Source organism: Rhamphochromis longiceps, linkage group LG23 (genome assembly GCF_057381845.1).
Source record: "Rhamphochromis longiceps isolate RC_006_pf linkage group LG23, R_longiceps_female_GT1.1, whole genome shotgun sequence".
Lineage (NCBI taxonomy): Eukaryota > Metazoa > Chordata > Actinopteri > Cichliformes > Cichlidae > Rhamphochromis > Rhamphochromis longiceps.
The window spans coordinates 14,846,382-15,059,642 of NC_140578.1; the positions used below are offsets into that span (position 1 = coordinate 14,846,382).

Genomic DNA, 213,261 nt, shown 5'->3' on the forward strand with positions numbered 1-213,261 from the left:
AGCAGTTGTTTTGTTGAATTAACAAGGCACTTATATAATGACAAAAACATTTTTTGGATCATACATATTGTTGCGCATAATTTATACTGCAGTCAAAAAACAGGAATCCTATTAGTCGTATTAGCTGAGGCAAAGTGTTGCATTAAAATATGCTATAATTAAGTTTTTGCAAATATACAGAAAATTTATACTATATAGTAGCCTGGATAACTAAAATACTTCTTTCCAGAAACATGCTGGTATAGATATATATAGATATATCTATATATCTAGAGGGAGAATAAGAGCGAGAGAGAGAAATACATAGATCTGGAGGGATCTGGAAGTAAAACTACCCAGTTTCTGGGTCCTCGTGAGACATGCTTAGTTGTATTTTCTGATGAAGGGCTAAAACCTCTACCATCCCTCTCCCTGAGTGGGGTACGCTGGTGTGTAGAAGGTGCCTCTGTAAATGCCTGATCCAGTCCTCCTGAATGGAAAAGGGACCATGAAAAACTAGGTCGCAGAATCTGCAGAGATACACCAAAAGAAACTGTCAGTGTTTCTGGACTTCATGCATTTCTTCTAACGCCTTCTAACTAAGATGTAGTTTTATTCATTCTATACATTGTAATCAAAGATTCTCAAGTTTTCCAGTCTTTTCCATAACTATATAAAATTCATTGAGGCTTCAAAATGGCATTGTTAGAGACATGGGCACTTTAACTAATAGAAGTTACTAAACCATGGCTGTGTTTGTAACTTGACTTTTGGAGCATAAGTTCACTATCACTGTTATGCTGATGACACTCAGTCTTATCTACCTGTTACACTTGATAGTCACTATATTTTAAGAACCTCTTTGACTGGATGATCTCACGTTCCTGGACAGCAATACATTTCCTAAAGCAAAACGGACGTTATTTTATTTGCTTTCCCCCAAGATCCACAGATATCTTAACTATTACATTCAGTCCTTTCTCCATAGATATTCAAACCGTAATTTAAGTTCCTAGAGTATTCGTTGATAGTTTCTGGACTTTTAACCCTTTGCAGCAGGTGGTAGTTCGGTTCCAAAAAAACTCCTCAGTGATTTGTTTATAGTTAGAATCTAAGTTAGATCTAGCTGAACTACCAGGTATATGCAGCAAGTTTGAGCTAAATGCATTCTCAAAGCCAAACAGCTTCTCTGAGTGGCTCCTTCTGGCCCAAAAGAGCAATGTGGTAATTACTATTAAGAAAAGTTGAGCTGTCCAGGACTTTACAAACCACTGGGTGACATCATGGTGTGCAAATATACAGTCATAAAACTGGGTGCAGACAAATTGCTTGCAACCATCAAACATGCAAATGTCAATATTCCAGCTTGTCCTTTATACATGTGCCAGTTTAAGCGTTGTTTTGTTGAAATACTGTGTATGTAGCCTTTCATTCCTTTTACCTGCAGGTCAGTGTGCACATCTCAGTATTCAGTGAAGGTAAATTATTATTTTTAAGCTCCGGCCTTTGTCTTGGTTTCTTCTTCCTAAAATCATAGTCTAGAAAAAAAAGCACCAGAATTCTTTATCTCAAGAAATACATCCGTTTATCCTTGACATGAACTTCTAAATGCACATTTTGCAACATTTTGTCTCTAAATACAGCAAATATCATCTGCTTTTCATTTTACTTCAACAGAAATTACCTTCTTCTTCAAAAATTGCAATCCTCTTCCTGTGTGCATTTGCTTGAATATGACCAGGAAGCTGGGAAACAGTGGGGAAGGTGCTATCACACTGAATATAAATCTTTTTTGAGTCACATTCCCCTGAAAAATAAAATAAATGATGTGAGTGTATTTTACATTTCCCTAATATTTAGGTTATATATTCATTTTATACAGTTTAGCCTGCGCATGATACCATATGTGACAAATCCAAGTTTACAAACATTAGAAGTTGAATATTTACGAAGAAATATAGAATATATTTGAGTTCATGCAGTAATTTTATTATCAGATAAACTGTTAGTCCCAGTGTGCGCTAAAGTCTTCTTCCACCTGGCTGCATTCTAAGCATCTTATTTGCACTCTCCTGTTTGGAAAGTGTTACTGGTAAAGTTTAACACAATCTTGTGTCTTCAGGGGGACTTTTTTCACATACAATTCACCACCTCAAGGGAGTCACAAAGGATTCCTAAACTACACACGCAGAGACACACACACAAAATCACAGATATATTCATTTTCCAGGAAAACTGGCAACAATGATGCTGTACACTAGACTGCATGTTAATGATTAATGATATCTGGCATAGTTCAGTAGATATCCCAAACGATCTTTCAAAAATTAAAGAACCTGATTTTACTTTTCAGTGTATTTGTATGTCAAAGAAAAATATCCCAAAAATGTGAGTAACACATGATTTGAGAGTCATCTTGACCTTGAGGTGAGAAGAAATGAACTCGGTGGTGCATTTACGTTAATACCCAAATGTTATTCTACAAATTGCCATTAAATCAGTCTTTAGGACAGAAGACATGGGATAAAACGTCTTTGGGAAGTACACTGCAGCTTTGTCCTCCTTAGTACCTCACTGAAAATTTGATTTGGACAGACATTAAACAAAATTGTGGATTCGTGGATGATGGGCTTGTGACACAACATCAAGAGGATTTCATGTTTTTTTAATATGAACTTCAAAAGCACTTTGGTGGCATTCTATGCAGAGAATGTGTTTTTCCCACAAATCAAATGACTGTGAACAATTCTCACACTGTTTAACTGTATTCTGTCGACAATAAACACGTTATCTGGGATGAGACATGGTAAATTTGTAATAAAATATGAATTAAAATCTGAGAATTAGTTGGCTTTGACGCAAGTGAAGGCAGCTCAAAAACAGGACACACTCTGAATTTAAAAGATATAAAGTTGTTGTTGATATGGATGCGGTTATGTTTTATGCAAGCCTAGCATTTGCCTGGGTCAACATGCTATTCCTCTACTAACAATTAAATGAGAAATAAAAAGACAATTAAATAAAAAACTATTAAAACGCAACAATAAACTACACTTAATGATATAATAACTGACATACAGTAGCTTGTCTTACATATGATCTATTAAATGCATGATAATGATACCTCAACTTTTGTTTTTCTGCTTTGGCTGGTTTTGCATAACATTTAAAAATGATGTATTTTACATACAGTATGATGGCTGTCCAAATCTAGACTTAAAGATTCCATACCAGCAGACCAGTTTGGTTCCCGACTGGTCATCTCTGTTTTGGCCATATAATCGTTGGTCATCTCACAGATCACCCTGGTTGCATAGGCTTCTTGGCTCACTGCAAGCTCCACACTTTCCTGTTTGGCTTTGAGGAGTTCAACTAAAGTGCTTGATGTGGCTGTAGTGCCTCTTTCTGCTTCCCCATGTAGCTTCTTCCTTTCTGAGAAGTTATCTACCATGTGTTTACACACAAGGCTTTTCTTTATGGGATGCAGACTCCTTTTGACATGTTGGAGTTTCCCTGGGATGCTTGTCTGCATCAGAAAGAGGCCATTGCTGCAGATGAACTTCTGAGGGGCTAAAGGTTGAGAGGAGAACTGACTCTTAGTCAGAAGGTTGTTCCAATGTTCCGTTTTGTTCTGTAGCAATTCATTTAGTGCGCACAGCGGAGACTTACTGCTGCTGGTAACCTTTGTACCTATTCGTTTCAGGTGTCCCCTCACATGGTTAGAGATGCCAGTTTTGCTATCAAAACATTCCAAACACACAGGACACGTGTGTTGTCCTCGAGTTTCTGGCTTAACAGCTGTAATATAAGAACAGTGTGTCACAATTTAAGGAAAGAAAAAAGCTATTTTTAGTGTACATTTTGGAATGTGAAACTTTATAGATATAGATTTTCTATAGCTGCTTTTATATGTAAGTCATATAATAGACCCTACTGCCGATCACAGAAATACTAAATCGTAAACCCTATACCATATCCTGAAGTGCCACTTTGAAATGGTTGTGGAGCTTTGAAGAACTTTGACTTCTGTCATGGAGTAATTAACCAAAGCTTCTATAGAGAGGTGCGCAATATGCAATCCCACTGATTAAGATTATAGATGCTTGCTCCAACACATCCCTGGCTCCATTTCTTTCTCCTATCAAAAATGCAAAATGATTTTCTTACTAAATTACAAAATATAATGTTATTCATCTTTTGATAGCATTTAAGGACATACAGAACACATCTGATAGGTGGCACGCTTACACTAAAATTCTACAGTATGTGCAGGCACCTAATATTGCACAAGCTAGGCTATAATGAGCCAATCGGTGTTAGGGATATTAGTTTTGGCACACAGTCCATTCAGACTCGGTTTGTATTTATTATTTGTTAAAATAATCGTACCTTTTTTTCTCATGCCAGTAGAAATCTTTCTGCGGATTCTTGGCTGATAGTCCCACAACGCCACTTGCTCCGGTGAAACCATGTGCCGGGCATTGTAGCTCACCCCAGCTCTGTGAAGATGTCCTCGCACGTGATTGGACAGACCCACTCCGGACTCAAACGTGGCGGGACAGTAAGGACAGGGCTTATGTTTTACTGATGGTGTGGGGGACATATCAAAACTATCACTTGGAGATGTATTAGGCAATTCTGTGGAATCATCACTCACTGTCGTTTCAATGTGCTCCTCTTTGATTATGAGCTGTTCTATGTCACTGCAGTCTTCATCTCCATCATCTTCAACCTTGAGTGCGTGGGGGCTTTGGTGTTTGGCTGTAAAGCTCTGCCTCTTTTTCAAATACCTCCGAGCATATGAGTTCCTTTCATTCTCGCTGCTTTCCAAGAAGCTGCCTGTAGCTTCGCTGGTGTCATCACTGAAGTTATCATCACCCTCACAGCCTTTCTTTAACTCCCTAACTGCACACTGTTTCTTAAGCCTCTGGCTAAGCCCAGGCAATATATTACCATTCATTCTTTCAGTAGTGTTATGCAAAGGTGTAGTCATTTTTCCCATTGATGGAGAATTTTGGCTTACTTGTACTTGTAAACTCCCGTTTACGGGGTCATTTTTGCTTCCCTGACAGAACATCTGGTCCAATTTAAGCTTCCTGGCTGTAAAAGCAGCGGCTGTAGGACGGTTTGCCAGCTTTAAGCTGCCAAAAGCCCTGCGGTCATTGTTTTCAGCATCTTCTTGTACACAGGTGAGATCGGTTTCCACATCCAATTTTTCTGCTGGTTGTAAGAGTAACTTTCCATGCTTGTCGATTCTCCACAAATATGGCGACAGCATGCTTTTAGTGCAGCTGGCATTGAGTTTAAACTGATGACAATTTACAGTGTTGTCAACAGTTTTTTGAATGTGAATATCCCCCTTTTCAGTGGAACGGTCGAGTTTTTCCTTTAAAGTAGATTTAAATAGATTTGGTTTACATCGGGCCATTGTTTTATATTTGCCAACATATGGCATTTCAGAATGTTTTCCTAACACTACTTTGTCTCTCCTTGGGAAAAAACTCATTTTACACTGAAACGGAACATGTTGTGCTCCCTCTGCATGATTAGTATGACTCATTTTCCTGTTTTGAGGCTGGTGTGTGTTGAGGTGTGCAACATGTAAGTGTGCTACAAGTGTCTGCCGTGTCAAGGAAATGTAATTACACTCCTCACAAAAGTAGTAGTGCTTCAAATTATCATGTGTTTTGGTACCCTGGACAAAGACTTTTTGGCAGTTACAACCAAACGTGCACCGAGAGCACGGCACTGTGGTGGCCCCATCTTCAAATTCAGTCTTTTTGAGCCCTTCAATTTCCTCCATAAGTTTTTCCAGCCTATCTTGGTGAATAATGATGTGCCTCATGAGGGAGTTGCTATCACAGAACAAAAGCCCACACTCTCCGCATATAAAGGGCTGTGAATCATTCTCACTGTTCACCTGATTATGCTTGCCTAAATGATACATCATATGTCTATGGAAATGTCTTTTTTCCTTGAAATTAACATTGCATGTTGTGCATGAAAAGAAAAGTGAATCTCGTTCAAGTTGCTCTGCCTTCAACTGTTCCACTTTTGGACTAACACAGTTTTCATCTTCAGGGTCATTTTCCTCATTACTGCCTCCCTGCGCTGTGCTATAAATATGGCTCTCAGAGTCTAAAGCTATGTTCCGAGAAAGGTCTTTGAATGGCATAACTGAATATTTAATGTCAGATTGTGTACCCAAAAATTCATCTTTGTTGCCAGTGTCAACACTTTCAACATCATTACCACTGCAGAAATGTCTGTAGCTGTTGTTAACCTTTTCAAGACAGCCTAACATGCTTTTCGTGTGTGTATTGTGCTTCTTGTCTCTTTGGGGCATCACTTTGGTCTCCAGCCTTCTGTCGTTGTGCAAAAAGCATTTTCTTGTTGAATCCCACCTGATTACTTCAGTATTATCATAATCATCCAAGGAGACTCCAGACCGTTCCATGTCCCGTGGAGATCTTGTTTTTATTGTCTGTTTTGTCAAAGGTTGGCTAATGTGCATTTGCTCTGCACTGTCACCTGACAGCGTGGAATAGGCCAGTTTAGACTCATTCTCCTCCGAGTGAGACAGTGGCGTGTTGACACCTGGCTGTGTGGCCGGTGTTTTTACGTCGGGTCCCACTGTGTTCTTCCAAGCGTCTGATTGAAGCTCACTAGGTGGTGGTAACACCTCGGGGCTCGTGTCCTTCTCCGCTTGCCACACGGCATCCAGGACACTGTTGGATAAAACAGTGCCTTTGTTCAGGACACAGTGTACCTCTGAGTTGGGGTGTGAACCAGGTCCATTAACAAGTGCTCCTGAAGGCAATGAATTGTCTGCATGGGAAACAGCAGGGACACTGCTGTATACAAATGGATTCGGCTGGGTTCCATTTAAAGGGTTTTCGTGTTCATCTGAGGACAGACCTGCAGCATTGTTCTTCGGGGAGAATGTGTGAGTCTGTAATGGCTCCCGAGTACGACCTGGGCTGTCAGACACCGATTCCACGTCTTTGTCCTCTTGCGCATTCAGCTTCAGATCAGACATAGCAGCGATACTTTCTGAAATATGAAGAAGAAAATTATTCTGCAAACTTTGAGCAAGTCAAATAAAGCGTGCAACGTCTTATACATATCTACACGTATACACAGTATAAATAGAAAAAGATAACTCTTGCACATAATATAGTAAAATTTAATTCTTTTTCTCTCATTCTCACTGACAATGTGGTGTTGTTGAAAAAATCTTTTTTTTTTTCCTTTTGGGCTATTCCCACTGCTCTGTAAAATGAGAGTGGTATTATTCTGTGCCGCATTATGATTTTCCAACACCCTCTTTCGCCACCTCTATTCACAACAAACCCTGCTGTTAGCCTTGAATACCCTGGTGAGGATGCTTAATTATGTGAGCGTACCTCTGGGATACAACCTTCCTGCTTCTCCACCTAAAGTTCTCAGTCGCCTGCTAAAATTGACCAATTTCCATGGGAACAAAGTACACCTCCAATGAGATCATATTGCGTCTTATCACTCTGTGATGGTGCCAACACAGATCCCAGCATGAGACTGTTGTTACTTGAATCCTGACAAATTGGCAGGCACACAATCTGTCTGAAATACAAACACAGACTCACACAAAGAAAACATACACTTTGGCGCATACACGTGGACAGGCATACAAATTCGTTTAAGAGTGGCTGATTTGAAAGCACAGTTACTCCATATTTATTTGGACAGTATGAAACCAAATAGCTCTGAGCTATTAAAAATAACTACAACTAAAAATGTGCATTTTGGATCTTATAACAGATTATATTTTGCTGTCCAGAGCAGATTTAGTCTGAAACATATGTTCAGTGGATTTGACATCCAGGGCTGGTCGCTCTCTACAGGAAGCTGCATTGCTAACGAAGTGGTAAATTCAGTGTTAATGAGTGGCTTCACTGTTACCACCTCAGAGGTAAAACCTTCCGAGCTCCATATTCTCCCCATCTGTTGTGGTGTTAAAGGTTCGAAAGGGGAACAGACGCTCTACATTTAAAGCGAGCTTCACTGTTACCCCCAAACGGCAGGGTGGCAAAACCATCAAAATATCTTGGTTGAAAATGTGCAAGCCTCATTAGCAGCCAACTCACACAACTCGCTTCTATATATAAAGAACAGGGGCTCAACAGAAAAGCAAATTTTAAAAATGTATTTGCTTCTATTTACTTCATTTAGTCAATGTTAAAAGGCTGACTTTGCCTTGCCTGAAGATATTTACAGGGATTATGAGCTTTAATACAGTTAAGCTGTATGCACAGATCAATCTGCTGTGAGCTTTTACTAACCCTGTCTGCTATTTTCCCCAAGACTCTCACTTTGTATTTTCAGTTTGGTAAATGAGATTTAGAAGCAATATCATGATCCCTTTTGTGTTCATCATTGTGTTCTGTTACACAATAGAAAACAATATAACACCTCTCTTTTATTGTGAAGTCTTTAACATTTTTTTTGTTCTTCCAGCACCTACAGCTTCGATCGTGCATCTCATCTCGTGAACAAAATGATGTCTAGCAAATGCAATTCTCTATATACTACAGCTAAACCTCCAAGAACTACAATAAATGCAGCATTATTGGTACTAACACTTCATATACTATATGCACCATATTCAACTATTTTTATTGCTGATTGATTAATGATTGCTATTTACAAAACTGTTGCATTGCATTCATCCAGAAACTACACATTTAGAAAATAAAAGTACTGATTTTCACTTCACTAACAGTAAAAATGACTCAAGCTAACTCAAGCTATGCGGTTAATTTGATCTCCTGAAGCACGCTCTGATATTTGGTGGGCTGGGAAGCATGCCATGTACTCACGTTGGTATAGCTTTGAGTCTGGCTCTCAACTACAGCACGTGTCATGCTCTATTCCCTTTCATCCTCCTGTCATTCTCTACTGTGAACAATCCGAATTCGTGAAAATAGCATAACATTCGACTGTAAATTACTTGTTCTAGTACACAAGGTAAGGAGTAATTTTACATGTTCTTTTAGACATGTTCCAATATTCCTGTGAGAGCAGACAGATATTCCTAGAGTCAAAAACCTGCCTCTATTATAATGACAGAGTGCAAAGGTCACACGTTGTTAGCTAAATTCTGTCATTATTTTCTCTAGATCTCATGAGCCATCTATGTTATAAGGCTGGAACTTGGAGCAGTGCGATGACGGTCTAGGTTTCCAGTCATTTCTGCTGTTTTGGACAATCATTAGAACAAAAGGTCAAGTGAAGTGTGAAAATCAAAGGCTAATAAGACAGAAAATATGGAGGAAGACATACAACGGATGAAGAAACCTGAGCTTATATCATTTCTAAAAATGGTAAATACAGGAGAGAGGCTATGTGCAAAAGTATGTTACATAATGTCTTTCACAGAGTTTATTTTACACCAGCGAAATCAAAAAGAATGTGCCTAGCTGATGACAGTAGGTGTTGGAGGTGTAGGAGAGTGCACTTATCCCGGCTGTGATGGAAAAAGCCGTGCTAAAATCAATACGAGTAATTGGGGAGTTTTATCTTTATCCTACATGTGAATGCAGCCTTTTATATACGGTTGATGTATTTGTTTATGCTGCCTAATAATATATAACACAACAGATATGGTTTAAGTAAGGGACTGTACTTTGAGATGAGACAGGTACAATACAGTGGGAAATACAGTGGGTGCAGTAATTTATTGAAATGTGCAAACAAACAGAAATATAATATACAGTTTAAGGCACAAACAGCATTTGTACAATTCTAATGAGCTTGGAAGTCAATATTTGACTACTTTTATTCTTCAGCACAGCCTGAACTCTCTCAGGCAAGCTTTCATGTTATTTCTTTTTAAAGTTGTATTCAGGAAGATCGATTCTGTGTGGTGAAAATATCAGTAAAAATATTGGTGTATTTTCCATTGTGCATTTTTGGACATTTGTTTTGGTGTTCTAACATATTTTTGCCTGAAACTACATCTAGAATTGACATTGCCATGTTATTCATCTCATGCCAGTGAAGTAAAGAATTAAATTCTGGCTATAGGTGTAGAATATTTGTTGTACCATTTTTGTGAAAGCAGACATTTATTAAATAAAATATAAAATAAAAATACTGCAACACTAAACTTTAAGTCACATGAGGACTACAAACTGATTGACCAGGAGGTTGGCACTGTAAGGCTGGAAATGTCCAAGCAAATTCATTCCTCTTGTTCAGCTGAAGACCCAGGCTGGCAGCACAGTGGAGACAACACTAAAGACCAACTGAGACCAGTCAGCCAAACCATTTCTGTTGCTGGAGCTGTCTGTATGGATCAAGAGCCAACCTTACATTCCTCTGCCATTGCCTTTGCTGGAGAAATGCCTGAACGAGGGGGGGCACAGTCCCTCAAGTACTGCACTACACAACTTCCTCAGTTAATAGGATCTATTGATTTATTTGACACAATGTGAATTTATGAAGCTGCCTCTTTAGTGTGAGAGTATCAAAGCGTGGCTCAAAACAAACAGACGGAGATTCAGCTTGACAATCCAGTAATCCCAAGGTGAGCAAGTTCTCAACGAAGGTGCCACGGTGGGGAAAAAAAAGGGAGAAACAAACACATCGTAAAGTTTTTCTTCTGCTATCTTGGCCCTGCAGTTACCCACAGTACCACACACCAGAAAGGCAGGATGAAATTAGCAATGCACTGCCAAATCTCACTTCTCAAGCAGACTAACTGGCTTCTTGCACACAAAAAAAAGGAATGTGACACTACAAAACACAATTGCACATTCATAAAACACCATAAATTTCTTAAATTTGCACAAGAGAAAATAAAGAGCAAGTGGCTTCACACAGCCTCTTTGTCAGGATTACATAGTATTCTTTTATCCTCCTGAATTCTTGTCACCCAAAGGTCATTTCCATAATAATGGTCTCCATCCTCCCTAATGGGATTTCGCCTGTGATTATGTATGCCAGCGTCTTGTGCAGACACTATCAGCTCTGTCATCCTGAATTGCACAAATGTAATTACACAAAGCCTTTGATAACTAAACAATGTAATTTACTGCTTGAGTGAAAATATATATTGGAGTTATACGACTCAAATTATAAACTAAAGGAAAACATGTTATACGAGTACCACAGAAGGTATGTTCCAAAGAATATCACGTTCTTTATAGTATGAACACATTAAATGGTAATGCATGCTTTGAAAACAAGAATAAAAGCTCACAGGTAAGTATTACAGCAAGACGTCACTCAAAGGAATGAGTTTTATTCTTTTCAAGGCATTAGATGGGACTCTAACATCTATGAACTAAAGATGAGGCTTGTCTCTTAGTCCCGCAAAGTATAAACAAAAAAAACTGTTAGCATATATGGGATACATCCAGTCTTGGAACACAACTTCACTATGAAGAGTTGATAAAAAATAAGGATTATGGTTTTTAAGATCTAAAAACAACATTTTAGTTAAGCGGCAGCCATCTACAGTGACTATGGCTCTTTAGCCTGCCTGTGTTCAGTATTTGACAGAAGACAGCAGCCTGTTACGTCAACCAATAAGCAGCCAGACAGATGGGCACGTAAGCTGTGGTTGTGCCTAAATAAGTAATCACTGGTCCCCACTGTTTTTCCTTTTTATTTTCAAATTAATTTAAAATAAAAGTTTGGTTTACTAAACTTAAATCGATTATTTTATTGCATCCTCTCTAGTCAGTACAGCACTATGATGACATAATGACACTATAAAAATGAACAATTAATTGGTAGGATTTATTAACTGTATCTGACTTTTAAAGCCAGACCCGAAGACAAGACTTGAAAACAATGTCTTCCCCTCTACATGCACAATTTTATATTCTCAGCCCATGTAAGTTTCAGTGTAATAAGACAAAACCTTCTGAGTGCACTGTGCACCAACTAAAACTCTAACTGGCTCCCAGTATTTCCAGTTTAGACTAATATGTTCACGTTTTATTGAAAGTCTAGAGCATCCTTGATGTCTTCCCAGCAGATTCAATTTAGTGCCAACCTTTATGTTTGTAATTGTGATTGTACTTACAGCTAGATCATGTGACATGTGATGTGGCCATATATGATAATGACAAAAGTTAACATGTAGCTTAGCATAAGGGCTAGAAGCATGACTGCTAGCCTAGCTCTAGCCTTTTAATAATATCGATCAGCAGGTTTACAGCTCACTAATACACATCATAAATCTAATTTGTTTAATGCTCAGAAAAGTTCACTGTAAAAGCAACATCAGGTGTAATTTCTTACAGTTTTTTAGCAATGTTTACTTTGTGCTATGCTAACCTTTTCAACTAGCCGGCAGGAACTCTATGCTTAGCAAACGGAAATGCATCACTCTTCTTGTGTAAATTATTGTAATTAAATAGAATGAAATAAATTTGTGGGAGGCCTAAACAAAGAAATAATAAGTGGAGAATTTAAAGTTTTCATTTTGAGACAATGGGACTCAAAGAAAAGAAACCGAGAGTCTGTCTGAAAAAAATATGAACAACAGAAGGCAGAAAACCCTCTTGAACCTGTCCACAACAAACTTCTCCTCGGCCCCCTCTCCTGAAAAACGGGAATGAGTGAAATGGTTGTGATGGTAGATTTACTGATGAAGAAAGGTGAAGCGAGAACATTCGGAGTGATAAAAGGGGACAGGGAGCGAGTGACAGTTGGGTTAAGACAGAAGTCATGTTCAATAGCAGGTAGAAACATCAAACAGTGAGTTCACAGGAAACCCATGCAACCTTGTCTTGAAGGAGGATTTTCTGTTGTGTGGAGTAGATTATATCTGTTCAAGCTGCTGACACGGCCTCATTTGGTGCCCGTAGTGTTGGAGAGGGATTAAACGATATAAACTTTAAAGCTTTAAACAATACCTTTCAAAATTAAATGGATTAAGGGAGGGATGTCTGATGGGGATTTCCCAAGGCTTTGTTAGTTTTAAACTCCACTCCTTTTAAAAGGGGGGGAAAAAAAACACAGCGCTTAGAAATTTCTCAGGCATGTGACTTTTTTAATGAGGCTCCTCTCACGTTGAAGAGGGCAGTGGGCACAGGAGGGCTGCCAAGCAGATGGCTCTCATAAACATCATATCTGCTCTGTTTAGATACATGACTTCTCATCTCCCAACACTGAGAGGAAAACAAACCCGACCATCACCGCAAGCACAACCCACTTGCCTGCTTTTGGCAAGCTGTGCTGGCGCGTTGAAATGGCACATTTCCATTTCCTGCATTTCTCCTTCATAACAATATGCATGAGCTGCACAATTGATATACATAACCTCTAATCTGTTATAAGTATGCAGAGAAGATGCAGCGATGGCGGTGGTGTGTATTTTTATTTAGTGGCAGTTAGGATGTTGGCTTTTATTAAATGTTATTATTACCATATGACTGAAAGTATATAAATACTAAGCAAGACAGAAGATGTTGCTATGATTAGGCCGATGCGTTCCACTCTGGCTGAGACGAGAAAAAAACATGAAATATACATATATATCAAACTTTGTTGCTGCTGCTTCACTGTAGACATGTGACCATCCAGATGAAAGCGAGTCAGTGTCAAACTGCTCTCCCAATTGAGGACGGGCTCCACATTGCCGAGCAGACATCAGTGAGCTTAAATTCGGAGGCATGTCAAGCATCGCAGGTATTAGGACGAAATCTCTCATTATCTTTCTTTAACACATAATATGAGCGTTCCATGGCAGAAACTGAGGGGGTGAGTGGGTGGGGCAGGTAGCAGGGGCTCAGCACTCATTAATGGCAGCCAAAGTGATCCCTCAGTAGTCACCTTGAATTCTATTATTAGACCAAGACTCCAAACAGAAACTGGATCAAGTGCGTCGTGCAGCCTTTGATTGGTTGTAGAGTCCTAGAAGCGGCTAAGATAAGTGCCACTGTGATCACGTGAGGTCAAAGAGATGACACGAGCTGCAAAGAAGCCAAAACTGTGCCTGTCGAAAAGTCGCAAGAAATTCAGAAGCCCACAGAAGCCTGTTTATCTAACTATCAGGGAAAGTGGACAGCTAGAGCACAGTAGCCTTGACAGCAGAGGGAATCCCTTGTCATTTCTCAAGGTCCACACACACACATACACAGACACACACGCACAGATGCGTGTAAGATGATTATTCAGTACTGCTTGTCAATTGTACCTTTTCAACTCGGATCAATGAGTCGTCTTGCACCGAGACCCTATATCAACGCCGGTCATTAACATGTGAGTGCCACTCTATCAGCCCCAGCTCCAAATAAATCAAAGGGTCGACCACAGAAGAAAAGAGGCTAATATTTCCTCAATAACCCCAGAGAGACACCATGGAGAGATGCAAATTGCCTCCCAGGAGACCCCGGGGGATGTGAAGGAGAAACTCGCTGGGAGGCAACAGGAAGCTAATGAGTATAATAGTAAATGTATACATGGAGAGGGAGAAAACCCTCTCTATTCATACCAATTAATACAATCTTATCAATGGAAGTGTACTGTAGGAGGAGGGCCCGTGTCTAACCCCTTGCCCTCCTCCCCGCTCGCACCTCACAAGCATCTGTATTATTCAACACAGGCCAAGCTACGGTCATTAGCCCTGTGGGAGGCTGGGCCAGGCCTGGGGAGTTAAAGAGATTTTAAAAACCACTCACTCCTCACATCAAAACAAATCGGACCAAATCAAAGGGGCTCAAAAATGTCCTTTCTTTGAGGGGCGAGGGAGGTAACAGCCATTGTTGTGAAAGGCGGCTTTCTGCGACATCAGTGTTAAAAAAAATTGCAGAAAAATACAAGCTAGCTAAAAGTGTCTTCATCAATCATGCTGCTTTTGTGAAAAACGATTACACGTTATTATGATGTCATGATATCAGATAAGAAGTTTAAATCTTAATTGTGTTAAATATCTTTGCATAATAACTCGAAAATTATGACATTCATGTATTTAATCAGTTTAATGGTGCTTAATAACTGTGACTTTGGAGCTTTCATAATTTTTTATATCATTAGCAGATTAACAGGATTTTTTCTGTGCGTTGTTAGAAAGGTGGCGTTTTACTGTAGCTGCTGACACCATACTAAAAATAAATAGATTAAAGATAACAACTGGAGTAAGGTCACTTTTAGAGGTTGGTTATAGTTTTCTCTGAATCTGGTATAAAACTCAAAAATCAATACTATATACATGTTTAGGTCTACTTGAGTTATTACCAAAACCACTCTAACAACATCACCATTGCACCTGCAGCTACTGAAACTTGCTGAAAACATAAAAAAAACAAGCATAAACTAATATACAACATTTTACTTCTGTCAAATATTGATTGTGATGCTACAATGTTAAAGCTTCTAATGACAACCTGAGGAGTTGCTATGCTTATTTCAGTATTTCTGCTACAAACACTGAAACAGAACATTTCTCCACTGCACTGCTACTGGTCAAAGATTCCACATGAAATTGTCCAGTAAAGTCGTATAGCCTTACCAATAAAGATTTTGGGAGTGAGCTGTAGTTTAAAGATGCTGCTGAACAACATAAAAGGGCAAATAAATGCTTCAAAAGCTCTAGAAGAAGCAGGCCTGCCACTATCTTTTATTTTGAAGGTCATTTAAAAGGCTGGATAATATACCTGGCAACAGCTGATTGGAGGAGGATTTGCCTCCTAGAGATCGCCGAGGAGACTGAAATGAAGGTTAATCACTATATAACTTCCTACATGTATTATCCTACACTCCAGATTTCATTAAGCATGTCTGTAAAAGCCCTCCGTCAGCATAATTGCACCTAACCTGTGCCCCGCATGCTCAAATCTGTAAAATATCACATCCAACTCAGAGAATAAATGGGAAATTAATGAGGGAAGTGCTGAGCTCAACCTCAGATAGGTATCACAGAAAGGGTTAGCTGCCTCGCAGCTCATGTACAATGGAAGCTCGCTAATCCCAACCCTCAAAGATAGAGGTTGTTTGGACTTGTGAAATGTTCAGAGGGATAAATGCAAGACCATACTGATTTGACATTTTTGCAGACTTGTATGCATTGGATCAAACTTGGAATATAAGCGATAAGTATATTTTAGGTTGTGGTAGTTCGGATGTAGTCATGCAAATATACTAAAACCAACCTACTAAGACAGAATGATTGTGCACTTAATGATCTGTGCTGATTTAATTTCTGTACATGTTCTTACATGTAAGTCATAACTGTATATAATTAGAATTTTATAAGGATTTTCCTTTAGGTTATTTATCTTAAGGTTTCATACAAAAAAAAGAAAAAAAAACATGTACCAACATCAACTCGTTATAGTTTTCCTATTTATATTAATCACTGACTACATAGACCCCCGTTAACTGATGATGCTCTTCAGTGTCTCATTTCTTAGAGTGAGGGCTGAGAGTATCAGTAATCATATTCTGCCCCTTAGTGGAGGAAATGGTCCACAGCCCGAGTGAAACAGGATAAGAGAGGGCTTGATCTGCAAAGGCTGAACAGCAGACTGGATTGTGGACAGCTCAGTGCTTCAATCAGCCTTTGATGGACTGCAATAATCTCACCTGCCAGTGAATTAAGATTCAAGTAGCTCAAGTCCTTCTCTTCTTTAAAAGAAATTCCTCTCCAAGAAGAAGTCACTCCCATGACTATTTAAAAGGGGGGTACCACTCAATTTATATGTAAATTTAGATTTAGGAAGACCAAAAGTATTACAAACTTGAAGCTAAAAAAGAAAGTAAATTAGTAGTTTGGAAGTTGTCAACATTAACTGTGTTCAAAAGCGACTTATTTGAGGCATTTTATATAATCCGAACGTATCACGTGTCAAAGAATCAGAATGCGAGCATGCACCTTTAACCCCAGGTATTCATCTACAATACATTTCTAAGAATCCTTCACAGTAGAGCTGCCGTCACAAATCAAGGAAATGAAAAGCTCTCACATTATCTTCATACTGTTTGCAGCAGAAGTGGCAGCAGTGAATGAAGCAGGACAAAGACAAACAAAAAACAAGAGTTTAAATTGCAGAAAAAATGCAAAACCACAGAAAAAATAAAATCGATTTGTTACAAATCCTACTCTCGGTTGCCGTTAAGTGGTTGAAACCCAATCTTTTCTCATATTAAAAATAAGGTTCGTAAACCGGGGGTACTTTCAGAGATGGAGCCAATAACAAAAGGTAAAAAGGTAATGTAAAGAGGTGGAACCTTAACATGGCATTGTTAAAGCTATGATGCCATCCAACCCATTTCATATTGTTATAAACTGCATGCCATTTCACATCACTATATGTTGTTAAAGACAGCTAAAATGTTGCAGGGAGTTTGACTTATTACATTAGGATAGGCTGCCAAATGATTACTGACATTGTGTATGAAAGCTGGTGAAACCTGGTGTAATGAAACCATGCCATATTTTTTCATTAATCTGTTGGGTCAAAAAATAGTAATGTTACAAAATTGTTGCTTTTTAAACCAGAATGCTGACAAAACTTCTAGACAAACAGCTTCTGCAACATCTGTGCTTCATTCGATTTTACTAGTCCGTTTACTGACATTTCGCTAATACAAACAGAGAAGAAGCACATAGCATCCAGCAGTCAGCTGAGTATTTACTGACGGTACGATGCCAGTGTCATGGCAATTCCAACATCAGAAATCACAAAAGTCACTTATATTTTAAGGAAATTAAACAAAGACTCGGGGATTGTAAACACTAACTGTGTGTCAGTGATTCTGTTTCACACTGGAAAATAATCAACAGCCAGCTTGTCACTCCCCGCAACCTGCCAAGAGTAGGAGTGGAAGCACTGACACATGTAACTGACATCTCAGATTTAATTTGACTGGTAATCACACCCAGCTATAGTTTCAGAGCATTTCACACATCTGAGCTACAGTTTCAGGTGTTAAGCTGGTAAGGAGACACGCGACTGTGCCTCTGCATGATAACACCTTCTCAGAGAGGGTCACATTTTAGGTTTATGCTCTGAGATTATGATTAGAATAATGATAGCAGAAGAAAGTTAGACACACACACACTTTGTTGCTTTACAATTAAAACACAATCAACACACATTTTAAGCTCGCCTTTACTGCTCAAATACATTTATTTCAGTTCAGCGGCTCTTTGAAACGAATTATGGACATGTATGCTTCACTGCATGTCACCTTGTTGTGATTCTTGTCTGAATACTAAACCATGAATGGATCATTATGACTTCTAAAGAGAGACAATATCCTATTAATGCTCCTGTCTTTTGTCATATGGAAAAAAGCTTGATATGGATAATCATGCAGTAAATAAAACAAAAGAACAAATCAGAACGCCCTAACTTATCAGTGTATGTTGAAGCAATAATTACTCCACACTGTTCTCATAAAACACCTCTAACAGAGCCAAAAGCAGGTAAATGTTCAGAATCTTTAGAATTATTATGCTGACAAGCTGCACACTAAACGGATCACATGAGGGGAGAAGCCTTGGTAAGATTTTGTGAGTCCATCTGACACACACTGCCGGAGGGGATATGTCTCCATTCTCAGCAGCTTTCTTATTGTTTTGGAGCCGTTAAAATCTTCACTGTTTGTGCGAACTTAAGCAATAATAATTTTCAAGTTAACCAACTTTATTTCTGTAAGAATTTTTTTGCCTTTGGTGTTTCAGCTCTTTTGCCTGTTTTACTTGCTATGATCGAGTATTACTGGAAAAATGCAATAGCCAAGCAACCAAAAATGATTAAGGCTGCAAATGTCACTGGGCCAACTTGACCACACTCGGTCATCAGTAAATGCAATCCACACAGATGTAAGGAAAAAAAATGACCACGCAGAATGAAATATCATCTAATTCCATCTCTTTCTGCTAACACACACTGTACAAGCAGCACTTTTCTTAACCTGGGATCCACCAATAAGACCAGGTTAGCTAACTTATTTATTTATATTAAAATCAAATCACTGGGAGAGTAATGAGAACGCAAGCGTAAAAATTTATTTTTGCAATTTAACTGAGTGAAGTGGTCTGATCACCTCACTTTGTCATAAACTGACATTGCATATTTGATGAATATCACAGGAGCCTTTTTGTTTGAAATAATCCTGCAGATTGTGAGAAACAAGCTGTTTCTAGTGATGGGTCGTTCGCGAACGAAATGGCTCTTAGAGCCGACTCTTTGACGTGAACGACGAGAGCCGGCTCCTTATCACGAGCCGTCACGTGTTTTTGTTTTTTTTTTCTTTCTCTCACCCTCTCTCTCTCTCGCACTTTTTTTCCGCTTCACTCTGCACGCGAGCCTTGTGCTTTACGCTGGGCAGAGGGGGGAGGGGCGGTAGTTACACTCAGTAGCACAGGAACAGAGCCAGAGAGAGAAAGAGAGCCAGGGACAACAACGTCACATTAGAAAGATATAGTAATCATCCACAACTATTTTCAGTTGCAGATGATAAAGGATTCAGAAAGTTTATTCATGCAGGCGCATATGACAGAGAATATGCATGTTCTTTTTGTTTTCATATTATAATTTATATTTAATTGTGTTGTGTTTTGCAGTGTTTTGTGTTGTTTTCACTTTAAATTTGTAAAAGGAAACAGCTGAAAATTTAAATAGTTTAAAGTTGAAACGTGAATAGTTGATTTTTGTATTATATGATTTATTTATTACATTTTATGTGGCGTGAATAAATAAAAATATATTTACAGTGGTCCCTAGAGACAAAGCACATACAAACTTCAAATCACGTACAAACTCTGAAGCATGTACAAACTCCAAAACACGTAAAAACACGTACAAACTCCGAAGCACGTACAAACTCCGAAGCACGTAAAAACTCAGAAGCACATAAAAACTCAAAACACTTACAAAAGACAACAGAAGTGCTCCAGGATGCTGGGCGCAGTGTTGAGCTTTTGTTATCTTGTGGCTACACAAGCCAGCAAGTACCAACGACCGGATTTGGTGTGTGATAGTAACAGGTAGATGAGGTTTTTTTTTAATTATTTGAATATATTTGAGTGCCTGTGTATAAATACACAAACAACACACACATGCTTTCAATTGTGTAATTTAAGTGATCTAGTAGCTCTGATTTGGAAGTTCAGTTCATGCTAGAAATGTGTTTTGGAGTTTGTACGTGTTTTGTCTCTAGGGGCCACCGCATATATTTATATATAAACATATATAAATAAAACCACTTTTTTACGTAGTAATTCCTTTTGTGCATAATTTTATATTATTGTGAATAATAAATTAATTAAAGCAACAAAACAACCTGAAGAGCTGGTTCGGAGCCAAAAGAGCCGAAAGAGCCGGATCTCTAAAAAGAGCCGGAAATCCCATCACTAGCTGTTTCAGCTTCCTCTCATTGAACCACCTTTTTCTGATTGGCTCTCTCTCCCAAACAAAAAGATTTAAAAAGCAGGTGGGTGGAGCTTCTGTTTGGCTAAAGCCCTACCCATGTTCCATATTAGGGTTGTCCGCCCTTTTAGACTATAAAAAATAGTCTATGAAACTTGTTTTATGAAATATATTAAAGAAGCTAATTATTATTTTCTGAAGCTAAAAAGTATTGTCAGCATATTTTAGAGCTGATTTTCTTGTTGACAAACAGATCACGTGTCATTTTATGTGACTCTCAAAACAGAGCATCAGTTTAAAATCAGATTCGTAATCCTCATTATAAAAATGTGACAAGGCATGACTATCGAGGTAATACATCAATAGTAAGTAAAAAATCAAGTATTTGTTTTAACCTGTTAAAGAGGGTTTTGACTCTCTGGGGCCCCAACAGAAAATGATAGAGCAATATTTACAATATCAAGCACAAATCAAGTTCATTATTTACTGGTTTCGGAAAATTTGTAGGCAAGAAAAAAAACATAATTTTTACACTAATCAGTGATGAAAATAATTAGTCACAACCCCGATATATTGTCAAGGCATGGCTGTATAGCTTTGGTATAATTCGCTAGACTTCCTTGCGGGTAGAAATCACACTTAAGCATCACCACAGTTATCAGGAACAGGCGATATCCACGCATTCCCTCATTATTTTTAAATTGAACACAAAAATGGTAGAGCAGATCAGCTACTGATTGGAAGGTCGGTGGTTCGATCCTTGGCTTCCCCAGTCTACATGTCAAATATCCTTGGGCAAGATACTAACCCCAAGCTGCCCTTCATCGGAGTGTGAATGCGTGTGAATGTAGATTACTTTGCACTTGTGTTTAGAAGTGCTTGTATGAATGGGTGAATGAGGCATGTTGTATAGAGTGCTTTGAGTACTCCGGGAGAGTAGAAAAGTGCTATATAAGAATCAGTCCTTTCACCATTTACCAAAAATCAGGAAAAGCTTTGTCAAAGAGGATTAAAATTTAAGAAATATGTCAACTGGAGCTAAAATGTCTTTAGTCAGTTAAGCAGTTACTAGTTTAACAAAATGTTTTGCACCACATTACATAAAATATTGGACAAAAATGCTAAAAAAAAAATTATTTTGTCTCAAGCTTTAAATGTAATGATTTCCTGCTTTTCACTGTTTTATGCAGTAGTTGAGCATTTGCACTGCTGAGTGGCTAAAACAAGCCCTCACTGACGTCATCTTGGACTCTGAAAAACTGGGTTGGACATTTTCACCATTTTATGTGGTTTAGAATAATGAAACAATATCTGGTTTCAGGCCCAGTGGAAACTGAACTGGGCTTGAAATGTTCACCACCAAGAGAAACACTACAGTGGTCCAGTCAATGTGGTTCTATGAAAACCTCCCGTCTGATATATTCCTGCAAATTCTTGGTCGGAGCATCTGATTATTAAAATATCTCATCTCTGCAGCTGTTCCTCAGCTGAGTTGCTAATTCAGGCCAGTGTACTCCCATTTAAGAAGTCCCACGTGTCTTCATTTATAGCTGTGTAAGCAGCCAGCCAGGCCAACAGAGAACACGTAACTGTTTGCTATGCTGTGCATTCAGGGACTTCAGGCATCTTGGTTAAAATATTTGACCTTGTCAAGTGACATATAATCAATTCGTGGATAACATGCCTCAACCATCTGATTTATTTAGTCGAGCAGTTGACTCCTTTACTCTCTGCGGTATACTAATGCGGTAAAACCAACACTAGGCTGTTAAGCTGCAGCTGCCTTCTTTCTATAGCTGTTTAAGCTCCTCCTTAGACACCTGCAGGGAGTGATGGACTCACTTATGTAGGTCTACACTTTGATTTGACTAAACCTCCAGCATAAAGGTGATAACAGGAATGTGATGCACACTCACAGCAAAAAATTGTAAAACCCTAAAATCACAGGAAACACTCATTATAAATATAAACCTGAGCTCATAACTAAACAAAATTATAATAAAGCAATGTTTCTCCAAACGCCACATGAGGCGCCCTCTTGATAAGTTCATTGTTGCTTTTCAGGAAAGAGTTTTCTTACTGTATGCTCATCTTGACTGGGTGTTGTGGGTTAACTGATTAACAGAACTTCCTCACCTCTCACCCAGTGACAGCTAGTACAGGCTTCTGCTACAGGATGCTGTATCGTTCCCAGTACACTACATGCATTTAGTTCATAGCCACTGCTATGACTCAAGGTCAAATGCAACCTCACTCATGCATCTATTCCCTTAACGAATGCTTCTCCAGTAGTGTTTTTCCACTGTATTGCCAGCTCAGCCACTAAAAGCCCAACTTAGGGTCTAAACCCTGCATGCTCTTTGAATTAAATTCTATTTTAGCCACTGGCAATTCTGGCAGCTTAAAACTTTCTTAGTGTCCTGCATCACTCAGTTTGATATGTCTTGTTCTTTTCAGCAAAAAGCTCCCTAGCTAAGAGCCGTGACTTTACTTTGACTGGCTATGCGACAGCGAGCTTGCTGCTCTTCCCACAGACGGAGAAACTCCAGCAGCGATATCTTGGACAAAGAGTGAGTGTCGCAATAGTGAAGCAACTTAAGTTAAGGTAAGACTACAAAGCTGCCGCCTGTTATCACTCACTGCGGTGTTTTGCCTTCACAGCGACCTACGACATAAGTGACACATCACCGACTAATGACCGCACCTGCTACGACGTATCCCTGCGCGCATCTGTAACACCTACCTCAGGACGAGCGCTCATGTCTTCAAGTTTGTCACTGCGCCTGACACCGTCTTCTCTCCCTCTATTAGACTGTCGCCATTTTGCTGTAAAAGCACGCAGGTTGCACTCTGGACTGCAGGAGAGGGGTGTTCACGGTAGGAGGTAGAGAAACGAGCGTCATCCGAACCGCACACCTACACCTTGTGTCCACCTTAGTCCAAAGAAAACGGCGCATTTGCACTGTTAGATTATCAAACGTCCTCGAATTTGACATTGTAACAATTAGTGAATGGCATAAATGACCTTGACCTGATTATGAATATTTTTGAGCTTACCTGCTCTTACAGAAACACGCACTTTATAATAATAATAATAGTAATAAGCTCAAAACGTTTTAGTCGCATTAGATTAGATTTTGCATTACATTTTTAATCGAGATGCACGTATCCTTTGATACACTGTGCTTCCCCAAGCTGAAATAAAAACTTGGAAGTGCAAGCAGGACAGGACAGAAGGGGTTAAATGTCTCATAGTGTATGTGACCTTGAACTGCATTTGAAAATGCATCCAATGAATGAGTGAATATGGTGGAGGAAAAATGCTTCTGTTGTATATTTAATGTCCAATTGGTCTTGTACAAGTAAAGCAGTGAGCTTTAACCCTCATTTAAATTGTAGCATAATGATGCAGAATGCATTATTAATACCGTCTCATGTTTTCTCAAGTGTTATTTCCATGTTTCCACTGGAAAACCACGAAGCTTATCAAACTTCATGAGTCAGGGGGAAGAAAAGCGTGTCATCACGTGCTTCAGAGAAGTGTGGTGGTATTTATTAACATTTTTGTTAATGTTGCCTTACTCCACATGGTTCCTTTTAGACAATCTGGGACAGGGCGTGTGATTAACGAACCTCAGACGCTGAAGAAGATCTCTGGATGGCGTGCAGAAGATTTTAGCAAACATATCCAAAAGACTGGTGCAATCTTACTGCATAAATTTCACTTAACTTAACTCTAGAGTCTAAAAAACACCTCAGTCTGAATATTATGATTTTGCTTCATAGCAAAAGCTCAGACTTAATAGTGGATTTTAAAACTTACTGTTTTTATTGTGTGAAGTAATGTCTTTGACCATTGCATTTGGGGAAACCCAGCCTGCGTGTGGTGCCTGCATCACTGCTGGAGTGGTAATTCTCATGTTCACAAACTTATGAAATATTAATTGGATTAAGCAAACAACTAACAAATCTTTCAGTGTACATTGCTCCAGTGATTGCTATTATCAACAAGAGATAGTCTGCAGACAACAGAAATTTCTCCAGATCTGTTGCATATTTATAGAGTGGGCGAAATATGACTTATTTATCTTTGCTAAATTATTAAAAGTGTGGAATGCAGATCATTAATCATTAATATTGATATATTGCAAAACTGTAAGACATAAATATTTGTGCATAAATATTTATCTACTCCATGCCAGTGTGTATTAACTTTTGGTTTAGCGCCTTATTCAACAGAGATATGTTTCTTTCAGAGATATTTCCAAGTCACTTACTGTATTTGTGCTTGCCTCGCTGTGATCTGAGCTCGTCATTGCACCCACCTAGATGGCAGAAAACACAAAGCAATTCCGAGGAGCGTGTTGTCTTTTTGTGTGAGATATAGGGATTGACACAATCCCTCTGTTTTCAGAGCATGAAGTAATTCTTTTAATGGCCTGCCAACTGCGCACTCCAAAGTTTGATTTTGCTCTGCAAAATGAGAGCAAAAATCTCGAACAATTTATTATGCTGTTTGTGCCTCGCTTCGCTAGTTATCGTCTGCAATTTATTTCCTACCTTGGGGTACTGCGAGCCATTTTTCTCCATTTTCAGTGGCTCTTTTTTTTTTTTTCTTGATCCTGCACGCTGCTGACTAAACTCCTGCCTCCAGCCATGGTGTTGGAACATCACAGAAAACTACATCATTATGCTGAAGCTGGTTAACAAAGAGAGGCAGACAACCAGTTTAAATCACGGGCCACAAGACAGTATGCGAATTACCAAGTTCACCACGTCAGATGCAGCAAATTCATATATTCTCTCTCCAGCAGCGCAGGTGAACTGGCTCGCTAATGACAACTGCTTCACACCTCAGTCTGAATTCAAGGTCAGCACCTGACCACTCTGCGGCATTTTAAATTCTATTTTTTTCAATTATAAATCAAGCTCGAGTTGAAACGTGAGTCACACGTCTGCGTCAGCTCAGAACCAGCGATGACCTTTTTCCCAGACATTTATTAATACGTTATTTACACCTGCGCTGTTATTGCTGCGACACATCGTTAAAGGCAGTATTTTCGAGAAAATTATGATTTATTAGTGATTTAAAGTGGACACGGTGACGCAGATAAAGCCAGAGTATAGAAACTTTTCCCAGTTCTGCACACAAGCTGCAAATATTGCAGGTGAAAGAGCAGGAGCATCATAAAACAGATTTTAAAATGAAAAGCAAACAGCAACTACAGCACCGCAGCCTGACATTATAAACAGTAACCATTATTCAGTGTCTTATTTACTTGTTTCAATGGGAGAAATGTCAATATATTAATACAAGAAATTTACATTTTGCTGTTTATATACTGGGGAAAAAGGAGGAAGAATAACTTTTTAGACCTCACTGCTGAGAGCTGCACATCAAATGAAAGTTTAAAAGTATCTTCGGAGCACCCAAAGATGGCCAGGTCATGGCTGAGCCTCGTTTCTCTGAATGACATTTGAAAATTACAGACCAGAAGTCTCATAATGTAGGGCCGAAAGAAAGAAGGAGTGCTGTTAAGCCGTCGGCTGAGCACCACTTATCACACTCAGACACACTCTGAAGGTGCAGTTCAGCTTTTGAGTAATGCAGCCTGTGCATCGCTTTGTACTGAATCAGTCTGTGTTGCATGTTAGCTTTGTCTGTGTATGAATATACATTATATTATTTGATCATTTTTAAATGATAGCAATAAATCAGGTTTTATCATCATAATGTGGAAGAGTCCAAGTGGCTCAAAGCTGAATTCATGATATTTGTGGCTTTAATAACAGCTGTATATTATGCGCACCTCACATGTGTCCGTATCAGGTTCTAAAATGTCAGGTATATTGTAAGATAGTAATAAAAAAATGTTTTGCACACCCTTTTCATTTCCACTTCAACCCTGCAGTTGGAGAAAATGACCACAAGGTGGCAGAGAGAAACTTAGTGTGTCCATCTGTACGGTGCCTTTTGAAATGAGTCTTATTAACTACCATTAAATCACTGCTCACAAATTGTAGTTTGATATGCAAAACGATTTTTAAACGCATATTATATGCTGTTTTAATCCGTAATATCAGTAAATATGGCATATTAGGGCTTTTAGTATTCTTAAGAGATTATCAGGCGCTCGTTGCCTGTGTGCTTATGCAGACTTTGAGCATTATCAAATATTAATTTTTCTAAACTTGGACTTTTAAGAGTAGCACTTTGATGTAGATGTAATTTTTCATCTGCTAAGCAGATCTCACACAGCGGTATCTTTTAGAAAGCAGTGGGCCATAATTCATTGATGAGCCATGCGTGGAGCACAGATATTCACGCCCTAATGTTTATGCAAGATCTTAAACAGTTCTCAGTTGTGGAATGGATATAACAGAGCACTGAGCTGTTGGCCTCAGACTAGTTTAAAGGGCTAAGTAGAGGGCGAGGAAAACTGATCAGTGCGAGCTTTGTATTTATCAAAAATGCTTTAAAAAATCCAGATAAGTTATTTGGAACATGTGTAGACATTCGAAGAAATTAGAAGACATCATAACTTCACAGTTAGCGCTTTGAAAGCTACTTTTCCAAGTCTGTTAACAGCAGAAGGTCAAAGTGATTATTTTTTTTGTCACCGCTGTGAAAAAAACAAGCAGCGCTGCTTTGATTCTCGTCATGTCTGTTTGGCGCAGAAAAAATCAGGAAGAGTATTACAGAGGCAATTATGGCAAAAACAGAAAGTTTAAGGTTATCATTAGTAAATTATTCATTTCTGACAATGTTGGCCCTCGGAGTTTGGGAATTGATCTCTCTGTAAACACACTAAAGCAAGTGAGATTGACATAAATTGCACAGACGAAGCCATCTTTTGAGCGCTCTTCTTTCTCTTTCATGTTGCCTCACTCTGGGGGCTGAATGTTGCTAATAAAAAATGGGAAGACCTTGGGCGAGTAACACAGGCTGATTAGTTCTGTACACGGGAGACGAGAAGTGCTTTGGAGTCTGCGATGATATTTGTTTTCTTTTCACAAGATATCTGAGGAAGAGAAATAAAGAGAATGCTTAAAGTTTCACCGATGTGTTTGTTCTCTTCAAAGCACAGAGAAATCTTGTGAGTCTGTGTCAGATATTGTATGTGCATGCTCATTATTTCAATAAAGCCCATTTTGCCTCCTGTGATTGCTCCATAAAGAGAATAGTGGATGACCTCGGTTCTGTTGTTAAGTTAATGTTTTTGCACAAAGGAATAAGAGATGCTGTTTTGGATAACAGTGAGGTTACGGCAGGACCCCCCCTCCTCCCCATCTGCCTTGTTATCGGCCTCAAATGGACTCGATGAGTCCGCAGCAGAGTGTGGCCCTCTGGAACATGCTTCAGTTATTAATCACACAAGACAAACAGCACTCTTCTGTAAAGTTTTCCACTAATGGGATAATTGATTGACAGTCTTTGAGCTTTCATGCAGCTGTATTATTTACTGTTGCACTTGCATGCTGCAAACTCTTTCAATTTAATTGAGAAACAATTGGGTATAAGGGCAACGCTGCCATGGGGGGTATCAAGCGATGGGACTGTTTTAATGATTCCCCCTCCAGAAAAGTTAGATCCACAGTCAACTGAGTCTCTCTGCACTCTGATCTCGCAATGACTGTACACTATAGTGATTTTTATTGTTGATAGTGATCATCTATGCTGTGAAGTCCCATCCCAGTTGGAAATGTATTCAGCATGTGACGCTGGCAACTCTGTGTCAGTTTCAATATCACAAATGAATTCTTTTGTTTTCCAGACAGTAGTGGTGCAGGAGTTTCGCTTGTTTTTAGTGGGAGTGTGGCAGCATACCATGTACTTTTTCTGCTCTGAGGCCTCGGCCAGTTATTCCCCCAAACTTTGGCACGATGAGCGCACGCAACGAGCCAAGCAGCTTCCTGCACATCCGGCTGCTGTATTAAATGTGCTACAGTATGCTGGTCTGTACTGTACTGCTGTGGAATGCAGACTTTGGCTCAGGGTTGCAGTCTGCACTCCTCCACATACTCATCTCTCTCACTGCAGAAGTGTCTGTCTGTGCTGGAGGGGTTCAGTCAGGTTCAGATGCATCTCAAAGTATACTGCACTATTTTTTCATTTCAGTCAGAGAGGGCTAAGTGTACTTTGTGCATGAATTCGAAGGATAGTACTACCACTGGGTACGGATACAGGAGGAACTAGCTCCAGTCATGAGTCTGTCTGTCCTTAATAATAAATACTGCATGTTACTGGCTCTTTTTGATGACGTTTTAATTATTTTCGGCTTAAATTTGCACCAGAAAATACAATTACCTAAGATGTGCCATACCTAGAATTATTATTTTTTCTTATGAATCATCTAAAAGTAAGAAAGTGGATGTATGAATTTATAGATTTGTTCTTTTCTCTAACCCAACAATCTTTTCTTCTCACATTGGTCCATGTTATTCTGAATGTATGATGTAGTCTGTCTGTGAAGGTTCTCAGTCATCCAGGTCATCGTAGTCAAAGGAGCTTGGAAAGAAAAGCGTCTGGACTTCTTTAAGTTGCTTGAAGACGTTTCACCTCTCATCCGAGAAGCTTCTTCAGTTCTAAGGTCAAATGGTGGAGAGTCCCAGATATAAACCTAGTGGGAGTAACCCCCCACAGAGGGACAAAAGGACCCCCTGATGATCCTCTAATCGCCTGAGCCAAGGTGTGAAACTGGGCGTGGGTCCCAATCAGCCAGAGTTTCGGGTGTGTTCATTGTGAAACCTGGCCCCACCTTATCATGCGAATTCCTGAGGTCAGATGGCCCAGGATGTGAGTGGGCGTTAAGGCGTCTGGGAAGGGATCTCAAAACTGGATTATAGATGGCAGAGAGTTGGTGTCGTAAACCCCCGCCTCTGTTCAAAGATGGTCGCTCACAGTGGACATAGATGGCTTCTTTCACTCCTCTTTCGAACCATCTGTCCTCTCTGTCCAAAATGTGAACATTGGCATCCTCGAAAGAGTGTCCTTTATCCTTAAGATGCAGATGGACTGCTGAGTCTTGTCCTGTGGAGGTGGCTCTTCTGTGTTGTGCCATGCGCTTGTGAAGTGGCTGTTTGGTCTCTCCAATGTAGAGGTCTGAGCATTCCTCGCTGCACTGTACAGCATACACCACATTGTTAAGTTTGTGTTTTGGCGTTTTGTCTTTCGGGTGAACCAGTTTCTGTCTTAGCGTGTTGCTGGGTCTGAAATACACTTTGATGTCATGCTTGGAGAAAACTCTCCTGAGTTTCTCTGGCTGATTGAGTTTCTCTGGCTGATTGGGACCCACGCCCAGTTTCACACCTTGGCTCAGGCGATTAGAGGATCATCAGGGGGTCCTTTTGTCCCTCTGTGGGGGGTCACTCCCACTAGGTTTATATCTGGGACTCTCCACCATTTGACCTTAGAACTGAAAAAGCTTCTCGGATGAGAGGTGAAACGTCTTCAAGCAACTTAAAGAAGTCCAGACGCTTTTCTTTCCAAGCTCCTTTGAGTATGATGTAGTCAAAAAAAAAATGGCTAGGTCAAAATAGCACAAAACAACAGTGGGTCTAGTACATCCACATACCTGAAATTAAAGCTTTATGGTGATTATGACTGGCATAGTTGAGAGTTTTAAAGTAACCCTCATTTATAAATGAGTTGTCACATACTTTTTAACACATAGTTCTACAGTATATGATCATATATCTTACTTTCTAACTTCTGTTTTATTATACAAGTAAGTACAGACCATGGAAATATGGGATTTCCCCAGGCCGCATTCACTGCACTCTGTTTCAGAGTGGCAGCTAACTACAGAGCTGAAGCATTATATCAAGTAAAATCCATCTGCTCAGAAATCAAAACTAAAGCTTAATTCTGTCGGATTTTTTTCCCACTTTGTCTTTACCTAAATAAAAATAAATAAATAATAATAGCTACCATCCTGTTTTGGTAGATTTCTTTTTAATACACATATTTCAATTTCAGATTTGAAAGTGAAATCTATGAATTGTGTTTAAAACTAAAGATGCAACTGAACTATTTATTGGTAAACACAGCAGAAGGTTGTATGAAAGCAGTGCAGGATCTCTGTGTGTGTCCGGTGGCAGTTTGGCTTTTAGGTAAATTAATCAGCCTAAAAATACATAAAAGTTCTTACAGCCTGTTGATCAATCTTCTGATGTGTTTGAGGTTTTGAAAACACAACAGAGAGAAAGAGGAAGAGGGTCAGAGGGCCTCACTAAGAAGCTTTGATAACTGCACGCACAAATGTAATTATGTTACTCAGTTTAGATTAGCAAAGTTCTAAGCGGTGACCTCAACCAGTTATAAAAACTTTAATTCAGTGAAAATGATTATTTTAACCATTGTATGCACACACTCCCACATTCACACTGATACTCACCCAAACAATGTCTTAATATTTAATTTTATGTCAATGTATTAACAATATACTACTTTAAAAGAAAGAAAGAAAGAAAGAAAGAAAGAAATATTTCTGATCCTGCCAGGATCTAGGAAACATTTTGTTGTCCAGCTCATGGCATTTTATTTCCACCAGAGGGCGCTGCAGATGAGCAAATGTTAGTGGCTTCATTTTGCTAACTTTCCATTTCATGTGTACATGAGACAGCCAGGTAGCCTGAAGAAACAAATTGTGGCATGTTGTTGATGGATGTATTTATTTATTAAACTAAAAGTATGACTGTGGTCTTTAGATTATAAAAGGAAGACATCCCATAATTTATTAGATAAACTTGGACATAAAACATAAGATTCATATGTTAACTATGAATAAACAGACTGAAACGTAGATTTTTTATTTTTTTTATTTTTTTAAAGGCATTTAAGAACATGCAGGGATTCATCTGAATTTTATGTGCGTGCTTGCATGCCCTTTCATATCGTCTGCAAATGTATGCTTTATGGTCCACTTTATTCATCTGGTAAGCATGTGTGTCAGTCTGCAAAGAACTGAGTTTCTGCCAGTGGGTGTGCAGACATCTGAATTTTGTAGCGAGGACACTGCTGCACAGTGTGCCTTCAATGACCTCAGCACTTCGACCTCAAATTGACATATGATGTTTTGTGTGTTATCTCACAGCTTGTATTGACTGAAAAGCTAAAAGTGAGCTCCTGGCAGTCGCTCTTTTTCTTGCGCACTAAGATACGTGGTCACACAGCTGCAGCCTGGCTGAGCCTCTGTGACAAAGTCTGAGTAAAATTCCACTCATCACCTTTTATTAGAGAGGCCAGTCGTCCTTTGGGACAGCTTCTTTAGTCTGATGGTTTGCCTCTTTCCCTCCCCATGGCAGATACTGCACAGAGCTCATATTAACGTTGCGCAATCCACTCTCCTGGTTCTTATCCAACACAAATGTTTTCTGCCTCCAGAGTGTTACCACGGCCCTCTGCTGTGCCAATGAACACATCTCGGGCAGCAGCAGAAACTACAATTTATGCCATCCCTGTAATCCTGCGGGGAAGTTTCTTTGAGCAAGAGCAAGAACATGCAATGGCTTCACTGCTGCCTTTTAATGAACAGATTTAAATGATCAATAAAAGAAACTTACATTTGTTTTTGCTGGCACTCCAGCCATGCTCCTCCCTGAACCCTTTGTATGCTGCTGAATCCTGACTGCCAACTGTAGTTTTATTAAAAAATATTGGACCTTTTGAGGTGCTGAATGATGACACTCCTTTGTTGTTGTTGAGGTTTATTTTCTTTTTTGTAGGTGAACCAAGCACACTTGATGGATGGAAATGATACTGCTAAGCCAGGACTACATCTCCCAGCACGCCTTAGGATGCAAGTGTGCTTTTGTTAGGTAAAGTGCACTCATGCTTTCTAGATCTTTTTCTTTCTTTCTTTTTGCCAATTAAAGTCACTATTTACTGAAAAGTTTACTGCTTAATTAAGCAAATTGTGAATATAATATGCTGAAAGGCAGAGGCTAAAAGTTAATCCTCACCAGCGAATCCATGTGTAAAACATTAATAAACAGGCTGTTTTGCATTGTGCAGATAGAATCGGTGTAGTAACTGTTGCAAGAATAACCAAAAAACATTGTCTTTATTATTACAGCATAAAAGGTTTGGGGATTGAGAACTAACTGTTGTGTTTGGCAAATGCAGAAGTATCTAAGGTAATGCTGACTAGGGCTGCAGGAGAGTAAACCTCTCCAAAGCTAATAAAAATAGCCTGATACCCTCTAGGCTCTTGGATACATCAAGGAAATAAGACACAGTTAATGTGCTAGATATGAAAAGAGTTTTTTGGGTATAACATTTTAACGCTTAATAATTAATTTGAAGTATCATATTTTCAATATGCTGGGTAATTAGCTTTTTAGTTATAAATGCTAATATTTGTGTTAGATAGTATAAATACACTGTTTAATCTATTTCTGCAGTTTTACTATTCTGATTTTCAATTTGGAAAAGAAAAAAAAAACACAAAATTGGAAGTTGTGATGCGGATCATTTCCTTTCATTTGTTCTTACTCTTATTAAATGAGGTGATAGTGGAAGGATGGAGAGCACGGCTAGGTTCATCTGAGGCTAGTCAGCAAACATCCACAGCGACCCTTTGGCCCAAACACAACACAAGCAGGAGTCTGCAGCCCTTATGCCAGGATGAGTTATTCCTTTCTGTCCCGTCTGGAGGAGACGCTGCTCTGCTGCCAGGATTTTCACTCTAGGGAGTCACTTCCTCTACACATCTGGATCCCTGATCTTTTTCTTTAATTTGTTCGTGCTCTAGGATTATTAGCATTCATCTGCAATTCAACATCTGTGAGCTGATCTTTATTCCCCCGTACTTTTTCTTCTTCTCCCCTCGATGATATGGTGTCTACTCACTGGGCTTACAGGAGGCAGCCAACTCTCTCCGAGCTGCAGATGTTTTTTGCTGCTCTGCACGAAAGAGCAGGTGGCTGCCGGACAGCAGGTAGACCACAGCTTCCTGAAGAGGAGAGCTCTGGCAAGAGGCTTTGTACTATTTCAAAGCAAGGTAAAACAAACACTAGAGTCAAAAATGCAGTGTGTTAATACTCAAAAACATTTTTGCAGGGGTATTCTTAAGATCTTCATTTTTAAAAACGTAGTATTGGTAGATTGATTAAAAACACGCACACTGATACATAAAAACAACACGCTTTCGTGTGCTTTTCGGCAGCTCGTGGATCAACTTTAAGCGTTCCTCTCCTATCATTTCCTGTTTACAGGCGGAAAATGAGGATACATGTGACAGTAGTCTGTCTGTGAAACTCAAGACAGCTGATGTAATTTCCTACATTTAACACCCCTTAACTCACATGCGCTAAAGTGGCCTCAACCTGGAAACATCTGGCTCAGATAAGATGTACTTCACAAGCACATTCAAATCTCAGCCCACAAAGAAAATAAAGAACATTTAGTGTGTGAAGAGGCCTATTTTCCCTCAACAAATCAACATTTTTTTTTAACAGTGTTTGATAAGGTAGCTCCTTCCTTGCTCCGTGCAAAGATTGCGTTTAAAATTCGAGCAAAGGCTCAGGGAAAATCTATGTGGTAGAGCCAGCCAACAGCCTAATTGTCAGTTGTGGCGAGTCTAATGGTCTAAATATGCTTTATAAGTGCAGGGAGAGCTTTTTGTGTGTACGCTGCAGTTTTGATCACAACAGAGCCTGAATTTTAATGATTGCCCACGTGATTACGTTTACCCCTGGGAACGGAGATTTGGTGCAACCCGGATACCGCACGAGCTATACGCTGGCACCATTAACCGTGCAGTTTATAGCAAAGAAGGTCCCTATCCGCTTTGTGGCCACCGCAAGCATGTGGTCTGCATTTTTACACAACACACTACATTTCCTTGGCACCACAGCTTATCAGATGTTGTTATCGGGGTTCAATCTGTGAGACAGACCTGAGCTAAACTGGCTTAATGTAAGGGTTTTACACTAAATCCTGTTATTTTCACAAATACGTTTTATCAGTTGCTCTTAAATACTGTTTATTTCTGAATGTGACCACATTGTGCAGATAGCATCTTTCCACTATTTTCTTTTCTTGGCTCAGTGCTCTGCAGGCATGCAAATAACACAGAAAACTGGGGATATGATTGTTATCCCAAACAGAAGAAAAACAATCACTATTCATCCCAGCCTATTTCTTTAATGTCCACTGAGTAGATTAATAATTTTAAATATGCATAATATTCACATCGAAACCCTTCTATAACTGGATTACTTAAAGAAATGTGAGGATTAACATTGAAGTGTCAGGTAAAAAGTTGACTCCAAGTGATTTATTTATATTTAATACTGGGCAAAAGTCTTGAGCCATCCTTCATTTCTTTATATTTTGCTGCGAAAATAGAAAACACATGCAGAGATTTATTGAAACATGCAAATACACATCGAAATAGCAAAAACAGTCAGTATTTTTTATGACCACCTTTATTCTTCAGCACAGCCTGAACTCTCTTAAGGAAGCTTCTTGTGATTTCTTTAAATAGCAACTAAGAAATAAACCAACCACTACAAAAATGCAAGGGCTGGTTTTTTTCTGTTCCACTGCAGACCTGATTGTAGATTAGCCTTTAAGTGGGTTAACAAACAAAAAAGGAAATTTGAAAAGGGTCAAGTACAAGGAAAAAACAACCAATATCCAAAGAAAAACTTTGAAAGACCTTCAGAAAGTGGTTTCTTCTATCCAGAAGTCTGAGCACACCTCACTGAGCTGCACCACATTACCTTGTTTAGCTTCTACTTGAGTGGTTTTTTCCCTTGGAATTAAACAGTTTTTGTCTGAGGGTGCTGCTGAAATACACCAGAAGGGTCTTTGGAGTTTTTTAGAGCCTGCTGCATAAGGGATGACAGTGTTGTTTTTTCTGTCATTCTGCTCCTCCATGGCTGATGTCTGACATTCTTACCTGGGAATCTCCACCAGTTGTTCTAGAGCTGAAGAAGCATCTTCAAAAAAAACCCAAAGAAGTCCAGTTGCATTCTTTTTAAGCACTCAACAGTACAACAATCAAAGTGCTCCCTAGTCAAAGCATATGTGTTAACAACTGAAGAATACAGAGAACAGTGAATACAGGTTAAATATAGGACACCACAAACATGAAAACAGACAGAGGAAAAAGGAAAATGAAAAAAAAGAATATTTAAGAAAATCACAAACTGAAATCATAGTGACAGCAAAAAAAAAAAAAAAAGCACAATAAGGGACCACAGGTTCAGCAAAAGTCTAAAGTTCACATAGATTTGAGGGACTATTCATTGAATGTTTGATGCTCTCCATGAAAGCGGTTTTCCCTCTGTGAGTATGTGACCACTAATGCCTCTGGATCAGCAGCACTGAGAGAGATGAAGAGCAGCAGTGATACATTTAGCTCCTGGAGGGCACCAGTTGATCTCTTGAAGGAGTCCAGACACTCAGCAGTGAAATCAAATCAAAGTGGACCAGCTATCTCTCCAGTGGCAGGGACCACAGAGCCCATGGTTTAGTGTGTTGCCTCAAAGGGCTGCTTTGAATTCTCAAGTACACATCATGCATACATTGAGACCCATAACAATAATAATAATAATAATAATAATAAGCCCACAAACTGACATGTTAAATCATAAACTGGTGAATGCTGAACTTATTTAGTTTTTGATTGCATACGGTTAGGTTATGGTTATTTGACTATCAGATATCAATGTTTTTTAAAACAATAAAACGATTCGTACCATAAATGTAATTGTTAGTGTCTGGAAACCATCATGCAAATTACCAATTAAAATATAAAATACTATTATCATTTTACATTACTCTTCTGGCATTGTTATACTTAAGCCCAGTTATTTCCATGGCTACCAATAGGGAGTGCCAAAGTGGGATATTTTTTATGTCAATAGTAATATCCCATTTTTACTGCTTAATAACATCATGTAGAGACATATAATGTAGCAGGAAGTGTGGTTTTTATTTGGCAGTACTAAACGAGGTAATTATTAAATAAACAAGCACAGTCTAAATGATCAGATCCAGTTGAGTTTTGCACAAATAAAGGTTTTCAAGAAGTCAAGTCCAAGATCACATTAAATGTCTAAATTAAGACCCCCGATGGCTGTTTTATCCTCGCCCTTCAAGCAGCACCAAAGAACAAAGAAAACAAGGAAAAACATAAAAAGGAAGAGCTGAAATCTTGTATGGAAACTTATAGAAGATAGAAGAGCACAGCTGGAGATGATGCTGACAGGTTCAACAGACCCATAAGTGGCGAAGAACTCAAGAAGTCCATTCAATCAGCACTGATACATAAGGCACAGTCAGTTTTTCACACAACAAGGTTGCTCTGTTAGCACTGCAGAATGAAGAAGGATATTTATTTGGTCACCAGCCAAACTGGGAGGAAAGGAGGGATCCCTGGTTATGGGGCAAAAAGAACATGAGTCTCAAACACTAAAAACCAGGTGAGCCATCTGTTTCACGGCAGCAAGAAAGGTTTACATGTGGGTTCATCATCAGAGGGAAGGAACAACGACTGCAGAACAGATTATTTTAAAACAGCAGTGTTCATGCAAGATCAAAAAATTATTATATTTTTTTACACAATTCTCTATTTTTTGTACAGGTCTGAATGACTTTTAATAATGAATATTATCATTTAAATATTACATTCTGCAGTAAAGAATCTGATGTAAAATAGCTCTGCCCTTTGATGGGGCTTTGTAATTTCTAGGAAGGCTTCCATGAAAGCTTAACTAGCCCTTGCAAGGTAATTAACTAATGTCTCTTGGGCTTCTTTGGCTAAAAGGCTATGATTATAGGTGTAATTTTGATAACTAATGACATAAAATATTCACTTAATTCTGAAATATTTGATCATTTACGTGATAAATAGTGATTTATTAAGCATAAGCAAAGCTTCTCTCTGGAGTCTTACCATATTATTCTGTGTATCACTTTGGTTTTAGTACTTCATTGCCCTGTTTTAGTCGTTCATTTCTGCCACAGGGAATATGGGGTAACAATGAAGTAACCGCTTCATTCTAGAAATTAAATCCTATGTTGAATTTCTCAAAAATTTAGTTTCTCAAATGGCCAATTGAGTTTGGTTAAAAAAAAAAAGGATTATCCTAGACTCTCATGATAAAATAAAGAAGAAATAAACATTTTAGTGAAAAATCGTCGCTATAATTAGATCACCCCTTCAGTATCCTTGTGTTCATGAAGGGTTTTTTTCTGTAACTTGGTCACTTAAAGTGAAGTAGCTTAAAGTTATGCATCATTAGGGAGCATGGCTAGTATTGTATTTTTCACAGTGTTTGCTGGTACTAAGACACTCTAAAGCTTTACATTTACATTTATTACAAGTCTAGACAAAGTTTGCACCCTATACAATATCCCAGTGAATAATGAATATACCTTGCTAAAAAGGCCTGCTAGCCAATGATGCAGTAACCAATGATGTTACAGTGGATACAACCATCTTTTATATACGGTCGTTGCTCAAAATATTAAATGCCATTCACCACTGCTAACAGGATTTACACAATCGCATGCATGCATTGCAGTTTTAATGCCCAAAATATATATATCCATCCATCCATGCAAGAATTTCTGTTGTGTCAAAATCATTTTGATGTGTTAGCCTTGCATACACTGGCAACCTGTTGCCTGGTCACAGCTGTGATAGGCTCCTCCCTAACCACAATCTTGAATCAGTTAAGCAGAAAACAATGGATGGATATAGCTCAGCTTGAAAATATTGTTGATTTGTTTAACTTTTGTTTGTTTGTTTCGTGATAAGCCCCAGACCTGCCTTGCAGGGACGCTCACCCAGGACCTCCATAATAACAGAGTGGGGAAAAATGCATCTGGGTAATGCATTAGTAGATCAACCAAAATACTGTGTGCCTAGAAACTCTCAGCACTGCTCACCAAGGGCAGAGCACTCTGCTCTGCATCATATCTACTTGTGATTTATCCCAGTACTGAGGTGTTAGCACTCCAATAAATTCCCCTCATTATTAGAAAAAATGGTGAACAAATGCAACACATGTGCATACCTAATAAGCTGAACAGCTGATGTAAACCGATGGAAGTCAGCATCTGCTGGCCTGCAGAGGTCTCTCAGATGCAGAGCAATGTGTGGCGTTTTCATGGATGTCAGTATTAATCGTGTGTTTGTAGAATATTGTTCATAGAGATTTATAACATCGTGTTGTTAAAGTGCACCGTTACGGCAGGGCGTAATGCTTATTTTCCCCATGTTTTTCATGGTGAATCTTTGCACAGCTGGGCTCCAGAACAGGACAAGAACCTTCACAAAAATGTGAATCCTGGAGATGTGTGACACTTCCATAAACAGAGGTCCATGTGAATAATTTGTTTTGGGACCTAACCCTGAGTGGTTTTACTATGCTGACCATATAGGGTGTAAAGTAGACTCTCGTGGTAGCACTGCATGACTGGATCTTCAGAGTTGGGAGAGCACTGTTTACATCAGAGCAATCAGGCCAGCAGGACTTTTATAAGAATCAGCAAGTTTTAATAAATTAACAGCCTGCTGCCCTTCTGCTCCTGACAGCCTGCAGAGTATAAGGAGCAGATATCTCAGTGTGAACGGTCTCTAAATCTACAAAGTTGTGAGACTGTTGTGTGGGGCCCTCATGACGTGAGCTCTTTAATTAATCACTGCTGTCTACAGGCATTTTTGATCTTTAGATGAATTGAAGAGCATGTCAAGCCAAGCTTTTAGAATGTATAAATTAGCAGATTTGCAATAACGTCACATTCTGTGAGAGCTCTGTACAACCAAAGTAATGCAGAACACATTTAAAAACAGAATTTAAAAACTCTCTTGCAGTAGCAGGAGTAAAGAAGAAGAGGACAAACCACAGCCAGGTGTAACCTAAGCTTGACTGGGTTGCACGGTGTCTGTTTTTAAGATTGTGAGAAGGAGAAGAGATGAGAACTCCTCGGGGAGTCTTTTTGGTGACGTGTCTCTGGAATTTAACTCAGTCCAGCCAACATAGAGGGCCCCATTATAGGATACCTTGGTAATTGTATTCTGCTGTTTTTCTTTGCCAGTAACATGACCACAATTAGGAGAAAATATTCCATATTTGTCCTTGAGGTACCTTAAAACAGATGCCAGTTTTCCTCTTTGTGTCATATTAACAGGAACGAGTGGAAGTGAGGAGGGAGACCCAAAGAGCCCAATGCAGCTTTTATTGCAGTCAGGTTTTCAGTTTACCAGAGAGGAGAAAACTGGTTAGTGGTGTTTAATGGAATTTGAGGAGTGAATTGTACACACAGTATTTTGATTAAATTCTTACTTAGGTCTCTTTCAAGGGCAGAATTACAACTTAATGTGGACCTGCCCATGGGTGGAACAAGCAAGTCAGGGCACTGCCCACACTCCACCTGAAAGCAGGAGAAAAACAGGGTGAAAAAAGCAGCAGTGCCTGCCAGAACCATGACAATTTAAGGCTGATCGGTACCACTTGCTGCAAGCTTATTAGACTCCTAGCTTACTCTAATGCCAACAAGATACATGAGATCCTTTTTCCTCCTTTTTTGTGAAATATTACAAAACAGAGCCATCAGCAATTACCTCATGTTTTCAAGTAAGTCTGGATATGACGTTAAGAGCCGAGCCTAATTCCAAGACCAACAGATTCAAGATGTTATCAGACTAAACAGTCATGATTCGATTGTTTCTAATTATTTAATTTATTTCGGAGTCATAATTGTTCCTTCGTGTTGCAGGTGTTAAATCCGCACATGAAAATCCAAAATAGCAGTTGTTATCTGTCTGCTGGTTTTTAATATAAACACACCTTTCCTATCTGCCCGCTCTGCTGGTTAGCTATTGCTGCACTGGATCACACTGTTAGGATAAGACAGGAGATGATTTACTGCACACTTTTGCAGTTATAATGTTTAGTGTGGGTGCTATGAACTTAATGGGCAATAGTTATGTCGTGACATACTGGTTTTATAATGACGGTCGAATTGCATTTTCTGTTTTTTCAGTTAAAACCTTTTGGAATCAACGCCTTTGCCGTTCTCACAGTCATCACCACAATTTAACTCTGACATATGTACACATTCATTTTTTCATGTCATATGTTCTTTTTTGTTATTTTCATGGAAAATGACTCAAAGGCAAGGGGTCAAAGGCTGATTTTTAATGATTTGTCCAATTAAAAAAAAAAGATGAGTGGTATGACGTTTCTTCATCATCTATAGTGACAAATGCCAGAAACTAAATTGAGAGCCTGCATCATGGCCTTTATTTGAGAACATGTCTCTCAGCCTCAGGGCTGCTCCAGGCTTTGAGGACTAGTTTGTGAAACAGACTCCCACCTGATCCACACTGCTATTGTTTTTCTGTTCTGTCATGCCGGCCGGATATGTGATCGGTTATCAATGAATTTGATGATGTTATTGAGGCCATTTAAAGTACAGTCAGCATACACTGTTCAACAACACATTAAAGCCACCTAAACAACTAAAACAACTCTGACCAGAGAGGCATTGACACAGAACATTGGGAGTGGGTTATCTTAGATCCCGTGGGTTGAATTGGAGGGTCTCCTTGGATCAAACTTGCTCTGGGGCATCCCATGGATGCTCAATTGAATAAGAATCTGGGGAGTTTGAAGGTTGGGTCAGTGCCTCAGGCTATTTGTGATCTTCAGGTGGATTTCATCTCACTTTCGTTTCTGCAGTAAACAGAAAACTGTATTTCTGGTTATTATATTATAATTTAATATAGTAGGAGCCCTTATCTACAAAGCATTTGTTATTGACCAGAAAAACTGAATTAATCAAATGATAAAATTATGCATGAACGTAGTTACTCATGCCTAAAATGAAGGCAATCAGTTTTCTGATTCCAGCGGTTTTCACCACTAAACCCACTGAAAATTTGGCATTGGCCTCTCGGTGTGTCAGTGTCAGCTGCAGCAGCTTTCCCTTTCCATGCACTATTTTACTATTCTTAAATTACACCTCTGCCTCGTTCACCTTTCAGTGCTGCCTCAGGCAGCAAACATAATTTCTGCACATCTGTTTTCTGGATGACAGATTTCACTGATCAGCTGGGGCTTCCACTGGACCAATCACAGGAAAGGTGTGTATTTTCTCTTTCTCTTTCAGAAGGGGGCAGGCATCTGGTTGTGCTTAGTAGAGGGTACTTGGACCTGGTGTATTTGGTTTGGTTACAGCATAGATTTGAACTCTTGAGGGATGGCGAGGCATTTTGCCGGATCCTGGATGGAAAAACAGATCTTAATGAAGTCTGGCCTTTCCTCGTGCAACTTTTGCTGCGTGTCACTTGTGGGCCCGGGCAGTAAGTAAAAGCTGTGTTTTCAGGAATCAGATTCTGTGTAGTTAAACTGAAAAGAAGATTAATGTCCCATAAGCCAGGTTTTTTTTGTGTGTGTGTTTGTGTGTCAAAAATAAACCTAATAAACCTAACTAAGCTCAAATTATTTTATTTCAGAGATAACTGGAACTTCGCATTAAGCATCAAGGCCAGGTGATGAAGTTCCTAGTAAGTTCCTAAGTTTGACACGTCCCAAGTTTTGTGATTCAGTTCTAGGGGTTTCAGAAGATTGTTTTTAAAGCTTTTAATATACAAACACTAATATAACAAGGTGCCATTCCTTCTGGCACCTTTCTCCTCAACAATACACTCTGCCCTACTCGCAGACAAGCAGTGTTGTCTTACACCAATGAACACACATACAGTAAGGCATCTGCAGGTGAGACTGTGTGTGAGAGTTAAAACTTTAATGTGTTAACAGGAACAGGAAAAGCTGCTAATTATTGTCTCAAAAGGTAACTGGCGCTCATCAGAATCTGTTCCTGTCACATTCGGCTTTAGCATACCAAGTTCAAAACCTACATCTCCCAAGACATTAATTTTCAAGTCAGTGCTACAGTTAAAACAACAACAACAACAACAACAAAAAAAATGGTTAGAACCAATGACACGTAAAAACCAAAACTAACACAGTAAATCCCAAACTAACAAATATCAGTTTAACACCAATGACTCCAAAGTCAAAGCCAATATTCTCTTTTGGATCAGGATACATTTGGCTTTCTTGTAAAGATATGAAATCTTATATAAAATCTGTCTTATGTACTATAGTATGTTCAGTATAACAAAGCATTACTTTTCCACTTCATCTAGATTTGATTTTGGTTTTACCAAATTTTATGGCCAGAGGAAAACAAGAGGGAAAAAAAATGCCTACGTCCTTAATTTGACTTCGACTAACCAAAGATGATTGATCATACTTGACAAAATAAGAGTAAATTGTTAAAAATATTTACCGACTTGTGATTCTTTTCTCTACTCCGTGCAAGTCATGTGACATTGGCGTTGTGGTAGTTTGTTAAAGATTTATTTAACAAGGTATTTTCGGTAAACTGAATAAAAAGCAACAGGCAGAAAATGGTATTCTAAACACACATCTGCAAACATAAAAGCAGGCACCATCTGTTGCATTAATGGCATCTGCACCGCAGATGATATGATTGATGTGGCACAAATCCAAACGAGCTCAACAAAAGTTCCTTCTGTTGAAAATAATCAGTGATGGTCCTGCGCTCTGTGAGTTTTAGAGCAATAACAGTCACTCGCAAAGGTTAAAAACCTCCAATTCAGTCTATGACTTAGTGTCACAAAAACATAAACATATCTGTTTGCTCATTTAGAGAGCCGCTTTTTGGATCTATCAAAAACGACAAGTAACGCATAAAACAACCAACAGATTGTGGTTCGGGATTCTAATCTGTTTATGTGTCATCCACTCAAAACCACCTCCCAGAGCGGTTAAAGTTGCTTTGGGGCTGAGGCCACAATTTGGTCAAGTGTAAATGAATGATGTGTCTGCACGAGCCACGTGCGCCCCTAGGCTCCTCCTAAGAAATTACGACTTCGACCACACTAGCAGAAACATAAACTGCCGCCTGCCTCAAATGAAAATAGAGTTATTTTCACAGGAAACTGTTGGGTTTATGCAATCTGACTTCTCCTGTGCAAGGGAAGGTGCTGCCAGGTGCGAGTATAATGCAGACACATGTAGATCACGATGAAGTGAACACTAGATGAGGCGAATATGATGAGTCTAGCAGGTTTTTTGTGGTCCCCAGACTCCTTCATTAGAGAAGCATGTGGATAGAGAGAACAGCTTTTTCAAACAGGAAAGTTTGTCCAAACAGTACAGACTTATGAACTGGAAGAATCGACGAGTGCTGGCTCAGTTTTTCCAGTTTGTTTTTGTTTTCAGCTTGGATTGCGGCTTGGGCAGCAAACCGCTTGGTGAAATTAAACGCAGGGAGGAAGGACCCTGTTTGGCTCGTGCGTGCGTATCATGCATGAATACACACATTGCACACATGCATGCAGAGGTCCAGCTTGGAGATGAAGAAATGAGCGCAGAGAGAGAGAAAAAAGAAAAGATGTTAACATTAATTGACTGGGAGATGTTTGTGGTATAAAACTAGTTATAATTGAGGTTTGTCATTATGAGGAGGAGTGTAATTTCAAGCTACAGAACTTTTTACTTGTCTTCCAACTGGAATCACTCTTTTCCATTTTCCAGCAATAAGCACGAGGGCCTCCAATCTCTACAAAGAAAAAAAAAGAAAAAAAAGCACATGCAGTACCCATGTGCCACAATCAAAGCAGAACTTGCAATTCAGCAAAATGAGTCCTGTTTTATGGATTCTGGCAGCAAAATGAAATGTAGCCTAGTCATATTTTTGCGCAGTATAAGAACCAGCTGTGATGTGAGGTTAAAGTTAGTGGACCTCAGACAGGGGCTATAGTTTTAGCATGGCTGAGAAAAAATTACCTCCAATAGGAATGGTATGCTAACTGGACCAAATAAACACTTTTATTGCTCAATATGTTGAACTTGTTGAAACGCAGATTTGAGGGATATCTCAGCAGAGACCTGCAAGGAGATTTTGAAAATATCACCGTGTGTGTACATGAAGTGCAGTGGGAACCCTTTGGCTGATGTTAGTGAGTAATGTTAACCTCATGGAAGAACTGTGTGACAATGGGTCCCAGGGCAGAGATGTGTCAAAGCCCCCTACTGACTCACTCATGTTAGTGAGACACCCAAACTGAAAGCAGGGCGTTGTTTGTGTTGTCATTTTGATTCTCCTTGCGGTCATTTTGGTCTCTCCGAGGCTGGTTTAACATCTTCTTGTGTTTATTTTGAGTCTTTTTTTGGGTCATGAGTTGTTTTGTTGAAGTAATTTTATCTCATTTTGTTGTGACTTCACATTTTTTTTAGTAGTTTCATAAGTTTGATCTTTTTTCAGCACCTAAGCATTTTCCACTCTCAGTTAACTGCCTCAAAACTTGAAAATGAACAACCTTGGGTACGGTGGCCAACAGATAATTCTAAAGTTCATCTAAAATGATCATCTGCTGTTGTCTCACGCTATATCTGTCATCATCAACTGTGACACACACCTTTCTTCTTCTCTGAGGTCTTCCTCTTTTACTCTATGGCAGCTCCATGTTCAACATCCTTTGTCAATTATGTCCCTCCTCTGCACATGTCCAAACCATCTCAGCCTTGCCTCTCCAAACTGCCCAACCTGAGCTCTCCATCCGATATACTAATAGCTTCTTCAGTGTACCAATAAACACTGATTATTTTTAGCTGCAGAAGCAGTAAAAATGACCCCTTCACTAAAAGTAACAAATGGCAACAGGTTGTATTAACACGGGAAAGGTTTGCAAGATTTAACAAAAGGTTTATTGTGTGGAGGGGAGGTGAGCCAGAGATCGCATTTGTCATGAACAACAGGGAGTAACCAACAGTGAGCAAAGGAATGCCTCACTGTTGACAGAACAATATGGTAAGAATGAGTGGCAGGACCGGGGATATATATTCTGGAGTTCGATGATTAGTTGATTGAGACCATATGTGCTATTGCAGGACCTGTGGAAATCAGAGGAGTCCGCACAAACATGATATGACACTCAACACAGAGGCCCAGTTCCACTCTTACATTAGTGGCAAATCTAAACGAATTTTCAGTTGTTTCATTCACGTTTAGTCACCAACAATGCTGCTTGAAAATAAACTTAGTAATCGAGTCAAAACTCCCTGAAAACGTTTCAAGCTCTTCTGCCCCCAAGTATTTGCACTATAGACTGTTGGCTTTATTATCATCGGTACATAATATAAAAGATGCACCAAATATATTACAATGAGTGTGACTGTGTGGATCAGATCCGGCAGAGATGCACCAGTTGAGATTTTCTTAGAACTGTGTTTTCTCAAATGAGATCAGATTTCATTTGACACTAAGGACCTGCTTTTTTCAGTGCAAGGTTTGTTAGCAAACGCACAACATGTCTGCTTTTCATCTATGAATAATGTGTTCTTTTTCCTGCCGCAATATAGTTTTGTGCCCTGAGAAAGGAAGAGGTGCTGTAGCTGCTAAAGCTCTGCGTAGGTCCACAGACTGTTAATCTGGTCTCATCCCCCTCTGTTGTTGTATAACAGCCAAAAATTTCCCAATCTTCTCACTTAACTTGCTTCACATAATCAACTTTAGGACCAGATGTCTGGTCTAAATTAGTCTGGCCTCCCCAGCGTCAGTGTTTGGAGTCTTGTCAGCTTTTAAAATAAAATTTAAAAAAGCCAGAAAAGAAAAAAAAAAACATCTCTTTTTAATTTCATCCTGCATTTGTCATGCTATATTGTCTGGGCCACATGCAATCAGTGACTAAACAGATTAGCTACAGAACAACAAATGTGTGTTCCAGGTACCCAGAAAGGGAAAGTTGGAAATAAAAATAATGACATCATAATCTACGGGCTGATTCGTTTGTTGAAAAATTCAATAAATTAGTCATCAGTTGGACAAGAGTGTTGCAGCCTGAGGATGCCTCGGTGGGGCCGCTTTTGGGGGGAAAAAATTACAGATACAGAAACAAAAACTTGAAAGGGGTCTGAAGGATTTGGGACATGTGGACGTACTGAGCCAAAACAGAGCTGGCAAAAGAGCTGCTTTACTCTTCGCCCTTGGCCTCTTTCCCTTTTCAGTTTACTCCAAGGCAGGCTGCTTACAGCTGTCTCTAAGGAGCCCTAATCAAAAACAAAAAAGGGTAAGGACTCACATTGCACTCATCTCAATGGTCACCCCCATCCCCCCTATGGAATCCTCAAGGCAGAGGTCCACATGGTCTATATCACGCTATGAGCTCACCAGTGGCGAGTCATGGCTTTAGCGCCAAAGAGCCAAACCTAACACATCATTATTGCAGCTCATTGTTCCAAACTGCATCCTTATAGGAGTTACCCACATGTACATACACTCACAAATAAGACTCAACTAAATACCTAAAAAAAATGGCAGCAAAATGAACAGTCATGACAATTTCGTGAGTTATCATGAACATTTATTGGTCATAATGGGAATACAAATGTCGTGCATATAAAAAGTTTTATAAACCAAATGGAACAATAACGGCTAACTTACGCTTGACACATGTACAAACACCAATAAAAGGCCGTCTTGGCATTAAGGGGAAGTTGTAATTTGCCATTGGTTGCTTTCAAAAATCAAATGGGAAACTGCTTTCAAACCATAATGGGGCCCCAGAAAAATAATCCATAGCAAAGCAAACACTCACATAGATACAGACACACAAATAACACATTCATAGAAAAACATGAGGTAGTCAAATGGTTAAAAAAAATACAATCAGTAACTAGTAATCCATAACTAATCTATGGATTTATGCTCCAATTTTCAGCTGTTCTGAATTCAGCATTTACTGTCTCTCAGCGAAGCCACATCTTTTACTGCTACAGTAACACGTTTGGTGTGGGACAGCATTATTTCGTATTTATTAAAAACCCGACATTATCCATACCTGTTCATGAGGGGGGGGAAGTTTTGAAGTTTTTCCCAGCTTGCACTGGGGCACAACTCAGGGAGGAATGTTGGTATTTGAAAAGTGACTCTCACAAATTGTATTGAATTGTTAGTTTGAGTGAAAAATATCCCCAAATTATCTCAAATGAGAAGATTAGATCCAGAACATAACTCGAGGCTCGGGCGCTTAACAGCATGAGTGGATGAGGGCGGGTGGGGGGTGAGGGGGATAATTATATGTTTAAAATGGCTTCGCCACACTCGATAAGAGAAACCACAAAAGTACAGGAATGCCAAAAGCGTTAATCCCGCTACGGCTGCTGATTATAGGCTGCGGCACATTTCAACTCTGCAGCGCATGGATCTTTCACTGAGGATGATCACTGTACCCTGCAGTGGGATATTGTTTTTTTACAATTATGCTAATTGCTAACAGCAACAGTGCTCTGCAAAAGGACTGCTGCATATATGCATAACTTAGCTTTACCAAATAAAGCTTTTAGCTGGATTTTGGCTGTGGACACACACATGGCAGGAAGCCCGATAAAACAAACAAGCTGTGAAGGTTGCTCCAAACCGAGTGTTTCTAATACAGCTTAATAAAAAATATTTCTCGGGTGTTATTGAAAACAGTTGGGTTTCCACTATCAAAATAACTGAAGGTTGATTTTTTTTTTTTTTCCACTGTTCCATCAGGGGTTTAGGCATGATTTCATATTTTTTTCATTATCTTAAAAAGAGGGTATATGTCACTGTTGTGACAACCAAAGAACCAAAACAAGTTGGGTATCTGGGTTTTTTTTATATAACAATGGGGAGGACTCCATCCTTTACTAATTTTATGTGGAAAAATATATATTTTTACATCTATAGCTACAGCTTATCTTTAGTGAAATAAACTTTATACTTAAGATGCACAACATCTGATTTCATTACTTCATATCTGACACAATTTATATAAAATAGCGAGAAGCGGCACATGGAAAATTGAACCCAAACACTATCTGACAAAATAATATCATGCTTAAACAAAAGATTTGTATTCCAGATTTGTTTACATATGATAATAATAACAATCTCTTTCTATTGTATTCTTTATGAAGTCAATAAGACACATCATCCCATCAAATAACAGAAAGAATTAAGAAAATAATCATGACATATTTTTTACTTTTTTTTTTCAAAAATATTAGTCCCTTTCTGACTATAAATACTACTATTTCATTTTCATTAAAGTGTCCTAAAGAATGGTATAACGTTTAAACAAATAGTGTAAATAAATCCTCCCGCAAATGTGTGTTATGTATGAGCAAATCCACAATTCACAGTACGTACACACATAGAAAACAATAAATTTCTTTTAGTTAATATATTCCAAAATATAATTTTATACACAAATATATATATATATATATGTATATATATATATATATATATATATATATATATATATATATATATATATATATATATATATATATATATATATATATACATACATATATATATATATATATATATATATATATATATATATATATATATATATATATATTTATACTCTCTGTAGAAAGCTTTATACATGTTTACATGAGGAGAGAAAAAAATGAAAAGCTTTAAGATGATACACATTCTGGTTACTGCTTACAGAGTTAAATGATAGCAGGGAAAGGGCCCAGTTTGTCCTCCACACACATACAGCAATCATTCATCAACGGTGGAGTAATCGTGGTGCTGCAGTTTGAAGAAGGCAGGAAACTATATGTTGGTAAAAGTCAGCTTCAGCTGCAGCTTGTTCAACACACAGTCAGTGCCGAGATTCATAGAAAAACATCTGGGAAAAGGAAAACCAAACGCTTTATGTTTGATCTCTTAAAAATGACAACAAAAAACTCTCTCATAAGGAGTTCAATGATTCATCAGCCAACTGACAAAGTTAGTCCTCGTGTTATCATGAGAACAAACCAAATCTTTATTTTGCAGCCTTTCAAATGTAAAAATGTTCTGCTTTCACTTTATAACTTTGGTTTTGGGGTTGTTGGTCTGACGGGCAATTGATTATCTAATAATTAAAACTGTGGGATCCAAACCATGATTACCATATAAAACCACGACTGTCAAAACTGTTAACGTAGTTTCTGTTATTATAAAATCTGATTAATGAAGCTCACGCTGATGATCCAGCGAAACTCCAAAGAAGAAAGAAAAAAAAAAAACTACTTTGCACACACGAGTAATTACAGTATTATACAAAAATATACAGGCCTTGAACGAGCAAGTCAGCGCTTCGAGAAATACCCTTATTCACTTGCTTAACATGAGTTGCATCAGTATTGAATATAGTGCTGAAAGCAGTGGCGGACTAGCGTAGCTTAGCATACAAACTTCCGGCAGAAAGAATCAGTAATATGCAGCACAAAAAGGCCACGCTTAAAAATGTCCCAAATTTTCATTTTAACTTTTCTGATATTTTTTTTTTATAAAAAGACAAGATCTAAAGTAGCATGTATTTTTAAAAAATCTTTGCTTTACACAAAAGTTGGTGATAAGCTAGGTTTAGCATAAGGAATAGCCTAGCTGCTAGCATCACGGTGTCCAAAGCTGTAGTTTGGTGGGCCTATTTCCAAACTTTTGGACAGAGTATTTAATGCTCACTAATCCACAAACCTAAGGGATAGTTCAGTCCTATAACTGAGCCTGGGCAACATTTTTTTTTTTACATAAAATGTAAAATGTTCAATAATATTTCATAAAAGAGATATAAAAATTAAATCACATAAATCAATTTATGGCCATTTTTGTAACTTTAGCATTAAAAAGGTCTCACACATAACAGAGTCAATCACTCCCTGCAATAAGTTCCAAAACAATGCCTGCCCACTGTATAATTTATTTATTATTCATGTCATAATTATAGTCTTGCTGTCACAAATAAATATTGATTCCTAATATTTTGTATTTTATATTCACCATGACTTAAACATACTGAGTGTTTTAGGCCTATTACCCGGAACTAGTCTTCCTAGAAATGACTACCACTCCCCTGAACTACTCATTTCCACCAGGTATGCTAAGCTAGGCCACTCATCAACTGAACAGAGCTCTATAATTCACACACAGACAAAAGAAGTGTCAATCATCTCAAATAAGAATAAGCAAATATTTCTCTTAATGCTGAAGTCTTCCATTAACAACAGCTAGTAAAAGGGAACCCATAATGCCCCTGTGAAGTTGAGTGAAACTAAAACTCAAATCTTTGCCTATACCAAGAGTTACTAAAGCATACTATTAGATCAATATACTTTACCGACCTGTGTGGCTGAATCCATTAAAAAGTACAAACAATTCGAAAACGTGGAATTTTCTCAGCATGTCTTTCACATTTTTCATTCACATTTTTTTGGCATTTACCCTTTTGAATACATTCATACCCAGACTACCTTTTTAAAGCCATAATCTCTGTGTCAAGATGATGACTTGTTCATACTGCACACTTGTCCGCATGAAAATAGTGGTTTATTTGCTTCCTTGCAACTTTCTAGGTTCCACTGTCATAAAACAACGTGCTCCGGCCCAGCCATCAACATCTCACTTACTAATACTGACGTCACTCCAGCCTTATTGTGTTGGCTTGCTCTCTGAGCACACCTGCTTAGCACAACCAGCCCCAATCAAACCATTTAAGGTCAAAACAAAAGGCTGTGTTGTGGTCAGAAAAAAGCAGCATTTGGATTCGAAAGAAATGTCTGGAATAAACTTGCATCTGTTTCTCGGATGAGGCTGCCAAGCTGTGTCTCAGAACTAACACACATCAACATAACCAAGACAGTTCATTTGTCTGCACACACTTAAAGTGGCACCAATTTAGCACAAGGACTTAAGGTGTTATTTTTTCTTTTTTTTGTAATCATGCTTTTTTTTCTGTCCTGTCACGTCCCCAAAAATAATTCCTTTCATGGAAGGAGATAACAAACCGGTCCCTGTGAACCGTCAGAACTTCCTGGCAGTGCATCCTGCTGGGCTACGCGGTGCTGCTGCTGGAACACGGCGTGCTTTGCATGCTGCCGATACTGTGGCCTGTACTGCTGTTCTCCGAGGCAGGCTGGGACTTCTGGACCGGCTGTGTGCCAGCTGTCTCACCTAGATGTAGAGCAGAAGAGGGAGTGTGGCCGCGGGAGAAAGGGGATTGGACCAGAGGGAGAGAGGAAAAATGAGTATAATTAACAAAAAAAGCCAACCCTAGGCAAGAACATTACAAAGTGATTTGGTTAAAGCTACAAATTGAACTCCTCTAAGACTGTCGAGCCTCCATTGTTCTTCTGCACACAGAATAAATGGGCTGCATAAAGCTCCTACTGTTTACTATAACTGCCACTTGACATAAAGCTTTCACTGAAGCCCGTATAAAATCTGAGCATTCCTATTTAGATTAATGTACTTTTATCCCTAAGAAAAAATGTGTACTTTTACGTATAAAGAACTCGGGACTTCATCTGCCCTCATTTTTGACCATTTTCAACCATAATCTGCCACAGATTCTGTTTTTAAAAACGAATCCTCTAAAGATGCCACCTCAAAACGACCAGAAACAAATGGTCGCATCCTATCTGACAGATGATATTTTAAACAAAGAGAAGAAGATGTTTCTACGTTCACAGAGTTCATTTCTGTCTGGAACCAATTAGCCTTGCTTTAGCAGATAAAGGCGAACAAACACAACACGGGCCCTGTGACCGGAGCTCAAACCAATGACTGGTTTATTGTTCTATGTCTAAATAAGCGTTTCATTTCGTAAACTCTTGGGATCCAATGGCTAAAAGGAAGGGAAAATAGAAGTGCTTGAGTTTGTTTCCAAAAACCGTCTCTGACAGACAATGAACAGCTTCTGAAATAAAGCCAAGTCTGTGTTTAATTTGAGTATTTGGCACAATTATTACTGCAGTGTGTCCCTCGCTTGCTTTATAGCTTATCTGAAATGAAGATAACACATTTTCTCCTGGAGAGAGATTGTTCTATCGATAGTTTAGTTTGTACTAGAGGTCGTGTGTGTTTTATACATATGCTTGCATATATGACAGGCATATGTATCCACAGGCATCCCTTTCCCTCTTTCGGGCCCCACATTTCTCCTAATGTTTACCAGAACAGGGCTGCCAGCAGTCTTTCCCTCACAGGACCAAGAGTGCTGCAAAACAAAGGCACTTGGATTCACCTCATCTGTCAGAGGAAATTTAAATTCCCAAGTCTGATATTATCTTTCTAGATAGGAAAGATAAAGGCTGCTTTTATCTGACCGAAACATAAAGTGAATGAAAACTCTCTATGAAAGTTGTTGTAACAGATGTCTACTTAGGGACAATTTGCCTTAGATTTCAGTTTGGGAAAACACTGACCCCAGTATCTCTTGGATACAAAAATTCAAACATACAATGTCTTTGTAGTGGCTAAGGATACAGTAACAGCATCCAGGACAGAAACCTCTCCACCCAACATCCGCTCTTTGCATGCACCTGCACAGAAAGCACGCTAACACAAAGTTAGCAACGAACCCGGCTTCATGACGCAGTCAGGCTTGTTCTACCCTACTCCTTCTACAGCAGAATCCCTGTGGTGATCTCTGTGAGGTGATCTTTGGGCTGGTTAATATTCAGAATTTCTTTTGGTAGAATTTTCCCAGACCATGACAGCCAGAATCAGCCAAGCATGCTTTTCAAGGGCAGGAGAAACCAGAGCTTCCACATAAAACCCAGTCGTAGGACTGGGAGAACATACAAACTCTACATTAAAAATAACGACATAGCTCTGGCTATAAGACCACGTTGCCATTATAATTTTATAAAGGCTTGTGGAGTAATATTGCAGAAATTTGGACTCTAAAGTGAAATCTAAAAACAACACAAAGCTCTGCAAAATTTTATATATTTACAGCACAACTTTGAGCTAAATCCTAATGTGACAAAGATAATATGGTTATGTTTAACCGTCTCTTACTCACCATATCTGTCCAGCTTTTAAGCATGACGACATTTGGGAATTAGGACTAAACAGAAAGTAAAGCAGGGGCCCATGGCATTAGCGTCGGTCTTGAATGTAGTAAGTATAAGACACATTCACATTGTGATAAGTAAAAAGTATTTTAATTCATTTTAAGGGGCGTATAAAGTATTTATCATGGAGTTGAGCTCATTTGATACTAATTTATACAAAAGTCAGCCTCAACAAAAATCATGTAATCGTGAAAAAAGTGTTTCAGTAGTGACTCAACAGAATGCCATTGTCATGCTCTGATTGAGCTTAGAAAAGTTGGTGTGGCCGTCTAGGTTTAGGTTAGATAAAACAGTGAGTTTTCGGATTATCTTAGTAACGTATTTAAGATATGAGTGATAGTGGGACAATTTAATATGGCCAGATGAGCTTGTTTAAGCATTTCTGAAATAGCAAGGCTTGTTGTGTGTTCTCACGGTCAGAGGAAGGACAGTGTGTGGGATGTACTGGAACAAATTTGATCCGAATGGGTCCAACTTTCAACCTGCAAGTTTTGCTGTGGGTATCAGATTACACGGGACACATTTAAAAGTCCTGCAGCATCCTAGGCCTCCAAGTGACTGGACCTGCTTAGGTAGGAGAGGTCCTAACATTTTGGCTCATCGGTGTCTCACTGAATTTCAGAGCAGATAATGTGTGAAGTTTCTCCTTGTGTCTGGCTGTTTTAACAGTTGGTTTCATTTTGTGGATGAAAACAAAATTCTTGCACAAGGTGACAACAGCTCCAGCAATCTCCAGCAACCTACAAGCCAACTACAATATATGTGCCAAGACAATGAGAAAACTGTCAAAGGTTATAATGTGAGGTTGATGTTAAAGCATTTACGTTGCTGACTGCCTTGTAGGGAAATAAATCGTAATAGATAGAAAAACCCAAAATATAATTCCAAGGACTATATCTAACTGTTTTCTGAGAGGTCCTCAGACCCTGAGGGGATAGACTCAGTTTAGTTTTCTTGTTTCATCATTGGTTTAAAATATGCTCTCAAGTGGTATTTTGAGTGGTTGCTTTGGAGGATATACTTTCTTGGGTTTACATGGGACAGAAAGTGTTGCCATATAAGGTCATTTCAACTAATCCTGCTTAACACACCCATCTAAAAGTGTATTTTAATAATGGAAGGAACTTGTGCCTTAAAGTCATCGCCATGCATGTTTCCTCCTAACTGCTATCTCCACCCCTGTTTTTCATGCGTGTTCACCTTTGATATGTACTGCCAGCCAAATGTAAAGATTTGTCTTTCTTTCTTGGTCACCCACTAGAAAATCCATGAAGCACAAGTGAAGTGGTTTTCTGAAGAGAAGCCAATACCAATATTGTGACAAAGATAAAGGCACTAAACTCTGACAGCTGATCTTTACGTCTAAAAGATATTCAGAAAGAGCTAAACTCTCATTAATGTGACAGAGCATGACTGGAACAGTTTGCAGCACTGTAACCCGACACGTGCCTGTATTGTTGTAACTACCTGGGAGACTGATTTACACTGCCAAACTGTGAGCTCTTAAAAAAACGTTCACTTTACATACCGAATGCTAAAGTGAAACAGCCTAAGTCCTTCTGCAAAACGCACTCAGCTCACAGATAGTCAGTTAAAAACTAAGGCAGAGAAGAACAGGGCAGCTCTATGCAACGGTGAACTCAGTGGGCTGCTGGGAACTCACTTCCTCTCATAGGTCAGTTAGGGTCAGCGGGCTGGGGACGAAGGGGAAGGTCTTGGCATCTAATGGACAGATTGTGTGTCTTTTCCTGTGAGCGCCCACTAAACCCTACAAGGGGAATTTCCAACTCGTCTCCAGCCATTGTACTGGGAATGTACTGAGAAAGACCACCCCATGGCCCCCAAAACATTCAAAGGCAGGAAAGAGAAGAGCTCTTGCTGCTGACCAACAGGATATATTTACAGTAGAGGAGTCAATACGTTATTGTGAGCAGGCCTCTGTCAGCAGCAGGATGTTTGGCAATCACAGCGGCACATTTCTGGCACAGAGACCCTCAGGCATTCCTTTGCATCTTATCTTTTCATTAATGTGGAGAAGTGAGTTGGGGCCACGGAGAGGCAGGTAAAGAACCTACCTGTGTGCGCGTAGATGAACCACAGAGCTGCGGTCAAGAGAGCCCCGATAACAAAGGCTGCAAAGGCGATGCCCACCACCACAGGAGTGTCCAGTACATACACTACTGAACAACAAACCAACACAGAACATGGTTTTAATGTTAAACAAGTGTATTATACATACAAATACAGTACAAATATAAATGACCTAAAATGTGTAAAACAAGAAAACAAATATTAGGAACTGAAATCGTAACTAAGTTCACCTTTTACCCAGTCACACTGCCCTAGCATCTATTGCCTATATTCTTGGACTCTAATAGAGTAGCTATGCATGATTTACAAAAAACAAACAAAAAAAACAACAACTATTGCCTGGCCTAGTTAGCTGTGTTATCAGCAAACTACAGATCCATAGTTACTGGTAAATTCTAGTTACCTTCTTCAGTTTGAAAGAAAAAAGTCCAGCAAGCATCACAACTGTTATGGTAAGGACCAATATGAAATAATAAGTGACCTAAGCTGATGATTCCTTATATAGCTTCATTATTTACTGGTTTATCTTATGCAGTTTATTCATTTTTGGGATCCATATAATCCACTTATATACACACGGACATACGCAAAATAAAATGCAATCATATAATACTTACCATCAGGAGAGGGCTTACGTGGCTCTTCTGATAATTCTGATGTAGGATCTGCAAAAACAACATATAATAGTTTAAATATATGTTGACTATTGCGTGTACAGATGCACAGTATACAGTATGAATTATGGTACATTAAAATAGCACAATGCAAGCTCTGAGTCAGCCTGTCAGGAGCAGCAGATTGCTGATACTGCAGTGTGTTGATAAGCAATTCTCTGTGGAATGTGATCCAGAAATCTGAACCAGGAAAACGCTGAAAAAGCAGCTATTCTGTAAGCCGGCAGTGTCCTAACGGATGAACCTTTTAACTCCAACCAATCATGCTCACCCATTTATTTCAAGCCATCTGGAAGGCTTTCAAAAGTGAAATTAGCTATAATAACGTCTTAACAAACAATACAAAGGCGCTTGTGTACGGGCGAACTCAAGAGGCAAACCTGGTATACGTCCAAGCCTGGGGCACAATGGCTGCTATTCTCGGACAGGACACCTTTAAGTTTTCATCTCGGGTAATGGATGATGACAGGTCATCAGAGAAGACTTTAATTTCAGAGGGGACGATGGCCAGAGGACGTCCTCTGTGCCACCCTACTCCCCTTCGGTCTGGAGCTATCTGTCCCGGGTGACTTGTTATGCTAAAAATGTCGAGGCCATGAACACATGCAGCCTCATAAACAGAAGATAAAGGAGGAATATACAGACTGAACCCATCAAAGCACAGGAGTGTTTAATGCTCTCGTGTTAACTCGACTCAGAGATCATGTGCAAAGCTGAAAGCTCGGTGCTTTCAAATACTGCCTTGATGTCTATAGGGTACAGTTCTCTGCAGGACATCTGACTGGTCTTGAATGTTGTTTTCTACTTTTAACAGAACCAGACATCTGCTTCAAAGTTGAACTTTTGATTTATGCTAGCTTTATGTTGTTGCCAAACTTGAAACAGCCCTGATATCTCTACGAACATCATTTATTTATGTAAATTTGCCTGATGTGGAAAGAAGCACTCCTGCGTAATGACTTGTTTTTGTTCAACTTTGGCCTTTCGTCATAGAGCTGTCGCTCCAAGACTCTCAACACAGAAGAGTTTCAAACTTATAAACCATGCAAAGGTTGAATTCCGTAGCTCAAAACATATTATTTAACCCAGCTCAGGTCCACAAGGTTACTAGCTCTGCCTAAAGTGTGGTGTACAATCTGCAAGCATATGTCAAAGATTTACTCTCTTCTTTTGTTCATACTCTGCTGAGGCATGAATCCTAACTCATGTTCATCCTTTCTTTTTCAGAACTAAAAAAAATACGTTTTATGATATTTTTAATGATAAAGTGAGCTTCTTGACATCTGGCCAGTGAATACAGCAAACCATATGGAGAGCCTCATTCAGTTGGTTTTAAAATAATAAATGAGATATTTTATGAGAAATCAGTTACTTAGAAAGACAAAGTTATCTAAAGGATGAACGCATTCATATATCAAACACTGCAGTTCAACCTGTTCAGTCCAATGTGATATAAAAAACTATCCTCTGCCTTTACACTTTGCAGACTTTAAACTAAATTAATACTACATGTACTGATGTGATGATATAACCAACACTGCCAGCCTCTCAGATAGATTATACCTTTCAAGTTTTTCTAAACGTTCCTGAACCCATAAAAAAGGGATCAAATTTATTGACATTGTGAAGCAGTAAATCTAATTTTGATGGTAGAGCTTTGAGGCTGTTATGTTTTTCCATGCACCAAGTTGGCCACAAGTGGCTCCCTTTGATTTGTAGATTGAACTCAGCTTTTTGGGATGTTGTCCAGTGCAGAACCGTGGCCCTTGAAAAGGCTGCTTATTTTGTTTGCCATCCTAGCATAAGCGATGCCTTTGTGTTCTTTGAATTCGAGGGGTTTTTTTTCCAGTGTGTTTATGGCATAAGTGTGTTTACTTACTCCATGGAAAATAAACCCGCTGCACTGGCATAGTGGTGCAGGCAGTGCACCCTGCCTGTACCACTTTGGACTAGCTTGGCTTAGACACTCAGCCATTACTTCAAATTTCACCGTCTCTGTTCACCAATATCCTCAGCATCAACACTGGCATGTCTGTGCTAAAAAGTGACTCCATCCATTTAGTATCATTGCCCAGCATTGGAGGCTGATGTCCAATTAAAATGTAATAAAGCCACAAACTTCTGGTTAGAATTATCCTGCACAACTCTGACTCACACTAGAGCTCAGACAAGTAGGAACTTTAAAGCTAGTAAAATTACTGATGTTTAAGAGTAAGACCAGGATCTGAAAAATACCATCAGTGCATACACTGCAACTGGGAGAAATCAATCAATCAATAAATTGTTTGGTCTATGAAGAGCTCATCACAACTGATATTAACATCCGAACAAAATACAGGGTTCAAATCCACAATGGAACTATATTCTGAATAGCACACATATACTGTAGCACAGAGATTGACCAAGCCAATACCAAAACCAAGTTTCGTTAGGTAAAGGAGTAATCAGTCTATTTTCTACCATTGTGAAATAGCGGTTGGGCTGTAGCTTACACCAATTAAAATGATCTAATTTACATCAAATCACAAGCCAACAAACATGACTCAAACTGACCCCAGGTCTCATGTTGATGTCATTGCTCAGAGGGGGATGCTAATATGAAAAATGCTGGCAGTCCGCTAGAGAAAAGGCACTGATTATATCAGTCCATTTAGGTTTAGGTCATAATAAATATCATGTGAAGGCATTACCTCAGGTCTCCATCCTGCCTTCTAAATGTACTTACACCCCCTGAGGTGCTACGATAAAGAGTGTGAACCAACAAGTGACTAAACATCGAGGGACCTTTAGGCTCTGATTGGGCGCTCAAAGCCAACAAGTGGACCACCGCTCCTCATTTTCCCCCTCACTAGTGGAAAGCTGAGGCCACAGTGAAGGGCCTAAGTGAAAACAACTGGATCTTAGTAACGTATGACTGTTCTTTTCCATGTCTCCCTCAGCATGGTCTGGTCCACAGCAGAACTGGGCCTCAGCGTTAGCACACTCCCCTTTATCAGCCATATGCTAGTTTGAACACACACACCCAAAAACACACTCTTGTGTACAGATGTCAATGTAAACGGAGACACACCATATGTGTATGCCTAAGCACCTGTATACACAATCATATACACACAACACAGTTAATAAGGACCAGATGTTGGACCGTGATCCCGTCGTTTGGTCTGATCTCCAAGTATCGACTTTATGCGGTTCCTCTGCCTTCAGAATTGCTTCTTTCACTGTGCATACTCGTATTTGTGGGTGTCACAGTTCCAAGCACAACTGAACTCCTGGTGTAAACAGATGTAAATTATGTTTGCTTTTGCTTTTACTGACCTGGTATGTGGCTCAAGTCATCCACCACAACCAGCGGTTGAGTCGAGACCTTTTTGTTCATCATCATCGCCATGATATTGTCCACAGAGAGAGAATCACAGTTTTCAATGGGTGGCAAACACTGTGCAGAAAATTTAAAAAAAAAACCTAATTAATAACTTGACATTCATATTTCTCAAACTCAAAAGTGCATTCACTCATATCTGCTCAAAAGTACTAATTTGGAATTCAAAGTAAGGAAAAGCTTGCCATCTTCACCCACTACAGCTGATGGCAACTGTAATATGTTAGCACCACAATCACAAGCCAGCCTCAGGATACTACACACACACACACACACACACACACACACAAAACCCCGTTCAGCTATCTTAGTGAGGACTTTCATTGACATAATGGTTTCCCTAGCCCCTTACCCTAACCATTAAAAATGATTGCCTAACCCTAACCCTTACAAAAAAAAAACAAAAAGAAAAACATGACTCTATTAGTGGTAGAAATAAGCTTATAATTATTTTTATATCTAAAATATTAAATAATTATATAAAAAATATTATATTCATATCAGATGGATTAGACAGTTTCCTCTTGCACTGAGATTGCAAATAAATGTGTGATTTATAAAAACTAACAAAAAATTATGTGGGAATGTTGAAGACTAACAATTAACCTCACAATTAATTTTAAGAGCACAAAATAAAGCACAATAAGACTCAGTGTTTTGTGGAGGCTAAATCCCCTCCACAATTCTTTGGAGGAATCTGTCTGCCTTTCTGGTTTTAATATAATGTTTTTAGTTTATTTTTAGGATTTTTTTATATATATACCACACTTCCCATTAGCTCAAAAGGTGAATTCTTACACAATAATTTAATCGAAGGACCAGTCAGTCAGATGGGACAAGTACAGTATACGCCAAAGAGGACCGTCGAGGGAAGGAGAAGAGGAGCAGAAAAGTTTATCAGGAGCTTTAAAGGAGAGTATGGATGATCCAGCGGCCCCTAGGACCGTGCACTAAAGCTTTAACAAAAGAGAACTAAATCAAACTCTTTTTCATACCTAACCATAACCTAATTGTAACCCTGACACTAAAACCGCATTTTGAGCCTTCAAACCTGTGAGGACCGGTGAGTGTGTCCTCACAAGTGACTGTTGGTTCTCACAAGTATAGTAGAATGCAGATTTCGGTCCTCACAAAGATAGCTAGACAGGAACACACACACACATATATATTTATTTTTTGGGGGGGTGGGGGTAACATTTAGGTAAGACTTACAGAAAGTAAAAGAAAGCACTTGCACCAGACAGAACAAATAACAGAGGGAGAAAAAAAAAGATGATTATTTTGCTCAGTGGTCAGCCACTTGGGAAACTGTGCATCGATGCATGGTTCCCGCTTAGGTTTGGGGGCAGACCTGACACTGAATGTTGCAGGTCAGCCGGAGTAAAGATTGTCTCCTACAGGCCCGGCTGCTCAAACAAACACTGGTGATACTCTGGGAGACTAAAAAAAAAACACAGCAATGGCTCTTTGGGGAAGATTATTCTGCATACCTGTGGTAAATTTAGATTCCTCTGAGATGACTTTGAGCACAGAGACATCTCACAATGCAGGAAAAGCAGGGACACTTTGAAAGTTGAGTTGAAGATGAAGCTGAAGGTTTTCTTATCCATCTTTGTAGGATGGACAGGGAATTGAGGATAGTATGTGACGGAGGCATCTGTTGGACAAACTGTCTCAATGAGTGTGTACTCTGAGGACACGCTGGGATTGGAGTCATGAGAAATGAAGCACGATATGATGGTGAACCCCAGTTCTGGATCTGATGCAGTTGATGTGATCTGGAGCAGATGAGAGGCAAGTAAAAACAGATTTTATTTGTCAGTTGTCGTGACAGGAGTCTTCATGAAGTGAAGTGACAAAACTGAACAACAACACAATACTGCTCTGATCTGATGTGAGCTTTACTTTATAATATAATCATTTCTGGAAGAAAACCTAATCTGCTGTTGTCTGAAGAAAGTCTGCAAAGTAATCTTGTTGGACAAAACATGCAAAATGAAAAGGTGTCATTTTGTATTTGTGTTTCTTTAAGACAATCGCAGAAACAATAAATACAAATTATTATTGTGTTTTATTGCCTAGTCCTAAAATTGGGAACAACGATAAACACAAATACAAACAAACATAATTTACAAGATGTTAAAATGCTAATTTAAAGCTGAAACAATCAATATTTTCGTGTTAACACTGGGCAGGACAAAAGGGGCACAGTCATGGTGAGAACCCTCAGCTCTAATGAGCTTCTGGTTTCTTTTAGAGCGTTGTTTTGGTTTTATGCTTCAGCTCACTTTTGCTGTACCAGCAGCTGTTCAGGAAAAATAAAATTCAAATCCTACCTTTTACTAACCACAACAGAAAAAGAAGTTCAAAAGTTAGCAGGCAGCTGGTGGCAACTAAAGTGCCAAATAATTCTGTCAGCAGCAACCCAAAGCTGAGCCAAAATAGACTAAATAAGTCTTCTAATAGAAATATTGTGATGTATTTATTGCTGCCAGTGTAAAGATATGCAAAACAAAACAAGAACGACTGCCTGAAAGGTGAGAAACAAATATTTAGTCATGTTTTACTTATTTCTCAGTTAAAATAAATGCAATGCACTTAAGAGGGAAGGATAAAGACACTCTGTGAGCACTTTGTATTTACAGCACACTGGCTTTGTGTCCATGCTGTGAGTGAAGCATCTCATGCTGATGTCCTCCTACATCACCTCTTCAAAGGACTTTTCAGTCTTTGCTATCTCTTATATGACTAGCATAACTACTGTAGTGAAACAGATATTTTTAGCCAGATGACATGCAGAACTGTGATATAATAAAAGCAAGAAGTGAAAGAAATTATTAGCTTTTTAGCTTGAAACAGTCACAATGCTCTTACTGAGCAAAGGGCTCAGAAAGAGATTAAATCTGGAAAAGCTAAAGCCTCAGATGGAGGCAGATGGTTGCAGTTTTCTGCCAAAAGTTTTCATTTACACCAAACATGTATTCTGGCGTGAGAGGTAATGTATTATAAATGCAAAACATACCTCCACAAACACTTTCTGATTTTGTGAAACGGTGAAGAAATTCTGGCGTGCAGGGTTGTTGATAGGCAGCGAGTCGTACAGCTCCATGTTAAACGTCATGTTGTTGACCGGTTGCCTTGGTGGTTCCTGTACAATCCTGGGATCTGAGGTTTCCTGATTCTTAGTTTTGCTTGTGTATGTGCAGTTGAACTGTTTGAAGAATAAGGCAAAGCCAAAACAAATATCAGCAGGACTCTGACGTTACATTCCACGGCTAAGCACTCTCACTCCACATGACTGTGTGTCACTGTTTGACCACATTAAGACGGACCAGGAACAAAAGAGATATGTATAAACAAGAACAATAAGTGGGAGACGAGGACTGGATGAGATAAAGGAAACTAAGCTAACAGAGAAAAGATGGAGAAACTTCAAAATGGAAAATGGAAGGTCAAGTTCATTAAACGGACATCATGGAAAGATGGGGAGATTGCAGCAGCCAGAAGAGTCTTTACTAGCAGCCCAAGGGGCAGTAGGAAACTGGTGTTTCTTCCAACTATGCATGATTTACTGCAGTTGCGCATATAGAGATACAGTTTATCAGTAGTCTCAACTTGTCAACTTTCCCCTTGCAATGAAGTGCAGATCTGACAGAAAAAGGACCACAATGATTCCAGAGTCTTACCAATATGGTAGATGAATCGAACATTTTCACGGGAAGCATTCTCTCGGGCCCTCTCTGGTCGCTATTCCCATCTTTGGTCTCAGCATGACTTACAGTGACCTGCACATCAAAAAGAAGTTTGTTACTAAGCCTACGCTGACAAACCTGAGCACAACAATCAGCAATTGACGGAAAGTTTACACAAGATTTTTTCCAATTTTTTTCCCCCTTTTCTACTCCTTTAGTATTGCCTCATTCAGGCGGAGATTTGAATTGTTAAGAGAGGTCGGCAAAACATTCTTGCTTAAATCTGGGAATGTCCTGTGGCCTCAGTGAGACAGGACATATTTCTAATTTCTCAGTGGAGTAGTGGCATGTCAGGGCCTGAGATGAGTCTGCTGCTTTAGAGAGAGGACTGTCTCAATGACACTAACAGAGCTGTTTTGAAGTTTGCTGACCTGCCTTTGGTGCCACTGCTGAAATAAATCAACATATCACAGCAATGTGGGGACAACAGCCAAAACACATTAGCTTTGATGAGTGGGAACCCAGACAATGAAAATTAATCTCCTTTGACCGGAGGTCAGAGGTTGTCTGCACGTCCAAATGCTAGGACAAAAGATGACCTTGGACTTATGCCTGGGTTTTTAATCTGCACTGGACAGAAAAAGTGTTTTTTCCAAACTTCCCCGAACAAAAGATTTTAAAAGGCCAGGGTAGAAGTGATTCATGCTTGCTTGTTAGAACAAACATGCTGAATGAATGCATTCCACAATAATGAAGATAACTGGGGATGTCTTAATCACATAAAAGCAAGTGATCACAATTAGATACAAAAATGAGTCAGAAATGTAATCATTTTCCCTGCACATATTGTCCATATTTTTCCAGTTTCCATTTGTACACAAAAAGAGCATGGCTATCAGTGGACATCTTTATTAAAAAAATATTTATTTATGACAGGTGTCAAGCCTCTGAGTGAGCATTTCCCATGGCAGTGCTGACATTTAAGCACTGGTCATGGTCAACACCCTAACAACTAATCTAATCAAATTAGCCTTCAAAGCTTTCTGCCAGATCTTTTTTAAAATGTGATTTATTTTCTTTGAAAGAGTATGTGTGTTTGAGTATTTAAGCTCAAATGATGATCTTTTTCTAAACTAATCAAATACATTTATTCTCTGAATGTACTTAAACTGCAAGTGAAAGCTAAAAATACCTTAAAATAAAACAAAAAGGCTTTCTGACAGTGGGTAAATCTTTCCCTGACTTCAGAGTGTCACAGCTCTGTACTGCCCATAGATATCAATGCTTTAACAAGCCCAACATCTTAATATGTTAAACCTAGGCTAACACACATCTATTTGCATGTTAGTCACTCAGGAATTGTTTAGACAAGCAAAGTTTGACTTTGGCACGTGGTTAAAACTGTGTAAAGGGTGTATTTCAACAAAAACTAGTATCTTTTCTAAAGTTTAAACAAGTAGAAAAGAAAGTTTTCTGACTGAAAGCCTTTCTGTTAAAATGTTCTCATTGTCTTCTCATTAAGTTGACAAGTTAAAATAAAGCAAGATAATTATAGGGATTTTTTAGAAAATGAAGAGTGTTTTGTAGTTTATTTCAATTTAAAATTAAATCATATCTTTGTATTTATAGTAGCAACTAGAGGTCTGATATACAGAGAGGGCATTTTCAAGTAATTTCAGCTATACTGTAACACCACATAATATACTCACAGAATTGAAGTAGATCGTGCTATCCTCTATGGTGAATGCGGTGGTCTGACAGCCAGTCAAAGGAGTTTCCAGAGTGTAGTGGGTGGCATTGACTGTTGCTTTGCATTGTGGGTCTTGAAGTGTGAGGCTGGCATTTGTAAACCCGCTTGCCTAAGTTAAGAAAAAAGAAATAAAAAGACAAACATGGATGGAGATCAAAACATTTTTCCGTTATTAACTTTTCAGAATTGTAAAAAGAAAAAAAAAGGAGAAAAAAGTCCAAGTACTTGTGCAAAACCTTGAGTTCTCAGGAATAAACAAATCCCACAAGGTGGTCTAGCTCCAGCTCCCAATTACAGCCTATGCCAGTTTCCATTCTGTGATGTGGGCTGATTGAGCTGTCCCTATGTTCAGACGCCAAATGCTTGAAACAGCCCTGCCTGCTTCAGTGATTTACTTTTTCTCATTTCACTTTTGTAGATCTGAAACTTGCTATCCCCACACAACAGATAGGTGGGCTCAACTGTCTCCATAATTATCCACATGTAACCATTAGACCAAGACAGCATCATTATTTGGTAACAACCTCAGCACACAGTGCGTGCTTTTTGAAAATAAACAACACAGCGTCATGGAGGTTTATGCTAGTATTTTGTAATCGCTGCAGAAGACATTCATTCAGCCTTTTAATTGGTCTAGACGCTGCTAGTCTTTTTGGATGAGCTCCATTTTGTTGTTTTCCGCTCTTCTTGTCACATTTTGTCACACTGACTCTGTGTCGTGTGAAAAGAGACGCAAAAGTAAATCAACAAAATGCCTTTCTCATTGATCAGAAGCATAGAATACATCGATATTTAAAATAACCATTATTTGTAGCCTGTTGGGCTCCGGGCAGAATCAGAGAATGTCCGGTTGTTTACTCACCTGAAGACTTTGTTTGTCAATGCTGACCACCATCCTTTCTTTTTTGCACTGCACACTAAGGTCAACATTCAAAACGATTTCGGGCTCATTGGACTCGTAGGGCAGGTGTCCCAGCGGAGGCATGCCCCCAGTTGTAAGAAATGGAAACGGCAGACCGGATCGTCGCAGTGGCGTTCCATCTACAGGAAGAGGACTAGAATCACGCAGGATGGCGAGTTCGGGAGGTAATTTGCTCTCCAGAGAATCCACGACATCTAGAAGTCACACGTAACCTTATGAGGCTGATTTTCCATCCAGGAAACTACACCTACAACTTTTTACAATTGCACGCTAGTTTTATGCTTCATCATGAATGGAGGATGTGATTCTTCTTCAGCTTACCTGGCTCTCGAAGTCGGATATTGAAGTGGTTTGCCACGGGAGTGCTGGTGTAAGATGTGACTGGATTGTGGCCACGATCGCTTGCCCACTGGATTAAGGCTTGTGGCCCTGATGGCAAGTGCTGCATGGGGGATTTGGACACTAGTGCCTGTGAGCCAACAGTCACTGTATCAGAGGCCTGTGGAATAGAACTCTCATTAGATGCTTTCTCAAAATAACAAGAAGAGAAATTTAAGTTAGCCAATACAGAATCTGATTTACAAAAAAAAAAAGAAAAAAAAGAAATATGGTTTACTGTTCAGGTTTTATCACAGATATTCAACTTCAAGTACAGTCCTGCACTTATTCTGCATGAATCATGTGTGAATCATGTGAATGAGTGTGAGGTAATGGGCGTGTCGCAGCTCGATCATTGCTCAGAAACCAACATGTTAGCTTGCTCCTAAAAATTTGCGTCCTGCCCTGCTGCTCCCCCAGTGAGGGAGGCCTCATTCTTTCTCACAACCATTTCCCACACATTCAAGTCTCTTGAGCAACACTGACGAGAACCTGCTTTCTGACAGATCGAGGCCTGAGTTTTATTTTGGCCATCATATCACTAGCGTAGCTGACGATCTCTCACACATTGGTTGCACAAGCAGCGTATCCTGTGTACCGCTGCTGTCAAGTGAAAGTCAAAATGTAAGCAGTGGGGGAGCTAAAAAATGACTGACCTTTTGGATGTTTAAGATAAATGGTTGAGAGATGTCAGCTGTTGTAACCGGTGCAGGTTTACAGTAAGCTAGTGTTACACTCAAAGTCAACCATTTAGACACACATTCACCATGTATGTTACAATCTTGTAAACATCAATTAAAAAGAATAAAAACAACAGTGATGTTAGGTTCTATTTGAACAGTTCAGCGGGACGTAACAATGCTAGAAGATCATAGCAATGTCTGTTGCTGTGTGATGCACCGCTACATGCTAAAGTTAGCAGTTTCACATATGCACAAATGAGAACTTTAACACACTGATCTTTACAAGGTGTAATCTTCCAATCATATTAACATTAAGTTGTTTGCTAATTAGCTCTAAAACAAAATAAAGGAAGGAATTCAGATTTTCCAGAGGCTGCTCTCATTGTGAAGGCGATTCAAATAAACTGCACCTGGGACCACCACATTAAACAATCCAGGGTGTGTACACAGCTATCACACTAGTCAAACGAAGTGGTGTTTGAGGGCCAAACGTGCCGGAGCATGGATCCTCCGGTGAAAATGCATCCCTTAGTTGTTACATTTACAGCCAAATTGATGTTTTTCTTTATGTTTTGTACATCTACTAAACTGCTAGCGAAATATAATCCAATAGATGAACAAAATTTAACTCCGTAAAGTTGTTTTATACACAATGCATGACACTCAATTGTTCTCCCCACTAAGTGTTATGGATTTTTGACCTGGCATTACACCCAAAAACCTGATCGACTCAGTGTATAGCAGGCAGCTGTACAAACATAGCATGCCTGGCAAAAGTGCAGTGTCACTGCTGCAGCAGCGAGTATCAGCATTAGACACTGAGGAAACGCAAGCCCTCTCCCACACACGCAGACAAACACACCTCAGGGAACACAAATATACATGCTAGAAAATGCAAACTTAAGAAAGTGGCATACAAAATAAAAAAAAGGTGTTGGTGATTCTCTTTCAGTTCAACTGGAATTGTTTTTTTTACTCCAGGAAAAGAGGAGCTCTAAATTCCAGCCTTGCAGCAATTGTGGTGGTTGGACCACGGCCAGTTGTGTATCGACATGATCTACAGTTAAACTATTCTTCTAAAGTGTGCATAGGTGTCATATTCTTATGGTTCCCGAGGGTCCTGAGACTTGAGTGGCAGTAATGAAGATTTAATATCAAAACTATATGCTCAAGCACACCGTTGATATGCACAAACCCATATTTCTCAGTAAGGTGTATACTGATATATTGTAGTAATTAGCCTCTGTTTGTCTTTTGTGTGTGGTGAGGAAGCCCGAAAGCCTGAATAAAGCGCTCCGCGTATTTCACATTATGATTGATGGGAAGCAGCTCTGGCCCAATACTGCAGCACGCCTGGCTCTGAAAATATATGATGCCCTCTTCACTCCAGCCTCTGGCTCTCTCAAAGTGATGACAATTCCTGGAGGTGCCACAATGACATTTCACAGTTCCTCCTAACCTGTTATCCCCACCCTGTCCCCCAGCGTGGACCAGGCGCCAGTTCAACACACATTTTTGCTGTGACAACTTCTTTGGCCAGCAGCGTAAAGTGTTGACATTTCTGTCCGCGACACCTACAGTGATATGTGATCAACTATATAAAATCATCCGTGATGCCTGGAGAGCAAAAAAGATATCATTTGATGGAAAGCCTTTGTCTCTTGTAATGCTGCCAACTTACCACCACATGCACATTGCCCGTCACATTGTGGACTTTGACGACCCAGTTCACAGATTTAGCGCATTTGAGCAGCAAGACAACGTCTCGATGTACCCAGGTACCTTCCTTCAGTGGCCGCAGATCAACTATGACATCCACCTGGAAAGCACTGCAGGAAAAAAGGAGAGAGAAAGAACAAATAATAATAGATGGTCAGGTCTACGTAATGTTACTGTGCCTTTGTCTGGCCAACTAATTAAAAAGCTGGAGGTATTCCCAGAAAAAAGAATGCAGACGTATGCAATACATAACAGATAACACCGCAGCAAGATACAACACATTCCCAGATTTTCTGTCTTTTGGGTGTACAGAATAATCACTCCACTGGGGAGTGAGGACATTATCTGGCAAACTGGAACGTTAGACCAAGTTTTGAAATCTCTTCCTCAAAAGAAAACCACTAAGTGAACATAACCCCCCTCCGCCTTCATGTTAGTTCCCATCCAAAATAAACTCCACAGAGATTATTGAGAGCATCCTGACCTCAAAAATAAACCGTGACAACATGTATTCTTGGCCTCTGCAGCCTTGGCTGCTCACCTGCTGGCGTTTGGGGCTTGGAGCTCAATGATGTGGACTTCTTTGTCTTTGTGGGGCACAGAGAGGACGCAGCCTTTTGATGTCTGTGGCTCCTTGTAGCTGCCCAGGTAGTTCAAAGACAGGAACTTGGAATCAATCTTGCAGGTGTCAGAAGACAGTGGATCTGAAAGTGGAGAAAAGTTTGTGTTACTGTTCAGAGGGGCTGTGAAACTATTTTGATCCTGCAAAGGAGAAATATAGCTTCTCGTACTTCTCTACCACAGAGAGGTCAGAGCCTGATGTCAACAACAGAACAGCAACCCCTGCTCTAGTGACGAATTCAACGTCCTGCTCACGAAACCTTCGGAAGACTGAACATTTGCTTTAACCCAGCTGTTCCCATCTACAGCAGAGTTGCTCTTGTAACCCTGCAGCTACTATTCGCAGCACTAACAAGGCCCTGGGTTGTGCGCCCAACGAGGTTGGCATAATCTGTCTTGCCATCAACAGGGAAATTAGATTTTATGTGGGAAATCTTAGCAAGATGTTTTACCAGAATTCTTTTGCAATAACAGGACAATAATATTCATGCTCAGTCATCAAAACTTCTTGTGTTTTTTCCTTCAATTTCACAACAGTTCAAAAAATTCATTAAGATGAAAAGTTGTGCTCATTCTCAGCACAACGGGAAAACACAGACAGATGCTTCCTTATTTGGCAAACAGAACTTTGGACAGAGTGTAAACTGAAGGCTGGCACCTTCCTCTCCAGAACTCTTGTGGCACTTAAAGAGCTGAGGAGAGACCTTGAGTGTGGGCATGCTAGAAAGCAAAGTGAGGATCTCTCCATCTTCATGAAACACTTCTGAAGATGTGAAGGAGTGGAAATCTACAGCTCTTTACTTGAAGTAAACATCATGGCACTCTGAGGTTTTGCCAAACCACAGCCCCTAATGACACCAGCCAAGAGCGTGAAGGCTGAGCAACCTCTCCGCTCTCCACAGAAACTAACAAAACACAGAGAGAACTTACTTAGTGGAGCCATTAATTTCTTTCTGGACACAAGCTTTGCTCTATATTCATGTAGTAATAGATTCTCATTAAAAACAAGTTATCTCGTCTGAGAGCTGATGAAATGCAGAGTCGGATGTGTTGTCTGTTCACAATGTGAGAGCAGAAAATAAAGAATTGTAATTCTGCATCTTGAACATGTGTGAAAATCAATCATAGCCACCCTGGAGACTCCTTCTGTGCTCTTCACTTGAGAAACCCTCCTCCCTCAACTTATTGAAAAAACCAGAAAGAATTTGTCTAATTCTTTCTAACCTCATCTTTCCCTCCTAACTTTTTTCTTTCCTGGTAAAACTACCACCTATTCCCCCAACTACAGAATATGACACCTTGCACCTTGTTAAAAAATGAAAAGCAGTACTGTGTGTTTGTTTGGCTTCACTATAAAGTCTTCTGGTGTATTAACAGCAAAGTAGCAACTACTTTAGTGTCTGTAAGCCCCAAAATTCAGTAAGTCAAAGTACTAAACTCATCATTTTGGCTTCGTAGTTCAGCTGCCATAACTTTTGTTTTACAGCTACATTTTTCATTTCTTGTCAAACACAAAAACCCTTGCACTGTCGATAACTGCAGAGTTGTTGCTGACAAACGTCTATGTGTGGTTTTTTTTGTTTGCTTGCTCTGATACAAGGATTTTAAGTTTGAAATAAGGATGATAAAAGCGTGACATTTCCAATTTAAATGGGATCATTTTTTTGTCTTGTAGAGAAAGTACTTGCCTATATATGTTTGTTTTTTTTAATGTATTGGCTTTATTCTGAACCCAGTCATTTTTAAAGATGTTACAATGTTACAGAAATACAACCATTTTTGTTCTGGGTTCCAAGAACTCTTGAGGCTGTAAGCAAGCAAAACTTAGGAATACCACAGGCGGCCTGTTAAAAAGTGTGAAAGGGTGACTGTCTTTTGAGGGAAGGAAAATCTTTTTCTAGCGTAGTGCATGTAAACCTCTAGCCTGGGCTAAAACACAAAAGCTAAGTAAAGTTATGAAAGCTAAAGGGGAATGGGGTGGAGGAGTGCCTTGGGGCCCAGAGCTATGTTTGGGAATGTTGGGAATCTGGTGCACACCTTCTCCGACTTTGATGTAGATGTCTTGAGTCATCTTGAGCTCAGAGAAAGAGGTGACTGCCCTGTACTTCTTCTGGGCCCAGTTGAGGAGTTGCTCATTGCCGTGGGGAAAGGTCTCTTGCTGTATGCGGGTGAAGAGGGAGAAGTTTTCCGGCTTAAACCTGACCTGTGAGCCCATAGATACCTGGAGGAGAAGAAAAAAAGCAGGAGTGTAAGGAACAAAGGAACTGTTGGGATAAAACGTTACCTGCTCTATATAACGTGTTTTCTTCAGTTTTTTCAGCTTTCCTCAAGTCCAACTCAATTTCAGAGAAAATGTTTTCTGTTAAAAGTGTTTCACTTGTTGAGAATTACATGCACTTCAATGTTGCTCATTCTTATTGCGTCACAAAAATATAAACTGTAAAACACAGCAAAGCACTAACTCTTTAAATACGATTGAACTTCTCACTTTTTTGCAAAGCTTGTACAAGTATGCTCAGGATATTTCTACACATGTTCCTCTACACAACCAGGTGTCTGGTTTCCAGTGTAGTGCGTCATCACAAATGTATAGTTGTGTTTTAAAGTGGCCACAAGGGGCTACAGATATCCCACGAGGGACAACACATATCTTTGACACACACAAACCAAGAAGGCAAGCACATTTACATATTAAAAACAGAAAATACAAACTTTTTCAGGAAAAGACCACCTTTGCAACTTACTGGAATTCAGAGCTTCATTTCAAAGACATAAACATTCACATACATATTTACTGAAAGCCTACCAAACATCCAAATGAATCCTAGCGCACGGTCTAGACAGCCCACCTCCTTGTTTTTCTTTCCTCCAAGGTATATTATCTGTATGCATGAGCTGAGACAGTGCTGGCAGGTGCAATTGAAACAATAAATCCATTTGAATCTGAGAAATAATACGTCAGACCACTTCTCTGTGATGAGTTTATGAAGTTGTCCCTAAATTGCAATCATGCTTCAATGATAACAGAGTAATATCCCTTCTGACTGTTTAGGCTTTTCAGACATAACTTTTCAAATCTCCACATGCACAACATCTGTCTGACCTCTGGACGCTCCTCTCAGTGTTCCTGGCATTGTCACCAGAGGCTGTAAATACTGCTGCCTAGGAGACAGACATTGTCGAAGAATTCAGGTTGACTTTATTTTTAGTGTGTTTACTACAGTAAGAAGCAACAGAAAGAAAGATGGCGAAGATGAGAGGGGTGGTGCGCTAAGCTGCCGGGGAGGGGCCGGGGTATCCTTGCCAAGCTCAGCAGAGTTTATCAGTTTAATTGCGGGAATACGACCATAATTAGTCGCAAAGAATTAGAGGGGAAAGCCTGAAAGCCAAATTAGCTCCAGGCCTTCCAGAGTGCTGGAAACCTCAGGAATTTGAAACGGGGAAGTGAGACACCCACTCTGGGCTTTAACAAACTCTCTCTCTCTGCTCGGCCTCTCTCTGCACGCCTGGTAGACCAAAAAGTGCTGGAAACCAAAGTGTAGTTTCTTAAATGGCATTTATAAATATAAATATACTGTACTGCGTACTGTTTACATAAGCTGTCATTCAGTTCTCTGGTGCTAGTTTCGTTGCTGGTGTACTTAAACAGGGTGCTTTAGTTAATCCATTTTGCTTATTCTCATGTCAGGAAACTCTGGAAAAAGATCTTAAAGATGATTGCATTGTATCCATGTCCTTATAGGGCTGTAGCATGGACTGTATATATTTTGAAACCCAACATCAACAATTTGGCTGCAACCATGTTTGTCTTTTGGAGCCAGAAGTGACCGTATTTGGTCGAGTTGTTGAACTGCTAAGTTATCGGTTAATCCTATCATGCCTAGTTAGCAAGCTGCTTCTAAAAAGTGTGTAGGTGCAACACAGTGACACATAGGGTTAAATAACCTAAGGCACTAGAATTTCACTCAACAAAACCAAAGCATAAACGTTCTGTGCTACACAGTCTGCCATATTATTTGTTAGATATTTCCATTGAAAATATCCCAAAAGACACAAAAATTGCACAAACTGGTAGGGAGGGCCCCGTTCAGTGACGTAAATTAGTGTAAAGTGGACACTGTAGGAAGTGAGCTTGTGAGGCTTTCGATGTTGGCTTCGTTTTTGGGCTCCAGCGGTTCCCGACTGAGCTGTAGAAAAGAAATACTTGTGAAGTAAAATTGTCTCTACTCTCGGGTGGAGATCTGTTTTAACAAAGTGCTGCCATACTGAGTTCTCTGTAATGGTGTCAGTTATTTGAAGCTGAGTCACAGTAAATATATTAGACTACCAAGCTGGGGAAGTCAAAATTTGCATGTTTCAACAGGAAGTCTGATGTTTCAGCTTCCAAAATTATTGGATCAGTTCTGGAGGCTACTAATGTACCACTCTTTTTCTGATTATAGTAACATGAGCAAGAAAATCGAAGTTTAAAGACATGACTGCCCTGAATAGAGAGACATTTCTCAAATTTTGCAGTTGTTAGAAATTAACTTTAGACCTCTGGCACTGACATACATGCTTTCATGTTCATAATGGTACTTTTAGTCAACCATGTTACTGAAAGTGGTTACAGTTGGAGAGATTAAATCGTTTTTTTTCTTGTCATTTCTGCTGCCCTCTTAAAAAAGAAACAATCTTATTCTCTATTAGATTTTTACCTGGATAAATAAAGGATTGCAGAAAGCTGATTCTGGTCATCTGGTCATTGCATTTTCAGTGTTTTCAATGAAGGATATATTAAAAATCATGTAAGATAAAAGCACATCTGTCAGTCCTGAAGATCCCAAACATTTAACAGTATATTTCCGGCTCTTTCTGCCTGTATGGATCAACATATTATGGCCATATGTGGAGCAAAAGGGAGACAGCATGCCAAATGTTTGAGATCAATTATCACGAGCTGCGTTCTCACTGAGCAACACCCTTAGTCTGGGAAATTGCAAAAAGCTGTTTGGAAAATAAGAGGTGTTGCAAACACAGGAGGGTGATGGAAAGTGCAGAATGAGTTGATGGATATTATGAGCATGCAATAACTCTCTGATATTAATGTGATAAATGCTTTGGTGGCTGATTTGATCTTCTCTTACTCAATGAGATACTGGGACCTAATCATGCTGCTCTCTGCAGATGTGTTCCTGTGAACTGGCAGGCTCTGTTGTGGAGAAAACAATACCATATGTCTCAGCGCCACTCTGGAGCGTTCCTCTGCCATTACTGTCTCCAAATAAAAACACTAGTGGCTACCCATGGTTTCCATTGGTGATTACAGTGAGGAGGGAGCTCAAACTATGAGCCTACAAATAATGAAAGAAATACTAGAGTGAAAAGGCAAAGTTTGGCAACCAGGCAGTGGACAACATACATGCCAACAGCTTAAACAGTGTTGTTCCATGAAAAGTCATAAAACATTTGCTCCAGATCAAGCCTTTCAAGCGAAGATGCAACACAGCTCAACCTCAAACCCACAAGAAGAAATATATGCATTTGGCCACAAAGTCAGCAAAGCACACTTTGCAGATGTCTCACTTCCAATCATGGTGTCCCTTGGTAAAATAAAATTTGGCCTTTATTCAGTGTTCATATTTCATGTCAGTTTAGAAACGCAATGATTCCCACCTGCAGGTGATTGACAAAAAGCACTGTGGAAGGCATGTTTTACAACAAAAGTCTGGCATTTTAAAAGCCATCGGAGTCCAGTGGCCAACAGTAACAGTGTGCTCAACATCTCTGAAGCTTTTCCAGGCAGCCCATCTGTGTCCATGGAGCCCTGAGCACAGGGACCAGGAAACAAGGACTGGCAGGTCTGATTCAGAGTCCTGTTAGTCGCAGGAAACAGCCTCTCCAGTGGAAAGGCAAGTGAGGGAGGTCTGGCATAGGGTTTCTATTCTGAAGTGTTAAGTCCAAAACCGACTTAACTTGACTCTTTGCTCTCACTAAAGCAACATCTCAACTCCTTTCTAAAGCAGAAAGAGTGGAAAGTTCCTTAATGTGCTGACCTTTTTTTGCATCAGTGGTCATGGTCAGTTGTCGTTTCATGTGCAGTACCAGAAACGAACCTTTTCTACCTCATTAAAGGCGTGGATGTCAAAGAGCCCTGTGATGAACCTTTCCAGGGTTTACTCCACCTTTTGACAAGTGGTTAGGGAAAAAAATGGATGAAGGTAAAAGCATAAAGCAGGTCTGACCAAACATCGATTAGAATTAGTTATGACAGTTATTGGAGATGACGAAGATGAATACCAATTAACAGTTAGGAGAAGACTCAAGCAAGATGTTGAGTTGTATTTCAGTTTTGTGGCATGTTAAGGAGGTGTCACTGTGGAGAGAACCTGAGAAGATCCGGGACTTCTTTGGGCAATGTGCAGCAGTCAGGCTGGTGGATAAGATACCAACACTGCCAGAGGGCTCAGTGCTGCCACTCAAACAGAAATACTTAACACCTAATTCAGCAGGGGCCCCTGTAGTCAGTCAAAGCCATTAGTTCGGCCTACAGTGTTTAAATTCCCTTTATCTCTTTTCAGCTCGCTCAAAAGCTGCTATTATGTGTCGGACAAATATTTTACTAAAGTGCAAACAAGAGAAAGCTGACGCCTCGGTTTGGTTGGGTCTAAAATGCTTCAATTTAATGAATACTGTGAATTAAGTCAAAGATGTAAGAATACATTTTATCATTTAAAAAGAAAATTCAATAAAAGATATTGTTAATTGGAGATTAAGCTGAAGTTATTAAAACCTTGCCAACATGGTTACACTCACAGCATTAGCTCTGCCTCGAAGTTTTCTTTAAAATGATGGTTTTCAGCTGCTGTCTGTTCGCCACCACTGACAAGGGAAGATATTTAGTGTGATGCTGACCTGCTGGTCTTTGCAGAAACACTCATCTCACTGGCCACACATTATCAGAGCTTAAGAAAACACAAGCTGGCCAGATGCTCATCCATCTGTATGAAATGCATCCGTTTCTTTCTGACATGAGAACATTTCCATTTGTACAGGAAATGATAATTAAAAGGGCTGTTTAGCACTCAGGCCTAATATCCTAATGTAGTAAATTTCTCTGAAAACTATGATCCCACTCAAGGACAAACAGATCCCATATTGGTTAGTGAATTTTAGGAACTTCAAACATGTCTGTTAATGCTTTATTTTAAAAAAAATAACAGATTTTCTAAATTTCTCTAAGAATAGAAGAAACCTTTCTAGGATACACGATGAGTAAAAACAAAACCTTGTCAGCTAACTATGTAAACACTTTATTGTACAGGAATCACTCTTGATGCAGAGGTGATGAGACCTAATATGACTCTGTGATGAAAGTCCCTGTCACACAAGCCTATAAGGTTTCATAAGATCTAGCAGAGGCCTATTAATACTCAGTGAATTACTGTTCTAAATGTCAACCAGGCTGGGACAGACAGAACATTTTATTGGAGTACGTAGTTCTTAAAATTAGATATGGAGAGGTGACAAATTAAAGGAAAAGAAGTTTGTTTCAAGACATGACTGAGCCTTTACGGGATAACCTCTCTGTTGAAAGTTGTAACATAATACACAAGTGGCATTGTCTCTAAACCAGTTTTCAGTAGTAAGAACACATATGAAGCAGACTATGCTCTGCTGTGTGCTACATGTGAGACAGGGTACTTGAGGACAAGCTAATTCTCCAGATACTGCCCAATGTTCATGAGTGAAGACAGCTTTAGCGAGGTGTTTGGTGTTATGTGCCCTTGGCCCTCTGGTTATCTGTAAATCAGACTCTATAATCCATCCCTCATAATTTGTTCACTCTTTATTTAGATGTCTCTGGTCTGGTCTAATGAGCTGGAAGCCAATAAAAGAGAACAGGAAGCTTGTTCCTCCTCTTTCTTCTTCGTCCGTTTAATTCTGATGTTAGGTTAGATTTTGCGACCATTCCAAGGCTCGTCTCAGTGAATTTGATGCTTTCTGTTGATTTTGGCTGGCTAATCACTTTTTTGTTTGGGAGTAATATTTGATTACGGTTAATATTTTGGGTTTTTTGCTTTTGTTGTTGTTGCTGGATATGTTAAGCATCGTGCATTTGCTTGTGTGTTTTACAGTGGGTTATGTTGGACAACTTTTGTATACACCAAGTGGAGTCTATAAAAGCTGAAATGCATTTAGCATTTAGCAACTGGTTCCTAAGGTTATTACCAGTGTTTTTATGATAGCAGTGGAGAGTGTTTAACATGTCAGACTCAAACATTTCACATAGGTTTTCCACCAGTTTGAGAAATGATAAAAGCAAGATTAACATCATTCTCAAACTTTTGGCAAACTATTCATTGACTGGGGGATTATGATTCTGGAAGATACAACATCTATCAGGATACAAGTCTGCACTGGATAAAAGTGATGACCCACTTTATTGACTTGTAGTGACCCTTTCCTGTAACAGGGCCAGTAGACTGAAGCGCTGCCAGCAAAAAGCTCCCAAAGTCACTGGATCCTCTTGCTGTCCTTGTGTTATGCGCCTGTGCGTAACACAAGGCTTTTGCCATTTGTCCGTATTCTCCTCCATATCACATTGGCTTTATGGGAAGATGTTTTGAGCTTAAGAAGTAAGCTTGAAAACTCTCAACCACATATGGAAATAATTTGCGTACCTGATGCTGCATTCTTGCACAATGCTTTGGTGTTAACATAGAAATTGAAAAATGAATACTTCTGGGAAGCCAGCAATACAGAAAAGCCTTCAGCTCACATGAATGCAAAGCGAAGTTTTCATAGTTATATAGCACAGTGAAGCCACAGCTACAACAGAGACCACAGCTACAGCGGAGGCTTCTGGGTTTCATTTCGCACTGATTTTCTCATGTGATACACGGGCTTTGAACAAGAGCACTGAAGCAGTGCATTTTTACATTTTTATTAAGTTTCCCAGAGAGGCCCCCTGGTACCTTCACTAAATATGGCTGACTCCCCAGGGGACCTGGCTCCAACTTCACTAAGATACCCTTCACTAAATCTTTGCCTCTTCCACCCGAGTCCTAAGAAAAACTTCAGTCTGCAAAGCAAGAGGAAGAGATCTTGTAACAAATAAAAGTTACATTTGTAGAAAGAAAAACACAGGATTTATCAATATTATATACTTGCTTGCAAACCAACTTGTACGACAATTTCAACAAAATCAGTAGACGAAAGGATAAAGTTGGTGAAGCTTTAGTGCTACAGTTTTTGGTACCACACCTTCACCGCTGAGGGGTTTTTTGTGATACATGGATACACCCAGTGTCATATGAACAGCAGCCAAGCTATCAACAGGACTGTGTAAAGAAGGGTGGGGGACACGACTCGGTGGATGTCGAGCATGAATAAAGCTGACGAAGCAGATTGTGTTAGATAAATACATTTTGGCCCATTTATGAGCGTAAAAACAACCTCTTACAGCTGCATCCTGTATAAGATAATGTGAGTCAAACTTCCGCTAAATACTTCCAAAATTATATTACGACTAAAGAATCCACTGCACCAGATGAAACATTATGCACGGCTCTACACAAGCTATGACTGCACATGCGCGTTGACCAGATGTGCCCCCAAAACATTGGAAACCTCCCTTTGAAGTGCAGAACGGCCTCCTCCGCAAATTTACATCGCTTCAAATATGTTACTCATAGAAAAGGCTACTGAAACGGTAATGCGGTTTAGCCTGTGAGGAAATGAATACACAGTTTTAGGAAGCAGGACTTAAAGGATTTTTTGTGTTCTGGACTCACATAAAAGGTATGTTGGATGCGCAGAGCCAGGTTCTCTGTTTTGACATTCCAGATCAATGGTTGGGGGGAGCTGAGCACGAAGACCAGGGGCTTCTGGTGGTGCAGCATTGACTGGATGGGCTTCAGATGTAAGTCAACCTGGCAAGAGCAAAAAAAAAAGGGAGGGGAAAAGGGGAAAAAGAAAGAGAGAAATTAGTGCCCTGTTACCACAAGTATATTGAGGAAGTGAGAAGAGTAAAAAACACAAATCCTACGAGATCAGTCAGAGTACATAACATGATCTGATTTCACACAGCTGAACTGGGCAAATGTCAAAGCTTTGATATTCTCATGTTCCGTTTTGTATAAGCATTAATATCAGGCAACTGCTACTAGTCTGGTGAAAATCCAGCTCTGTTATGATGTAAATTGTTCTACGTTATCTAGCTTTGTGGTTGTTTATGTACTCACTTTGCTGATAAACTTACAAAGACGGCGTGCTGTGTTCTCCCTAAAAGGCACTTGCTTAGCTCTGATATGTATCCTCAGAGGGCTCTTAACTTTCACACAGTGGAGTCTTTGTTCACGGGGAAAAAAATAGTAAGTGGCGGGTCCCTGTAACCATCTCTACAGCTTGCAATTATGCCTTTTTTTCAGACTCCCATTAAAATAGATTTTCACAGTCTGTTAGTGAGATGGCGAAAACAAACGTGTGTGTTTTGGGACCTTAACTGATGTTTCTCGTTTCTAGTGTTAGCCTTCACTTACGCCAAAGTGAGTCAGGTGGTTCAAAGTGCGAGACTTAACCCAAAATCATCTCAGGCAAGGGTCTGGCTTTCCATCATTTTCTTTAAATTGTACTCAAACTGAAAAACACCAACTTACTAACAAACTGTTAAAATTCTCTATTGTTGTCACTGATGAAAACTGACACTCTCGGGGGGTTCAGAGGTCTGTCTGACACTCATCTTTAAACTTCCTCCTCTCTGTATTCACAGACTAATCAAATCAGCTCCATTCTGTGTGTCAGCAGTAAAAAGCTGTAAATCACTAACTGAACCCACAAGGACTCATATTTTAGGATCTAAACAACACCACAGTAAGTTAATTATTCACAGCTCAGCACAAGATCAGCTTTTGCTTTGGAACTCAAAATATAGCTTTTGTACTTCAATAACAGAACAAATGAGCTGAAAACAGAGTGATGGTGATTAAAAAGCAAGTTGACAGTTTATTATTAGCAGTGCTTGAATTAGTGAAAAACAGGCTGAGCATTAAGTTGCTCAGATGTGGTTATGGAGTGCGTATTATCGAGACAGAGATCTACACGCTATAATTGAAACCGTTAACATTTTCTGCTACACTCATATGTTTTCAGTCACTACAAAACGTATTTGCAAACACTGCAGTACTCATTTAGATGGATTTATTAATGGAAAAAGTAAACAGTTTGTTATAGGTTCTGAACCAGACTAAATACTGAACAGAGTACAATATCCTTTATCCCTTTAATATTGTTTTACATTTGCTCTTGCCAAGTTGATATTTTACGGTCCATGCTTATTCCCGGGGTGTCAAACACTGGAGTTTTGTCAAAACTGCTGGCCTTTATGGCACATCTGCGACACATCTTCCCTTCCAGCTTGTCGTTTCAAAGCTCAGTACTGGTAAAAGCGCCTCCGTGCCACATTTAAGCCTAATTTTTCAACATGCAGCCTCAACCAAGCTGGTTTTAGCACGGTTTTAGCGACCAAGTAGCATTGTGTGCCTTCACCTAACCAGCAAGAAGAAGCAAAGTAAAAAAAACAAATAAATTTCTGCTATCACATTTTCAGACCTGCTCTATCATAAATAGAGCAGAACATCAATGGTAGGTAAAGTAATTTATCAGCAGTAACTGTTGACTATGCTGTATGCTGTCATAAATTTGGGGTGGTCGAGTAGGTTGTGATATGAAGCATTGAGCAGGTTGTTTTCTTGGCCCACCCCTACAGCATTATCCTCCTCTCTGACTCCCTAAGTGGCCACTGATTCACAAAAAGAACATCACGTTGTATTCAATAATATTCAGACTAAGCTTACAGATTTCAAGCACTAAAGGGATGGTTTCCAAGGAACTTACATACAACTACATTTAAATACAGTCATTGGAGCTTGAAAAACAAGCTACAGCAACTGTGCAATATATGAAAACACTTTTCACTTTTGAATGTCTTAATATATGCAAAACTTCTGTATTATTAAATTAAAAGCTTGATTTGGTAATTTTTTTACAGTGAAACTGGAAGTGTTTGCCGAGGAAACATTACAGGAATCTTGGGAAAGCATAAACAAGAAGCAACCGCACCATTTTATCGGAATACTTTCACACACAAACAAGACTGTGATCGCACTCGAAGCACATCCTCAAAGCCAACTTCGAGGAAGAGTCCCCCAAGGTGCCAAAAACATACAAAGATTTACAATTTATTTCAACGAGTAAAGATTTGTTTTTCAATGTGCTTCCTCATGTTGGACAAAGCTGCCACTTATACCAAAGGTTGACTTTTGTTTCATTATCATGTAGACTATAATAACTGTGCCAAATGATATCTTCTTTATCGAGAAGTATGCAGTTAATGAACAGGCTTTTTTTTTTTTTTGGCATTTCTCTTTTTTCTGTTTCCATTTGATCCATTTGTCACTAAAACAAGAATTCATTGTAATCTGATGTATTTTTGAAGCCATGCAGCATTCTAGACTAACATATACCTCAGCACAGAAGGAAAGTCTGACTGTCATTTTCTGAAGTACAACGATGTGTCACTGTGATGATTCATGAAGTCATTTAACAAGAGATACTAGCAGAACAAACAGAGTCAGCATCAAAGTCCAATTATCATTCCTCAACAGATGTAAGCCCTCAAGGAGAGTAATGCAAACCAGAATGTTCAGTTATGTGGTCCATGAAAGTGTTGCAAAAATCGTTAAAACGTCCCTATGAGACAAGGAAATGGAAGAAATTACTAAACACTTATCTATGAGGCAATCTGGATGGTGATCCAAACAAACAGATCAGAGATTCATCGCTCTCTCTGTCTCACTATTTTTCCCCTTTTTTTCATATTTGCTCCCCCCCACACTTAATCCAGACACTGGAAAAAGCGACTGTATTGCTCCTTTGAGGATAACAACAACCAAGATATAATCATACCTGGCTTGGCTCTAAGAGACTGGCTTCAATAGATGGAAGAAGGAGGTAGAAAGAAAACGAGAGTCGGGGAGAGTTGTAAAAGATGAGGAATTTTAAACCCAGACAGAAACTTTTCCAGAAGACGTGAGTCACCTGCAAACGCAGGCATAAACAGAGCTCCAAGAAGAGGAAATGCCAAGAGGCGCTAAGGGGTCGGAAAGGGTGAAAACTGTGGTGATTATTATCTTTTTTTTTTCCAAGTTTAATGAGAAAACAGCATTAATAAAAATCTAAACCCTTTCTGGGTTGCACAATGTAAGCAATGATGAGGACTCAGCAGCAGCTGGTGTGCATCTCTGCCCACAGAGTTGTGTTCGTGAGGTCTGGTGAGGCTAGTGGGCATAGCAACAGACCTTGTCAAGCAGCCAGGGTGTGGAAAGAAGAGGTGCAAAAGCACCAGGCATCAAAGTACCTCTTGTGGTGCTTGTAAGGATCAGGTTGCGCTGAGTTGTCCTTGATGGAGGCAGCTACCTTCGGAGAACCCTGCAGGGTGTGCTCGGGACAGGAGGCCACGGCACGGCTGATTGATTATCAGGAGCCTGGCACAAGGATTTAGGGGTGCAGGGTCCATTACAGTTAAGGGGGGCATTTGCCAGCAGCCACGGATGGAGGCTTGTCTCGGACTATCACGTTACTGAAATTAAACTCCACACAAGGGACGACAGCTGTAGCAGGATAAGCCGTCACGCAGCATACCATTAGTGGTGGTAGCATGTGTAAACAATGGAAATGTGAGGAAAAAAACAACACAGCATCAACTTTAAGCTCTAAATCAGCTCCAACAACAAACACAGCGCCAACTACAACAAAACCGAAAAAAAACAAAACACAAATCACAGACAAGCTTTTGTTGTATAGCAAAGCCACATGGTTAGATTTAGATCCTACTGATGCCTGTGACACTGAAACGGTAAAGGGTGATTTGTTTGTCCTGCTTTGAGCATGCATTTGCAATTCCAGGACCTTTCAAGCCAACTTAATTACACAATGTTTCAAGAGTGCTTTATAAAGGCTGTGCATCAACATTGTAATGAAATACTTTCACCATCAAATATTTTGCATAGCCGTGTAAACCTGCACCCTGCAGTTAGAGCACACTATCACTGCGGCTCAGTGTCCTTGCAGGAAAAGGGAGTTTCCTTTATTGACAGAGCTAATTAAATGCCTGATGAACCCTAGTGATTCTGAAAAAAACCCAAAACATCCTTTAATTATCTGAAAAGTAAGACTAATCTGGGAACACACTCTCCCACCCAGGAAATAATAATCAGCTTCAGAAAAACAGAAAGAAAGCACAGCATGTATCACATGACATGAACCATCATCACTAAAATCCAAGAGTATATACAAAAAAAACAACAACAACGACATACACAAACTGTGGCTAAACCCCATACCACAACATTTTTATAGTTGAAAACATAGACAACAAACTCCGAGAACTGCCTGGAACCAATCATACTGTGTTATCTGATGTGTGCGTATGTGCGTGTGTCTTGTCAGTCTGGATCTTGGTTCTTTCCGGATCACTGAGGGTGTACAGAAAGAAGGGAAGCTCAGGCAAAGAAGCTCAGAGATAAAGGAGAAGCGGACCAAAACCTGTTGACCGCTCTTATCAGCGCCACCCACATATTTGAGAGAGATGGTGATGCTACCTGGAGCCTTCCTCCTAAATGTGATGATAATCAGTCTGTACTCAGCTAAATGCAAAGCTCCAAAGAGGGAAAAAAAAAACCCTGAAAAGACGCTGAAGTGAGACAGGACGCCTGGATAGCAATCTTTTAGTGATATGACACAAAAGCAGGACATGTTGAAGTAAATAACACAGCACTGAAGGTGGGGAGAGGGGAGCACAGGGTCAGGAAGAAAAAAAACACTAGATTAGAGATGCAGTGAAATCAAAAGCATATTTAGCTGTATATCGCGTCCTGTGTTTTGTTTGGACTATGTTCCTTTTTGGGCAATTTCCATTTACCAAAAAAAAGAAATGTTAATTGCTTTTGTTAACAGGATCCTCCCAACTGCTAAAAAGCAAAAGCACTTGTAAGGGAATCTGCAACTGATTCCAGTTGAGACTGGTCAATGAATTTTATCATTACTGGCCTACTTTTCTGACAGTTAAAAATAGTAACGTATGACTCGTGCAATGGAGCATTTGTACACCTGAGTCCCGCGTTTTTTCTACTCTGTTTCTACACTTCATTCAGACATAAAAGTTACTATGTACAGTAGCGTTAAACTACAAATCTGTGTACAATCAGTAATAAATAATGGGATCAACAAAGAATGGCATTAACATGCATAGTCTATATAGGCCAACACCACAGTTACCAGTGTGTCTTCTAGAAAAGCGAGCTCGAGCCCTATTATTTGTCAGAGAATGCCAATAAAAATGGTATAAAAGGCACCAACCCCACAAACATGGTTCAGTGACTCGAATTAGCTGAGGTGAAGCCTAGCAGACAGCTCCTGGCCACAGGTACCTATAAGGTCATGTATCTGTAAACCCCGCCCCCAAATTTCAAAATTGCTGTTTGTGGACCCAGCCTTAAGTGGCCATTAGAGAAAATACAGTTTTTGTTGAATGAGGCATCCTGTTTAAAGCACTTTAAATGCTCAAGTGGAGTAGAAAAGCGCTATAGAAGAACCAGTCCATTTCCAAAAATGTTGTTGTACTTTAACATGTATAAGTGCCGCTACTTTTTTAAAAATAAAGGTTATTACTAAGTTCCAAAGTAAGCTTCAATTAAAAAAAAGAAAGACCTAAACAGGTTTACTGTATGTGTTCGGTTTGTCTTGTGTGCTAGCTAAAGTCATATCTGACACTGTTACGTTTCTGCCTGGTAAGTTCTTCCAGCTAGTCACTCACAGTCTAAGATATCAGCAAATTCCAGCTGATAAAGCAATCATCTGCTCTACCTCTCCCTGATTCAGAGCCAGTGGCTGTGTTTGATGTTTGCCTAGGGTAAACTGATTAGAAAAAGATGGGTGATTTGAGATATCACTGACCCCTTTTATTTATTTTCTACCCTATCACCCAACCTTATGCCCTGACAAGACTCCTTTTTTTGGAATTGCTTATTTTGGCTCCACTTGGGAACAAAGTGTTTACAGTAATGTTGGGCTCGTGTGCATTCATGCGCATGCAGCAGTGGCTTGTTAGGCAGAGTACAAAAGGCTACCTCTACACGTGACAGAAAAAACATGTGGAAGATTGTTTAAACTTGATACCTACATCTTAAAACCAGAGCAAATAGAGAAGAAAAGAACACTTTGAGATGAGGTCACTCTTTTTTTTTTTAGAGCTTAGGTGGCAAAACACCAACACCTCCAGGTTAATAGTCAAGCCACGAAAAGCTATTTTGCCTCAAAAACCCAAAGGGCTTTCAAGCTCGGAGGAAATATGAGCAGCAGTCCACAGGTCGCTCTCACTAACTCTTGTCTTACTCTGCAAGATTGGGCTGTTTTTATAAAATGTAATTCAATTTTGTGAAAATGTGAAAATCATTCTGACATTATTTGAGGAAATCATTTCCTTCTGAAACACACAAGCTCAACCTGGCATTGCAGCTTTACTAGCAATTGAAGCCCAGCCAAAAGTCACTTTTGACCTATCCAAGAATACTGACTTTCCAATTTGGCCTGTCTCTCTGTCCTCGGAGGCCCACATGGGTAAAAGAGAGGAAAGGGTTTTCTGTTACTTTGAGCAGGGCCACTGAAGCTGAAGAAATCATCTATCTCTATTTCAGACAAATGTGAATAACACGTTACAAGTAAAAAAAAATTAAAAAAAAAAAAAAAAAAAGAATTCCAGTCAAGCCAGTATCATAAGTGGTCATATTTTGAAAGAGGATAGTTAAGAGTCTATGAAACAAAGCCTACTGTTAAAGACAAACACTGAATTAAAAAAAACAGAGTTTGGGGGGGTGGCTTAGATTTCAAATCCAGATCAAAAATGTTACTTTGAAATTGCAGAGTAGCTCAGTTAAACCATCGCACATATTTTACCCAATGTGGCCTGGCACTGCTCAGCACCCATTGTGTGGGGTAACATTTAAAAAGAAATTATTGGCAAATGGTTCAAGTTGCTGAAATATAAATAAATGACTCTTTACCAAACTGGAGCGATGAACCACTGATTACTCTGTAATTTTAAATTGTTTAAATAATAATGAACAAAAAACTAAATCTCCTGGAAGCAAATTTCTACCCAGCTGCAAACATGATCACAGTAACCATGCTAACATGGTTACTGCTAATCTGCAAACGTAAGCAGAAACACACTTATGAGTCGATAGCATAATGGGTAGAGTGTTTCCTAGATGAAAATAATAGGTTCGTAAATTAGTAATAGTGTATCCTGATATGACCAAGAATGTGCAGAGAAAATCTCTTGGCCACTCAAAGCACAAAAGTTCTGACATTTTATCAAAACCTACAAATTTCTACATCATGGTGGCAGGGCGCTGAGAGATATGAAAGCCGTCACAAACGTGAACTTTTAATCTGTACCAAAGTTACAGACTGACCAGACGACAGGCTCACTAATTTACCAACTCTTCTTGGATGTCTTCCAGTCAACAACAGAGTTGCACATTCTTGGCATGTTTGTGCAAGATTTGTCATTTTTGGCTGGTACAAAAAACTGCCTTGACTTGGTTGTATATGCTATGGCAGTCTAATGATTGAAGAGTCTCCTTCAAACCAGAGGATTTTATGTTGATATAAAAACAGCTTTTGTCACTTGTAATATAAATCAAGAGTGCTTTTAATAAATGCCAGTGAGAGTCTGTTCTTCTTTTGGATGTGTCAGTAATCAAAAATGATAATTCAAACTGAAACTTGGAGCACAGATAGGTATACTTTTATCACTTTGAACGCAAAGTTCGCAGATCATTCAAAATCAGATCATTGTATGCATTTCTAGCTTCAGTCTTCCTAAATGAGTGATTAGCATACTGTCAACCTCTGGTTGTTATTGTACAGTCAAAGCAATCCCTGCAAATGTCACGTTATCCAGACGAAGCACTTTGCACAGTCACTACTGAGGTGTTCTGTTGCACTTAATAGCTCGGCTTTAGTGTGAGATTGGCCAGAAGCCAAAGTGTGTATTGTGAGTCAGGTCCAGCTGTGCCTTTTCTTTCAATGAGTAGCAGTTCATACCTACTGGTTAATACCCATAAAGAATGGTTTCACTGGTACAGGCAGGAAACAATTCATTGCTTTCATGTCTTTACTGAAAACATAGACAAACTGCAAGCCATGACTTTTACACATGGGCGTGAAAGAGATGTGAAGCAGGCCTCACACACTGCAGCTGCAGCATGTCTGCGCGACTGTACACATGTGTGTATAAAAGTGTCTGAAACTGACCATGCAATCTCCCTTGTCCATATTAGCCCATGCACACCATGTGCAATAGCAGATTTATTCCACTACCTGGTCAAGCCTTAGCTGAGCAGACACTTATTAGGAGTCACCGGGGCACATTGTGTTCTCCAGAAGCTGAAGCTTCACAACGACACATTCAAAACATCCAAATACAGACTGTACTGCAGCCCAGTCACAACCTCGTCCCCTATCCGCTGAGGTGTGGAGGAAACCTCAGAGAAGGTCTACAGTACCATGCATTGACCAGGCGCCTTCATGAAGGCTTAGAAAATAAGCAAAGGAAACACACTAAAGCATACTCAGGAAATGATCGATTAATTAGAGTGAAATAAATGCGCAATCCTTCAAATTCAATGACAAGAAATATATTCATACACTAAAACTGAACTCCAACTTTAAATTAGGCCTTACTTGCTTTTCAGTCATCAGTCCCAGTTTCCTTAGTATCTTAACATAAAATAGAGTCTTATAATAGGACTACTACAGTCTTTTCACTGACAGTTAACATATCTGAATTACTGTACTGTCAATAAACAATGCTGCTGTATTTAGCCATAATTTTCTAAAATATGTTGGACAAAAACCGCAGATGCACAGAGGAGAAACTGATTACGCTGCAAGAGTGGTCTGAAGGCTTCATGTGGGAGTTCTATTTTGCCACAAAACCAGGATGTTGTCTTGTGTTGGAAATCACAGTAACTGTTGGGAAGCCAAGCTGACTACAGCTATTTTCCTACATGCTCCACCTTTTAAGCCAAACAGTATTACTGCTGAAAACTCAAAAGAGTTCTTTTGAAGTTTATATGTCATTATATAAACTATATATCAACTTATAAGTTATAAGTGACCTCAAGAATTTGCAGTAGAAACTGTCTTTTTTACAACTTTACTTGTTTTTTGAAAGAAGTAAAGGGTTTAGACGCTCTGTGGTCAAGGATTATTAATGAAGACCAATGAGGTCTTTTCTCCAACAGCCTTCTAAGTAAGAACATCCTTGCCCAAATGCAGACTAGGATGTTAAGATCCCCTTGTTTCACTTCCATTTTCTCACTGGATTATTGCCACCTCCGGTCACAAAAGATCAGGGGCAGATTGTGTCAATAAGACCATAGTCTGACGCATTGTTTGCCCTCCAACACGGTCCTGTTGAAGGCTGTCAGGAGCTGCTTGTATCTGAACAGGCCAATCTGTGCCCACGTCTCAGGTGGAAACAAAATCAAGGACCAGAGTGGGTAGAGGGTCTGGGTGTCCTTTAGGATATCTTATCTAATCATAAGCAGAAACCTCCAGTAACAGAGTGAGCTTCTGTAGGGCCACCTAATCTCAACCAGACCTGGCGTGACCTTCTGTAGCCAAGGCTGTAGGCAGGGGAACAGACAGCTGGATTTCTCCCTCCTCCGCGCTAGTCCTCACTTGACCATGGAGGTGATGGGTGATCGAAAGCTAGATAAAGTGATGCGTTTCACAGACTCTGTAACTAAGTCCTTTACTGTGCTATAAAGCTGTAGTTTTAAATACAGCAAATTAGAATAACATTCAACTTTTGTACACCACTTACAGAATAATCCAACTGTAGTTAAGCTAGTAGAAATTCAACACTGGTGATGTTTAGTGATGGACTTCTCACTGATCTTGAACTTAGAATAAATAAAGTCAGCTGAAAATAAGGATATATATCAAATGAGGATATATATCGAATAAGGAAACCAAAGGTGTGCTAAATTAGTTCTAGCAGACATTGCTGTTTGACTGTATTTATGAGTCATCATTTGGTCGATGATGACGTGCAGAAAGATCTCCTGAGAGCAAGTGACAACAAGATTTAAACAGTCAGTCTTGTGGGTTGCGAGCAACTTTCACAGCAGATAAAATATGGTTAGGATTGTTTGATTTTCCATACAAGTCTGTTCAAGCTTAAAACAGGAACGCTCTTTGTCATGTGAGTCTTAAATCCATACTAGGCATACTTTGACTTGCACTCTGTCTATTAAAACGCCAATCAGTTGGTCTGGGAATTACCTTAAGGTGAGGAATGTGCTAAGGCCAACAATCATAACTTTCAGCAGGTGAAGACAAAACCCAGTTCAGTTTGTTCTGTGTGAATACAATATCTATCTGCATGTAATCATAATCCACCCTGACACAGTAAATCGGGAAGTAGATGAAACGGAGCAAAGCCTTCAAACTTTGCAGGACACATCCAAAAAAATCTACTAAATGATTCCACAGAAATTCATAAATAAGAGCAGCTACAATTTGCATCGCGCTTATGGTAATCCCTGGTATTTGGGGTTCAAATTATTACAATTACAGTGATCCAGTGTAGTTTCTGACTGTGAAGGCCACGTGCACGTGTAATACTGAAGTCCATCATTTTTTCCATAAATACTGACTCGGTAACTTATCAACTGGATAATAATGTTTATCTTCAAGACTCGCAATGTAAACTCTGCTAGTCACTATAAAGGAACATAAATTCTTTCGACATTGCACCATTTTAGGTTTAATATTACATTACATTTTTCCTTAAAGGTGAGGCTTCAGTTGTTTTAGTTCAGTTTAAGCTTTGTTATTGGCCGAGTCATTCCTTTTATCGTGTGTGTGACGTACGCAGCTTTCGTCTCGTGAGTAGTTCACGACCAATGTGAAGTGTCCACCGACAGCGATGACTAAAACGTCTATAATAAGACATAAAGTGTCAAGATATGCATAAGTTTCCATTTCACAGCTATTTAAATGTTTCCCTCTCAGCCACCCAAATAACATTTCTTTATTTATGTGCTGATGAAGCATACCCACACACACACTGTGCTTCTGTACATTTGGCCTTGGCAACACTAATGCTTACATCAGCAACACAACTGCAATGACAAGTCTATACATGCTGCTTTTCACACTTCTCTAACAGAGGGGGATGAAGGTTTAAAACCTAGACACCGGTGTTTTGAAGGACGTGGGCCTGTGATTCATCTCCAAACTATTGCTGATGATTGGGACTCCAGCCACGAGATGTGCCGTTTAACACCCGAAGATAGGGAGCGGTTTTACAATTAACATCAAATACAGGAACACTATCGGTAGATGTGCTGACAGTTTAAATGAGTTTAAATGAGGCAAATGGTGGGAAAATACCAGGTGCTTAAATTACTTATCACTTTGTTAATTACTCACGCTAAAAAGGTGTTTCTTTGAAAGCTCACCTGATCATAATGTCTGACACTGTTTTTGTTTTTTGTTTAATGAGTGGAATCAATAAAATACAAAAGGCGTTCACTTTTGCCAAGAAGTCTCCTTGAAGTAAAATGGAAAATAACTGCAGCCATTATCAGAACTGAGAAAACTAGGGCAGTGGAAATATCAACCACAGCAGGTCTTACAATCTTCATCCAGCTTATGGCAGGTCACTTCTAATTTGAAATTCTTGCTAAATTGAAAAATTAATATAAATAAATCTATGAATATACTTTCTCTGCCTACTAAATTTTGATCAACATTAAAGCATTTACAGGTTAACTTAAGACAATTTAAGTTTCAGGTTCTTTGACTAAGGATGACTCACTTTTACTGGAGAGTTGTCTGGTCCCTCATGAGCATGTCCTCTCAGGTTGATGATGTGGACCTCCTCAGGCAAGCTGGTGGTGCCCCTGCTTGCACACCCTGACAGGATAGTGAAGCTCTTCAGCATGGCTTGCACTGGGTGTCCCGTCCCCACTGGCAGCAACTCACATGGGCTGCGAAACAGCGGTCCTGCAGCAGAGAAACAACGATTCTTGCAATAAAAATAAATATTAACCTTCCTGCCTTCTTGGGACCTTTTTGTGCCACTGCTATGTGTTAAATGGCTGCCATTTCCACTGTGTTCAGTGGAATATAACCAAACTTGCCACAGGATAGTTTTTACCTGTCAATGTTAATATTCCAGTGTGAATTCCTTAAATCAGCCTAAAATGGCTGAGCAGCAGAAATCCCCACACCCATCACCCTGGGGACCATTTTCTGCCCATTGACTTCCATTATAAACGCTATTTTTCAACCCCAAATTATCATCATATGATTTTATTTTTTCTTCTTTTCTTGGATGTCAATGAAGACTCAGGGCCTTGAAGTTTTAATTTTTAAATTGCAAAAAAAATGCAAAAAAAATAATGGCAGGTCAAAATGTATGTTGGTGCCAATCTTTGGTCCATCTAAAGGCCTACTTATAATGACAATCACATATTACTTCAACTGGTTTTTTGTGGAAATATTTAGTTTCGTTTTTTGGTTTTTGGGGCTTATAACACAGGGCGCTCATGTAATAACACTGGGATTTGAAGGGTTAAAACAACGAAAATATAATTAAAACTTTACATGAATATTTCAGGGAGAAGTAGTTTTACAAGGTTGGCTAATTTAAAGTGGAATAAAATATGGATATATGGTCTTTTTATGGCGTGGCTGAGAATGGTCCCTAGGGTGATGGGTGTGAGTTTTTTAAAGGATGGCAGGAGGGTTAAAGCATGTGTATGATTCAGAGCCTCATATATTGCTGTCAATTAAATCCAAGCAACATTCTTGAGGGCTTAAAAGGGAAACTAACCCACGAGTGACAAAAACTGCAGTCCCTCAAGTGGCCACTTGAGCAGGCCATACCCCATAGACTTGTATGTCAAAAAGCACAGCTTAACAGCAGAAAAATCCTATTTATAGCCTATTACAAAAGCATTTTACCTCTCTATATTTAAATGTCTCCTTCATAACTGCACAGGAAGCTTTTTTTAAAAATTATTCATTCACTTTAACTTACTAAAGTTAAATTTTTGTTTTTTAATCTTGACACAGGCAGCTGTAGTTGCCACCTTGTCCTCACAGAACAATATATTTCATCTGTTTATGCTGTCGGTGCCTCTTGGAGAATATCTGATAGGATAATCTGGCCAATAATACGTAAGTAGCCTGTGCTCCAGTTTTTTTGTTAGTAAAATGCTTCTATATTATTAGTCTGTTACTGAGCATTTATTGTCAGATATGTCTGTTTATTAGACCTTACTAACCTTTTTAGTGTGAGCGCATAACTTAGTACTCCAACCTCTCATCCACTGTAGTCCACAGGTGGTTTAGCTTGACTTTTTTTAATGCTAAAATTGGATTTTATGAGGTGAAACTTTTTAACAATCATCAAATGCTAAAAAAAAACCAAAAAAAAAAAAACAAAACTACATGTCAGTAGAATGACTGGATACATTTGTTTTTCTGATTCCCCTACAGTCTAGATTTTTCCTCTAAATGGTGCCATGTTATGCACTCTAACTGTATGTATGCTGAGTAACATGAAACACAAAAGCATCATCATCCCTAAATATAAATGCCCTAAAGTAACTTCACCGATTTCCTGCAATGGTTACATTTAACATTCAACAAGAACCAGGGTTTGCAGTCCACATCTTTTAGAGTCTGAGCAAAGGTCTACAGTAATGATTTAGTTCATACTTTACAACTTTGCATATGTCAGCAAGAAAAGAGCAATTTCCTGAACAATCAAAACATCTGGTGAACACTTGTGGTGTAACAAAACTGCATAAACTAATTGTTGTTAAGGTCAGTCAGTAGGTTTTACCGATCTGAAATCTGAAATCTTTCTATTCTTAAAATCGGAAGTCTTATTTACTGCGAACCATCCCTTGTAGTTGATATCATCCTAACCTGATGCCCACAGTGTGGTTTGAGCCAATGCTAACTGACATTGGATCAGATACAGATGTAGAGAAAGAACTGTTCATGCTCATGTTCACATAGTGCGCAATTTAAGGTTGCCAGTAAACCCAATCTGCATGTTTTCAGACTGCAGCAGAAAACCCATGCAGACACAGTGAAGCCATCCAAATCCAACAAAGAAGGCCCCCAGCTGACTGGGCTCCTTACGGACTGCTAGAAGATCGTGCATTTACTGACTGGCTGAAAGATATAGGCCTTCTGTGGGATTCACAGACCATAGTCACCACCTTAGTCCATTTGCTTATTGCCCAAGTTGTTCCCACACATAGACTTTACCTGGGCTGGCCAAGTGTCTTCGGAGTCCTTTATTCTTTTAGTCTTTTATTTTATTTTGTTTTATCTGTCCGAGAGAACAACGCCATCCACGAACAGACAACCCTCTCACTTTTTATTTTAAAGTTCACCTGGTGGTAACCAGTACTGCTCTAGAGAACGCCTTGTCCCTTAAATTCCACTGCCTGCAGCTGATATCAGTAGTCCTTGTTCTGCTCTGGGGACTGACTTTGAGTTGGAGGGCCATTCTTACCAGGACTAAGTAAAGCTATGAGGCTGCGAAGAAGGACAGGGACTACTGTCGCCAGCTGCAGTCCAAGAAAATGAATTTGAAGTTCAGTGACAGGACAAGAGACTCACTAGAGAAGCAGTGGATTTTAAGCACAGTTATTTGTTTGTTTGTTTCAAAAAACTACCAAATATAAAACTGTGTTTATTATTGTTTATCATCATTTACTTTTAGGGTACCTCCTTTTGTCCCAGTATACAAAATTAAAGACATTTATATAAGGATTTTTGTCTTGGTTTCCCCATCATTTTTAAAGCATGTCATACAACTGTCAACTCTCAGTAATTAAATGTTCACATTAATACGTTTTTGGCAACGGGGGAACTGGATGTACACATATCTCTTTTACTTTCCAGTAGATGTTCGGAGTTCAGTCAGTCTGGCTATGCTTTCTCTTCTGCACAGTCAGCTATAATGAACATTTCTATCATCCATTAATGCTGCAATTCCTTGACCGGCACAATGGTTCGTTTAGATTCACATGACTGCACTTACCATTCACACTCTTGCATGATATGCAACTTCTATTCATAGGCCACAACCTTTGTGGTGGTTAACTAACCTAACCGCAGCCTGACAATTTCCTATGCTATAAATTTCCTTTACGTTTTAAGTGAGTATGACCCACTTAAAAACAATGAGGGTGCAGTTTGCAGATGCACAAACCTCAAGTGGGACTCGGGGTGGTACAAGAGAATTTGTTCCGAGTGAGGTAACAAACAGCACTTTTACATTAGAAGGTCAAGTACACTATGAGAAAGAGTTTGGCCAAGTATTTTTTTTTCTTGGGGTCAGACCTCACAGGCTTGTGCCAGCCAAGGCCCGCTCACATTTCAAACACATCACACTAAACACGCAAAGGCTGCCAACAGCAATCAGATGGAACATTTGGAAATAATTAAAGTCTAAGTGAAAGACAGTTTGATAACAATGTTAAACTCTCCAACTGACTCCAAAAACACAGCGCCTCAGCGGTGGGGTACAGCTAGGGGGAAAGGGTTTGGGGTTTTTTTTGTTGCTCAGAACACATAGCTATTGTTTTCTCTTTCTGTGCCGCCAAATAAGCCTATGTTGGATCAGCATAAAGCCAGAGATCATGTATGGCATAGTTTCCCTCTCCTTGTTGTGAGGAAAACATCAGAGAATTTATTATTACCATGTTTTTCTCAAGAGATAAATCCCAAACTCTTCACAGACAGCCTCAGCCTGGACTTTATGTTGCTATGCTCTTGTTTCTCGTGAATTTACTACAAACCCAGAAAGATTATCTTTAACTCTTACTGAAAGGATACATATATTAAAATACGGTAAGGTCTTACTATAGCGATAAAACCACCAGACCTAATGGCAAAAACCTGTGGTGCATCAGTACGTCAACCCCCGCCTAACCCCCCTCGCTTTTCCTCCCAGCGGGCCGAAGCCTATTCCCTCCCCAACCATGTCAGCACGCCTCACTCCCACAAACACGTCCGAGGGCACTTCAACTCACTTTTTCCCCTCACACATGGAGAATAACAAACAACTGCCAGACAAACAAAGAAAAACACACGTCTTTCTGGGAGACTGCCAAAAGATTACAACAGCTGCTGGCCAATGATGTGATTTTGTAATTGTTTAAAAATACAGCAGAACAGAGAGACTTATGGGAGAAAAGAGCAACACATGGATAGAAAAGTAGGACATTCACGGTGACATTGGTTTTGTTTTTGTACAAAAAGGCAAGATCAGCCAGTCGGTTGCAAATCTGTACGAAACCTAAGCAAAAAAATAACAAATAAAAGTCACCAGATCTGTGTGGAAATAGCCAGTGATATTTATTATTCCCAGAAGATGATGATGTCTCTGGCCAATTATCATAGGCAAAATGTTCTCATGACAAAGTATATCGACAACTAATGTTTTCAACAATGAAAAATACAGCAAATAGTCATGCTCCCAGGGGATGCATGGATGATCACACTAAGTTTCCACAGAAAATATTTAAAACTTAGAGGAAGACTGAGTCAAGTGAAAACCAAAACCCCCGGCTCCAAAATACATGTTGTTGGATAAATGGGCAAATGTTTTACAAAAAAAGCTTAGAAACAAGGGTGTCTGTTCACTAAAGTCTTGGTGTGTTTCATTAAAAAACCGATCTATGCAGTGACAAGGCTTAGCTAAGATGTTATCATGTTATTGGTTCATTTTATTTCATATAAGGAAAGGTGTGACACCATGAGAGCAGCGGGTTACAGGATTCATCGTGCTTCCTGTGTTAGCGCAGTTCTGGTCAGAGTGACGAACTATAAAAAAACAATTCGCTGTATAGTGTTGCAAAAACTAAAGATTCTCTGCAAAGCCAAAGTGTGAACAGCAAAGGACCAAACATGATCGCGCATAAACACGAGGAATTATACACTTCAGACAAAGCGAACTAGTAATAAAAGTATTTGTGAATCAAATACATTAAATGTGTGTTTTGTCAGAGGATAAGCTCCACCCATTTTTCCTGTCACCTCTCCCCTTTCACCACAACCTATTTTAGCCCTGAAAAATGTTCATAATTTGTCCCATGGGCCAGTTTTCAGATAAAAACTGTGCATTAATATCGAATTAGCCTCTTCTTCTGTGCAACATCATGAGTCATTTCCAGGACACCGTCTAAAGATATCCATCATAACTTCTAAACTGTAACACCTCTTGTGGAACAAGTCCGATGTCTTTTAACGAATACGAACTAGTTTAGGTGACACTGATCTAACAGTGTCACACAAATAGAGAGTGCACTGTTTGATCAAACTGACACAAACCGTATCATGCATGTCATTACCATCAGCATACAACCACAGTTGACATCAAAAGTTATACAGGAAATAAAACGAGCATCTGTTGGCCCCACCACAGCGTGGTGTCTGCTGTCACCTTTCCTGTCTGCCTTTCTCCCCCGCATCTGTCTCCCCTTCTCTCCATCCACCTTTCTTTTCCCTCAGTCTTTGGTGGCAGGCAGAGTGTGTCCTGTCCAGCTGCTACTAGTGACTTTAGCTGGTCAGGCAAAACACCCACAGCACAGGAATGAGAGAAGCCGTTGTTCACTCGGTCTGAAAAGCAAGTCTACCAGACACTCTGAAGAATACATCCTTAACCCATCTCCAAAATTTTTAAAACACTACAAAATCTCAGACATACTGCAAAAGGCAAAGCCCTCCATTATTCTGTAACTCAATCTCACTCCAGTCAGCCATATCAAATTGATCTTGCAAACTACATAAGAAGAAAAGAGCAGTAAATATTCACCTTGAATCCTGACAATTCTTTGTTGCAGTATCATTCAAAGTAGGGCTGGGCCATACTGTACCGTTCACGGTAATACCGGTATAATATTGGGCAACGATAAGAAAATGAAATATGGGTAAAACGCGCATGCACAGTGCCTTTGTTTTCATACCCACATAGCGGAAAAAGCATGGCGGCGACGGAGAATGAGAAGGGCGAAAGCGGATCGTTGAATGAAACGGATGAACCAGAATTGGTTTGTAAAAATGCTGCAACTTCAGTGGTGTGGAACTGGTTTAGCTTTCATCTGTCAGATACGCAACAAAGCACTATTTTTGGTAGAGCATGCTAGCGGGCCGTTGTTATTACCGTGTTTTTTGGAAAATACGGCACACTTAAAATCAATCCTTTGATTTTTCTGAAAATCGACAGTGCCCCTTATAATCCCGTGTGCCTTATGTATGAACTCTGGTTGTGTTTACTGACCTCGAAACGATTTTATGTGGTACACGGCGCTCGAAAATCTCTCAAATGTTTTAGTACAACTTTGCTAAGCTACGAACCCGCACAGCTTGATGGATTGTCGGAGCATTGCGACTATCGTAGGCAGGAGCCTGGCGGAGTGATATGTACTGTGCTTCAACATAATATTACCGTATTGCGTGTGTATAGCCTCTTTTTAAGTTTTGTGGGTATTATACATGGTTATGCTGAGGATATGTCGGCCAGTTTCCACTGGAAATGCCTTTTGGTTAAACTGTCAGCAAGGAATTTGCATTTGCACTGTTAATTTTTTATATAACTTTAATGCACATAAAAAACAGCTGCTTTTTTAAGTGAATATACGTTGTTGGGGTTTTTTTTGCACTAATAAAGTTGTGGAGTTGTAAAGTATTTTGTGTCATATCAATTATATCGTCAGTTATATCGTTATCGCAAATTTTCAAATGTATATCGTGATAAATATTTTTGGTCATATCGCCCTGCTCTAATTCAAAGCAAAGTCTATTTCTCACAGGCCTCTCTCTGAAAAGAAAACACCTGCAATAAATGAAATTTAAGAACCAACAGCTACAAGGACAAGACAGCTAAATCTTCATTAACACCTCATCATCCTAATCCTTCCCATGTCGGATCACAACCCAAATTCATTAAAAAAAAAACTATGATTTGAATTCAAATTTCTTTGCGTACAAAGTTACAAGATTAAGATCTTTAAAACGTGTTTATTAAATTAGTTTAAATGGTTAATATCGTTCACCTTTGCACGCTTGTATTTTCTGACAATGTGTTAACAGACGAACGATCTGAAACTGAAAGAGAAAAAAGAAACCATTTAGTCCACCTGCAGTCTGAACTACACACCTAACCACCCACTGACCTCCCAACACTGTGTTCTGCTCTGCGGTTCACTCATCTACAACACTGCATTAGCAGATAGTCCTCTGTTGTAACAGGGCTCAGGGGGAGGGTTTGACAGCTGGCATACCTAAAGCAAAAAAACAAGGGCTCAGGAATAGATCAGACTTTATTTAGACAATAGGGTTTATCTGCAGATGGATGTTTTGGGCTGCTGTTCAGAGTCCTGCTGATCAACACTGAAATCTATGGAGAGCCACAATTAAACTAAAGATTACTATTCATCAGAAACTTCTTCGCAGGCAGCTTACAAGCTTATTATAAAGTATTATGCATCAGCACCGGCAACTACTGCAAATGTCACAGCGTCGAAACCACATGTAATAATATAAAAAGATTGTGGTTTCATTCTGAAAGTGAGAAGTTCTACACAGACAGAGACACATGGCAAATAACTTTCACCGCTACGTTTGTTCCCGTTTACTCTACGTGGGCACACACAGGAAGATGTTGTGACGTGGATTTGTTTGAAATACTTCGTTAAATACTATCTTGATGCTTCCCCTACGATTTACCACGACAGAGGCAGCGTTTATAAAAGATTGTGAACAGATAATTTAGTATCTGGCGATGTGATGCTGAACTATGTCACTGTAGCATATATTTGAGCAAACTGCATCTAAAATGTACCTTTTTCAAAATTTGTTGTTCTGGTTCTGGCCAGGAATAAAACAGGAAAATATAAATGGCAGAAAAAAGAAGCTGAGCCTGGCAGAAACTGTCGAGAAACTTTTCTGTGTTTAAAGTAGAAACATTGTTTAAAGAGTTTATCTCGTGTCACGATGGCAGAAAGAGAGTAGTCAACAACACATTTAGAACAAGAAAAAGGTTTCTCCAAGTTAGACTGTTGGGGACGTCGTAGCTTCTGTGTAGGTCTCTTGCCTGTAAGTTCGCTGATGGACTTAAAGTATGTTTCGGCTGCAAACTACTCAGTTTCCCCTCCATCGCCACCTCAAAATGTACTTATTTATCTACAGGGCTCTAGAGTGCGACCAAATTTTTCAGCGGTGCGACTAAAAAAAAATAAAATATTTGGTTGCACCTGTGCGACCAACTGTTCGGGTAGCAAAAAATAAAAAATAAAAAATAAAAAATCTGCAACCTTCCCTGTGGTCAACAACAGACACACATTATGCCCCTATCGTGGACTAAACCAATCAGAGATAGTAAGGGGCGGGACCTCTCTGATTGGCCGTGGTCCAGTTGAAAGTGCAGGTGGAAGTGGGAGGTGAGTAGCTTGAATAAAGCGATATCAATTCATTAAATCCTGAATCGACTTTTAAATATAACTGTGTTTTGCCAGAAACGCCAGATTCTCAGATTAAAGCTCACAAAACCATTTCAACAACAACCAAACAGCAAATGAGAGCAGGTACACGGATTCCACACAAAGACGTAAACACAGAGGACCGACGCATCAGAATCAACTTTGTCTTTCTCGGGTTTCTTACCTGACGGCCCATAGACGGACACGCTGTCGGAGCTTAGCGATTCTGATGCGTCCGGTCCGCGCTGTGTTTACGTCTTTTTGCGCTGATTCTGAGCTGCAGGTTTTGTCTCTCCAACCAAAATTCACCGAGCCAGCAGCAAAAGAAGCAGCAAACTGCGCTTCACATTTGATCAATGTCGTCATGAATTTTGCTGTTTTGCTTCCACGACTATTAAAATCACACTTCATGCACAGCTAGCTCTCTCTCTCTCGATCTCTCTCTGTACTTCAAGAACAGTTTCCCGTCTCCAATCTCCGTTTTCTGTATTATTCATTCGCTTATTACCCACCAGTCTACCGTTGTTTACAGCGCTGTCGGCTGCTGTCTTTTTCTTTTTCACTTAAATGACCTCTGACAAGAAAGCCTATTTTTTCTGTTGTTCAATACTGAAGAAATTTAAACTTTATATGCAGAACATTGTAGAATATTTTTAAGGTTATCTGCTATAAAAAGCCAGACCAGGAAAATCTCCTTCATGTTTTTCTGTGTTTTATTCTCAGTTACTTTCACACAAAGGCATCTGCTGTGATGTTCACAATTCTGATGAAGTCAGTACTGATAAATGATCAGAATTATAATATTTCTGACTGTCTGAGGCTAAGTTGAATCGAATCGGGACTTTGAAAACCGGAATCGAATGGATTATAGAAATCAGTGATGATACCCAGCCCTAGTGAGCAGCCTAGGCACGACAGAAGTGGATGTAGCTGTAATAGGAAAAGAACTATTGCTAACTTTTCTGTTAAGTTAAGGCCTGATGCTTCTGAAATTCATAGCCAGTGCTCTGACACGGTGTCATCAATCTTTGAATGCTGAAAAAGCACAGTGTATCCAGAAAAACACATATTATATAAATTATTATAAAATTTGTGTGCGCCTAACTTTTGTGCCGGTGGTAAAAAGTTAGTCTAGAGCCCTGATCTATTAGTTTATCTGGTTTTTAACTGAATTATAATGGAAGTTAAGTGATCAGTGAGGCCTGCAGTATAACAAAATAAGTCAATTTTAACACTGAAATATGCAAAGCAAGGCTCTGGAGTCCCAGACTAAAAACATGGAGCTGAAAATTAGCACAATATGGTGATCAGTATTTGCAGAGTTCACAACCAGGGCTTCCTGCAGAGTGACTGATTCTACGTGAGAAAAGCACATGAACATGAAAGAGTAGCACCAATGACTGACACGCACTTTAACCTGCTACCTTTTCTCCTTACCACCCCCTGGTTAGATGTTTATTTCTTCAGTTATGCCTTTTTGAGGATTAGTGTCAAATATACAGACACTGAGCCTAACAGAAACGTTGGATATAGTGTGACAAGACCGTGTGCAGGACAAATTTATTTTCTGTAAAAAGATATTAATTATATTCTTTTATTTTTCTTCACTGTCTAAGCGTCACTGTGATAGTATTAGAGCTCAGATAGGAAGTGAGCATATAAATCCATATTAAGAAGGGAGAGACTGTGCAAATACTCACTTTTGATATATTTAAACAATGTGAGGTCCAAGCAGTGATGTCACTAGACACTTTTCACAGTCCTTGGCAGGCTACTTTTGGACCTCATTTGTTATACACTAATATCTCTTTCAGATATTTTGTTCCAATTCAGCAGATTATTTTTCCAGACTATTATGTGATAACGTATAAAAATCCTGCTCTTGTTTTTATATATTCCCTGACTACAAGCTTCCTCAAAAAAAAAATTTTAAGTGAAGAAAACCAGTCTCTATATAATTTGACATTGTGCAGAGTACTGGTTGCTTTGCAGTTTGAAAATCTGTCCTGTTGCTTTCAATTAATAGAACCAGCCTCATGCTTAAAATAACTACAAAAACACCAGGGCAATTGGAGTGGAATTGCAAGAATTTAGAAGAAATAATAAAATAAGATGGCCTGGAGGTAGAAACAATGTTGTAATTATGTTGTAATGCTCTAAATTTTTCTGTTTTTTTACTATAAACAAATATAGTAGATGTCTGTATCACACATATCTTTGTTTATTCCAGTAATAAAATGCATAGAAACATAGGGTAAAAAATATATAAGTGCAGAATTCACATAATGTTATCGCTATCAGATCTAAATCTGGTTGCAACACATTTATTTCATCTATAAAACATATACAGTTGGGTATACTATGAACAAGAGAATAATTTCTCACAATGCCATCTTGAGATAACATACATGTATAGCCACATGTATATCATAGAGGCTGTCTGGGCATTGTACTGAATTTTTTCACATTATGCAACGTATTGTAACTTGTGGTGACTAATTAGTTACCCAGAGCGTGACAGTGTTGAAATCATGACTACGTTTGATAGCAAGGTGATTGCACAGGTCACCAGATAGGAGACAACCTTTCTGCAAACAGTAGACCTAGACTGACTGCAGTAACCTTCAGAGAGATCTTCGAAGGTTTGCAAATAATTGTTATCTAATTTATAAATGCAGACAGATTGCCAACATGTTCCCATCAGTCTGAGTAAGTGTTTGTTAATGAGCACACTTGAGGGCACTTAACTCAACTGGCTGCCAGCTAGTTGTATGCTAGTTCATAGTCCTATAAAGCACGCCAGTTGGTGAGCAAAAATGTAATGTCAAACTGTTAAATTTGAATTTTTGTCTACATAGACATCAACAGATATGTGATGTTCGATGATTCATCGCAGTTAATTGCTGTATTATCGGAAACACATTGAATTTAATTGCCAACATGACCTCAATCAAATTGCAGACTGATACCTGACTGTCGTACGATAGCATTTATGCAAGGCTTTAGAGACAATTTTAGTATGCTTGATAATCTCATTTTTCAGCAAACAAACAGTTAAAGTAAGACTTGGTCTTATTCTGTAAAATAGATACTGACAGAGCTGAACTCTTAAAGAATAATTTGCAGATGAAAAAGATGCTAAATCGCAATATATGTTACTGCAATACTCAGCACATTGGAAAATGCTAAAAATCAAAATAACATCATTTCGACTGTATGTATAATGTCGTGATAATATCGTATCGTGGCGTGTCTGGTGATTCTAATGTCCAGGATGATGATTTCAAATGTCTTTGTTTATCCAAACAACCCTAAGCTAAAAAAGGCAGGTTGCTAATGATGTTTGCTCCTTTAATGACCAATTTATTCATGTAGACAAACTTCTTCTGTCATAGTCCCTGTGGCTGTCCGGCTGACTCATTAAGGCTACATGTGTTATTGTTTTTGTTTCGCTCTCGCTCTCTCTACCTCTCCTGCCTCCTCCCCTGCCTAGGCGGAGCTCACCACAAGCTCCTGCATTTGGCCACACACCTGCAGGCAATTACACACCTGCAGGCAATTACACACCTGCAGGCAATTACACACCTGAGGCTCACCATCCAGCAGTTTCGTGGGCACTACTTAAGGTGGTGGCTCAGAGCTTCTCATTGTTGGACTGTTGTACAGACTCACGTTAGTGTAAGCCTGGCTTTGACTTTCTGTTTGTAAATAGATTTCCCTGGGCCCGTCCCTTGAGCCTTTCTTGAATTCCCGAGCGTGAGTGTTTGACTGAGCAGTGTGGCGAGTTTTTGCGTGGAGCGTGTTGGAGTAGGAGAGCGGAACGAGTGTGCGTGTGTGGAGCGTGGAGCACCGAGCGAGTGAAGAGACCCTTCCCTTGGATCCCCGGGCCACTGATCTTTCCCCACACTTTGTATATAGTTTACTTGGTGTTTGTAAATAAAAGACTGTTCATTTCAATCTTTCCGTCTGCACTTGAGTCCGTTCAGTCAGCCCAGACACGGTCAAGATTGTGAAACATGTATATGAATTTTTACAATTAGAAAACTACCCCCTGTGAGTGGTGCATCTGACGTCACAGCCCTCTTCTACCATACAAAGAAATATACGCCCCCGTTTCCACAGAATGCACTTTGTTGCTTTCCACAGCATGGCACTGAGCCAACCACTTGGGTACAGGAAGTGATGTCAGTCTGTGTGCCAGTTAGGGACAAATCTGATATTCCCACAAAGCCATTTCCAAAGATAAACATACAGAACCGTTCCCCTGTGTGTGTACACATCCTAATTCAGTTGCCAGTATTTCTTCAACAATTCTGACTGTGTTTCTTCAAATGCAAAAGTAAGGCAGCAGCACTGATACACACATTCACTACACAGATAGACAAAAGAGCCGTGGAATAATGTTAAGAAAAAGCCAAGTTAATTAAAATGTATGAAGAAGCATAGAGGTGTATCTTTGAGATATGCCTGTTCCCCTGGGAATGGGATTAAATGAATTGTTATATCTTTCCTTCTTACTGCAGGGCATAATTCCCATGGACCATGAACCTTAAAAACCAGTTTAGAGAACATAATATTCTACCCGCTTTTGTTTTCCTAAGGGGGTTTGGACTAAAGAATCACTAGCTCTGCAGTGTTGACATAAGCACAGCCCACTCACCCCTGAACCTTGAGCCACTACTACAGGAAGTGAGTAAAGCCTTTCATAAGGGTAGTGTAAGTTCACTTCACCGGCCCTCCTATGAAAAGGATTTATCTCTGGATTGTAAAACTTGGAGGCATGAGAGGAGGAAGCTGGAATGGGATGAAGAGAGGAGGGGCAGGGGTGAGCCTGAACGCCATTAGGGAAGTCATAAACTTCGCCATCAAAGTGTGAAGTCTGAAGTTAGATATCCCACAAATCTGTCTGTAACTCAATATCACCCAAACAGTCTTTATTGGTAGATTCATCTCTGCAGCTGGCATACAGTAGAAAACACAGCTAAATCAGACACTCATTTCACTGGATTATATTTTATCTACTGTTTGAAGGGAGTAAGGATATGCAAGCAAAGCTTCTTTTAGTTCCTAAGTATGTTAACAGGTGTTGAGATAATAAATTAACTTCCTTTGGATGTAAACTTCGACGTTGAAAGGCAAGTATGGTCCTATCATTTTGAAGGTTTATGTTCAAGAGTGGCCAAATAAAGGGAAACTTACTTTAAACCAGATCAATACTTACTGCTAGCGCCATTTTTAACTTAAGTACACTTAAGTTAAAGTGTACTTAAATAATGTTACAAAGGGCTAAACAATAAGAAACTTCAATAAGTGAAAAATGAATTTCATAGAGTAAAAATTATTTTAATATAAACAGGAAAAAACAAATACTGCATATTAAAAATAGGTTGAAGTAAAAAATAGTTTTTGCAAAGAGATGTCGAGTTCAACTGCCTGCGATCTTCAGGCAGAGAATTCCACAGTCGTCGGGCCTGAACTGCAAAGAACACCTTTAATGACCAACGACTCTTTGGGGCTGCTAACATGCGTCAGGCAGTAACCAGTGTTCATATGCCGTAATCACTTCTGTCTCTTCAAATGACCCCAAACTGACTCAAAGCAGTTTATATCAAGACCCAACATGGTGAAGGACTTCTTTGTTCTTGTCACTCAAGACGGTTCTTTTTTAGTGTTGCTGTATTTTTAAGACAAGTGTCTTGTGGTGGAATGAATGCAGACTTAATCAGATGACTCCCCGAAGGCATCTGTACGTTGCATAACGATCTAAATAGCATAATATAAGACATCAATCTACCAAATAATTACAGAGAAAGAAATGGGTTCAGGTAAGTGACTGATTTGACTGGTCCTTCTAGAAACAAGTTTTGCCACTTGGCCACCGCTTTAACAGTTAATACAACCATGTATCTAATTAATGAGGAGGGAGCCTAAACTTGAATTTCAGTAGTGATTGGCATATAAAAACAGTTCAGACCTGATGCAAACCTCTCCAAAAGTTTGGTGAGTATGCCCAAAAATAAGATTTACAATGTTTTCCCACGGCAGGTTATACTTCTACATATAACATATCTACAAACATACAAACATAGACGGCATTAGAGGTTTATAAGCAGCTCGAACCAGACTGCCAGCATCATGAGCATATTTGGATAATCCCACCAGAATTCTTAACAAAATATTCTAATTCACATTATAGATACCGTAAGTCTGTCACCACACAGCTGAACCTGTTGAAACCTGAAACCTCTACTGCACTATGCATCAACACAGCAACATAAATGGATAACATTTTTCACAGTTGGGTTGCTGATTAGCTTTTTGGGGGCAGGATTGTTTTATTCAGGATTCTTTAAATTATGAATAGAAGGATTTCTCTTAGCTATTTTCTGATATATCAGTATCATCATTTCTAATGACCAATAGATGTAAAAAGTAAAGAAGAGATGAGAGAAACACTCTTTAATAATGTTATGGGTGTTGATGTTGTAAAGTTTGGTCATGTTTAAGTTAGAAGGTTTTTCTTTGTAAATGCAGATCTGAAAAGATACTTAACAGCTTAGTGTAGCTATGATTTATGTAGTATATAACATACTAGGTACTGATAGTGAGACTGGTCATTATTCATCAGCCCTGACAGATGTAGGAGGCTCATGTTGGTAAGTGATCAAAAAAAAACAAAAAAACATGACCACTTACAAGCAGCATATGAAGTCACAGGCAAGCAGGCAAGATGGAAGCGGGTACATTTCTGCCTACCTCTCCATGCAGGCATAAATCAGAGGTCTTTGAAGAGATGGAAGACAAGGCTAATTCCCAGAGGAACACAGGAGCCACTGTGTAAAGTGAGACAGCTGGGGGAGACCGAGCATATGACTAAAGACTGGCTGTGCTACCACTGTATGTCTTTACTGATGGGTGCTGACATGTGCTGTCTGGACCTATAACATCAAAGCAAATAAGTTGTCAACTCAATCAAGAAACAAGAAGTGGCTTTTCATATATATTTAAAGAAGTTGTGAATTTTCCAACTCTGGGACTAATGTAGGCTAGCTTACCTTATCTTTAATAGATAACATCAGCTGAGAATTATACACAAAATAATACAGTAACAGTAAAAAACAAAAATGCAAGAAGGAAGAGTCCTATAATGCTATAACAACAGCAACACAAGCACTGCTACAGTCTGTTACACTGAAATACCATAAGTGGCGTGCAACAGCCATCAGCCAACCCAGCACAAATCAGTTCTCAGCAGTACTGAAACTACCCAAGCAGTACAACATTTACCATGCAATGGAGAGAAATGTCTGTCTTGCAGCTCCAAGGGCAGCTTTCTCATCAATCATAGATGCCTTCAAAAGCCGAGTTTTTGACAACAGCTCGGCGGGGGTTTGGGAACAGCCACATCGTCTGCATTCACAAAGATTTAGACGTAGTTGTGGAAGCAGAGAGGTGTGCCCTGGGGTCTTTCTTCTTGTCCCACTAGATATCAGACTCGTTTCATTTGTGCTGGATCATCTGCTTTGCCAGAACTCTCAATGTAAAGTATTTAATACAATCCACCCAACAGATTTAATAAAAAAAATAAATCTGGCAGATGGACTGGGGATCAAGTGGAGATGAAATGTTTAAGTTAAAGTGCAGTGTTTTAGTTTAATAACCGCAATGTCCCCGTTATACAAAGAGACAACATTCTAAAAATAATTTTGATATAAAAATCAAAATTTGAAAGAGTGTGTTAAATAGACTATAGACAAAAAAGGAAAAACTGGGAGCCGGCATGCTGATCAGGATCACAAGGAAAGTGTTTCTAGGTATCAATGATAGCCATCCTTAGCCTCCTCAATCTGACATCTGAATTTACACAGGCACACACCCTTACTTACCCGTTAAAATCATAAGTCTTGCCTAGTTAGGCATATTTGGAGGGGAATTTGCCAAAGCAATAAATAACATGAACTTGTTTAATCAATCATATAGCAGCCCAAAATGTCTTTGTTCTTGTGATATTTTATAGAACTATCACTCATATGTGATAACAGGGGCTTTTGAGAAGCAGCAGGCTGCCATCAACAGAAGGCAAAGGCTGAAACAATGCTGGTCCTTTGTGCCAGTAAGTAAGCCCAGTGCAAGAGAGCCAAAGAGGTGGAAAGGGCAAGTCAGACGGCATTTTCACACACACTGGAAGAGACTACATTCCACTGGGCTTCAACTTTACAAAGGGGAGGGCAAAGAAGAAAAATGACTTGTCAAGTGCCATGTTGTCTCATGTATTAACATGCACAAAGGAGGCTTGGGAGAGCCTCTTAACTGGACAGTTAAAAAACAGAAAGTGTGATGAATAATTGGCCAGTTAGAGAAGACCACAGACAATGAATAAGCAAAGAAGATTTTCAACAAATAAATCAATAATCATGCAGCTGAAATGAGCTCCAGCCTCCCTGTGATCTTGAATTGGATAAACAAATCTTAGGATTTTTTTTCTTGTTTTCTGTTTTGCAGATGCACTATTACAGTGCTTTTTAAGTGTATAACAGCTCACTACAAGCTACTTCAGAACTACTTTCTCTGTCAAATTCTGAAAATCAAGTGGAAAGCATATGTTTGTGATCTATAGCACGGATCAAGCTCTGAAGGTCTTACTGTCATTTTTTGGAAGTCACCCCTGTTTTTAAAAGGGATTATTCCAAAACTGCGACATGGTCTTTCATCAGGACTCATCTGGTGGAAAAGGAGTGGGGAAGGTGAGGCCCCAGGAGGGGTGAGTCTGTTGAAAGACACAACCTGGAGGCCTTCACCTTGCATCCCATATCAGGATTTTTTGAGTCATACGCCCAAATTTGGCATCTTTGCAAAGTGATGAAACTGCACTTAATAAAAAAAAGACACCTCAAGCAATATAATGTGATAGCCCAAAATATTTTTTCTTGCTGCTTCCGTAGGTTATCAGAACAGAGGGAGTCCAATTTTTTACTATTACGCTCTCATTCTTCAATGAAGTCACACTCCACATAACTTTCTTACTCTTACTCTCCAGATTTTTTTTTTTTTTTTTTTTTTTTTTCCACGGGGCTGTTAAACACAATGGAAAGCGCACGATCACCCCAGCTGTCTCCCATTACTGGCTCTGACCAAAATTATTTACACGCCTGCTTACTGGAACTATGGAGAGAGTGAGAGCGAGAGAGGGGAAGAGAGAGGGTTGGGGGCGGGATTTGGTTGACTCCTTCAGATTTACGTAAGCATCCTCTTAACAAGAGGCTGATAAGAAATGACAGACATAGAAGATCTTGTGTCTGTAGAAACTTGTCTGCTGCACTTCACTTAGGCACTCTTCCATGTGTTGGTGAGAGTCTGCTTTCAAAAAAGCTAGTATATGAGTTAGTAAATCAAACTAAATACTCCACCAATCACTTTACACACTTTACACTGTTAATTAAACTGGGTAATACTGCGGTTCCCTTCATTCATAAGTAAAAGCTATAAACACACAGGGCCGCAATGACTGCCTCCTACTTGACAGCACTGTTAAGATAAAGGCTTCACCATGGGGGAGAGCAGATCTGTAATTAGACAGACTCAGGACACCCGTTGCTATGTAAACATCCCAACCACTCAGCGTAGCAGCACACTGCCTCTGCGCTGCGCTGCTCCGGCTCCTCGCATGAATCACTGGGCCACATCTGGTTTAGCATGCTGGAAGGGACTTTGTCGGTTTGGCACGCCGTGCGTGTGTGGAGTGTGTCGATTTGGACCAGACGACCCACGGCTGCGCTTACTTCTCTCCTCCCCCTGGCTACCCCACCTCTCAGATTACAGCGGTTGCACAATGCTCTCTGGCAGTCCTGACTCTTGCTGGCCCTAAGAAAGCACCGTGGATACACAGACAAACCTTTTGCTCAACTGTGGAGAGAAAGAAAAGTTACAACCACTTTTGGCACCGCAGTGACTCGCGTCTGCCAGGAGTATAGAAAAATGCAGACTGAAAGAAGTTGTTTACTCGAATGTAAAGCTGAAAGCGAACATATGCACTCTGAATATGAGCACGGCTCCAAATTCTCTCTCGTTTTGTTTAACAGTCTACAATGAATCGCTGGAGACAAATTCGCACTAGTAGCTTGGTCATCCATCAAGCCACCTCATAAGTAAAATCAGGATAGACAATAAGAGAGAAAGTGCTTTTGCACTCAATAACGCTGGTGTGTTTTTCAGTTAGCCAACACCCCGGCCTTGTGCCTCCAGTGTAACCAGCATCCTGCCGGAGCTGTTTTTGGCAACTGTCTCAAATTAATATCTGGCGTGGCTCCTGAAAGACTTTATTTCACTGTAAAATCCACAGTCAGCCCCAATGTCCCTAATATATCCTTCACAAAGTTACCATTATGGCATGCTTAGGAGACGCAACCACAAAATGGCAGCGATCATATTGAGGGAGAAAAAAAAACAACAACTTATAAACAGCAGAGTGAAGCAGCAGAGCACAGAATTGAAATATGGACATCAAGGTGCTCTCAGTCTGACTTTTAAGAGTTATGGGAGGCTCAGAACCTGGATTGCATTACGCTGAAAGAAGACTCATTGCAGACTAATCTAAACATTACGTAAGAGCACTCCTGACAAGTTTAAGGGCAGATGTGACTGTTTACACAGATGCTGTGCGATAGTAGGAACAGACAGTAAAAGAGAGAGAGGTGAAAGAAAGAGGCTGATGTGGTGTGGAGTGTCCGTGATGTGGTTTGGAGTAAAGAAGAACTGGTAAGCTTCTCAGTGGCAATTTTAAAAAATATTTGGCAGAAAGCAAAAAGGATAATGTTCTGAATGTGCTATTTGGCATACATTTTCCCTTAAATGATAGAAAACACCCCCCCCCCCCCCCAAAAAAAACAAATCATTTGCCAGTAAATCAGTGAATACAGTCACTGCCAATACTCTTTGGAGGAAAGGGCATTTGGTTGTCAAACTGTAAATATCTGTCCCTTGTGACTTAGTATAACAATGCATCTTGCCGTGTGAGGAGGAATTTAGAGGAAAACTTCGTATGGGACTTCATTGTGTTGGAGATCCTGGCATTGTGGCAGAAATTATGTTTGCTCTGCCCACAACACATATTCACTAACTTGCTATTGTCTGAGTAAGAGTCAGCTCTCTGGAGTGCGGTTCAAGCCCCCAGAGAATAAGAGAAGAACTTTTACAATAATTACCTATGGCGGCAATCAGACTGAAACTATGAAAAATGCGAACCACACATTATTCCTGTGCTGCCACAGAAAAACAAAACGGGATACTGCAGTCTAAATCTGGAGTGAGTTCAAGTCGAGAGCCGTACATTGTGAAACTGCTTTCTGTAAACAGGACATCTTACATTCTAAAAAAGAGACCAAACGGAATGAACACTTGAATCTGAATATGGTTTGTGCTCCTTTCAAGTCAGTGTGACAGGTTTGTCCTCAAACTGTAGGGCTAAGTGTCAGGATGGGGTCAGTACACTATGGGATTTGTTCAATTTACCAAACAAAGAAACCCACAGTTGAACTTTGCAGCCAGTGTAGATGTAAAAGCAACGAAAGTTCCTCTAATTACCTCTCATGGCCAACTCCACAACTACTTGAAACTCCACCCACTTCTAGTCAACACAGATGTGGCCACAATTGCCGACTACTCACCCGAAACAGAACATCAACAATTCTCCCAACAACTTTCAAGGGACTGGCATGAAATTTGGTACAGATAATACTGGACCAGAGGTTTTTAGTTTAACGCTATTAGGATTATTTTATTCCCTTGAATTTCTACGCATATGCAGTTTTCTTGTATCCTATTTGGATATTGAGGAAAAAAAGTGGTGCAAATATTCATGGCACTTTATCTTCATTAATAAAGATAAATCGTGATGGATCTGGGTCTGCAAATAGGTTGACATTGTTAGGGTTTTAGCAAAATTCCAAGAAACTCATTCTAGTATTTCTCTACATTTTACAAACTAATTGGCACAAAATCTGCTAAAGACATTCATGCTCCCCAGAGGAAGATCCATGCTGGATTAGATTTTTTTTTTTTAATTTGGTCTATAAAATCTTTAAAATATTTTGGTTTTCAGTGTGATGCTTTAAAAAGTTACTGGCTACCAGTTGCTAAATTGCCATTCCAATTTCTCCACACCTGTGAAACTGACAAGTTTTTATGCTTCCAAGGGGATTTATTCTGATGTCTTCATAGATCCATGCATCCATCCTTTGCCATCCAGGTCTGGTCCAGACAGCAGTCTAAAAAGAGATTCCTACACCACTCTCCAGCTCTTCTGGAGAAACACTGAGTCATTACCAAGAGATAACATCTCTACAGAGATTTAATCTCTCCAGCATGCCCTTGCTCTTCCCTGGGACTCCTCCCAGTTGGCCATGATCAGAACACCACATCTAGGAATTGTCCAGGAGACATCACCACCAGCAGATGCTTTTTTAGGTGAGAATAAAATCATCACAGGCATTCTTGCCCCCTCATGATATACTCTATATATTTTGCTGATCCTCCTTGAGTATTCATCCATCAATATTCATATGAGACTTTGCTCTGTCTTTAAACAACATGCAGAATGTACAGTTTGTTTGTTTTTTGTTTTTTTAAAAAGCAGCAAAAATGCTAAGAGAAGAAGATAAATGTAACCTTTTAATATCAGACTATTATAATTGTCATTGTGTGCATGTTAGCATGATAATGCCTTTTTTTCCTTTGTACTGCTCAAGTCTCAAAGAGCTGATATGACTGCAGAGACTTGACTCTCTGTGTGGCAGAACTGTCTTAGGAAGTCTAAAGGCCGCAGTATACCCACGTTTCAGAGAAACTTGTATTTATACCCATGGTTACGGCACAGGAAGCTGCTGCAGTATTCTCCGAACAATAGGTGTCACCACTCAGATAATATCACCACATAAGGGCTGATATAGGGGGAGAAGAAGTTAAAATGAGAAGCCAAGACTTTGTCGAGTGTTTTTTGCGAAGTTTTTCGACAACCTCTCGAGTTTTCAAAAACTGTCAACCTGTAGCACATACAACCACCTGTGTAGCAGTTTACTTATCTATTTTCTCTCTCTTTGGTTTGTCTGCATCACTGCTGTGAATTACGGAGTACTTGGCAGAATCTGAGTCTCATTCCACCCAATCTGACAGATACACGTAGGCCTGCTGAGTGTTTTGTATTCTCAGATCGAACTTGTCAGCACTTTCTTTAGTATAAATCCCCCTTACTCATGACTCTGACAAGCACTGTCTAGAAAGGCATGCTGGGAGAAGGGTGGAAAATCCCATAGCATAGGCAACATTTTGACACCACAATGTTTCAACACCATAACACCATAAGGATTTTTGCAAAGTTTGTATGATTACAACAATTCTGAAGCAGAGCCAAACATCCAGAATAATTAATAAGTTCCATCTTCCAAAACCATACTGGAGTTGTTAACGCCGAGCTAAATTATGCACTTTCAAGTAACAAGTAAATTATCAGGGTTTATTTTTGATTATTCATCTCCTCTAACGCTATAAACTAAAATCATGGTTCACAAACTGAAGTATGAAGCAAACTTCGGTTCAGGAGATGTTTTTGCTCTTCAAACAAACAAACACACATATATCTGATAACACCTAGTCTCACACGAAAAGCATAGGAAGTGGCTTGAAATGAAATAAACATACCTGCAGATGCCAGGCAACATATTGCAAGAAGCATCAAGGGAATATGGGACCTTGTAGCCATTTTATTATTCTGCAGATTCCAGTATGATAAAAGTGGATGAACTGGCCGTTCTTCAGCGTCTCACAAAGGTTTCCCTTCTTGAGAATGGGTCTGCAGAAAGCCACGTTCAGGCTCCAGCTGCAAGTGAACAAAAATAAAAGATGTCAACCAGAAGAAGCAGGTTCAATTAAAGCATTTACAAACAGCAGGGAACTGGGCTCTGCTTAATATACAGCGTGGGAGTGATGAGATGAGACAAGAAGAGAGGCACTTAGGAGACCAGGGGATTAATCTGGGAGGGTTAATTGGAGGTTATGCATGCTTCAAAGGACCAGGCTGCACACACCTTCCAAGCCTGTTAGAGTGTGCAAGTAGTTTGGGATGGATGACTGACTTGCTGGGTGTTAACAGTCCAGAACATGCCACAGGTTATTAACACACTTTAATTTAAAGACTCAGGAAACTCTAGTGGGGTCTTGAGTAAGCAGCTTAGTACCACCGCACTAATTACCATGACCCTGACTGAAGCTTTAACTTAATCTAAGTGTAAACAGTGACGGCTATGACAAGGGGAAAAATGAAATTCATGTACATTTATAAACAAAGAATATCCAGAATTTTACAGAGTTTCTCTCAGAAAGTGGCAGAAGGAAAAATCCTAATTGTCTTGCATAGAAAGGAAAAGGGTGTAAAGTTTAATTATGAAAGTGATTTTTGTACAGTGAAAAATTTAATTGTTTTATTCTAGTTGATAAAACTGGAAAAAAAATTCTGCCACTATAACCACATTCCCCTTCCTTCCGTGGCAAAGGTGGTGGGGTATGTAAGCAGTGCCAATGACTCAAGAGTGGCGGAAAAAACAAGAAACCAAAACTGATTTCTAGTCTGAATCAATCAAAAAGGTCACCTGTCTAGGTTTCACTTTTCAGTTTAAACAAACCGAACAACGCAAACGCATTTCCCAAGTGTTGAGTGTTGCAAAGCTACAGATGGTTAACATGCAAGTGGATAGATAAGCTTATGAAAGAAAAGGGTAAAAGTAACATCCACTGGCCATATAAGGCTGTCAAAAAGGACTAAGTAGCGTGCAATGTCAGTGTGACTGCTGGCAAAACCACCCCACAGATGTCAGCTACTACCTTTGGGAAAAACCCGTTATAAGACGCTTGCAGCTTAGATGCTTTTTGACAAATATATTTAAACACATCATGAAATGCAGAATCATTATATTTTGTAAATTCTTTTGCAATAATTAAGAATTAATTTTCATTTAGCAGATTTAGCAGTATAATTGTAATTATACTTGGTCCTTTTTCTTTTTACAGAAAAAAATGAATGAGGCAGGAATGATTGAGTCAGGAGTTAGGCTCAGACGAGCAGGTGCTTTTGACCATGAAGTCCATCTTGCAAAAACAACTGTGTGATATCTGCAGCCGCAGACACGGCTATTACAAGTATATTTTAATGCATTTTTATCAAGGTTATAAATTCCAGTATCAGCAGCAGAAAGATGCCTTCAAAACAGTGCATTATAAGAGTCAGACCAGAGAAGCACAGAACAACTTCAGAGCAGCAAAGCAGATAAGGAACACATGGCCATGCTGTTCTTACATTCTGACAAGTATTAATAAAAACAGTACACTGGAACCTAATATATCCAAATGAAAGCAAGCTTTTCCATTTCCAATAATCCAGCTCGTTGTTTTTCAAAGGCTAAATCAAGATTAAAACGTGGACTTCTGAAAGATTTACCATGTTCCGAAGAATCCTTTTAGCTCTTTCTAATTCTCAGTTATTATGTGGGTATGTTCTGTAGATGCAATCAAAACATGTCTCTAGAAAGATATGGTCCGCAGAAAAAGTTGTGCAAATTTCTTCTCTGATTGATGTCTGACTCTTTGTGGCAAGAAAAGTGAAACTGTTGTCATGTTAGAAGTCTTGTAACAAGAACTGCAGGTGCTCACACTTTAAAGGCACTGTCTCTAACTAGTATAGAGCTGTGTGGAAGAAACACATGTGCATCTATATAACCTGTGGTGAGCTATACAGTGTATATAGGAAGTGATGCACAAAGTACTGAGGTGCATCACTCTGCAGTGCAAGCAGCTTGCACAGGACAAAAGGGCCTTTCACTGTGTGGCAGCTGCAAGGGCTGGGAAGTCATTTTGGAACATCATGACAAATATTACACTTTCAGCTTGTCAGTGAGAACCAGAGCGCTCTGTTTGATTTATGCCGCTCCTTGACCTTCATCTCTTCACTGACTAAACAAAGCTAAACTGTGTTGCAATACCTTTTGGGAAGCAAAGACCAAATCAAAGGAGACTTTCTTTACGTAAAACAGTGTGTAGCTCTTTTGATGTATCTATGGTTGGAATCACATTTGCACTGGGTTACAATACTAAGAAAGCTGGTGGTAAAACAGCTTCTAAAAACCTATGTGCAAAAGATTTAGTCATAGCCTTTTAAAGCTGTTTTGGGTTGGAGAAGGTTTTAACTCTATGCTATGGTGATGGTTTTGTTGCAGCAACAACTCAAATCACCTCATGTGACTTCTTCTCAACCCTGACTGTCTAAGCCGAGCAAAGTATTTCCCTCAAAGAGAATCTGGAAAGTACATTATAGCATGCAGACCCCAGACTGAACGTACTGAACATCAGTGAAACCAAGCTGAATACTTGTGGTCAGTTAAGTGTTAAAGGCCTGGCTTATATCTGTGTCATCACGTATGCATACGCTGCAGTTAAGCGATGTCAAGACCCAAGGGCATTTACAGGGTTCTTGTAATCGCAAAGCCATGCGCGAAGAGAGCAATAACACAAAGGCTGAGGTCTGTGTTATATAGTGCATCTTGTGGTGTATGAGTAAGATACTCAGGATTAATACTCATAAGTCATTTTGAAAATCATGTGGTCATATGAGCTTCTGAAAGAACTATAGTGAGCTCTTCTGCACTTTCAGTGTCTATGGACTGTCACGAGACTGCAATTTCAAAGTCGATACCGATACCCCTCAAAAATTGAAGATTGTCTTAAGGTTGTGCAAAACTGTCTGCGATAGCTTGTACTGTGTTTTTGGTGACGTCAAGCTATATTTTTGTTGCTAATCAAATAGAGCTGGTAAAGTAAGCCACAACTGCTTCTGTATAGCAGCTGGCAGACTTTTCTCAGTTTTGATCTGAGACTGTTCCCCTGTTAATGTATTAATGTTACAGATAAAATGTCACAATGTCTCATTTTCCCCTTAGACAGTATCAGGGTTTATCCTGCATTGAAATGGACCTTTGGTGGGTGCCATGTAAACACAATCGGTTGGCACAAAGTAAAAGCAATAACTCTGTTTTACTATAATTAATGAATTTTCAGCCACTTGATTAACAAAAACTTCAACAGACTTGAATATTCTATCAACAAAACATTTTAAAAACGTCTTTTTATGACAGCACTGGCGATCTTATCTCCAGACTGGTCGTAAAACTTAAAAGATGGCTTACAAAATGTTCCATCTATTTATGTAAACATCCATCCATTTTTCCATTTTATTTTCATTAATCCTTATCCAATGTAGCACAGAAGGGGGCTGGAGTCTATGCCAGCCGACACTGAGAGGGAGGGATTGCCAGTCCATCACAGGGTGATAAACAAGCACAGAGAAAGATAAACAAACAATCACACTTATGGACAATTTAGAATCATCAGCCTAAAATAAAAGGCATGTCTGTGAACTGTGAGAAGGAGTCGGAGAGGCCGGAGAGAACCCATGCAAACAGGAGAACATGCAAACTCCTTGCAGACAGGCCCCAGCTAGCCAGAGGGTTCGAACCAGAAACCCTCTTTGTGTGAGGCTAACCGCTTCACCACTGTGCTGTCCAGATAAAATGCAAATAAAATACCTCATGATTTTGGAGTTTTAACAAATTCATCTATAATAAAAATATATATATGTGGTTGCAGTAATATCCCTGAACTCACCATCTGGATGTGTGAAGCTAAAGCAAGCTAAAAGAATAGAGAAAATATCCTAAGCATGAGCAACCATAACATACAAGTACACCGTGACTGCCACAGTAGTCCTGTCCATTTTAATCCAGTGTAAAGACACGAGTTGACACTCTTAAGTTTTTCTCTAAACTTCTTGCACTGTCAGTCACGTTTGTGCCCACAGAAGCGCGCGGGTGAGAAGAGAAAGCACACCCGTGCGCGCGCGCACACAGTATCGTGCTGTTGTCACTCTGAAGGGAATACTTCACTCAATGTTTACCTGTGCTTTTCTTTAAAGCAGCTTTCTTATGAAACACAACCAAACCAGCAACAAAGAGAATTTAAGCAAGAGCTCTGTGCTGTTAGCCCGTAGCTAACAATCAACAACAGCGGGAGAAAGCAGGAGAGCATGTCAGCGGAATCATGACAGATGTTCTGCTGGAGTTTTGAGCGGCTAAGTACACTGTAACTGTAAACAGCATTTTCAAGGGATTCGCACCCACAGTGCTGCCTGACATTCTTTACATAAACCTTATCTTCTGGACAAAAGCTAAGCGTTATCTAGTCAAAGAATTAGGTCTTGAAAACAAGCGGACATACCATGCAATCTTCAGAAAATGCCCAAGTAAACTTGGTTGAAGTTGAGGTCGCAGCGCTGGATGCGGATATCAAAGTCGTTATTTCGGCTGCACATTCACGCAGTTATTTTTGATGTAGTAGATAAAAAAAAATCACAGAGAACAATGTCGACGGGATATTTTATCAGTTTGTGTTCAAACAACCGCACTCGCTCAAAGTTTCTATCAGTTTACTACTATCTTGTCTGCCTTTTTACTGAGGGCTTCATCTGGGGGCGGGGCCTGGAGGGAGGAGGCTGAGCTGCTGCGGCAGAGCTTCCCAAAGCAGGGTGCACGGTCTGCTCAGGAGCTCCTGCAGGAGGATCACAAGGTCCTTAAGTGATCGCACATATCTAAGTCCGAATGTGAGAGTGCGTAACTTTAATATCTCAAAAGGACCCTTCAGTCCCATATGAAACATAAAGACTGTAACTGTATAGGCTGTATAGGCTTGCTTCAGGTTAATCTCACCACACAGGCCAACAGAGTGATCCTTATCCACATGGAGGCCTATTATGACAGGTAATACAAATATCTGGTTAACCAAGACTTCTATTTGATGTGCACCTTTTGCTGCAGCAAGAGGACTTTGTTTTGAGTCATGAAAATAATTGTGTTGCAAGGTGTTTGGCGGTAGGGTATTTCTGTGTAATCCTTTGGCATCTAATGTCCAGTTTATTAAAAATCTCCATGTATAGGATATTGTGCAATTACAATTTTACAAAATACCATGATTTATAACATATGATATAGTAATAGAACAATCAGACATGTTATGACTGTTAAATCAACCATCATCATCTATATGCTTTAACTAAACTGAGGTCAAACTTTGGCAATATTTATTTAACTGAGACAAACATGGCAGACACTTGGGATTGCAAGCAGATGCAGCTTGCAAGCCCAAGTGGCACTTGGTATTCCAGTGACTTGCTAAAGAACAATAATATTTTTGTGAAAAGACCACTGCTGCAGGAAATCCAGAAGTTGTCGGAATAGTTGTACAGTTCAAATAATGTCTAAATTATCCAATCTGTGTCTGATGTGTATGCTTTTTGCATGTGTACTATCCAAAAAGCATACAAACAGAAAAGTCACAGTATCGCTGCAATGCGATGTGAGGAATTCACAAACCATCCAACCTGATTGTACTTTAAGCCAAATCAAAGGAGCTAGTATATAAAAAATGCTGTTATGACAGCTGAATTCTATTCTAGCTGCTTTATGTTCAGGACCATTACGCATTTGAATACATTAGCGCCATCATTAATGTTGAAGAACGTCTATGCTTTTCCTACTATTTCCTACTATGTCTGCTGTGAAAAAGACCATATGCACTCAGTTTGGGTTTATTATTTATTTAAACACTCTGAAAGTGTAATGGATAGGAAATTACCATCAGCAGATTGAGAGCAGCAGTGACGGGTTGCACTGCACAGTGTCTGAAATGCCCACTGGGTTAAAGATGCAGTCACTAAACATATCATGAAGTCTCTCACCCCAAAAAAACATAAAGTTGTCTACCTTTTTGAATTAGTTCATTGTCACATGATGATGACTACTTAGCAAAAATTACTACTACAGGAAAGACATTAGATGTTCACTGATGGAGTAATTTGTCTGTTTTCTTTGCCTAAAGATAGTGACAAATGAAAGAAAATCCAGTTTTGGGAAGTGTTTTGGGAAAGTATCAGGCTATCAAATTTTCCCAGAACAGCTTTTAGGCCAGCTGACGCAGGACGGATGGCAGGGTAGGTATGGCACATAACTTTCATGCTGATGAAATCATTCAGTGACCGCTCATGGCCTAAGGGCGGAGGCAGTTATCCTCCTACATGTGTTTCATCACAGGGAGTCAAATTCTGTGTTTATTTACAAGGATCCTTCACACTAGGGGGACCAAGGAACCCATTTCACCAAAACAGGCCCCAAAAGCATAACAGAGCCATCAAATCCCATCAGTGCAGAGGTCAAGGTCAAGAGATCAAGTCCTGAGGTTTTACTTTAAATGTGCCATTTGACCGGAGTGAATGTTTTTTATGGTGAATGGGAGATCTGGTGTCACCAGATAGTGATCAAAGACCACCAGAGGCCCTCAAACAAAGACAGTTTAGAGGTTACAGTGTGACTGATGTGATGCCTTTGGGCCTACATACTTTAAATTCTTTTTGTAAAGCAAAATGACAAAAAGAAAACACAAAAAAACCCTTCTCCACTCTGTGAAATATTGTTTTCCATGTGAAGTAGAGCAAACATATATATACACATATATATACATATATATATACACATACACATACACACACACACACATATATATATTTATTTATTTATTTATTTATTTTTTTATTTAACATTTTTAATTTTTGCCTGTCATTGTGATCATTTCATTAGAAATAAAGATAGTATTCCTATGTATTAGTTTCATATTTATCATCTCGGTCATTTGTATGTTTAAATGTTTTGAAGTGGTTTCTAATATTAGGAAGTTTTTTGTTTTTTTGTTTTTTTTTCTTTTACAGCTCTCACAAGAATTTTTTTTGTCACATCCTTTTTATTTCAGCACCCTGCAACCCCCATCACAAGCACTAAACTGTGTGCGGAGCGATTCCTGCGTGTGAAATCTCTCGTACGCTGCTAAACAAACACCGAATTGCTCTGCTGTGATATCAGACTCCCAGCAAAAAGGAGATGCTGTGTGACTTGGTACAACATAAATGTCAGCTTAGTGATTCACCACTAATGAGATGGCACCTGTGACAAGAGGGAAGGAAACTTTTGTTGTGGAAAACACACAAAAACACACTGATGTGCTGCTTTTGAGAGTTGACAAGGAAACGCTCAAAGGGATCAAATTATTTTACATCTCATACATATGCATGTCTCCGTTAAAGTGTTCCACTTTGTTTATTTACACTGTGTTAGGGTTGTGAATACAGCTGAGATGAAGGGGAATAGAAAGTGTAACGGTGCATCAAAGATATGAGCAATCTGAAGCTTCTTCACTTTCCATTAATGTAACTCCCGTTCTTGACTCTTTATTGACCCAGTTGATTGCTCTACCTGTCAAGACCAACCATGCTTTTCACTAATATTGCTCTACTTTGAGTGCCACCAAGTGTCACCGCATGAAATAATAAGTGATCTTGGCTGAATTGCATTACACGCAAAAGAAAAATTACAGTTTTAGACAATCTGGGCTTGAACATGTTCATTTTTGCTGTATTGTTATTTTCTATCACTGCTGTGTGTGGTTAATGTATTCTTACAAGTAAATATAAATTACATATACAGATATGTTAAGTAATGGACTACCCATAATAAACTCTTTTGTTCGGCTTCTTTACATGATGTTTCAAGGACACAGACAATGATTTTCTTTTTATACTGGAAGGATCATTTCCTTTTTATGGCAAAGGTAATCTTTCAAAAGACAACAAAAGCAGATTAATGTGTTCAAAGCCAGAATGAAGACAGTAATAAATATATGCAGAATATAAAGTGGTCAAGTTTAAAGCGCAACCTTTTCAGTGTCCTTTACAAGGTGGATAAACACAAAAAATAAGTGTCTCAAAACACTGTTAGTAGTGAAGTAGAACTACAACACATATGATATCAGTATTTCAGAGTATTGTGCTTTTCCTTTGTTAACGGAACAGCAATAAAGGTTTTATGAAGTGTACTTTCACCTGACAACACACCCCCACTTTCAAACACACTGCATCTCAGTAGTCAATATTGTCAGCAGTCATCTCAGAAATATAACAACAATTAGACGCCTCCATTGTACAGGTATAGCCACTGTTCTAAAGAGGGTCAAATATTTGCTTCTGTAAGTATTGCAAAAAGACCAAAATCAGATGTACTTTATGCAAGACAAGCCTTTTTTCTCTGATAATATTTTATCTTGAATTGGGTTGAAACAATATTTTTTTGAATGAAAAGAATAAGTTATTATCACAGCGATAGTCCCCCTTGCTTTGTCCTCGGTTCAGCAATGTTTTTGGACACTCCAAACGTTTGAGCAGGGCAGGGTTGTTATTGGACTGCTGTTGACTTGGATTGCAGTGTGTTATCAGATGGAAAGAGTGAAAAGGGATTTTCTGGCCCACATTTTCTCAGTCACACAAAGGCCACAAAAAAAAGGCAAAGCCAACGTTAAAGCCTCATTCCAGCTGGCTCTTGGTACAGCACGGTGTCTTTGACTACTGACCAGGACAGCATCTCACATGTTCTCACTTTGATTTCAAATACCTATCAGTAGCAGGAAAGATGAGAGGGCTTACTGTAGAGCACTAGTTTTATGGTAAAACTGGGGGTTTTCTCCTAAATCATTGCAGAAACACATCTGATTTCTATTTAAATGTGGCCTATTGCTTTTAATTCATTTTAAAACCAAACCAAATGCTGCTAGACCACTCCAGACATCTTAAGTTAGATGAATGGATATTCCATCTGGTAACAACATATGAAGACAATAATGCAGCAGGTGAACACACAAATCTGCACATGTATTTTTTTTCTCCAAAGTAGTCAGCTGTGAAAGCATAGTAAAAGTCTTCTTGTAATGTTAATTTAACGTAGCTATTAAGCAACCAGACAGATTGGCAGCACCTCTCCCTTCGGGCATGGCCAGTAAACTTACATATGAGATTCTGAAGTCCCTCAATGTGCTCAAAAGTTTAGACTTTCATTTAGTCTGTTGTTTATTCAAAGATTTTAATTATATTCAAATTTTTCCAGGTTATTTTTTTAACTATTTAAATAAAGGTAAACAAAAAAGACATAAGAAATACATTCTGTCAATCTCACATATAGTTTAAAGGTCACCTGGGAAAAAAAATTGTTGACCTCTTAGAGATCATCTCATATCTGTTATTAAAAGACTTTCATTTTACCAGAGTTGCATTAGAGATTTCCTTGTAATTTGCAATTTTCTTTAGAAAAACAGAGTTTTGTGGTGATTTCTGTCACTCAATTTAAATGTGATGCACAACAGGAGATTTAGTAGATTTAGTTCAAAGTTTCAAAATGGGAATAAGTATTTCTTATTCCCATTTTGGACTGAAAAATAGGGTGAAAAATAAGAAATTGCATTTTATTTACACAACATAAAGTGTAGCATAATAAAAATATGGATTCTGTTGCCCTCTTATGGATGGTATAGAGCAAGGTAGGGATTTGCTCAGCATGTTTTTCTGCTCTTCAGTGAAGGAGTTAGACCATTAAAAATAGTAATACGTGCAGCACAAGCAGAGGTAAGAAAAGTGCCATCCTTTACTAAACCCTGCTCCAGGAACAGGCCATATCGGTTATTAAAAGGCAACCCGACAACATTTTTCAAGGGTTACCAAACACGAGACATTCTCAGCCCAACTACTGAGAATAAAATTAATGTAGCATGGTTATATTTCAACTCTATAGTTTTCAATTGATTTAGAATTAGAACACTTTTAATAAGATCATCATTTCCTGGCTGATTGTTGTCAGGCTTTTATTTACGCTGTGTATGAAGTTTGGGTTAGAATCCCACTGGAATTACAGGGAAAAGACGTTTATTGTCATCTGAATAGAGCCAAATATTATTTATTGCCTTATAGCTTTGGAGTTGCTACTGGATTTAGGATCATCTTAGGTGGGAATTTTAAAAAGTAAATAAATTAAAAGTTTTAAGCAAAGTAATAATGCCATCAAATTGTATTTAATGCATAAATACTCAATTTTATAAAATGGAAATATTCTAGTCATTTTGATATTAATGTAAGTTATATTAACCATCATGTCTGTCTTGATGTGTTGTTGTTTGAATTAGAGTTAATCCTGATTATTTAACATTTGCTTAGCTAATACAGAACAATGTGTCACCTAGGATCACTAAAGGTTTGGAATGTGGTAAATCAGCCTTTCCTGAAAATAATATGACAAGTACTTTTCAAGTAACATAAAGTAGCATTAAAGCTATTTGACTTCTGATTAGAAGCAGTTAAATGTGTAAACAGTGTCTGTTCCCTCACTTCTTTTGAGTTTATGTTTGTTCATTCAAAAACAAATACCCGTTGTTTCTCCTCACTTTTGAAACATGGGCAGGGCAGAACCTTTTCCTTTATGACCTCCTCCCTTCTCAACAAGCTTCCGGTAATTGTCAGGGGAACTCACACTGTGTCAGTATTTACGCTCAGATTCAAAACTCATTCTGCCTGCCTATACCTTTCACTTTCTGAACTTCCTTGCATTTGGTCTTTTATTGGTATACTGAAGACTGTTTAACACCCCTTTCTGCCTCAGTTCCTAAAAGGTCTACTTCTTGCATTTAAATTTAGTTTGATGCTATATAAATTACAATATACATGTAAACACGTGTTTTCACTTTAGACTGCAGTCAAAAATCTCTTTTACTTACAAAGATATACAAGTGAGCCTTTAAAAAAAAAACTAAAACCTCCAAAAAACAAACTGATGTTTATGTTCTGAGTTTACTTCCAGATGTTTAAATGACAGCCAATAATTTCATAATGACATTTAAACAGAAACGTGAATATTCCAGTTAAATAATTTGTGGGTATGTGGGACATAAAGGAAAGCAACATGCCGCCTCCTTTTGCACTCGAAGCTGTATAATTTCACCACACATTTTTGGCCATGGCTCCATCTTGTGGAAAAAAGGTGCAAGTGACTAATGTCGAATTAGTTTTATACTCCTTTTTACTGACAGGCTAAAAGACTTAAAAATACAATATTTTACAAATTACCTTAGAAAGAAAACAGGTAATATACATATAAAAATGCATGCACAAATACACTCACCGGCCACTTCATTAGGTACACTTTGGTAGTGCCAGGTTGTTCCCACTTTTGACTTCAGGACTACACTCATTCGTCATGGTACCGATTTAACAAGATGATAAAGGTAACTGAATCATTCCTCAGAGTTTTTGGTCCATACTAACATCATAGCATTGTGTAGTTGCGGCAGATTTGCAGCTACAGATCCATGATGCAAATCTCCTGCTCAACCACATCCCAGAGGTGCTCCATTGGATTGAGATATGGTGACTGAGGAGGCCATCTCAGAATAGTGAACTCATCATGTTCAAGAAACCATTTTGAGATTAACTGAGTTTTGTGACATGGTGCATTAGTCTGCTGGAAACAGCCATGAGAAGGCTATACTGAAGTCATAAAAGGGATAGCACGAGCATCAGCATCAGCAACATGGTGACCATGGAGTTTAAATGATGACCACGTGGTACAAAGGAGTCCAAGATGTAATATATCCCCTATATCATTATGCTACCTTCACGAGCCTAAACCATGGATACAAGGCTGGATGGATCCATGCTCTCTACCATCCGAATATTCCACTACTAATTGGAACTCATTAGACCAGGTAAATTTTTCACAATTTTCTAATCACAGTGGCAATTTTTTCTATATATCAGATTTCATTAGAAGCAAACTTAATGTACTTAACATGGAAGAACTTAAAAAGTGGTGGTAGGTTTACAATGCCAAAGGCAGTAAAAAACTACAAAATGTAATAAAACAAAGCAAAACAATGCTGATCTACAATCTTCTGTCCAGTTTTTGTGGAGCCTGTATAAACAGGAGCCGTAATTTCTTTTTCTTAGATGACAGGAGTGGCACCCAGTTTGAACTTTGCTAATGTAGCTCCTCTGTTTTATATAGGCATAAAGCAGTCTGGCCATTCTTCTCTGACCTCAGACATTAATAAGGTATTTTCAACCAGAAAACTGCTGCTCACTTGACATTTCTGGACCATTCTCTGTAAATCCTAGAGCGAAAATCAAAGTAGATCAAAAGATTCTGAAATACTCAAAACCAGCCTGTCTGATACCGACAATCATGCATGTTTAAAGTCACTTAAATCACCTTTCTTCCCCATTCTGATGCTCAGTTTGAACTTCAGCAGGTCATCTTCACCATGTCTACATACCTAAAAGCACTGAGTTGACCATTCAGGTTCAATAATAAGGAAAGGAATAATTAGAAAGAATATTGCCACTAAATTAATTAATGAAATAATTTAAAATTTAAAACATGCACCACTTGAATTATAAGAGCAAAGTTCTCCTTTCATTAAAAAGAGCAGCAGCAGGAAGAAGAAATTCCACCAAAGAAGCAGCAATCCACTTGTTGTGGTATAGTAGCCTACAGCCTCCACCTTTTAATAGGGGTAATTAGATTCCAGCATTTCATTTGGCACAAACTCATTTTAAACACAAGATTGGAAATATTTAAAGGGGGGGTGTTTGGTGAATTCTGGACAAATTTGTATTAAATGGCATTACACAATGAAGAAATTTGACCCAGTCCTGGCAATTTTATTGTCACTGCATAGACACACTCAAACTCATTGAAGGCTTGTTTTATTTTAATTGTTCGTACTTAATAACACCAATTTTGTTATTTTTAAATGTTAACTCAACTTCAACTTAAATTCAAGGCCTGTTTCTATTTCGCAGGAAGTAAAATTATGTCTGCTTCAGGTGATCCTTGTAAAAGTCACATTCACCTCAAGCCCTCTAATATTTTCCACTTTCCTTTCACAACTAAGAAAAGCCCTTAAAACTGTTTACTATTGATTAGAAATTATGTCTCGTTGCATTTTCAAAAGTACAAAAAAAATTAAATGAAAACTTTGAGTAAAGGCGCGTAATTCAAGTTGTTTCCTTATAAATATACTTTTAAAAAAAAACACGAAGACGATAGACAAAATCGCTTAATAAATCAAGTAGACGTAACGCAAGGGATGTTCGCTGCTGAGAATTGTTTTGTAGCTTAGTTCTGTTTAATGAAGGCAAATTTCCCGTTTCTGAGTCAGCCCGTAAACTCATCGCTCCGCCCAGATCCCGGTTTTGTGTTCCCGGTGAGCCACAGACACGTTTCCCCCCACAGTTACCACAAGTCCGCAGCCTGCTTTCGCAGGCTCACAAACCAGGCGAGTGGCATTATTATTTGCAGGAGTTGCTCAGCGGAAGCAACCGATAATGTACTGGGATGTTATCGAGTTACCATTTTGTTGGGAACGCTCAACATAAATCTGTAACTCATGGTTTAAAGAGAAAAACAGTTAGCTAAACACTTTGCAGGAGGCTGTGTGACGGTGATTTTAATGTCATTTTTTAAAAACTATTTCAAAGAAAAACACGGGTAGGTAGGTAGAATATAGGCCAATCAAGTCTGGAGTCTTGAGCAGAGGTGTATAAATTTGAAGTGGTTGCCTTAGAAACGTCCACTACCGAAGAGTTGAACGCAGGATTCCGCGAAATCTCGTAAGGTAATGTTTGTTAGTACGACAAAGACGACGACTAAGGTAGTAGTGATGATAACCAGAGCAAACTTGTATTATGGTGGTTGGTGAATTTTTATTTCCCAATATGTTGGACTTATATAAAAGTCATCAAACTGATAGGAAGACTAATGAAACGTGACCGCTTCTAAACACTTCGGTTATTAGCGCGCTTAGCCACGTTAAATGCTTGCCTAAAGCGACTTGCGTTGAAAAGAAGAAAATAATTTACAGACTAGCTGTTAAGGTTGTTTTTTTTTTGTGCAAGATTCAACTGCTAAAATGTGCAGAGATGAAAAATACAAAGCGTTTAACTTTCTAGCGCTGACGACCAAACTCATCCGGGAGCATTAGCACATCATCAAGGTTGTTAGTGCATAAAATACAAAATGCTACTACTTAAATTGCTCCGTTAGTACGCGGCAACTGTGGTTATTTTATTTGGTATAGTACACCGACTGTTGGTAAGGTTAGCAGGCAGGCGGACTAACCGGTGGGCGTGACTGAAGCTGGTTTTTTAAATGTGCCTGCCATTTATTGGTTTGACAGAGAGGGCGAGAGACGCACTCCTGTGCATCTCTCCAAGATCTTGGCTGCTCGTTGCTTAAAAGCAGGTGACGTGAAGCACTTTAATCGGTAGAGAAATAATACATAGTTATTAAATATTTAATTTAAATTTACGATACTGATGCCTAGTGCTGTGCATGAGTCGTGAGTTGCCCCTAATTTGTCGATCTTTTACTCCATACACACAGACTTTCTTTGTATTCAGCAATAGCTCTCCAGGCTTTCCGAAGGCCTTTCAAAGTATTTCTATGGACATTGGCTGTCGTTTAACTCAATTTCAGTACAATTCTTGTACCTGACCATTTTTAGGGGATTTTTTTGTTATAACATCGACCTATGAATCATTTAAGCATAAAAAAGGCACCTTAAGTGATGAATTGTATCTTTACCCTCAGCCTGCTGCAAAAAGATGCCCTGTTCAAATTTCTTCACTTTAATCTATGAAAAAAAAGTAACACAGGTTGACCAGGAATCAAACTAGGTAATTCCCAGTGATCTGTTGGCTGATAACTTGGCATCTGGTGTGTCAGAGAAAATAAAACCAGTAAAGAACAAAAGGCGTGAATGCCTTAAAAAATTTTAATCTACTGCAAATAAACGGTATCTGAAAATCATGCAATTAAATTATTTCTCAGAGATGCATCTGGATCTTCTGTTGATCCATCTACTGCCTCATCAGAAATGCTGATGGAATGTTGGGTGTTTGGTTCAAATCATCATTATTATCTACAAAGGAGGTCAGCAGAGAAATACTTAGCTTGCAAACATGAGCAAAATCCAGAATCCTGTCACCTATACATGTATAATTTGCAATCCAACATATTTCCTTCAGCACACAGTTTACAACTGTGAATCTGTACATCATCATCATTACACAGATCTTTAGTCACCACATTTACAAATTACTTTCCCAAGCACATTGAGGGGACAAATTCAGTTATGGTACATATGTTTGTAGAAGCCATTATCCTCTTTTTAATGTTGAATTCAGTGTCACACTGAATAACTTGAACAGGCCCTGAATAACTGCTGGCAGCCAGCACTAAAAGGAAACCGCAACTAAGTGATTAATAAGACCATTTCCAGTAATCCAGTGTATGTTTAACTATTTAGAATGCTCATTAATGTATGATTGAAAAGGATGGGTAACAATACCCCAACGTATCAGACCCACATAGTGTACTTAAAGGATGCAAACATACTGTTGCTTCATCTGAAGTAAAATGTGCACTGGAGCAGTTTTGGAGAGATGCTGTAGATGGCAGTATTACATGTGTCTAGCACAAATGAGCCTCTCCTAAGCTTCCATTCTTAAAGAAATATTTAAAAAAAAACAACAACAAATATTTCTTTTCTGTTTTGATTCTGCTATAAATCTAAGAAGTGTTTGTACATACTCATTTTCTGCTGAAGAGACTATAGTTGTTAGACTCATTTATTGATATTAAGGTTTTTTTAAGAGAAAAAAGATTCATCCTTTGCAGCTTTATCTTTTTTTTTCATACAGTGGGTAAATTAAGTATCAAACACTTCATCAAATTTCTAAATAAAGATATATCTAAAGGTGCTATTGACATGAAATTCTCACCAGAAATTTGCAACACATCCAGTCCATACATGCAAAGAAATCCAACCATGAATGTCCATAAATTATGTGTAAAAATGAGAAATGACGCAGGGAAAAGTATTGAACGCACTTAATGAAATTTTTTTGAAAACTTAATTTGTTTGATACTTTTTACAAAAAAAGGGAGGGGCTGTTCTTCCACACAGTCGTTAAATCCTGCAGGTTTCCCTGGGCCCCTGCTTTGAACTCTGACCTTTAGTTCTTTCCATAGATTTGGATTCAGGTCGAGTGATTGGCTTGGCCGTCCAAGCAGCTTAATTTTCTTTCCTTAAACCAATTGAGTTTCCTTGGCTCTGCATTTGGTATCACTGTCTTGCTGAAATGTCCACCCTTGTTTCAGTTTCATCATCCTGGTAGATGGAAACAGATTTTAATTAAAAATGTCTTGGTAATTTTTTCCATCCAACAGACCCACACCATGATATCCCCACCTCCAGATTTCACTATTGGTGTTTTGGGCTAATAGAAAGTGCCCTTTGACCTCCAAACATGGCGTGTATTGTGGCATCCAAAGAGTTCAATTTTGGTCTCATCTGACCACACTATATTTCCCCAGTATTTCACAAGCTTGTATAAATATTGTTCAGCAAAATTTAAAAGTGCTTCAACATACAATAGAGTCTTCCATGGTAAATGCACATACAGGCCATGGCAGTTCGTTTCATTACTTACTGTTTTCTTCAGAACCATTGTACCTGCTGATTCCAGGTCTTTTCACAAGTGGTCCTTGGCTCTTGGACAGCTGGTAGTTCTTTTCACTGCTCTGTCTAAAATCTTGCCAAGAACACCTGGTTGTGGCTGGTTCATGTTTAAATGGTGTTCTTTCCACTTCCAGATTATGGCCACAACGTTGCTTACTAGAACCTTCATTCATTTAGAAATTCTTTTGTAAACGATGCCATCAGTATGTTTTGCAAAAACAAGGTTGCAAAGGTCTTAAGTGCGATCAATAGTTTTACATATCAAGGGATGTTTCTTGTGTAATGACTACTACTACTACTTCTTTTTTTTTTTTTATATATATTATTTGGCTGTGTGATACTTTGGTAATGAAACCTCTTTTTATAGGCCTTCAGTTGGGACTGCAAATTAATATTAGCTGATAAAGAGGCAGGCTTGCTTTCTAATTACTGATAGATTTCAGCTTGGGTCATGACGTCCATACCCGTTTGCACCTCTCTTTCTTCATGTGTTCAATACTTTTCCCTGTGTCATTTCTCATTATTACACATAATTTATGGATATTTATGGTTTGACTTCTTTGCACGTGTGAAATGGATGGATTGTTACTGACATCTTGGGGGAATTTCATGAAAATGGCATCTTTCGAAATATATTTACTTAGAAAACTGGTGACATGTTCAATACTTAATTTTACCTTTATGTATTTGGCATGTCTTCAATTTTATATCAAGAATATGAATGCTATAGCAGTCACGGGGAGTATTAATGCTCAATATAAATTTTTAAGAATTTAGGGGGTCGAGAGACTAGTTTGCGGCATTCTTGTAGTAAAGTAGTTTTGTTATATTATTGTTGGTTTAATCAGCAGATGCTTTCCTTTTTTCACTTGACATGTAGGAAAACGTGGTACGAGCATCGAGTTTCTGCAAAGCAATTTCCAGGTGGCTTTACCCCTGCATGCAATTTGGATATCGCAATGTCTGAAGGGAACGTCGGCCCCCCTGTGAGTGGAAATCCCCCTCCACCAGAGGTCATAAATTCCAAGAGGCCTGGACGTGTAACCAATCAGCTACAGTATCTGGAGAAGGTGGCGCTCCAAGCTTTATGGAGGCATCAATACTCATGGCCTTTTTATCAGCCAGTGGATGCAGTGGCACTGTGTCTCCCAGTAAGTAGTAAAATTGTAGTTGTAGCACTGCAGTAAGAATGCAGTCATGTGTATTTAATGTTTGAACCTAAAACTGTCTTCATGAGCCACACTTCAGAAAGGCATGTTTTCATGTTCATGTCTTTGTCTTCAGGATTATTATACAATTATTACAAATCCAATGGATCTTGGCACCATTAAGAAGCGGCTAAAGAATAGTTACTACTGGCAAGCAGTTGACTGCATAGAAGACTTCAATATTATGTTCACCAACTGCTATGCGTACAACCAGGTAAGATGATAATAGTTATGTTGCTGTATGATACCAAAATATAACCACAAAGCACATTTCATATTCCTTCACAGAAGCAAGATGTACAAAAATCAGAAGTAGTCCTACAATGAAAAAAAGCTGGACAAAAAAATAACAAAGTCACACTTTTGTTTTGTGTAACTTTTGGTGCTTAACAGTATTGGAATGCATCTCAGCAGTTTAAACTGTCACAAAAGCACATTTGCCTTTTTTTCCTATTTAATGCATCATTTGTCTTTCCACAGCCTGGGGATGATATTGTTTTTATGGCAAAAACCCTCGAAAAGCTTTTTCTGCAGAAACTTTCTAAAATGCCTCAGAAAGAGTTTGTGGTAGAAGTCACTACAAAGGACCTACAAAAAGGGAAACACTCTAATGCAGGTATGTTGCATGCTCCTAACTAGTAATGCAGGGTCATTTTGTCCTGTCTTATAATTTTTGTAAAATTTTAAATGAGAAAGAGAAACTTCAAAAATGATATTACGATGTTACCACAGGAAGATATTAAATTGCACTGATTTTGTTCACCATATAAAATTTTGTTCATGTTTAACTTTATCACCTGTGATGCAGATGCATTAAAGCACCGATCCCTCATGTCAGAGGTTGTTCTTCAGCAGACTGTGACAGTCATTCCTCCAGATGTCCCTCAGTCGAGCCTACCCATCCAGCTCTCTGCACAAACTGACTCAACACTAAGCACTGAAATGGTTTGCGAGCAACTTTCAGAATATACATAAAATCATGCAGTGTTCTATTTAAGTAAAATGTGAGATAAACGTTTTACATAAACTTAGCTGTACTAGTAACGGTTCCTTATGCGATTGTCTAACCAAAGACCTCAAACAGTGCATGCATTTAGTATAGTAAGTGCATCATCGCATATAGATGATCATCATTAACGAATGATGTCAGAAGCTATTAATCATATTTATTACTGATTGTTTTTGTGCCTTAAAACAAACTTTTAAATGTCACTTTTGTTATTTGTGTCCCACTGCTTTTTTCCTTTTTTTAATATCTAGAGCAAAAAAGGTCTCAAGCGGAAAGCAGACCCCACCACCACCTCAGTGATCACCAGCAGTGAAGTCTCCCCTGCTGAACATTCAGCACCTTGTATGCTGATCTCCCACAGAGGCAGTGGAAGGCCCATCAAGCGTCCTAAGAAAGAATTGCCTCTCATTGAGGCCAAGAAGGTCAGACTGTCTGAGCAGCTCAGATGCTGCAATGACATCCTGAAGGAGCTGCTCTCAAAGAGGCACTCTGCATATGCATGGCCCTTTTATGTGCCAGTCGATGCGGTTGCTTTGGGTTTGCATGACTACCATGATATCATCAAGCATCCCATGGACCTGAGTACTATCAAGGTAAAATGTCTGAGCTGATTAACTGAAGCATGTAATGTGATTTTCAGTATATGGTAGATCAGTTTTCTCAACAAAAATGTTACTTCCTCAGAAAAAGATGGATCAACGAGAGTACGGAAATGCAAAAGTGTTTGCTGCCGATGTTCGCTTGATGTTCTCCAACTGTTACAAATACAATCCACCTTCAAATGAGGTGGTACACATGGCAAGAAAACTTCAGGTACAGTTTATCAATTTATTGATTTCTTAAATCAGTAGGACAATATTTAAATGTAAGTTATGTTTTATGTTTACCTTCACATGCATTTTGCATGTCCTTAAAGCTGCATTCACATCGAATGAAATTCACTTGTCCGACATTGGTTGGTTGCTTATTGTTGGTCACTAGTTGATATGTCTTTTAATTACATGCCTTAAAGTTGTACCCGCACACCTCAGCTTGCAAAATGGCATCGGCTTCCTGTTATCCCTGGTTGCCAAATTGCTGCTGGTTGCTTCCTCCGGGGATGGGGCTCTGGGCCTAAAAAGCAAATGTGTTGTAGGTGCTAAACTTGAAATCTCCTCCTCCTCCTGAGCAGATTCCCACTTAAGTGATTTATCTGCTGTTTGCTGACTTCTGAGAACATTGCAGTTAACAAGTGTTATATGATTTGAAACCATTTACAGTGTTGTATCATCATGAGCCACATGTACAAGACACTAAACAGAAGCACAACAACAGCATGCTTATTATATGTTAGAGTGCGTCTTAGCAGTAACTTGTTCCACACATACACCTTTTGAACCAGTTTAAATTGAACTCTAAAAACACCCCCAGATAAATAGTTTTTCACTTAGTTGCAGCTGCAAAATGTTAAAAAAAAAAAAAAACTAGTGTGGACTTTTAGGAGGAAAGTGTCTTTGCTTGTCTAACTATCCTGTGATTATGAGCACTTTTTGTACAATAGGGGTGGTTTACAATTTCTTTGTGCATGATGGAGCATTTTTGCCACTAATCATCCCCCCAAAAAACAAAACAAAAGGCCTTCAAATACAACTTGCTTTGACATGCCCCTGTAACAGTTGTATAGACTAACCTATGTCAGTTGACGAATTACAGTTGGTGTAATTGCTAACAATACTGCAAAAATATTTTGTTTTAACAGGAAGTTTTTGAGGCCCGGTATCTGAAGCTTCCACATGAAGCAGAGTCCTATCAGACATCACATCAGCAAGAAAAGGGAAAAGGAAACCGAAATGGAAGTCTGTCAACTTCAGAAAGTTCTGACAGCAAAAGCTCATCATCTGAGGAAGAATTTTCATCAGAAGGGAGAGCCATTCTGCTTGCCAATCTGGAGGATCAGGTCAGTATTGCGCACACAGTAACAAGCAAGCTTTGAGAAATAAATTACTTCAGTGCTCTATAGTTAACTTAAATGGCTCGCTTTTCAGTTGAAGGCTGTCAGTGAGCAGCTGAAGAAGTTTGTCCAGGATCCCATGATGAAATCAAGGAAGAGAGAAAAGCTGAAGAAGGAAAAGAGATCAAGGGAAAAGGATATAGCTCAACTAAAGAACAAATCCTTTAAATACAAATCTGTTGTTCAAAGTATCGCACCCAGCAGGAGCTCTTCCTTGTAAGTGAACCCCACTTAATCAATCAATATTTTTGTATTTTTTACCTAACATAAACTGTTGGGCTGTGTATGCTACTATATAAACGAAATATAAATATTTCATATGTATGTATAGGAAAGAAACCAGACCTCCTAATCTCCGTGAATCCATGAAAGATGAGGGTTCAGCCCCATTGGCACCAATTACTTACCAGGAGAAGAAACAGTTAAAACTGGACATCAACAAGCTGCCTGGTGACAAACTGGGCAAGTTGGTGAAAATCATCCACACCAGGGAGTCTTGTCTGCGAGATTCCACTCTGGAGGAGATTGAAGTTGACTTTGACATGCTCAAGTCTTCCACACTGCGAGCTCTGCAGAGGTTCGTCGCAGAGTGTCTGACTAAATCCATCAAGAATGTAACAAGTAAGTACAGCGTGACTTAATCAGAAAATACAAGTTAGTCTGCTAAACTTGAAGTGTCTTTACAGTGACAGTGCTTGCTTATCAGGTCAAGCAGTCAAAATCTGTCCAGTAATGATAAAAAGAAATATTAGGTTTAGTATATGCTTGTCTTTATACATACAGTACAAGTCAAAGGTTTGGACACAACGCAACAACTCATTTAATGGCTTTTGTTTATTTTTACTACTTTCTGCCTTTTAAATACACGCTGAAGACATCAAAAATATGAGGCAAAATGTATGGAATCATGTAGCATAAATAAACTCCGGCTTTTAAGGTGTCGTGGATAAATACAACAAAATAAAACTAGCACCGGTACAGAAGAAAATAAGATTTATTCATAACACAAGTGAAAAGACCCAGGAAGACCGAGTTAACGATAAAAACGATAACAAAATAATGCTAAAAAACAATAAAAACCCCGAAAAACATACATTTCACACCCGAGCCTCACGACCCGGTACCAAACGACTCCGGTCCGTGGCCCGGGGGTTGGAGACTGCTGCACTATATGAATATTCTCAGTAGTTACAAACCAAAATTCTGCTCCACAAATGTATCTAGCATGAATTTTTCAAAAAATGGCTGAAGAGTAGATTTTAAAAAAAAAAAAAAAAAGTCTGTCCAGTCTGGAAAATAATGGGAATTATACTGATATTTTTCTACTTATCAACACAAACTGATAAAATTATAGTATTTACAGCAAAATAATTAAACAATAAAAACAATGTTATGTTAAATAGAAACATAATTTTTCAATTCTGTTGTTGATGACCTGTATGTCGTGCTTCTCAGAAAAAAGACCCAAGCCCACAGGAGCAATCCAGACTGCAAAACTAAAGTATGGCGGAACGTCTCAGACTGTCGGCAAAGACCAGCACTTAACTGGTAAAAAGAGGTCATCAGGTAAGAAACAGATTTGTTGCAATGGTACTTCCACGTGTGAGACAGTGTAAAAATGTCAGTCTTGTGTTAACAGCTCAAGTCGTGGCCTCTCCTGGTCTCAGCTGCTCCTCAAGTGGGAGCAGCAGCAGCAGCAGCTCATCCGACAGCAGCAGCTCATCCGACAGCAGCAGCTCATCCGACAGCAGCAGCTCATCCGACAGCAGCAGCTCGAGTAGTCTTTCTACCGCCTGTGATGCCAGGGACACTGAATCAGGTCTGGTGCTGTCTTCAGCTTCTCCATCTCTTTTTCCCCTTCTTTCTTACATGGGTGCCTTTTTTCATTAATTTGTTTTATTTATTTATTCAATTATAAAGGTCTCTTTTCTTTTTTCTTTTTTCTTTACATTTCATACACACCTTTTTGTAATCTGCTGACATGGATGAGTCCTGCATGTTTGTACCAATGACAGCTGCAGTAAAGTCTCGGTCTTTTGGGGGGTATTTTTTTTCATTGTTTTAGTAGGCACTGAAGTGTGTTGCATAATAGTGGTGCCATTAAACAGAAAAAGCATAACTCATAAAGTAAATTTATGCGAGGCTGAAAAACGGCATCTCTGATGGGCGATTGGTGCAGTCAGGCATGTGTGCTCTCTCTGATGACAGGGTCTTATTGCTTTTTTTTCTCTCTTTTTTTTTTTTTTTTAAGGAAAAAATAAATGAGAGCTTATGTAACAAACTATTCTTATTTTATGCTGCCAAGATATCTCAAATAGCTCTTTTTTCATGATGTTTGAACAGGAAACTTTAAGAGGCTGTAGCCTAAATTAAAGAAGTAAAAAATCTAATCATATGCTTACCAGCTACTTTTTTTTCAGGTATCCGGTCTTTAAATGATGACATGATGAATCCTGCTTCTGGGCCCAAACTACCCTGCGTTTAATAAGGCTGTTTAACCCGTTTTAATGCTTTGTATCTTGTTCTTTTAATCTCAAAAAGCCCCTAAAAACAGTCAGTGATCACTGTCAGCCTCTCTCGCTTTTTATTACCGCTATTCATTTCAAAGCTCAGTTTTTAAAACCTTACGATGTAACTACAGCCCAGCCCATGCAGCAGTATATTAATGACTAACCTCGTATTGCAGATGGATTATCTCATTTGTTCTCCTGACTGAAGTTTGGTCCATTTACAGCATCCTGCCATGCGACTGCATTTGTCCCTAACCATCGGGAACCCTCACGTTAACTTTTATCGAGTGGGAAAAAGTTAGCATTCATCCTCCAGCTTCACTGTGTTTATGTTATGCTAACGTAGCTGTGTCGCTAGCGATCACGTAGCACATCATTAAATACCAGCTAGCGAAACTTCATTAACCCTATTTGGGCAACCACCTACTTAAAAGTCCAGGTGAAAAAATGAATAATTAATTAACACTTGGAACTATTTAGCTTTTCTTGAAGGTTGTGTGAAAAGCAAATTGTTATAAATTTCACGGTGTCTTGTTTTTCCAATTTATGGCACAAAATGAGTTATTATTGTCAATGTTTTTCAGTGCTGAAAAAGAGGAAGCGGAAATCTAAAGACCATTGCCAAAAGGTTAACAAAAAGGTAAAAAGATTCTCTTTTTTCTTTATTCAATAGATCAATGTAAGCTGGCGGGTTACATTGATAAGTAAGACTGTAATTTCTTGTGTCAAAGGTGAGACATGCTGCTGGTAAACAGATGTTGGGAGGAGCAGATTTGACGAAAGCATCCGTCAAGACCAGTCAGCTTCTTGCTAATGGGCAGTCTGTAAAGAAAGCAAACAGGGAAGGACATCCAGCACAGCACGATGCAGCGCTAACCTTTGATGACTTCACTTTATCGCCTCCAGGTAATGTTTTTGTCTTTACAAATGCAACATTTGTCCAAAAGTAAAAAAAGATTTACCAGCCTCTTGAAAAGATCTTTCCACAAGATTCTTTATTTCTCAGGACTAACAGTTTTCCCACCATGAAAAGTACAGTAACAGTTATCTGATTTTACCACCACCCATTTACCTGGTAGGCCAGACAAAGAACTAGCGCCTCCTTACCCTCCCCCCGCTCCTGGTTTGGAATATAATACTCATGCTTGCCTTTAGTTGGTTTTACTCAATAGTAGCACATGTGTTTAAATAAATGTGCAGAAATCTGCTTCTTGTGTCATTGTAATGAGTTGAGAATGAATTCCTGTAATTTACTGTTTGTCCAGATTTGTCTGCACTTTTATCCCCCATGGGATCTCCCGTAGAGCTACTGGACTGGGCTGCTGCAAGATTTGAGGTACGTCAAAAAAGGCACATTTCTGCACACAAAGGCAACTTTTACAAAATCTGCTTTGTAACAGCTTTTGGGGTAGATATTAGATACATGTTTTATCATATGTTAGGAAATATGTGTAGGCATGTGCTGCAACTACTATGAACAGGCCAACGTCAGTACCAGCAGCTGATTTAAAAAAATAACGTGCCTGAAATGATAATGAAGAGACCTTTATTAAGAACGTGTAGTCTAGCAGAATCTGCCATCTTTCCCAGCAGCAGTTTACTATTGCATTATGTAGGGATATGTTTTGTTTATTTGGGGGGTTTTTTCTCAGCAATTTGGAGCCTTCATAATTTGAGTGCATGAGTTAGCCACGTGGAAAAAACTGCACCCACCCATTCCATGTGTCATAGTTGAAAGCTATGGTTTTTAAACAAAATTTTGCTTTTCCTGCAGGGTCCAGTGCTGTCCCCTCTTGGAGACAGCCCTCTGCAATCCAAAGACGAAATAACACCCAGTAAGTCGCTTTAAATCACTTATTATTACATCACCATCTTTAAAAACTACCGTTTTCTTCATAATGTTAGGAAATGTTAACTTTATTATTGCAGATTTCAGATACACTGCAGATCTTCCTGACAAGCAGTTGATTAATGTGCCTAACACTGATGCTGCGAGTAAATCTGCTGAGGGTGAAAAACCCCAAATTCCCAAAAAGGTTGGTTTAATACTCCAGAAAACTGTCATGATCATTTATCTTACTTTTATGTGCTGATATAGCTGGAAATTATATCAATGTTCAAGGATGTGCTGCTTTTTATGTGCATTATTCATTAGAAAGTGGTGCAAATACTTTCAAATGTGGTGTTTCCACCACCAGAAGGCATTAAATTATTACAACTTAACTTTTTTTTGTGTTTTTTCCCTCTAGTGGCCAAAACCTAGCTGGTTGATGCCAACAAATGCACACCAATGTTTGAAGTGAATGTATCTAAACATTGTGATTTTCCTTGCTTAGGATATTGTGGTGAAAAACACCGAGCCTTGGGTGAGATTGGGAAGACCGAGAGAGAGGGTGATGCTACCTCCAAACAATTCCTCAAAAGGGACCTTCCAGATGTTTCGTGAAAAACTACTGAAAAAGAAATTGTTGGATGAAAGCAAAAAGATCGAGGCTCCTGAAAAGACCAGGTGTTCACACAGTTAATAGTTAAAGCATTCGATGTGAATTTAAATTAATAGGTAGATTTAATTAAGTTGTCAGGCATACAGTTGTTGCCTTTTGGCCAAAGTTTTAAAGATGCCAAAACTACTGAGTGCCTGTATTAGTTGCTATAAGCCAAGATATATATTTTTTTCTCTGAAAACATAATAATTGATTTAAAGAGAGCAAAGTCAGTAACTTGGGTATTCTCCTTCTAGTCTACAAGTCCCATGTAAATCAGAACAAAACCCACAGCCTGTTAAGGAAGTTTCGGGTTTGCCTGGAAGTATTTGCACAGAAGGTCCCTTGGATGCTCCCAAACATGTTGAACAGCAAAGGTCTAAAAAAAGGCAACCTCTAATCACACAGTCGTCTTTAGATAAAGAAAGAGAGCGGGCCCGCAAAAGAGCGCAGGAACGTCGCAAGCGAGAAGCAGTGAGTACCTTCTGTATCTGTTTCAGTGATCCATTTGTATCATTTCATTTGATTTTGGTAAAAAATATCATGTTAAACTGTATTGCTGTTTGTTTTTCTCTTTTATATAGATGACTGGTATCGACCTAACATTGCAACGGGATGTCATGACTAGATTTGAGCTTGACCTTTAAACTGGGCGGAGATTTATCTGAAACGTGTTTGATGTCTTGATAGTTTTTTTTCCCTTTGATGCCCTGTACATGTCATTAAACCTAATAAAATAAATGCTTCATTTGTGGGGGTGGTAGTAATTTGAGCCCTTTTCAAACATCATTTCATCATACTGTTAAGAGTTAATTTTGTTAATGTTCACGCAGAGAGTTTGATCGGACATGTCAGCGATGGAGGAAACCACAGTATACACACAATGTTTCCACTTTTGCAACAAGCATATTTTAATATGCTCGTCTTTATTTAGTGGAGTAGTTGGAAAAAAATTTTTTAGTTTTCTCTGCACGGTATGTCCTTCTGTTTGTTTTATAGTGCTGCTGAGAGGATTAAAAGAGAAACATTTTAATCTTAATGCACTTTTGAAACTAAACTGTTGAGATACAAATGCTATTATGTACATGTTATTGCATCCCAAAGATGTGGGAAAGACCTGGCGAGATTGATGTTGTAAGCATTACGGAAACCTGACCAGGTGCTCTTTGGCACAACTTGACAAAATGTTGAGGCGCCATCAGGTGAATGTAAAGTCGTGCACATCTTAAAGGGGCTTTAAGTGCAAATGGATTTAGTCCTTACTTAGCATTTGATAAATGCCTGCACTAGTGCCCTCTGGATTTTCGCCTGACTAGGGTTAAAGTGCCTTCATAAAAGAGTTATGTTTTTCTCTACTGTTCAGAGGTAAGATATGCACAGTAAGCTAGTTCATATCCCATGTACTGCAGTTTCAATGCCACCTTGTTGCATTGTCTACTTAAACATGCAGCGGTTGTTCTGGTATTATATGTTAATGTCCTGTAAGTGTTTACCGTGGTTTTGTTAATACTGACTTAAATATACTTGAAATGTAAACAGAACACTGTAGCATGTTTACACACTGACTTTTTTCTTCTTTCTTAAATATTCTTGGATTTTTTTTATTTTTATTTTTTTAACTGAACCAGGAAAAAATATTATAGTACCAAAGTTTTCTTTGTGCAATTGACTTCTCAGTTCCTTGAGTACTTGAAATGCCAAATATTGTGTTAGCTGTACATGCAAGGCACTTTGTTATTCATGCAGTTTTTTCTTACTCAATAAACCTTTTTCACTAAACAGTCTGGATCACTTTATCAAAATATCAGGTTACTGCACAGATGCAGTTTACTCATAATGCAGATGATCCCCCATAAATCCATACAAGAGCTAATCATATGGTTACCAGCATGCACCACAACCACTGGTAAGTTTTCTTTCATTTAGTTCTGGTTGCTGTGCTGCATGTCATGTCAGAGTGCAAAATAAAACCCAACTGCTGGCAGGGCAAATTAGCTAAAGGTATATTATTTAAACAATTTAATCTCCACACACAATCTTCTACACTAATTATTTATTAACTTGATGAAATATGAAGGAGCTTGACGTGTGTGTGTGTGTGTGTGTCAAGTTCACATTATTTATGCTGTCACGGATAAAGCTACACACGAAATTATTAAACTTGAACTTTTATATTGTGCTTGATATTTAGCCAAGCACAGAATATATACTTGTTAATGTTTTCATGAATACAGAAACATATCTAAGAACTGTTTCCATTCTTTGTTAAAATCAACCACATGTTCTTTGGAGTTACTATTCATAACTGCATTGGTAATAGTGCAGTCATGAATATTGATAATCCATTAATTAGTGATGAGTTTTTGATAAATCAATTGGATTTAATTATAGATGAGGTTATTCTCTTAAATGCATTAAAATTAGAATCTAAATGTCTGAATGTTTTAGTAAATTTCTACAATATAAATGTGATGTAGCTGTAAATATGTTGTAGTATTCCCATAAGTTATCCTAATAACAAACCGTGGGTAACACAGGAAGTCAAAGCTGTCCTCAACATGAAGAAGAAGGCTTTCAGGAGCAAAGTGAAGGAGGAGATGAAGGCAGCACAGCGGGAGGTGAAACGCTGCCTGAGGGAAGCAAAGGACACCTACAGGAGGAAGGTGGAGCAGAAGTTGGAGAGGAACAATATGAGGGAGGTCTGGAATGGTGTGAAAACCATCACAGGCCACAACACCAAGAAAAGCACAGTGGGGGGGACTGTGGAGAAGGCAAACGAACTTAACAACTTCTTCAACAGGTTTGACCAGCCCACAACCCCCCCACCCTCACCTTCACTACAGAGTCCAATCCCCACTCTCCTACCTCCCTCGCTTCCCCCCCTTCCTGACACCATGACACCCCCCTCCTCCAATCCCTCTCTCAGCAGCAAGACATCTCCCCCCCTCCCCTCTGCCCAAACATCTCCCAGTGTCACAGTGGATCAGGTCAGGAGACAACTGAGGAAGCTTCGCCCCAGAAAGGCAGCAGGCCCAGACAAGGTGTGTCCTAGGATGCTAAAGGCGTGTGCTGCTGAACTTGGGGAGCCGCTACAACGAGTCTTCAACCTCAGTCTGCGACTGGGGAGAGTGCCCGCCCTATGGAAGACATCCTGCATCGTCCCGGTCCCCAAAAAGAACCGGCCCAATGAGCTGAATGACTTCCGACCGGTGGCACTGACGTCACATCTTATGAAGACTCTAGAGCGGCTCTTCCTCAACCTCCTCCGACCACAGGTACAACATGCCCAGGACCCACTACAGTTTGCATACAAGGCGGGTGTCGGAGTGGAGGATGCCATCCTGTACCTCCTACACAGAGCCCACTCACACCTGGATGGGGGAAAAGGCACGGTCAGGATACTGTTTCTTGACTTTTCCAGTGCCTTTAATACCATCCGGCCCTGTATGCTTCAAGAAAAACTGAACAGGATGGAGGTGGACCCCTGCCTGGTGGCTTGGATCTCCGACTACCTCACCGACAGACCACAGTACGTCAGGCTGAAGGACATCACGTCTGACACAGTGGTCAGCAGCACAGGAGCACCACAGGGAACTGTGCTGTCCCCTCTTCTCTTCACCCTGTACACCTCTGACTTCGGCTACAACTCTGAATTATGCCACATTCAGAAGTTTGCAGACGACACAGCCATCATGGGGTGTATCTGGGATGATCAGGAAGAGGAGTACAGAAGTCTGGTGAGGAACTTTGTCGCATGGAGTCACACAAACCACCTGCAACTCAACACCTCAAAGACTAAGGAACTGGTTGTGGACTTCGGGAGGTCTAGAGCAGGTCCACTGCCGGTTCAGATAGAGGGGGAGGAGGTGGAGGTGGTCAACAAGTACAAGTACCTCGGGCTGTGGGTGGACAATAAACTGGACTGGTCATGCAACACAGAGCACCTGTATAAAAAAGCCCAAAGCCGACTGTACTTCCTCAGGAGGCTGAGGTCTTTTAACATCTGCAGGAAGCTCCTGAGGATGTTTTACCAGTCGGTGGTTGCTGGAGTACTTTTCTATGCTGTGGTGTGCTGGGGGAGCAGCACAGCAAAGAAGGACTCATCCAGGCTGGAGAAACTGATCAGGAGGGCTAGCTCTGTGGTCGGCATGAAGCTGGACACTCTGGTGACAGTGGCAGAGAAAAGGACATTAAAGAAACTGATGGACATTATGAACAATGCTGGGCATCCTCTGCACACGGCCATAAACAATCAGAAGAGTCTGTTCAGTGACAGGTTGCTTCTCCCCAAGACAAGAACTAACAGACTTAAAAACTCCTTTGTCCCACACGCCATCAGACTGTTTAACTCCTCTCTGGAGGGGAGAGGGAGGGGAAACAGGAGGACAAAGGAGGGGGGAACAACTAAGCTGTAGTGCCTCTTCACCTCACTGTGCAATACCTTTTGTGCAATACTTTTGTAAATAGTCAACGGTGCAATAGACTCAATACTTGAAATGTGCAATTCACTTGTATTTTTATTTTTATTCCTATTTATTATATTTATCCCCTTCGTATATTTTATTTATATTGTCTCTGTATTTATATATATGTGTGTGTGTATAACTCTGTAACTTCTGTCGGTGCTGTGCTTTTTTGGAAATCGAATTTCCCAGAGGAACCCACCCGAGGGATTAATAAAGTTCTATCTAATCTAATCTAATCTAATCTAAGTAAAATAGAGGGGTAAATGTAAAAAATAAATAAATGACTAAAAAGGGGTAGAAATCAGTATTTGTGCTTCAGGCATATATGAACATATCTATTCAGTATAGGTTTACTATTGCATTATGTATTTTTTTTCTGTGCAGAGCTTGATTAAAGTCTTGGATTTAAAAAAGAAACATCATGTAGGGTAGATTTAAAACAGGAACAAAACTGTTTATGAAATGCTGGTGCCATCCTTGCTTTTTAAAGAATGTGTTCTGTTAAAATGTGTTTTTCTCACAGCGTCTCTGGGTCGGATTTACAATGAAGCATCCAAACTAACAAAATGTTTAAGAGTTAGTAGACCAATCAAAATGTGGGAGACTAGATATATAGTAACAAACCTCCTGTTGGCTAAATAACTAAAGCTGAGTTTAAAGGCAGAGGGAAACACTGATGATCACACAAGCTTTGTTCGGGGCAGGGGCGGAGCGTGGGGGTGGCTTACGGGGCTTAAGCCCGGGTTGTTTTGTCAGAAGCCCGGGGTATTTTGGAGTGTCATTTTTTCATAGTTAGATGCCTGGCTGACAACTGTATAAAACAAAAAGTACACACAATATTCGAAGCACATAGTGCACACTGTGGGAATTTACGACTGTGCGTGAATCCCCCCCTGATATTGGTATGATCCAAGCTCAGGCACTAAGCGACTGAGTGAGGGGGCGGGGGGAGCTGCTGCCCGTGAGTGCGCTGTTGGAGAGACGGAGCCAGCCATACTGGAGAGCTTAAGTTTGACCAGGTACCAAAGCAAATCATTCGTACAGTACAAATAATGTAAATATGACGGTGCATCACGAAAGATTGATATGAAACTGATCACTTGACCAATATTATTTTACTTGCTCTTCAAGTGAATCAACAAATGGCGAAATGAAAAGCCGAACAAATGCTATTTTTTAGAGAGTCTTAGCTTACGTGTGTTTATTTCATATTTTCAGTTCTTACCCTCCCCGACTAATTCGGTTTCAGTTATGTACTGAAATATAAGAATGGACATGAGAGGCTTCTTTCAAAGAAAAACTCAGGTAAATGTTATTTTATATATTATGCTTTGTATGTTGTTCAGTATATTTCTATGCAAAACAAGAGGGATTTCAGTACACAGCAGGATATTCACATTTGTAACCAGATATTTACATACACTTTAGGGAGAAAACATAAAACATTTTTACTGTACAACATCAATTTAGAGTAAACTTTTGTTTTAGATAAATATTGAAATATATTTTGAATTAGTTAAATGTCAGAATAAAGAGAGACAGAGCTTCTATTTTTTATCACTTTCATTAAATTTAGGAGTACATATACACTAAGTTTATTGTTAATTAATAAGAAAACTCCAGACGATTCCATTCTGAGCTGAAGAAGCTTCTGATTGGTTAGTAGAGTCCATGTGAGTAAACTGGTGGCACAGCTGTGGATGCATATAAGACAAAACACAGAGCCTGTTTCTGTGACATGGGAACATCAAGAGATGTCAACCAAAACACCAGGAAAAGAATTGTGGAGCTCCATAAGTGTGGCTCAGTTTGAATACAATTTGGTGCCATTTACAGTTAAAAAACACAGACAGTTTCTCTCTTTACTCTTAAAGTTAACAAATATGTTTTTTATATTTATCAATCTAAAAAAATAAACATTTAGTCTGATTTGATGTTACAATTAAAAAAGTGTTTGTGTTTTGATCTGAAGAGTTTGTAAATATCTGGTTTCAACTGTATATTTGATGATTGTCAGCACAAAGAGAGAGAGAGAGAGGAGCAGAGATTGAGATGGAGAATGAGGACAGAACAGAGATGAACAAGAGCAGGTGAGACACACATGTTAGTCAAATGGTTGCTTACTAAAAGTATCACCGTATCATAGGTACTCATGTATCTCGTACCTAGTGTTTCTTTTTAGGTTTGCTATTTTTCAAATTCTATATTTATTAAGTTCTGCAGGCTTGTTTGCACAACAAGGCTAAATAATTATATAAACTTTTCTCAATCTAAATATTGGACTTTGGTAGAATTAAATAAATAAGTGTAGTGCAGGTCTATGATGATTTTTAGTGCTACTATCATCTAGTTCTGATTGTGGTTATGTCTTGGTTAAGTCCTCAGTAGTCCTGCTTTTGAACTGTTGTAGTCCTGTTTTAATTCTGGATCAGTTCTGCGTCTGGTTGAATTGGGGTTTAGTCCCTGTGTCTTGATACAGCCCCGACTTCGTTCTGTCTTGCTGCTTAATTAAAAAACTAGTTTAAGGTGTCCTGCATGTGTGATATATATATTTCCCTATATGAAGTCATTCTTTTTTGAACAAAACTCAAAACAGAGCCTATTAATCTTTCAGTCATTTCTACACCCCCCCCCCCCCCCCCCCCTCAAAAAAAAAAAAAAAAAAAAAAATCCCACATGCATACTACCCTTTAGGGCTAAGCCCCGGGTGTTTCAAATGTCTGGCTCCTCCTCTGGTGGAGCTGTCCGCTGTAGCGAGCCCTTGTGAATAGCTGGGGAAAGGATTTCTTCATTTTGCCATGGTTGGGCCTCCATATATTCGCGTGAGCGTACAGAGGTCTTTATCGATTCCACATATCCAGCCACGTGAGGGGTTAAGCTAATCCAAAGTCGGTTAACTGGCCTCTGATGTGTGTTATCCGGTCCCCGCTTCGGTTTTCTAACGGAATAATTGACCTGCTCGTGTCCGTGTGTGATTTAGTAGACTTGACAGCCACACACCTGTGACACCGCATCTCATTAACATATCAATGCGCAGTCACAGCCTACCTGCTAATTAAACCGGGAAACCGCCACTTATTGTTCATGAAGCGCTTGGTGAGATAATTTAAAATAACGGGGATTATTTCACTGATGATGAGCTGAAGTCACGCAGACCTTTTTTTTTTTTCTTTTTTATCGCAGCTTTGTTGCCATAACAGCGTGAAGCCGTGGTGCTTTGCAGTGATTTTTTTTTCCTCCGGAGGTTTTGCTGCCTAACAGCGCCTCTTAGCTGTTCAATGTAAATCAACGTAAAGCTCCGCATCGAGACGCTTATTGCTCGATTTCGGACTTGCCTTGTATAGTCAACAACACGGTCTCCTGCCAAACAGCCACGGCTGTCACACGCACGCGTGAAATCTGACGTGATGCTCTTGCCACCGTCCCATTCAGCTGCTTGTTGGGATCCTCCCTTCAGACAGTCGTGCGTATGCGCTGGTAAAGAAACGACGGCATTGTCAGAGCGGTGTTTAAACAGAAACGACCAGTTAACAGAAATCAATCAATAGGTAACGTGATCCGGGCTGATTTCCTGCGGCAATGTAAAGATGGCGAGAGTGCTCCACAACTTGCTGATATTTTTAATCAGTCTTGCGCTGAAAATCAGAGTTTTGGGGTATTGGTCATTGATATACGGTTATTGTGCTCTTTGCGCCATCGTAGCCCTGCTGAAACTTTGGTGGAACATCGTTTTAAGGCCGACAACAACCTTCCAATGGGTGATTCGTGAAACTCCCCCGGCTTGTCTGAATGACACGTCCTTGGGAACCCACTGTTATGTTAGGATCAAGGTAAGAGACGCGCACGCACTTGGACATGAAAGGTGTCTGTAAGGGTAACAGCCTTTGTGTGTGTATGTGTGTGTACGGACGCCAGGGTGTTCACGTGTAAAAAAAGCAAAAAACCCCGCCTCAACACCTTTCCGCCGTGTCGCGTCGTGAAAATCCAAACGGGGCCCGATGTTTTAGCACAATCTCGAAGCGTCTGTTTGTTTTTGCGAAGCGCTTCTATTTATTTATTTGTAATGTTTTTAGTGGAGTCAAGGCTTGCTGGCGCGGAGCTCAGGTGGTGCTGAAAGAACAGCTCCTCCGCCTCACGTCTCTGCATGCAGCGTGCTGCCAGCCTCTAACTACCAACCTACAGTGTGTGTTCAGGATTATGTAATTAAAATATCAAAGCATGTCCCGATGTGAGGGGTGGAAGAATTATTCACATCCTAGACTTCGGAATGACTACCAACACAAGATGTACTTAAAGCATGACAAGTACAGCAGCATGTACCTGTCATTCTTATATTATGGGATTGTCATTAGTAACGTATTAATATAAGAAGGAATTCTGATCTACTTCATGATCTGTTGGAGAATAGCAATGTGTTTAAAAATAAATGTTCCACAAAAGTAGCAGAGAATGACAAATACCTTAAACAAGTACTAGAATACATGTACACTGTTTTAGCGCAAGAACACTCATATGTGCCTGTTAAAGCATGTGCTTCTTAGTCATAAACCAAAGTTTTCCATGAGCAAATGAATCTGATCTGCAGTGAGCACAGTGCATGAAGGGTTTGGTTGAAAACAACACGGTGCAGGGGAAATAATTAAAGTGAACAGAATAAATCTGCTGACGTGTAACCATACAAGAAAGAAAAAAGTACTGCAAGTATATGTCCATGGAAGCAGATTACTTTACAGAACCATAAAATTGCAAATAAAATTTGATCAAATATTAAAATGAATTGGGATGAACAGCTAAATATCCATCCACAATACCATTCATCCACTCCATCCATTGTTTCCACTTATCCAATTCAGGGTTACGCCGGAGCCTATCCCAGCTGTCATAGGGCAGGAGGTAGGGTACACCCGGGACGTGTCACTAGTCCGTCACAGGGCTGATACAGAGAGACAGACAACCTTTCACACTCACATTCACACCAATAGCCAATTAGAATCACCACTTAACCTAAAATTCATGACTTTGGACCGTGGGAAGAAGTTAGAGTATCCAGAGGGAGCTTGCAGGCATGGGGAAAATATGCAAACTCTACACAGAAACCCTCTGCTGTCCGGAGGATTTACTGTGATGTGACAGTGCTAACCACTGTCCCACCATGTCACAATGAGAGGCTAAAAATAGTAAGTAAAATTCAATATGAAGAAGGGAAAACCTGCATTTCTGCTCTGTCTGTCCAGCTCACTGACAGTGTCAACAGAAAAAATAATATTTATAACTATCCTGCTCACACAAAGAAAACTTGTACACATACTCAAACACATTGGAAAGATCAGCACAAATCCTGCTGACCATCCAAAAAGCACATCACTCAGAAATCTATCCTAATATTTGCTAAATCTGCAGAGACTGTGGTTTTCTGATATATTCAGAGAAAGAACCTCAGATCCTCCAAAGCACCTAATCCCCACTAAATAAAAACAGAGAAGCTTTTCTATCTGACACCTAATAACACCTCAAGGTGGGGATTGTGGGGGATTGTCTTTCTCTTTAAATAGCCCAATAATATTGCTTTCTTTGTATTTGATTTGTTTTATAATAGACTCTAGTCCAAGCAGTAGCATTTTGAAGTGCGCTAACACCCATTTCATTTCAACATGTGACATAAAATTCATCAACAGAATTATAAAACTATATGTATTAGAACAAAATCATTCAATATACAAGTACCTGTCTGATACTCGGTTTTCTTAATATAATGATTACTGCGGATGTTATTTCGCATCACCTGCAATTTGATCCTAAGTGTAGCCGCGAAGCCTCTAAACCAAGCAGAGCAAGCACAATAAAGTGACCCTGAAGTTTCTTGTTACAATGCTTCGTTTTGCTAAATAGGAACTAAATCTGCCCCCACTGCCTAAAAACAGAAACACCTTTGGCTTCTTATTATCTCACTTGAGCTATTGAACTTTATCAAGAACAATCAATTCAACTTTATCAGCTGACTTTGACTCTAGAATATGCCCAACTTAAATCCATCTTAGCAACATGTCTGTAGAAGCAGGAGTTTGGTGATATCACAACTAAGGAAGCAGTCCTGCATGTAGCTTACACAAGTGTAGTGCAGGAACCTGAAGCTTCAGGTGGGTTAAGGACTTTAGAGTAAAGTAGGGGACTTTTTGTGTCAGCCCGCTATTGCGCAGCTTTCCTCTTTGCTTCTGTTTAATGCTGAAATCTATTTCAGCTGTTGTAGGGTGAGAGGAAGGTTACGCCCAGAGCAGGTCACCAGTTTATTGCAAAGGTCTAAGCCGTATTTTCCTGTTTTTGATTCACCTGACTGCCTTGTGTAGAGATGCTTCAATAATCTCAAGCCTACAATGCGCACTTAAAGTATTTGTTGTTCTTTCTCAGAACCCCAAACAGTGATATATGAGAAAGAAAAGCAAAAAAAATAAAAAATCCCCACATTTCTGAGGCACAGCTTTGATATGTTTCTTAAAAAGATTTAAAAAATCAAACCCTGTTAAATCTAATGAACTTCCAACTATTTAAACACAAGTGTTTACATTAACTTGTTCTTCTTCTCTACTCTCACTTTTTCCATCAGATGGAAATATTGTAGGTGTCTTCTGCATAATTTTATTTATCTTTCATGAGCCTTTAGTTTGACATATTGGGGACACTGCTTGTCTTGTCTTTAAACTTTCAAAATGAAACATTTGCATATTATAGCACTTTAGATTATTTAGGAAGATTAAATGTGGATGTAAGAAATGTGGGCAGGTGTTGTCATAATTTTCTTTTGTGTTAAAATTACACATGTACATTTAAATGTCTACAAACATTTCCTGAAGGAGTCTTGAAGTTTGTTAGAGCACTTAGTATTCTGCAGAAACAAATTCACAAGAGTGTTTCAGGTCCAGTAAACATGATTTTACAAGCTTGTGATACACTGATTCTTATTTAATGGCTCAAAAGAAAACGAGCTATTCCTGTCTTGTTTCCCCGTAGTAGTTTTCCCTGCAGCTCCCCTCAGTAACAGTCACTTAGGAGCGCTGGCTTGTTCCGTTGTGTTCACTAAATGGCTTTGGATAAAAGTGACGGCTGAAGTGTTCATGTGCAAATGTGTCTTTGTGTGTCTTGTTTCTGTGCAGGAGTCTGGCCTCAGGTTCCACTATGTTGCTGCTGGTGAGAGAGGAAAGCCCCTCATGTTGTTTCTGCACGGCTTCCCTGAGTTCTGGTAGGTCAGAGGCAAATCAGGGTCAGAGTAACAGTAAAAGCTTCTCTAAACCAGACTGTAAGATGTTGTGTTGTGCAGTTGTATTTGGTATTTGCTGCATTGGTCATCTCTCTAAAATTTCCATTATGAGGATTCCTCCCTTGCTCAGCAGCAGTGTTAAATCTCTGCGATCTGGCTGTGGGCCTGCAAAAACAAATCCAAGCCAGCAGAGAGGAGTCCTCATTCACAGACATGATTTGCCATCGGGGGAAAGGGGTCCAAAGCATTCAAGCTCTCTTCCTCCTGATATGAAATGAAAAATGATGTTGAGTGTTGCGTCTGGATCAGGGCCAAAGAGCTTGTCAAGAACTGTAAGCCCGTCCATATCTCTAGCATGCTATCTAAGCTGCGGACAGGACAGGGATTAATTAACGGTAGAGGGGAGCTCTTTCTGCTTCACTTGACATATCCTTCAGAGGAACGATGAAACTGTACTGAGGTGCTTGGAAAGAGTGCTTTTTAAAATGTGCTAATTCCCTTTCAGAAATAAGAAAGATGAGACTTTGTGTTCAGGAGGGGGATGGAGGGCTGCAAGGGGCTTATTTTCCTTCAGCCCTCTTCTGTATTCAAAGATCTAAGGGTTCAGAGCCGGGATCTTATCCTGACTCATCAGAATCACAGGCAGGGCTCTGCATTTTGCTTTTCCCCCCGTTACTCGGCTGAGGAGGAAGAGGACAAGGAGGAGGGGGGCTGACAAGATCTTCAATTAGGAAGTCATCCCAGTCCACATCAGTGGGCGGATTAGAATCTAAAACAGCTTCTATTATCCAGAGGTGACCTTCACTCAGCTGGAAAGAAAGCTGAGTGCTAGTTTCTAAAAGAGAGTTTGCAAAGTTGGTTTGTAAGAATCGTAATCGCGGGGAAAGGCCTGTGAACACACTTGCGTAATGTGCTGTTTGGACTTAGAGACTTCAGATGTTTAACAGAAAGAGTCTGTGTCATAGACTCTGGGACTGGAGATAAAAAGACAAACAAGAGGCTTTCCATTTTGTTAACTTATCCTTCCTTGCATCTTCTCACCTTCTGTGGCCTGGAAATTATATTCCTTCAGCTATCAGTTCCTTAATTGCTCCTGAAGGAGAAAGAAAGCTTGTGGAGGAGCTAGGAGTGAGGAAGCACAGGTGTGTCCTAAGCAAAAGTCATTTATCAAGAGGCATGATGGATAAATGCCGTACGTCACCATAGAAAACATAGAGTGTTTACTTCGTTGTGCTTCTCATGCTAATCCTGAGAAGCGACGCGAGTTCAGAAAACAAGGGAAGTTGCTAGAATTGTGAAAAACACACATATTTACCCTGAAGAGAGAAAATAATTTATTACGCAAATCATCCATATGTCCATACCTTTATTGCTACTTATTCAGGTCTCTGTCAGACAGCAGTTTAATCAGAGATACTCAGATCTCGCTCTTCTTGGCCACCTCTTTCAGGGGGACACTGTCTTAAGCCAGCCAAGAGATATAATCTCTCTGCCCTGGGGTTTTCTCCCAGTGGGACATGCCTAAAACATCTCTAGGAATTAAGGAGGCATGCTAGTCAGGTGCCCGAAGCACCTCAACTGCCTTGTTTTGAAGTGCGATGTTGCTGTCTAACTACATTAGGAGAAATGGAAGAACCCCTAAAAGAGGAGAATGGGCTTTAAATCCACCATAGTAGAAAATGAATGAATGTTTGAGCAAAAGTAAGACTGTAGAAGGGGTTCATAAAGTGTTTTAGGCACAAATTACTTTCTTGTTCCTTAGCTGTATAAATGACACATTATCTTTACGTTATAAGGTTTCTTTGAAGGTTTGAAGTCTAATTTTAGATCCGTTTTGAAAGCTTTTGATAATTTGTTACATAACTGTGATTTTGTTTTTACCTACTTATGTATTATATGTAATATAAATGTCAATAAACTTAAATTGAAAAATCTCTATATCCATGAGAAACGGGCATTAACCTGCATCGTCTTGTCAATAATACTTGTCAAATGTGTGTGTGCCTCAGGTTTTCCTGGCGTTACCAGCTGCGTGAGTTCAAGAGTGAATTTCGTGTGGTGGCCATCGACATGAGGGGCTACGGGGAGTCCGACCTGCCGCTCTCCACTGAGAGTTACCGCTTCGAATACCTGGTCACGGATGTCAAAGATATTGTGGAGTACTTAGGTGAGGAAACACGGGAGAACTGCGTGCCTGTAATCTCGGAATCAGTCCGAGGAGCGGAGAGTGTTTTGACAGCTACTTGGGTCAAAAATAAACTTGTTTATCAATGTTACGCCGTGGACAGCCTTCAGGCCTGCAGCACGGCATGACAAACTTCCTGTGACTCATTCTAAGTGAACATGGGACACTGCAGATACAGAGCCCAAAGCCTGCTGACTGCGTGCTAACACTGGCAGGGAGCTAGCCTGAGGTGGTGTGCACATACCAGCTAATGATTATCTGGCCAGAATGACAGTTTTTGCTCTTTAACTGGCCAACGTATCTCAGTGTTTTTCCTGTCATTTCAGCACGGCTTACACACTCTATCAGGTAATCTGTCTCAGCCCTGAAATGTCGCTGAAGATTGTGTTCAGTGGACACGAGCCCTTTCATTCTCCTTCACACCTGTCGCCTCACATCTAAATGTGTTAACACGGCTGTTTCAGTGTCAATTACAAGGAAGCCGAAAAGGTCGTGTCTTGATTTTCCTGCATAGTCTTTGAGGTGCTTTCTTCAATCTTTTCAGTATCAAAGAAAATTTCTGTTTTATTACAGCAATATTTTACTGTAGGAGTTCTGTAGATCTGGAAACGCAGACACACGGTTAAAATGAACCAAAACGTGGGCATGAAACTCTGTCGGTCGCACTCCTCCATGGTAGCCAAACACAAATGGAAGACACACGAAAGGCAGAGGAACTGTTAGCAGCATTTTCATTTCAAATGCAGTTTGAACTTAAAATATAGGGCTTCAAATAATCTCTCTAAACTGCTGCCTACAACCTTTCTGGTTATCTGACGCTCTTGTTCTTGTCCATTTAAGTTTCCTTGTAGCACTGTTGAAATTTCCAGGACTCAGCAAGTACCTAATAATCAAAGATGAATCAGTTAAATGTGACAGAAGAAGGCGTAAACATTGTTAAACACTGACGTAATTCTGCCTTTTAAACTTTTCTGAGGTAAACAAATGAGGAGTGATCATAAAATTTTGCAACCCAAACCATAAAAATTAAAAAAAAAACCTATCACTGCTGAGGAAAAGCTATTTCCTCAGCAGTGATACAACTTTACCAGCCCTACTTTCATTTTCAGATCACTTTCCTTTTTTAACACCTGGAGTTGGTGAACTTTGTGATCACATCATGTGTTACATTTACATGTTCATTACTTCAAAGTCATTCATAGGTAATATCTGGCTCTTCAGTTTAGTGTTATGTTTCAAAATTTCTTTTATCCTTCAGGTAGTGACTGGATGATCAAGGATTGGAAAAGCAGTCAGGAAAATGGAAGGATTAAACAAAGCTTTCTGCAGCTGCCTGTTGCAGCTATAAATCGAATCAATGAGAGGTGAAACTCGACCACAACAGTCAAGCTGTGGCCTGTAAAATCAAAACATTAAGCTGAGAGGTTGTGCATCTTTGAAATGCTGGAAGGAACTGCAATCAGTCTGTAACGCTCTGTGCACTGCACAAATTAAATTGAACCATTGATTTTTTTTTTTATATTGTAGCTTTTTAAAAAGCCACAAGTGTTCTATCACGATGTTTTGCATCTCGTTACATTGTTCTGGCTGTCCCGGTCAATTACCTAACAGGTTTTTGGGAGCTAAGCACTCAGTCATGCACATTGCTGAGCAAATCACTTAATGGTCATTTCAGTGGAAGAAGGAAAGCACTGATTGTTTGATAACTGCTCTTCTCTAATCTGTGATCAACTCTTAGAGCCAATGAGAGCCACCCAGCTGCCTGCATTCACAGAACACATGTTATGCTAGTTACCATGTCGGTAGCAGATTTCAGCGTTTTCAGTAAACTGCTAACAGCCCAAAAGGCGGACAGCTGAAAGAGCCGTGGTGCTCTGTTATTTTCCAGATGTAGTTCCCCGTCTAAAATTATAGACTCTTCCTCTGTAGCATCAGCAACATCAGTGGGCCTGCTGGGGTGATTCATATTAGTAGGTGTAAATGGTGCGACCTCAGGTAAGGGGATCAGTTTGTAGCAACTGCAACAGTAATGTGATCAGACTGAAGCCTTGACTTTGGTCAGCATTTGGCTGAATGTCATGAAATCCATCCTTTGATGAGTGTAAATGTCCTCTGAGAAAGTCAACAGTGATTTTCAGGCAGTGGCATTTTTAAAAAAATTTTTTTTTACACAATGGACTGTATCAGTGTAACAAAGTGGCTAGACCCTGTGGCATCACCCACTGTGTCAATTTGGGGCTTTTTATCCTCTTTTTTTTTTTTTAACCGTAAGGGACCATTTACGAACCAAAGGGCCAGTTGCATGAATCGTATTTACCATTTTGCAGCTATAGCACAAGCACAGCAGACAGCTATGAAATTACACTGATGTAATTTCGCTGGGTGATTTTTTGGTTTATATATTTTTTTTTATTTTTCGGATTTAAATGAAGACATCTGACAAAATGACCATTGCATTTGCCAACAAGTGTTCTGTAGCTCAAAACGCACTCCGGTACTAAATATATTATGACTTAAACATAGTAAAATAATGCTGCAGACACATCCAGTTCAACCCAACAAGAGTTCAAAGTACCCCACTGACATCCTGTATGTAAGAAAGCAGTCGGTATACAGCTTCAACCAAAGCCATTAAATCCTCCCTGCTGCTGCTCACTATGTTGGCTTCACTTTTGAGCCACAGAGATTGTTGCTTAGGTTTAACGTTAGAATGGACTTCCAGCTTCCTTCATTCGTGTTTTATTTCTTCCAAGGTTACAACAGATGTTGCCTCGTTGGCCACGACTGGGGTGGGACCATAGCGTGGCTGTTTGCGATTCACTACCCCGAGATGGTGACAAAACTCATTGTTCTCAACTGTCCGCATCCGTCTGTGTTCACAGGTATGATTTCAGGACGGTGTGCTGGAAAATCAGTATTCTCCACGCTAATTAGAGAAGCTCTGGTTTGACTCTTGGGTTATTACTGTAATTATTAATGATAATTAGGAAGTGTTATTACTTCAGTTGCATGTTTGCATCCATCTGGCAAATCCTCCTCTGCATTAAGTGCAAGTTGATGAGACACTAATTAGAGGAGGCTAATATGAAGCTGGAACAGCTGGTTTAAATGGTGCAGACAGAGAGGCACCTGAGTTATCATGTCCACAAGAAACCTGCCCTTTAATTATGTCGAGAAACTAAATGTCCCCTTTCTTCTCCTTTCCTCTCCTCCAGATTATGCCCTGCGTCACCCGAGCCAGCTGCTGAAATCCAGTCATTACTTTTTCTTCCAGCTGCCCCGCTTCCCAGAGCTCATGCTCTCCATCAATGATTTCAAGGTGGTCTGTTGTGTGTGGACTTTCAATGTCAAGGTCGTGTGTGGACGTGCATGTGCAATAGTGTACCTCGCACATTACGAGCAGTGTCTATTTTTGGTGTTTACATCAGGTCAAACTGCAGGAAATGTGTGGATTACAGATTATTACAAAATAATATCCGGATTTTTAAAATATTGTTAGTAATTAATCATTTAATTTCTTATTTTCTCAATTTTGTTATCTTCTTCTTCCCATTGTTTAAAAGTAATTGTACTTAATATTATCTTGTCTTCGTGTTCGAAGATTTACAAATACACACAGTTTGTATTTTATCTTTCAGTGATCAGATTCTAGTTGTTCTCTCAGTATTTCCGGTGCTTGATTATTCCCGGAGTTTGATGTGAGGTTGCCACTGTTCTCATGTCTGTTCATTAAATATTAAGCAACAGCTGGGAGCTTAGCTTACCTTAGTTAGCATGTAGACTGAAAATAAAGACTAACCTGACTCGGTTCATCAACAGCTAATTAACACATAGCGCATAGAGCAGTGGCTCGGGTTATTTTTTGTAGCTACAATTTACAGACTACTAAACACCTCATACGCAGTTAATCAGTTGTTGTGAAAGCAAAGACACAGAGAAAATGCTGATGTGTTGAAACGAGGACAGCTTGCTGTGTCTGTGTGTGTATTGCTGTTAGTTTAAAACAATGATAAACACCTCAAACCAAGTCTTTCCTTTTTGTAACTGCCCAGATTTCCCTGCAGTTTTCACCACAGGCTGAGGATTTCTACAGTATACCATCATTGATTTGCACACCACACATGCAGGAAATAGAGAAAAGGTGAAAGGTTAGCCAAAATATGACAAACACTGATCCAAACCACCTCAAATCTCCGCTTATTGTGAGTTTAATGTCACTGTAAAACTAAAAACTACTTTCTATTTAAATTCCTTGTTTTATAATTATTTAAGCATTTCTAAGACACTGGTGTTATATCACCTAGTATAATCAATATGTCAGAGTTTTGCTAATTAAATGAAAGAATGCTGCCATATGCTCGCGCTGGTGCACAGCATGCAGTGTCGTCGAGCCAGCAGAGAGTCAGAGAGCCAGAGCTGTGACTGAAGGTCATCAGAGCTGATTTCACCACAGAAGTACCTTTTCTGACTCGCATTACAGCGACATGGACGTCCTTCAGTGAATGCTGTCTAGATCAGAACGTACCGCCCATGCAAACCTCACTCAGTGTTTGCTGCTGTGTCTCTGCTGCAGGCTCTGAAGGCTTTGTTCACCAGCCGCAGCACAGGGATCGGCAGGAAAGGCCGATGGCTCACCGCAGAGGATCTGGAAGCCTACCTGTACGCACTCTCACAACCGGGAGCTCTAACAGGAGCCCTCAACTATTACAGGAATGTCTTCAGGTGGGGAATTCACTCAGCCAAGGATGGATTATGTGAAAGGATTTTTAAAATCTCTATATAACAGTGATATGTCATATGTGTTAAGCAAAATCTGTATGATTTATAAGATATCAAAGAATAATATTAAAGCTAAAAAGCTGTTAAAAACACACCAAATAAAAGTTTGCTCTCTTACATTAAAATAGGAATACTGAAGATCAGCAGTATGCACAGTTCAGTTCTAAACATTCAGAGAAAGCGCTCCACGATGAGGTGCAAGGACAGGCCCAGTGTTTTGGCACCACAGTCTCAGCTGAGACTGCCACGGTCATGTCAGCTGCAAAATAAATGAGCAGTAAACTGCCAGACACATAGCAGAAAATAGCTGTTTTAAATGTTTTTTACTCGTTGAGTTTTTGTTCATGCTTGAAAAGTAATTTTCAGTTGTGTCAGTTTAATAAACGTTATGTTCTACGCTCCAAGGATAAACGAGGTTTTTGTTGTGTAGTTTGCATTTAGTAGCACCATCTACTGTCAGAACTCTGGGGGAACAGAAAACTGAGCCTCTACTTCTGTCAGTGCTACAATACTGTCTCATATTCACATTCACATCTTTCCTACACGTTTACTGGCAAACAATGGTCCGCATAAACGAGATCGAAGAAAATCTCAGTGCATGCAATTTTGACATGTGACCTATACATGCATGGCTGAGCGGGCCATCTGCTCCCTTCTCAAGCAATGAGTTATCTCAGAGTAGCTTTTGTATGCTTACGTAAAAGAAATCTCAGTGACCCATGCCCACTTAGTCTGTCTGTTCGTGGATAGCATACCTAAATGCAGAGGGGACAAAAATAGGTGAATGCACAGTCAACATTCAGCCATCCTTTTAAATGTATATCTGCTTTCTGGTCTGAGACAGGATGGAGGCTGGAGGACGTCTCGGCAGAAGCGTGCCGTACTGCATGTGATGTTTAACAACTGTGATACTACAGAACAGGATGTTAAATTAAGACCCAGGTGCTGCGGGTCCATCGGAAATCTGGTACATGACATGAATGGACATGAATCCCTCCATCCATCCATTCTCTTCCACTTATCCTTAACATGGTTGTGAGGAGCTCGGAGTCAATCCTAGCTACATTAAATATAGTTTAATGTTGCTGGGATAAATATAGTTTTGTGAAGTTTTTGTGCCGTCTGAGAGAGAAGTACTCTGTCGGGATAATAAGGTACTCTGAGGTCGTGTGAGATACGATGAGGCTTGATTGTTCTGAACTTTGTATGTAAGGAGAAGGATTTAAAATTAAATTCTGGAGATAACAGGAAGCCAGTGAAGAGAATATGGGACGAATGTGATCAACTGAAGGCTTTTCATGTCGCTCCTTTCTTTCTGTAGCTCCCTCCCTCTGAGCCATAACCACGTCAGGTCTCCGGTGCTGCTGCTGTGGGGAGAGCGGGATGCCTTCTTGGAACAGGAAATGGCCGAGGCTTGCCGCCTCTACATCAGGAATCATTTCCGTCTTAACATCATTTCCGGGGCCAGTCACTGGCTGCAGCAGGACCAGCCCGATATCGTAAACACCCTCATATGGACCTTCCTCAAGGAGGGCGAGGGACGTAAAAGCTACAGGAACTAAATCCACAGCGAGGCCTCCTCCAGCACCTCTCCTCTCCCCACTCACTCCCTGGAAGCCTGGAATGTGCCTGTGACACCAAGCAACATAGTGATAATGCAATCATTCTTTAAATCTTTCACATGTTTCAGATATTTTTTAAAGAAGTCAGCCGTAAAGGAAGAAATCAAAGCACACTTCACCAGAGAGGACACCGAACAGTACGCGTGACACATATTCAAGATGTTTTTTGCACACGACATCCGCCTTAAAGTTTGTCGGTTTCAGCATTACAAATGTGTGGCAGAATCTCCTTTGTGACTTGTATTGTGTGGTGCCTTTTTAACTTTCGAGCTGTCGCAGTGTAACGATGTCCTGCGAGACTGGGGATGTGGCGTCGCCTGCTATACTTGTGTGTTTCAACGGGTCGCTCCACTCCACTTTGGGCACAGTCCTTTGGGAGGCGTAACCCTCCCACTCCCTTTATCAGGTAGTGTTGCTGAAAAAAGCTTTTTTTTCCCCTCGAAGATTAATGCTCAAATGTAGAGAATGTTATCTTCCTGTATAGAAATGTCAGTGATGGTTGACTATTGTACTATTTTGTATCTCTTCCTACACACTGCATTTTGAAATTCACTGAGCCAGGTCTACACCATTTGATTTTATAAATAAACTAAGTGTCAAACTGTCAGACTTCACTGCTTTTTAAAAAAAAGATAATAACGGATTTGAAGTTAAAAGCAGAAAACCTCCAGATGCCCCTCTGTGTGTCTGTTACTGTCTCAGATTTAAAAAGAACTACCAGAAATAGCAATGGATGCTCTGTTAAATATAGCACAGAGCTGAGTGGCACTGCATATTTATACCTCCACTGTGTGCAAACAGAAATGTTCATGTGGAAATAAGGTGAGATGTGTTCATCAGACAGATATTTACAAACCCGATTCCAAAAAAAGTTGGGACGCTGTATAAATGAAAGCAGAATGATCTGCAAATCTCATAAACCCATATTTTGTTCGCAATATAACACAGAAAACATATTGTGTAAACTGAGACATTTTACTGTTCCATGACAAGGATTGGCTGATTTTGAATTTGATGACGGAAACACTTCCTTAAAATGTTGAGAGAAAGACAACAAAAGGCAGCGAGTGTAAGCGGTACTAAAAAGACAACTGAAGGAACAAACTGTAACATTACGGGCGATCGTGGCTCAAGAGTTGGTAGTTCGCCTTGTAATCCGAAGGTTGCTGGTTCGAGCCTGGGCTTGGACAGTCTCGGTCGGGCTACAATGTAGCTTGCCATCACCAGTGTGTGAATGGGTGGATGACTGGATGTGTAAAGCGCTATACAAATACAGGCCATTTACCATTAGGTTAACTCGTAGCAGGTCAGTCACATGACTGGGTATAAAATGAGCATCTTAGAGGGGAAGAGTGTCTCAGAAATGCTTGGGTAGAGGTTGACTAACCTACAAAAAAATTGTGGAACATTTTCAGAATAATGTTCCTCAGCATAAACTTATAAAGACTGAATATCTCATCACTGACAGTACATAAAGTTTTCATAAGATTTGAAGTATCTGGAGTATACTTAGTAGTAGAATAGTCGGGTGCTAAACTGGCCTACTTGCTTCCAACTCAGAACTTTTTGAACCTCATGAAATGAAAAATTGCAAATCATTGCATTTTGTTATGGTTTACTTTTTATACAGGTCTTATCGCTTTGCCAACACACACTCACTCACTGCTGTTCAGGTACAGCATGTTTCACACCATGGGACACAATATTTTCATGGTTTTTATATATATTTATGTAGAAATCTCAATAATTGCAATTTAGGTTAGGTGCAGTTTTTTACATTCTGAATAATCAAATGTTGCCCTCATGAATGACTTACGTTTTGAGAATACAATAAACATTATATATTCCTATATAACAAGTATCTACATAAATAATATGTAAAACAGCACTATAGTTATTAGAAAGTTTACCGTTTACTTTCATTCTCACATATATAGTGATTATACCGAGTCTATGCCCAGTGCTACATTATTCGTATTTATCAATTTTTCTCATGTACAGTACTGTACAGTGGCATCATAAACTCGGACTAATAATCCGGGATGGAACAATGACGTAAATGCTACTAAGGCGAGCTAGTTCATTTGCTGCCTTCACTGACTCCGGTAACTCAGTAGAAAACAGGTTTATATTTTCAGGTTTCTATTAACCGGATATTATAATGTATGCATATTTGAAACAAAAACAAAAAATCCTTTAGCTTTTTCAAAAGCAACAATTTTTATATGACATGGGTTTTCACTCTAACTTTTCATAATTATGTTTTTTTTTTCTAAATGTGTTGAAATCTTCATATTCCTGCCATATATGCCCGCTCCAGTACGCGACCCTCCACCTTCTAGTTGTTTGATAATTCTAGGTTTTTCTCTTGCTAATGTCACTTTAGCATGCTTTCATTCTTTCTGTATTTATAATCACTTCTACTGTATAAAAGAAAATAGATTTCAAAATGTGGAGCTACATTCCATGTCTCTCATCTCTGAAGTATTCACCCAAACAAACCAAACAAACCCGTCCATTCTTGTGTTTGTCTGTTTAGAAGAGGCTGTACGTGAATGCATCGTTTTCTTTAGCTAGGTAGCTTTTTAGGTGTACTGCGCATGTTCCGAAGCTTCCGGCTTGTCCACTCCTTTTTCGTTTGACAAACCGCGTCGTAGTGGGTGGCGAACAGCGTGTAGCACTGATGTCAACAACATTGGTCAGTGGGTCAGCATATTCATTTATTTTATCCTTAACGAGCAGTTACCGAGCCTCGTGCTCGCAGGCAGCTATCGACTGGAGTTAATTTGTGCAGGTGTATTTTTTGACGAGGGTAGTTAAAGGTTAAAGGGGGTAGCTTACTGTTAACGGTAGCTCCTCGTAGCTAGCATGCTAGCAGCCAGAGGAAAATGAGATTGATTTGCTTACAGTACCAACTGGAGCCCACAGAGAACGAGGAAACACCTGAGCTAGAGCAGGTGAATTTGGGCTCCGTGTATTTAATTTTGTAAAAGGATTGCTTTATTGAGTATTAAACTTCACACAAACAGACACTGGTTAATATTTGCGGTGCTGGGTGTGTTTTCTGTTGGAAACACACGAAAGCAGGTATTTTACCATGGATAACATCATCATCCTTTTTAAGGGTACGGCTAAATAAATTTCTCGGTCACGTAATGTGGTGATTTTCTGTCGTTATTGCGGTCACCTCTTCCAGGTTTCATTGATTTCGCTAAACTTTGCTAACAGCGCCTCTTTGGATAGAAAAGGAAAGCGAATATGAGTCAGCGACTGTGGAGAAAGATGGTATTGCAGCATATGATTACGGAAAAAAACGGTGAACGCAGTAGCCTTTTGTTGTCCTGGACTATGTGACAGCACTTGTCAGGTGATCCTTGTTGGTGTAGTTGTCACAGTTTGTGATGATCTGCCTCACTTTGTCATAGTGTGCACACAGCATGCCACTGGAAGATGTGGTTCCCATTCCACCAGAACACCTTTGAGTTCACAAGCTGAAGTGTGTCTTCCCTCTTGTCTCACTTTTAGAGAACATAACACACCATGATCACCAGTGAGGCAGCGAGACTCGAATTCCAGGTCAAAGAGCGCAAACACAAGGATCAGCTGAAGAGATGTTTATCTTCTGCTTTGTCTGCAGACCTGAACAGGTAAGGTGTCTGACACTGACTCATAAAGCTCAGTGTTAAAGGCTGGGCTTTGACACATGTGCAACAAGTTTTCATCCAGCTGTCCAAGGCAGTTCCGAGCTGTCAAAGGATAAAAATTGACCAGTTCTTGTGTCCAGTAATGTGAACTTGTAGAAAGAGCTGATTAAATCAAACAAAAAAACACCACTTTTAGCTTAATTAATTCAATATCAGATTTTGCAAAGAAAGAGAATCTTCAATTTAAGATTGAGAAAAACAGGGAAAGAAAATGTCACTGCAGTACTTCACTTTTCAGGTAAAGTGTAAACCTATCCCAGCTGCCATAACGCGAGAGGCTGGGTACACATTAGACAGTTCATTAGTCTGTCACAGGGCTATCACATAGAGGCATTCAGCGATTCATACTTAAGTTCACACCTGCACCCCGTTTATAATCACCAATTAATCTGATCCCACTGCCTGCCTTTGGACTGTGGGAGAAAGCTGAAGTATCTGGGGAGAACTAGGGCTGTGCGATATGACCAAAATCTCATATCCCGATATTTGAATTCTATCATCCAGATAACGATATAAATCACAAAAATGTAACATTTTCTGTAAATTCTGTGACTCTCTGGCAGCTCGACTTGCGGGAAGTGTTTCCAGCTAGGCGTCGCGTACCTGGAGTCCAGTGTTTTAACAATGTATGAAACTATATATTTTTAGACATAAGTTGTAACGGCCGCCGTTTTCTTTGTATTTATTACACGGCGTGCTGCAGGGAAAAGCCTGTTCTAACGTTTGAGTCTAAGGTTTATTTTTTAGCACCTGGTGTCTTTTTTTTTTTTTTTTACTTCTCATCCGTAAATAATCTGCTCTTTCACGTGATTCAGTTTATTTTGAAAAGTCTCAACAGGATCTTGAGCTTTATTGTGAAAGGTTTATGTGGAACATAAACAAGCGGACACGCGATGGTGTTACCATCGTTGTTGCTAACCACAACGCGTAAAAACAGGCGCTTGTCCGTCTGTAGTGTGGTTATATTAAATATAAGAGAAAGAGAGAACTTTAAGAAATTAATATAGCCACTACAGTGACCATCAAAACAGTGAAAAAATATTGCCATAAACAGTTTATTTTGCGACACCACAAAACAAACAATAGCATAAAATGAAACGATAGACTTTTTATATTGTCATCCGATATATATCATTATATCGAACAGCCCTAGGGAGAACCCATGCAGACATGAGGAAAACATGCAAACTCCACACAGAAGGGCCCTGTCCAGATAGCAGATTTGAACCCAGGACCTTCCTTTAATGTGAAGCAACAGTGCTAACCACTATGCCACCTTTGTATGCTACTTAAAAAATATTTCTAAGATTTAATTAAAAGCTTCTAAAAAAGCAGCAAAATGTGGTTATAGAAAGTAAAGCTGAAGTTAAAATCTAGTGTCTGTACCTTAATAACCCAGGCTAGATTTTCTGAATGTTCAGTAACACACACACACACACTCATAGCATTTAAACCGATTGCACAGCCTGTCAGACAGCTTTATTGATTAAAGATTTGGTGTCACACTGAGATATTCATCACCATAACTGAGAAAAAAAAACTTTTTAGCAGTAACTCCAGTGCTGTTCAAATGTTAAGAGTATAGAGCTGGTTTTCACTCCTGTATTCGTTCTTTCTTTGTGAAATAGTAACCCATGTCATCTGACATATTGTCAGTATTTCTTTGTCTGTTGGATGAAGGCGCCTGACATTTTCTTGTCTTTTTAACAAGCTTCATTGGCATATACGTTACCTACATGTACTTATCGACCATTTTGACACAGTCTAATAAATGATGTTGTTTCACAGCCAGTGCTCTTTTGAATCAGGCCAAGTTTTCCTTTGGGGGAAAAAAAAGATTGCTTTCCAAATGTCTCTTAAACGTGCTTGGCTCCATATTAGAGTTATAATAATAAGAAATGACAGAAGTGTATTTGTAAAAACCATAATTATTCATGATGTGTTAAAAGAACACAGAAGCAGAGGAATTATTGTTGAATAACCTCTAGAAGGTACAATGTTTACTATATTTACTTACTTTCAAACTTGCATTTAAGAAATGCCTGCCGTGGGTAGAGCTTTTCCTCAGATAATAGGATCAGTGGATCTGGAATAGAAAACTTGGTGCAAGCAAAGTTGCACTAGGTTTCACAGATAAATGGAAACTCTGGGATGTGGATCTCCTTGGTGCATGGGCAGCATTTCTAATCAAAGGGTAATACAAGTGGACACAGCACCGGAGTTTGAAGTCATAGTGTCACAGTTGGCCATCAGCTGACTGGTTTCTGGATCATTGGTTATTGAGGCTGAATGAGATGATAAGACCACCTCAGGACTCTGCTTGTGTTGTTCTCAAGTGGAAAAATGGGCCATCAGATGAATCTTCAGAGCCTTGGGCCTTTTCTTCATTGTCTCCTTTCTGTGTTTGTTTTTAAAGATCAATGAAATACGAAACTGTTTCCCAACTTTTGTTGTTTTATTTATTTTGTTAAACACCGCTGTTAAAGTGTTGTGATGTGTTTCCCCAGGCTACTGCAGGAGGAGCTGGAGGCTGATGTTTCTCTGTATGCTGGCTCTGGCTCGATCCGAGCACACAGAGCTGTATTGTTGGCCAGAGCTCCTGATGTCCTTCAGGGACAGACGCACAAAGATCCCATCATCATCCATCTGCCAGACTATGAGCTGTCTGGGCTCAAAGATTTCCTTAGGTAGGTCATTTCACTGAGTATACATGAAACCTTTGCTCTACATCTGCTTCCTTGTAGGGGTGTTATGAGACGGTAGTTATTCCCTGATGTGTTATCTTTGCTGCTTCAGTGTCTGTCTGACAGGGGGCGCCAAGTGCTCCATATTTATTCTGAAGCGCTGGTAATCTTGATTCAGTGAGCTCTGCAAATGCTGCAGCTATTGAATAATAAATTACACTGCTCATTTTCAAGTTCTTGCTGAGACGCACAAATAGCAAACTGAGTTTTAATCAAAGCCTTGCAGCGCAGGCTTTGATCCAATGAATGGAGTCTCATTAGCAAATTAAAATTAGGACAAGAAGCCTTCCTCTTACGACTGCACTGCCACAGAAATGAGAAGTCACTTTAAAACTTCTTTCCCAGCAGCACTACTTATTCTATTACCTAGTTCTGGAAGACGTTCTTAATAGTTAGACATAGCACTCTAAATAAGGTCATATAGAAACTGCTGCTACTGAAAGGGTTCAGCTTTGTTTTGTTTTTTCCTGCTATATGTGGTAGGTGGGAAGCAAAAGAGTGATGTTTTGTGGATGGTGAAATTTAAATGAAACCTCACACTAAACCTTATTACTAAAATGAATAAACTGCTCAGAAATCCTTATGAAAATGTCCACCGTTGTGGTGGTGCAGGAAAAAGTGATCTGTGCAGCAATGTCACCAAATTTGTTCAAATTTTAATTAAACTTAAACTCATCCTGTGTGTCATTTACAGTGTAGCTAAGCATGCTAGTTAAACAAAGAACTCTAAATTTTATATATTAATTCAGGAGATTAAGGGAAAGAAAGAGGTGGGGAGAAGCAGTATTTCTGGATGTTTATTTCAATTAGAAGACTCGTCAGAAGTCTTTTAAAATGTTTCGGTTATTTAAACAAGAAATAAGGACAGTGGCTGAAAAAACACAAAAAAATGGATAGGCAGAAAGAGAGGGAGAGATCACTATTCAACATGCTAAAAACATGAAAGAAAGAAAAAATGTTTCCTAGGCCAACATTAAGTACAGAATAACTCTTAATCACATCTATGATAAAAAATTATGTAACAACAACAGAAAGTTGACGCATACATAAACTGATAAAGTACAGAGGATATCTTATAGCACTGAACTGCACCTCAGTCTTATAGAGTGAGGACACGCAGCGAGGAGGGAGGCTCTCGTGATAGTCAGCTCCCTGTTTCTGCATCTGTTTGCACTAACTTAAAATAGTTAAAAACAAGTAAGGACAGTTGGTTGTTAGATTTGAATAGAGGAGATTACTAAAGCCTCATTCATTACACCAGCAAAAATGATACGTTTTCGATCTTTAAATGGCCACTGGGAGCAGCAGCAGTGAGCAAAAAATGAATATACTTTCAAGCATGTGGCTAAAAATTTGCATTTAGCTGGTAACACCTAGGCAAGGTTATTATAGTGAAATAAAACAAAATGAGGTGTGAAAAAACATTTTACTCGCTGATATTATATTGTTTATACACTAAAATAAGTATATATAGGAATGTCTTAAGTTGTAGTGTTTTATAGTTTGTCTAAATTTGTTATGTTTGCTTTGTTGCTTTTCTTTGAGACTCGCATGACAAGCAGTGTTGTGTCTGTATTATATTTCTGAACTTCAATTAAAAAAAAATTGAACCAAAATGAGCAGATCTCATTTAAGTGATTAAGTGATTACACCATCCAGCTGACTTGGTAAGACGTAAAGAGTTTTTGTTTTTTCTTTGTTTTTGTTTGTTTGTTTTCTTTCTGGGGGAAACCACTCAGAAAATGTCTGCTTGGTTCGTTTTTCTTCCTCTTTTGTTGTTTTGACTATGACCGTGACTCAAACTGATACAATAACACAATACCCAGAGCAGAGCAATCGCCTTTCAGAAGGTGTTAGGGCAGAGGTCTGGCCTGCTAGCCTCTTTATTAAATGCTTCACTGAGCAGGAACAGCAAATTCGGCACACTTTAGATCGCCTAGCTGCGTCAGATGAGACTGTCATTTTAATATGTATGAAAGATTCTTAATTAAATTTAGTCTTTCTCCCCTGCAGGCGAGTGTACACAGCAGACCAGAGCATGCGCTCGGCTCCAATAATCCCAGATGTTGAGGGCTCCGTGCCAGAAAGTACTCTGCCTGCTCCCGACACAGCAGACCTTCATAGATCCACTGAATCAGGTAAACAGATCCAGCCTCTTTTCCATGAAGGGTTTATTTCAAGTTATGTGACGGCTCAGCTGCTCAGCAACTCTCCCGCCTCCACTTTCTTCCCATTATGTTATCTCAGCCATAATCCACTTAAGAGCTAATCGCTTTGAGATCCCTGTTGTTGTTGGTAATTACAGCATGGCCACGCTGTGGTTAGTTCATGATTTTACTCTGCTTTTATATTTTACAGTATTTTTAACTTGGTTTACTGAGAGCTATCTCATATACACACATTCTGTGTGTGGTCTCAGCAGATTAATATAAGCCTAAAGCTTTCCTCTTTTTTTTCCACCCTCCACTTCCTGTCCTTCCTCATTATCCTTCTCAACTCGTGTGCAGATGCTGTTGTTCTCGAGCCAGCCTCTGGCCTCGGAGCTGACCTGCTGGATCTGTACCAAAGGGGAGAGCAGTGTGACATTACTATCCAAGTAGCAGATCAGGTCTTTTCCTGCCACAGGTAGATCTATTCATGGCAACATTTTCAGCCATCTGTATCCAAACACTGGGAATAAAAAACGTTTTTTTGTAGCTCAATTTACAATTATTTCTAAGCTTATATGATCATATACAGAAATTACCCTTTTTTCACCGTAACTCAAAACGTGTAAAATTATATGCAGTTTGAAGGAAAACAAGCAAAGATTAAACCACTGGGCGGTGTTATATGAATGAAAAAGCGAGGTGACACTGTAAGACACAGTTAAGTTAATTCAGGTCATTTCACTGAATTAGAGTTAGCCAAAAATCGGTGCAGTATTTGGATCGGATATTGTTTGATTCTGACTCAGAAGGCTGAATTGGGCTGAGCTACGTAGTGTCTGTTTTATTCTTTGTTCATTACACCACAGAGCAGCAGCAGCAGTTCACTAATGGCTGGCTTGAGAGCTAACATAGTATGGAAGAAGGTAATACAATTTAGAGGTATTTCACATCTGCTACCCCAGCAGCTTTGCTTTGTCTCTTTGCAGCTGTTTTAACTGCAAACTCCAACCAAGTGACTGAAAGCTCTGACCATGGTGCTTTCTTTGTCAGCTCCTCTCTTTCTCCATATGTTTGGTTTCAAATTTTTGGGAAGCTTAATGTTATTACTCGTTACCTGTCTCTTGTCAGCTGTTCCCCACAGGTGAGGCTGGAAAGGAAACAACTAGGATGACCATAAAATAGTATGCAGTAAAGACTCACTGAGCTCAAATAAAACTCGAGCAAATATTTTTGTTGAATAACATGAATTAGTTCATGTTGTCCTTCATCTTTGTCTGATGTAATTTGTTCTTTTAATAATAATTACCAGTCCAATGTTCAGTCCAGCAATATTGAAGTCAAAAATTGCCTTGGTATATCTTTATTTGCCTTATTATGTTCTTTGTTTCCTCTGATAAATTTCCCATAGATTCTCTAAGTGTTATGTGTTGATGGGATTGAATTTAAAGCGCCTACGTGTGGTTTCCATTTAATCTTGGTTATTTTTTGGTTCACAAAACATCGGAGGCAGCGCCTCACTTCAGCACATCACAGACACATTTATCAGATGTTAAACAATAAAGCGCTTGTTGACTCATGCAAATGTGAAGCAGCGGTGGTGGGCGGTCATTCAGCAGTGCAGAGGTTGTAGTAGCTATGGAGACAGGATTTTCCCAGCTCCTGCTCAGGGGACCCATTAGCCATAAAAAGCTCAGCAGAGAGGAGAAGCTGGGCTCTTTTTCTTTTTGTTGTTCTTTTTTTTTTGGGGGGGGGGGGGGGGGGGGGGCTTTCTGTGTGGAGTTTGCCCGCTTGGTGTTCTCTGGATACTCCAGCTTCTTATGGCATGTCCAAAAACATGCATGCTCAGTCAGCTGGTGATTCTTAATTGGCTAAAGGTGTAAATCTGAAAGTGAATGGGTGTCTGTTTCTGTCTGTTAGCCTTGTGATGGACTGGGGACCTGACCAGGGTGTACCCTGCCTCTTGCCTAATGAACACATGGGATAAGCTCACCATGACCCTGGATTTAATGAGTGGTGAAGAAAATGGATTAACTGTTAGAGTTCAGCTGTAGTCAACCAAAAATATTTGAACCCCTCAAACTGTACCTACTGTTAAACCAATTGACTGATGACATATCTTTACCTTAACAAAATCTGCCAGAAGCATTTGTGAAACAAACTGCCTGCTATCCTATTTAGCCTAAGAAAATCAAAGTCATTAATTAAATGTGTGGTTTACCACATTTAGACTTTATTTTACATGCCACTAATATTTGATAAACACTGCCATAAGACAAGAAAGAAAGCAATGTGGACTCAAGGGTGTACAGTAAAAAAGGAATTTATAGAAAAATCTCTCGTGTCTTTAATGCCTTTTATAAATATTCTAGTCTGGTGTATTTTTACACCAGTGATGGTACAGTGAGGTCAGAGAGAATAAAAATAGCCTTTAAAGATTCAAGAAAACTCAATTTCTTTTATTTAATTTTTTTCTTCTTGCTTGTCACTTCAAAGCTGCTTAAGTGCAAACAATTTCAGTTGCAAATGATGTGAAGAATAAATGGTAGGTGGCTCTCTGACATGCAGCTGTCTGCTTTATTGGGTTTCTAGGGCAATCCTGTGTGCACGATCTCAGTACTTCCGAGCAATGCTTAGCGGGAGCTGGATGGAGAGCTCCAGACAGTGCATCACTCTGCAAGGGTAAGGCCAGTACATCAGCATCACGTAGCAGCAGGACATAGAGATCAATAATACACCTCCACTTCTGGTCTAACGTAATTTCTGAACTGTGCAGTTGCATATAGAGCATTAATTATTCATGTATTGCTACAGAGGTGGCTCTGCACTGTATGTGGTTTCACTCACAATGCCATGTTTAACTCCACACTTCAAAAACAGACACAGCCAGTGTGCTGTCAGTGAAATCTCATATAGTTGGCTCAGATTTCAACCAAGCAAAGTTGGAATGTTTCCTCTGCAAGGCACATAAATGTCTTCTCATCCTTTTCCTCCTGAAGAGCCCCCGCTACCACCCGCCCACTCAGCATCACCATCACCACTCGCATTCTCCTTCTTTCAGAATGACAGAGGCAAATGAAGCCCATTTTTCCCTCCGGGGAGAGACGTGTCACACACCTCAGCATTACTGATCTAAGGGTAACGGGGAAGACAGAAATCAGAATAGAGTGCCTGCACATGTAGGGGAACCTGTGAGGCCCGTATATTGCACATGGATCGAGTGCTGCATGATAAATTGATTTTTATTTACTGGCTTATTTGGCTTTATAGCCAAAGAAATGTGCATAGATTGAGAATATTAGAGTGAGATCTGGGGCAGTTTCGTTTGTTAACCTCCAATTCAAGGCTTATAAAGAGTTTGTTTTAATCTTTTTAGCTTGGGGCCAGATGAGATGGAAATCTTGCTTCAGTTCATGTATGGAGCCATTGTGGATCTGCCCAGAAGAGCCAGTGCCAGGTATTGTATGTACAGGGAACTGACAGAAATAAAACTCAGAACCAAGAAAAGATGCTGACGTGGATGTGGTGTCTGTTGTTCCACAGTCAGGTGGTGCTGGCTGCAGACATGCTGGGTTTGGAGGGGCTGAAAGATGTAGTGGAAATGGTTCTGACCCGAGACTACTGCCGCTTCTTCCCTAAGGTGAGCTATTGACAAGCAGAGTACTTTGATGGATGGCTTTCATGGACTTGAATGAAAATGTCATTAAAACCAGCATGTCGTTGAAGTTTGATTTTTCAGATACGTTGAATTTATGATCACACGGCAAAAAATAGTTTCAGCCTTCACACACAATCTTCACACAGTCATGTGTCTTCAATGGCCTCAGAAAAGTCCCTAGTTCTAATGCAGGATGTGTCCTTTTTTAATGTACATAATAGTATGTGGCATCATGGATTTAAAAAAAGAAAAAAGTTTTTGTGGTCTCCACACATTTAGCTTTACGTGTCCTTAGAAAATCTCTTCAAAAAGGTAATCATCTCTTGTTTTCTTTAGTCTCTCAGTACTGAATGCTACTGCATCCTAAATGAAACGGTTTGAAAGCATTTTATATATTTGTATTGCTGTTTGGTTTTTTTTCTTGTCTGTGTGCGGTTGCAGCCAGCTGATGGAGTTCAGAGAACAGTCCTTGAGTGCCTCTCTTTCACACATGCCTTAGGTCTTCAAAACCTCCATATGCAGTGTAAGCGGTAAGTGTCTGCACTCAGCACCGTTTGGGCAATTTAACAAGACTCCCACACTTTTGGAAGCTTTCTTACGGCTTACAAATGCATATACTCACAAGGTTTCAGAACCCAGAGGGTGAAGCATCTCTCCAAAGAATGGACTGCTGTGTCTTCTTAGCCTGGGCCTGGCTGGAGTCTATTCAGTGCAGATGTCCAACTCCAGAGTAGCAAATCACACGTATAGACTCGAAGGTTCCCGCAATGGTGTTTCAGTGTTGATCCATCGTGGTGTCTGTTAATGCCAAAACTCTCAAACTTAGAATCAGTCAATATGAGATTTTGTTTGTGGCTTAGCTCACCTCTTTGGCTTTGTTTCTCGTCCTGAGATTTGTTTGAGACTACAACTACACAGCATTCATTTGACAGATCTTTTGCTGATTGGAGTTATTCTAAATAAAGTAGTTCTTTATTTAGCTCTTTCTTTATTTGTTACAAAGTTTATTTTCAGTTTTGATTCATTGTTTACTTTTGATGCTTCTAATTGAGCTATGGCTTCGAGTGATCCAGAGCACTGCCTTCTTAGGACCTTCACCGAGCTGTGCTTGACGCCAAGAAAACAGGAATTTGACTTGTGACTTTTTCACAAATTTATCTCATAATTTATCTCATAATTGCCAATGCATCATTCATAACTCTCATAGGAGTTAGACCTATGCACAGGATACGTAATACCAGGGGACCTGGGATAATTTTTAATTATTGCAAACAAATATGTGATATTTGTCCCATGCTAGGCTTGTGTATTTATAATTTCAGTGTAAGTTACCAACCTCTAAATATTAATGCTGTGTGAATTGATGTCTGGGTGTCTACATTTTTTGTTCTGATTCTGTGCTTCCCATTACAGAGCCTTTCATGGCGTGTTTCAAACTACCACAGTGCTCAGCAAAGACGTTTACTTTGGCAACCAATGAAGCAATCACATCATCACATGAGAGTGAATGAATTTTGCTTCAGTGGAACAATGAAGCTCAAAGAAATCCGGTGTTTTGCACCAAAACAAAACACCAGTTTTACAGCAGATATTACATATTTTCATTCTGCTCTCGGATTTTATACACTTCACATGCGATGCGCATCTAAGTCTTTTTTTTTTTTCAGTTTCGCATCTGATACTACTGCACACTGTGGTGTTGCACTCTGCAGTGAGTGGGCAAGAATCGTGTGAATGTAGGTCAGAGGAATCGGATGTGTTGAGGGAGGCTGTGAGCTGGCTGTGATGGGTCTTATTTGAAGTGGTGTGTGTAGATGTAAGTTGTGGGGAGGAGGGGCTGCCCTTACCCTGTTGTGTCTATTGAGTCTGATGAGTCACGCGACTGGGATGGTGAACCGAACAGTGCTGTTCTCTGCAGCAGTGCGTTACCAAGCCTCTCATGCTCACTCAGTCATTCATTGTTTTTTTTCTTCCCTCAAGCAACACGCTGCTGGCTGATACTCAGAGCCTCAGGGTTACGGTGCAGAGAAATTATTTAGGAATAAGTGATAGAATTGCTGAAATGAAAATTAGCCATCCTATTAATCTCTAATATGTCATTTTAGGTGGGTTGCAGAGCATTTTGTGAAAGTCTGGTGTGAGAGGAACTTCTCCCTGTTGCCACCTGAACTCCACAGAGCCTGCCTAACAGCTGTAACTGAAACAATGGTAAGTCTGTCCCTCCCAGAGTCTGCAGCTGTAATTATTCATATAATAGATGGTCATAAAGTATCATCAAGCCGTGTTGTTTGGGGGTTTTTTTTTCACAGGAAGGAAATTTGAACATGATCTAATTAAAGATGACCTTTATTAAATTCTTGGTTATTAATGGGTGGGTGATTGAAGAGTATGATGCAGACAGATGGGGAGTGAGCCAGCCTTTTTATTGATAATTGAATCGTGAGCCTGTCTTACATCACTGGGGGGATATATTGCTCATGCTTGCCAAGTACTGGGATTCTGTGCTGGCCAAGAGTGGTTGCACAATGCGGGGGAATTCCTCAATTGATCAATAGGTCCTGGGCAGGAGTAAAAGAGTTTTGTATGGAGTTGTGCTCATTCAGCTTTAATTTGTTTTGTCACGTAGCAAGAGTTTCTTTAGCTTATAGATATTTCCATGCAGACTGTGCAGAACGCCGTGACCATGCTCTGTAGAACTGAGCAGCTGATTGGCTCTCTCCCTGAAGTCAAGTGGGCCCAACAGGTGAGAAGCCTGGCCACAGAGCTGCAGGAGGAGAGCTTGCGTGTCATTGTGCAGCACTTCCCCAAAGTCACCGACACTCAGGCTTTCAAGGACCTTTGCATAGTGAGTTGGTGAAGTAGCCATACAAATACACTTTGATTTATTATGATCGTCTGGAAATGTAACAAGAAGCAGCCCCCATATTTATCTCTATGTCTGATTGCGTTACAGAGAGAAGAGTTTACTAGAGAGCCCACGCTGTTAAGGAAGCTTTGTTCAGCCATCAGGGAAGGTGTGACTGTGGATAACTGCTGTGACCTTTTCACTGCTGTGCACTCGCTTTGCGAAGATGACTTTGAGGAGGATTTTTGCATGGAGAGGCGATTGCAACAACTAGAGGAGGTGAAATGAGTCACAATTCTATTATATTACTGTATCACATCTGTGTATGCAGTTAAATGAAACTTCCTTGCTTAGTTCAGTCCATGTAGATCTGTAACATTAATTACAATCAAAGGTGGGTAATAGTAAGTCACCTAGACCACCTGAAAAAGCAAGCAAGAAAATTTTAGTTCACCCAGGATATGTTACGCCAATATTTTTGTTGACAAGTTATTAAGCAAACATTATTTTACCCTCGTATTTAATAATCTGTTAAATCAGCAACATTATAGGAGGACTAAATATTCTAACATTGTGTTTTATTAATGTACGACACCACTTAACTGTTGGTTCTTAGATTTTTCGCAGCCACTTTAAGTGGTAGGTAATGGGGGAGCACATGGAAACAACCCTCATAAAAAGGCAAGGTGGAAAATGAGAGACAAACAGATGATGTTACAGGATTTTAACGTGCAACATGGATGTTGCATTTAGCCATTGTCAGCAAAAACTTATACAAACATACGTTACCACTTTCTGTACAATCAGCTGGATGTTGACCTGCAGCCAAAGAAGGCTACTGGTGGTAGCACTGCTAATGTTAGCTATGTTTAGCAAACTAACCTGTGTGGAGTGTTTCACGTGCCACAAAATGTGGGTTATTGGTTAAATATTTGTTGACACATGTGAGTCATGAGTTGAAATAGTTTTCAAATATACACACAATAGTTAATCTTGTCAGTCAAAATGTTCTCAGTTTTGAGATTCTTCCTTTTTAGGAAATTAGTCGCCAGAAGCATCCTTCATATTCTCTGCTTCTGTCGAAGTGTAAATGCTTGCACACAGATGCTACCACCTCATGGAGAACTACACGTGTGACAGTTTCTGCTTGGTTGAGTGTTGGTGAACTTACATGTACTCCTAGTAATCTCCTAGCATCTTTCACCAAGGACAGAAGGCTTGTAACATTCATCCTGTGCATCCAGTGTTTATTTATTTATTATAATTTGCAGTTTGTTTGGTTTTTTGTACTCACTTCACCTTTTCTCTTTAATTTTACCCAGCACAAGAGGTGTGGGGCTACAATGAAAGTTTCATGCGAAAGTTTACACAGCCTTTTTGGATTTAAATCAGGAGGACTAATGATATTACACAAAATACAATGCAAAGACTGAAACATCTAAGATGTAAGGAGGAAAATATTCATTAAAAGCATTTGGCCTGGAATACTTTGATGTCTTTAAACGGACTCAACAGTTATTAAAATTAACCTAAGGTCTGTAGATAGAGAGCACAGATGTCTGAGCAAAGCACTGACTTTGCTTATCCTGTGCAAATGCACTGTACAAAACACACTCTTAATCCTGTGACTTTTGGACATTTGGTGAAATATTTTACAATATTTTTAATTAAAAAAAATTACAGACATGACAGATTAAACATTTCTAGAGGCCCCTTGTAATATGTTTTCTATACAAAAGGAACTAAAATGGAAAAAATGTGGATTCTAATTCTGAGTTATTGGATGAGCAAGTATAGAAATAGTGGCATGTAATGTGTCACTGTTTATTTAAAGGGACTAATAAAACCATTCAAACAGGAACGTTAAGCTTGTGAGAGGACTTTCAGGAGAAAGTGACCTGGCTGAACATGTCAAAGCACATAACCCCTCTAAATACTGTACAGTACGGCACAATGGATTAAGCAGAGGGAGACTGTGACGTGTAACCCTCACTAATCTGCGTAGCCTGTGTATCTGCCAGAGAAGGGTATGTGTTGTGGGTAAGGCGGAAGAGGTGGAGATCGCTCCTCCCTACTTGTCCAGCCTTGTTTTTTTTTTTTAGAATCAAGCGAGGAAAAAGGAGTGTCCGCATCAGCCCGTGACATCACAGATTTCTCTCAAGGGAGCCCAAGTTGATTCTGCAACAGAGACGGGGAAGGAGAGGGAGGGGGCAGATTCAGCGAGCAAAGGGAGAAGGGAGGGGGTATTTGTTGCCATGGAGAAGGGTTCTTGAAGCAGCTGCTGATTCGCTTGTGCTTTAGCGCACCCCTTCCATTCTTCTCCTCCCTCTCTCCTCTGTATTACCGCCAGCCGTTCAGGCAAGAGATTTGTGCGCTACGCGGCCGGCTCTGGACCTTCCTGCTTCAGACGTTTTACGCGGTTCGCCACACGCAGGGATGGGAGACTCTATCATCCAAACACAGAGAGAGGATACTGGCAGGTAAATAATTTTATTCCATTTATGGGACCTATTATATCCAGGCACACAGAAGGTTCTTAATGCGGTGTGTGGATGTAAGTGGGTTTTTTTTTTTTCTTTTTTTCACTCTCCCTAACCCAGCCTAGTGCTGAGGCAGTGGTTCTGCATCATCAGAGAGGAACCAAAGCTCCGAAGCATATGCTGTTGGCTGATTTAATACTTCTTGGCTTCTTTCTGCACTGTAACCTGGCCACTGCTAACCAATTTATTGTCTAGCCAGGGCTCTTTTCTACACATTTAAGCTATATTTTAACAGTGTTTGACAGATGTGTGCACAGCAGTATGGTAAAGGCACCAGATACGCCATGCTTGTTTTTTTTAATGGGTGTGAATGAAAGGCTGGATTCCTGTTTTTTGTCGGTCTGCACTGCTTTGCACGTACTAATAATACACTGCTTTCTTAGAAGTGTGTTGAAATGTACTGCATGAATAATATATTTGGCTGGTGTCGGTGTGTGATTATTACTGCTATATTTCTTGCCTATTGCAATCAGAATTCACTCTTGCATGCAAACATAACAAATGCACTTTTGGCAAATAGAGTAAATTTGACTTTGCTTTAATTTTTAGCAATATTAGATATGAAGTATAGAAATGGCCATCCTCTGTCTGGACGAATGCTTACCAGACACAGGTGACCCCATCAGTCCACTGATTTAATGTTTGTTTCTTTAGTGGTAAACATAGGGTGTGGAAACAGGAATTTGTGAATGAACAGAATGGCTGCTTTAGCTCAGATAACGAACGGGACATCAGGACGGCGTCATTTACAAAAAAAGAAAATGGTTCCACCTTTTCATCTGTGTTATGCTCAGATTTGAATATTGGCAGAATCCTGATTGGCTTATTGAAATGAACTTGATTTCATCCTTTTTTTTTGACAGATGCGATTGATAAAGGGGACAGTCGAAGACTTGGAAAAAAGCCTGTATTCACTAGTTCACAGGTAATAATTTTAAATGGTTTGTTTCCTCATTTAAGGTCCTTTTTTATTTATTGTGGTTGTTATTAAGGACTCTGAGTTTTATGATTGCGAGGCTGCTTTAGCTCAGAGAAAAGTTGTGGCCTGTCTGTTGCATGCCATATGTCATCATGGCTTTACCCTCACAGGAGAAGGATACCGTATGAAAAGAACAGCAGATGTGTCGATAAGATAAGCTGATTGAGGCATTTCAGATAGACATTGCCAAGAGTGGTTAGGAGCAGTGGAGCTGCTGAAGATTTTCAGGAGGTGGTTTGAAGCAGTGCGAAGAGGAATGTTCAGCTGATAGATTCTGAGTGAAAAAAGACATAGAGATACACAATAGAATTCATAGCTTAGCTCTAACTATAGAGTGCTCAGGCAGCTGTCTAGATCTGAGTTGATAGATGGCATTGTTTCTAATGGTATGCTCTAGTGTTCCGTAGGAAACTCTAATATGATTTACTTTCTTAAGGCAGCGCTCTGTTTTGTGGCTTATTAATTCACTTCAGTAATACTGTTACATAACTAATGTGCTTTTTTCCCCTGCAGTCAAGGGCTATAAAATGCCCTTCATCTGCACCTGAGAGTCCTCCTGTTCATAGGACCCAGCGGGTGTCTGTAAACAGAAATCCTTCCTCTCGCAGTGCTGCATCAGTCATGAAGTCTGATGGACTTGGGGCAGCTAACAAACCAGGGGATGGTCAAACATCCAAGGCAAAGAATGTGAAGAAACCAGCAGACAGAGGTGTAGCAGCAAAAGCAAAGACAGCATCAGCTGGGGTGCCAGTTGTCAATGGCACGGGAGCTGCGGGAGCTAGACATGATATAGCCAGTGCCAATGGCCCCAGAAGCTCTCCTGGGGCTAAAGAGCATGAAAAGAAGCCAAATCCAGGTGCAAGGCCTAAAACCTCTCCCACAGGCGGCACATCTGCAAGCCAAACAGCAGGAACGAAAGCTCAAAAGAGCTCAGCAGGAAAGGCTGACAACACTGCTGGCACCACCCAAGCCCAGCCCAACACTTCATCTACATCAGGCAGTGCATCTCCAGAGAACTGTGCCAGCAGCCCTCGCAATGACACCCACTCTGTTCCAGGTTCACATTCTTTATTGACTTCTTTACATTCTGACTGACACCAATTACTGTATAGTACATCACAGCAGCCAGGCTGAAGTGTTAGTGAGTCAGCTCACTGACACTTCAGGGATAAAACTGTAGCTGAAATATGAAGGGGCCTCCAGACTAATTAGTATGATCAAAGTGGCGTTGTGGCCAGGAGGGATTTTGTGGAAGACAAGGGCAGTGTCATGTATGAATGTTGATTCATGAGGAAACAAAGTGCATGTGCCTGTCCTTGGAAACAAAACAGCAGAGGTCAAAGCCCTTTACAGCTGTCACACAGGGTGGTGTGACTGATTATTTGAGCTTTTTTTTTACTGAGTGAAGCTTTAAAGAGTTGATATCAGTGTTCACAGCTCAACTGGGCCTCAACTGGTACAAATGCAGCATGTGTCCCCCTGTACTCCACCCTGAAAGCAACTGCCTGTAATGTGAGCTTAAGCGCTAAGAGCACCTACATTAGGCCACCTTTCTATTATTTCCTTCTACTCTCTTGTTTTTTTTAAATATAGTTGGAGGGATGAAATTAGTGCACTCACAAACTTCTGCTTGCAGCAGTTCTGCATGTGATCCATGTTCTTTGTTTTAGGCGCAAAGCCCAAACACCAGGCCAAGGCAGTAACCAAATCCCCAATGACAAAAGCTCCTCAGAGATCAGATGCAACAAAGACTAGCAGGTGAGTTTAACTCTAGCATTGCAGCACTTAATATGTTAATATATTCAGTCAAATGCTAATGGTTACATTTACCCCTTAGATGTTCCCATTTGGGGGCTTAGTATCAAATGACATTCAAGTAAAGTTTTAATATGTTAAATGGACTGTCTCTTGTAAATTTTTTCTCCTCTAACTGAGCACTCAAAGCACTTTTTACTCACTCACTCAATCATGGTCAAACAATCATGCAATGCTTTATTCTTTATCTTTAAGTGCATGCACCAACTCATGCACTGATGGAAGCATAGGGAGCAATTTGGTCCCAAGGACCCTTACATAAGATGACCCACTCCACCTCCTGAGCCACAGCCAGCTGTTTACTTGAAGGGTTTGGGAAACAAACAGTCACTTCCTTTTGTATTTTGGTTGCTAATAACTTTCTGTAAATAAGCAGCTTTAAAAGAAAAGTGTAATAGACAACGCTCTTCTATAACTCAAATTTCTGTGACCAAAAAAACCCACTTTTGCCACCTGCAGTACTGGAAATATGTCAGAAGGTCAAAAACAACTCAGTCACCCAAATAGAGATGTGAGAGTGCAGAGAATTTTGTGTTCATGTATATTAAACGTAATTTGTAAAATAAGCACATCCAGCAGACACTCGCTCAGTCTCATTGGTTTCAAGCAGTCAGTATGTAGAAAACCAAACATGCATGAGACCGCATGTTTAGCAATGTAAATCTAGGGCAATTAAGATGTGCACTGCAGCACACTATTGCCTTATTTATTTCTTTTTTTTTTTTAGGTCACATGTGGCTGTCAGGAGGATAAAAGCAACTGTGTAGTGTATTCTGACAAGCCTGTTATGGGTCTTTCAAAGGTGTTAAAAATATCGGTTTCACAGTCAGCATCACCTGACGTCTGCATCACAAGGGAGCACATTAATATTTCATTGGCTCCCCAGAAAGAAACCAACAAATCTTTTTTTCTTCTTCCTTAGCCTGCAAATACTTGAAAAATATCTTTGTTGCATTTTTGGGTCCGTTTTGAGTTTTCATCTGAGTGTGGTGTGGGTGGTGGATTGTGGTAAATGGTTATCGCTAAATTGTCTTTTCACATAAATTTTTGTGAGAAAACTGATCGTTTTTTCTGTTTTTGCTGTTAGCAATCACAGCTATCAGAGGAAGCTTCTGTTTACCTCTGCTCTGTAAATTCTCTCCTAATATCTCAGCTAAAAAAGACATTTTGACCTTGAGCCCACAGCATGTCTCAGACTGTAAAATGTCCTCTGTGTTTGTGTTCCTGAAGTCTGACTTTGTTAAAAAGCCAAGAAAAACATCCTTCACAAGGACACGAAGTAACCACTAAAAGTTCCTTGGATTTATAGTCTGCTCATGTCTCAGAAGCTTGCCCTTGACCAAATTGGAGAAATAACATTGCTGCCCCCCACTGGTGTTAAATATTAATTCATGGTTTGTTTGTTTTTTGCAGCTCTTCCTGTAAATATTTTTATGATGATATTGTCCCGGAGTGTTAATTAAGTATTTGTTTAAAAAAAATAATTTTCTCACATGGTTGTTTTTATTGCTTTGTCTGCCTGTTTCATCAGTCCATCCAAAAAAACTGGTGGGAGAGAAACTAGCAAATTAAAGACTGGTCCAGAAGAGAAAGTGGCCACTGCAGTGACAGCAGCAAGAGCAGATACCAAGGGAAGGAGCACACCAGATCACCATGGTGAAGTTTTAAAATCTTCTTAATTTGTCTGTCTTTACACCATTTGCATAGTATTAATGTTCTGTCCTTTTTTTTTCTTTAAGGCTCCAAACATGGATCCTCCATAAGAAAAACGGCTTCTCCCAGGAAAGAAGATGGCAAAGATCCTTCAAAACCATCAGCAACAGATAAAACAGTTAGTGAAACTCCTAAAAAGAAGATCACAAAACCCGTTTCAGCCACTGGAGTCTCTGTGAAGTCCAGTACTAAACCAGCAAAAGCCTCCTCAGCTCCTTCCAGGCAATCCTCAGTAGCAGCTGCCAAGTCTGGATCAAAGCCAAAAAGTACTACAGAGTTCTCTACAGAGAAATCTTCACCAAAAGCTGCAAGAACCTCTAAAACCTCCGCTACAGCTGCTGTTGCCTCCAAGCAATCAGAACCTAAAGGAAAAGAGGCAGGGAATAGTAAAAAGGCAGACTGCGAAACAGAGCCTGGTCCAAACGAAGGCTCTGGAGATGCTGTTGAGCAAAAAGATGTTGCACAGTTAGTACCCTCTGCTCAGCTTGCAGCTCCTAGTACGCAGCCATCAAACCAGGATGGAGAAGAGTCACGTCATCTAGAGTCAAGCCCCAAGCAGAGTCTCCAGAAGTCTCAAGTACAGCTGGAAAACACTGCTGGTGGAGGAGACAAGACCAGTGATGCACCAGCAGCTAAAAACGCCACCCGTGTCAGTTCTCCAAAAGCAGACGTTTGTAAAAAAACTGAAGGCAGCAAAGTGAAACAGCCTCAAAGCAATGCCATCCCAGCTCACATCAGCGAAGATGTTCATGAGATCAGCTCGCCAAATCCCCCAAGAGACACTCAACAGCCCGTAGATAACCCCTGCAGTGTGGGAAGCACTGAAACCCCTGTAGAGGATTCTTGGAGCGGCATCCACCATCAGGTCAGCCCAGAATCCGAGACCGGCAGCACACACACCACTTCTTCTGACGACATCAAGCCCCGCTCAGAGGACTACGATGCAGGAGGTTCACAGGATGATGATTGCTCCAACGATAGAGGCGTGTCCAAGTGCGGCACCATGCGTTGTCACGACTTCTTGGGTCGCAGCAGCAGTGACACCAGCACGCCGGAAGAGTTGAAGATGTATGAAGGTGGGGCTGGGTTGAGAGTGGAGGTCCGCCTGCGTGGGAGAGAAGCGGAGACCACCAGCGAGGAAGAGGGAGTAAGGCGACGCCCTCGTTCGTGGTTGCAAAGAGATGAGGTGCCAGTGGAGGAGGAGCACTCAGAAGTTGAGGCCACTGTGACTGTAAAAAGTGTCCCTGACCACCAGCTCTTCTCTTCTGAGGAAGAGGAAGATGAGGAGGAGGAGGAGGAAACAGAAGACGAGCGATCAGAAGTTGAAGTGATTCCAGGTCAGGGTCTGCCGCTGCCAACTGAACCCTCACCACACTTTCAGGGGATAGTCAACCTGGCTTTTGACGACGAAGGTGTGGACCAGGAGAACGAGCAACCAGACTATCAGTCATCTAACTTCCGTCGGTCAGTGTTGCTATCTGTTGATGAGTGCGAGGAGTTGGGCTCAGAGGAGGGCGGTGTCCAAACTCCACCTCAGCAGCAAGATGTGACTCCCTGTGATGTTTTTGATAATGACTCTTCTGCTCCTCAGTTCAGTAGCGCCCCTTTGAGTGACCAACAGAACCACCAGCCACATCATGTTGAAAACACAGGTATGAAGCACAAAAAACCTGAGGAGGACCAGGAAGAAAAATCTGTATTCCTTACAGAGATCCAGGACACCACGCAGAAGGAGGAAAATCACATCCAGGTAGACAGAGTGAAGTCCAGCTGTCCTCCCCTGGGCTCTGACACCAGAGATACGCCTCCCCAAGAACGCCCATGCCATCTGGATCTGCGTCACACTGAACAGTACAATGGAGGGATGAGCAAAAATTACTCCAATCCTTCAGAAAGCAAGAAAGCTGATTTACATCTAGACTTAAATGAGTCTCAGTTGACAGGGGACTCTCCTGTACATGCTGCACAATCTCCAGCAGGTAATGTATGATCTCCGGATCCTTCCTAGACCCCAAATCCAAACCCATCTTATCCCCCCACTCTCCATCAGTGAAGGTATATTTTATCCCCACAGGATTCATTTACTTTTACTTTAATTCCTTTACCTTACTTACTTCCAGTATATACCTTACCCCACCTTCAGAAAAAAAGGATATTACAAAGTGTACTAGTTTAGTAACTAGTAACAAATAGAAGTTCAAATTCAAATAAAATCTATAGTCATAATTCTTTAATAGCTAAAAACGTTCTCTCATCTCAGCCCTCTCATGTAGCTGGTGTGAATTTGAATTTGCAACATCAATATCCTTTTACAGATGGAAATTGGTCCCATCGAAACTACATCTTTTAACAACTGAACTACCTTTAGTTTGAGGCATGTAGGCTCAAACTCAGTTTACTCATCAAAGAGAAAAACAGTGTACATTTCATTAAAAATGATCATAAAATTGTATCTGCCTAAAATAATCTGCCTTGTTTCTGACAAGGCTTGTGACATAGGTTTTTCAATGCACTTTTATGTACATAAAAAATAATTTTTTTTATAATTTTTTTTCATTTCTTTTATGCAGTGGAAGAATCTTTGGCCGTTTTGAGCCACAGATAATTTGAAATAGCTGAAGGTGCTACATAAAGCATTTTAATACCAGTTTATCGATTCATTTTCTTTCGCTTGTATGATTCCTCGCACTATAAGACTATAGTTTAGTTGATCATTTTGTTATGCCAGTAATCAAGATATTTTTCATAAATCTCACTGGGTGCTGTATGAGAACATGCTGCTACAGCACCTGTTTTCTTTCTGACACTCTATTTGTGTTTGTTTTTCTGTTGGTGTCTTCTTAGGGATAAATTGCACTGTAGCATGTAGCTTGGCTTTTCCCCCCCACATGGACACTTGTACTCCAATTCTAATTGTATTAAAAGCTCAAAAATGATAGAATCCAAATTATAAACCACAAAGGTTAAAATAAGCATTTTGTCTTGTTTAACTAAATTGCTTTCTAGCTGTATCCTTCCCGTTTTGACGGATATCAAGCAGCAACCTTCAGGGCTGAAAAATGTAGCCAGAGCGGAAGTGTTAAAAACAGTTCCTCTGATAATAACCACCTGAGGCTGACTCCAAAGTCACACCAGATCAGCTCCACTGTTGAATTGAAAATAACTGTGTTGCAGACTGGATAGTTTCTGTCTGTGTGAGTGAAATTTTAGTAATTTATTAGCCTGTTACTCAGCACTACCTAACAGGTGCAGTTTATTGATACAGCTTGCTAACCAAGCATACAAACATCAGCTGATAACTTGGCACTCCAAGTCTAAATATGTTCATCTCTTGCTCAAGAATCGATGATGAGATTTAGAAGTGCAATGAGTCCATTAACCAGTAGGTGGCATCACAGTGGCTACATCCAGCTTTTATTAGAGTATGATTTAGTATAACAGCGGTTTCTGAGCTCCACTGTTCCCCTGCAGGGTTGTTTTTGTTGTTGTTGTTTTTTGTTTTTTTAAAATAAAAGTACAAGTACTTAAAAAGAGGGAGAGGATTTAGCACAACATTATAACAATGACTGCTGCACTGAACAGTAGACATCCATCTTCTGAGCAAAAACATGGCAAAGAGACGCATTAAGAAAAACTAATGCATGGCGCATTGATTCACTTTCATGGTTGTCACAATGTTGCACTTAAGTGCTTCTACGCATGGAAACACCAGACTGTAATAAAAGATGTTCAATGTCTTATTACATGGAAACAGATTACCTCAAATCTTCAGTAAGACTGAGAATCATGTGGGAGTGAAACTGCAGCGGAGTGATGTTTTATTTTGTTGTTCATAGATGATTTTATTTTTATTTTTTTGGTGTTAAAATGTTATACGTAGCACCTTTTCAAAATTGTAATCAGGTAAATTACTTGTTAGGGTTTTTTTTCTTTTCCTTTTTCTTCCAAATCTTTGGAGAGTAACTACCTGACTTAAAAGTCCAAATATACAAACTGTTTGTACAAAGTAGATGACACCAAACTGCCACTGCTGCTCAGAAAAGATTGTTATGCTAGGAAACGTTTCCCTGGCTTTTCTGTTTCTTTTTATTTGTATTCAAGATTGTACCTCTTTCTGACTTTTGTTTACCTTTTTTTCAATTTTGCACAGCACACATGCATGCCGTTGTTGAAATTGCTTTATCATTATCAGCACCATCCTTTATTTATGTTTTATATTTTGATTTTTCCATCATCTTCCATCATACCCAGTAGACCTGTGTCTAGACACGTAGAGGTCCATCTTTTAAGGAAAGTGTTTTGTTGTCTATATACTTCTGTTCAGTAGGTTTTGTGTAGTGTCAGTAGCCTCCTCTGTAACGTACGTAACGTGTGTCTAGAGCAGTCTTCATTGTCCTGCCATGTCTCTCTTTTTTCACTATCATATTCCTGAAAAAGAAGTCCTGCTGCACCACTTCCAAGGGTTTATCCCTATGCAACCATGAAATATTTTGTAATTATCAGTCTTTTGCCATTTTTGTAATTTGTTAAAAGTAGAGAAGACAGAGAATGTCTAAAGAAACATGGTGTTATGCCATCTTTTGTGCAACTAAGTAAAAGCATTGTTGCTCGCATTTCGGTTTCTGTGACAGTATTTAAGTCTGTTTCTTACGTCTGCCTGCACGTGAATATCAAAACATATCACTGTTACTTTCTGGCAAATGCAAAGCTCACTGGTGCTGGTAGTGCATGGCTTACTTTGTTTGAACAGGTGGATAAAGAGATGCATCCTGCAAAGCAAACCTCTGTACATTACCTTCAAAGCAACTGTTTGCCTTTTGACGTGCATATCTAAAGTGATGAGTGAGTTTTGAACTGATGAACTTGAAATTTGTGGTGATAATCATATGTGATCATCAGTATCACTGCTCGCTCACTGTGTTGTCGTCACCTGACATCACTACGGGGTTTTGTGGGGTTTGTTTGTTTGTTTTTTTGTTGTTGTGTTTTATAAAGGGAACAGTTGCATTAAGGGTAAATTTTCTGTCATGTTTTTTTTAATATTTTTTTTATTTTAGTTTGCAGCGATTAGTCTCTGATTTGAGTAAAAGACCTGTGCAGGAATGATTCAGTTTGTCATTGTGCAGTATTGTCAATTGTTTTTAGGGGACATTGGTTGTGACAGATTGGATCAAAGCTGCAAACATGACCGCCGACCATCCAAAGCCCTGTCCCCCATTTACGAGATGGATGTGGGGGAAGCTATTGAGCACTTTTCGGACAAGGACAGGAATGTTAAACGGCAAGCAGAGGAAGAAAAGCAAACAGGGGATGGGGATAAAAGCAGCGATTTTGCCGAGCGGGACTGGAGCCTGCTCAAGCAGCTCCTGACAGACCACGCGTCCAATTTGGGTGTCATAAACCCTGTACCTGAGGAGCTCAACCTGGCCCAGTATCTTATCAAGCAGACTCTGTCTCTGTCACGTGACTGTCTGGACTCGCAGGCTTTCCTGTCCCCAGAGAAGGAGACCTTCAAACGTTGGGCGGAGCTTATCTCACCCATGGAGGACTCCTCCACTAGCATTACTGTAACCAGCTTCTCCCCAGAAGATGCTGCTTCTCCACAGGGAGAGTGGACCATCGTGGAGCTAGAAACACATCACTGACTTCAGCGGAGAGCCCTGCCGGACAGTTGACGCCTTCTGTTTGAACTGAATGTCATTACGTTGATTTTTGTCTTATTTTATTATAATTTAAAATATCATTTTGTCTCTGTTCTTATGACTGGTGTCTTTTGTTGGACTCTACGGAACTCTGGATTCTGTTTATTTGCATTCCTCATAGTGCCCTTATTGGGCTGTTTCTCAACACAAACAGGCTTGTTATGCATGCTGACATTTTTGTATGTTTGACTGTTTCATTGGTGTTGCTTCAGAAGCTCTAGAAAAGAATAAGGGTCAGAACTATATTTCCTTTTCAGAAAAATCCTTTGTTGACAGTCTTCTAATTATAATAAGAACTGAATTTCTTAAAGAAGAATAAAATTAGCCTCATGGCTTGCATTTAGTGTCATACTGAAAATAAAAGTTTGTGTTTCTGAAAGAAATGAGCAGTGTGATTAATAACTTTGGGTCAAGTTGACTACTTTGTGCATTTTTTTTTTTCAGACTACGGCTAGAAATATAAATATGCATTAGCACTTGCACGTGCCAAACTTTATTTTTAATTGCATGACAGCAAAATACGACCAGCATTTGTCTAATTTTAATATTTTAAGTTTTGAAGTCTACAAATTGGTCCATATTTAAACTTAACACTTTTTAACTTCAGCTTTAAAAAAGCTGGTATTTGGAATGGCAGATAATTACAGGAACTTTTTATTTCATGCCCCATTTAAAGGAGAAAGGGAAATTAAACAAAACAAACGCTTTTATCGATGAACAGGACGTTACGTTTTACCGCAGCGCCCCCTGGTGGCGTCCTGGTGGCATGACACAACAGACGGCTGAATCCGCTGCAGGAACAGCTTTGGACCAAAAACCGGGTTGAGAGTGTCGTCATCGGAACCGTGTCGTTCACTTGTTAATAACTAGCAGGCAATGGCGACATGCGGAGAAGGGACTCCTCAGTGGAAAACAACGATTATTGTCAGCACATCGCTTCAGGTAATGTTAGAAAGTTTAACCTGAACCGTCAAAATGTTTTGCTCGGTCGGTTTCTGGTGGCAGTTATAAAAAAAATAAGTTAACATAAAGAGCTTTAGCCATGAAGCCAAGGCACTAGCACCGACAAAATACGTGAAATATTAGTTATTTGCCCACCTCTGACTTTGAATAAAGAACTGTACCAGCTAACGATGCTAGCAGTTAACTTATCTTCATTTTGTTTCCACAGAGCCACGAAATCATTAGGATGCTAAACGCTCAGCAGCACCGCATCAGGTTTTCAGACAGTGTTCATCCCGGAGCCTTCATTTTTCCTCTATCGGGTAAACCCGAGTCCCCCAGTACACCTGCCGTGTATTTTATAACCCACTATAAGACATTATTCTGTTTTCTATAAGACACTCAGTGGATTTTAATAATGTAGTGTAAAGTTTTCATTGTTCACAGTAAATGACCTCATACTTTGGTTTAGTGTGATGGTAGTGGGGGGTCGGGGTTTATATCAACTGGGAAAGCTCTAAAACTTATGAAAATCCAGTCAAAAGTTCTAAATCTTTGCACTCTTTCACATTTTCTAAAGCTGTCCTAAAGCCCCTGGGCCTTATGTTTAACACCCCTGATTTAGACTCTTTACTTAAGTCATAATCCTATTTAAGTAGCCTAGTGGGAATGTTTTAGCATCAAAATATGTTTCAAGTGATTAAGTAAAAAGTACTCCTACATATACATTAATTTAGCACCAGAGGAGAGGGTGTGAGTGTAACTCGTTTGGTCTGATCCCTGATTGTGGCAGAATTAAAGCCCATACTTACAGATATATATATGTGTGTGTGAGGTTTTTTTTGTTGTTGTTGTTTTTTATTTATTGCAGGTACTGCATTCCTGATGGTTGACCCGCAAGACCTCCCAGAGCCCTCTGAAGAATCGGGAGTCTTTGAGAGGATAAAGAAATTTGTGCAAGTCCACCGCAACTGCTTTTTACTCCTTCGTTCACCATTTAAAGGAAAAAAGGAGCTGGAAACGCTGACTGTGATTCAAAACCGGTAGATTAATAGTCATGTTGTGTCATTTTTGCTTTACTTAACTGATTCTAACGCTCTGGTTACAAAGCTTTGTGACAGCAGCTTGAGGATATAATAATGATGATGTCGGAGTACCTCATGGGTCAGCCCCGGGTTCTTTATTATTTAGTTTGTCTATTGATTGCCAACCTGAAATTTGTCCACCTACAGTAACTTCTATGTTGATTATATGGCTATCTACATATTCAAACCAATAAGCAGGCTACAGGAGAATAAATAGCCTCTGAAAAATCAACCATAGATATTTATGACTCTGTAAGTATTTTCAGAGTAATTGTTTTTTTAATTGTCATTATTGCTATTGGTATCTTTTTTGTATTTTATCTCCCCTAACTTTGCTTTTTTTCTTGTCTGTCAAAGAATTTGTGGATTTTGTTTTTAAAGGTTCTATATTGAAAACAGAATAACTATATTGTACTAAGGACGTCTTTATCTCTTGCAGATTCTTTGGCAGCAATCTCAGGATCCTGCCTGTGCAAAACACTGATGAAATTGTTAAAGGGATGTTAACAATTGCCAAGGTAACAATGGAGGCGCAGCTATTTGGTATATTTTAAATATAAATGAGATAAACTGATGTGTCCTTGTGAAACCTTGAATTAAATTAAGCCACACCTTCCTGCAGGCCACCAGTAAACCCCATGTAGACAGCATCCGGGACCGGATTTCTCTGGCTCGGGCTCACATCATTGAAAGCAGTCCTGTGTGGGAAATGTTAAGAGACATGCTGCAAAACCAGGCAGGTGATTCGACATGTTTTATTTAATGCTAACCAGCAGGAGCCCAATGTGCTGAACATAGAAAAGCAGACATTTCAGTATATAGTATCATCTTGTATACATTCTTGTATATAAGCACACACTTTATTCAGTCAAACAAAGCAAACCAAATAAAGATATATTTAGAAAAATATTGAAGGGTCTGAATTCAGAGCCTCAGTTTAGTTTGTTCTGCTTTTCCTCTGTGATCTCTTCGATTCGGACTATAAGACTCTCCATGAGGTCAAATGTCACCAAAGCACTCTGCAGCACCTGAGAAACATGACAAAAGTCAGCTTGCTAGTCGTAGAGTCCAAAACATAAATGAAAATTATTAAATTAGAAGAGTTTTCCTGACCTGATGCTGGACCTCCGGGGACATGTTGGACACTTTCTCCTTCCTTACTGTGATGCTTTTGACTAATTTAGTGGGTCGAGCAGCATCTCTGGCTTCTGGGCAATAGGAAGTGTTGACAGTATAAAAATAGACTCTTAAACTATTCGTGTAAAGCTTATTTCACTGGAATTTTGTCACACAGATTAGTAGCTAATTCCTACCTTTTGCTTTTAGCTTTTGGTCCTCCCTCAGTGCTTTCAGTTCAGAGGAATAATACGCTCTTGATATGCTGATACATACACGCAGCATTTTTAGGTATTCCTCTTTGATCCTGCACAACTCTTCCCACACATCTTCCTAAAGGAAGGCAGAACAGATGATCAGCGTCCTGCCCTAACCAGGCATTAACTGAAAGCTTTGTATTAGACTTACTTACATTGGTTCTCAGCTCTTCGTCTCTGATAAGAACATAGCGTAGCAGATTTAGGCTCTCCATTACCCTGGATAAACAAAGAGTGCTACTTAATGGCTCAATCTGGATGAAGCTTCCCAGTTCACACAATGACAGACTTTTGTCTTTGAATCTCTGCAGGATAGTTTTTAACTTGATTAGATCTGAAGTTGAAAATTGCTTTAATTTAGTTCCATTAACTCCATGTATTTTGGTAGCAGATACGGTTTTCTGTATTTCTTTCAAAGGTCAAAATATTCTAAGGATGCCTTTGAGCCTATATTCCATCCATCCATTCGCTTCCGCTTATCCTTTTCAGGGTCGCGGGGGGCGCTGGAGCCTATCCCAGCTGTCATAGAGCGAGAGGCGGGGTACTTAAGGGTAATTATTTCAATTTCCAGGTGTCCCAAAGTCTAGGTTGTAATTATAATGACAGTTAAATGGAATTTGCTTCATTAAAAAAAGTTTTTTCTTTTTAAAGTATAATAAAGCTACTATTATGCTCTCAGCACATGCCAAAGTATCCATGTTTACGATTTTGCCATAATCAAGAATTATAATTACGTCTCACTCCACTGACTTTGTGCTTCAGGTAACCAGGTTCCACCTCCTCCAGTCTGCTGTAATAATGCTTCAAACTTTTCTCGTTACTCACTTGTCCATACTGCTGAGCAAATCTGTCTGAGCACCTTGTGGCAAGCACAGCACCAGTGTCATCAGTGAAATAAACTCCGTTCCCAAGAACCACTCATTGGCGTTACCCCACTGTAAAAGAGTTGTAGTACATTTAACGTGTAGAGAAAAAAAATGCAGGCTATGGCGTGACTCTCGTGTTTTTCTCACCTTCATAGAAAGTTCAAATTGATTCCTGATGTTCTTGATTATATAACTTTCTATTCCTGCGTGATTGCTGGTTTTTAACATGCACCTACAACAACAGCAAAAAAAACAAAAACAGCAAGCGTTACGTTAAAGTGTTAGAAGACTAAGAGAATACTGTAAACATTTGTCAGCTGGAGTGTAACTGGAAACGCTAGATGGAGAGAAGCAGCAGTAAATTAATAGAGGGACAAGTTAAGAATATGCTGTGGGCCATTTGTTTTTAATAAAGTGTTAAAGTAGTCTATATATAGCTGTATAATGGGCGTTAATTTCACACCTGGAAAGAAATTGCAACTGCAATTGAAACTGTTTTTCTCACCTGAAGAATTTGTGCTTTGCTTCTGCATCTAATTTATTGATGAATACCTGGAAAACCTGCAGGCCCGATTCTCTCTGGGGGAGCAATGATCAGACGGAAGAGCGAACAGATGTATGCCTTTTATAGTGTAGCAAAAGTCAAACATTTTCCCCATATTGACCACTAATGAAGCACTCACCAAGTGCTGTATTGGACAGTCGGTAAGAACTCGCCGCAGGTTCTGAGAATTTAAGCACAAAACAGCTCACTGAGCTTTCGGTGTTATGGTTGAGTCATTTAAGTCAGCTACAGCTGTGAATCGCAGTAAATGTTACAACTATAATATTATAGTTTACAGCCACTTCACAGGCTGAGTCTCAAAGTCTCATCACGTTAAAAAAAACAAAAAACAGCTTACTAACTGATGCTTATTTTGTAGTTTTGAATAACATTTTTAGGCCACTAGAGGGGAGCAGAGAGCTGTATCACGTTAAAGACACGGATCCATCCTGCAGTGCAAGCAAGCATTCTTCAGCTTCATTTGGAGCTCCCTTTGTTTTTGCCAATTGGGTTGCTTAAGTTACTTGACTAGCTTGTTTTGATTTCTTAAGCGCTTTTCACTGAAAACAGCTGCCTGCTGAGGATAAAAGCACTGAGAGCAGTGAGTGCGAACAACAAATGGTTTATGTGTGACAGCTAAACAATGAAACATAAAACCCTATGAAACTGAGGTAGGCTGCAGATTGACAGTTCACTGTCAGTTCTTTACCTAAAGCAGCTTGGCCTCGAGAATGAGGATTTTGAAATTTGCTTGCTTGGAAATTGCTTCTACTAAAAGTATCAGATGAGTTTGATTTTCAGTGACCTTGAACTCAAGGAAAGGTCAAGTTTCTAAAAATCTTGTAAATAATAGCTCGAGAATGAGCCAACTTAGGATTTTTAAATTCATACCATAGAAGCAACCACGAAAAATCTCGGACAGGTTTTGAATCTCAGTGACCTTGACCTTAAAGGTGAAGGTCACAGAGTGACATGCATGCACTGACAGTGATCTCAGTGAATATGCAAACAGACTTAAGACATCTCAGGTTTTTCTGTAATTCTGCTGCTCCGGCCTGTGTGTGTATGCAGCCTGAGAAATAGAAATGAGTCTGGCACGGCTGCTTGTCTTACCTGTGTCACACTGTAGAAGCTCTTCAGATCCAGCAGACTCACTGGGAGGCTGTTGTCCTGCACACGCTCCAAGCTTTTTGTGAACAGCGCCTAATAATAGATAATTATGGGCAATTAAAATGAACTCAGTCTTCTGCTTTCAGATGTTTTTCATACTGATGGGCTCTTACCAATCCTTTGAGCAAATGTGATTCTTTTTTGCTGTCAGAGAAACACAGATATGACTCTGATTGTAAGTTTGTTCTAAAACAGAAAACATGTTCACTTAATGTTGTGTTAACAGCATACCTGCTGAGCAGCTGACTGATGTATTCCATGTTGCACTGGAGAATAAACACATGGCTAGAAAGGCAGGAAAAGTTCAACATTAATAGTTTTTAGTGAAAGTAAATTTAAGTAAGTAAAATGTGGCTACTCACGTTACCTAAACACTGCTGGAAAGTTGTCAATGGTAATGAGCTGAACAAACAGCAGATAAGCCAGACATGCTCTCGCCTCCTTGAACTGATTATTGTCCATCAGGATGTTTTTCCTCAGTGAGCTGAAGAATAAGAGCTCCGGAAGAGGCTCTTTGATTGCAGAAAGTGTGACCTGCAATGCACACATGTGACTTGGGACTAAACAACTAAAACATGTTGTGTTCTAAATAAAAAAAAAAAATAGAAGTAAAGTGAAGTGACTTTGCCCGTACCATTATCTCTACTGCAAAGAGCCACAATGGTGATCTTCTGTTGTGCTTCAGTTCAGCCTCAAGCAAAGGCTCTCTCAAACTCCTCATGCAGCTAAACAGAGAATGCAATCAGTTATTCAATTCGAAGTCATTTTGCTTTGCCATTTGTATTTAATATCATTAATAATAATAACTACAAATAAACAGAGTTGCAGAGAGAAACATACAACTTCAGAAGCTCAATCTTTAGCTCCTCATCTTCAGCTGTAGCAGCACAATTTCCGTCTGTCCTTTTCACCTCCTCCACAAAAGGTTCTGTGAACACAGTCAAGGCAGCGCTGCAGCGGCACAGGCCGTACTCATCAGCCTCCTCCTGCTGCTCCGTGTAAGGCACAGGCAGCCGGGACAGCTGCTTCTGCAGGGCCGACAGAGTCGAGCCCACACAGGCTGCCTTCCCCTCATCCAGTCGGAGAAGTACTGTTTAAAAACACAGTTTGTTAGTTTACAGTAAGCGTACAGCAGGGGGAGCCCTTTAAAGAAAAAGAAAAAGCAGCATTTACTTGTTCACCATAACCCACCAAGGCATGGAGAAGCAGTAACCGCACTCAGTAAACCAGGCTACATGTGATGCACATGATCTACATGTTGTCTAATACAAGAACCCTGCAAAAAAAAAAAGGTGCTATGACGGTAAAGGTGTTCAATGTTTGTCAAAAGTGCTGAAACTGTCGATTCAAACGTATTGTTATTTTGGCCGATTAGTTTGAGGTGTTTTTGGATCGTGTTAAATTTTTCTTATTTTATCCACTGCATTTATGTCAGCTTAGACAACAGCAATAACAACTCTCCCCACTCACCTAATAAACTAGCAAGCGACTCCACTGACCTGAGCGCGTCCACCGAGCTGTTCGATTGATAATGTTACCAGGCCTAACGGGGATCATTTGATTATTGGTTATGGCTGTGCAGTTTAATGCGATAAAAGCAATTCTACCATAAATTCATTTTTACTATTGCAAATCTAAAAATGTTGTCAAAAAAAGTTGTAATTGTAGTTTAATATTGTCGTTGTAGTGGATGATGGTGAATCAGGCTGAATCTGCAGCTATTCCTAAAAGCTGTGTTTATTTCTATGGTAGAGGTAGAATTTATGGCCGAGACTGTTGTGTTGATTTAGTAGTAGTACTGTTGCATGATTAGTTGTGTTACCTGATTGAAGATGCGGAAGAAGGGCTAGGATTGTCTCGGAAATGGCACCTGGATCAATGCCTTCAATTATTTCAAGCATGCAATCCAGGAGTTCATTTGGCCTGCAAGTCTTAACGAACAGATGCAACGTTTCAGGTGATGCACGGGGAGCGTGTTTCACTATGTAGAAGAACTGCTTGCACCTACCCTGGTCAGATGTGTGATGGCAGCTTGGTATTGATCCAGACCCTTAGCTTTTTGTACAACTTCGTTTAGAAGAGGTGCCAGTATAACACAGCCCATAGATTTCACAATAACCTGCAAGTGCAACAATAGGCAATCAGTACACGTCACCGGGAACCTTAAAAGCGACCCTGTCGGCATATGAATTTGATAGTCCCTTCCTTTCCATTTGCATGCATCGCTGCATAAACTGATGCATGCAAAAGAAGTGCAGTTTCATCTTCACAACTGCTGGTTAAAGTGTGATCTACCAGATCACACACACACACGAAAAAGGAGTGGAAGAAGGTGCAGGTTTCACCTTCTGAAAATAATTTTAAAAAGGCATTAGACTATATAGATAATCTGTGGAAAAAGATTCTTATTAAAATCATTTGTTGCAGAGCTGCAATCCCATGACTGTCAGTTCACCTATTTGTTCTTCTCCGCGCGGCTTCTTTTTCGGCAATGGTTTTGAAAGTCAAAATCCAGGGATTTCTCATTTTATAATCAATCATTTGCAGCCCTTGAGATTGTTTTAGCTCAGAAAGAGGAAGGAGTGAGAGATGACACATGCTTTAAATGTAGGCTACAAATAACTGCACTGAGCGTGGAGAGATGGGACAACCAAGGGCACTTAGAGAAGCGCTGTATTGAAGAGGGTTATCAGTGGAGCGAGAAATCTGACTGAATATCTGCTTGTTTTCCCAGCACACCTCCAGGTCAAGAGGCTAGGAGGCACAGAGTGGTAGCTGCATGTTAATGTTTAGCATAGTTGTGTAGCAGGCAAGAGGCTGCTCGCTTCAGTAGGTACGATCCTGCAGTGTAGCCGTGCTTTTAGAGCTGTATGGCAGATTAACGCTGCCAATCTGCTGTCACTTCATATCTGTGAGGTGTAACTGCTACGGAGGAAACAGCTGCCCTGATCTGCTGTGTTGGCAACGACGAGGAATACCTGGTTTTTCTCATCTTGTATGAATTTTAAGAGCTGTTGACTTTCACCCTCACTGAGACTGGCACATCCCAAAGTCTTGAACTGCTGGTAGTCCTCAGGCTTCAGATCGTCTTCTTGAGTATTTCTCTAAATACAGGACACAGTATATTACGTCATAATGTTTTCTTTTACTATTGCTGATAAACACCATTGAGCTTAGTCATGAGTTTCCTCTCAGAAGCAGTAGATAGTGCTAGTATAGTGTGAGTAGATGTCAGGATATCCTGCATAAACCCTAAGAAACAAATATATTTATTTAACATGGACTTCCTCTTGTAATGTTACTGAGTGAGGAGGATCAAACGAGATATAATGAAGGCAGCGTCACCCAACGCACCAGTTCTTCTATACTCTAATGCTAGCAGCTAATCTGTCAGCCGTTATGCTATTTTTCCCCACACTTGAAGGTCATACTTCATTGCAACATCAGGAGAGGAGATCCTGAGTACGATAGCCTCAGCTAAAATGTGTTGCCATGGCGCAATATTGTTGACTTACCCATCTCTGGATTATCTCTTTCACCTGATCTTCATTCATCATCAGTTTCTCTTCAGCCCTCACAGACAATCTTATTATCAGTTGGCCTTTATTTTGACAGATGATGCAACAGCACAGAATCAAAATGATCAAATATATAGCTCTCCTGGTGTCTTGAAAGAGAGACAGAGAAAGAGGGAGAGATTCACTCTGTAAGGAAGCGAAACATAAACCTCTTAGGTCTCTTTGTGCTTGACATGTACCGTAATAGGATTAAACCAGAGCAGTTCAGTGTGGTCACAGAAAGTGCAGACATGTCTGGAAGGATCCAGTCACATAAAAACTGTACAGAGGTTGTCACTGCTTAGAAAGAGTCCAAAATAGGAATTTAAATATGACAAAACTGAAACTTCGGTGTCAAAACTTGTGCTCATGATCTATTTACACCTGCCCTACCACTGAGATATTTACCTAATTTCCTGCAGTGTAGGTGGGGATATGCCACTTTAGCATAGTCTGCAACTAAAATAGAAATTAATATGCATGCTAGCAGTGTAGTTTGTGAAAATACATTTTTAGTAGATTATATTTTAAAGTTCTGCTACCTTAAAATGAGGTCATTTGCATAGAGGGAAATATAATTTGTGTATTAGCACAAATTTAGTAACCTTCATTGTAGTTTGGGGTTTTTTTTTCTTCGCCTTGTGAAGTACACCTAGTTTAGTACACGTACGTTTAAATTTATTTGGGATTTTTTCTTATCCCCAGGGTTAAAAGTATACACAATGTACCAAATACATACATACACCTCCACTAATATTTAATTAAATTCCCCTTGTTCCAAAAATTTTCAGTAGGGTTGAAGTCGAGGCTTTGGGAAAGCTGTTCCAGAAACTTAATGTTAGCTTGATTTATTCCAAAACAAGTTTTAATGTCTGTTTGGGATCATTGTCCTGTTGGAACCGACACGTTTCAGCTGTCTAGCTGCTGCTTTGAGGTAACATTGAAGAATTTAGGGGTAGTCCTCCTGGTTCATTTTTCCATCCACTTTGTGCAGTGTACCAATAACACCAGCAGAATAACAGCATAACAGCATCAGACCGTGATGCTACCACCACTTATGCTTGACCTTTGGTGCAGTGTTTTCAGGTTTGAAAGCCTCGGCTTTACTCCTGACCTGAAAACCTTTCTTCAAAGGGCGTATGGTTTGTCAAATTTCAGTTGAGCCTGAAGGAGTCTGTTTTGGAGCAGGGGCTTTTTTCTTGGTCAGCCCCCTCTTAGTCCATGGCAATGTAAGACCTGCTTCAGTGTGGACAGTGTGAGCAGTTTTTAGTTCATGGCAGGCTTGAGCCTTGGTGTTTCCTGAGTTGTTCCTCAGTAACCTAACCTCCTAACCCATTTCCTCTCAGCTGAGGGTGACAAGTTGTTTGTTTTTTCCAGACCTTGTCAAAGTAGTAACATGGCAGGGGTTAAAGTTCATTTTATATGCATTGCAGGTATTGTTTATAGTGTAAATTATATTGGAATGAGATCATATACATATGATTTGTAGTGTACTAAAACATCAGCTATACTTCTTTTCAAATAGATTTAAGGAGAGAACAATGTGTAGGACCCATTGTGATGTGGCAGTATCTATAGAAAAAATAAATCCTGTGACACACGCTGGCTGCAGCAGACTTCTCAATGTAATTAAAAGGAAGTGCCTGCTGTACACAGATGCACAGGGATTACGAATGCCTTTCCATGATTGCTTGATGACAACATATTGCTCTTCTGTGCAAACACAAAGGCCTCAAAGGCTTTGATCGCCTCTCCCCCCTCAGCATTTACGTGCGTGTATAATATAATACAAGCACAATCACTGACTTCCTGCTCCTGCTTCAGCAGAGGAGAAGCTCATGTCCTGATTTTAGATGAATAGGTGTAGAAGCGTGTTTGAACGGTCGGATTTAGCCGACATCTGCCGCCCAGGTTTGCTCTGTGTATTGCGCTGTGATGAAAGCCTTAGACAAAAGCCACAAAGCAAATACAGTACACAGACTGCTGCTCAGTCCGTCTTTGTCCCTGATTTTGCTGTCATTAATTGCAGGCTGATGAGGTTTTGTTTTGGCAGTGCTCCTGGGTACACAAAATATTAAAGAACACAAGGTCTAGGCTTAGGATAAACAAACGCAGAGTTAAGATTTAAAATAAGCTTAACAGTATTTGAGTCGAAAGAACCATTATGTCACAGAATAAGTTGTTTTAACTGGTATGTAATTCCTAGTTTAAAATTTCTTCAGTTTTGTTTGAACAGTTGATGCTCCACAGTCGTGAAAACATCGTGTCTCTGATTAACAGATTCTCGTTTTAAAGCGCAAGAAATCGGAGGACAGAGTCAGAGCAGTGATCCCTTTCCAACTCAGGAGGGCACTGTTTGTCTTGAGGGCTTAACTCTGATGGCAGAATCAGTCTGTGGATTCAGCACCTCATTGTTAAATTCACACATAGGTGAAAAAGATCTTTTAATTTTAGACCCATGCTAAAGTTCAACTTTAACAATATAGCAACACAGGTAAGAGACTTGGCATGTCTTCCGAATGTCTGAATAAGCAATAATCAAAGAAAAAACATTTTGGCTTGACATTCTTAACATTTGGCTGGAAGGTAAATATGGTAATAAACATGCATCACTATCAAAGCGACAGGGATTCCTGAGCATCGTCAACAAATGTCAATTCGAGGCTCACAGTCAGGGTACTGAGGCTGGTGTCAGAGCATCAAGAGCCGTCAAACACAGATGTCTTTAGGAAAGGAGCTGCCACGGTCTTATTCTGAGAGATGTATTAGCTGGTCTAGGGAGAAAAAGAGCTCAAATGCTGCTCGGTTGACTAAAGTCTTCTTTTCAGAGCAAAGTCAAATTTTGCACTTCATTTGGAAGTCAAGGTCCTGAAGTCTGCGGTGTTTGAAGTCCAGTGTGAAGTTTGTGAGGATTTTGGTTGCCATGTCATCTGCTGATCTTGGTGATAGTTGGTCCTCTGTATTTTATCAAATCTACTCCATGCTGAGAAGCTTTATAGATATGCTGATTTTATTGTCCATAAAGAATTAGTACCTGCTCACAGAACCAAAACTATTATCAAGTTGTTTGCTGACTGTGTTATTACTGGTTAAACTTTGGGGTAATGTCAAGAGGAGGATGAGAAACACCCAGCTCAAAAAATACAGAGGAGCTGAAGGCCGCTACGAAAGCAACCTGAGGTTCAGTGACACCTCAGCAGTCCCACAAGCTGATGCCATGCTGCACTGATGCACTTACACTAAATGTGTAAAGTACTGAGTGTATTTTCAGAAATATAATGTTTCTGTTTATTAAGTCATTTTTTTGATCAGTCATATGGAATATTCCAACTATGTGAGATCTTGAGTAGCCATAATCGTCAAATTTATCACAAAAAGGCTTAAAAAAATATCACTTTACTTTAGTTTCAGTTTTCTTTAAATTCAAAGCGAAAATCTCACCAGCAAAATTGCATATATTATTTTATAATGTCAAACAAGACATTTCATGACATTACTGTGGATCCAGTAGAGAGGCCATTTGGCAAATATCAATAACTAATAAAAAAATATTTTAAAGAAACAAATACAAATATCCTTATTTGTACCCTTAATATACACAGTATAGCCATTAATACTGCTACTTGTATCGCTGTGAAATGTGACACTTAGTCTTCATGATGCAGGATGTTTTACACCGGTATCATGTCTTTGATTAACAAGTGAATTCATTTGAGAGTCAAAGAAGTATCTGTTTTCATGAGTGCGCATTCTGAGCAATCATTGGAGTGGTGGAGATGCTGTCTGGCAGTCTGTAGGCATGTGGAGAGCAGTTTGCAGTGTTCAGAGCCATATCTCAGGTCACTGATATCAAATATCCATTTATATTTAATAGATCTGTGTTGCTACAGCAACCAGTATCCACCTCCAACAGATTCATTCAGGATTTGGTTTAAGGTTATATTCAAGGGGCACTTTTAAGACCTTGACCGTAGTTTCTTAGATTGAACGAATGAGTAAGATGGACCGTATCATTTCAGTTGCGGAGCAGATGTGTGCAGTATTCATAGAGCAGTCTAATATGCAAACATTCAGCAGTCCTGTGAGAGTGGGATAAAGCCTCTCCATTTTCCTTCCATATTTCCTTGGTGACCTCTTAGAGAGCAAGAGAGTCTAAGTGAACTATTTATCCAGTCTGCTTCCCCCTCTGCAGACTGCTTCAAGCTCTCCTGTCTGCCTGAAACCTCCCCAGGCTCTGCAGTGCTTGTCAGGAAAAACTGCCATGTTTAGGGCCTCTCCCCCGGGTCCTGCATCAGCTACACTGCTGCTTTATGAGGCACGAAGATGAATTTGATTTTGAGATATTTCCTTTATACCGTCCAGATTTGCTTTTGTGATTGCTGCATTACTATTGGGAGTGTTTTTTTAAATGTCTCTTAATTTGTGAAATCCCAAAACTGTTTCCTCATTTACCCAAATTCCTTTGATGCATGCAAGGTGCTGATGAAAAAAATCAATCACATTTTTATTTCAGACGTATAAGTAACAAGTGTTAAAGAACAAATAAAATCAAAAAGAAATCTCATTTAAAATCTTTAAATTTTTATCTTATGTCGACCAGGGAACATTGCAATGTGTGCACATCCTGCATATATTCACATGTGAGTCAGCTGGACTCTACAGAGATATTTATAGCATGTCTAAATATCTCTGCGTCCATGTCTGTGCTCTTCCTTTTCTGATGGGTAGATTTTGATTGATATGCCGGTTACCACAAGTGACGCAACTTTTAAACTTGCACAACACATTTCTGCCAGTTTAAGGGTACAGACGTGCCCTGTTAATGCATTATCAGGGAGTAAAAAATAAAAGTATGTGTGATTTATTTCTTTTATTTCTTTTAATAAAACATGCTATGGTTCCTCAGGATAATCTGCTTGTCACGACTGTTTCTTTGGTGGAAATCATTTTCAGTAAGACTGTCTACACTTTGTGGATTTTCTAGAGCAGTGGAAAATGCATACAAAACAGCATGAGGGTGTGTCTGATAACGTGATTCCAGAAAAGTTGGGGTGCTGTTCAGAAGATATTCCAAAGGAAAAAAAACTGCAGATGTGCCACTTGTTCCATATGTCACAAATACACAAAGTGCCTTCATCTGACAAAACAATCAAAAAATGTACTGAGAACATATAACATGGGATTAAGTGTATTTTGCACTCAGTGTGTGCACAAAATATTTGAGGCAGGGCAGGGAAAATGAGTTTCTCCGTGTTTTTAGCACTGCAGCCGTGCACTTAGTTTTTAGTGAATGTAACTCAAACATAGGGACATTGTACATTACTCAGAGACTATAGTCAACCACTGATTAATACATATTTGGATTTTTGGCAGCTGGAATTAACTGTGGGATTGAATAAATAAAAAAAAACCTGTGTTGTGCATGTTTGTGGATACAAATGAAGGATCGGTCAGTGTAAGACTACTCATGTGTTTTTTAGATGAATAAAATAATTGAACTCTGTGGCATCGGATCATCTTTGGAATCAACGGTACTTGTGATACCTGATCAGGTCGTTGTTAAAATTGCTACATGCTTTAAGCACTACTAAAGATCTGTTGAAGCCCATTTTATTTTTGTGACTGATGTCTCAAACCTATGAAGAACTTGATATATTTGTGTTGGTATGGTTAATTAAATGAAATCTTGATATTGTTTTGGTCAGTACAGAGATGCACGCTGGCACTTTTGTTCTTGTTTTTTCTTCCATGAACGGTGCTGTGGATGTCTGGAAGTTGAATATCTTTAGGGAGAAACGGATACCCCAGTGAACTGAGAGCTAATGGAGGTGGTGGTCTCACTAGGGAAAATCCGACCTTGGCCCCTTTTTGTAAAAGCTTTGCCTCTGTGGCAAACAATTGCAGGGAGGGGCTGTGCAGGCGCGGTCCGAGTGTGTTTAGTGAACATCTGTTTGCGCTTTGGCAAAGACTGTTGCTATAATGTCGTCCTGTCTTTTGCACATCATTCAACATGCCATAAAGCAGCTCTGTCTACCAGTGTACTATGAGTTGAAAGCTCCCAGGGTGAGACAAAGGCCCAGGCTCGACACCTCAGTGTTTCCTGACCTGCAGTGCCTGACTGGTATGGATCGACGCTCGGGAACTGCAACAAATCCATATCTAGTGGACCACGCATGCAGACTTCATCACCGCCTGCTCAACCTTTTGTCAATCGGCATTTTGATGACAATTCCCAGTGTCGAGTTGTTCCCAATCAATACACACAGAGCGGACACCTTCATACACGCAGATAAATGCTGCTTGCCGGCTGTATCTCTGGGCTGTGGAGACTGACACCCTGTCTGACTCTGATCGATAAGCGGCGCGCGGTGCGGCGCACAAGCTCGGCCGTGCCCGCTCTGCTTTAACACACGGGGCTTGGTTTCCCCCGGCAGCTGGGTAAAACTGCCCAGCAACTCCCCAAGGTGGATGAATCGGAGATGTTACATGTGAACTGGCTGTCAAAATGATTTTGTCATCTCCTCTTCTCTCCGGTGTTTAAAGATGCTGACACACTGTTTTTTGGGTTCCAACGTCTTGTTGAAAGTGATGGAAGCTTTTAGCCTTTTTTTTTCCCTCCAAACTCCCTTTATCCATTTAAGTGTTCGCTCAAGTGTTAGAATTTCTGTTTCACCTGCCACAGATGTCTCCTGGTACTTCCTGCCCGCTCACAGCTCCCTTTCAGGTCATCTGATTTGAACCCTTCTTTGAATTTACAGACTTTACAACTTCATTTAGAATATTTACTCTTGTTACTTGATGAAGTCTTTTAGATGCTGCTGTTATACTACTTTTTGTTCTTAGTTTCCCAATTTATTGATTTGCTGAAGCTTTTACTTTCTGCCATTTAATTTCGTTAGATTACATTAGCTTAGCCTAAAATGAAAGTAAATCTTAACACAACTAATCAATACTCCTTTTTTATATACGTGAGAGTGGCTAACATTAGTGGGTAGATAGATCAGAGTAAGAATAAAACAGTGAGTAAAAAAGGCCAGATCAGATTCAGCTTGGGGTCATTAATGTTTCAGAGGATGCCAGAGGGAGAATGGGAGAGTCACTGCACCGCCGGGATCCATTTCCTTTGACTGTGGCTTTGTCATTTTGGATCAATCCCACCATAACCAGGCCTATTGTAAAGTGACTTGGCTCTAATGGAGTGATAGGCAACATAATGGCATCTGGTTAATAATAAGGTACTGGGTTAATGTGTTTTAAAGGCAAGTGAGCCGATCATTTCTAACGGATAAATAGAACTTGCAATGGAGGACTGCAAAAACATGTTCTTGTGCAGGATTTGGCAGCAGCAGCTTGTGTTAATATAGTTACAGTGACCTCTCTTTCTCACTTCGTGTTCCCTAGCAGTGGCCCAGTGGAGATCTCAGGGGTTGTGGAAGTACTTACCGTTTCCTCCTCTAAGCTGTGATCGTCACAGTGGCGTTACTCCCGCTTTGATCCTGCTGCAGTCTGACACATGACCACACAGACCCCTGAATGGGCATTAGTGCAGGCTTCAGCAAACCCAACATCTGTGCCTCCCAGCACTGCCACTGCTCAAATCATTCATTAAATCAGAACACAAAAAGTAACTTTACTTGAATGCCTCAGCATAAATATTTGATCATGGCTGAGAATAAATCTTTGTCATTTTGTTCTCCTTCCTCTGGCTGCGGGCTCCTCTTATAGATCTTCCTCGCCTCGTTCTCATTTTGCTGTTTAGATACAGGCACATGCTTGGCTTGGTCATTTGTGAAATGGATCTTATGAATTTTTTAGAAAGATTCATAGCTACAATCAGCCCTGGTTTAAGGGACGACTGTATCACAAAGTAACATCTTGTGTTGCCGTTCTCACTCACAAATCGTCCTCTGCTTGCGTAGATGATATAAGCTAATAGTTTCTGTGTTACTTTGACAGAGATGCTAAACTTTTATGTATCATAACAGATTTTAACACCTTGTTAGCATTTGGCTTACACACTAGTAATCTGATTTGTTTATTTTTGCATACAACAGAGTCATTCTAACAGTATTTGCTTAGTCAAGCTCTGGTTTTATTGCTTTGCATCAGTATAAACACAACAGGAAAAAATCTCAGTTATTACTAATAGATTACATGTTTGCATTTATATTTACCTAATAGTCCTACTGTGCATTGTTTTTGTTCCAGATAGCAACTCAAAGCATTTAGAGTGTCGAATCATTACTTGTTGGATGCATCTCTGTCACCTTTACAAATCAGGGCACAGCCAATTTTTTCATTCTTCTTCCCAAAAATGCTTAAGATCTGGCAGGTCACATGGGGAAACTGAGGGTTTCTTAAAATTCCATCTTCATGCAGTTTTTGAGTACAGCCTCCACAACGGAGATTTGTAGTCTTGCTCCCATTTTCACTCCCTTTTTTCCTTTTCCCTAATTCTACTGGGATAGTCAGAGACTAGAAAATGCTTTGACATTTAACAACCTCAGCCTACTATGCTGTGTTTTGCGGTGTTACCAAAACAGCTCATGCCCGCTAAGGTGTAAACGCTACAGGGCCATCAAAGGTGACATTGGACATCGTACTCCAACCAGTCACCAGTTTTTCCATTCATTGCTGACTATAAGATCCAGATAATCTTTGCTTTTTTAGAGATGCTCCAGCTTAGTTGTCTGTCTGTAATAATGAGCCACCACTAAAACTACTTGGGTCTTATACATGCCTTCCCCCCCACGTCAATAACGTCGTCTAAGACAGCATATGTCCCAGAATTTGAGGCATTTTTACAAGATTATTAACATTAATGTGTCATCAGTCACTGGCTACGCCCAGTTGTTCTACATTCAAATAATTAATTTACTTCTAAAAACTAGCTGCACCAGTGCTGATGTAGTTGTGTTTGATTAAAGGGTTAAATATTTACACAAACCTGTATATTATAATAACTGAGACAGAGCATTTGATTTATGCTTTAGCAATATGTAGGTGGCATCCAAAATGTTATGGGACTCATAATGCGATTCATATGGTACCTTTCTATAAACACTAGCTTAAAACGAGCAAGCCTGTGTTGTAAAGAGTTGAAAAATATATCTGAGAGTATCTTGTGACTGTGCATCATGGGAAATCTTCATAGTCACTAGTGGGAACTTGGACAAATTTGACACTGGGGTAAGAGACTATTGTCTGTTGATGTTATACTAAAGAAATCCATCAAGATTTTTGAAATGATAATCAGTGGATAAAGGGAGAACTAAAAGCATCACAGGGGAAGAGGAAGCTAGCTTGCAGATTAGCAATCAGGTTAGACTGATGCAGAAAAAAAGAAATCAGGCTGTTTCTCAGCAGGTGTAAAAATATGTTTAAGCAGAAAATGTCCACGTAAGGTCCTGTGAAAATGTTCTTTTTGGCATGACTGTGAGCTGATCTTTCAGTCACAGTGCAACATATTGTACTGTTGTATAGTAACTGCTGAACAGTCTTGTATTCAGCATTAACAACACTGTGGTTTAATCAAAGCTTTACAGATTGACATGGCGTGAAAGACTCTACTTACTCTACTTTTAATTCTTTAACCAATTAAAATTCCAGTTTTGTGGTCCAACATTGATAATTGACAGTTTTTTTAATACTCTGTCATATGAACATATTTCAATCAGCACTAAAATAAGATACTGAGGTTCATTCTCTAGTCTTAAAAACATTTTTTTCGCACAATTTAACGCACATCTTAAACTGTGCAACATGCAAGGATTTGTTGCAAGTTCCTCACAGCTTTACCTTCCACCCTCCATCTCAAATTCCCAGCCACGTAAAACCTTTTACGACTGAACACGAATATCGTGCGCACATTAAAAGGCTGCACAGCTCTGTTTCTTGTCACTTGTGTTCAGAAGATTTCTTTTTCATGCGTTTTCTTTCCCCCCAAAGACAAGAGGATCTTTTGTTATCAGAACCTTTTAACCAAAGTGGATCCTTTTAACGTCACCTTCAGGATTCATACGTTATTAGACATGACTTCAGATGAAAGACAAAACCAGGCCAATGAGGTAAAAGTGTGGTGTAGAAGCAGATACAGTACAAGGACTGAACACAGCTTCGTTTTAGTACCGGTGCAGAATATGAGATCAGTTGTGTAAATCTGTCCAGAGAGGAGGGGGCTTGTGACCGAGCTGCAGCAGAGCAGCTTTTTTGTTTCTGAGTGACAGCTCACATCCAAGTAGTCTAGTGATATGCAATGCTAAATGAGCCGGATAAACATGTCTTTAAATGAGCGAACAGCTTTCCCAACCCTCCTGCCCTTTTATCAAACCAGCGGGTCCCCAACCCTCCACCCATGCACACACACACACCCCTTCCTGACCAGCCCCCCCCCTTCCTCACCATCACGGCCTCACGCTGTTCAGGGCCTCAGACCCTCAACAGAGCCCGGCTAATGGAAAGCTTTCAAGGCGGCGGGAGCAAAACGTCGGCTTTCATTTGGCCTCCACCATTTTCTGATGCGAGGAGTGTATAGGGTTTTTTTTGTGTGTTTATGTGGTCGTGGCTCAGGCATCACGTAAACACACAATCACCTAGGGACGTGCCTTTATAAACAGGCCTGGAAACTGAAAACAACAACACTGTCGACGCCCTCCAACCCCCCATCCACACGCATGCATGCACGTAAACACACACACCTGCATAAAAAAAATGCTGGTTGCCTATTTTTATTAATTTAACACTGGTGTTAGAAATGCACGTCATAAACTCAATTTATAAACAGCTGGATATAGTGTCTTGAAACTTAAATAATTCAATTTCTGAAATATTTCTAAAATAAACAAAGAGCTAGTGTAAAGAAGCTGGAAGAGGTGTAAAATGATCCAATCATCTATTTCTAGTTTTGAACAGCATGTAGTGAAGGTAAGGCCAAAGATTAATCACAGTAATAAAGACAAAACTAAATGAAGACATTTCAGTAATTTGACCAGATTGTTTTGGAGTATTATACAGTACTGTGCAAGTTTAGAGCTACCCCTTATTTCTTTATATTTGCCACCAGTGAAAATGTGACTGTCAAGAAGGTAAAGAAACAGGGAGAAAATCCCGAGATATGCCAGATTACACTGGACTGAACTGGACTGAAAATCAGTGGCAGCAGGTCTTATGGAGCGATAAATCAAAACGTGATATGTTCGGCTCAAATCGTTATCAGTATGTACAGAGGAGGTCAGGAGAGAGATGCGAAAGCTTCTCTTTACCACTATTTACCATAGCAAAAGAAAAAGCAGATAATCCCTGCTTATTAACCATAAAATAACAACACTGCTGATCTTGCCCTGTAAAGCTCTGGTTGTGGTTTCTGACTCTCAGTCACACCAACGCCGCTGACTTGAGGCGCATCCCCAGGAATTCCATGCATTTTCCAATTTTTTTTCAATTACATTTTTAATATTCACAATATTTATTAATTAATCAATTTTTTCCCCCTTTCCTCTCCTATCTATCAATTCCAGTGAACCAGACTGAACGAAAAGAGCATACTCCACATTCATTCACACGGACACTTCTTCTAACCTCTTCTACCAGTTTTGTCTGTATTTTTTTCTTATTTCTAGAAATGAAAGTCTTAAAAAAGATTGCTGTAGGTTCTGTCATGGTCAGGTCTCTTCTCAAAGATGTGGGGGTTCTCTGGGTGCTGGGGATTTGGGGACGTTTGCGCATGCTTCAGCACATCACTGCACCTATTTTAGATGTTCCTAGACATGTATAAAGGAATTAAGGGTGGATCAAAGCTTGTGTACTTTATAAAATTGGATAAAATTACATTCAAATGTTGCGCAATATGAGTCCTGTGTCTGATGTAGCCGTCTTCTTCGACCTATAGACTTCACTACACCAAATTTTGCATGTCTTCCCTTTATCCTACTGGCTTCTTTCTGAGGGCTGTGATTTCCTCCCACAGTTCAAAGATGTGCATGTTAGATTGATTAGATTAGTTGTGGGTCTAAATGTAAAACCAAACCACCATACAAATGTGGCTTTGAGAGTGATTGCGTCTTGTAGCGTAGAACGCTTTGACTGGTCAGTAAGACTAAATGAGCGTTATACACAGTCTCAGTCCATTTCCATTCTCAGAAACTGTAAGTAAGCGTGTCTCCTTGTTCACTAACACACTGCAAAAGTCTGGAAGTGTGCCTCAGCCACGGCTGGCCTTCCACGAGGAGGAAGCTTGTTAGCCCGAAGAGGCCTGCTCTCCCTGCACATGTTCGGCCTGTCAGCTGCCTCACTGATGTCTCTTGTTATTATTTTCCTCTCATTCTGCTGCCTTTTCTTTGCGGAGTCATGAATAATTTGTGTCTACGCCTTGTTGCTTGATGACAGCTGTGCAGTTGGTTTGCAGTCTGTTTTTCAGATCAGGTGAATAATGAATAAGCCTATGCAACAAAAGAGCTGTGTTCTATATGAGCCCTGCCTCTCTTCATCTGCCCCAGTTTACTTGGCGTGTCAACCACAGGTAAGCAGGAAAGTGTCTCTGATGTTGAAACTTTCCCGAATTAAAAGCGTAAACGGAAGAAAACGGTTTCATTTGATATCTTTTAATCTCCCGTGAATTTTTCCGTGTGCGAACATCTTAATCACTGCTTTTTCACCAAAGCTTGCTGTCAGAAATCCTGCATCTCTGTCAGCTTATCTCACCTTCGAACTCGTCAAACCTGTGTGAAATCTGCTGAACAGCGTATGAAAGCAAATACCGCATTATTATGACAATATACACAACAGGTCTGCTCACCCTCAGGGAAATAATCACGTTTGTTCTCTCTCTCTGTGTCTGTCTTCTCCCTCATAAAAAGTAAAACACCGTTCGGCAGATGTTTTCCAGATATTGTCAGCTGCGTGGGTGTGAGCTTTATATTTCTTAATCTGTGAGGCGCTTTATATAATGCTTTAATCGTTTCTTTTCTTTAGTCCCTCAGGTGACATATCACAATTGTAAATCATTTCATGGGGATCTGGTTTTAAAAGTGGTTCCAGCTTGCTGACCTGGGGCAATGTCTCCTATATCTTTTCTGAAGCTTTATTTCAAGAGTTTTCTGCCTTTATATGTTACAAAATTAAAAGAGTGGTTACATCGAGCAGTGGTTCCCAAACCTTTTCATCCGATCAGCTCCAAAGGCTTTTCAGTACTTAAGAATCCATCAACAGCAATGTAGCCCCTCCAATATGCTCATTTAACCCATCGTAAGCATGATCTCGACCACTTTCTGCTTACCATTGGTCAATTATGGCTAGTGAACTCTCTCAGACATTTTTCTATAGTTATTGACTTACTATGTCACCCGTTTGCTCCCTGTTTGATGTTACTCCTGCATTTGACAGCTGTTCATACCGTTTAAAGCCCACAATCATTTATCCATGCTTTTGATTAGTAATGTAAACTTTTCTTGACATTTCTAGACTTTTTAAGCAGTTTGAATAAATTTTATGTTCATTTTTAACTCTTTTAGACTTCATCATTTGATCGATGCAATGCAATACAATGCATTCATAACATATTCTCATTTTTGCATTTCTTTCAGTTCAGGTCAGTTACATTTTGCTAATATAGGACAAACTCACAACACCAGTCAATTCAAAGGTCGTTATAACATAATGCGAAGATCCTACAATAACACAGAGCAAACCGCAACAATCAGACGAGCCCCTGTGAGCAAGCACTATGAACAAGAAACAGCGGGAAGGAAAAACTCTCTTTTAACAGGAAGAAACTTGTTGTGCATACAGACAGGCTGTGAAAAGAGGTGAGTGAAGAAGAAATAGTCAGTGAGAGTCATGGGAAGCCCCAGCAGCTTCGACCTATTAGCATACGGCGAGTTCAGGGTCACCTGATTCAGCCCTAACATTATTCCTTATCAAAAAGGAAAGCTTTAATTCTAATCTTAAAGGTAGAGAGGGTGTCTGTCTCCCATATCCAAACTGGTAGCTCGTTCCGCAGATGAGGGGCCTGAAAGCTTCGCCCTCTATTCTACTTTAAGAAACTCTAGGAACCACAAGTAAGCCTGCAGACTGAGAGTGAAGTGCTCTAATCATGTGATATGGTACTATGAAGTCTTTAAAGTTCTTTTATTGGTTTTTAAATGTCTTAATGGTCTTGGGCCTTCTTATCTCTCAGATCTGCTTTTACCATACGAACCCTCGCGGACCCTGAGGTCCTCTGGTACTGGCCTTTTGATTGTCCCTAAAGTCAGGACACATACTCACGGAGAGGCAGCTTTTCAGTGGTATGGTCCTCGTCTGTGGAACAGCCTGCCGGAGGAGCTCAGGGCCGCAGAGAACGTACATGTTTTTAAGAACAGGCTCAAGACCCACCTTTTTAATTTAGCTTTTACTTAGCGTTTATTTATTTTTTATGCTTATTTATTCTATCCTGTCATTCTATTATTAATTTAGGATTTACCTAATATTTTTTGATTTTATTCTTATTCATTTTTTAATCTTCTTACTCTATTTATATTTATATTGTATCCTGTTCTTATTTATTTTATCATTTTACCCTGTATACATCGTATTGCGTCATATCTCCAGTGTTTCCTCGGAGGGCGCTCTCTGCACCGGGGCTGTTATTGACCGTGGCCGCTGGGTCTCTGGGGTCCTCTCAGCCTGGTTGGGGGGCTCCTTGGCCTCCCTCCTGCTGTGTGCCCAGCCCGGAGGCTGCGGTCTGTGACCGGCTCCCGGTGCAGACGGCTCTCTGTTATAATGTTTCCTCACTTGGCTCATGCGAGCCCAGCCCAATTTTTACTCTTTAAGCGTGCGCATGTGTGTGTGGGTGGGGGTGGGGGGATATATGTGTATTGAGAGTGTGGGGAGTGAGTTGGAGGGTGGGGTGGGCTGCTTTTAACTATGTAAAGCACTTTGTGCTACATTTTTTCTGTATGAAAAGTGCTTTATAAATAAAGATTGATTGATTGATAATATGGGGCCTGATTATTCAAGACCTTGTATGTGAGAAGAAGAATTTTAAGGACTTGATTCTGGATTTAACAAGGAGACAATGAAAATTAGAAGAAAAGAAGCTTATATGGGAGAAATATGCACTTCTTTTCTAGTCCCTGTCGGTACTCTTGCGGCAGCATTCTGGATCAACTGAAGCATTTTAGAACAACATAGTCTACAGCCTACAATTAAGAACTAGTTTTTCAGCATCACTCTGAGACAGGATGCTTCTGATTTTAGCAATAATATGTAAATGTAGGAAAGCAGTCCTACATATTTGTATAAAATGAGCATTGAAGGACATATCCTGGCCAAGGTAATACCATCCACAGTATCATGTTAGACACCATGTTTCTAAGATTTTGGGGGCCGAGTGCAATAACCTCAGATTATCTGAAATTAGAAGCAGGAAATTAGAGTTCATCCAGGACTTTATATCGTTAAGACATTCCTGCAATTGAACTCATTAGTGCGTGTCATCCGGCATCTACATAGCAGTGAAAATGTATGCTATGCCTTCGAATGATACTGACTAAAGGAAGCATGTATAACGTGAACAGAATAGGTCCTAGCACGGAACTCTGTGGAACTCCATAATTAGCCTTAGTGTGTGAAGAGGCCTCTCCAGTTATTTTAACAAATTAGAAACTAGATATAATTCAAACTGCAGCAGCGCAGTACCTTTAATACCTACAGTGTGTTCTAATCTCTGTAGTAAGATATTGTGGTAAACAGTATCAAACGCTGCACTGCGGTCTAGCACTACAAGAACAGAAAGGAGTCCACTGTCAGAGGTCGTGAAAAGATCATTTGTAACCTTCACTAAAGCTGTTTCTGTACTGTGAGGAATTCTGAAACCTGACTAAAACTCTTCAAATAAATCATTCCTCTGCAGACAATCCATTAGCTGTTTCACAACTACTTTTTCAAGAATTTTAGAAATAAAAGGACGGTTGGAGATTGGCCGGTAATTATCTAAAACAGTTGAGTCAGTTGATGGT

The 213,261-nt window shown here is 39.7% G+C and overlaps 7 protein-coding genes across 10 annotated transcripts; 4 read left to right on the forward strand and 3 right to left on the reverse strand.

The window, feature by feature from the left end:
• Positions 1 to 160: 160 nt before the first annotated feature.
• On the reverse strand, positions 161 to 7,018 carry znf644b (zinc finger protein 644b). Its single transcript, XM_085399629.1, has 5 exons — positions 4,369 to 7,018; positions 3,211 to 3,777; positions 1,664 to 1,786; positions 1,421 to 1,517; positions 161 to 509 (listed from the first exon to the last, which is right to left on the reverse strand). The coding sequence occupies exons 1-5, from the start codon at positions 7,016 to 7,018 to the stop codon at positions 332 to 334; spliced, it is 3,615 nt and encodes a 1,204-aa protein (XP_085255755.1). The 3' UTR covers positions 161 to 331.
• A 41,770-nt stretch (positions 7,019 to 48,788) lies between these two features.
• tgfbr3 (transforming growth factor, beta receptor III) lies at positions 48,789 to 118,395 on the reverse strand. 3 transcript variants are annotated; one of them, XM_085397306.1, is made up of 18 exons: positions 118,157 to 118,395; positions 113,537 to 113,714; positions 91,150 to 91,337; positions 78,989 to 79,126; positions 71,250 to 71,433; positions 69,133 to 69,295; positions 68,554 to 68,701; positions 66,133 to 66,310; positions 65,752 to 66,005; positions 64,849 to 64,998; positions 63,134 to 63,232; positions 62,470 to 62,658; positions 60,938 to 61,225; positions 59,384 to 59,504; positions 56,009 to 56,056; positions 55,376 to 55,480; positions 51,228 to 51,393; positions 48,789 to 49,087 (listed from the first exon to the last, which is right to left on the reverse strand). In XM_085397306.1, the coding sequence occupies exons 2-17, from the start codon at positions 113,595 to 113,597 to the stop codon at positions 51,275 to 51,277; spliced, it is 2,433 nt and encodes an 810-aa protein (XP_085253432.1). In that variant the 5' UTR covers positions 113,598 to 113,714; positions 118,157 to 118,395; the 3' UTR covers positions 48,789 to 49,087; positions 51,228 to 51,274. The 3 variants fall into 3 exon arrangements, with proteins under 3 accessions (XP_085253432.1, XP_085253433.1, XP_085253431.1); XM_085397307.1 differs by having other exon boundaries at positions 48,789 to 51,393; positions 55,376 to 55,477; XM_085397305.1 differs by having other exon boundaries at positions 48,789 to 51,393.
• Positions 118,396 to 127,106: 8,711 nt separating this feature from the next.
• On the forward strand, positions 127,107 to 141,318 carry brdt (bromodomain, testis-specific). The gene is made up of 20 exons (XM_085397946.1): positions 127,107 to 127,471; positions 131,259 to 131,529; positions 131,663 to 131,800; positions 132,067 to 132,202; positions 132,395 to 132,531; positions 132,847 to 133,188; positions 133,280 to 133,408; positions 134,334 to 134,531; positions 134,620 to 134,801; positions 134,917 to 135,206; positions 136,041 to 136,151; positions 136,225 to 136,404; positions 137,680 to 137,735; positions 137,827 to 138,001; positions 138,361 to 138,431; positions 138,870 to 138,930; positions 139,025 to 139,131; positions 139,432 to 139,604; positions 139,836 to 140,052; positions 140,163 to 141,318. The coding sequence occupies exons 2-20, from the start codon at positions 131,338 to 131,340 to the stop codon at positions 140,223 to 140,225; spliced, it is 2,958 nt and encodes a 985-aa protein (XP_085254072.1). The 5' UTR covers positions 127,107 to 127,471; positions 131,259 to 131,337; the 3' UTR covers positions 140,226 to 141,318.
• Positions 141,319 to 147,582: 6,264 nt separating this feature from the next.
• ephx4 (epoxide hydrolase 4) lies at positions 147,583 to 160,396 on the forward strand. The gene is made up of 7 exons (XM_085398813.1): positions 147,583 to 147,874; positions 151,193 to 151,278; positions 153,306 to 153,463; positions 156,235 to 156,363; positions 156,697 to 156,800; positions 158,055 to 158,203; positions 159,582 to 160,396. Exons 1-7 carry the CDS (start codon positions 147,632 to 147,634, stop codon positions 159,820 to 159,822), a joined length of 1,110 nt encoding a protein of 369 aa, XP_085254939.1. The 5' UTR covers positions 147,583 to 147,631; the 3' UTR covers positions 159,823 to 160,396.
• A 2,097-nt stretch (positions 160,397 to 162,493) lies between these two features.
• On the forward strand, positions 162,494 to 188,093 carry btbd8 (BTB domain containing 8). 2 transcript variants are annotated; one of them, XM_085397834.1, is made up of 19 exons: positions 162,494 to 162,580; positions 163,408 to 163,529; positions 166,094 to 166,273; positions 168,344 to 168,468; positions 168,838 to 168,955; positions 171,070 to 171,159; positions 171,854 to 171,934; positions 172,021 to 172,117; positions 172,577 to 172,665; positions 174,241 to 174,343; positions 174,798 to 174,980; positions 175,089 to 175,259; positions 177,331 to 177,460; positions 178,384 to 178,445; positions 179,013 to 179,556; positions 180,170 to 180,257; positions 181,846 to 181,970; positions 182,054 to 184,006; positions 187,173 to 188,093. In XM_085397834.1, exons 2-19 carry the CDS (start codon positions 163,423 to 163,425, stop codon positions 187,670 to 187,672), a joined length of 4,746 nt encoding a protein of 1,581 aa, XP_085253960.1. In that variant the 5' UTR covers positions 162,494 to 162,580; positions 163,408 to 163,422; the 3' UTR covers positions 187,673 to 188,093. The 2 variants fall into 2 exon arrangements, with proteins under 2 accessions (XP_085253960.1, XP_085253959.1); XM_085397833.1 differs by lacking the exons at positions 162,494 to 162,580; positions 187,173 to 188,093 and adding an exon at positions 162,633 to 162,839 and having other exon boundaries at positions 182,054 to 187,126.
• A 440-nt stretch (positions 188,094 to 188,533) lies between these two features.
• Positions 188,534 to 190,674, forward strand: lg23h1orf146 (linkage group 23 C1orf146 homolog). The gene is made up of 5 exons (XM_085398918.1): positions 188,534 to 188,671; positions 188,901 to 188,994; positions 189,543 to 189,714; positions 190,196 to 190,274; positions 190,379 to 190,674. Exons 1-5 carry the CDS (start codon positions 188,606 to 188,608, stop codon positions 190,517 to 190,519), a joined length of 552 nt encoding a protein of 183 aa, XP_085255044.1. The 5' UTR covers positions 188,534 to 188,605; the 3' UTR covers positions 190,520 to 190,674.
• A 3-nt stretch (positions 190,675 to 190,677) lies between these two features.
• Positions 190,678 to 197,263, reverse strand: glmnb (glomulin, FKBP associated protein b). The gene is made up of 17 exons (XM_085398154.1): positions 197,225 to 197,263; positions 196,688 to 196,813; positions 195,718 to 195,828; positions 195,532 to 195,640; positions 194,550 to 194,799; positions 194,344 to 194,434; positions 194,077 to 194,243; positions 193,941 to 193,994; positions 193,823 to 193,853; positions 193,653 to 193,742; positions 192,679 to 192,720; positions 192,501 to 192,574; positions 191,955 to 192,227; positions 191,285 to 191,348; positions 191,070 to 191,205; positions 190,870 to 190,964; positions 190,678 to 190,784 (listed from the first exon to the last, which is right to left on the reverse strand). Exons 1-17 carry the CDS (start codon positions 197,261 to 197,263, stop codon positions 190,689 to 190,691), a joined length of 1,848 nt encoding a protein of 615 aa, XP_085254280.1. The 3' UTR covers positions 190,678 to 190,688.
• Positions 197,264 to 213,261: the final 15,998 nt, after the last annotated feature.

Excerpts from the sequence above, each read along its gene's own strand:
- znf644b (XM_085399629.1), bottom strand. The coding sequence starts at position 7,018 with ATGTCTGATCTGAAGCTGAATGCGCAAGAGGACAAAGACGTGGAATCG. Across the intron at positions 3,778-4,368 it reads TACTGGCATGAGAAAAAAAG|CTGTTAAGCCAGAAACTCGA; the intron begins GTACGATTATTT and ends CTTATATTACAG. Across the intron at positions 1,518-1,663 it reads TGCAATTTTTGAAGAAGAAG|ACTATGATTTTAGGAAGAAG; the intron begins GTAATTTCTGTT and ends TTTTTTTTCTAG.
- tgfbr3 (XM_085397306.1), bottom strand. The coding sequence starts at position 113,597 with ATGGCTACAAGGTCCCATATTCCCTTGATGCTTCTTGCAATATGTTGC. Across the intron at positions 69,296-71,249 it reads CTACATCAAAGTCGGAGAAG|ATCCACTGTCTTCTGACACC; the intron begins GTGTGCACCAGA and ends CTCCACTTTCAG. Across the intron at positions 51,394-55,375 it reads GTTCATCTACGCGCACACAG|GTGAGACAGCTGGCACACAG; the intron begins GTAGGTTCTTTA and ends CTCTACATCTAG.
- brdt (XM_085397946.1), top strand. The coding sequence starts at position 131,338 with ATGTCTGAAGGGAACGTCGGCCCCCCTGTGAGTGGAAATCCCCCTCCA. Across the intron at positions 136,152-136,224 it reads TGGTAAAAAGAGGTCATCAG|CTCAAGTCGTGGCCTCTCCT; the intron begins GTAAGAAACAGA and ends TTGTGTTAACAG. Across the intron at positions 138,002-138,360 it reads CTTCACTTTATCGCCTCCAG|ATTTGTCTGCACTTTTATCC; the intron begins GTAATGTTTTTG and ends CTGTTTGTCCAG.
- ephx4 (XM_085398813.1), top strand. The coding sequence starts at position 147,632 with ATGGCGAGAGTGCTCCACAACTTGCTGATATTTTTAATCAGTCTTGCG. Across the intron at positions 156,364-156,696 it reads GCATCCGTCTGTGTTCACAG|ATTATGCCCTGCGTCACCCG; the intron begins GTATGATTTCAG and ends CCTCTCCTCCAG. Across the intron at positions 156,801-158,054 it reads TCTCCATCAATGATTTCAAG|GCTCTGAAGGCTTTGTTCAC; the intron begins GTGGTCTGTTGT and ends TCTCTGCTGCAG.
- btbd8 (XM_085397834.1), top strand. The coding sequence starts at position 163,423 with ATGATCACCAGTGAGGCAGCGAGACTCGAATTCCAGGTCAAAGAGCGC. Across the intron at positions 168,469-168,837 it reads TCATAGATCCACTGAATCAG|ATGCTGTTGTTCTCGAGCCA; the intron begins GTAAACAGATCC and ends ACTCGTGTGCAG. Across the intron at positions 172,666-174,240 it reads CTCCATATGCAGTGTAAGCG|GTGGGTTGCAGAGCATTTTG; the intron begins GTAAGTGTCTGC and ends ATGTCATTTTAG.
- lg23h1orf146 (XM_085398918.1), top strand. The coding sequence starts at position 188,606 with ATGGCGACATGCGGAGAAGGGACTCCTCAGTGGAAAACAACGATTATT. Across the intron at positions 188,995-189,542 it reads CTTCATTTTTCCTCTATCGG|GTACTGCATTCCTGATGGTT; the intron begins GTAAACCCGAGT and ends TATTTATTGCAG. Across the intron at positions 189,715-190,195 it reads CTGACTGTGATTCAAAACCG|ATTCTTTGGCAGCAATCTCA; the intron begins GTAGATTAATAG and ends TATCTCTTGCAG.
- glmnb (XM_085398154.1), bottom strand. The coding sequence starts at position 197,263 with ATGAATGAAGATCAGGTGAAAGAGATAATCCAGAGATGG. Across the intron at positions 194,435-194,549 it reads AAGATTGAGCTTCTGAAGTT|CTGCATGAGGAGTTTGAGAG; the intron begins GTATGTTTCTCT and ends TTCTCTGTTTAG. Across the intron at positions 190,965-191,069 it reads CCAAAAGCTAAAAGCAAAAG|AAGCCAGAGATGCTGCTCGA; the intron begins GTAGGAATTAGC and ends CCTATTGCCCAG.